Source organism: Gopherus flavomarginatus, chromosome 2, assembly GCF_025201925.1.
Source record: "Gopherus flavomarginatus isolate rGopFla2 chromosome 2, rGopFla2.mat.asm, whole genome shotgun sequence".
NCBI lineage: Eukaryota > Metazoa > Chordata > Testudines > Testudinidae > Gopherus > Gopherus flavomarginatus.
In genome coordinates, this window is record NC_066618.1 from 6,128,096 (window position 1) to 6,416,453 (window position 288,358).

The 288,358-nt window shown below is 47.9% G+C and overlaps 1 protein-coding gene and 1 long non-coding RNA gene across 3 annotated transcripts; one reads left to right on the plus strand and one right to left on the minus strand.

Moving 5' to 3' along the window:
- Window positions 1-51,231: 51,231 nt before the first annotated feature.
- PTH1R (parathyroid hormone 1 receptor) lies at window positions 51,232-237,316 on the minus strand. The gene is made up of 13 exons (XM_050942628.1): window positions 236,860-237,316; window positions 132,006-132,102; window positions 108,446-108,556; window positions 106,327-106,445; window positions 91,032-91,126; window positions 87,985-88,171; window positions 76,499-76,652; window positions 67,307-67,367; window positions 62,439-62,505; window positions 58,637-58,731; window positions 56,383-56,524; window positions 54,345-54,386; window positions 51,232-51,598 (listed from the first exon to the last, which is right to left on the minus strand). Exons 1-13 carry the CDS (start codon window positions 236,932-236,934, stop codon window positions 51,236-51,238), a joined length of 1,608 nt encoding a protein of 535 aa, XP_050798585.1. The 5' UTR covers window positions 236,935-237,316; the 3' UTR covers window positions 51,232-51,235.
- On the plus strand, window positions 215,105-229,193 carry LOC127045964 (uncharacterized). Of its 2 annotated transcripts, none has more exons than XR_007772880.1 (3): window positions 215,105-215,348; window positions 227,106-227,259; window positions 229,047-229,193. It is a non-coding gene; the product is annotated as an uncharacterized LOC127045964 (long non-coding RNA). The 2 variants fall into 2 exon arrangements; XR_007772881.1 differs by lacking the exon at window positions 215,105-215,348 and adding an exon at window positions 215,654-215,731.
- Window positions 237,317-288,358: the final 51,042 nt, after the last annotated feature.

The window sequence follows — 288,358 nt, forward strand, 5'->3', positions numbered from 1 at the left end:
GGGTTAGCTCCTTTAGGCCTTTGATCCAGCTACCTTGTGCTATTTATACCACACAGACTTCTGAGTATGTGGCAGAGAAGGATTTCAACTGATGATAGCTCAGGAAATTAAAGCCAAGATTTTCCAAAGTCACTACTGAGTTTGGTTGCCCTTAAGGGTCTTGTTTTTCAGGAAGTGCTGAGCACCCACCTGCCCTTTGAGAATCAGACTCCGCTGAGGTATCTCAATCTAAGAAGCCAAAACTGAGGCACCCAAAATCATTAGTCGCTTTGGGAGAGCTCAGTCTTTCACAAATGACACTGGTGTCCTCGTTGACTCTGGATGTATCCAATCATATCACTCCCTTTTTCCAAAGGCCACTCCCCTATCTAGTCACTGCTGAGCTCTGTCCTTGAGCCCTGCTCCCAAGGGCATGTCAAGGGAAGATCCAAGCATGCACAGCATGGAGTTTTCATCACCGTGAGAAGCAAGGGGGAAAAACAATTTCCCTGGTTGTTGGTGGTAGTGTTTATTTTTTTGTGCTACAGTTTGAGCTTTATAATCTTCTTTCAGAGCAGGAGAAATGTTCTTGGCATTCGGAGTCGTAATTTCACTTTTGCATCAATCCCCTACAAAATCTGCACATTGCTTCTTTCATTCCTTTGCCGTCCATGTGATCCTTTTCTGAAGGAAAGTGCAGTTCTGTGCCCAGAGCCCATAGCAAATAAAACCAGAATTCAGCCATCGCACTGGCCTGGTTCTAGTCACAGCGTGTAGAGAGGCGGTGGGAGGAACCACACTCTGCTCCTGGGTGGGCGGAGCCAGGCCGAGCTTGCCCCTCCCACCAGAACTTGGGGGCGGGACAGGAAGTACAAAAGACAGAGTCTCCAGCTCAGCTGGAGCCGAGCTGGGGAAGGAGACAGATGTTTCTTGCTCACTGCGGGCCTCTGACTTTGCTGCCGAACCTGGCAGTGTCCTGATTCCAGAGGAGACCAAGTCCATGGAGGAGCTGCTGGGACTGCCACTGGCTGTATCCCCCGGGGGGACAGAGGACACCCAGGGAGCCGAAGTACCGAACAAAGGGGTAGTAGGAAGTAGCCCAGGGACACTAGATGATAATCTGTTTGTGTCCTTGCCTGAATCAAGGTCAGCTTGTTTCGTCCGGATCCCTGCTGACCCAGTGGTAGAACACTCCACCACTATTAGGGCCCTGGGTTGGGACCCAGTGGAGTAGGGTAGGTCCAGGTCCCCCTACCCACTGCTGCCAACCCCACCCCTGGGGCGGCAGCCTCCTCACCATAGACCAAAAGGCCTTTGTTTGTCTGCCGTCCACCAGAGCTAAGATGACAGGCTGTTTGGTGCTCTGCTCTGCCTGAGGGCCTGAGCCCATAGACTGTGTATTTGCTCTCCTCTACCTCTGGGTGTGAGCCTATAGGCTGCTCTGCACTGCCCGAGGACCTGAGCCTATAGACAGCTCATTAGCTCTGCCTGGCCCGAGGGCCTGAGCCCTATACACTGTCTGGTGCTCCACCCCACCAAGAGGGTTGGGGCACTAGCACCTGCTTCATTAAGTTCCATGGCACTAGATAGTGATCCTGGTGAGGCAGCGTGGCCTCCCTCTGACCCAGAGGGGAAGGGACCACTGCCACCGCACTGCACAGCTGTTTATTTAACAGAGGTGCCTTTATATCTCAGAGATCAGTTTAGGAAGCATCTAGATCAATGCTCAGATTCCATAGTTCATGAACTCTAGTAGTTCACCAAACAGCTTGGGAGCCAGAGCCCAATCCTGAGAAGTGCTGAGTACAGCTGTGTGAAAACCAGATTTTTTTTCAGTTTGCAGGCAATTCAGAAAAATCAGAGGGGAGAAAATGTTTCGGATGGTACCAAAAGTGAAACTTTTTGGTGAATTGAAAGTGAAAAAAAAAACAATTTGAACTGGGTCAAAGTAAACGTTCCCTTTGATCTGAAACACAATGTTTTGTTTTGATTTCACGCATTTTATTTTGTTTTCTAATTGTTTATTAATACAAAAAGAAGGAAAGTTCTAAAGAAAAAGTCATGTCCAAGCAACAAAGCAAAAAGCTTTGGTTTTGAAAACGTCAGAAGGAAACATTTTGATTTTTTCAGATTTTTTTAAAAATTTTTGGCTGAAACAATTCAGCGAAACTGCACACATTTGCGAAATGCACTGTTGTCACAGCACCTGTAGTTTTCACTCCAAAAGAATTTCAGCCAGAAAATTTCTCCCAGGTTTAGTGTTGAGCACATGCTTTGAGATGGTGAGTGGCCCTACCTGGCAAGATCGAGCCCTTACAGAGTACATGGGCATGGGAATTACAATGCCCAAAGTGAAGTTGGTCCTGTGAAACTAACAAGATAAAATGCAGGTGTCAGAGCCTAAGCTCAAATCCAGAGCTGCACTGATTCACACCTGCTAAGGTTTTGGCCCAATACTTTAAAATAAATCCTTACTTATGTTATTTAGAATATGACATGAGATCATGACATCGGAACCAATGTTAAAAAAAATCTGATTTTCTTCTCACCACTTGTACTGCTTGCATATCACTCAGGGGGGATGATGGAAAAAAGAAAACATCATATTTCAGACACAATTAAGTCATTTTTGCACACAAATGTAATTGCATAATTCCTTGCATGTTATTGTAGGCTTTCTTGCAAGAACTCCTCCATGTAACTGACCAGGTTTTTGGAACAGCCAAGACTCCAGCATTTACACGAGACATATTTAACGGTACAACAGGAGGGTTGGAGTTTTGGTTGACTCTAGCCCTCAGGCACAACTGGATAAATTCAATAAAGCTGTTAGTCTTTTACTTAATACTGAGTCTCATTGAAAGCTTTCAGTAACCTGGACACACGGCAACCAATGGCATCTTCAGTGGGTCAGTGGTATAATAAAATGCACTATTGGGCTGCAGCTCCACACACCTCAGTGACCTTCACATTCTTAACTCATTCATAAACAGGCTACGGATACACCTTCTTAACAACCAGTTGCCTTAGCTGAACCTCCTGTGGTTGTAGGTTTGAATTCCACTAGGAACAGCTCATCCTTTAAGGTAAGTTGCTCCTGTATGAAGAGCTTCTGGACGGGACGTTAACAACGGAGGTCTGCTGTGCTCTGTACGGGCCATGTATCCCTGCCTATAAGTCAGGGGGCTTGTCAACATGCCTTTGGGTAAAAAACCATTTTTCTCTTATTACAGCTGCACTAGATGTCTCAGCCAGGATCAAGGCCCCATTGTGGTAGGTGCTGTACCAAACTGTTGATTTTCCTCATCTGTCTCATTCACATAGATTATGTCATTTATGCTCTTTGTACAACCGGAGAACTGAGGCACAGAGAAATTAAGTGACTTGCTCAAGGTTACACAGGTAATCTGTGGCAGAAGCAAGAAGTGAATCCAGATCGTCGAAGGTCAGTCCATCATCTTAACCTCAAGGTCATCTCCCAGTCTTGCACAGTGTACAATGCATCAGCTGACATGGTCTACCAAAGAGGGGGCTGCATTTCACTGTTGGGTGAATTCAGTTTGTGGAGCACTTTAAAGTTATCCAGCTGAGTTTACCCCAGCAGCACTTCTCTCCATGACACTACCCTACCGATGACTGTATGCTGCAAAATCCCATATCCCGGGAGGTTGATTGACCCCCCAACACATGCCATATGTCCCAAATCTCAGTTGCACCCCTGAAATGCAGTAAAGTGGTTTTTCCTGTTCTGAAGCTCACTGTTATTTATAGACGCCATAAAACAACAGCAGCAATAACAATACAGAATAAATACCCTCCAGTGTTATGATCTGACTCCCTCAATGTAGTTACTTATCCTAGCTGACTGAAAACTTTTTCAGAGGTTGGAAGTGCATGACAGATGCCCGTAAGGTCTCCTAATGTATAAGCAAACTTCGCAGTCTCAGCTAGACATTGAGATGCCTTATAAAATGGGATTTTACCTGTCACTGGCCAGGTGACACTGAAGAGGAAGGATGGTCTAGTGGTTAAAGGCACTCGCCTAGGAGTTGGGATGGTCAGGTTCAATCTCTGCTCTGCTACAGGCTTCATATCTGATCTGGGCATATTCAATGGTATGTCTAAACTGCGGAGCCTGCCAGCCCCGGTAGACAGACTTTATTAGCTTTGCTTAAGCTAGCATGCTAAAAACAGCAGCAAGGATGTTGTAGCTCGGGATTGCAAGCTCAGTCAACCCCCTTGGCTTGAGAGCCCAAGCTGCAATCACCACTCTCCCGCTGCAGTGTAGATATACCCTTAACTCTTGGTGCCTCAGTTCCCCATCTGTATAATGGGTATTGTGAGGATAAACCCGGGCAAGCTTGTGAGGTGCTCGGATGTGATGGTGGCCATATAAAAGTACCTCACGTACATATAGAAAATATGTTGCTTTTCCTGTGTCTGTAGTCTACATTCTTTGGGCCAGATCCCCAGCTGGTGTAGACTGACATAGCTCAGTTGAAATCAACCTAGCAGTACTGATTCAAACCAGCTCCTGATCCATGGCCAACCCTATTTTACTGTTGCTGCAAAGTTTAATTTTTCTTGTGTGCCTGATCCTAAGAATTGCTGCCTGGCAGCAGCTCCCATTAACTGGTCCTCCTGCTGCATTACATTTAAAATCAGTGGTTTTCTCTGGCTTGCTTTTATTTCTTTTGTCCCCCTGCAGACTCGAGCGGAGAGGCAGGTGCCACTAAGACCAAACGCTAAGTATAGGGCTCTGTAAGCAGCGGAAGTCCATTTCAAGCCACATCTGCATGACCCATCCCACCTGGCTTGCAACAATATAGGGTAGGGCTGTGGTGGGGAATGGGCACATCTGAGCAGACGTGTTCTTGAGTAGCACGTTCCTGAGGTCCTTTTAGGCACACACTCCTTTCTTATCTGGCCAGATCCTCAAAGTTATTTAGGGGCCCTGCTCCTATTGAAATCAATGGGTGATAGGCACCTAAATATCTTTGCGGGTGTGGGCCAAATAGCTTAGTGGCTGCCCAGTAGCTCTGTCATTAATGCGGGTCGATATTGCACTTATAGCCTGCAAACCTGCACTCTTGTGTCTTGTCACCTTCTAATACCTGCTTCTCTAGCAGATAACTGCCTAATACAGCTGCCTGCTAATGGATTTACCCTGTTAGCTCTGGTGGCAGGGATCTGGATGCATTGCTGAAAGACTTGGATTCATGCCGTCAATTAATTTTATTTTGTAAACTGCAAAAATGTTTGCAAACGTGTGTGTTTGAGTGTGTGTGTGTGAGTGAGAGTATGTGTGTATGAGTGTGAGAGAGAGAGTGAATGTGTGTGTGTGTCTGAGAGAGAGAGAGAAAGTGAATGTGTGTGAGAGAGTAAATGTGTGTGAGAGAGTAAATGTGTGTGTGTGAGAGAGAGAGAGAATGTGTGTGTGAGAGTATAAGAACATAAGAACGGCCGTACCGGGTCAGACCAAAGGTCCATCTAGCCCAGTATCTGTCTACCGACAGTGGCCAATGCCAGGTGGCCCAGAGGGAGTGAAGCTAACAGGCAATGATCAAGTGATCTCTCTCCTGCCATCCATGTCCATCCTCTGATGAGCAGAGGCTAGGGACACCATTCTTTACCCTTCCTGGCTAATAGCCATTAATGGACTTAGCCACCATAAATTTATCCAGTTCCCTTTTAAACATTGTTATAGTCCCAGCTTTCACAACCTCCTCAGGCAAGGAGTTCCACAAGTTGACTGTGCGCTGTGTGAAGAAGAACTTCCTTTTATTTGTTTTAAACCTGCTATCTATTAATTTCATTTGGTGACCCCTAGTTCTTGTATTATGGGAATAAGTAAATAACTTTTCCTTATCCACTTTCTCCACATCACTCATGATTTTATATACCTCTATCATATCCCCCCTTAGTCTCCTCTTTTCCAAGCTGAAGAGTCCTAGCCTCTTTAATCTCTACTCATATGGGATCCTCTCCAAACCCCTAATCATTTTAGTTGCCCTTTTCTGAACCTTTTCTAGAGCTAAAATATCTTTTTTGAGGTGAGGAGACCACATAGGTACACAGTATTCGAGATGTGAGCGTACCATGGATTTATATAAGGGCAATAATATATTCTCAGTCTTATTCTCTATCCCCTTTTTAATGATTCCTAACAGCCTGTTTGCTTTTTTGACCGCCTCTGCGCACTGCGTGGACATCTTCAGAGAACTATTCACAATGACGCCAAGATCTTTTTCCGGACTCGTTGTAGCTAAATTAGCCCCCATCATATTGTATGTATGTGTGAGAGAGTGAATGTGTGTGTGTGTGTGAGAGAGAGAGAGTGAATGCGTGTGAGAGAGAAGGTGTGTGTGTGTGTGTGAGAGAGTGAATATGTGTGTGTGTGAAAGAGAGTGAATGTATGTGAGAGACAGAAAGAGTGAATGCGTGTGAGAGAGAATGTGTGTGTGTGTGTGTGTGTGAGAGAGAGAAAGAGTGAATGTGTGTGTGTGTGTGAGAGTGAATGTGTATGCTGGGGCAGCTGCAGGCATCAGCGCACCAATTGCGTATCTGAGGCAGCAAGTCAGGGGAAGCGGCCTGCCAGTCACCCTGAGGGTGGTAGTCAGGCTGCCTTCGGCGGTGCACCTGTGGGAGGTCGGCCGGTCTCGTGGTTTTGGCAGCAATTCGGCGGTGGGTATGCTGAAGGTGCGGGACCAGTGGACGTCCTGCAGGCGCGTTGCCGAAAGCCACCTGCCTGCAGTGCTTGGGGCGACAAAATACAGAGAGCCGCCCCTGTGTGTGTGAGAGTGTGTGTGCGTGTGTGAGAGAGTGAATGTGTGTGTGAGAGTGTGTGTGTGTGAGAGTGAATGTGTGTGTGAGAGTGTGTGAGTGTGTGAGAGAGTGAATGTGTGTGTGTGAGAGAGTGTGTGTGTGAGTGTTTATGAGTGTGAATGTATAAATGTGTACATGTGAATGTGTGTGTCTGAGAGAGAGCATGAATGAGTGTGAATGTGAGAGTGAATATGTGTGGGTGTGAGAGAGAATATGTGTGTGTGTGTGTGAGAGAGAGAGAGAGAGAGAGAATGTGTGTGTGAGAGAGAATGTGTATGTGAGTGTGTGAAAGAGTGAATATGTGTGTGAGAGAGAGAGTGAATGTGTGTGTGGCAAAGTACCGTCCTCTCCTCAGCAGGCTCAGTCCTTTTTAGCCTTGGAGACACAGGCTTGGGCAAGGCAAATCCTTAACGGTAGCACAGGGTCCGGCTATTCCTTTCCCCAGTCCGTCACCTTGTGCTTGTTTTCTTCCCACCTGGGGGGGAGCACAGCCTGCCTTCCTGGGAGGGTTCAGGGTCTTGCTGAACCCAGCCTACTGGCAGCTTCCCTGCTTCTCTCACCCCCCCCCCCCCGCCCCTTCCATGCAGCAGAGGGTTTAAAAAGGTCACTAAGCAGATGGAGCCAGCTGAACCTAATTAGTTCCCTATCACCCCTGTTCCAGCTGTACCTTATTTCCCTGTGGTTATCCCTCCGCAGTGGATTAGGAGAGGCCTTTTAACCTCCTGAGACTAATTACTACCCCCTCTTTGTAGCTGTTTGTCCTGAGTTTACCACAGTGTGTGAGTGTGTGTGACAGAGTGAATGTGTGTGTGAGTGTGTGTGAGAGAGAATGAATGTGTGTGTGAGTGTGAATGTGTGTAAGTGTGAATGTATAAGTGTGAATGTATGAGTGTGTGTCTGAGAGAGCATGTATGAGTGTGCATGTGAGAGTGAATATGTATGTGTGTGTGAGTGAGTGAATGTCTGAGTGTGTGTATGTGTGTGAGAGAATGTGTGTGTGTGTGAGAAAGTGTGAACGTGTCTGTGTGTGAGTGTGTGTGTGAATGTGTGTATGTGTGTGTGTGAATGTGTGCCTGAGAGAGAGCATGGATGAGTGTGCATGTAAGACTGAATATGTATGTGTGAGTGAGTATATATGTGACAGTGAGTGCGTGAGTCAAATTTTTCTTTTTCTTCAATATTTGCCAGCCAGCTTTATTCTGTTCATCACCCCCTGCCCTAAACAGTTTCTTTATGATTCTAAGAATTCCCGTGGCCAGATCCTGGTACACACTGGTACGAATCTGTGCAGCTCCACTGACTTAGATGGAAATAAATCAGTTTATGCCAGCTGGGGCTCCAGTCCCTAATTCCTAAAGCTAAAACTAGTTTCCAGTGGTGCAAGAGTTGAACTATCAAAATGATTTGAAACAAACAGGTTCTCCTTCTGGCTTTCCTTCCTGTGGGAAATGCAATGTGGCTAAGTGCTGTTAAGTTTCAGCTCTGTGAGGAGGAGGAAGGCAGGTTGAGGAGTTGCTGGCTGACCAACAAGCCCTTCTGCACTGCAGTTTCTCTACAACTAGGAGCTGATGCACCAGAGGCTCAGCAAGTGTAAATTGGAGACAGTAGAACTGCTTTGTCCTACAGCAGCTGAGGATCAAGTGCCAGATGAGATGCTGCTGGCCTACGGTGACCATATCTTGTTTTAAGGTGAGAACTAGATACACGCCCTGTTTGAAGATCACACAGTGCAATCTGAGCACTGGCTGAATGTCTCCTGCAGTCATCAGGCCTGAGCTGCTCTTCAGTTCAGCTAAGTGGGTCTTTAATCATACATTATTCTTGTCCTGGCTCTCTACATTGGGTGAACCCCACCTGGGGAAGTTTGAACCCAAGATGCAATGCATGAACCCTGTAGCCATCCTGAAAAGGAAATTGTCGGGAGTAAAAAGCTGGGGTGAGGTGCCGTGAGGAGGGGAGGATTGTGCTTCCTTCCTGGACTGCCTGCTTAGACCAGGCTACGGGCCAGATCCTGTGAATTGGTGTTGCCCCACTGGCTGTGTTGGAGAAAGATTGACTTACAGCAGTTGAGGATCTGGGCCTAAGTCTTAGGCAGACCCTGGGCCTGGTTCTCCTCTCATGTCATACCAGTGTGAATCAGGAGTAGCTCCACTGCAGTCCACGGAATTACCCTGGGCTAAAGCTGGCAGGGGTGAGAGGTGAGCCAACTTCTCTTGTCAACGATATTACAGAGCAGAGATCTGGCTACGTCCTGCCCCCAGCAATGCCCCTTAGTGCTTCTCGGGGTGTGTGTGCACAGGAACCATAAAGCTCCTCTCAGTAGGCAGCTAAAGATTCTCCTGGCCTGGGGGACTCTCTGTGTGTTGCAGCATAGGGAACATGTCAGGAGCGATTAGAGTGTATGTGGGAGGAACATGACTGGACCTCTACTGCACTCCTGCAATCCCCAAGCCGTGTAACGGCTCCTTTGGGGGTCATTACTATCTGGAAGAAATTAGAACATCTCTCATGGCTTGGGCTTGCTCAAACAGCCCTCTGCAGCCCTGGGAGAACGCTCACAGGGAGATCACTGGAGATCCTAGAACCCTACCTGTCAATAAAGAATCTCCTCCACAGTCATTACAAACTCTTATAATGTGCCTAATACACCAGCCCCTGGGGCCGGGGGAGCAGGCAAATCATTAAACAAGGAAACAAGTGGCTGTTCTCGGGTTCTGTTGTGCGTTGTAGGCAACTGTGGGTTCTGCGGAGCTATTGCCAAGTCATATGCGTGTCGCTGGAATAAAAAGACTGTTACTACTCTAAGAAGTTGGAGTACGTCTGGCTTACACTACAACATGTGGTGACTAGGTGGGGCTGAACTCGCCAGAATGGGAAAGAAAGAAAGAAAGAAATGAAAGAAAGAAAGAAGGCTGGGAAATCATGGGTGAGTAAGGCCTACACACCGTACAAATACAGGGGGAATGGCTGCAAGACTTGGGACTATTTCATCATTTAACGTATAGCACCAAATTTGGGAAGAATACCGCCAAATATTATCTTATTTTTTTCATTGCTAATGGTATTGCAGATGCAGGTCAGCCGAAAGCTCTCATGCTCAGCAGTGTAGCTGACAAGATTTACAGTTTACTGAGAAACCTGGCAACCCCTGAAAAGCCTAGAGATTAAACTTTTGATAAGCCAGTAAATCTTTTAAAAACCCATTTCAACTCACCACCCAGTGAAATAGCAGAATGATTTAAATTTAAGGAAATCCAGGGAGACTATAGAGGAATTTGGGCATAACTGACTCAGCTCTCTCGAGATCGTAATTACGGTAGGACTCGTGACACAAATGCTTAGAGACAGATTAGTTTGTGGCATTAACGATGACAAAATGCACAGGAGATGGCTGTCTGAACCACAATTAACATTTGCAACAGTTCTGAAATGGGCCCAGGCTGGGGAATCTGCAAATAAAAATGTACAGGAATGACAAACACAGCCAACGGGAGCCCAGGGAGATGGAAGCAGCATGCAGGAAACACAAGGTACTGCACACCCAATTGCAAGGCAGCCTGGGAAACATTAGCTAGCAGACGGTGTTGTCAAACACATGGTCGGCAGATTTTAGAATGAAAAATGTCACATTTGCGGATTGACTGGGCACATTCAAAAAGTGTGTCGAACCAGAACCAGGAAAGCGGACACACACCCATGTGATTAAAAGCAACCTCATAGCCGTGGTACCTTTCATGTACTCGAGGAGGAAAATACTGAAGAAGAAGAGGTGGATGTAGCTTATAGCATAACAGAAACAAATATTCCTCAAGTAGATCCCATTCATATTGGACTGACTGCACATGGAAAAAATGTACAATTTGAGCTCGACATGGGATGTAGCGTGACCGTTATGAGCCAAGAGGTGTACGAGACCCTGTGGAATGATAATGAACCAACTCCTTTGCAGAAACGTAGGATAAAATTAAAACTATGCACTGGAGAAGTAATAAAGATACTGAGAGCTACTGATACGAAGGTTTGGCACTGGAGTCAAGCTGCTAACAGCTACAGGTTCTGGCCCTAAATTGCTTGGTAGGGGGTGGTTGGCTTTCCCTGGATTGGAAAGGTCACCTGAAATCAGAAGGTGATCTAGTTCTGGAAACTCTTTTAAGTACATAGAAGGAAGTATTTAAAGATGAACTGGGCCATTTCAAAGCTGCTACTACTAACATGTATGTAAACCCAAATGTCACACCTTGTATTTTCAGACCCAGATCTGTATGCTGTGCCATGAAACAAATAGAGGCAATTGAGTTAAAAAGACTATAGACAACTGGAATTATTGCACCTGTAAAGTTTTCTGAACGGGCTGCCCCAGTAGTACCAGTGTTGAAGTCGAATCGCTCCGCACGCATATGTGGGGACTACAAATGGACTGTAAATAGGGTTTCACAATTAGAACAGTGCCCAGTTCCAAAAACTGAGGATCTGTCTGCAGTTTTAGCAGGGAGCCAATTGTTCATAAAGTTAGACACGAGTTCTGCCCACCAACAAATCATCCAGGAAGAAGATTCCATGCCGTATGTCACCATAAACTCTCGCAAAGGACTGTTAAAATATAATTGGTTGCTGTGTGGTGTGTCCTCAGCACCTGCTGTTTTCCAAAGAACCATGGAGAGGGATTGATTCAGGGAATTCTTCGTGTGGCAGTATATCTGGATGCTGTAGTAATCACAGGTGCCACAGATAGAAGACATCTACAACATTTAGCAGAAGTGTGAAACAAGCCAAAGGAAGCAGGTCTGGGCCTAAAATGGGGTAAGTGTTCCTTCCTGGCTCATAAAGTGATATGCTTGGGATATAAAGTGGATTCCCAGGGACTAAAATCAACGAGAGATAAAGTGAAAGCAATTCAGGATGCCCCGGCACCTAGGAATGTTTCAGAGCTGAAGATTTACTTCAGCTTGCTGAATTCTACCGTAGGTTTTTACCAAATTTATCCACACTTCTACTGCCTCTGGATATGTTACTTAAAAGGGGGATTAAATAGTATCGGAAATCAGCTCAGGAACAGGCATTTCAGGAGTCTAAACTATTGCTGCAGTCCTAGTCCAGTATCAAACTGACAAAGAACTGACTTTGACTTGTGATGCATTGCCTTATAGAACTGGAGCTGTTTTAGTTCACTGGATGGAGGATGGTTCAGGGAAAACAACTGGATTTGTATCCTAGCCTCTGTCTTCTGCTGAACATAATTTTTCAGTTAGATCCAGAAGGATTAACTGTTATCTCTGGCGTGCAGAAGTTTCACAGATATAGATATATTTGCATAGGTTTACAATTTGCACCAATCACAAACCCCGATCTCATGGTTTAATGAGATGAAGGCTTTGCCACACATGGAATCTCCCAGAATCCAGAGATGGGCAGTGACATTAAGACCCTATGAATATACCATTGTACACAAAGCGGGTAAGAAGCTGGGAAATGCAGATGTTAGATGCTTTAAGTTGTTTGCCTTTACTGGAGACATATGGAAGAGACAGAAGTGAAGATAGTGTATTGCTAATGGACTGTCTTGATATACCTCCAGTGACACCATTACAAGTAAAATCACAAACAGGTAACTTACAAAAGTTAGAATCTTTGTACTGAGGGGATGTTGATCAGGATCTTGCACCTTATTCTATACAACACCGGGAACTTGGTGTGCAAAATGGGTGTGTATTATGGGGAGTACGGGTAATCTTTTCAAAGCAAGGATAGGAAGTAATAATGGATGAACACCTGGAGTTACATGTGCTGGCCAAAGACGGATATGGATATTGAAAGTAAGGTACAATCCTATCCTATCTGCCAAGAGAGTCACAAATCTTGTACTGTGGCTCCACTTCATACTTGGGAGTGGCCAGAGAAACTCTGGAGGAGAGCAGGTACTGATCATGCTGGACCATTCCTGGAAAAATGTTTTTAGTGCTAATGGATGCCCATTCCAAATGGGTAGAGGTCGATTCCAGGAATACATCCACTAACGAAGCCACCATAAATAAAATAAAGGACCAATTTTAGTGGCCCTGGCTTACCTGAAATGCTTGTGTCAGGTAATGGAAGTTCTTCTACTAGTATGGAATTCCAAAGATTTATGAAGAAAACCAGCAACATGTTACATCCACACCTTACCATTAATCATCAAATGGGTGAGCAGAACGGGCAATTCCGTCATTTAAAGAGGGTACTAAAGAATATCTGGAGGTACCATAGATACTTTCCTACCTTGTTACCTGCTTAATTGTTGGATAACACCACTGTCTACCACAGTCTTGTCCCCTTCATTAATAGGAAGGACATTAAGGACAAGGTTAGACCTTATGCATCCAAACTTAATGGGAAAAATTCAGTAAGACCAGCAGAAGCAATAGCAATAACATGACAAACATGCAAAGGAACATAGTTTCACTGTTGGAGAAGCTCTTTATACTACACACTTTGGATGCAGCTACCTTTCAAGATATGACAGGAGCAGTCTCCTGCATGGAAATTCTGGGAGATGACAGGGTAGTGCAGCGACATGGATCAGCAGAGAAAATGGATTGGCGTTAACTCTGGAGATGTTAGTGCAGCAACGATGGAATTGTCACCTGAGAATGCCAATTAGAGTCAGCACCGGTTTCCGGAAGTCTGGAGGGGCAGCCGCTGGACACAACATCAACTGTTACCGAGGGACCTCGCGGACAGACTGTTCAAATTCCCACATGGCAGAATGACGGGTTTGAGCCAATGGTTGGAATGACCTTTTGAGGTTTTCTATACAGCAAAAATGTCCATCTACATATTTAAAAGATTATAAAGTGTATCAGGGACCGAACAGCCATTTATTCATTATTTTTATGTGCAATTTGAAATGCATAACTAATCATTGTCGGGTTTGTAAGTTGTGTAGTAAATCCTTAAAAAGTGGGAACTGTTGTAATGTGTATAATAAACCAGCCACCAGGGGGAGTAGGAGGGTAGTTAAATAAGGAACTGTGTAGCTGTTGTGCATTGTTGGCAGCTGTGAAAGGTGTGGGTCTGTGGCACTATCACAAATCATGAGTGTTACCTGCATAAAAAGACTGTTAATACTCTAAGAAGTTGGAGTACATCTGGTTCACCCTACAACACAAAGGCCTCCTGTGTTTTCTTTAACACAAGCAAATTTGCAGGGCCTTGGGTGTCTCCTCTCCGCCACACCTGCGTGTATAGTTTGACAGTTCACCCAATTATTCCACTCTTACCACTGCAATGAGCTCTCTCCGGCCATCTAGTGATGAACTGGAGAAAAAGACCTCATGAGCAGACCTTATTTGCATAGATACATCTACTTTGCCAAGTAGTGAATTTTGGCCATTTGGGGTTAAGATTCACCTAGGTCTAGGATTCAGAGGTAATGAGATGTTGTTATCTTTATTGTGTGATGAACAGACATCAGAACTGTACTTCATCATCATCATGATGTTCCTATTACGCCTCTGGCATTTAGGGCAGTGACGAAGCTCCTCCACTCCTGTCTGTTTCTGGCAAGTCTTTCAATGGTTCCCCAGCTGTGTCCTGGGTTTTTCAGCTCTTCACCGGGTTGTTTTTGGGCTGCTTCATTTTCACTTATCTTCAGGTGTCCATCTTATTGCTACTCTGGTGATGGAATCAGTTTCCATCCGAATCACATGACCGATCCATCTCCAACGCCTCCTGGCAATGATGGTGCTCAGATCCTCTTGGCTGCACTGAGTCAATAGATCTTGGTTTGAGATTGTTCTGGGCCAAAAGATACGGAGGATTTTTCTGAGGGAGGTTGTATGGAATGGAGACAGGTTGGACATGTCCTACTTTCTCATTCCCCAGCATTCTGCATTATAAAGTAGTGTTGTAAGTCTGCAGCTCTGATAGATCTTGAGTTTGGTTTTGGTGTTGTATTTTGATGATTTCCAGACTGTATTTAAGCTCCCGAAGGTGTTCCTGGCTTTATTGATTTTGTTCCGGATGTCCTGGCTTGTTCCACCATCCTGGCTGCTGCTGCTGCCCAGGTATATGAATGTTTCCACATTGGTGACAACATAATCCTCTATCCATGCTGGTGATGGTGGGGCAATATTAAAAGTCTTGATATCTGTTTTATTGTGGTTGATTTTCAGTCCAATTTGCTGGCTGAATGTGTTGAGTCGAGTTGTCCTAACTGAAGGGTCACCATAACTTAACTTACTTAGAAGGGGGCTGGGTACCAGTCCAAAAATGTGCCTTCTTGCTTGGGATTGAACTAGGATTTCCTGTGCTAAAAGCATGAGCTGCTGCAGTTTGAGCTAATGCACCTCAGCTGAGACTGTGACACATTCAGCTCTGCTGTGGATCAGGGACCTGTAAGGCATACTGACCAGCGAAATACATAAACACCACTATGCTGTCTGTTATTCATGTAAATGTAACGTGGAGGGAGGGGGCGCTCTCCCTGGATGTACGGGGGTGGAGACACTGCTCTACTCAAGGCTGATGCTTGCAGTCTCAGAGCCTTGAACGGTCCTCTCCAGGAAGGGAGACCCAGGCGCATCTTCACTGAAGACACTTGAAGCAATTCACTCAAGAAGCAGAAGTTTCAGGACAGTGGAATTACTGGTTTCTCTGGAGGATTTTTAAAACTGCTTCTCAAGAGTGATTTTGATAAACTGGAGAGGGTGCAGAGAAGAGCCATGGGAATGATTAAAGGAGTAGAAAACACGCCTTGTAGTGATAGATTCAGAGAGCTCAACTTACTTAGTTTAACAGAGAGGAGGTTAAGGGGTGACTTGATCACAATCTATTGTCTCTACATGGGGAACAAAAACGTACTGATGGGCTCTTCAGTCTAGCGGAGAAAGGTCTAACACCATCCAGTGGTTGGGAGTTAAAGCTGGACAAATTCAGACTGGAAATAAGGTGTAAATTTTTAATGGTGAAAGTAATTAGCCATTGGAATAATTTACCAAGGGCTGTGGGGATTCTGCATGAATGACAATTTTTAATTCAAGATTGGATGTTTTTTCTAAGAGATCTGTTCTAGGAATTATTTTGGGGCAGTTCTCTGGCCTGTGTTATACAGAAGACCAGACTCAATGATCACAATGGTCCCTTCTGGCCTTGGGATAGATGAAATCCTGTGTGCAGTAGGTGTTGTTAGATGGAGAAACTGAGGCACAGAGCACTGAGGTAACTTACCTCGAGTCATGCGATGAGCGGATGTCAGAGCAGGGACCAGACCCCAAGTACCTTTGAGCTGCTCAGCTGACAGGCAAGGTATGGAGCGTTGCCAGAGCCACAGCTTTTCAGAACAAGCACAGCTGGATTTCAGGGAAATTCCATCTCCTCCTGGGCTAGGAGGATTCTGGGAGGGGACAGAGCACCAGCAACTTAATTAACTGCAGTGTGAGCTGAGCTGCAGTGCTAAGGGCTGCTTCCTGATCAGTTTGGGGGCTGCTATTCTATCAGGTTTCAAGTGCCAGGGCTGCTTTATGCAGGATTTGCTGGGACAGAGGCTTTCTTTGGGGTTGGTCTGTCAGCCCAAGGGGCTAGCAGAGAGGCGTTGGGGGGAATTCCAGAGCGGGAGAGGTGTAATAACAGAATAACTGGCTTTCACAATGTTTGAGCCTCATGACTCTGCCAGTCAGGCCCTAACACTAGAGAAGGCTCACAGAATATTTAAAGGGATACTACCCCAATTCCTATCCACTACTCAGAGTTGTGCCTATCAGATGCGGGGCCTGACTCTGGGATTAACTCCCCTGAAGCCAATGCTGGACTGGTGTAAGTCTGAGTGGAATGGGCCCCCCTTCACGCTCTACAAGCCCATTGGGTGCAGAGAACTGCCTGTGATCTGTAGCTCACTATAACCTCTCTACCCTCTGGGTCAATAATTTTTTCATGCTTGCTATCATTACCAGAGGTGGGAGCTGGCAATGGGAGATGCTGGAAGGTGGGAATCATCCTGCTGCCTTTCAGAAGTGTGACAATGTGGGAACTTTTGGTAATATTTTTATACCTAGGCCTGCCTCAGTTTCCCTTTGTACATTGCAGTGCTATGGAATGGGTGCAAAAGGTCTAACATGGCCCCTGAAAGAGCACAGGAGGCATGCGTGTGTCACCTTGCTGTCTGGGGGATGAACACCGTCATTAAAGAGCTCAGACAAACCCAAATCAACAGAGCGTCCAGCAGGACAAAGAGATGCTCTGAAGATTGGACAATGAACTCCGAACAGCGGGAAACCCTGGCGGGTGGGACTGGGAATGGAGCTGAAGAACAACGTGTCAGATGACTGGAGAAAGGGGGTGTTTCTGGAGGAACTCAGGAGCCACAACTGAGGGAGACCAGAGAGAGAGAGGGAGCTGGAGCTGGAATCATGCACAAGTTGGTTGGGTCACCATGGCACTAGTTTGACCAGGATGGACTATGGCTGTGCTAACCTAAGGACTTCCAGATTGCATAGCCTGCTGATTAATAGATAAGTCCTTTGTTTGGAGAGGCAGCCTGGCGTTGCTATAAATACTTCCTGAGAGCGCTGAGCCCTGAGGGAGGACAGTACAACCTAGCTGCAGGACTCTGGCTGGGCTGGATTCGCAGCAAGGAGCCACGGAGAGAGACAGGAATAGGTGGTGCACGAGGCCCAGTCTAGGAGTCGCGTCATGGAGGCCACAGGCCTTTCCCTGTGGAACTGTGTGGGTCCTTGGGGTCCACTAAAGGGGTCAAGGGACTGGTGACAGGCTGGGGCCTAGACTGGACCCTGTGAGTCCATGACAGGATTGACAAGGGTGCTTTGTTCACTGTGGAATGATGGCAGATATAAGCTAATGAAAGGTCCCAAATGGGTAAACTCCTCATTGTTACAAGGGGTTAAGATCAGGGCCACTTCACTGAGATGGGGATTTTCAAAGGCATAAAGGCCAGTTAGGTGCCCAACTCTCACTGAAAAACGAATGCGATTTGGCCACCAGATCCTCAATGGTATTTAAACACCTAACTCCCCTAGGCATCCTAAACACCTTTGTGGGCCTGGGTCTTAACTCCTATATGCAGGGGCTCAGGGCTTGGCTATCTTCAAAAAGATCTCACAAAACTAAGTGATTGGGCAACAAAATGGCAAATGAAATTTAATGTGGATAAATGTAAAGTAATGCACATTGGGAAAAATAACCCCAATAAAGCCTCAGTCTGTTTGTCCCACTTCCCCATCCTAGGTGCTGAGAGGAGCAGGAACCTCAGCCACTGTTGAGGGCCTGGCATGTGGAGCAGGATGACTTATGAGGAGAGGTCGAGGGAATGGGGCTTATTTAGTCTGGAGAAGAGGAGAGGGGGGGATTTGATAGCAGCCTTCAACTACCTTGTCATAAACAGATAGCTAAGGGTTAATGTCTCTTTCACCTGGAAAGGAGTAATCTGAAACACCTGACCAGAGGACCAATCAGGAAACAAGACTTTTTCAAATCTGGGTGGAGGGAAGTTTGTGTGTGAGTCCTTTGTTCTGGTCTTGTGCCTGTCTCTCTCTCGGCTATGAGAGGATTTCTGTCTCTTGCTTTCTAATCTTCTGTTTCCAGGTTGTAAGTACAAATATAGTAAGGCAGTAAGGTTTATATTGTTTTCTTTTGTATTTACATGTGTGTAGTTGCTGGAGTGTTTTGAATTGTATTCTTTTTGAATAAGGCTGTTTATTCATATTTCTTTTAAGCAATTGACCCTGTATTTGTCTTCTTAATACAGAGAGACCATTTTTATGTATTTTTCTTTCTTTTTACATAAAGCTTTCTTTTTAAGACCTGTTGGAGTTTTTCTTTAGTGGGGAACTCCAGGAAACTGAGTCTGTGCTCACCAGGGAATTGGTGGGAGGAAGAAGTCAGGGGGAAATCTGTGAGTGTTAGATTTACTAGCCTGACTTTGCATACCCTCTGGGTGAAGGAGGGGGGTGGGGGAGAGATTGGCTCTCTGTCCTTGTGTTTCCAGAACTGGAAATAGAGAGGGTGGAGTCCCTCTGTTTAGATTCACGGAACTTGCTTCTGTATATCTCTCCAGGAACCCAGGGAGGGAACACCTGGAGGGGGGAAGGGAAATGGTTTATTCCCCTTTGTTGTGAGACTCAAGGAATTTGGGTCTTGGGGTCCCCAGGGAAGGTTTTTAGGGGGACCAGAGTGCCCCAAAACACTCTAATTTTTTGGGTGGTGGCAGCTTTACCAGGTCCAAGCTGGTAACTAAGCTTGGAGGTTTTCATGCTAACCCCCATATTTTGGACGCTAAGGTCCAAATCTGGGAATAGGTTGTGACATACCTGAAGGGGGGTTCCAAAGAGGGTGGATCTAGACTGTTCTCAGTGGTGGCAGATGACAGAACAAGGAGTAATGGTCTCAAATTGCAGTGGGGGAGGTCTAGGTTGGATATTAGGAAACACTATTTCACTAGGAGGGTGGTGAAGCACTGGAATGGGTTCCCTAGGGAGGTGGTGGAATCTCCTTCCTTAGAGGTTTTTAAGGCCCAGCTTGACAAAGCCCTGGCTAGGATGATTTAGTTGGGGATTGGTCCTGCTTTGAGCAGGGGGTGGGACTAGATGACCTCCTGAGTTCCCTTCCAACCCTGATATTCTATGATTCTGTGGGTTCATTATTTGTCTTACATTAGTGTCTAAATGGATTGAGGCCTCACTGTGCTAGATGCTGTACATACACATGACAACAGACTGTCTTTAACCCAAAGAACCTGCAATCTAAACAGTCAGGACAGGCAAAGTATAGGAGGGGAAACTGAGGTACAGAGAAAGGGTGTGACTAATGTTCTGATGACTTACCTAAGATTGTACAGTTGGTTATAGGAATAGAACCTAGCTATCTTGAGTCCCAGTTCAGTATCTTATCCACTAGATCAGGGATGGCCAGACTTCCTGACCCTCAGAACCCACATATGATAATCTTCAGAAGTTCGAGAGCTGCAAAACACTCACAACCTGCTCTGTGGGGCGGCGCCTGCCTGGGCTTGGAGCTTCATCCTTGAGGGTCAGCACCTGCCAGGGTTCAGAGGAAGCCTTCTGGAGGGGTGCACCTGGCTGAAGCCCTGAGCCCTGGCACCTTCCTGCCCCCTGGGGGGCTAAAGCCCCAAGATCTCCATTCCTGTAGTGCAGAAGCCCCTAGCCTCCCCACCCTGTTGGAAGGCAGAAGCCCCGAGATCCCTTCCCCTGTCTGGTACACAGAGAATGGGGGCTGAGTTCGGGAGGCTCCGTGAGCTTCACTTTGTAAAAGAACCACTAGGAAAGTGGATCGACAGGAATAACCCCCCCAAACCATTTGACTGCAGCCTGACATCCCTATAAAGTTACCGGTGTATTATTCCAGTGGTGGAGTCCCTCTAATCCTATTACCAGCATGTAAATCACGCTTCTAGCTGCATCGGCTTCATCTGCAGTGCCCAAGGGCAAAGGGCAGCCTGCTTGGCATTCATGCCTCCCGTAACAGTCAAGCTCAGAGTTACAGAGGCACATTCAGCTCTTAGGCAAGGGATTCCCCAAGTAAAGAGCAATGGCTAAAAATACGCAGAGCGGTAACATGATTTCAGCATGCTGCCCACGACCAGGCTGGGGCCTTGTGCTGCTGTGAATAACTCAGCTTGGGAGAATTTGATGATTGGTTTGTTATGATTTTGGCGTATGATATCGAGGTTTATCCTTGAGCATATTTTTCTATTTAAATGTTCACAGTTATGGAAAATTACAGAGGGGGGTCATCAGGCAATGGAGGTGGGTCAGACAGTGGCTATTTCATGCCAGTAAATGTTGATTTCAAAAAGCGAAAGCTTTCTTACTGTTAAATGCACATGGGCCGCCTCGCAGGTCAAACCAGACAAAGTAAACAGCCTTCAGTCCAACTCTAATCAGTTCTCAAGCAGCATTTCCTTTTCTTTGCCTAACATAAATTTCAAGGATCATGAAGGAAATGCTTGTTGGGCAGTCTGTGTGCGAATGGTGAAATTGACATTCGCTGACATTTACTGATAGAAAGCGAATCCTTCCAACTCTACTAATAAATTACTCACCGGACTTGGATTGTTTGATCCCGGTGGGTGGATTTAGTTTTCTCGTGGGAAGTTATTGCTTCTTATACTCTCCCCGCTTTTGTCCAGTGCTTCCTGCAGTGGCCAGTAACCACAACAGGGCAACTCATTAGTCTTTCGCTCAGATACCAGGGTGATGGGGAGCCCTCTAGATGTCTAGCTCGCTGGCTAGATAGGCTCCTCCAACTCCACCTTTATATTCATCTGGCATTTACTGACCCAAGGGGGTGACCCCTTTACACCACCATCCACCCCTTTTGGGGGAGCAGCCCTATAGCCCCCTCCTGATCCTCATCTGTGGGGCCTCAGGGATGGAACAGCCTGCCAAGCTCCCACCCATCTTTCAGCAGCAGTGCGTGTGTGTGAGGGGAAGGCGGGGGGCGAGGAGTCTTCCTTCTCTGCTAATGCCTTCCTTGTTCACGGCCATGATCAAGAGCCCTGATGTGCCACTGAGCTGCACTTCACTTCATTGCTTATAGCTGGGCATGGGGTTGGCCTTAGGGAAAATGGCATCCTGGGCAAATGCTGGGGAGGGGAGCTTCCTGTACAGAGGCCACTTCTCCGTAGCTTGGGAGCGATGGGGGCAGGATGTGGTGGGGGGGGATGGAGCGTCCTGCAGCCGGGGGAGGTTCCCAGAGGAGGTCTCCCCCGGCCCCAGGAGTGGCCCCTGCAGGGGAAGAGGAAGCCCTGTCCCTTCCCAGCCCAGCCGGGACTAGCAGATGGAGCCTGGCATATGGCAGGTGCTCCTAGCACTGCCCCTCCTCAGCTCTGGGCTCAGCGCTTAGGAGTTAAAGGGGCCTTGGGCTGTGTAGGGGGGAGAGGGGGTTGACCACAGTGCCCTGGGCAGTCGCCCATTCATGAGGCAAGCACCAAGTGGCTGTAAAACACTCCCTTGGTGCGACCGGACCACTCTGATCAGGTAGCATTTTGCAGTGGTGTGAATGACAGCACAAGGTGCCGGTTAGCCGGGGGCGGAGGGGCGCTAGGGGCGGGGCAATCAGGCCTGCTTTGTCCATGGGCTTTGCTGGCTGAACTCCCTTGAAATCAATGGCCTGCACGTTTCCAAAAGCGGCTCCTGAATTGGCGCATCTGACCTGAGACACTTTCGGCCACAGAGCTGCTGCAAATGGGAATATGCGCCTGCGAGGCCATGGGCCTGACTGGCCATATCCCTCTAGTGCTACCCTTTCCACCTGTGTCTGGTGAGCACACGGTGGGTTTAAAAGTCTTCCCCATCATATGGTATGGGTTTTTGCACCCACTTTGCCAGTCTTTAAACCACGATTTGAGGGCTTCAGTCGCTCAGACATAGGTCAGGGGGTTGATACAGGAGTGGGTGGGTGAGATTCTGTGGCCTGCGTTGTGCAGGAGCTCAGACTAGACAATCATAATGGTCCCTCCTGATCTTAAAGTCTGTGATTCTGTGGTGAAAATCCATGACACAAGGTGCAGCACGAGGAAGAATCAGTCCCTGGGTGTGTACATCACTGTGTGTGATTGAGTGGCACGATGTGCGAGCCCGCGTGGGAGCCTGCGGGTCCGGCTCCGCACGTGGGGATCCGTGTGGAGCCGTGTGTTTCATGCCACGTGTCCAGGTCAGCGTGTGCCTGGGTTTGCGGGATGCTAGCAGGGCGTGCATGCAGCACAGAGTGCCTGAGTACCTGCACGTAGCTGTGCTGACCGAGCCCAGCGTCTCTTCGGCTCTGCTGGGACAGTTGGCTACACGTCCCTGAGCCACCGGAGAGGATTCAGTCCGGGAAACCACAGCTTGTAAAATAAACGTCTGCATTTTACAACACAGCCAGAGTCAACCGAGAAAACAAGTTTGGGGACTAGGGCGAGCAGAGCTTGTCCTTTGGGTTATTTTATTTCCTTGGGTTCCTGCAGAGAGGTGGGTTCTCCAGCCTCCGCTGCCTGTTTACAACACATAATTTGAATTCATCTGCTCTTCCCAAAGCCTCAAGCCTATCCTCAGCTTCAACCCTAACCAGCCGAAGGCCTGGGAGAGAAAGGAACTATTGAGAACGGAGACCTGCAAAGGCATATGCGATCAGTTTGGGTTTGTTTGGCCGAGCTGCAAACACATCACTGGCCTTCAATGGCACAGACACCCCCCGACCCCGATATCTAAGATAATGTGTGACAGCTGCAGAAAACCCTCAGCACTGGCCCCTTATCCCCAGCAATTTGGGAGGAGGAGGGAGAAAGGGGCTGCTGGGCTCAGGGAAGATGGGGATGCAAATTGTGAACCTCGGTTGGCTGGTTTTGTTACAATTGTTATGACTGCCAAGAAGATGCTGGCAGGATCTTATTGGATTTGACCGCACTGTCCCTTTAAGGCTGGTGTGGCGTGGAAGGAGTTAAAGTGGAGGCAGTTTTGCTTGCCCCATCTTCATGTGCAGATGCTGGGTGGTATCACTGAGAGCGAAGAGGAGGGACGGGGAAGCGTGGGAAGGACCTAGCAGCATTAGGAGCACTGCCTGGAAGGAACATAGAATTTGTCCTGTGTGGATTAGTCCATTGAATCTGGCACCATGCTTCCAGCAATAGCCCTCTCCATCATGCATGTGGCAATTCTGTACAGGACGCTGGCAAGTTTCTTCTAACCCTCAAGGCCATCAAGCTAATATGATGGGTCACTATCTTGGCCAACATGAGAGACTGAGCTCCGTCTGTTTCGTTTGCCCAAGGTCTGATTGTAACGATCTTGGGGCTCATTAAATATAAACTAGTGAGTGAGAAAGGAGCAAAGCTTTACTAAAACAAACTGGAGAGCGTCTCTAGTGACCTGCTGCACACAGCTGCACACAGCCAGGTGGTGTTCCCAACCCCCACCTCCAGGCCATCTCCATATTCCTACCCTCACAACACAGTCCCTGATGTGGGAACATCTCCAAATCACAATCTTTCATAAATACATCTCGACAATGATTACGAGGTGATTTGATCACAATCAGCAAGTACTGACACGAGGAGGAGATTTTGGATAGCAGGTGGCCCTATAGTCTAGCAGAAAAAGGCATGACCAGATCCAAAGATTGGAAGCTGAAGCTGAACACATTCGTACAGAACTAATGTGCTTATTTTTAACAGTTAAAGTAACTAACTAGGGGAAAAGTGTACAGTACCTAGAAATGTGGTGGAGTCTCCGTTGCTTGCAGATTTTAAAGCAAGATCCCAGAGGCATGTGAATTTATCCATTTTCCCTTGCCATGAAATATCCATGACTGACCAACTCCACACACTCCATGACAGTGGTCTCACGGGGGCAGAGTAACACGTTACACAATCTCTAGTACAATGGGGAGGGGACTGACTTGATCCCTGACTCAGATCTTTAGGTGCTATCACAGGGGTCGGCAACCTTTCAGAAGTGCTGTGCCAAGTCTTCATTTGTTCACTCTAATTTAAGGTTTCGTGTGCCCGTAATACATTGTAACGTTTTTAGAAGGTCTCTTTCTATAAGTCTATAATATCTAACTAAACTATTGTTGTATGTAAAGTAAATAAGGTTTTTAAAATGTTTAAGAAGCTTCATTTAAAATTAAATTAAAATGCAGAGCCCCCCGGACCGGTGGCCAGGACCCGGGCAGTGCGAGTGCCACTGAAAATCAGCTCGTGTGCCGCCTTCGGCGCACTTGCCATATATTGCCTACCCCTGTGCTATCATAATAACAACAGACACCTTTGTCAGCAGCACCAGCAGAGAAGCCAAAGTCTGAATAGGTCATGGGGACTGAACTCCTGTCTCGTCCTTAGGGGTGCACCTCAGGTCAGGATTGTGCTCTAGCAGGTAGCAGCCTAGCCTACCTCCATGGCAGTCTAGCCTTGTGGCTATTGTCCTGGCTGTCTACTCAGGAGACCTGCATTCGAGTCTGAGCTTAGCTGCTGGATGAGCCTGGGCAATCCACTTCCATCTATAACGGCCAGAGAAAGGTACTGGCTTTGTTTGTAAAGTGCTTTGGGTTCGAAAGATGAGACTTGCTAGGTATTACTAAGTATCAGGGGGTAACCGTGTTAGTCTGTATTCACAAAAACAACGAGGAGTCCGGTGGCATCTTCAAGACTATCAGATTTATTTGGGCCTAAGCTTTTGTGGGTAGAAAACCCACTTCTTCAGATGCATCTAAGAGTACTAAGTGATCAAGTGGGGAAGTCCAAAGATGGCCTGGCCAAGCAACAACGTCCCAAGGAATTAGGGGCTCAGGAAACTTTGGATCCATCTATGCTAGGAAAGGGACCCCTTGCTGACAGACATTGTCAGCAATGTGGTCTCCTTTGCTCGTCCTTGGTGGGTGTTGGAAAGGGTGTAGTTGTGACCATGGATAGCACAAAACTATTTCCAGCCCCACTGAAGCATGGTAGAGCCCATATCTGTAATGGTGTAACAACGCCGCATGATGGTAGGAAGAGACACAACTGTTATGCAGTTCTCTCATACACCACCCTGCTCCAAGGACCCAGGGCCCTTTCCCCTAACGCTGTCACGTGCTCCTCTTGGTTTCCTTCCTCTGCTCAAACCAACAATTCCCCCTCATATCACTAATTCCCTCTCCACGCTACTGGACTGGTTTCATATAGGAGCACCAAAGATGTCCTCCAGAGTCCAGAGGCCGTCAGCTTTACAGAGAGGTAGATAACATGTTGCTTGCATGCAAAGGATAACAAGAACTTGTCTTTAACAATTAATCTCTCTTTGCTCAAATATCACATGACCCAGTGCCCAGAGTCTGCTGCAGTCTGCATTTCCCTGATCTACCTCTGCAATCCAGAGCCCCAGCTACCTAAACGGAGGATGATATGGGTCCCTGGAGACACACGCCGGTAGTATCCTGGAAGCACAGGTTGATGAAACCTTGGAAGTCCGAAGAGCGCTTGTTTGGTGTTGCCAGCCCCAAGGGTTCAAAAATCACAAGTCAGCCCTCACCTCCTAAAACTATGAGATTCAAATAATAATAATAATAATAATTAATAAATTAATTAATAATAAATACATTTGGGGATCTTTATATTTCCCATCAGGTTTGATGTGGACACCACAAGCTGAGAGGAGCAACCCACCAACCAACCCCAATGGCGCCATATCCTCCATCAGGCAGTGGTCCACTTTGAGGAGCAGCACCTTGCCCTCGAAGTGAAAAGAGAAAGAAAAGGAAGGAAAAAGAAAGAACTTTCTCCCAGCAGCAGCTGACCCATCAAGAAACGTCTGTACCTCCAGCAGGAGGCTCTGTGGTTCCTGGTTTGGAATTCTGAGTCATCTCAGGACCTATATGTAAATCTGTGGGAGAGATCATCCTCAAATCCAGAGCTCGCCGAGGATGATTATGTAGGTCACTTTTTCCAGCTTTTCTCTGCAGCCCTGAGGGTTAGACATGTACTACTGGTTTTTAGTGACGGCTGGGATTTGCTCACAATCACAACATTGCAGGAATCGAGGCCCTGAGAAAAAAAGCCAGATATTGTGAGGCTCCCACTAAATGTGTGGGAGCTGGGAACATTGAGAGTTTAAGGACAGGAAGAGATACTCCGGGGGGCGCCCTCCAGTTAGATCTGAAACGCAAGAACATCGCCGCAGACCTAGTCCTGGGAGATGCAGCCAATCTAATGTTGATTTAGTTACTTTTTATTTATTCATTTGGGTGGGGGGGAGTGAAGTTCTATCTCATGGCAGGAAGCCAGGCAATCCTAATCTGCATAGTTGGGAAAACATGTTTTCATTGCATTCTAAGTCTTTTCCCTTGACAAAAGAGTCCAGGATCTTTGGAAAAGAGGGCTCAGGTTTCTGCAAAAACTCCTCTACACATCTGGAATGTTTCAAACGGGTTTATGAAAACAAAGCCTTCCCTGGGTCCCCCACCCCACTGGAGCAATGGTTGAAGGTTTCACCTTCCTTTGGATTTGGTTCAGATGCGTCTGCATGCTCCTTTCCCCTCATCCTGAGTTTCGCTCTGAGGTGTTGGGTTCACATGAACCTCCACAGGTAGCAGAAGCCACCAAAATTCACCTGGACAGTCATGACTCAGGCCAAGATCCCTTCAAGCTGGCCCCAAGTTTGCTCACACGTTGCTAGTGAACAAGACTGGCAATGGAGCATTGAGGTTTCTCTGGAATCCTCTCACCTATGGTCAGTGACATCCTGTCCACGCTTGATTTACATTCTCTGGATTAGTGTAAAATAGCCCTGCCTGGGTAGCACTGACTAAACTCCCAGGGTCCTGTCCCAGGATGCACTGGGCTCAGTGTAAAACCAGTGTTTGGTTTCTTCCATCATTCTGGAGCCTGATTCTCTGTAGCTTGAGTAACAACTGGCTCCCCCATATGGGTCATTGGCAGGGTTTGAACCTGGGACCTTCAACAATGCAGCACAGATCAAGTGCGCTAAAAGAATGACCCCACTACTCCACAGCAGCAGTAGGTTGTTATCCCCTGGTGCCAGGGTGGCATGTTACACTGGCACATTGCACTGTCATGTACCCCTGTGCAAGTGGGTGTAAAGGGTGACCAGCTCAGAATGGCACCAACTGCTCCACAGAAGTGTAGCGACAACACAGGACACAAGTCTGTGGAGGAGCAGGCCCTCAGGTAAGAATCTGGAGGGGAGTTTCCAGGACATCATAGTCTCACTCCTTGGGAAGCACAGGGGCTTTTCAGTGAGGATGCTGCTGACTAGAGCAGAACAGGAGGAAGACGCCAGACTGAGGGGGCCTCTAAGCTACCAATGATATTGATCTGGCCCCTGTCATCCCAGTTTCTGAACACCTCTCATCCTTATCCTCACCGAGGCTGGGCAGTGCTATAGTCCCCATGCTACAGGTGGGGATCTGAGACATAGAGAGGCTAAGGGACTAGCCCAGGGTCACACAGGATGTTGGTGGCAGAGCAGGAATGGAATCTGGGTCTCCCATAGCACAGGCTAGCGCTCTAACCACTGGGCCATCCTTCCTCTCAGCTGCAAGCCAGGAGATGGGTGGGCAGTGAACAGGGTCTTCCCCGCTTTCTCGTTTTGTAGCATTTAAGGGCTATTGCCAGATGCCAGCAAAGCTTTAAACGCTGTCACGGACAGCTAGGATGTTCTTTCTCTGCCTTCTCCCTTCCCCCATGATGGCTAATGTCTATGACACACCCATACGAACCAGATCCTCAGCTAGTGTAAATGGGAGCAATTCCATTGAAACGGTGGAGCAGAACCCCTTTTACGCCAGCCGAAGATCTGTCCTAGCTCCTTAATAAATCAACTGTGTCCCCAGGCTTGATACACTTGGCTCTTTGGCTCCAGCGCCCCAGCTGGCATAAATCAGCTGCATCCATTGTACAGGCACTACGCTGATTTACATTGCTGAGGCTCTGGCCCCGTTGCGTTTGATTTAAACGGTTGGTTGGCCGACCGAGCCTTACATTAATAGATGACGCCTCATGCTCCCGATAACACATTTCTTAGGCTGAGTTATTCCATCCTGTGCCCCGCTGGGATGTTCTTCCCTTCTTTGATCTCAGCTCCATTGAGTAAACATTTCCAGGCCTCTTCTGGGCTGGAGATGTCCCGTGTGATGTAACGCCTGCTCTCCCTTATCTCCGTCCCCAGCTGCGCTTTCCACTCCCCATTTTTTCCTTACTTCTTGCTGTGTTTATTGCCAAGTGGCTGCTGAAAAGTCAGGAAAGGCTGGGTGGTGGCTTGGACTATGTGCCTATACGGGCCTCCCCATACACCTCCAAACTGGCTAACCCTACCTTGTGGTTGGACTATTTGACCTCCAGCAAGGAGGGAGGGCCTCTGAAGGAGTCCGCCCATTGATTCGTGATTGGTCAGTCCCTCAGGAGAGAGGAGGGGCCAGCTAAATATAAAGGGCGAGGGGTGGGGAAAGGTTGTTGGGTCCGGGTGCACAGGAGTAAGTGGAGTTACTCAACTACTTTCTCCCAGTACAGGTGGGCAGGGCATGGGCGAGGCCTTGGCTTCTCCTCCACTCATTGGACAAAGTGTCTGAGCCTGTCCAATGGGATACTGTTATTTGTGGCTGATATCGGCTAGTGGGAAATTACCCCCACCCTGTGGGAACCAGGAGGAAGTAGGAGAAGTGTGTATGAGTGAATGAGTCGCACAGCAGCTACCACACCAACGCTTGTGCAGGACAGTGTCTTACGACACAATGTAGCCCTCAATCAACATGTTAATAGACCCTCTTGCATGACTAGTTTCCATCTTTTCCTTACCTTAGGTAAATCCAGTGGTCTACTTAGAAGGCCATCTTCCCAGCAGAGCATCTCACAACCTTATCCTCACAATGCCTAGCCAAGGACTGAGTGTGGTTATGTGCATTTTCTAAATGGGCAAACTGAGGCATGGGGCAGGGAAGTGACAATCTCACCACTAGTAAGTCAAAAGCTTTGTCTTCTGAAGCTCCGGCTTTCTGAAAACTAGCCTGCCAGTATTCTGCTGGCTTCCTGCCTTTTTCCATAGCTCAAAGAAGCCCGTCTGACTCACCTAATGTAACTATCCTTATGCTGTTTACTCGTGTAAGTTTGTTACTAGACTCTTCAGAGCTGTTTGTTCTGTGATTTGCAGGAAAGAGATAGGCTGGACAAACACCTGTCAGGGATGGTCAAGGTTTAATTCATCCTGCCTCCATGCAGGATGACTTCTCGAGGTCCCTTCCAGCCCAATATTTCTATGACATTCACCGTATCAAAAATGTAAGTGTTTGGGTAACTTTTTTGTAATTAGATGTTTACTTGCAGTACATTATTAAGCCACTAGGTGTCTCTGTGTAGTGTATGGAGCTCTGAGCCTGGCATGTTCCATGGTAAACAAGACAGAGGTGGTTGGCACACAAGCTGTGTGGAAACCCGTTTGTGGCTGCAGTTGCCGCCTGTGTAAAGAGGTCACTGTGATTCCATGTATGGTGTATTTAGATATCACAGGTACTTATATTGCTCCCATGCCCATATTACCTGAACACCTCAGAAGATTTAGTGTGTTTAGCCTCACAATCCTTCTGTGAGATAGGAAAGTACTATTATCCCCATTTTGCAGAAGCACGCAGAGGCCAAGCCAGGTCTCCACAAGGAGCACTTTGCTGGTTTACTGTTCTGGCAAAGCACTTGCTGGGCTGTGTCAGTGTAGCTTTATTCCAGCACCCCTGAGTGAAATAAGCACTAGTGGTATAGCCGTGCCTACACTAGGGCCTTTTGCCTTAATCACAGCCCGGACTGATGTAGCTTTATAGAGTAGACCTCAGGCATACAGGGCATCTGTCTCAAAAGAGGGAATTGACACATGTCCTAGCTGGCACCCTACCGTGGGATCCACTCTTCTCCCATCGATAATACTTGCTTGCTGTCTGCCACTGGGTTGCATTTCATTGGTTAGCCTGGAGTAATGACTGGTTCTTTCCCAACTGCTGTGGATATCTCACTCCAGACAATCTGTGAAATCCTGGCTGTCATTAGACTAGCCGGCCATACTCTGCCTTGCAAGCCAATATTTATTTGCTTTTGGCATGTAGCGAAGCGTTTATGAAACAATCCCTTCCTTGCTTTCTGCCTATCACTGTGTAAGCCAGTTTAGTTGAAGAAGTTGGTTGCAGTTGCACTAGGGAAGTTAGCCTTCATGCTTTCTAAAATGATCCCTTAAGAGGAAGGATGATTCAGTGCGTGACGCTACACTCCATCATGCTTTATAGAAATATGCTTATGAGTGTAAATATGACATAAATGGAATATGTTTTATGCTAGATATGCCACGTAACATATCTTTGCAAAGGTTATGATCTACTGAATATAGCCATCCTATTTGTGTGCATGTATCATTTTTATATTTAAAGTTATGAATATTGGCTGTGTATTTGTATCTTAATGTGTTTAATTCTAAGTAGCACCAGGGAAGCGTTTGGCCAGCTTATTGTGAAGGGACTCCTCAGATTAAATGCCAAATCAAGAAAAGCTTAACTGACAATGGACCTGGGGAGACTTCAATCCACATATGAGGAGCCTTCCTGGGAACGTCCAAGATTGCATGTGAGCAATGGTGCTCTACCTGTAAAAAGCGGAATCATTCATGGACATGTCACTTTCCCAGGTGGCTACCAGGGCCGGCTCCAGGCCCCAGCATGCCAAGCATGTGCTTGGGGCGGCATGCCACGAGGGGCGCTCTGCCCGTTGCCGGGAGGGTGGCAGGCGGCTCTGGTTGACCTCCCGCAGGTGTGCCTGCGGAGGGTCCGCTGGTCCTCCGGCTCTGGAGGAGCATCCGCGGCACACCTGCGGGAGGTCCACCGGGCTGCAGGACCGGCGAGCTGCAGAGAGCCCCACGCGGCGTGCCACCATGCTTGGGGCGGCGAAATGGCTAGAGCCGGCGCTGGTGGCTACAAACTCCATCTTGTTGCCGTGATTTTGCACAGAAGAACAAAGGGGTTTCCACTCACAAGAGAGAAAATATAAAAGGCCCTGGAAACCCCTCCATTTTGTCTTCAGCTAGCTCAAGAGATGGCCTCTTCACCCCAAAGAGATGCCTGAAAGAAACTGGAACAAAGGACAGTAACTACAGGAGTGTGAGTAGTTGCTGGACCCAGGCCATAAACTACAACGCTGGTCTGAAAAGGTTTGGGCCTCGACTAGGAGGGAGTCCAATCTGTGAAAGAAGCTTATTGGACCATCTCTGAGGGTGAGATTTCATCTGTAATCAGTTTCTTAATGTATTAGGCTTAGACTTGTGTGTTTCATTTTATTTGGCTTGGTAACTTGCTTTGTTCTGTCTGTTATTACTTGGAACCACTTAAATCCTACTTTTTATACTTAATAACATCACTTTTGTTTATTAATTAACCCAGAGTAAGTAATTAATACCTGGGGGAGCAAACAGCTGTGCATATCTCTCTATCAGTGTTATAGAGGGTGGACAATTTATGAGTTTACCCTGTATAAGCTTTGGGGTTTAGGCTCCCAGAAAGACTGAATACTGGGTGCTGGGAAAGTCCGTGTTAACTAAGAAGCCCCTGGGCTAAGTGAATCTTAATTTCTGTGAACTGCCGGGGGGGCGTGGCCCAACCTCTCGGTCTGTACTGGAGCTGACTGGTGTGTCTAGCTCAGCAAGATAGGAGTGGAGGGAAGCCTTTTCTGGCAGGAGGGTTTGTTCTCAGTGGTATCCCAGCACATCTAGAGACAGTCCTGAGGGAGTTTCTGTGACCCAGCCTGTCACACAGTGGTTGGGGCACTAGCGTAGAACTTCTGAGAACCGGGGTTGACTCTGCTCTGCTACAGGCTTCACGTGTGACCCAGGCACGTCACTTAAGGTATGTCTACACTTCAATAAAAGAAACCCCCCGTGATGCTGAGTCTCAGAGCCCAGCTTGGTTGACTGGGGCTCGGGCTGTGAGGCTAAAAATTGCAGTGCAGACATTTGCGCTCAGGCAGGAGCCTGGGCTCTGAGGACCCCCCCACCCCACCCACGAGGTTTTAGAGTCCAGTTGTAAACATCTACGCTGTACGTTTTAGTCCTGTCGCCCGAGTCAGCTGACCCAGGCAAGCCATGGCTATGCTGTGGGTCTTTTATACACCCACTGAGGTCCAGATCCTCAAAGGAATACTCCTATGGGAGTTAGGCACCTGAATGCCTTTGGGGATCTGGGCCTCAGTTTCTCTGTGCCTCTGTTCCCCATATATAAACTAGGGGTGACAGCATTTCCCTATCTCATAAGTACATTCCTGAGTGTAAGATGCTCAGACACAGTGGTGATGGGGCCCATATAAATGCCTAAAATAGATGTTTTGAATAGCATTATTGGTGGAGAATTACTGTCATGTTCCACTCCATAGGTAGCTGCATTTTAGAAGCTGATGAATGATCCATTACATGCCATTCGTAAAATAATTTGGGATACACCTGCTGCTTCAGATAAATAACCCATCATTGCTCCATCCAGGGCTTCTCCTACAAAGAATTTATATGGTAGTAGATATAAAAGACAGCTGTTTGCACTTGGCAAGCACAACCCCATCTACTTTTCCAAGGGATAGCGTTTCCAAACAGACATAGTTTGGGGTTTATTTTTTTTAATTTCACAAAGGTTGGCTGGCTACAGCCCAGCTCAATTTTCCACGACAGACGATGGTACTTTGGGAGCTAATGTTACGTGTTAATCTCTTTGGTGTCCAGGCAAACGGAGCGCATAGAAATGGAAAAACTCACCACAGAGCATTTTTACGGAGAGTGAAAACACAAATGTTCTGGAACCTTCAGTCACTAGGCAGGTGGTGAGCTGAGATCACGGTTTATTGTGCAAAAAAGAAAGGCTTGTTTTTACTGCTCCCCAATAACTTTCTTGCATGTCCATTTTGTGCACCTAGTGTGGTTTGACACAACCCAAGATTGTGAGCTCTGTGGGCCAGGGAGTGTCTTGTTAATCACCGTTCTGTAGAGCACTAACACAATAGGGCCCGATACTGGATTTGGGCCACTATAAACTATCCACAAAAAAAAAGTCATCAACAGGACAAAATGGGAGTCATGACTTCAAAGGAGTGTAAGGAATTGGCAAGTGTTTACATGTGCACTGCCCTCTATTGGATAGAATCAGAACTGTTCAATTGTGGGTCATAGGCCTATACTGCTAATAGCTGAAGGAGAGTCTCCTTGAACCCAAGTAATAGGTGCAGTTAGGGGAATGCTCTACAAGAGCGGTGTATATAGCATGTACACACACACACGGTTAATATGATGTATGCCACCTATTGTCATGTGTTTATGTAGCATTGTTCCCAAGTTAGCAGGCTCAGCCGAGTTATTGTGATTCACAGTAACCGGCTTGCTGAGTCCAGCTCTTCTGCAAGGCCTGTGCATTTGGTGCAGGAGAACCTGGGTTCTAGCACTGCCCGTGTTTAAGGAGTGGGGTGGCTGCAGACCCAGAAAAAGGAATAAAATGAGTATAGAGCTAGGTTGCTGAGGGGCTGTCATAAACAGATAGCTAAGGGTTAATGTTCTTTTATCTGTAAAGGGTTAACACAGGGAACCAAACACCTGACCAGAGGACCAATCAGGAAACAAGACTTTTTCAAATCTGGGTGGAGGGAAGTTTTGGGTGTGAGTTCTTTGTTCTTTGTCTTGTGTCTGTGCCCTCTCGGCTCTGAGAGTGATTTTTCTATCTCCAGGCTTTTTAATCTTCTGTTTCCAAGTTGTAAGTACAAGGATAGTAAGACAATAGGTTTATATATTTTTTTTGTATTTACATGTGTGTAGTTGCTGGAATGTGTTAAATTGTATTCTTTTTGAATAAGGCTGTTTATTCATTTTTTTTTCCTTTAAGCAATTGACCCTGTATATTGTCACCTTAATACAGATATATTTTATGTCCAGTGTTTAAACACTGGAATAGATTGCCTAAGGAAGTTGTGGAATCTCCATCTCTGGAGATATTTAAGAGTAGGTTAGATAAATGTCTATTAGGGATGGTCTAGACAGTATTTGGTCCTGCCATGAGGGCAGGGGACTGGACTCGATGACCTCTCGAGGTCCCTTCCAGTCCTTGAGTCTATGAGTCCTTTTTCTTTCTTTTTATATAAAGCTTTCTTTTTAAGACCTGTTGGAGTTTTTTCTTCAGTGGGGACTCCAGGGAATTGAGTCTGCAGCTCACCAGGGAATTGGTGGGAGGAAGAAGTCAGGGGGAAAATCTCTTTGTGTTAGATTTACTAAGCCTGATTTTGCATACCATCAGGGTGAGGGGGAAGAGAGATTAGCTCTCTCGGTACTTGTGTTTCCAGGACTGGAAGCAGGGAATCTCCTAGGGAGTGGAGCTTGGGAGGAAGTAACAAGGGAACAAGGGGAGGGGATTATTTCCCTTTGTTGTAAGACTCAAGGCATCTGAGTCTGGGGGTCCCCCAAGGAAGGGTTTGGGGAGACCACAGTGAGCTAGGCACTGTATAATTCCTAGCTGGTGGCAGCAATTACCAGGTCTAAGCTGGTAACTAAGCTTGGAAGTTTTCATGCTAACACCCATATTTTGGACGCTAAGGTCCAGATCTGGGAAAAAATGTTATGACAGGGGCCCACTTTAAGCAAATAGATTTCTAGATTCCAAGGCCAGATGGGACCAGTGTGAGCATATAATCTGATCTGCTGTGCAACACAGGCCAGAGAACTGCCCTGCAATAATTCCTAGGGCAGAGCTTTTAGAAAAACATCCACGCACGGTTTAAAAATTGTCAGTGATGGAGAATCCACCCCCCACCCTCAGCAACTTTTTCCGATAGTTAATTACTCACCGTTAAAAATGTGTGCATTATTTCATCTGAATGTATCCAATTTAAAATTCCAGCCCTTGAACTGTTCCAGCTCCGTGTTACCAAAGCCACCCACCCCACACACACACTTTCTTCAGACCACTTTGAGATCTACTGTGGTCATCGTGAAGGTCCAAGTGGCCGCAATGAAGACAGAGGAGGCCACAGGCTTGCTGGAGCTGACCCTGGATGTGACAGAATGGGTTGCAAGTCTGGTACTATTTGGTGTTTTTCTTCAAGTCCCAGCTCCTGGAGTCATGCTGTTATGGAAGGACGAGTTCTCATTTAAAACAATATTAAGCCCTCACAGTTGCACAGACACAGCCCCCCCAAGGTGAGACGTGAGCGGCAAAGAAACCTATCTTGTTTTAAGACTGAGCTTGTTACATTTATGAGAAGACACCCTACAATGGCCTATGCAAATATTAGCCAATATCCCCAACGGCTGGTGATGGGACACTAGATGGGGAGGGCTCTGAGTAACTTCAGAGAATTCTTTCCCAGGGGTCTGGCTGATGGGCCTTGCCCATGTGCTCAGGGTCTAACTGATCCCCAGGAAGGAATTCTCCCCCATGTCAGATTGGCAGAGATCTCAGCGGGGGGGAGGGAGCAGGTTTCTCCTTCCTCTGCAGTACGGGGCACAGGGCACTTGCTGGTTTGATCTAGAGTAAATGGTGGAGTCTCTGTAACTTGAAGACTGTAAACAGTAGCTCAGCCAGAGATTATGGGTCTACTCCAGACTGGGTGAGTGAGGTTCTGTGGTCACATGATCAGGAGGACCCCCTTCTGCCATTAAATGTAGGCGTCTCTCAGAAAAGCTTGAAACTGTGACCCCTATAGGCTCAAAAACTGGACGCCACAAAGCATCCAACAGTTCTTATTTTTTAAATCTCATGATTGCTCAGGGCCTGCCTCCTGGTGTTTGAACAACTGGGGCTGGCAATACGCAGCGGGGTTTGAACTTTGAGCTAGCTAGGCAGCCTGATCGAACCAGCCCATTTTTATTAAGCCACCTCTTGTTTCTAAAAGAGACAGTCTCTGCTGTAGCCTCTGACTGGGCCTGGAGTGGAGCCTTGGTGTTTGTTTAACCCCCTTGCACTCATCCTATCTGACTAAGCAGAGAGCCAGGTTCAGGTAGAATCAGTCTCCATCTCCCATTTTCTCAGGGGGTAGCACCACTTCCCTCCCTGTCCCAGAGTCCTCCCTGGCAGCTCCAAAACATACCAGCTCCCCTGCCCAGGAGAGGGTGCAGATTACCCTTTTTGATGCTGTCGTGCCTCAGTTTCCCTCTGAGTGGGCTGGGGTTTCTCCAGCCTGAGAGGCCAGGTTGGAAGCTTTGGTCCTCTGGCCAAGGGCAGAGTCTAACTAAACGGGTCTCCCAGCTATCTATGCTCAGTCACCTCATCCTCAGTCCTGTGACCCTTCCCAGGCTGCTTCCATCATGAAACCTGGGCACAGGGTGCGCCTTGGCCCGTGCTGCTCTTAAAGGCCCGGCTCTTTTTGTAACACTTCCGGACATACCAGCAAAGGGGTAATATGCCCTCTTCATGCCTGCTGCCCAGGCTCATCACTCAGGCGCTATAGGCTCTGTGCCCTTTCCAGTGTCCATTGCCTGCCCCTGCCTGTTCCCAGCCTGAGGTACAGGGAGTGGCCAGTTCTGGGCTTGCCACCTCTCAGATTCAAGGAAAAACCTGCCACTGCCCATCCCTAGCCTGACTCTCTTCTTTCAAGCATCCCCTCACCAGCATGACCACCACCCATCCATAAGCCCCTAACCCATTCCCTCCCAGGAGCCTCAGTCCTGGATGGAGCCCCCTCCTGTCTCCCCCAGGAGTCCCTGCGTTCCCCATTCCCCGTTTCTGCTCCCTACATGTCCCTGTTGGAAAGCCACCGTCTGTCTGTCCCATTTCCCTGTCCTAGGTGCTGAGAGGAGCAGGAACCTCAGCCACTGTTGAGGGCCTGGCATGTGGAGCGGGGTGACTTATAAGGAGAGGCTGAGGGCATGGGGCTTGTTTAGTCTGCAGAAGAGAAGAATGAGGGGCGGATTTGATAGCTGCTTTCAACTACCTGAAGGGGGGTTCCAAAGAGGATGGATCTAGACTGTTCTCAGTGGTGGCAGATGACAGAACAAGAAGTAATGGTCTCAAGTTGCAGTGGGGGAGGTCTAGGTTGGATATTAGGAAACATTATTTCCCTAGGAGGGCAATGAAGCACTGGAATGAGTTACCTAGGGAGGTGGTGGAATCTCCTTCCTTAGAGATTTTTAAGGCCCTGCTGGGATGATTTAGTTGGTGTTGGTCCTGCTTTGAGCAGGGGGTTGGATTAGATACCTCCTGAGGTCCCTTCCAACCCTGAGAGTCTCTGATTCTATGATGCTTCCAGCAGCCATGTGACTTGCCTGCCTCTTGCAAGTTGCTTGTAAGTTACAAGTGGAAAAAAAAACAAAAAACCATCCTGGCACATTGCAACCAGTAACTGACAAGCCAGTAGAAAAACTGGCCAGGCGGCAACTTAGCCAAATGTTAAAGAGTTCAACAATTTAGAATTGGCCAGTAGTCTAATGATTAAAAAAAAGACATATCTGTGGGGCTGACTAGCAGGCCACCCTCCTTTGCCACCCCCGGTGTGTTAGTGGAGGCTGAATTACTCCTCTATGCTGGGCATGGGTTGAGCATCTCCCATTCCTGCACTCCATGTTTAGAGAGTAAGGGTTCTCCTGTGGGTAACATAATAGGAACAGCAGGGTTTGAACAGGGAACCCCTAGAGACAAATGCATGCACTAGTACAGTTTATGCTAATACACTTGAGGTGTAGAGTGTTGTAACAGCCTCACAGCATCTGTGGAGCAGGCACAGAGAGGCCCTGTAATTAGGGTGACCAGACAGCAAGTGTAAAAAAATCGAGACGGAGTGGCGGTTATATGAGCCTATATAAGAAAAAGCCCCCAAAATCGAGACTGTCCCTATAAAATCGGGACATCTGGTCACCCTACCTGTAATGCACACTGAACAGTGGGTTTCACTAGCTCCCCTCCAGGCTGGCACCTCGTACTGCACCTACTGTTTAAAGCCTTTTTTGCTGTTGTGGCCTTCAAGGCAGCTGCTGCTCCGGCCTCCTAGACAATAGGCGATGCTGTGCTGCAGGAAAGCAGCTGAGTTAAGTGGCCGGAGTGATGCATCAGGCTGGATTGTGGTGCAGGGTCAGATGCTTTAAAGGAACAAAGGTGAAAAAGACAAGGGGGAAAACGCTTACCCGCACCATTTGCTGTTGCCTATTGGCTGGCTGTTACCTAGCGCGCTCCCCGCTCACAGATGTGGCAGGATCCGGAAGGTCTGCCCTATGCTTGTGCATAATCACTAGAGCCTCACCTAACGCTCATGGACACCAGTGGGAGTAAGAAGACACCTAAATCTCTTTGGGGTTCGGAGCCTAGGTGTGTCTGGCTGTGCTGGGTGTGGAGGGGCATGGTTGTTTTCCTTAAGGCTACAAGCTTGCCATGAAAAAAGAGGATATGCTTAGGGCCCAGCTATGCAAGGGCTGTGTGTGTGTCTGGGCTCAGCTTGGGGTACGCAAGGTGGAGCGAGCCACCTCCTCCAAATTCCCATGGCAGGGCCTCAGCAGAATGCAGTCCGTTCCCTTGGAACCAGCTGCAGGTTAGTGAGCCTTATGCAGCATTAGGACACCTGCGTGTGATTTCCACAGCACTCGACGAATGGTACCCATTGGGAGCCTGAGAGGCAGATCTTGGGTCATCTTCCTGTGCCCCATACCTCTCAGCATAACAAACCTGCATAAGCAACCCTTTCAGACCCCTTTGGAGTCTAGGGCTGCCAACTTTGTAAGTGCTGGACCCTCCCCTTCCCTGCCCCTTCCTCCTGAGACCCCGTCTTGCCTCTCCTCTTCCCTGCAGGCCTCACCCCTACCCCACCTCTTCTCTCAAGGCCCTGCTCCTGCCCTTTCCCCCTGAGGCCCTGCCCCCATTTGCTCCTCTTTCCCCCTCCCCCCATGACTGGCTGCTCTTTCCCTCTCTCCCCCACCTCTGCCCAGGTTGGGAGGGGCTCACCTGATGAGCTGGGGCTGGGAGCTGCAGCCACCTGATGCAGGTAGGAGGCGGCCCCGGCTAAGTAGGGCCGGGTGCGGTTGATGACTCGGTGCCTCTCCACTTCCTCTGCTCACAGTAACCGGACTTCAGGTGCCTGGTCAGTAGATATGATCGGACACAGTCAGATCCCCTTTTCGACCGGACTTTCCGGTCAAAAACCAGGCACTTGGCCACCCTATCCCGTTTGGAGGAGGGCCTCTGCTGGCTGATGCAGGAGCACAAGCCGGTGCAGAACATCATTGCCACTGGCTTCCTCTAGTGCGATTTCATCTCAACTCAGTTCAGGGGTGGGGTGGGGGTGGTGGAAAGCCTCTTTATTTAGATTGTCAGGTCTCCGGGGTAGAGAGACTTTTACTGTGCACCTTGCACAACGGGGCCCTGATTTCAGCTGGGATCTCTGGGAATTTCCATAATACAAAGATGATCATTTGATGCCAGACTTGCATAACAGTTAACTCTAGATAAGCAGGAAGGAAGGCACAACATTTTGAGTCCCGAACGGATGCCTCTTGTCGATCAGGAATTCCAGCGAATTGGGACAAAGGCCTGCGAAGCAGGGCATCCCCCCATCAATTGGATGCTACTGTGTTTGCGTGTATTACTCATGTAGAAAAGCATTCGCTCATCTCGAGTTAGGTCTTTTACACTAAGCTTTTGGAGCATTCCAGAGAAGCCACTCTGCATTGTTCACTCCCGGCTTACTGAAGGCCTGGCATAATTCTGAATGGAAAGAGAAGCCTATAGGATATTGAGAACATAAGAATATCAGCTGGTCTGAGTGCTTCTTTCAAAATAGCCACTGCAGCCACAATCAGGAGAATAATAGGAGCAAGAGGCAAGAAGGGAAGACAAGGCAGGATTTCCTTGTTTCAGCCTATTACTGCAACTTCACTTCTTCGCCTTGGTTTTGTTCATTTCCAACAACCATTTCCTTAGCCAGAGGGGATTCAGGGCCTGGATCCTGAGAGACGCTGGGCGTCCTTCAGCTCCAACTATGTCAATGGGAATTGCTTGGGTCCAAATCCCCAAAGGCACTTACGCTCCTAACTTCCATTCTGGACCCTGCAGCCCAGCCCCGGAGCAGGTTGTGAGGGTGAGTCATGGATTGTTCTGCTGCTCAGCATGCCGAGTTGGGTAGTGTAGTGGCGTCTTCCACTGAGCACTGTCAGGGTGGTTTTCTCATGGAAATACAGACAAGCTAGGTCTTCCAGTGGGACTCCAAAGGTCCTTGCAAGCATGGAAGCCTGCTGTCCAAAGGCAGGTCTCCTCTGCGGACCTCTGTATTATGTTATCTCATTCTTATATTGAAGTTGCCATATTGAATCAGACGACTGGTCTATATAGTATCCAGCCTCCTTTTGGCAAGGACCAGAACCCAGCACTTCAGAAAATTCATCCCTCATGCACCTCACCAACTGTGGGGGGGGTCCTGTCTCTGCTTGGTGTAGACACTGGAAAGTCTGGGGAACTTTGCATAGAAACAAGGATTTGTCCAAGTGTCCTTGGTCAAACCTGTCCCCATTCCCCACTGTTAGGAGCTGCAGGAACTAAGCAGTTTTGAAAATCAAGCCAACCACTCCGTGTATATCCAACTATATTCATTGCCTGATTTTCAGAAAAGCCAAGCACCCAGAGCTCCCAATGAGGTCAATGGCAGTTTAGCCTGACTAAAGACTTCTGGAGTTTTGTTGATATATTAGCATAGCAACTGCCAGCCTGAAAGCATCACTGAAATACAGCCACTTCTGGGGTGGAGCGTCACAGCCAACCAGCGCACACGGCACACTGTTAAACAGTGGTGTTAAGGGAACATTTTTGTCCAACAACACTTGTTCCTACACAAAAGTCAATGGTGCATCATATGGACTGTCCTGGCACATGCAGGGGCAGATTCTTAGCTGGTGTAAATGGCATTGCTGTGTTGAAGTCAACAGAGCTACACTGATTTGCACCAGCAGGAGAATCTGGACTGTAGTTTCTTGTTTTGCATGCACATTTAGGCAGATGGAATATGTAGCACTGGTCCAACCAACAGGGTTCAAAAAAGAACTAGATAAATTCATGGAGGATAGGGCCATCAGTGGCTATTAGCCAGGATGGGCAGGGATGGTGTCGCTAACCTCTGTTTGCAGAAGCTGGGAATGTGCGACAGGGGATGGATCACTTGATGATTCCTTGTTCTGTTCATTCCCTCTGGGGCACCTGGCACTGGCCACCTTCAGCAGACAGGATACTGGGCTAGATGGAACCAGTGTGGCCGTTCTTATGTTCTTATGGACTGGCAGGCTTGAAAATACAAGTGTCTTCAGGGTTTATAGAGAGAGAGAGGCACACAAAGAAAGATCTTTAAACGTTCACAAAATCAATAAAGATTTCTTTTTATTTTAATTCCCTTTTTTTTTACATACACCTGTGGTTTTTTTTCATTTTCCTTTCATTATTTTGGTCCATACAGAAAAGTAAAGGTGGAGGAATGTAAACCATATGCATTACTGAAGACATCACAATGCAGTGTCTCAATAGTACATAGAAATAAATCACAGTTTTGTCCTTTATATTTTTTCCCCCCTCTGACATGAAATGTGATCTAAAAAGCAACGCACGATGCAAGAGCTCCTTGATCAATGCCCGTCCCTTTCCCTCCTGCTCCAATCAGAGAAAGGTGCTAGCATTTGGAGAGCAGGACACTGCAGGCTTATGGGAGTCAGGATCCTCTCTAGTGTCCATATCAGGTCGCCGGTGGCTTAGCATGGAGTTGCTGAGAAGAAGCAATGGGTTTTAGCAGCAGGCAAATCACCTCCCGTCCATTTTGCCTCACTCACCAGAAAGACAAGCAAGTGACCTGGTGCTTCTGCAGGCTGAGGCCAGCGCAATCTGCCCCAGCATCTGCATTCCTTCTGTAACTTCTCATGTGTGCACATGCAGATGGGCCCAAATCCTCAGCTGGAATAGACTGGCAAGCCCCTAGTCAGTAGGGCCAGGCTGATTTATACCAGTTGCAGATTTGGCCTATTGGTGCTATTCTTTCCTTTTATTAGGACCCTCACTGGGGGAACTAAGCCACCGAATGACTTGTATCTTACCAGTCCACACACCCCGTGACCTGAAACACTGCTCGTTTAGTACGGATGGCCACTGTCTGGCTTCATTTCAGAGGAGGTGGCCCACTTCTACATGAGACCAATGGACAGGAACAAAACCATGTATTCAACCCACTTTCTTCCCAAACACTCTCCCATCTGGGTGGCCCCATATCCAGAATCACCTGTCTACTAACTGCCCTGATGGCCGCAGCTAGAGATCTGACCTCTCCGAAGTTCTGTCTCTGAAACCTCATTTCAGACAAATGACGCTATACTACAGACATGACTCTGCTTTCTGGGCTACTTCAAAGCTTATGTTAATTATTATTCCAAAGCAGGGGAGGTTAGGGGGAGTTGTTCATTGCAATAATGATACTGAGCCTTATACCGCTGCAAAAACAAAAGTGTGACATCCTGCCTCATTGACGTCAGTGGGAGCTTCACCATTGAATTCAGTGAGGCCAGGAGTTCATTTGAAATTGACTTCAGTGGAACTATGCGAAGAGCCACCAATTGAGAATCTGTCCCTAAATCATTGACCGTCACACAGTCCCAGAGAGGTGGAGGGGTAAGTGGACACCAGAGCTCAGAGGGGGGTTAAATATGAGAACAACAACCCCTAATTCCTGGATTTCTCTCTTTGTGCTCAGACCTCTGCAAGGGACGTCTTTCTTATCTGCACTGGAGGACAGAAGGGAAGGTTGAAAAAAGTGATCTCTGCCTGTGTGGGGGAAGGGAGAGAGAAAGCAGAACAGATATTGTCAAAGAAGCCGTTTGATCTCCCAGTGAGGCCTCTATTCAGAACAGAAGTCACTCATGTGCTAACATCCATCTCTATTCAGAACAGCATTTAAACATATGCTTAGAATTAGGCACATGCAGAAGTGTTGTGTAGGGATGTTCCCCAGAACTGGTGCCAGAATTATATTCTGATGCTTTTCATTGAAGTGGACTCTTATTTAAACTTTATTCGTTGCAGCATTTTCACTTGCTCATGTTTCCCCAAGCTAGAACCAGATTCGGAGCTGATGTCTAACCTCATGCAACCTCATTAAACAGGATTGCATGGTTAATTGGGGCTAAATTTGTTCTGCTATGTGCTTAGAAGCACTGGCTTTGGCTCCAATACAAATGCAAGAGCTTAATCTACAGAGGCCCGCACTGTTTCTTCTTCTTAAAAAAAAAAACCCACCCCAAACATCAGCTGATCCAGTTATCGTAGAGCAAGGGGTCCCACCTATAGCTGTAGTAACTAGAAATCTTAAAGTGGCTAGGCCAATCCCTAGTTATTTGCAGAGAATTTTCATAGGTAAGAATAGAGGCACTGGATTAGCAGCATGAAACAGAATCCTCTATGAGCATCCGGCAGAAGGCTTGACTCTGATCTCTTTTACATGGCATTTTACTGGTATAATTCAATGACGTCAGTGGAGTTACTCCTGGCGTACAGCAGTGGCTGGGAGATCAGAGTCAGGCCCTTTTTCTAACTGTCTGGCCCTGGCGACCAATTATGAATGGCCACTTGTCTCAATTTATTACTTCTATTCCATCCACTGTTGAGAACTCACTTCTGCTCGAGAAAGCCAGGCATCATGCAGCAATCACAATAATAATGACACTGAAAATAACCCGGTGAAATAAATACATAATTACTTATCAGCCTGGCTCAGTTAAAATAAGAGTTTAATTACTATCTGTTCCTGAAAACAGTATTTGTCTAAAAAATCCACCCTTCCAAAAACGGCGGACCAATTTGGCACTGCATCGCTTCTGTTTTTCACTGATGTAATGCCACAGAGCTCATTGGGAAACTGGAATACTGCCGTGCTGAATTAAGCCCATTATGTCTCCTTTCAGATACTCTGAATTGGCTTTGTATTAAAGCTGGAGAATGGGCTGCTGGCCAAAGCATGAATCTGAGTCCAGATAAACAAATATTACTGCATGAAAAACTAACCTCTCAAATTCTCAGCCAGATGAACCTCTAGCCAGAGAAGAGTTTTAGTTAGTTAGTGAAGATATTTAGCAGTATTTTCTAAACAGGCCACCTGATCAGGAGACCCCTTTGATATCACTGACTTTTAAAAGATAGTTGTAAAGTTAATTAATTTGGTGGGGGAGGGGTCAATTGCAACCCATTACCAGTGTCTGTGACTCAGACTTTTGTCTCGAGGTTGTTGTTTCTAATCAAATTGAGACAGAAATTCTATGAGTTGCTTTGAGCCCAGAAGTTGCTTCTGTGAAATGGAGTTGGGTGGGTCTTAGTCAAATTCTTAATGGACAAGTGTCTCCATCCAACCTAGCCTTTTTGGCATTTCCAAAGGAGACACCAAGGATCAATTGGGACATAAAGACCAGTCTTGCCTCTCAGAACATTTAGGCAAACGTCCATTAAGGGAAAAGATAAGGCAACCCTAAGCTACTTCTCTCTTGTCAATGAAGCCCAAGTCAAAGCCAGGCTTGTGTGTCTTTCACCAGGATTTTATGAATTGATGCAGATGAGCTACATCAGCCAAAGCTCTCTAGCCCGCTAACCAAATCTCTAGTTTTGATGTTGAGGGATGTCAGAAAATGGTTTGCATGGCATGATGATGGGCCAGTGAACTTTTATAAAGATGGCAGGAGTTGCTGTTTTGGAAACAGGATGTTCTTTTGGGCCAACCATATTTGCTGTCCAATAGGTCCAACCTTTTAATTTCACAACAGTACAAAAGCTGCCACACAATCCAGATCGCTGAATAGGGATGGATGTGTTCTTTCCTTTTATTCATGCAGTTTACAAACCATCGTGTTTTCCAGGTAAACCAAAAGGCCATGGCCATTCCTACAGGACATTATTTAGAAGATCTTTTGCAGACTCAGTTCCTTGGCAATTTACTACATTTGTCATTTCAAGACACAGTAGAGGAATAGGCTACAAACCCCACTCTGTGTGGAGAGAGGTCATAAAAGCTTTACAGGCTCAGTAGCTGGAATGGGATTTTGTGTATGTCCTTCACAAAATCGACAACATGGCGACCCCTCAGAAGTAACAGCAAAATTAAAAAGTCAAATGGCAAGACAGTTTAAGCACAAGTCTCATCTAGGAATGTCTAGTCTCCAAGACACGCCATTGGGCGCAATACAGTCTCTCACCCAGCAGATGCAGTTGGATAGAGCTGGCATGGTGAAGACCGAAGCCAACATCCTAGTAAAATGTTTTATCCTACTGCAAGTTGCAGATGGCAGCAAGGTACCCCCGCTTACAGAGGATTAGAAATCCAAGAGACGGACACTGAAGCCTTCTGGCTCCCCATAGACTGGTTTAAACTGGAAGAGACTGCTCTGATTGTCTTTCGCTTCCATCAGCACTCAAATGGCCCAAGACTCAGAACGGGAGGTGGGGAAGAGATGGTTTTGGCTTTGTGTTCGCTTAGAGAATCAGCAGTTCAGTGAAGATAATCATTAATCATTTTAATTTTGCTTAATCCCTCTTGGCTTTATTCCCTCTGCTGAGGAGGACATCCCCCTCAGTTGTCAGAGTTATGTACTTCTGAGGCCTCATTCTCATTTACACTGAGCACTGGTATCAAAGATGACACAAAGTACAGGGCAATGGGGACTCAGGCACCAAATAATTTATGTACTCTGCTTCCTGGCATCTACTTTCAGTTCATTGGGCACCATCAGCCCACCCTGAAAGAGTTGCCAAGTGAATGGAAACATGCTCTTCACATAATGCACTAAAGAAAGCAACTCGATGGAGGGAAAAACCTTCATTTACCCAGATGGACAAAAAGAGGTGGCACAGAGCTAAGTTCACTGCGCTGTGCAAGAACCGCCAGACTCCATGACCACAACACACATGAAACACCTAGATCATGAGCTAAACTGTAGTGTTGGGCATACACCTCACATGCCTTTGTTCCAAAGCATGGGCTTCTGCTCAACAAGCTACAGGCACAACCAGATGTGAACTCACGAACACTACAGCCAGTAGAGGGAAGAGCTGTGCACAGGATGGCTTCACATATTATTCCAACATACCCTCTAAGGGCTGACTCATACAATGCTTGTTCTGTTTTCACACAGTGCTTTCTCAGGAGAAACTTCCATTGTTCCGAAGGGGAGTTTTGGCTGAGTAAGGGCCAGACTGACCCATTTACTCTCGTTGAGTAGTATTGGTTGAAGCCACTGACTGATTCTTGGTGTAACTGAATATGAGTAAAGGTATCAGAAGTTACAGCTAGTTAAAAGAACCCACAAAGACATTTTTCCCCTTAATTTTTGAAATTTCCAAATTTTAAATTATTTCAGTCATCTCTCATCAAAAAACAAGAAAATGCATTTTTACAAACATTTCATCCCATTTTTTCCCAATATTTTTTTAAATCAAAAATTGTTGCTAAAATTTTGAAATTCTAATTTCCATCAGTGCTATCAAAAACTGCCCCAACAATGGACTGTGTGAGGATTACAAGATCTGGCTCTAAAAATGTAAGAACTGCAGAAGACGAGATGGGACAAAGTGGAGGAACAGTGAAAAAAGACACCATCTCTCAGGAACAAAGACGAAACAAGTTTATAGGGGGTCTACAAACACATGCACACAGATCAGAGACGATAGGGGATTACCCACATAGAACATACTTTCTGCCTTTCAAGAATCACTAGGAAGGGAAGAGCAACATCTCTGTGTATTTCAGAGAGGAGGTAGATTAAACAGTGAAGAGCTCAGATTGCATGGCTGTTGATGGGAAGGAAGGGAGCAGGGAGCCAGGTGGAAACAAGAGCAAAACTTTTGGACATGAGATTGAAGAGAAACCTGAATGGTCTCAATGCTGCAGATCATTTTTCAACATGGCTAAGCCGACAAATAAGACATCACAGAACAAACATCAGAGAGGAGTGCAAGCTGGCACAGATAAAAAGGAGGACAACTGTCCTCCCTTGGGACCGTCCTAGAATTGAACTCTAGACAAGCTTATTTTGATTTTCGTGGTTCTGAAGCCCTTAGGTATTTCCCCCCCTGGCATCCAGTATCTGATCCGAACTGGACATGGTGACAGAGCAAGGAAGGATAGTCTTGCAGTGCTAGCAGTGGCCATCAGAAATGCCAGAAAAGAACGAGCCTTTTCACCAGATTATTACCCCAATTTGTACAGGCTCAAATTCAGCCCCTTGTTGCAGTTGTGCACCAAAGATGAATTTGGCCCATAATCCAGCTGCGATATCTCCAAAGCTGATCACAATGCTCAATTTTGGAGGCTCCTTCTCCTCTTCCCCTTTGCAAGATAACATAGGCTCAATCCAAAGCGCACCTTCCACCGACTTCATTTGTTATTGTATCAGGCCCTACAGACTCCACCATCAGTTCTCTGCAACTCTTGCTTTCAGCACAGGTAGGATTTGAATAGGATTCAACAACAATACAGTATGATTCGCTTTAAAACCAGACAAATTCCATTTTTTATGTTCTTAATTCTTACATGCAATTCTGTTCATGCATATGAACACTCAAAGGAAAAAAAATTACTTATCATTACATACCATTTGTGTTGGAAATGATCAAGAATAGATTTCCCTCCCCATCTCCATGTAATTTTTGGTCCCCATGTTTAGCAACTGACAGCAGGTTCTGGTAATTAAATCCAGTGACAAATTTACATTTATTTATTATATACCTTGTCTTTACAAATAAATTAATTTCATAGCTCTCACTAATTACTTGAACTTTGCTAAATGATTTCCAAACACGTTATTAACCTCGAGCTGTCTTCAGCAAACACGAGTAAATAATGAATCACCAGTAAGGAAACATTGCTAAGTAATTTCTTTCTTTGAGTGATACAGTCACAAGGGTCGAGCATCCACTTGGTAGGTTTTAAGCACAACACATGTCCATTGGGGATTGGAGGGGGGCAGATTGAAAGGGTCCATGCAAGGGTTGGAAAGCCAGAGCCAGCATACTTAATGCATCTCTCTCTTGAATTGGGATTACACATCGGCAGCTCGGCTGAATGGGATGCTAAATAACTCAAGTGTTTAACTGACGGCTGACTGGCAATAACTTCCGCTTCCTCCAATTACCTCCAGAGGCTATGCCAGCATCTATGGCTAAGATGCAAGCAGTGAGTGCTTCAGACTGACCCAGATTTCTGCAATGTTGGCTTGCACCAGAATTTCACTCAATCCATCCGTTTTTCCTTGCAAGATTACTTAATTTCTGCATAGTATTTATTAAAAAAAAAAAATAACCCACAACCAAACCGATTCACCCTTTGGAGACCTGACATTTCAATAGCTGCCATTCGATGGTAAATTGCTAAGAATATTTGGACTTATTCTAACCACACAAAACAAAAACAAACATCAAAAATAAATATTGTCACCTTCCAACATTTGCCTCATTTATACCTGAAATGGGGAATACAGTTCCTTCAGAGCCCTGGGGTGGCGCCCTCTTGGTCACCACAGTCCCCATCCCAGGTTCTGATCTGAAGCCCAGCAAAGTCAATGGATCAGGCTTTGGATCAGGTGTTTACATGAGAGGTGGTGCAAAGACAGGTACAGGACACTTGAGGTGGAGTCAAGATACCAGCTGCTCTTCTCAGGGTCCCCCCACCAGGCTCCACCAGGCTAGGAGCTTTGGGAATGAAGATCTTAAGCCCTGAGAGGAGCAGCGGATTCAGTAGTCCATCTCTGGTGGCATGGATATATCTCTGAAGTCAGCAGGCTTCACTAGCTCAGCTGTGAAAGAGCAGGACAGAGAATTGATTATCTGATAGGCGCATCCTTGAATCCCCACAGGATCATTGCACCTGGCCACACCACCTCTTTCTGACTATGTTTTGACTGCAGCCAGATGATTCCTATATGGGACCAACATGATTCACGTACTGGAAGCAATTCCAAAATGTACTATTATGGGCTGGATCGAGACTTGAGAAACCACAGCTCGCCTTGGGGCATTGGGAACCCAAGAAGGAATTTAGCTTGCCTCAGCCAGATTTCCCTCTGAGAGGCTCTGAGGAATCTCACATTGGAATGGCAGCTCTGTCATTATCACCTCGTGGCTCTAAATCATGGCATCTACAGAGACACAAAGCAATACGCTCAGCTGGTGTGAAATGGCTTAAAGGCAGCTATGCCAATTTTCAGCAGCCAAAGGTCTAGCCCCTTGATTTTAACACTTGATTGCTGCTTAGCAGGCAAGTCAGATAAAAGTATCACTTGTGGTGGAACATCACCACCACGTACTTCCATGGTGACAGCAGGACATCAACAGAATCCACCAGGAAGAGAAATGATAGATTGTGAAAATATATCCCTGATCCCTTTTCCTGCCATTCACACAGACTCTATCTTACAGGTTTCCCTTTTTGGCCCATTACTGTGATGTCCGGATACTCGTTCTCAATAGGTAGTTTCAGTGACCTCAGTGGAGCTGCAACCATACAACCATTTCCACCAGCTGAGGATATGGCCCACCCTACGTGCGTGTGTGTGTTCTTGATAGTCAAACCACAAAAAGTTTGGCAAGTTTGGCAGTGCACCCAGAAGTCTCGAATTCCTAAGTATCCAAATAGTAATGTAATAATTGGAGATATACCAATCTCCTAGAACTGGAAAGGACCTTGAAAGGTCATTGAGTCCAGCCCCCTGCCTTCACTAGCAGGACCAAGTACTGATTTTTGCCCCAGATCCCTAAGTGGCCCCCTCAAGGATTGAACTCACAACCCTGGGTTTAGCAGGCCAATGCTCAATGCCTTGGCTATGCAAAACTGGCCTGCACATCTCATGAGAACAGGTTATCTCATCCAGCTCCTGCTCCTTCCTGCTCCCGGCTGAGATGGGAATACTGCAAAAACAGTCCCTCAGGATAGTTTGGCCTGCCCAGACCCAACAGGAAGCAGGAAATGCAGAAGTGAGAACGAAAAATAATTTAAAGATTTTTTTTTAAAAAGTCAATTTTCCTGAAATTCCAAAAAGAAAAGAAAGAAAAGATTTGAGTTGGCTTTATGGACGCACACACACACACACACACCAAGGCAGCTGCAAACTTTCCTTTCCATCTCGACCCACTTAGAAGCAGACAGAATGGGCTTCTTTCTAAGAGTGGACAAGCTAATGCATTACATTCTGATACTTGCATTTTAATCCTAGGATTGTACTGGCTTCTCTTGTCGCTTGGGCTCTGGGTAGGAGAACGGGAAGCCCATTCGGCACTTGCATCCAGTAGCTGGAGTCATTTATCACAAAAACATACTGCATCATCAAGGAATCAGAATTAAGGCCCCTCCGGCAGGGAACTTGCACACAATGACCCCAGGGGGTTGGGTTTTATAATGAAGGGGCAAAACCATGAAACATCAGAGCTGTCCATGCTGTGTTCTTGAACTGGCAGACATGGCCAGTGGGACTCAGCCAGACTGGTGTGGGTGATTGTAGGGCGGCTAGGCTTCTTTAAAATGAAGGAGAAAACCAAACCCAACCAAGCTGTGATGGCAACACCCCGGGGCAGCTTGCACCACTGAAAGAAAATGGCATGTCACATTCCTCACCAGACTGTCTCGTTTCACTTGGTTGAATTCCCTGCATCTTTGTGCCGTGGACACTCTCCGAGAGGTGAAACTACAGAGTATCATTTGTATGTCCCCTTGTAAACTCTGAATATCCCCGTTGTTCAACAGGTCACAAGGACCATGGGTCTGGAGAAGACTGCCTTCATTCACACCTTGGAGACTAGACCACTACATAAATGTGTGTGATCAACAGCTGGCCACATCTGTGGTCCACTTTTCCCAGATAACTTGACCTCTTGTTCCACAGAACAGAGAAACTGTATGAAAACCCTTGGCATCTGATTTGTGGCCTGGCATTCTTTTGCCCACCAAATGCTCTCTGGGAAATATCTTCTTCTTCTTCTTTCTTTACATCACTGTCTCTCTTTCTTCTTCAACCAGTACCATGGGTCTGTCTCCGTCATAAAGTCCAGAGCCATTCAGGTACTCCTCTTCTTTGTTGTACTGCTCTGGCCCAGAAGAAGGCATGGAGTTTTCAGAAATTGAGCCATTTTTGACATAGCCTGGCAAATTTCGGTGCCCGTTGAGGGCACCCGGTACAAGTCTCGTATTGAGATGTAGGGCTAGGGCCCCTCTGGTGGTTACATTAGTGATGCTGGTATGGGAGACCATGGGTCCATAGCTATATGTTGTGCTCCCACTTCGTGCTTTTCTTTTAAAGTCAAGGGCTAAAGTCCACCTGCTCCATGACTTCTTTATTTCGGCTTGAACCTTAAGAGATGGAGAGAAAAGAGAGGGAAGTTCGTGAGTGAGGAATGAAGGGAAGAATGGTGCAGGATGACGCTGGTGACTGGGCTACAGAAGGAGGTAGTGTTGATAGAGATACCTGGCTGGGGGATTAATAGGAGTAAAGGGATTCAAATGGGGACAAAGGGAAAGTTATGCTGGATATCATGGACCACCCCTTAGTGGCAGGATAAATGAGAGTGTGGAATGGTCTGCTGAGGACAATGGTGGAAGTCCTACTGCTTGCACCATTTACCACTTGACTGGGCCAAATGGCAGCCTGGGATGGACTAGAAGGCCTGTTAGGTCTTTCTCATCTCTCAGCTGGTATAAATGGGCACAGCTCCCCTGACTTCAATGGACTCTGGATTGACTTCGGTGGACACAGACTCACTTACACCACCTAAGGATCTGGCCCCATTATGTGTCCCGAACTGATTGGCGCTTTCTCTCCTTCACTTGATCTCTTTTTCCTTGTGGAAGACGCATGACCTTCCCCTCTAGATTTCCTTTCCCAGCTGCCTATTTGGAGTCCTCCCTGAGCCATAAGCAACCAAACCACTGCCTGCTAGGTAAAACTCTGAAAGGCTCAGTCCCAAAGGAAGGCACCTTGCCTTACTGCAAACTCTTTAAAAAAGTATAGCAAACTTCCGGTATATTGGGATCATTCAAACCGTTTGTTCTCCATATGCAGCCTGTCCCCCCCAAAAAACCCTGGCTAATCAACCAACCAGCCAACACCACCCAGCCCATAATTTAGAGCCAGTGTCGGTAACACACAGTGCAGTAATCAGTGGTCCCATCTGACCTTAGAATCGCTTAATCTTGAGTGAATGTTTTTACCATGCCACAAGGCAGTTGCTCTCAGGCCATGATGAATGTTTTTTCATTAGGTTTTCTTAGCTAGTCCACTAGTTTTATTCTTTGCCTCGTGTGCCATTGCAGCATTAGTATTTAAATCAAACACTTGGTCTGGACTAATATGGAGATTTAGGATGGCAGAAAGTCATTATTCAGATTGGAACGTGGCCAGGACGCCTGGGTTAATACCTCTACTCTCCAGAAAAAAATGCCCTTGGATTCTGAATGGCTACAAGTTGGCAAGGCCTGGGTTTTATACCCTCTCCAAAGAGCAGCAATGTCAACAGCAAAACTGGAGTGAAGATCTACAGGAATAATGAGTGATCTGCAAAATATGCCTTATTGCGAGAGATTGTGGGAGCTCAGTCTATAGGTAGAGTATCAAAGAGAATCTGAAGAGGCAAGTTAATCATGGTCTGTTAAGTACTGACAAAGGGAGAAGGTATTGGATAGCAGAAGGCTGTTTAATCTAGCAAAACAAGATCTAATGGCTGGAAGGTGAAGTCAGCAACGTTCAAACTGGAAACAATATCCCCTTTTTTGACGCAGACAGTAATTAACCGTTGGAATAGCTCACCAAGAGAAGGGGTGGATTCTCATCATTTGGAGTTTTTCCATCGAGACTGGATGTCTTTCTAAATGATTGCACTCTATTTCCAACACAAACTACTGGGCTTGATGTAAGAATCACTGGGTAAAGTTCACTGGCCTGTGTTATGCTGCAGATGATCATAGTGGTTTGTTCTGGCCTTAATCCCTATGCATGTTACCAGAGGGTAGAATGGTAGCCTGGTGAATCAACTCCCCCTGAGCTCTCCCTGCTGCTCCAAGAAGAACTACAAACAACAATCCCCCAGAATGTGCATTGCTGATGACGCAGGAAAAGAGTGTGAGTGACCAGAAGGTTTAGAGGCTGGTGAAGTAACTCAGCATTAATAAGTAGTGGGCTACGTTTCACAGGCAAGATAATAATGGAACTTACATAGCCCTGTGTAGAGGACAGAAAAGCTTCTCCCAGAAGAAGCTGTGGGAAGACTGGACCCAGGCAGACATCTCACCTTGTCCACGAAGGACAAGAAGCAATGGGCTTAAACTGCAGCAAGGGCGGTTTAGGTTGGATGTTAGGAAAAACTACCTGACTGTCAGGGTAGTTAAGCACTAGAACAAATTGCCTAGGGAGTTTGTGGAATCTTTGTCACTGCAGGGTTTTTAAAAACAGGTTAGACAAATGCCTGTCAGGGATGGTCTAGTTATTATGCAGTCCTGCCTTGAGTGCAGTGGACTGGACTAGAAGACCTCTCAAGGTCCCTTTCAGTCCTAAACATCTATGATTCTAAGAGTGCCCTCTTTGGTCCAGCCATTCAGATGGACCCAACTGTTCATCCCAATGTACCGCCCCCACTGTGCTGAAAGAGTGGGGCCTTGGCCTCCCTGCCTCCAAGAATCCGCAAGCTGGGAGGAAGCGAGCAGATCTGGAGTTCCCCAGAGCACAGGAATTGCTGCTGTGGGATGCTCTTCCATATGTGCTGCTAATGGTCTTCCCCTAAATGACTCAGATGGTATGGGCCTGATTCTCCATCATCTTGTCCCTCGTGCTCTCATTTACCCTGGTGGAGAGGGGGGTGCAAAACGTTACTGGACCCAATTTGAACCGATTCTCATTTGGTAGCATTTTAGATCCACGTCATCCAGGGGGAAACGACTAAGAAAGGGGCAAAGCAGTGGAGACATTTCTATACCAAGGGTCTAATTCTTTGCTTGCCTAACTCCAGTGACCTCAGTAGAGTTAACCCCAGTGGGACTAGCTGACTGTAGATATTTGGACTCTATTTATAATGAAAGAGGATCATTAAGAACCAAAGACACTCACCTCTCCATTGCAAAAACAGTATATGATGGCAACAAAAAATCCCTGGAAAGAAGATGAAATAATACATTAGCATTTATCCTGCTGCAGCTCAATGTCAATTCACTGAAACCATGGCCCAAATCCACATAGTTTCACTGATGGCAATGGAACAACACCGGTTTACCCCAGCTAAAAACCAGCGCCAACGAGGAAAACTGTTGTCTAGCAGCCTACAAGAAATGGGTGACACTGACTGTCCTCCAGGCTATTGGCTAACCAGTGTTTAAAGCATCCTATGTGCACTGGCTGGCTGGCACATCTGTCCTGGGCTGAGGTAGAAAATGCACATTTGTTTCTTGTTGCAGATGTCCTGTAAAGGCTTTGAAAGAGCAGCTGCTTACTACTGTCTCAGGTCATTTTCCTGCCCTGGGAAAATTTTCAAGCTTTCAGAAATGTGCCCCTTTTGCATCAGGACAAACCCGAGACCTTTAGAATTTTTTGGCAGAAAACCCCAGAGCTCCCATAGCTCATGTGATGAGGGCACTTAGCAGGCAGGTAGAAGTCCCACGTTCGAGCCCTTACTCTGGACTAGGCAGAGCAGGGACTTGCACCCCAGTCTGCTATGTTCCAGGCGAGTGGCCTAATTGCTGCATCTATGGAGTACTCTGGGGTGGGGCTTTCTCACACTCGTTTGTTGGAGATGTTCCACTTTGTATCAATAAATATTTGGGGAGAAGTGGAGAGAGACTGACTGTATAGCCCAGTGTCAGGGCAGTCATAGAAACATAGAATATCAGGGTCGGAAGGGACCTTAGGAGGTCACCTAGTCCAACCCCCTACTCAAAGCAGGACCAACACCAACTAAATCATCCCAGCCAGGGCTTTGTCAAAACTGACCTTAAAAATCTCTAAGGAAGGTGATTCCACCACTTCCCTAGATAACCCATTCCAGTGCTTCACCACCCTCCTAGTGAAAAAGTGTTTCCTAATATCCAACCTAAACCTCCCCCACTGCAACTTGAGACCATTACTCCTTGTTCTGTCGTTTTCTACCACTGAGAACAGTCTAGATCCATCCTCTTTGGAAACCCCTTTCAGGTAGTTGAAAGCAGCTATCAAATCCCCCCTCATTCTTCTCTTCTGCAGACTAAATAACCCCAGTTCCCTCGGCCTCTCCTCATAAGTCATGTGCTCCAGCCCCCTAATTATTTTTCTTGCCCTCCGCTGGACTCTTTCCAATTTTTCCACATCCTTCTTGTAGTATGGGGCCTAAAACTGGACAGTCAGTTGGGACGTGGGAAATCCAGGATCAGATGAGATGAGAAGCCAGTTTTGGGACCGAATCATGCATTCCCTTTGCACCCAAATGGGAGTTCTAGGTGTGCAAAGAATGCAGGGCCAGGTCCTCCCATGTCAGCTCCAGTCTGAATCTGCACCTCCCAGCACTTTGGATCCAGAGTTTGTCTGAACTCGGCTCTAATTTCCCAGCTTCATGTCAGCCACGCCAGTCGGTCACTTAAGATTTTAAACCTTTGGTCAATAGGTTGTCCTGAAGGGAGGGCTGTGCAGTGTGCATGCAACACAATTTTCATCAGATGGCTGCACTCATTTTGGCTAAAAGATCCCAATCCTGCACTCAGATCTGCATTATACCCTTGCTTATCATCGACTTTAGTGTGGTGCTGTGGTTCATGTCAGCGGATCCGTTTATAGGACTAGGACAAGCTACTTGGAGGACAGCTGGCTTAAATCCATGCAGCTCTCTTGACTTATCCCCGCTGAGGATCTATCCTGGATCTCAAGGGATTTTGGTGGACAAATGACCATAAAATGATTAAATTTTTTGCCTGACACATTGTCCCAAAGTACCCTAACACGGTTTGCAAATACATAATACACCCAGCACCAAAGTACAGCCATTAAATCTTGGGAGTGTAACTTGGCACTGCTTAAAAATCCTTTCCCTCAAAGCAGAACACATTTGATGTCCACCTTCCATCCCACCAAACACCACTACTTTGTCCTTAAAATGCCCAGAAAACTTAACAGGGTACAGTACCTGGAAAGAGTTGAACAGCATTTCATAGTGCATTTGAACTTGCCAAAGAATCCCTGATACCTCTGTATATGGCAAAGCCATGAAAACTATATAGTGAACTCCAAACAGAGGCATAAGGACAAGGGTAGATTTCAGCAGCTTCCTGTAGGAACAGGAGAAGGAGAGAAACACATGGAGAAAGTCATGAGTCTGAATTATCCTCTGGGTCTCCTTAGGGTCTGGATTGAGGCAAGGTGGTGAAATGGTGCTGGGGCTGTGGGGAGGGAGGAGGAGGGAAGCTTGCAGTGCTGCTGCCCATGATGTGCCCGATTGCGGATATCTAGTCTCCAGGCCCATCAAGCCAGTATCTTCCATCAGCAGTAAAAATCCCTGTAAACGAAGGATAGTGCTGCTCCATATCTCTGGCCAGCTTGCCTATGCTCAGACGGGACAAGGAGGGAGACTTTCAAGACCATGCCACGCTTGCATCCCCTGGGCACTGGCATGCTTGGTAGGGGATGGAATGGAGGAGATCAGCAGAGTTGGAGGGATGCTGACCTGGCTGGGAGGCATCAGGGCTAGCTGGGGGCACTGGAGAGAGAATGCCAGGCTATCCTATGGAACGGGGCAGCTCGTCTGCTATCACCTTGTGTTTCCCTGGGGTGTAATGTGCGCTGGAGGTCCCCTAGATGGAGGTACAACTCCACCTCGGCAGAAGCCCTTGCACCTTAGCTACAACCCAGACCCTAACATTTGGCAGGGTTCATCCCTCGAATCCCTAAGGGAACAGACACTGCCTGGAAATGATGCCGATCCAGGGATCGAAACCCCTGCCAATGGTGACGGCAATTGCCAAATGCAGGCAATTAGCAAGGGGCAGCATTGCCAGGAGGCCTGGTGCTTTTGCTATCCGATGACTGACAATCTCTGCAGGGATTAAAAAATAAAAAGAGCTGAGCCCGTCCAAGCCATAATTAATAGCAAGCCTCTCCGAGCGAGAAATAAACAAACAGATCAGTCACGGCTGTGACATGGCAGCAAAACAAACCTTTGCATTTTGAAGCCAAATTCCAGCCCCTCTTCGAATGAAACATAGAATTGTAGGACTGGAAGGGACCTTGAGAGCTCATCAAGTCAAGTCCCCTGCACTCATGGCGGGACTAAGTATTATCTCACTTTTGGAGACTCTTCTGGGAGCAAGCTGGTAGAGGCGACCTGGGAATCCTGCTTTTCAGTGATACCAAACTGAATTATTTTGCTCTCTCTCCTCTGGATGTTGTGTGCTGAATCATTTGAACTTGAGCCTACAAACACCCTGGGAGTTCTCTAGCTGCGGAGGTCTCTCAGCTATTTACTTTCACAGTCAAACTTTGACTACGTTGCAAATATGCTTCATTGTCAAGGGAAAAGGAACGAAAAAAAAAAGAAAAAACCCAAACAGACAAGAAAACCCAAGACGAAACTCCAAACTTCCTGTGAATAGTTAGGAATCTTTCTTCACTTGAGCAATTGCAGGTCAAGGTTTCGAAAACAAGGGAGGGCAGAAGTATAAAACGGAAGGATGGGATTTTACGGTACAGCCAGGGACCTTTGCTTTTTGCCATTGGTTCAAAGTCAACCTAGTGCAATAGTTATTGAAAATCATTAGTATTAATTATTTGGGTCCCGGTAAAGCATGGAGGCACTACGGTAGTGAGATTGGGACCCTATTCTGCTAGGCTCTGTACAAACACAACATAACAGACAGCCCCTGAAATCTAAATAGACAAGGCAGACAAAGAACAGAACCTCCCCAGCGTCACACGCTAGAGCCAAGACCAGAGCTGGGGTTTCCTGAGTAGCAGCCCAAGGCCCTAGCCACTGGACCATACACTCCTACTACCCAACAGCAGTTGGTGGTCTCCTCAAAAGATGGTGTATGTGGCCACCTCACAAATACCACTGTCATCGTTAGCCCTTGATGGCCATGCCACCAGAGAGGCCATGAGCCAAACTGACCTTGGAGGCTGAACTCCCCTCAGCCTATCAGCTGGTCCCTCCAGGCTAGGATCTACCCTCCTTAAGAGAGCACTGAGAGGGGGCTTGCAATGCCCTGGTACGCCATGTGCTGCTGCTCCACCAGAACTCTGCTGGCTCGGTGGAAAGCATAGCAGTGACTGAGGCTGCACGTGCGTTGTCCCTGCTCTGCAGGTGATTAGGAGGCTTTGATCTCCCAGGCCGTCAAGCCCATCCTGTGTTTCTCACTGTCTCGTGCCAGAAGGGAAAGGGGACTCACCTGTACTGTTGTCTCGTATCGCACCTCCCTGCGTTTGTCTCCCGTAGCTTGGTTGCTAGGACTCGGATAATATTGATAAAAAGAATAAAATTTACCTGGAAAAGAGAAAGATATTTTTTTACATCACAAAACCAAAACCTGCAGCGCTACTGGATTGAGATGGCACCATTCCCCAGGGCCCTGTCCTCCCAGATGTTTCCAGAGAGCATCCTCAGCTCCTACTGGAGGAGGTGAAGGTACGCAGCTCCTTCACCAGGGCCAGCTCCAGGCCTCAGCGCGCCAAGCGCGTGCTTGGGGTGGCACGCCGCGGGGGGAGCTCTGCTGGTTGTAGGGAGGGTGGCAGGCGGCTCTGGTGGAGCTCCCGCAGGTGTGCCTGTGGAGGGTCTGCTGGTCCCGCGGCTCCGGTGGAGCATCCGCAGGCACTCCTGCGGGAGGTCCACCGGAGCCGCGGGACCACCGGACCCCCCGCAGGGAAGCCTGCGGGAGGTCCACTGGAGCCGCGGGACCGGTGAGTGGCAGAGCACCCCCCGCAGTGTGCCGCCGTGCTTGGGGCAGTGAAATTGCTAGAGCCGGCCCTGTCCTTCACAACCAGTTCAGCAATTTAGCAAGCTCAGGCCAACTGTGTCTAAGCTGAGTGCTCTCTGCTTGATCTGGAGTCACGGAGATAAGGATGGGCCACCCCTTTTATTCTGGTCCCTAGCAGACCTCATCACATTCAGCCTTGTTATTGTCTCATGGTGGTAACAGGCATGTGTGACAAGATCTATCTAGGTACTTAAGGTAAAATTCACTCCGGAGCAAGGTGCCCAAGCAACGGCCATGGCTCTATTTAAAAACCACATGACTAGCAGGAATTTTTCAATGGAAAATGCTGATTCGTCCAAACCAAAACTTTTCCTGGAAATGTATCGGTTTCAATGAAGGTTTCCCAGCTGCAGGATGGAACTTTTGGTCAAAACCAGGGAGAAAGCCAAAACCATATCCCAGAATAGCCAACAGCTAGCCTCTCCCTGGGAGATAGAAGACCCAGGTTCAAGCCCCTACTCCACATTGGGATGAGCTTGGAGGCAAAACCCCATCCCACTCCAGTGCCCTGAGCATGATGCTATAGTGTCAATTACTCTCTTTGTCTTGGTGAACATGGGAGAACAGCTCCAATAGGAGAGATTGAAAGAAAGCCTGACTCCAGAGCCCAGCGGGGTAGGGCACTTGCCTGGGCTATGGAAGACCCACGTTTTGGAAGTTCTTTTCTTCACTCCAATGCGAAACGACAACAGATTTCAAAAGCTGGGAATTGTTCACAAAGTGGAATTTTTGTTTTCCGGACAGCCCTACTTCAGTGAGATTTGATGGCGCATTGAGGTGAATTTTGTCTTTCCATCATGCTTGTCACTAGGGCCCTACCAAATTCTCGGTCTATTTTGGTCAATTTCATGGTCAGAGGATTTTTGAAATCATAAATTTAATGATTTCAACTATTTAGATCGGCAAATTTCACGGTGTTGTAATTGTAGGGGTCCTGACCCAAAAAGGAGTTGTGTGTGTGTGGGGGAGGGGCGTCACAAGGTTATTGTAGGAGAGTTGCGGTATTGCTACCTTTACTTCTGCACTGCTGCTGGCGGTGGCGCTGCCTTCCGAGCTGGGCAGCTGGAGAGTAGCAGCTGCTGGCTGAGGGCCCAGCTCTGAAGGCAGAGCCAATGCCAGCAGCAGCGCAGAAGTAAGGACAGCAGGGTATGGTATTGCCACCCTTACTTCTGCACTGCTGCCTTCAGAGCTGGGCCCTCGGTCAGCAGCTGCCACTCTCCAGCTGCTCAACTCTGAGGCAGCAGCGCAGAAGTCAGAGTGGCAATACTGTGACACCCATAAAATAACCTTGTGACCCCCCTGCAACTCCCTTTTGGGTCAGGACTCCCAATTTGAGAAACACTGGTCTCACCCGTGAAATCTGCACTGTATTGGGTAAAAGCACCCAAAGACCAGACTTCACAGTGGGAGACCAGATTTCATGGTCCATGACACATTTTTCCTGGCCATGAATTTGGTAGGGCCCTACTCATCACTAAGCATCTGAGTGCCTCAAAATGGCTGAAAGAACGGAACCTTTCGAACAGGTGATTGAAATTCAGCTAGAAGTCTAAATGACTCTTCCCCTCCCCCCCGCACCAGTCAGGTGCCTCTAAATCAGGATCGAGGCCTGTTGGCAGGACAAAGTGGGATGGGGGCAGCTTGCACGGCCTCTGCCCTTGTTGCACAATATCTTCATGGGCTAGGGCTCTGTGTGAAACTGGTCTACATTTTTCTGCAGAGTTGATTACTTGGGCCTAGAGGCCTCAGCGGAGATCAGGGCCCCCTTGTGCTAGGGGCTGTACAAAGCACAGACTAAGAGGTGGTCTCTGCCCTGAAGAATGTGAAATCTAAAGAGACATGACAGACTACAGAGAGAGGAATGGGAGTCTTATTACTGCCATTTTAAAGATGGATACATGAGGCGCAAGGAGGTAACTGGCAAATCTTGGCCTCGTAGAAATCAATGAGAGTTTTGTCATTGACTTCAATGGAGCCAGGATTTCACTCTTAAGTGACGGACTCAAGGTCGCACAGAAAGTCTGGGCAGAGGCAGGAATTTCACTCAGATATTGTGACTCCTAGCTTTGCCACAAGGCCATCCTTTCTCTCCAGCTACCAATGGTCAAGCCCTTAGACCGTCTACGACCTGTGTTTGCTTCTTTGCAGTCCTTCATCAGGCCTTGTATTTCATGATTGCTACTGTATTGCCATGATCCCAATCTGAAGGAAACAAGGAAGGAAATTCCTCTTGTTTTTCCTGAAACACCAGTAGAGCTTTGAAGGAAATGCAAACAACTGAATAACTTCTAAGTTACCAGTGCAGTGGAGGGAATTCAAGCTCCTTAGACCCATAACTGTCTGAGAGCTCATCCAGAAAATGCAAAACTTTTTCCGGAAACAGATGACAAGCCAGTGCAGGGATTGAAAAAGCAGCCAAGTGTGCAATAGGAACCCACAGAGACTAAACGGAAACAACCCACAGAATATGTTTGCACAGTAAATAGTTGCATTTGTAAATAGCCCTGTAGAACCTCATGAAGAAGCATTCTCTTTACAAGGACAAACATCTATTCAGCTCTTTGTCGTCTACTAATTGGGCTTTAAATTAAATGCAATGGGGTTGCTGGCAATCAACCCCTTGAACTATCTGAACTGTCTTCCATCCTGCAGTTTTATTTCAAATGATCATTGTGTGGTCTTGGCACTTTGCTCTTTCCAATGCACAGAAGGAACCACCAGAGCCAGTTGGAGAATTTCTGTCAACACCAAATTTTAACAAGGGAAGAAAATAAAAAATAATTTCCCAGATCAGCTCTACTAATTACATGTATTAGCCCATTTACTTCAGAAGGTTCCAAATGCAGAAGGCCTGATTCTCCTCTCACTCACACTGCTCTACCAAGTGATTCGTAAGTCAGAAGAATCAAGGCCATTCGGCCTGATTCAAAGCTCTCTGAAGTCAGTGGAAAGACTCTTGAATTCAATATGCTGGAAACACCTTGATTCTTAGAGGACAGGTGCTCAGCACTATCTGAAAATCAGGCCCCTTTATGATGTGTCAAGTCAGACCCCCCAAAGTTGAGCCCCCACCCCAAAATCACTGGTCACTTGTAAATCCTGACCTATGTGTTTACTTTATTTAAAAGTTTGGGATAACAGGCTGGGTTTCTTTCTTCCAGCAGCCTATTTTTGGCTCCTGTCCCCCTCGCCACCCCAAATCAAATCTGGTACTCACCACAATAGCTACCAGGAGGGGCACCTGAAATATCCATTGTAAATTGCTGGCACTCAAGTCCCAACACCTAGGAAGAGATTGGCAACACATCAGTAAATCCTCATCTGCCCAGGCAAATAGCCCCAATGTCTGAAACGGGAACCCTTCAATGCCCTATGCATGTGCAGAACCAACCCAACCCCAACCCAAGTCATCACTTCCCCATCTCATCAGCAATGATCAGCATCAAAACATTTGCTTTTAAAAGGCAATTTTAAATGTATTTTAAATCTTAGGCCCAGATCCTCAAAGGTATTTAGTGCTTAAGATGCACTGAAAGCTGTGGAAATTGGGCATTACTCTTGGCAGATTCCAGGGACTTGTTCTTTTAGCATTGTCAAGGCTTGTGTCCAATCCTCTTTGAACTGGAATTCTGCACCCCAGTCTGTAATGGCCAGGGTGCAGCAAGCCGTACTGGGATTCGCTTCCTTAGGCCTGGCCAACACACAGAAGTTGCACCAAACTAACTAAAGGTGGGATTTTAAACCAGTACAAAGCCCTGTGTGGACATACTTAAACTGGTTTAAAACTGGTTCCATCAGTTTAGCTTGTGCTTTCAAATTTACCAACAATACTCATTAATAACACAAGCTTAAATTAAAGTTAAGAGTGTCCACAGAGGGCGTTAACTCAATTGGTTTTAAAAATCATACCTATAGTTAATGGTTTGTGTGTAGACGAGGCCCAAGTGAATGCTACAGTGGTAGAAGTTGCTGCCCTGGCTTACCCTGCAGGATGAAGCTCTCTGTTGAGAACAGCTGCGTGTATCTCCTCATTCTGTTCTGCCAACGAGTCTCAACTCTACTCTGCAGGAGGTTCAATCTCCTGGCCTAGCCCATCCCTGGCTTCTCTGCTTTGGCTGCCCATAAGGGGAGGGGGCATTGATTGAGGTGGTGGGTTTTCTGATGTGGTCACCTCTCCGCTGGGAACTCGACAGAGGCCTCCAAAGATATTTTATATAGGCCCCTGAGTGAGCCTGTCCAATAGTAGTCATGGCTTCACATCGCCGCTGCTGTGGACTGGATGTGCTCCAGCAATCAAGAAATGAAAGGGTCTGTAGCCCTCTGCTGGCATCACACCACAGCAGTGGTTTTCACGTCCGGGGCCAGCGTCTGTTCCATGCGGATGTTTGAGGAGAGCAAATAAAAGAGGTGACGACGGGAGCGGAAGGTTTTTACACGGACAAGTGTTTGCAAATGCCCCGCGTCAAGGTGACGAGGGATATGTTGTCCTCTAATGAGCTGAGTCACATGCAGCAGGGCGTGCAGTTAGGTTAACCTTTGCTCTTAGGATGAGAACGTACTTGTAGCATGGTTTCAGATATGGCTGTATATCGTGCATGCAAACTACGTTGCACAGCATGAGATCAGGTTCGGTTCCATTTTAAAACCAGGAGCTACTGGGCGGGGCGGGGGGCAGGGGGAGCTACAGCCACCCCTCACCCAGTGCCCAGAGAGGCTTTGACTGAAAAGGTGGAAAATTTCAGAAGTTAACGTTAAGTATGTTCAGTTTATGCTGAAATTGGCAGTGGGTTTGGGGGTGAGCATAGAGTAGCTGCCCTGTGCTATTTCAACTGGCTAGTGTGTTAGACCAACACCTGTCTGGGATAATCTAGGTATGCCTAATCCCCACCAATGGGGGAATGGGTAAAATGACCTCTCAAGGTCCTTTTCAGCCCTACATTTCTATGACTCTATGTGCAGTACTGATCTCAAAAGGTTTCAATGTCTGTAGAGCAGTGGTGTGCAACCTACAGCCCGCAGGCAATCAGGGTAATACGCTGGCGAGCTGCCAGTTTGTTTACATTTGCATGGCCGCCCACAACTCCCAGTGGTCGCGGTTCACCATGCCTGGCCAATCGGAGCTGCGGAAAGTGGCGTGGGCCACAAGGACGTGCTGGCCGCCACTTCCCACAGCTCCCATTGGCCGGAAACGGTGAACCGTGGCCACTGGGAGCTGCGGGAGGCCATGCAAATGTAAACAAATTGGCAGCCCACCAGCGGATTATCCTGATGGCCTGCTGGTTGCCCACCGCTGCTGTAGAGGAAGGAGAAAAAGTACTAAATATGATGAAGAATGGTAAAGCAACTGGTGAAGATAAGTACTGATATGTTCAATGAAGCTGGAGTTATTGGAATCAAGTAGCTTCACAGGTTACTACGTGTTTGCTGAGATCAATCTAGGTTATCCGATGAGTGGAGAACAAGATTGACTGTGCCTCTTCAAAGGGGTAAAGGTGACCCTAATACCTATCGGCGCATCACCCTGTTAAGACAGCCTCTTAAAGTCCTTGAGAGAGTTTTGGAGGTCAGGTTGAGGTGCAAGGTGGAGGAAAACATAGAAGAGGAGCAGCATGGCTTTGGGAAGGGAAGGAGGACTATAGACATAGTATTTGCATTGAGATGTAAGTTTGACAACGTGATCAATGAAGGGCATAACTGCTATGTAGCATTTATTGAGCATGAGAAAGCATCCAACAAACAAGAGGAAGTACTTTTTCACACTCTGCACAACTAATCTGTAGAACTCCTTGCTATGAGATGTTGTGAGGGCCAAAAATATAACTGGGTTCAAAAAAGAACTAGATACGTTCATAAAAGATAGGTCCATCAATGGCTATCAGTCAAGATGGCCAGGAACACAACCCCATGCTCAGAGTGACCCTAAACCTCTGATTACCAGAAGCTTGGAGGTGAAGATGGGGTGGATCACTCCATAATTGCTCTGTTCTGTACACTTCCCCTGAAGCTCTGATATGGGCCACTGTTGGAGACAGGATATTGGGCAAGGTGGACCATGGTGTGACCTGATATGGCGTCTCTTATGACTCGGTTCTTCGGGGGTTGGTCTTTGGAGTATTGAGATGGGTGGGCAGGGGCGGCTCCAGGCCCCAGCGCATGCTTGGGGTGGCATGCCATGGGGGGCACTCTCCCGGTCGCCGGGAGGGTGGCAGGCAAGCCGCCTTTGGTGGCATGCCTGTGGAGGGTCTGCTGGTCCCACAGCTCCGGTGGACCTCCCGCAGGCATGCCTGTGGAGGGTCCGCTGGTCCCACGGCTTCAGTGGAGCCTCAGGACCAGCGGACCCTCCACAGGCTTGCCTGGGGGAGGTCCACCGGAGCCGCGGGACCGGCGACTGGCAGAGCGCCCCCCGCGGCATGACGCCGTGCTTGGGGCGGCGAAATGTCTAGAGCCACCCCTGTGGGTGGGAGGAGTACTTCAAGAAGTGGAGATGATAGAGGAACTGTACTGAGGGTCAAGAGCTAAGTGGGTAACAAACATGGAATTTCAGAGATTTTGGAGGCGACAGGGGGATTGAGACAAAGTAGTGTGCAGAGTCCACTTCTCTTCATCCTAATTATGGAGTTAATTAGTCAGAGAATCAAGCCTGTGGAGACACAGAGAAAACTAATGTACGCTGATCTGACCCATTTGGCTGACAGCAAAGAGGAAGTGGTAAATATGCTATCAGAATGGGTTGAAGCCCCACCCAAATCTGTGGTTGAAGACCACGGTTGAAGGTAAACACATAGAAAACGGAAGTTGTGCAAATAAGAAAAGTGGAAGAAGATCTGTTGATTTAATTTCATGAAGAGCAGCTTAATCAGAAGAAAGAAATTGTATGCTTGGGAAATACATATAGTGCTATTGGAGAGAGAAAGATCCGGGGAACTGAACAGAAGAGCTCAGTGTGCGTGGGCAGCAGTGAAAAAGATGGCAGGAGTATTGTGGACTGGCAATTAAGTAACAAACTGAAAGGAAAAGCGTGTGCTGCCTGTGTTTGTCCCTGCCTGTTCTATGCTTTGGAAACTGTGGGTCTTATGAAGATGGAAGAAAGGAAGAGACAGGTGGTAGAAAGTAATATGCTGAAGAGAACAGCGAGCAAGCCGAGAGTAGAGAGTGTTCATGGAAGAAATCAGGGAGAAAGTATATTTGGGACTCTCAGTGAGATAGGCTGGAGAGCATACATTTGATGGGGGCTGGATGTCCGATAGGAATGTGAGGCAAACAACTAGCAAAGAAAGCATGGGAGGAATGGGACAGTCCGAAAGGACCTGGAAGAACAAGGATATGATGGAAAAACTGTCAAGAGAAGTTTGAAAATGAAAAGATTGTAACTCCAAGACCTATGAACCCATGCCATGGACTGGAACGAGTGGTGAAGAATTATGGGTGCCTCCAACCATGTGTAAATGGAAAAAGCAAGTGAAGTGCAGTACTGACCTCTGCTGGATGGGATTGGAACTACTCAGATGTGTGTCATAAGCCCTGTAATGTACAAGTGAATGGGTGATTCTCTTTTAGCTCAAGTGGTAGAGGTGCCATTTGTGAAGTGCAATACCAACTGTTGGGGGGAGGAATCAAACCTGGGAACCTCTGAAGCTAAATGCATGAGCCTCAAGCCACATGGCAATTAGCTAAGGCTGTAGCAAATATATTAATTTCTAAGTGGTCTTGGTGCCATTAGAAGGGACAGAACACCACACCCAGGAGCTGTGTGGGTTACACAAGAATCACAGTTCTATCCCTGAGCTTAATGCAGACTTCCAAGTGGTCCCAATGTGCCAGCTGTGAAGTTGTAGGTAACCACAAATTGGTTAAATGATTTAAAACTAAAGATGAGCCAGGAGAATTACAACAGAACTACAGAATTTCATCCCCTGCTTGGTACATTTCCTGCCTTCATTTTAAGATTGCTTCAGATCTGCAGCCTTATCTAGCTTTTCCCCCCGGGGTCTGTAATTCATCCACAAACCTCTCAGTTCCAAAAACACAGCAAAGACATAAGACAACAACAGGAGAAAAACAACACAGAATCCAACCAAGACTTACTCTGTATCTGCTAGATTGGCCCTCACACTGGCCCACACTGTGACAATTACAGCAGGGAGTCCTGAAAACAAGAAAGTACTCATCAGTAAATACAATGTATAGCAAACTCAGTCCATGACAAGCCAACTGCAGAGAGCTAGAGCTGGCGGGAGGGAAACTATTTAGAAGAGTCCCCCATGGTTCCAGTATAGTTTGGAGCCTAAGGGCTCAATCCTGGTTTCACCGGCAACGTCAGGGAACCACAGGTCTGGAATCAGACATAGATCCATATACCATGTTTTGGTTCTATCCAGAACACCAAATATGGATACCTCAGAGTTCTGGGGAAATTTGGATCCAGAGACACAAATGACTCAGGACTATTATTATTTATGTTACAATAGCAATGATCTTACTAGAGGTCTTAACTGAGTTGTGATTCCATTGTGTTAGGCACTGTACATACCTATATGAAGAAACTGCCCCTGCCCCAGAGAACTCACAAACTAACTTGGCAAGAAGGAGAAACGGCAGGAGACGAGTGACTTTGCCAAGGATCATACAGCAGGACAGAGATGGGACCAGAACCCTGGATTTTCAACCCACTGGACCACACTACCTCTCTGGATAGAAAGCATCGAAACCTTTACATATCCATCACACACATATCCAAGATGGTTGCTGGCAATCCCCTCAGACAGTGACAACCTCTCTACCTTCCATTGCTTCTGAGGCTCTGGAGACCTTCTCAAAAGTTTAGGAAGCCAGTAAGTTTCCAAGTAGGGCAGGTCAGTTTGTATATTCATTTTTGTTTATAACCCTGTGGCACCAGAGTCAGATGGGAATGCAGCTTGGAGTTGGGGAGAGCACTTGTGCTGCCATTTTGGGTTACAGGTCATCTGGAGGCACTAGGCTCTGTGTGGCTATACAGTTCACATAGCCCTCTCACTGTTGCCTGTTGAAACTGGATTCAGCAGAAATCCTATGGGAGAGACCATCTTTGTGATAGTTCCAGGCTGATCTCCAACCCCAGGAGATAAGTAGAGCTAACTGAAAAATTTCCACTGGAACATTTCAAGTTGGAACATGCTGATTTGACAAAAAATAAAATGTATTGCAGGAACGTACTGAAGTGATCAAAACTTATTTCCACATTAGTGTTTTGACTTTTATATTCCTATAATACACAATCAAAATGATAAAGTCAAAACAAAATATTTTTGGAATATTTCATTTTGCAAAAGTGCTGAGATTTTTACTTTTTGTCCTGATTCAGAACAAAATCTCAAAATCTCAGCATTTCCTGTGGGACAGAAATTCCCAATTTTGACTAGTTCTAGAGATAAGTATTAGCTATGGAAATTAGGAGGCTAGACGATTTTGCTGGACAAGTCATTCAGATTGCCAGGGTTCCTTCCTCTAATTTGATGCATCTTGACATTTTCCCCATGGCAATTTGATCAAAGAAAGAGCTTTTTCTCAACTGAGATGGAGAAGAAGTTTCTTCCATCTGCTTCATGAATTAACGAAAGCTAAGACAACCCTGGGAAAATATGTTTAAAGCATAATGGCCAAATTCACCTCTGGTCTAACCATGCTTATTTCAGTGGATTTACACCTGGCATTACTTTTTCCCTGTAAGATCTAAGACAATACTGAATAGTGGAATATACTATTTTTTGAGTCCAATTCTAATTTCTTTATGCACCCAAATCCCCCATGGACTTCCCTGAAAACCCAGGATTGGGCCTATAAGAGTTTCCACAAATGGTAGTAAAAGAGCCCCTTTCATAGGGGATCAGGGTTGGAAGGGACCTTAGGAGGTCATCTAGTCCAACCTCCTGCTCAAAGCAGGACCAGGCCCCAGATTCCTAAGTGGACCCCTCAAGAATTGAGCTCACAATCCTATGTTTAGTAAGGCAATGCGCAAACCACTGAGCTAGCCCTCCCTGGAAAAACACTAAGGCTGGTTATTAATAATTATAAACTCTGTGTAGCGTTTATGCTCTGTGGGACCCAATTCAGGAAAGTCCTTATGTATGTGTGTAACTTTAAGCCCATTTCAGCTCCACTGAAATCTACAGGATGTTAAATATGTGCTTAAGTAAGTGCTAAGTACTTTCCTGAATGGGGTGTGGGGCAGAGATGACTCACTATGACCTTGTTTACATTTGCCTATGCTCAGCGGCAGCATGTAGGATCCATGTAGCTACAAGCCCCAGGGAAAGGCAGGCGGTATCCACACGCACTGGGGTGTGTAGCTACAGGAAGTGGGGAAAGGCTCCGGCAGCGGGACACTACAGTGTTAGACCGAGCAATGCAGACATGGGAGGCAGTGCTTGGGTGTGTAGAGAGATGTGTATGGTACTGGGGGTTCAGGCATGTAGGGCACCCTACTCTACTCAGCTGTTCATCACTGTCCATACTACTGTTTACACCAGTGCTAGATGGGTGTGTAGTGTTTGTACTCTACACGCTGCCCTATATGTATGTACAGAGCCTTATGCAATGGGGCCCCGATCTTGGTCGGCACCTCTAAATGCTACTGTGATACAATCATACATAATAAAACACTGGGCCACATTCCACTTTGGTGGAACTCCTCTGGCTACAATGGCACTGTAAGAGGGATGCACTTAGACCATGCTCTACAGTTACATACGGTGGTTAACATTAAAAAAAAAAGAAATATTTAACTTATAGCCCTAATAATGTATGACCCTATTGCATTCTACGTATAGGAAAGTTGGAGACTTTTTATAAGGTCAACTAAATACTTCCTTTTCAGGGTAAACCACTATCTATGGAAGATATGGGCAGGGAAACCTCAATTTTACGAACCATGGGCCATATCCTCAACTATTGTAAAATGGTGTCACTCCATTGCGGTCATTGGAGCTATGCCTATTTACGGTGCTGGAAGTCTGGCCCCATTTTGAATGTGTCTACCTGGCAGCTGGGAGCGAGTCTCTGAGATTGGGGAGACAGCCTCACGTTACCACACTAACAATAGCCATGTGGATGTTCTGGCTGAAATTCGGGTGCTCACCTGACCTCCTCGGCTTGAGAGACTGAGAATATCTCGCAACCCAAAGCAGAATGTTCACCCATTAGCTCTTGTGGCTGTCACCCAAGCCCTGACCCAGTGAAGTTGTAGGTGAGAATCTGCTGCCCAAGCTGCAACACCGACACTACTATTTTTAGTACATCAGCCTGAGCACTGCTAGAGTGGGTTTGTCTACCTGGACTGAGAAGCTCTCCCCTGCAGTCAGGGGCAGCTCCGGGCATCAGTGCACCAAGTATGTGCCTGGAGCAGCAAGCCGAGGGGGGCGGCTTGCCGGTCGCCGTGAGGGTGGCAGTTAGGCTGCCTTCGGTGGCATGCCTGCGGGAGGTCTGCCAGTCCCGCGGTTTCAGTGACAATTTGGCAATGGGTACGCTGAAGGTGCGGGACCGGCAGACCTCCTGCAGGCATGCTGCCAAATCCGCGTTACCAGCGGACCTCCTGCAGGTGTGCCGCCAAATAGGCGTTACCAGCGGACTTCCCGCAGGCATGCCGCCAAATCCGCATTACCAGCGGACCTCCCGCAGGCGTGCCACCGAAGCCTGCCTCACTGCCATGCTTGGGGTGAGGAAATACATATAGCCGCCCCTGCCTACAGTGTAGACACACCTTGTGAAACTTGATTCAAAACCCATTGAAGTCAATGGGTTCCACAAACGTTAATGGGGTTTGGATCAGGCACACAGAGTTTTATAAATATGAATAAACAATATTAAGACCTAGCTCTTATAAAGCTCTGTTCTGCAGTGGATCTCAAAACACTTTACAAATGAGGTAAATACCATTATCCCCATATTACAGATGGGGAAACCTGAGGCATGGAACAGGGAAATGACTTGACCAAGGTTATTCCACAGGCTAATGGCAGAGCCAAGAATAGACCCAAAGTCTCCTGAATTCTATCTCAATGCTTTATCCCCAAGGCCATACTAAATAAATACAGACACAGGCTCTGTGGGCCAAATACTACTTTCAGCTGCCCCAGTGTAAGCTTGGAGTAACTCCGCTATCTTCAGTGAAGTTACTCTGGCTTTACTCTACAGCTGGTTGGCATTTTTCAAACACAATATTTTTAAACAATAGGATTTTAAATTACTTGTCCTTTTCTCCTCTTCTTCCCCATTCTTTGTCAATGGCAAAATGGAAAAAAGGAGGGGGGAGAGGAGAGAAAAATGAGGGGAAAAAAGAAAATTGTGGGATTGCGGGGAAAGGAAAATGAAAAATTTAAAAAGCAAATAAGTTTGAAAACAAATATTTTCAAAATAGAAAAAAAATTGATACAAAATGGGACACAGTTTGAAAGGAGTCCCCTTTGAATGTGTAAAATGAAAATTACTTTAACAACATTTTGCATAATCCCCCCCTCTTTTTTGACCATCTCGATTTTACATCGGTGTAACAGAGACAGAATTTGGACTTGCAGGTTCTTCCCAAAGGCCATGGCTATTTGTTCAAATCATTTAAAAGAAAAAAAGAAACCTATGTTATAAATCGTAAGAACCTGGATCCTTTAACTCCACTTTCTGCTGGGTCTCAATTGGCCTCTCTCACCAGCAGTTATTATGGTCATCACGTGGACGCCCAATCTGAGATCCCTGGGGACTGATTTTAAGTGGTGCCAAGCTCCCACAGCTTCCAGGAACATCGGTGGGAGCAGTGGGCGCTCAGCCTACTCTAAAAACCAGGCACAATGTCAGGACCCAGAATTAGAAGACACGCTCAAAAACTTGGCCGTATGTGTCAGCTGGCAGGTGGCGCTGGCAGTGAAAGCCACAGAGGATGAACTGTTCTTGCAGCTGGCGAACCAGCCAAGAAGGGCAAACCTCACAAAAACAATTTGGTCTCCCTTGTGCACATGTCCACCCACACCCCAGCCCTGCATGTGTAGCCAGCATTCCACAGGTAGAGTCCCACAGGGTGGCGATGCTGTCATTGACATCTACAGTATCCACATTGTATGCGCTGTGCATGCCCAATCAATACACACAGTGTGTACAATGCAGGTTCTATAAAGTCAGGTGTCTCCCCTTGAGCTGGAAAAACTGCAAACATCTCAGGCTAGGCAAAATCCTCCCTACCCAGCCCCATTCCAACAAAGAGATGCCCCTGGATGAACAAAATGACTCCACACACACACCCCTGAGTCCTGCATGATGAAGAGCTAAGGATCCTGACTCTACCTGCAGTTCAGAAAGGGAGATGGCATTGGAGTGCCAGGATGAAATGTATCTGTTCACAGGCCTATAGAGGCATCTCTAGTCCATGCTATTGTGCTATCTTCTGAGTGATCTGTAACACCAAACCACTCATGGTCAGTAAAGGGCAGATTATACACCCATCACGCTTGTATAATGTCAACAGACCCTGGCTGTCTGCAGCCAGAATCGAACCTGCAACCTCAATGAATGAGCATCTACTGCTAGAGAGCAAACCCCTCTCTCTCTCTCTCTGTCCCCTGCCATGGGACAGAACACCACACCCAGGAGCTGTGTGGGTTACACTTGCTCATGCAAAGAGCCCGTTAGGAGGAAGTGCTCGTAAGGGTTGCCCTAAAGATCTTGTGTCTCTGCTAGTTGGAGTGTTAACCGTAGTGTTCTGGGCTATAATAGTAATAATTGCATTCAACGTATGGAGAAGAGCCTCTCTTCCCTGTCCTCTGGTCCAGTAGCAGGAGTAGCTATTCTTCATTTCCCCCCCTACAAGCAATTGAGTAACATCACTGGCACTGAACAGATGCTCAAGGCTGCTCTAAGCTGGGCCAGACCTTTCTGCATTTCGCTTGCAATCACGTTGGGGGCAGGGATAGTCTCTCGCTGGGATTCTGGTCCTGGTTGGCGCCTCCTTGTGCTCCTCTAACAGCAATAACTCTCAGTCTATTTTAGGTTTTCCTATTGCACTCACCCTCATTGTGTCTAAGTGCCATGAGGTCCAGGTACCTGGGACAATTAAAACGTTGTGAATAAAATACAACCAAAATAGTCTGATTTTCTACAGTTATTGGTCATGCTCCTTGGACTTTCTTTATATAGCAGCTGCAGAGAACCCGAAGCTTGTTGGTGAATTTATTGACACGAGTAAAATCTTTTTTTTCCCCTAGATGTCTGCAAGAAACAAGTTCCTTCCTTTGTATCCTCTTTACTACAAGAAGGGACAGATCTTTCTACTGACCAGAGCTCAGCGAAATTTTTCAGCAGAAATTTTTTTTTCAGTGAAAAATGGGGATTTGGGTTAACAAAACTTTTTGCATATTCATGTTGAATTCATCAGATTGTTTCGGACGAAAAAAAATGACAAACTCCTCCACAAATTTATCCATTTAAATATTTTTTTTTATTTGACACCACTTTCCATTTTGAAATTTCCTTCAGTTGAATTTTAAAACAGCAAAAAATAAATTAAAAAAGGAAGCTTAAAATCAAAAGAAAACATCTGATTTCAGGCTGAATGAAACATTCTGTGTGACCCCCAAAATGAATTTTTTTTTCATGTTTTTAGTTTGCTGAAAATTTTCCAAAAAAAAATCTTATTTTTGGGTCAACCCCAAACATTTTTTTTTTACTCGGTTTTTTATAACTGCTGCTGACCTGAAAACCCAACTATTCCAAGTCCACTATTGACAAAAACTTATGCCAGCTGAGGATCTGGACTGTAAAATCTCCTTCGGATAAGTCTTGGATCTAACATCAGACAGCAAATTGGTGTTTTGGTTCCTTCAGCATAAATTTATTTATGGTGAACGGTTTGGATTTTCCTAGAAATCTCCATGGTATTACAAATCCTTAGATGTTTGTTGTTATATAAGCAAAGGATCTCAGATCTTGGGGCAAACTTCTCCCTTATGTACCTATGTGAACATCGCAGTTATTTATCGCTGGTTCTACATTGGTCTTCACTGTGGTATGGGCAGGATCCAGTGCCCGCTGTATTGAATTGGAGTCTTTCCACTGACTTCAGAGGGCACTGGACTGGGGCCCCCTTCTGAATGCCCAAAAGTTATCAACGCCATGTGTATGTGTATTTTTTTTATCATGCTAATCCAAATAAAGCAAAACCAAATGCAACTGGAGAAAATCATCTGTTCTCATTCCAGAGGAATTTAATTAAACAGCCACAAATGTTTGGAGTCAAATGGATAATTGGTGTTGTGATAGGTGTGCCTTTAGCATTGTGAGCTGCTCAATAAATTGATTATACTTCGGCAGCGATCGGAAGTGTTAATGAAAGGATCCGATGCCCTTTGACTGGGTTTTTTTGGCTACTTTGGCATGATTAGCAATGTTGCTTTGTGCTAAACGTGTGGCATTATTTCTACTGAATCACCCCTATTGCTAGGATTTGCACTAGGAAATCTTTTTGCAAGCCTGCTCTGTACCAAGCATTTCAGTTTAATAGTAAGCGGCAGCATAAATTTGGTTCAATTCCCTCAGAAGTAAAATAGACATAAGACTAAATTAGTAAGGTGCCTCTGCTACTCCAGTACTTTGAAGAGTTTTTAAATATGTGAATCCAAAAAATTCTCAGTTGAATAGCAGTTGGAAGAGGAATTGTCCTATAGAGGATGTTTGGAAATCCCACTAGCCAATGCATCATTTCTTCAACTTCCACGAGAGAAATCCAGGCTTTCATAGCCTTTGCAATGCTGACACCCCTTGAGACACCCCTGGATCTCAACACAAACCGCTACGGCCTGGGCTCACAGGCCAAGCTCAGTAGCAAAGCTGTAGCAGGCTTATCAACTGCTGTGTGGCTTAGCCACCACTAGAGGGGGACAGAGTTCCACACCACATGGGAGTGACATACACGTTACGCCTTGAATGTTGACTATCTGGCTAGTTGGGAGATCCAATGGTATAGAAACCACAGGTGGAAATGGCCAAGTGCATACAGTGTCCAGGCAAGACTGTGGCCTGCAGTATATTCTCCAGGGCTTAGTCCAGTGCATTTTTGTAAAACAAGGTCTCTGCTGTTTCGCGTGAGAAACTCGAATAGATATAACTCTCGAGAAGCTTTCCCTGCTGGATGTTTCTTTGCTCATGTACTGCACCCCATTATGTCTCGTTATACCTGTGAGCGCCATCTTAAACATTTCCTCTTCTCCCTCGATGTTTCCACCCATCAGACACTTGCAGGCAGTTATTGCACTGCTCTCAAACGATCTGCACCTCATTAGTCCCTGCCTGTCTCACCAAGCCAGTGGCAGTGCCAGAGGGGAACAAAAGCACATTCTCTTCTTAAACACTTGTGTGTAAACAGCCTTCCACTAATGGCTTGCCACCACCTTTCCCCTCTCTCCCTGCTCCAAGAAAAGATCCAGGCATTTAAAAAAAAAAAAAAAAAAAAAGCTTCCCCACAAATTGCAGGTTTCCATTTGCGTGCTCGGACACTCGAGAAATCCGGTGGCAGGAGAGTCTGAGGCCAGAGGAAGGAAATCAGAGCGTCGGACTCTCCCCATGAGCCAACATCCTGAGCCCCGGGTGCACGTTCCATTTATACAACCATTTCCCCAGATGCTGACAGTCTCAAGGGAATCTGGCCCAGCTGGTGTTACACCCATGCCAACTTACACTGGTTGAGAATCTGGCCCCTGTATCTCTAAGGGCAGATAATTATTTAAGAGTGAAATCAGTTGTAACACTCATTCCAGGAACACCCCTGGTCAGCTCTGCACAGGATCAATCTGTGATCGAAACATCCAATTAAATATTACCTGCAGGGACTCAGTCCTGCCACATGCCTGGGATAGGATTTGGGGAACTCATGTAGGAGAAGTGCAACCTTTGTATGCTGCAGATTGCAATTTCGGGTGATTCCCTGTTCATTACTACACAGCGGGGATTCAGGGGACGGGGCAAGTCAGAGGACGGATTGCTGGATCAGCTAGTATATGGATCCAGCTGCCCTCATGGAGTGAGGCAGACTGGAGGACTGTCCATGGAGCATCTCCACTGCTCCTTTGTGTCCTGATGAGGACTCCATTGCATGTTGGGGAGATAGTTTGTGACAAGGGCAGATAATAAGGCTTTCCAGGCTGATGTTTCAATCAACACCTCCCAGCCCTTTAACTCCGTCTCCATTTGCTCTTCGACCTGCACAGACACACACCCACTAACACACAGTCAGCTTAGAAAACCCCGAGAGCAGCGGCGACTCACCCCAGCCAAACAGCGTGAAGCCCCAAAGATACTTCTTCTCAGAGAAAAAGGCCATGAAGATGAGGCTGTGGAGATAGAGCCCTTCCACCAGGATCCAGTAGTAATTGGTCGCCAGGAAGTACAGGAAGAAGGTGACGATGACCTTACAGCCCATCTGGAATGAGGGCAGAGGGAGAATGGGAGGTTAAAAATGCGGTGTGAACCTGATGCGGTGATAGTTATGGGCTAGTGAGAGCTTGAAAACAAGCTGGAGAAGAAAAAAGTTGCCATGAAAGTTGGAGAAGGTTCTCCAGAGAGTGTTCTATAGGCAGTAGCTTGGGTTTGTTGTGGCTAGGACCCTGGACTGGGACCGAGGGGTCTAGTCCCACCTCTACCACTCACTTTGCCTCCACTTTAGACTGTAAGCTCCTCAGTGCAGACACCAATGCTACCTACTTGTACAGGACCTAGATCAAGTGACTGCAGTTGAGACCTCTAGGCACTATTCCAATACAAAGAATAATAAGGAGGAATATCTTATAGGGCTTGATGCTCAGATGGTGTAACTGCATTAACCTGAGGGGAGCTATGCTGATTTACACCAGACGAGGATCTGGCCCATAAGGTTTATTGTGGGAAGGAAGTCAGCTCATGAAATCTGATATCAGATGAACTCTCTATGGAAGAGCCAAGGGGTATTTGACATGGTTGGGTAGTTAGCCCCATTGGGTTGTCCTGAGCAAGGTCTCATTTTAAGATAGTGGGTCGGATCTGGCATCAATGGAGCTACTACAGATTCATCCCAGTGTAACGGGAGATCTGACCTAGTGTTCAGCTCCTGACTGTTCAGGAGAACATGGGTGAGAAGAGAAACACATGCCCCCACTTCAGGCTGCAATGCACTTGCTGGAGGAGAGAGGTCCTGAAATCTACCTCATGGAATTTACCATTCGCCTTTGTGCCTCACCAAGAGGACACAAAGCCCTGGGTTAGGACTACTCAGGATTTTCGAGTGTCAGCCCATTGCTTTTACAGATAATTCTTTTTTCTATGCCAGTGACACATCAAAACGGAAACTAGGTCAGATTACAAAGGATGAATATAGGCAAACAACACAGGAATGCAGGGGCAAGATTAGAAAGGCAAAGGCACAAAATGAGCTCAAACTAGCTATGGGAATAAAGGGAAACAAGAAGACTTTTTATCACTACATTAGAAGCAAGAAGAAGACCAAGGACAGGGTAGGCCCACTGCTCAGTGAGGAGGGAGAAACAGTAACAGGAAACTTGGAAATGGCAGAGATGCTTAACTTTCTTTGTTTCGGTCTTCACTGAGAAGTCTGAAGGAATGTCTAACATAGTGAATGCTTATGGGAAGGGGGTAGGTTTAGAAGATAAAATGAAAAAAGAGCAAGTTAAAAATCACTTAGAAAAGTTAGATGCCTGCAAGTCACCAGGGCCTGATGAAATGCATCCTAGAATACTCAAGGAGTTAATAGAGGAGGTATCTGAGCCTCTAGCTATTATCTTTGGAAAGTCATGCGAGATGGGAGAGATTCCAGAAGACTGGAAAAGAGCAAATATAGTGCCCATCTATAAAAAGGGAAATAAAAACAACCCAGGAAACTACAGACCATTTAGTTTAACTTTTGTGCCAGGGAAGATAATGGAGCAAGTAATTAAAGAAATCATCTGCAAACACTTGGAAGGTGGTAAGGTGATAGGGAATAGCCAGCATGGATTTGTAAAGAACAAATCGTGTCAAACCAATCTGATAGCTTTCTCTGATAGGATAACGAGTCTTGTGGATGAGGGAGAAGCGGTGGATGTAATATACCTAGACTGTAGTAAGGCATTTGATACAGTCTCGCATGATATCCTTATCAATAAACTAGGCAAATACAATTTAGATGGGGCTTCTATAAGGTGGGTGCATAACCATACTCAGAGAGTAGTTATTAATGGCTCCCAATCCTGCTGGAAAGGTATAACAAGTGGGGTTCCGCAGGGGTCTGTTTTGGGACCGGCTCTGTTCAATATCTTCATCAATGACTTAGATGTTGTTATAGAAAGTACGCTTATTAAGTTTGCAGATGATACCAAACTGGGAGGGATTGCAACTGCTTTGGAGGACAGGGTCAAAATTCAAAATGATCTGGACAAACTGGAGAAATGGTCTGAGGTAAACCAGATGAAGTTCAATAAAGATAAATGCAAAGTGCTCCACTTAGGAAGGAACAATCACTTGCACACATACAGAATGGGAAGAGACTGTCTAGGAAGGAGTATGGCAGAAAGAGATCTAGGGGTCATAGTATCAGAGGGTAGCCGTGTTAGTCTGGATCTGTAAAAGCAGCAAAGAATCCTGTGGCACCTTATAGACTAACAGAGGTTTTGGAGCATGAGCTTTCGTGGGTGAATACCCACTTCCTCAGATGCATGTAATGGAAATATCCAGGGGCAGGTATATATATGTGTGCTAGCAAGCAAGCTAGAGATAACGAGGTCAGTTCAATCAGGGAGGATGAGGCCCTGTTCTAGCAGTTGAGGTGTGAAAACCAAGAGAGGAGAAACTGGTTCTGTAATTGGCAAGCCATTCACAGTCTTTGTTCAATCCTGAGCTGATGGTGTCAAATTTGCAGATGAACTGAAGCTCAGCAGTTTCTCTTTGAAGTCTGGTCCTGAAGTTTTTTTGCTGCAGGATGGCCACCTTAAGGTCTGCTATAGTGTGGCCAGGGAGGTTGAAGTGCTCTCCTACAGGTTTTTGTATATTGCCATTCCTAATGTCTGATTTGTGTCCATTTATCCTTTTCCGTAGAGACTGTCCAGTTTGGCCGATGTACATAGCAGAGGGGCATTGCTGGCATATGATGGCGTATATTACATTGGTGGATGTGCAGGTGAATGAACCAGTGATGGTGTGGCTGATCTGGTTAGGTCCTGTGATGGTGTCGCTGGTGTAGATATGTGGGCAGAGTTGGCATCGAGGTTTGTTGCATGGATTGGTTCCTGAGCAAGAGTTATTATGGTGTGGTGTGCAGTTGCTGGTGAGAATATGTTTCAGGTTGGCAGGTTGTCTGTGGGCAAGGATTGGCCTGCCACCCAAGGCCTGTGAAAGTGTGGGATCATTGTCCAGGATGGGTTGTAGATCCTTGATGATGCGTTGGAGGGGTTTTAGCTGGGGGCTGTATGTGATGGCCAGTGGAGTCCTGTTGGTTTCTCTCTTGGGTTTGTCTTGCAGTAGGAGGCTTCTGGGTACACGTCTGGCTCTGTTGATCTGTTTCCTTATTTCCTCGTGCGGGTATTGTAGTTTTGAGAATGCTTGGTGGAGATTTTGTAGGTGTTGGTCTCTGTCTGAGGGGTTAGAGCAGATGCGGTTGTACCTCAGTGCTTGGCTGTAGACAATGGATCGTGTGATGTGCCCGGGATGGAAGCTGGAGGCATGAAGGTAGGCATAGCGGTCGGTGGGTTTTCGATATAGGGTGGTGGTAATGTGACCATCACTTATTTGCACCGTGGTGTCAAGAAAGTGGACCTCCCGTGTAGATTGGTCCAGGCTGAGGTTGATGGTGGGGTGGAAGCTGTTGAAATCATGGTGGAATTTTTCCAGAGTCTCTTTCCCATGGGTCCAGATGATGAAGATGTCATCAATGTAGCGTAGATAGAGAAGGGGTGTGAGTGGACGAGAGCTGAGGAAGCGTTGTTCCAGGTCGGCCATGAAGATATTGGCATATTGTGGGGCCATGCGGGTGCCCATAGCAGTGCCACTGATCTGGAGATATATATTGTCATCAAATTTGAAATAGTTGTGTGTAAGTATAAAGGCACAGAGCTCAGCAGCCAGTTGTGCTGTGGCATCATCAGGGATAGTGTTCCTGACAGCTTGTATTCCATCTGTGTGTGGGATGTTTGTGTAGAGAGCCTCTACATCCATGGTGGCTAGGATGGTGTTTTCTGGGAGGTCACCAATACATTGTAGTTTCCTCAGGAAATCAGTGGTGTCGCGGAGATAGCTGGGAGTGCTGGTGGCATAGGGTCTGAGTAGAGAGTCCATATATCCAGATAGTCCTTCAGTGAGAGTGCCAATGCCCGAGATGATGGGGCGTCCAGGATTTCCGGGTTTGTGGATCTTGGGTAGTAGATAGAATAACCCTGGTCGGGGCTCTAGGGGTATGTTGATTTCTTCTGGTGTTAGTGTAGGGAGTGTCCTGAGTAGATGCTGTAGTTTCTTAGTGTATTCCTCAGTGGGATCTGAGGGAAGTGGCCTGTAGAATTTGGTATTGGAGAGTTGTCTGGCTGCCTCCTTTTGATAGTCAGACCTGTTCATGATGACAACGGCACCTCCTTTATCAGCCTCTTTGATGATAATGTCAGGGTGGTTTCTGAGGCTGTGGATGGCATTGCGTTCTGCACGACTTAGGTTGTGAGGCAAGCGATGTTGTTGTTCCACGATTTCTGCCTGTGCACGCCGGCGGAAGCATTCAATGTATAGGTCCAGGCTGTCATTTCGACCCTCAGGAGGAGTCCATGTGGAGTTCTTTTTCTTGTGCTGTTGGTGGGAGGGCACCCGTGTATCAGTGCACTGTTCAGTGTTGTCCTGGAAGTATTCTTTGAGTCGGAGACGGCGAAAGTAGGCTTCCAGATCGCCACAGAACTGTATCATGTTGGTGGGGGTGGCAGGGCAGAAAGAGAGTCCCCGAGATAGGACAGACTTTTCTTCTGGGCTGAGTGTGTAGTTGGATAGATTGACGATATTGCTGGGTGGGTTAGGAGTACCACTGTTGTGGCCCCATGTGGCAGGTAGGAGTTTAGACAGCTTACAGTCCTTTTTCCTTTGAAGAGAGGTGAAGTGAGTAATGTAGATCTCCTGTCTTATTCTAGTGAAGTCCGTTTGTATAGAAGTTTGGTTATTAATGAGAGTCTCCAGGTTGGAGAGCTCTTTTCTGATGTTTTCCTGTTTGCTGTATAGGATGCTGATCAGGTGGTTCCTCAGTTTTTTTGATAGAGTATGACATAATCTCTCACTGTGGTCTGTGTAGTATGTAGATAGCAGTGGATTTTTTACCTTTAGTCCATTTGGTATGATGTCCATCCGTTTGCATTTGGAAAGGAAGATGATATCTGTCTGTATTTGTGCAAGTTTCTTCATGAGGTTGATGGATTTCCATTCCATACGGCTAAATGCAGTGCCTTGCATGGTGTCAAGTATCAGAGGGTAGCCGTGTTAGTCTGGATCTGTAAAAGCAGCAAAGAATCCTGTGGCACCTTATAGACTAACAGAGGTTTTGGAGCATGAGCTTTCGTGGGTGAATACCCACTTCCTCAGATGCATGTAATGGAAATATCCAGGGGCAGGTATATATATGTGTGCTAGCAAGCAAGCTAGAGATAACGAGGTCAGTTCAATCAGGGAGGATGAGGCCCTGTTCTAGCAGTTGAGGTGTGAAAACCAAGAGAGGAGAAACTGGTTCTGTAATTGGCAAGCCATTCACAGTCTTTGTTCAATCCTGAGCTGATGGTGTCAAATTTGCAGATGAACTGAAGCTCAGCAGTTTCTCTTTGAAGTCTGGTCCTGAAGTTTTTTTGCTGCAGGATGGCCACCTTAAGGTCTGCTATAGTGTGGCCAGGGAGGTTGAAGTGCTCTCCTACAGGTTTTTGTATATTGCCATTCCTAATGTCTGATTTGTGTCCATTTATCCTTTTCCGTAGAGACTGTCCAGTTTGGCCGATGTACATAGCAGAGGGGCATTGCTGGCATATGATGGCGTATATTACATTGGTGGATGTGCAGGTGAATGAACCAGTGATGGTGTGGCTGATCTGGTTAGGTCCTGTGATGGTGTCGCTGGTGTAGATATGTGGGCAGAGTTGGCATCGAGGTTTGTTGCATGGATTGGTTCCTGAGCAAGAGTTATTATGGTGTGGTGTGCAGTTGCTGGTGAGAATATGTTTCAGGTTGGCAGGTTGTCTGTGGGCAAGGATTGGCCTGCCACCCAAGGCCTGTGAAAGTGTGGGATCATTGTCCAGGATGGGTTGTAGATCCTTGATGATGCGTTGGAGGGGTTTTAGCTGGGGGCTGTATGTGATGGCCAGTGGAGTCCTGTTGGTTTCTCTCTTGGGTTTGTCTTGCAGTAGGAGGCTTCTGGGTACACGTCTGGCTCTGTTGATCTGTTTCCTTATTTCCTCGTGCGGGTATTGTAGTTTTGAGAATGCTTGGTGGAGATTTTGTAGGTGTTGGTCTCTGTCTGAGGGGTTAGAGCAGATGCGGTTGTACCTCAGTGCTTGGCTGTAGACAATGGATCGTGTGATGTGCCCGGGATGGAAGCTGGAGGCATGAAGGTAGGCATAGCGGTCGGTGGGTTTTCGATATAGGGTGGTGGTAATGTGACCATCACTTATTTGCACCGTGGTGTCAAGAAAGTGGACCTCCCGTGTAGATTGGTCCAGGCTGAGGTTGATGGTGGGGTGGAAGCTGTTGAAATCATGGTGGAATTTTTCCAGAGTCTCTTTCCCATGGGTCCAGATGATGAAGATGTCATCAATGTAGCGTAGATAGAGAAGGGGTGTGAGTGGACGAGAGCTGAGGAAGCGTTGTTCCAGGTCGGCCATGAAGATATTGGCATATTGTGGGGCCATGCGGGTGCCCATAGCAGTGCCACTGATCTGGAGATATATATTGTCATCAAATTTGAAATAGTTGTGTGTAAGTATAAAGGCACAGAGCTCAGCAGCCAGTTGTGCTGTGGCATCATCAGGGATAGTGTTCCTGACAGCTTGTATTCCATCTGTGTGTGGGATGTTTGTGTAGAGAGCCTCTACATCCATGGTGGCTAGGATGGTGTTTTCTGGGAGGTCACCAATACATTGTAGTTTCCTCAGGAAATCAGTGGTGTCGCGGAGATAGCTGGGAGTGCTGGTGGCATAGGGTCTGAGTAGAGAGTCCATATATCCAGATAGTCCTTCAGTGAGAGTGCCAATGCCCGAGATGATGGGGCGTCCAGGATTTCCGGGTTTGTGGATCTTGGGTAGTAGATAGAATAACCCTGGTCGGGGCTCTAGGGGTATGTTGATTTCTTCTGGTGTTAGTGTAGGGAGTGTCCTGAGTAGATGCTGTAGTTTCTTAGTGTATTCCTCAGTGGGATCTGAGGGAAGTGGCCTGTAGAATTTGGTATTGGAGAGTTGTCTGGCTGCCTCCTTTTGATAGTCAGACCTGTTCATGATGACAACGGCACCTCCTTTATCAGCCTCTTTGATGATAATGTCAGGGTGGTTTCTGAGGCTGTGGATGGCATTGCGTTCTGCACGACTTAGGTTGTGAGGCAAGCGATGTTGTTGTTCCACGATTTCTGCCTGTGCACGCCGGCGGAAGCATTCAATGTATAGGTCCAGGCTGTCATTTCGACCCTCAGGAGGAGTCCATGTGGAGTTCTTTTTCTTGTGCTGTTGGTGGGAGGGCACCCGTGTATCAGTGCACTGTTCAGTGTTGTCCTGGAAGTATTCTTTGAGTCGGAGACGGCGAAAGTAGGCTTCCAGATCGCCACAGAACTGTATCATGTTGGTGGGGGTGGCAGGGCAGAAAGAGAGTCCCCGAGATAGGACAGACTTTTCTTCTGGGCTGAGTGTGTAGTTGGATAGATTGACGATATTGCTGGGTGGGTTAGGAGTACCACTGTTGTGGCCCCATGTGGCAGGTAGGAGTTTAGACAGCTTACAGTCCTTTTTCCTTTGAAGAGAGGTGAAGTGAGTAATGTAGATCTCCTGTCTTATTCTAGTGAAGTCCGTTTGTATAGAAGTTTGGTTATTAATGAGAGTCTCCAGGTTGGAGAGCTCTTTTCTGATGTTTTCCTGTTTGCTGTATAGGATGCTGATCAGGTGGTTCCTCAGTTTTTTTGATAGAGTATGACATAATCTCTCACTGTGGTCTGTGTAGTATGTAGATAGCAGTGGATTTTTTACCTTTAGTCCATTTGGTATGATGTCCATCCGTTTGCATTTGGAAAGGAAGATGATATCTGTCTGTATTTGTGCAAGTTTCTTCATGAGGTTGATGGATTTCCATTCCATACGGCTAAATGCAGTGCCTTGCATGGAATGGATATATGGACTCTCTACTCAGACCCTATGCCACCAGCACTCCCAGCTATCTCCGCGACACCACTGATTTCCTGAGGAAACTACAATGTATTGGTGACCTCCCAGAAAACACCATCCTAGCCACCATGGATGTAGAGGCTCTCTACACAAACATCCCACACACAGATGGAATACAAGCTGTCAGGAACACTATCCCTGATGATGCCACAGCACAACTGGCTGCTGAGCTCTGTGCCTTTATACTTACACACAACTATTTCAAATTTGATGACAATATATATCTCCAGATCAGTGGCACTGCTATGGGCACCCGCATGGCCCCACAATATGCCAATATCTTCATGGCCGACCTGGAACAACGCTTCCTCAGCTCTCGTCCACTCACACCCCTTCTCTATCTACGCTACATTGATGACATCTTCATCATCTGGACCCATGGGAAAGAGACTCTGGAAAAATTCCACCATGATTTCAACAGCTTCCACCCCACCATCAACCTCAGCCTGGACCAATCTACACGGGAGGTCCACTTTCTTGACACCACGGTGCAAATAAGTGATGGTCACATTACCACCACCCTATATCGAAAACCCACCGACCGCTATGCCTACCTTCATGCCTCCAGCTTCCATCCCGGGCACATCACACGATCCATTGTCTACAGCCAAGCACTGAGGTACAACCGCATCTGCTCTAACCCCTCAGACAGAGACCAACACCTACAAAATCTCCACCAAGCATTCTCAAAACTACAATACCCGCACGAGGAAATAAGGAAACAGATCAACAGAGCCAGACGTGTACCCAGAAGCCTCCTACTGCAAGACAAACCCAAGAGAGAAACCAACAGGACTCCACTGGCCATCACATACAGCCCCCAGCTAAAACCCCTCCAACGCATCATCAAGGATCTACAACCCATCCTGGACAATGATCCCACACTTTCACAGGCCTTGGGTGGCAGGCCAATCCTTGCCCACAGACAACCTGCCAACCTGAAACATATTCTCACCAGCAACTGCACACCACACCATAATAACTCTTGCTCAGGAACCAATCCATGCAACAAACCTCGATGCCAACTCTGCCCACATATCTACACCAGCGACACCATCACAGGACCTAACCAGATCAGCCACACCATCACTGGTTCATTCACCTGCACATCCACCAATGTAATATACGCCATCATATGCCAGCAATGCCCCTCTGCTATGTACATCGGCCAAACTGGACAGTCTCTACGGAAAAGGATAAATGGACACAAATCAGACATTAGGAATGGCAATATACAAAAACCTGTAGGAGAGCACTTCAACCTCCCTGGCCACACTATAGCAGACCTTAAGGTGGCCATCCTGCAGCAAAAAAACTTCAGGACCAGACTTCAAAGAGAAACTGCTGAGCTTCAGTTCATCTGCAAATTTGACACCATCAGCTCAGGATTGAACAAAGACTGTGAATGGCTTGCCAATTACAGAACCAGTTTCTCCTCTCTTGGTTTTCACACCTCAACTGCTAGAACAGGGCCTCATCCTCCCTGATTGAACTGACCTCGTTATCTCTAGCTTGCTTGCTAGCACACATATATATACCTGCCCCTGGATATTTCCATTACATGCATCTGAGGAAGTGGGTATTCACCCACGAAAGCTCATGCTCCAAAACCTCTGTTAGTCTATAAGGTGCCACAGGATTCTTTGCTGCTTCTAGGGGTCATAGTGGACCACAAGCTAAATATGAGTCAACGGTGTGATACTGTTGCAAAAAAAGCAAATGTGATTCTGGGATACATTAACAGGTGTGTTGTAAACAAGACACGAGAAGTCATTCTTCCGCTCTACTCTGCGCTGGTTAGGCCTCAACTGGAGTATTGTGTCCAGTTCTGGGCACCGCATTTCAAGAAAGATGTGGAGAAATTGGAGAGGGTCCAGAGAAGAAAAACAAGAATGATTAAAGATCTTGAGAACATGACCTATGAAGGAAGGCTGAAAGAATTGGGTTTATTTAGTTTGGAAAAGAGAAGACTGAGAGGGGACATGATAGCAGTTTTCAGGTATCTAAAAGGGTGTCATCAGGAGGAGGGAGAAAACTTGTTCACCTTAGCCTCTAATGATAGAACAAGAAGCAATGGGCTTAAACTGCAGCAAGGGAGATTTAGGTTGGACATTAGGAAAAAGTTCCTAACTGTCAGGCGAGTTAAACACTGGAATAAATTGCCTAGGGAGGTTGTGGAATCTCCATCTCTGGAGATATTTAAGAGTAGGTTAGATAAATGTCTATTAGGGATGGTCTAGACAGTATTTGGTCCTGCCATGAGGGCAGGGGACTGGACTCGATGACCTCTCAAGGTCCCTTCCAGTCCTAGAGTCTATGAATCTATGAACTCACAGCCCTGAGTTTAGCAGGCCAATACTCAAACCACTGAGCTATCCCTCCCCTTAGCACATTATGGTTTCTACCAGAAACATATCAATACTTAATAGTAATAAACTACAATGGGGACAGCCAATTACGGTGAAAGTCAACAAGTAGAGGTGACAATGGAATCTGTCTCCAAGTCTCTGCCACAGGAGTGTCAGATGGCCTAGAAATGGCCGCTGAGTGATGTCTGCATTGTTTGTATTGAGACGAGCTGCCGAGCGGAAAATCATTTAGTGATGTACTCTGGTGGGAGAACGACATGTTGGGAAACTTATGTGCTGACATATCTGGTGGAACGGAGTCACAGATATTGTTCAAAAAGGGAGTCTCTCCCCAGCCGCTAAGAGTATATTGACTCATTCTGTGGCAGCCCACCGCAGCAAGCCTCGCAGCCCAGGTCGACAGACCTGGGCAGGAGCTACGGTGCTAGCACTTTTAAGTTGCAGCTCAGACTGGAGTTCAGCTTCTGAAACCCACCCTCTGCCGAGGCTGCAGAGCCCCGAGTGGTAGCCAGAGCTGCAACATCTCTATGGCTCAGTACCATGAGCCCTACAAGCCCAAGTCTGTCAACCTGGGCTCTCAGGCTCGCTTCCGTGGGCTGTGTAAACGTACCCTTTGTACAACGGGGCCCTGACGTTGTTCTTTAAAGAGGAGGTGCCCATCTTTCCACATAAGGGTGTTGGGAATGGCCCCAAACCCTAGCTCTGCTGTTACCTGGGATGACTGGGGGTGAAGAACTTGCATTGGTCAGGTAGATCAGATGGTTCTCTTGGGTCATTGCATATAGACCGTGGGCTGGGTTCAAGGGAAGGTGTAAGAGCGGATGTGGAAGACGTTGTGGTTTACTAGGTGGGGACGAGGGGTCAGATATCTCAGTCTCCCACTGGGGAAAAGGCAGGAAGTGGATAAGGCCCCAGATCACCAGCGTACCCAGAGTGAGCCACACAAGAGGGAGAGGTAAGACGTAACCGGCCATACAGCAGTACTCACAAACTGCGACTTATCCGCTGTGGGGACCTCGGTAACGGACATGAAGTCTTCTTCAGGCAGATGCTCCATCTCCTCTAGTGCTGACCCGGAGTACAGGACCGCGTCCTTCACAAAGATGCTGACTGCTCTCAGCATAAAGGAGACAAACAGGTGCATGTGGATGTAGTTCCTTGTGCAGTGCAAACGCCTGGAAGTGGGGAGGGGAGACACAGGATTGGAAGTCGAACTGGGCCTATTCAAGCTCAGCTGTGCTTTCTACTCACATCGTGGGGACAGTGCTGATACCCCATCACACCTCTTCTCTCAGGAATGCTGTGCCCCTACAGTGACCCAAAGCTAAGCCACAGTCCCATTCCAGTGCAAATTCACCCCTTGCGTAACCCTGGGGATTGGTCAAAGGCTGAACAAAAGTCACAGAGGCAACTGACCTTGCAATCGGGTGGGCTAAGGTGCCCCCGCAAGACTAAAGTATGGGGGATGGGTTTAAAGGTCCCTGAGATGTCACACTCACTTATACACCCTGCAGGTAAGATGTAAAATTAGGCCCAAGAGAATTGTGGTCATTTGTGGCACAGGGTTGTTTGTCCCTGTGTAAATAATTACATCTTATCTGGCTAGATTCCCTCTTCAGCTTCAATTAGATACAATATTCTACTTCCCTTCCTGTTGTGTAGTGTTGCTGGGCACGGTTAAACTGCTGCTGAGCTCCACACCAGAGGTGGCTGCATTGCAGTGACAGTGATCTCTGAATACAGATTGTAAAGCACTTTGGGATCCATTACACTGTAGAAGTGTAAGAAGTGATTTTACTTGCGTAGCTAGCGCTGAGAGCGCCTCTGAGTTTACATCCTTTGAAATCTCCAGCTCCAGTGATATGAAAGAATCTAAGTTTGTTCTTAAGATATGGGCTTTAATGGGGGCAAGGGCGCCTTGAGACAATAGCAATTACTATTCCTTGGTATTTTCCTCTATTTAAAGCCTTTAGGCCCACCATGATACACAGAGTGCTAAATGGATTTGTACAGGTCTGAGTAAAAGCAGGATTTGTTCCTGAGACTGAAATTTAATTAATGAATCTCTGGATGATATGTGAGCCAGAATAGAATCCAGCGCACTCCTGTGGCATGGTGTAGGCTCTCCAGGGCAAAGAGATATCAACAGGAGAGCTGGCTGGAAAATGGACTTTCTGCCCAGTGAAAAAACCTGAGATTTTGAAAACAAAAAAATCATCCCCCATTAGGACAAAATGCCAAAATTTCAACAATTATAATTGCTAAATCAAACTATGAAACATAGTTCTGGGACAATCAACCATTTTATTTTTATCCTTTTGAAATGATTGAAAAATACTAATTTTAACACCAAACAGAGTAAATTTTGAAACCCAAAGTGGTGCTTTTTTCAATTTTTTTGTTCTGAATACGTCAAAGTGGGAGGTCTGATGTTTTCAAATGGTTTTTCCCCTTCAATTTTTTTTTCAAAAGGAAATGTCGAAATTGATACAATTTTGCGAGAAAATTGGGTTTCATCGAAATAGCATTTTCCAGCAGAAATCTTGTTTCAGCCCAAACAGTCTGACCAGCTCTAAGAAATAGTAGGAAAAAAGTGTATTTTTGCTCCCTATAGCAAGTCAACCTATCTCTGGGTGACTAGAGAGGACATTTCTACTGAGCAAGAGGAAGCTACCTTAACACGGTCACTTCTCTGAGCACAACCGCTCTACCAAGGATCAACAGAATTAATTAATTAATTAATCAGAATTTCCATTCAATGGGCCAAAGTTACAGCATTAAATGTTTTAACAAGCTCTCCAGGTCTCCAGGAAGAAACAGGAGATTCATGGCCATGCAGAGGCCTCACTCTGCATCTCCGAATAGCTCATGTTAACTTCACCACCGTCTCAAAGCAATGTGAGCTTGTCGCATCGCACTGGCCTGTGTTTACGTCTGAGCTACGCGTATGGGGCTCCCTTTGTTGTCTAGGCTAATAAAACGGCCCCCCCTTTAGTTTCCCAGAGAGCGGACTTTGTGTTTTTAGAGTCAAAGGTCCCATATGCAATTCCCAGTACTGCACAGCCGTGATTTAGCACAGGCTAGTTCTGTGCTGCCTGGGAGAGTGTCTGCAGCCACATCATTGCTGTTGGCATGGAGAGGTTACTCCCACCGCTGCTGCCTAACACTGCCTGTCATGATCACAGCCCACTAAGTCATCAGTGACAGCCCAAGGGGTGGCCCAGAATCAGAACTCAGGATTTCTGGGTTCCCTGCCCAGTACCAGCTGTGGGTGCAGGTTACAGCAGTCTGTTGGCTGCTCTAAATTACACCAGCTGGCTGTGGTCCTCAAAGGTTGGGGATGGTACAGTTTCCTTGCCCAGGTGAGGTTGCAGGAAGATGGACCAATTTCAGGGGCAGGTAAGGCTAGTGGCCACTTCTAAGGAGCGCCGGACTGCTGTGCCACTCAGCTTGATTTAATTATTAGTTTTTGCTCTGCTGTGATTGGTCAGTTTTGGTCCAATAATTAGCCAACCACTTTGTTTCGCTCCACCCCATGAGTATCGAAAACATTTTCCATTCTGGCCAGCAAAATGGCTATGGCCTCTCCTGGCAGGGACAAGGTGTAGGATCCAGCTCTGGTGGCTCTATGCCTCCCATGCTGAGAGAATCCCCACCTTGGCACTTAGAGTCTATTTCTGCTTCCTATGCACCACAAGGGGACCAGAGAATCAGCGCCATTGCATCTATGTGCTCCATTCAGCTAGTATCCCTTTCACAGAGGCATTAGGTTTCGAGCTCTGTCTGCCTGCTGTGATTACATCAGGATTTTGAGGGGAGGGGGGGTTCTAACCAACCCCAAGAGGTTTGTTTGAACGGCACCACACACAACCCAACCAGCAAATATTAAAACAGCCTCTGTGTCTGATAGATGAAACACACACACAAAAAGAGGAGCTTTGTTATTGACAAAAACCTAAGTCTCCTCCAGTCCACTCCGGACGACCTGTGTGATGAAACTGATGCCCCCCCAAAAGGAAAAACAGAGCCGCCTACCTGAAGTATCCCAGGATAAGGACAGCAACTGTCAGGGATCCCAGAGAGATGGAGTATCCAACAGTATAAATCAAATAGAGGCGATAAAAGACCTCCTGCAGCACAAATAGTGAAGGGGAAAAATAGTACTAAATTAGAATGAATTCTGCTTTATTGTAAACCTAGCAGGCTAGCAGCATAAAGACTCAGGCTCTTGTGTCTGCTGAGAACAGAAACACAAAGGTCAAAGAAGCAATGAGTGCTTTATGGGAATAGGATATCAGGTGGTCTTCTGAGTACATGGACAGCATGCAAAGTACTACACCTATTTCCTAAAGTTAGTGTGAATTTTGCAGGAGAGTCATGATTTATGTGGGTGTGTCAAATTGGACTTATGCAGCATCTTTCATCCCCAAAGATCCCAAAGTGGATTGAAAACTGTTGGCCAAATCCTGACATCCTTTGCTGGCCCTTACTCAGGCAAAACTGTCATTGATTTCATTACGATTTTTGCCTGACTAAGGACGTGTAGGATTTAGCCCACAGGATATGCAGCACCAGTGATATGCAACCAGCTCTGGGGTGGTGGGCATCAGCACATAATGCAAAGATGCATGGAGGAGAAATTTGGCGAAGAGAAAGCACCTGTTCTTTCGGAAGTGCCTAAGGATCATTATTGTCCATGCAAGACTTTGGTTTGCAAAGTCTCATCAGAAAGGCCTCCCTGCTTTAGACTGCATGGATCTCTAGAGATCAATCTTGTATGAAGGGTACAGACTAGATATTTAAGAGGTCTTTTTCACCTCCAATGTCTAAGTCACAGCTTCAAGGAAACTTCTCTTGCAGGGAGTCAGCCGGGGGCCTATCTCCATTCTCCCAAGAAAGGAACATATCAGTCGCAGGTTTGAAGATCAGCTTTAGCAAGGTTAAAACATCTACCAACATGAGAGATCATCATTTCGTCTTCTGAACAGAGAAATAAACTCAGGAAGAAACCAACCAATTCAGCATTTTTCTTCCTCCTCCCTCCCCCCGCCCCAGAGTTTCATTAACATTAGTAATGCTGGGCTCAGAATGACAGTTCTGATTTTGATCTGGGGCTAGAAATGCCACACTAGAATGCTAACCTCAAGCCCTATTACATCAGAATACCCAGCCCTGGGAATATGTCCTTGTGGTTTCCTCTGGCGGAGCACCAGGCTTACCACTGTTCTTTTTTTGTTTTTCAAGCAGTGGCTGCAGGAGGCAAATGATACAAGCAGACTGCACATTTTGAAAGAGAAGGCTCCGTATGGGGCCTAACTTGCTTCTTCCCCAATGAAGCTGGGTATCCTGACTGTGCTGAAACATGTGTTTGCATCCACCACAAAGGCTTGTGCTCCAAGACGGGATCATGGTGGTGAAGAATTACTATGCCAAGGAGGCGGATCAAAATCCTTTCTCCTTCCCCATTCAGAATTTTAAGTGGAAACACCCACGTCCCCATCAAACAATGGCTGCATTGTAGCAGCACTGACTATGCTTCCAAAAGGGATCTTCTGATGGGTCAGTAGACATTCTAAAGCACATGGTTAATGTTTCTGTTTAAGCACGTGGGGCCCTCCTTTGAAATGATGGTGACACAAAGGTGCCGAACACACATGCACGCATGCGTGCGCGCACACACACACGTACAATCACACACACACACACGTGCATGCATAAACACGTGCGCACACTTGCAAGCATAGGGGAAAAAATGAAGTTCAGGTAACACAGAGGCATCATGGGAAAACAGATTGCTAGGCTCACAGACATGTAGGAAGAGACCTGTTGGATCATGGGAACTGTTCCCTTGCCAGCAGAATACACTCCCCTGACTGAGTGTTGAACCGTGGCGGTGGGAGGCAGGGATACACTGCCCCAGAGACAGTTCTCAGAACCACCCTCACTGATTTAAGCCAGACGCTCCCAGGACACTGCTCAGAGCGACCTATGAAAGGGCACAGTGCACTTGGGGAGAGGCTGGTGCGTTCCCATCCTTTGCTCCTCCCCATCCCATCACTAGCTTGCAGCAGTCCTTATGTTCAGGGAGTGCAAGGACTGGTGTTCCTGTAATGGGGACAGATTTTGAGGCCCCCTGCACTCTCCTATTCGCAGCCTAGCGCAAGTCCCAGTTCAGTTTGCTACCCACTAGGCCATCCTTCCTCTCTGTACAATACACCAGGCTCTTTCCCTGGTGCTCCCTCTATCTGACTCTGAACACACCGTTAAAAGATTAGCTTAGCGTCGCTAACCCCAGCCACCTGACACTCACGAGTCGTGTCCCTCTAAATCACGAGACTGGTTTAAAAGAATCGCCAGGGTTTTAAAAATAATAAACGTGAGGCTCTGTTTGGTTGCCTCTTGGTTTGCACCTTTGTGTTTTCAAGCTCTTCTCCACAATCATCACGGCTACAAACTTAGCCTTTTTCCAAAATAAAAGCCAAGAGTCTCACTCAATAACCTGACTCCAGGAGCTGGAGCTTTCAGAAAAGCCCCAGATATTGCGATCAAACAGCAATGGTCTGGGAAAGGTCAGCTCTCAAGGATGGTAGATCACAGCCCAGAGCTCAAGAAGCAGTGGCTCGCATTGTGGCATTTGTTCTGGGATTTATTTGGCCACGAAAACAGTTTCACATCCATGGTTATGTTCTTGCACCCCGGGCCGTGCCATGTTTTTCTTCAAAAAACAGACATTGCTCTCCTCTCTCGCCTAAGAGCTGGGTGGTGATGGGAGGATGGAGATTGAGTGGGTAGGGGAAACATCATGTCCCCCCGGGCCACACTAGTGCGCTTGTTTCAAATGAAACTCTGCCTTGGCCACACCTAATTAGCACACTGCTGTGGGCATGGCCAAAGCAAGCCTGCCTCAGCCAGGGCCCTCATGGAGAGGTGATTGGGTACCTTGGCATCACCCAGACAACTGTTTTCCAAGGCGGAGTAGCAAATTCTGGAGGGCATTTGGATGTGTATTCAAATGGGGCAGATTCCAGGCTGCTGGCTCTGATGGGCTCCTGTCCACTTCCCCCAGCAGCAACGCATCCTGCTGTGTGTTATCCCAGGAGGGGGCGATGTGGAATTGTGGCATGCCCTGGTCCCAACTCTATCTGCACCCCCGTCACTGCCTCCACTGGCTTCTGCCAATGCCTGATCTTCTTTCCAGCACGTGAGCCCTAATGTAGCCTTGTACCTGGGCTCTGTCTTCTGGCAAGAGAGGATGGGCATGGTTCTACCCATGAGACCTTCCCTTCACTTAGCTGTGGCAGGCATGGCTGTATCTCTGGGACATCCTCCCAGGAGAAAGTCAGGGCTCTTTCCCTGGTGCCAGCTGACACTGCTCCTCCGTGAGCCAGCAGAAAGGCTTCCAGTCTGGGCCCTGCCTCTCCTGCCCAGCCTGGGAGCCATTCCTTCTGCAGTAGTCTCCTACCACCCAGCGCCAAGCCACACTGGTGCAGCCAGTGCCAAAGCCACGGGCATGTCTCTTCTCTTGCAGGAGGTAACCTACATGAGCCCAATGCCTGGACAGTGCACGGGGGGAGGTGGATCAAGGCTCTGCCCACCTGGAGTAGCTGCTTTGCCAAGGCCGCTTTCCCTACCGCCCCATGACCCGCCACGTGGGAGTCTGAGGATGTCTCACACTGCTTTATGCTCCTGTACGGTGCATAACCCCTGTCACAACGAAGAGACCCCAAGCCACTAAACATCACCACCCATTGTGCCCTATCTTCCAATGGAACACCAAGAGTAGGATATGGAGCATCTGGTGCGGGATAGACAGGAGGACATTTTCAGACATGACTAGTGATCCAGGAGGTCTCCATTTTTAGGATGCCCAACTGCAGTTGCTGTGGAGAGGCCTGATTCTCAAAGAGCAGGTGCTCAGTGCTTTCTGAAGCAGGCCCCTTCGAGGTGCCTCAGTCCACGGCCCTACAATCACAGGTTGCTGGTGTGAATTTAGGCCAGGATCATCTTATATCCGCATGTGAGATATTCAGCTCTAGGAGCTCAGAGGCTGAGGAATGATTCCACTTGGCCATGCCCTTAGATAGCTCTCCAAGGGATCGGTCAAGAAGAGGAAATGGATCCAACCCTCTTTAAGGAGTTGTGTAAGATGGGATGGTTATTATAAAGGGTGAGTTCAATAAGGGTTTCCTGGCCCATATATCTACAGACTCAGTTAAAGTTGCTGATTCAGATGTTGTCAATTACATGCTTAAAACTAGTGAGGACAGCATTTGACTGCCACAAATGCCACCCATGCCAGTGAAATGCTCCTAGCCATTTTTTTAATATTAAAAAAAAAAGACACTTAATTTGCCCTGGGGGACATTTTCAAACAGCAGCTAATTGTCCAATTCCCACGGACAGTCCATGGGAGTCAGGAACTGCCTCTCTCCCACACAGTCCTGAGACCCCTCATGCCCCATGGATTTGGATAGGAGCTGTGCATACTTGGCACCTCCCAAATCTGACCGTCTGTTACATAGGGATTTAGGAACCAGTCCCTCAGTTTGGTATAAAGTAGCATAACTCCACTGCTTTCCATGAAGCTAAATTGATTGACATTAGCTAGGGATCTGCCCCCCCAAGTGTCTGGTTTTAGGTGCCTAAGTTTGAACATTTTGGCCCCTTGCGTGTGAGTCCCCTGATCTGTCAAAGGGGGAGACAGTCCCTCTTTGCAGGGGTAAGGCTTAATTCACTAGCACTTGTTAAGTACTTCGAGATGCTTAGATGAAATTTTAGTATACAAATTGCAATGATTAAATCAGTCACATGGGCTATTAAGGTTCCATTTATACATGATTAATAAATAATAATAGTGCATAAGAATGGCTATACTGGGTCAGATCAATGGACCACCCAGCCCAGTCAGGATCGGCGCTAGAGTTTTGAGTGCCCTAGACGGACGGCAATTTCGCCGCCCCGCGCGCTGGTCCTGCGGTTCCGGTGGAGCTGCCGCAGTCGTGTCTGCGGGAGGTCCACCGGAGCTGCGCAAGCAGCTGACCGTCCGCAGGCACGACTGCTGCAGCTCCACGGGAGCTGCCTGCCACCCTCTCCGGACACCCTGGACTGCTGGCTGCCGCAGCAGCTCCCTGACCCAGGGTCAGTGCGCCTCCGCGGCAGCCCGGGGTTTCCCTGGGCCAGGGGACCCCCACCCCTGGGCTGCCGGCTGCCGGGGCAGCGCACTGACCCAGGGGACACCCTGGGCTGCGGGCTGCCGTGGAGGCGCCCTGACCCAGGGGACACCCTGGGCTGCTGGCTGCCGCGGAGGAGTCCTGACCCAGGGGACACCCTGGGCTGCGGGCTGCCGCGGCGGCGCCCTGACCCAGGGGACACGCTGGGTTGCCGGCTGCCGCGGAGGAGTCCTGACCCAGGGGACACCCTGGACTGCGGGCTGCCATGGCGGCGCCCTGACCCGGGGGACATCCTGGACTGCCGGCTGCCGCAGCGGTGCGCTGACCCAGGGGACACCCTGGACAGAGGGCTGCCGCAGAGGCACCCTGACCCGGGGGACACCCTGGGCTGCCGCGGAGGCGCCCTGACCCGGGGGACACCCTGGGCTGCCGGCTACCGCCGGCAGCTCAGACTCCCTCTCTGTCCCAGCAGCAGCGGCTGCTCAACCATTTAAAAAAAATTGGGGGGCGCTTTTTGGCGCCCTCAAATCTCGGCGCCCTAGGCAACTGCCTAGTTCGCCTAAATGGTTGCACCGGCCCTGAGCCCAGTATCCTGTCTTCTGACAGTGGCCAGTGTCAGATGCTTCAGAGGCAATTTATTGAGTGATCCTCTGTGATCCAGTCCCAGCATCCGGTAGTGGGACACCCAAAGCATGGGGCTGTGTCCCTGACCATCTTGGCTAATAGCCATAGATGGACCTGTCCTCCATTAACTTATCTAATTCTTTTTTGAACTCAGTTATACTTTTGGCCTTCACAACATCCCCATACAGCTCTTACACAGCGCTTTCCCTCCATAGATCGCAAAGCACTTTGCAAAGACAGTCAGTATCATCATCCCCATTTTACAGTTGAGCAAACTGAGGCCTGGAGCGGGGAAGTGACTTGTCCAGGGTCACCCAGCAGGCCAGTGACAGAACTGGGAATAGAACCCAGGTCTCCTGAGTCCCACTCTCTATCCACCGGGCCACACTGCCTCTCCTATGACCAACAGATGTTCTCAGCATGTTCTAGACACAAGAGGCATGTGTTATAGACCATCAGCACTACAGTAGAAGGCACTGTGGTGGCCATAGACATATTTTGAGCTGTTGGACTGAATTGATTAACCATTTATTAAAACATTTATTCATCATGTATTAACCATATACAACCAGCACTGGAATATAAAGTGCGGCTGTGAAATCTGTAACACCTATGTATTAGTACCTCGAGTTCAGCCACTTTGTAGGCCATACAAATCATGCCATTGTTGAGAAGATACCAAGGAGCTCCAAAGCTCCGGGCTGGAAAACAACTTTGCTTTAAACAATGCTGTTTGGATAAAGCAGCATTGGCACGCTCTCTGCTTTTCCCATCGTGCCTGGCATGGGACTCTGATTTCCTTGGGAGCAGAGAAGCCACCACGTTATAAACAAGCGGCCATGGATGAAGACAGGGTTGGCTGGGTTATGGTTATGCCCTCTGATGGGCCATGTTGCTGGGATGATGTTTCCAGGCAGAACTGAACCTATGATGTTGGTCCGCACTGTTTCCCTTCCCCACGGCTTCAAGGTTTTTTTTAGGGAGGGTTTGCCTCAGTCTTTAATAAGGCTAATGGGGAGCTTAGGGGTAATGGAAGGATGACAAACGGGAATGAGGATATGGAGGTGGATATTACCACATCTGAGGTAGAAGCCAAACTTGAACAGCTTAATGGGACAAAATCGGAGGGCCCGGACAATCTTCATCCGAGAATATTAAAGGAACTGGCGCATGAAATTGCAAGCCCATTAGCGAGAATTTTTAATAAATCGGTAAACTCAGGGGTTGTACCGTAAGACTGGAGAATTGCTAACGTAGTTCCTATCTTTAAGAAAGGGAGAAAGAGTGATCCGAGTAACTATAGGCCTGTTAGTTTGACATCTGTAGTATGTAAGGTCTTGGAAAAATTTTTGAAGGAGAAAGTAGTTAAGGACATTGAGGTCTATGGTAATTGGGACAAATTACAACATGGTTTTACTAAAGGTAGATCGTGCCAAACCAACCTGATCTCCTTCTTTGAGAAGGTGACAGACTATTTAGACAAAGGAAATGCAGTAGATCTAATTTACCTCGATTTCAGTAAGGCATTTGACACGGTTCCACAAGGGGAATTATTAGTCAAATTGGAAAAGATGGGGATCAATATGAAAATTGAAAGGTGGATAAGGAACTGGTTAAAGGGGAGACTATAACGGGTCGTACTGAAGGGTGAACTGTCAGGCTGAAAGGAAGTTACTAGTGGAGTTCCTCAAGGATCGGTTTTGGGACCAATCTTATTTAACCTTTTTATTACTGACCTTGGCACAAAAAGCGGGAATGTGCTAATAAAGTTTGCGGATGACACAAAGCTGGGGGGGTATTGCTAACACAGAGAAGGACCGGGATATCACACAGGAAGATCTGGATGACCTTGTAAACTGGAGTAATAGTAATAGGATGAAATTTAATAGTGAAAAGTGCAAGGTCATGCACTTAGGGATTAATAATAAGAATTTTAGATATACATTGGGGACACATCAGTTGGAAGCAACAGAGGAGGAGAAGGACCTTGGGGTATTGGTTGATCACAGGATGACTATGAGCCGCCAATGTGATATGGCCGTTAAAAAAGCTAATGTAGTTTTAGGATGCATCAGGCGAGGTATTTCCAGCAAAGATAAGGAGGTGTTAGTACCGTTATATAAGGCACTGGTGAGACCCCATCTGGAATACTGTGTGCAGTTCTGGTCTCCCATGTTTAAGAAGGATGAATTCAAACTGGAACAGGTTCAGAGACGGGCTACTAGGATGATCCGAGGAATGGAAAACCTGTCATATGAAAGGAGACTCAAAGAGCTTGGCTTGTTTAGTCTAGCCAAAAGAAGGCTGAGGGGGGATATGCTTGCTCTTTATAAATATATCAGAGGGATTAATATTAGGCAGGGAGAGGAATTATTTAAGCTTAGTACCAATGTAGACACAAGAACAAATGGGTATAAACTGGACACTAGGAAGTTTAGACTTGAAATTAGACGAAGGTTTCTAACCATTATAGGAGTGAAGTTCTGGAACAGCCTTCCAAGGGGAGTAGTGGGGGCACAAGACATATCTGGCTTTAAGACTAAGCTTGATAAGTTTATGGAAGGGATGGTATGATGGGATAGCTTAATTTTGGCAATTGATCTTTGATTATCAGCAGATAAGTATGCCCAGTGGTCGGTGATGGGATGTTGGATGGGATGGGATCTGAGTTACTGCAGAGAATTCTTTCCTGAGTGCTGGCTGGTGAGTCTTGCCCACATGCTCAGGGTTTAGCTGATTGCCATATTTGGGGTCGGGAAGGAATTTTCCTCTGGGGCAGATTGGTAGAGGCCCTGGAGGTTTTTCGCCTTCCTCTGCAGCGTGGGGCATGGGTCACTTGCTGGTGGATTCTCTGCAGCTTGAGGTCTTCAAACCACAATTTGAAGACTTCAGTAACTCGGACATAGGTTAGGGGTTTGTTATAGAAGTGGATGGGTAGGGTTCTGTGGCCTGCTTTGTGCAGGGAGTAGGACTAGATGATCACATTGGTCCCTTCTGACCCTGGAGTCTATGAGTCTATGAGTCCTTCCTAAACAAGCCAAGCCTGGGATTAACAGTGTTTGCAGAGGAGGGAATCTGTGGGGACACAAGGCTTGTTTGCATTTGGTTACTGGGTGGAAGATCCTTGCGTTGCTGTCAACAGGCCCACATTTGAAAGTGATCATGTGCCAGGCGCCATCGCTACCCACCCAGGCGAAACTGAAAGTGCTCATGTGCTACCTACTGCTGCCACCCCACTGGGCGAAAGTGAACGTACCTGTCTCCAAGGCGATACTGATGTGCACCAGGGCGAACACATCAGTGCTGGACTTGCTAGCGTGAAAGGGAAAGTGCCCATATCCAAGGTGCTACGGACGGGCACCAGCGTGGAAGTGAGAGTGCCCCAGGTAAGACCAGCACCCAGGGTCAAGTGAAAGCATCCAACGTGCTAGCCACACACATCCTGACACGAGGTCGCGGGACCTCAGAGATGGGTCTGTCTCGCCGTTAACAATGAAACAAGCAAATTACACCAGACAGAGTCTAGGTTCTCTGACCACACTGGGTGCCTCGAGGGACTAGCGCCAGCTGGGCTATGAATCTGACTCCCCAAGTTCCTTGAAACACTAGATGGAAAGTAAACAAAATGGAGCCGTATGGCCCAGGTGCTCGGGCTGGAAGCCAGAGATCTCTCAGCCTGTTGCCTGTGACTAGAGACACACAGACCTTGTGTTCAGCTCCTGTGCGGCTCCTTTATGGCCACCAGCTGGATGATGGGCAGGGTTATCTCAGCTCTTAAAGACAGAGCATTAGCATAAAGAGACACAAGTTCACTGAGCCGGGGCAGCTCTCAACACAGCTCCAGAGGGCTCCCTGAAATCCCTTTGGACCTCCATGATCATGCCACTAGGACACCTCTTTAAGAAGCTCCCTCCTCTCACTTGCCAAACTCCCGAGAACAACATCTTCCCGGAGCCAACTCAAAGGGGAAAGACAGCAACACATTCTTACTTCGGGGCGGTCTGTGTCGCCATTTTCTAGGCGTCCTTCTGGCAGGGTAGCTGACTTGGGCTCACTCTGGGAGTTGGCTGCACTTCTTGTAGGGTTGGGGATCTCCTGGATGGGAGTCCTCCCTGCGGCTGCAGGAATCGTTCCAGCTGCTTCCTGCCTGAGGTGATCTCTCTCCCCACAGCTCACTGCAGTTTCCTCCTTTTTAAAGGCCTCCTCCCTACCATACGGGATTGACAGGACTGGAGAGGTGGGGCAAGCCCAGCACACAAGGCCTCTCTGGAACCTTCTGTAGCGGCATGGGGTCTACATACTCCGTTACGGATCTGCCCTCTCCCAAGAGATCTGTCCTCATCCCGAGTTAGCCGCTTCCAGCACATTAGTGGGGCATGCAGGGAAACTTTATCTGCAGACAGTGGCAGCCCACTACCTGATCTGCAGCTAAACAGAAGGCATCAGTCTCCGGGCTGTCAATCCAGTGCCTTTCATTAGCACTCAGATTCCCCTTTGAAACAACGCAGAAGCAATTGCTTCACTGGGCAGTTAGGAGCTGTTATTCCTCCTGGCATTGATTGTTTTAGCACGCTTTGCTAATTTCAAAAAAATCAGGTCCTTCGCTGCTCTAAGTGAAATAATCCTATTTGTATCATCCAGGGCAAGGGAAAGAGATGCAAACCTTGTCCACCCCCCCTCCTGTATGCCGCTTTTGTCTCCCATATAATTATCCCGCGGTAGCTAAAATGAGAACACAGAGAACCTAAACAAATACCTATCTATAGAGAGAGAGACAGGGAGGTTTTTCCAACACTTTCTAGTGTTCAGTTCCCATTGGCTCCGTCTGTCTTTCTGTCTCTCTCTAAATCTCCCAACAACCTCGGCGGATGATTGCTGGTTAAGTGCAGCTGTTACCGATGACACAAAAATGCTCTTCTCCCAGTGGGAAAAAAATAATAATAGAAAACACGACTCTCTTTGTAGAGATGATGAGTCTGTCTTGGCAGAATCCATCTGCCTGACCTCTATATTTAGAGAACCAGTCAAAGGAGGCTTTGCTATTACCAGTTCTGCAGACTCAATGGAGGGTGTGAAAGACTGGAGGGCTATATTGCCATTGTGACATTCTGTACCTTGGGGGAGCACCCTGTAACCCCCATGTTTCTCATTTATATATAATTGTGATCTTGCATATAAAGTAGGCCGTGTAAGGTATCAGGGGAAAGGTTGTGATCTGCGGAAAGTCATTTCTCTATCCATATATGTGTATCATTAATGTATATGAAGTTATGATAATCGTGTTGTATGGCTGTCACTAAAACATGCTGTAAGTTGGGAGAATCAGCCAGATATTAGCTCCCCAGAGGCAACAGCAAGGACAGTAACCAACACCAGGGTGGGGTGTCAAACAACCCATCGATAGCCATTGTCCAGCAAGGGAGCTACAATGTGATGACTCCCCTGCATGAAGCCACACCAGGGGAATTGCGCAACCTTACCTGGAAACTCAGCAATGCCCCCCAGACATGCCTGGATGTGTATTCCCCAAGCACATGGGATTGAGGGTATAAAACAGAACACAGGGGCCCCATGCTTGGCCTTTTGCCTGACCCCCACCAGGCCACAAGCAACAAGGACACTGAGAATACTTAAGCAGAGGAGACTGGCCCAGATTTCAAGGGTGAAATTGTGTACTATGAACTCCATTATCCAGTGGAATGAGAAAAACTGCTTAATCTAGATGTTGTCCAGTCTAATAGGGTTGAGAGTTTAGACTGGGTGCTTATATTTTCTTTTCTTTTGGTAACTAACTCTGACTTTTTGCCTATCACTTGTAATCACTTAAAATCTATCTTTTGTACTCAATAAATTGAACTGTTTATCTTTACCAGTGAGTTTGCCTGAAGTGTTTGGTAATCTGCTCGGGTCTGCAAAGGCTGGTGTATGTCCACTTTCCACTGATGACGTGGCGAACCAATTAATAAATTTGCACTGACCATCTTAAGCAATGCAAGACGGTATATTCCTGTGGTACAAGGCTGGGAACTGGGGGGATTTGGCTCCAGTTCCTTTCCCTGTGCGATTCATGAGGGGCTCTGGGACCATTCATGCAATTGAGCTGGGTGTGGGGCTCCATATGTGGTTGTGCTGAGCGATCACAGCGCCTGGAGGGGTTTGCTGCTGGTCAATAGCAAGGCATTGTGAGAGACAGCCCCGCCTGGAGAGAGTTCAGGGGCACAGAGGTCCCACAGTCCCAGGCTGCACACTGGGGATCCTGTCACAGCAGCTTTATAATCGCCACCCTCCACCAGCAGAGAAAAAGAATAATAATATAATTTTTTGTTTGTAGTGTTGCTGTAGGCATGCTGGTCCCAGGATACGAGAGAGACCAGATGGGTGAGGTAATAGCTTTTACTGGACCAACTTCTGTCGGTGAAAGAGGCCAGCTTTCGAGCTACTCAGAGAAGTGATCTGAAGAAGAGCTCTGTGTAAGCTTGAGAGTTCGTCTCTACCACCCCACATGGAACCCATACAGGGTATCATTAAACAGTAACAACCCATACTCAACGGGGACCACATCCTGGAAGAGATCTTCCCCAATCCCCCTCTTCTGGCCTTCAAACAGTCTCCCAACCTCATCATCAGAAGCAAGCTCCCCACAGACCAGAACTCACCAACTCAAAGCAGCACCAGATCCTGCCAGAACAACAGACGCAAAAGCTGCAGCCATACTTCCATGATCAATAGCCCCTAAACAGACCTTTAAAAATGCCTGGGTGTTACACACGCTTATCACAACATGTGCTGCACTTCAGCCAGTGGGCTAAATGCCCCAATAACAACCGCGTGGGTGAAACCAGACCATCATTACACTCTCAAATGAACTCACACAGAAAAATGATCAAAGGCAAAAACTGTCTCACCCGTGGGCAAACACTTTTCACAAAACAATCCGTCCACATATGAACACTCTCCTTTCTCGTCCTCAAAGAAAACCTGCACAGCACCTTCGAAAGATGAGCCTGGGAGCTTAACTTCAAGCCTTTGCTAGACACTAAAAATCATGGCCTTAAAAAAGACACTGGATTTATGGCTTATTAGAACAGTCTGTAACTCACTAGCCCCCCCTTTTTTTGTCCTCTGACTGCAGAGGGATTTGAACACGTTATCTACTTATGCTAAACAATCTGTTCCACCTTGCGTGAGACTCTGCCCTGCAGAAGAGCTCTGCGTAGCTCACAAGCTGGTCTCTTTCCACCAACAGAAGCTGGGCTAATAAAAGTTATTACCTCACCCTTGTTTCTCTGCAAGAGGCAGACTTTGAAATGATAGACCCAGCTAGCCAGGCGATCCTGAACTGTCCCTTTCTTCTGATCCGTGCAGAGTGACCAGCTTTGCTCCTCGTTAGGCAGAGCCACATTACACCCAGGTCAATCCCACCTCCATATCAAATCAATAGGAAGACAAAGGTGAGTTGTATACATAGACTGGGCCATTTGGGTGCTAAAGCTTGTCCGAGGCCTTTCTCATTATCCTCTGATACTTCGGCATTAAAATCTATCAGTGCAATAAGAGACAATTTACAAAATACACAGCTGAACTTCACCCAAGGGAAGCACCACATGGCAGAGGCCACTGCCTGGAAACTGTAGAAACTTCATGCATATGGATGGTAAAGGGTGTGATGACCCACTTCCCCATATCTGCTCACAGTGTGCCCGTTCTAAGTTGCGTACTCAAAGCCCTGACTCTGTGGGGGGAAAGGGAAGTGGCTGTACTAGAGAGAGGAAGGAGGGCATAATATCTACACCCTGGGCCTCTTGCCAAGGCCATGCTAACAGAAGGGAAGGCTGGCCCTGTGGTTAGCATGGTCACATAGGCATTAGCAGATGCAAGTTCAATTTTCTACCCTGCTACTAACTTGCTCTGTGATTTTGGACTGATTTCTTTGTGCCTCAGTTCCCACCCCCCCCCAAAACAGGGAGAACGGCACCTGCCTACCTTATAGGAGTAGCATGAGGTACATTAAAGATGGTGAGGTGTTCAAATACTATGGGAACCGGGGGTGGGCCCACCATACGTGCCTTAATTAGATGATCCAGTTCTCTCTTTATTCTGGTGAGGTCATGCAGTCTATTTCCCTGCCAGCGCAGGATTGTTCCCTAAAACATATTACATCCTCCTGCCTAGTTTTGAATGCACAGGAGAGGGGAGAAGCCACTCCTAATACCAGTGATAGCAAGCACCCGGGAGAGAAAAGGGAGGAGGCTACATACATCTTGCAGATTTCTTCTGCATAACATCTCTAACATTTCGCTTGCACAAAGCGATCACTCCATATCTGACCTGTCAGTCCCAGTCCTCAAAGGAAACCTGCACAACACTTTCCAAAGACCAGCTTGGGAGCTTAAATTAGTCACATTGCTAGACACTAAAAATCCTGGAAGAACTGAGACACTGGATTTCTGGCTTATTACAAGGATCTGTAACCCACTGCCCACCTCTTTTTGGCCTATGACCACAGAGGTGTAAACAGGTCACTCTACCTCGAATGGTCCCTTACAATACATGCTAACTACTAATGACACCTTGCATTTTGCTGTGATGCTGGGAGATCCTTTCCCAGACCTGCAGAGCTCTGTGGCTCAACAGCTCGGAAGCTGATTGCTGCAACATCCTTCTCTCTGGTCATGACAAACACCCTGCTCAGATCCAATCAGAATCCTGCTACAAAGATCATTCTGGTAGCCCATGGCTTTGACCAAGTCAGCCTTCTCTTGGCATCCCTCCACTGCCTCCCCTTCTCAATAGCATCAACTGCCTGTCTTCAGACCCCTTGAATCCAGTCTGAACCAAGCTATGCAATTCGCTCCAGGGTGGAGTACTTCTCTGGAGCTGCTTACCTGTCCAGGAACCTGCTGTAATTACCCCTCACTGATTTTAGTTTCTGGGGAAAGCTGGTAACCCTCCTCTGATTTCAGAGCAACTTGCCATTTTGTCCAGGTCGTTTTGACTTCTAATCCTGTCCTCCCGAGTGCCTGCAACCTCTCCCAGCCGGGTGTCACCTGCAAATTTTATGAACGTACTCTCCACTTCATTATCCAAGTCATTCATGAAACCTTTGAGCAGTATCCAGCACTGATCCCTGTAAGGGGGTCCCTGACAATAGGTGGTGATGGTCTCCACTAGCATGGAATGAACCCCCCCCCCCGAAAAAAATTGTGGTTATCAGTTCTTAACTTCTTAAGAAATTCCACATAGAGCCCTCCAGATTCCCGCACCCTGGCTCTCTGTGAAAATGGATCAGGTCACTTTGAGGAGTTCATGACAAATATCTGACTGTCTTGAAGAACACGCCACCTCCGCCCCCTTGGGGTGAAGCAATTTTCCACTGAAACAAATGGGAAAGATTTGATTGGGACCTGCAAACATTGGGAATCTTTCCAGCATCAGGAAGCAACCTGCAGGGCGCTGCTTGTTTAAGAACAGAAGGCTCTGTTGGCTAGTTCTGATCAGATCCCCCCGTTCCCAGTCTGCATACAAGCATGGCATACCATCTCCCTGGTTTCATTGGTGAGGAACTTGGCGCATTCGCTGTAATTCGCCCAGGTGCGGTTGTTGCCTGGCACCAGCTCCCAGCTCCCATTCATGTCACACCGCCGATAGGCGTGGCCTAACGAAAGGAAAGAGAAAACAGATGACATGACTCTTAGCAGATTGCAGTCCTGGAAGAACAGAAGAAGTATCTTTCCCGACACTTTAACCACAGATTCACACTTGTCCTTATAACTCAGTTACCCATAATCAGCCTGCCCTTATCTGTTCTCTCTGCTGCTTGTCATGGAGCTGCGGGGGGAACAGGGCATTGTTTCAGATCAGCTTAGTGCAGGGGATCTCCCCCCGCAACTGAACTTCAAAAACCAGCCATTTGTTCTACACAGAAACTCTCAAATTTAAAGAAGTACCCATCAAACAGTGTAGGTCAAAATACGGGGTTTAAAAAAAGAAAGACAGAAAAATGGTTTTCAAAATCCAATAGCATGGAAACATTTGCATGATTGTTAAAAAAAAGTCATTGAAAAGCAATGGGTTTGTTCAAGTGGATCTTTCTACATCTCTAGCCCTTATCACTGTACAATCTTAGAGACTTCCAATTAGGAATAGATTTTTTTTTCTATGTCGCACCCCTGCTACCAAGAGGGAAGACAGATACAGTGCAGAGTAAGTGATTTACCCAAGGTCAGCCAGAGTGCCTATGGAAAATACAGAAATACAACCCAGTGCCCCAGTCCAGTGCTCCATCCACTAGACCATCCTTCTTCCCTTTCCACATATCACAAGCGGGCCTTTAAGTGGATGTGCAGAAAAACCTCGCTGGCAGCTGCAATTCTGGCATAAGGATTCTACACTGGCCCAGCTCCCAGTCTCGCCCACAGTGGGCCTGTGGGAGGGTTGTGGATGTAGTTTACTACACGGTGGCTAGTCTCTGCTTCCTGGGAGCCCTGGAAAGCATGCATAAATTAAAGCAGCCTTGAGGCTGCTCTTATTCACACCAGGGACCAAACAGACTCCTGCACAGCCCAGAATGGGGGGAGCACAAAAATGGTTTTACCCATCAGCTCTGGTCCTGTGCTCAACTCAAGTACAGAGCAACTGAGAAACAGGCCCAAGGATTTTTTGTTTTTTAAAAAAATTAGACACCGTATAGCCAAACTGTGGTCTCGGCTCCACCAGTGTGGTAGCTTTGTAATGCTGAATGAGACCGGTGCAGCCACACCAATGTCACAGGGTCACTGACCTCAGGGGCCAGAGTGGAGCCGTCATTGGTGACAACAGTTGGAATTTTCTGTAATACTTTTACGCTCCATCTGTAGGATCCCGCACCCATCCGCATTGCGTCACTACTTTTGGGGATGGGGTGAGAATTAATTCTGTCCTTGCAACAGCGGCGATCAAGGCAAAGTGTCTGAGCCACTAAGGCTGATGGGGCTGGAATCAACACAGGCCCTACCCTGTCAAGAGGAATCTTAATAACTGAAGATCAACTCCTAGAGCCAGTTGCTTCTCCCCACTTCCCTGCCTGGAAGCAGAATAAAAAGCCCCGAGCTGGAGAACAAGGATTTGAAGGTGTCAGGTGCCTGTGACAAGAACAGGTTCTCTCAACACAGGGGCTCTCACTCCGGACTCAGAGACAAAGGGACACGGAGCCGAGATGGATTCTGCAGCAGTTTGGCTTGGCAGAGCTCTGGCTTCAGACTCCGCCTTCACCTGTGCTTCTCGATGCTCACCTAAGTGCTTCCAGATGCTGTAGTCCAGGGGGCTGTGAAATTCTGCAAACACTGATGTGCATTGGTCCCCGAAAGGGGTAGAAAGTCCCTAACAGGGAGTCTGCTCTGATGCTGAGACACCAGAATTTCTGGACCCCGAAGGCCTAGTCTAGGAGGTGTTGAGGCCATCTGGCGTATCCTTATGGCAAAACGGGACCCCCTGGGGGGCTGGGGCACTAAAGGGTGACTCCCAGGATACTGTTTAAGGGCCAGGGGGTAAACCCAGGACACCGTTCAAGAAGGGAAAGGTTCCCCAGGCCAAGGCCCGGCTCTCTAGTCCTCGGCTACATCCCTCCCCGCTGCAGGCCAAAAAGTTCCCGTGGTGTTTGGAAAGAAGCTTTATTACCTTTGTGGTTGAAGTCATAGATGTACTCAGGACACGGCATGGCCACCACTTTGCCTGGCATGCCTTCGGGCCAGCAGCCAATGCCGTCCCACTCGGGCAGACAGAAACCATCTGCGGGAGAGAAGCAAAAACAAGAGAAGTCACTGAGCCTGCAGCATTCTGCGGCTTGCACCGACATAGCATCCTCAGAACTGTAGTGTGCCAGCTGCCTCCTGGATATACACTGCCTGGAGAGGGCCTTCTCCCAGCTAGAATTAACTTCAGGGCACAAATCAGTGCTTTTGGCCCAACCTGGCGTTAGAGGAACATGCTGCGTGCAGGTAGTTAATAAAGAGAGCGCCTTCTACTGGCAGATAAGTATAAGCAGCCTTGTCAAGAACAGCAGTTCTCAACCTGTGGCCCAATTAGCACTCAGCTGTGGCCCAGCTGTGTGCTAAAACAATTCAAAATTTGCTGCTCCAGTCTGGCAGGGGGCAGGGGTGATTGAGGGGGAGATGGCATCTTGCAGCCTGCATGAGTGCTCCTGCCAGCAGGGGTCTGGTGAGTGACGCAGGGAGTGGGAGAGTGGGTAGGTTTTTCGCAGCGGGCTCTGGGCAGTGAGGAAGTGGGGGCGCTGGGAGCTGGAGTTTTGCCGGGGTGCTGCAGCATCCCCAGGTTATAGGTAGGGCTCTGCTCCTGGGGTCAGGTTCAGCTGCTGGCTGCCCAGCCCTGTGCAAGGTCGGGGGGTCCTGCAGTCTGGCTGCCTGGCCCCGCAGGGGGGAGGGAGGAGGAGTCCTGCTGCCCAGCCCCTCACAGCAGGGTTCGGGGTCCAGAGTCTGGCCCTGCTGCGGTTCCTGGTCCAGCTGCCCAGTCCCACACGGTGGGTCTGGGTCCCACCTGCCCGGCCCAGTGTCCGTGGCTCTGCTCCTGGCCCTGCTCTGAGCAGGGGCGCTGGGCATAGTGGACTCTGGGGAAGCTTAGGAGGGGGGCGCTGTGGTTCTCAACCTGCGGCCCACAATGATAAACAGGTTGAGAACCACTAGTCAAGAAGTTAGTAGGTTCGATTAAGCTGCTGTTGTTATGCTCAGCAATTGGCTTCTAGTGCGAAGCTCCTGACATCTGCCAGCGGCGGTGGAGTAGATACAACCCATCCTGCTTTTGATTCTTTTCAAAGGGACATGGTCCGGATAAAAGGGCTGCTGTCCAGGTGTTCTTGTGAGGATTCCCATGACTTTGGAAGCCACTTCCCATGTTGGTCTGAAATAGTCCTTCAGGGCATGGTGGGCAGCTCGCCTTGTCACCCAGGCATTTGAAAATGGGACAGGGGAAAGAGATTATAAAGGGTGGGGAATTTAGCAGTGAGAAAGGGGGACCTGAACCTCTCAGGTGCTGCGTTTAGACACAGTAACTCCAAATAGCTCCAATACACCAGCCGCTGGTGGTAAGTTACACTGAGTTATAACGCTGCCCCATAAATAGGTATGAGCATTAATTTGGTTGTAACATTCAGGGCAACTAGAGCATATAGACAGTTCTAGCAGTCATAGCAATCCAGAGAAATAGTATTTATACTAAAAATGCTTTGGGGAGTTGCTTACATCTGTCTGCTGGTACCAGTTTCCCCAGGTTTTCTAAAAAGAGGTGGCTGGATTAGTGTTCCTTTCAGCCAGCCCCACTCCCAGTTAAGTCAGCAGGAGTTTGATATTAATGAGGAAAGATTGGGTCCAATTTTTGGAAGAAACTAAATTTCATCTCCCTCACACTCTCTAATCTACAGTTGAAGTCTGTCATTCTGCAGCCAGCATAAAGGGTTCAGAGGCCATCTATACAGATGGAGTAGGGGTAGTTAAAATAGGGGGACGAAGTAACACTCTTCCCTCCACCCCCTTTCTTGTTGGAATTTATTTTGAAAACTCAATTCTGAATATTCATCTCAATGTTCAGCCTATTTTTTTTATTTTGAAATTTATCAAAACTTGAAACAATCTGACCCACTCTAAGGATGAGAAGACAAGGAGGACCTGTGGCACCTTAGAGACTAACATTTATTATCCAGAGCTTCAGTAGCAAGGGTTGGAAAAGAACAGCATGACACAACTCCCTCCACAGTTCTGGAAGGGCTCTGGGCCCAGATCTTCAAAGGTATTTCAGTGCCTCAATACCTTTGAGGATATGGACCACAAATCCTCATGCTCCAGGGCAGAAGCCAAACTATAGGCTAACGGGGATCAGGAAACAACTTTGCTTGGTGGCAGGTGATCACAGAACTGCTTACTGCTGAGTTCTTACACCTTCCTCCAAAGCAGCTGGAACGGACCACTGCCAGAGACAGGACACATGACTAGGTGGACAACTGGTCAGCTCTGGTTTAGTACTGTCTATGTTCTTTTGTTTCTAATCACCTGTTGGTACAAGCAACACCTGATGAAGCCAACTGCTGTCCGTGCTCAGAACTGCCCAGCCTATCCTCTGATGAGTGGGACGGCCATGGTAATTGACCTAGGCTACAGCTATACTGCAGAGCTTGCAACAATGCATCTGCACTGCTGTAGTGATGCTAGTGCAGATGCCCGAAGCTGATGGGAGAGCGCTTTCTCATCAACGTACTTACTCCAGCCCTCAAGAGTGGCAGTAACTATGTCGGCAGGGGAAGGTCTCCCCTGACCTCGCACTGTCCACACCAGCACTTAGGTCGGTGTAATTTACATCACTCGGGAAGGGTGACTTATTTTCACCCCTAAGTGACATCACTTGTGCTACCTTAAGATGAAGTGTATACACAGCTCTGGTTTTCAGCATTCCCTTGAAAGTAGGGGTGAAAACCCTTCAGAATCTCCTAGTCTATCCACAATTGGCTTGCAGCGATATATGGGATGTAAGGACTCAGTCCTGCAAAGTGCTGAGCTCTCCGCGCCAGTCCAACAAAGTGCTTAAATACGTGCTTAATCTGAAGTACCTGAGTAGTCCCATTCACTTCCGTGGGATTACGTTCATGCTTAGAATTAAGCATTTGCTTAAATACTTTGCTGGGTTGGACCAGCTGGGCCAGACTGCTCAGAATCTTTCAGGATCATGCCCCAAGAACCCATCTGAAAGGAAAACAAATGCAGACAGACGCACACAGATGGGCCCCACTCTGTTTTAATTTCAGAGTTGCAGGAGGCAGCTTTCCCCTCTTTAGCAATTACTGCACTGCAGACTGATACTCCCAGCAGAGCTAGATTCTCAGTGTCTGGTCTAAAGGCACTCTACAGCGATAAAAACAGAATGGAATACAGCATGTTCTTCTCATCTGTGATAGCATTCCATTATTAAAGACACAACAAATGTTCCAGGCTCACAGAGATGATGTTCTTCCATTAACATCAAAGCTAGGCCATCAATAGTCTTTCAGTCATTCAAGTAATTTATTCTTTCTAGTGCATATGCTTTTGTATGATTAAAGACAAACTCAGGATTCCTAAAAAAAGTATCCTAGATAATTTTCTCTCCTTTGGGTTTACGGATGACAGCGCATGATTCAATATGCTGGTAATTTAGGGCATACAATGACACTCAATTTAACTATTGATTTCTTATCTTTAATTTAGTGCTGATGAAAGATGGCAGATTGGCAGCAATAGGAAACTGAAATCCCAGTATAGAGTGAGCAGGTGTCTCCAGCACTGGCATGACATGCAGAAAGCAGAGATCTACATTCCACTGGGCCAAGTTAAAGAAAGAATGGGTGTATATACCCAATTTCCATTAGTCTACCTAGGCTTGGCAGAATTAGCTTTTTATCAGTACATGTTGATTTCACTGTACACACACAAATCAACCAATTTTTTTTCCCCATCACTAATAATTGAAACGTACAGATAGGCAAAGTAAGAAAAATCCTGCTCATTGATGTTTGGTGGAAGGAGATTTACTTTGCATATTTTGACATGTGATATTGACCATTTGTGCTGTACCGGTTATAAAGTGTTCACGTTTTTGACTCTCAACATCTGCAGTCATTAAATAATGATTGTGTCTGATCCCCTTTAATATCCCAAGACTGTGAAAATTGAAATGGATAAAAAGAGGAAAAAATAGCTGAAAATACCGTCTGTGAAAATTGAAATTTAGAAGAGTTTTAAAATGCTTTGCAATAAACATAGAAATTATTCACTGAAATGATAAAAAAAAAAATAAATCAAATTCTAACAAGCCTCGTTGTACTGCACTTTCTCTTCTAACATTGGTCTTCAGTGGTAGCCCCTCACTTTGTGCATGGAAGGGAAATTGATGGTTCTGAACTAGCGAGGTATGCAATTATTTCCTAGCTAGTGTGTTCAACAGAAATGCTGGAGACTGACGAGGCTAACGCACAGCGATCAGACTATCAAACTGGGAGTCAGGACTCCTAGGTTCTGTTGCCTCTGACCTGCTGCAATTTTTAATTAAGTCATTGAGAGATCAAGGCCCAGATGCAACAAAAGGTATTTAGGCTCCGAATGCCCATTGGCTCCAGGGGACATTAGGGGTCTAAATACCTGTGTGGATCTGGGCCCAAACGAGCAGCCGCTGAAATCAATTAAAAGATTCCTGCTGACTTTCATGGAAGTTGGATCACACCCTAACTAGTTCCATGCCTCAGTTTGTCCATCTGTAACATGGATATAATAATACTTCGGTCCCACACTGAGGTTTGGTGTTTATAAAGCCATGTTTCTGAAGGGATTTGAGACTTTTGAACAAACAGTACTAAATAGTACAAAGTATTTTCATCATCTTTAGAAGCATCTGTCAAAACTAATGAAAAGTTGAATTAAATTATTCTTCTACCCTTATTGACAACAGGAAGTGCCTGAATACACCCAGGAAATGTTTTTTAAAACAGAAACATCAAACATGCCTAACCTGAGTAACTGCATGATGTTATTATTGCCTTACCTGTCCCCATTAGACTTTTGTTAGTTTAATACCCACATCTGTCTCAGGTGACATTTAGGAGCAGTTTCTGACCCTCACTAAAACGTTTGTTTTATTTTGGCTTTGTTGTGCAAATGAAACTTGCTATGTAAGAGCCAGGTATTATTAATTATTATAGTTGTTGTTGTTTTGTAAAGCAATTCACACAAGAGCTGGTTAAAAAAATTCACAAAATGTTTCAAAAGTTGTTTTCATTTTGCAGGGCTCAAATGGGACCATTTCTTTTGTTTGTTTTTGTTTTTTTCCACCTTCTCTCCCCCCAGCATTTGTTTTGTTTATCATTTTAATTTTTTTTGTTTTCCCTCCCCCTTCTTCCTTCCTCTTTTACCAGTCATTTTAAAAAAATGATTAAAAAAAAACAGAAAAGAGAGAGAATAAATTGAAAAATGATAAATAACAAACATTGAAAAACATGAAAAATCGTAAGTTTTTTCATGACAAGTTTTTTAAAAGACCATTTCTCAGCTGGAGAATTTTTCATTAAAAAGTTTCAACTACCTGCTTTTGGACATTGCAAAAACTAAATGCTAGTTTTCCTAAAACATCTCAATTTTCTGATCCACTGCAGAATACTGAATACAGATAACCAGAGGGGATCAGCTTTATTGTAACTGAACAGGTAAAAGCTTATGAGGATTTTTCTTTTCAACAAAGAGAATGCACATTTAGGACTGAAACAAACTGCTTGCATCACTCTGAGCAGCAGTGTAGACAGGGGTAAGAATATATTTGAGTACATATACGTGCATGCATGTTATGTTAGTGTCAGAGGTCCTAAAAGAAGCTTTTCCCGGAATAAACAGGACGCAATTAAAATGTAACTCACAACAAACAGTATAACCTCCAGAGAAAACAGGAATAAATACGTATATATGTTATACATGTAACCCACACACCTCCTGGGTGTGGTGCTCTGTCCCATGTAGTGGCACCGAGACCACTTTGGCCTGGTCTACACTGGGCGGAGGGGGGGGGGGGGATCGACTTAAGATACGCAACTTCAGCTACGAGAATAGCGTAGCTGAAGTCGACGTATTTTAGTTTGACTTACCTCGCGTCCTCACGGCGCGGGATCGATTGCCGCGGAGTTCAGCAGTCGATGGAAGAGCGATCAGGGATTGATTTATCACATCTACGCTACACGCGATAAATCGATCCCCGATAGATCGATTGCTACCCACCGATGCGGCGGGTAGTGTAGACGTACCCTTAGAGATTAATGAATCAACTACAGCCTTAGCTAGCTGCCAGATAGCTCATGCAGTAGCAACTCATGCCCTAAGCTCCCAAATGCCCCGGTTCAATCTTGCCTGCTGACCACCAGAGGCTGGTGGTGTTACATATATAGATAGGCAGGTACATAGACCCAGACACATAGGTATACACACATGTGTATATAATATATACATACACTGAAAGTTGGTCATGTCAGCTAGTGAAAATCAGTGCAGCTCTATTAACTCCAACAGATCTATGCCAATTTGCGCCTGCTGTGGGCTGTTTTAATGAGGGAGGTACGGGATTTGGTTAAAGATTCACGCGGTAAAATGGTGTGTCAGACCATTTCTCTGCTGAAAAAAAAAAAAATCTTTGCTGAGCCTTTCCCCCAGCCACTTGGAAGTCAGGCAGGGAGACAACTCCAGGGGACGTGCAGGAACAGTTGGCTTGGAGCTTTACACACACACTATAAAAATTATAAACAAACAGCCTGGGTAAACACTAAGCCCCGACGCCTGCTTTTCCACAGGGTGTGGGCTGAGCGGTTCTGACAGCTTTACAGATGCTTTCCATTCTGGATGCTAGACCGGGGGTGGGAGGATGCAGATGTGTGAGGATGCTGCGCTATCTTTGGGGACGTTTGTTCCTTCTCATACCTGACTCTGGTGTCTGGCTCTTTCCCTGCTTCAGCTGAGCAAGGACTCGGGTGAGCACACTAGCAGTGCTTATCTCGGGTACATGTGGATCAGTGATCTCTACTGGATCTCACGGCAAACACATTTGCATGTGTGCAACCACATTCCCCTCTAGGGGCTGCTACAGCTCATTCGCTCGAAGGATAGGGACCTGAGTTCCAGGAGTAAGAAATCTCAGGCTCTATCCTGCCTAAACTCTAGGGAGCTCATCAGTAACCTCTGTGGCCAATTCAGCTGTATAGCTGATCCAGCCAGAGCTCCCAAGAAGGATACCAAATACACAGAATCAGACCAGTGGTCCAGATGTGGCCAGGACTGATGCTTCAGAGAAGGTGCAAAAGAACTCAACTGTGAGCAGATGTGGAACAATCTGCCCCCCACGGCAGGCAGGGCTGGCTTTAGGACGATTCCCCTGATTTCCGGGAATCAGGCCCCACGCCTAAGAGGGGCCCACCACATCCGGAAGAGGGGCCGCACCCGCCGACGAAGAGCTGCTGGACATAGTGGCAAGTGATTGAGCTGCCACTGAATTGCTGCCATCTTCAGCGGCATTTCGTCAGCAGCTCTTTCGAATTAGGCCCCACCCGTCCTAAAGCCAGCCGCGACGGCAGGCCTCATCCTCGTTTCTAACAACCAGAGAGTGGCTGACGTTCACATAGGGAGACAAGAATTGAACTCGGGCCTTCCCCATCCAGTTCCTTAACCAAAGCCCTAACCGCTACTCCTAGAACGAGGCTTTGCCAATCTGCAGGCCTCCTTCCAGTTATGTGAGGCAACAACAGCCCATTGGACTGGCTCATGAGCTGCCCTGCCAATGCACAAGTGACTCAATGGAAGGAGACAAGCCAGCGACGGCCTCCGACAACTCAGATTGTTTTCCCGAGGGAGTCGTGCAGCTTCCAAGATGCCGCCTTTTGCCTACAGAAAGGTTCCTGTGTCTCCCCCAATTCCCTCCCTTCCTACGAGCCGAGCATTACGTTGTTTTCAGTCCTCTCTCTCCTCCGGAAGGCTCATTCCAGCACTGCCAGTGTCAACGCCACCCTCCTCCAGCTCTCCTGGCTTCCCAGCCAACTTCTCCAGCCCACAGCAGCACCTTGTCCATTGCCCCTGCTGCAATATCAAGTCAAAGCAGGCACTCAATAAAGAGACACCCAGCAGGGAGAGGTAGATGTGGGGCTCCAGAGACTTGGCTTTTTGTCTGCCTGGCCTGCGTTTGGGTGCATTTCAGAGGTGCTTCAGCCCTGAATATTTCCTTCAGAGTCACCTTAGAGCTTATTAACAGGAGTCCGGAAGAGGAGGAGCTGAGGACAGGCTTTGCATGAATTTTTTACACCCCCGTTAGCCCCCGCGTGCTTAATTCTTACCTGACCAGTTCCGCTCTATTCCAGTTCCGGACCAAATATTGCTGTGCCAGGGCACCTCAACTCCGACCCGCCAGCATCCTTGGGCCTTGCTCAGCACTGACAGTCCCAACCTGGTCTCTGCTCTCCTTTCCTGTGCATGCCTTGGCCAGTGCACCCACAAACATCCTTCCCTGAACCGTTCAGCAGAGCCGCTCCCTGCCCACTGGTCTGCCTCAGTTTCTCTTCTGCTCAGCACTCTCCCTCTGCCTAAGATAGTCTGACGCTCTGGCTAAGAAGTAAGCAGAGACAAACCAGACCCAAACTAGCCCTTCACTTCTGGGGTGCAGAGATCCATATACAGTCTTTGCTCTTCCCAAGCCACAGATCCTTCTCTAGGCCCAGGCAACCTTCATCCCTTGGTCCCATGAATTCACAACAGTCCCTTCACCCCAGGGACATCAGCTCAATGCCTCAAGGGAGTTCAGCAGAGGCACTGAGAAACTCAGGCCCTCTCTCTACCACAGGCTGTAGCCCTGAACCCCTAAACGGTGAAGTAGCCACCTCCTCCAGCTGCGTATATTCCACTTGATAATTCCTGCTCTCTTTGGGCTGCTTCCTTCTGTGGCTGTCCTGCCTTCCAGCCCTTCCTGGCTCCTTGTCCTTGGAAGCCCCCTTCCCATCAGATGCTACCCAGATCCCCTAAATACACACACATGCAATTTTGAAAAGAGAAGGTGCTTGGGGATTTGAAAAGGCACAACCTATCTGTGAGAGGTTAGCAGGGCCTGACTAAAGTGTGCTGCATGCATGGCTGAGAGGCAGCGGGGGTAGTAATAGAGCAGGAGTTAAGACCTCTGGGTTTTATTCTAGCATCTGCTTTGTGACGTTGGTCAAATCGCTGCACCTGGTCACCCTTTGTCTGTCTTGGGTACTTAGACTGTTGCCTCTTTGGGGCAGGGCCTGTCTCTTCTACCTTGAATGGTCCCTTAAAAATGGACTAACTACTTATGCTCAACAATAGGGTTGTCACCTTTCTAATTTATAGTACCTGGACCCCCCCAAGACCCCGCCCGGGCCCCACTTCTTCCCCCCAAGGCCCTGCCCCTGCTTCGCCTCTTCCCTTGAAGCCCCACCCCTTCTCTTCTTTTCCCTCCAGGCCAGGGCCACCCGGGGGGGGGGGGGAAAGTGGGGCAATTTGCCCCAGGCCCTGGGCCCTACAAGGGCTCCCACAAGAGTTTTTCAGGGCCCCTGGAGCGGGGTCCTACACTCGATCTGGGGGCCCCAGAAAACTCTCGTGGGGCTCGGGCCCCTGGAGCATCTTCTGCGGCAATTCAGTGGCGGAGGGTCCATCTGCTCTGGGACCCGCTGCCGAAGTGCCCCGAAGACCCACGGCAGGGGGGGTCCTTCCGCCCCCTGCTGCTGAAGACTCCAGGCCCCCTGAATCCTCTGGGTGGCCCTGCCCCAGGCTCCGCACCTTCTCTGCCTCTCCCCCCAAGGCTCTGTCCTTGCTCCATCTCTTCCCCCAAGGCCCCGCCCCTGTCATTCTCTCCTCTCCTCTTCTCTACTCCTCCGTCACTGGATCCTCTACATCTCCCTCCTCACCCCCAGCTGGGCTCCCTCCGTGCCAGGGCTGGGATGAGACCTGCTGCAGCCTGACAAGGAGCTTGCCAGCGGGTAAGAGGCAGCCCTGGCTGAGCAGGGGCTGGCATGGGTTAATGACCTGGTGCCTCTTCCCTGTCCTGCGGTGACCTGGCTTTTGCATTTTGCTATGATGCCCCGAGTACCTCTCCCAGCCCTGAAGAAGAGCTCTGTGTAGCTTGAAAGCTTGTCTCTCTCACCACCAGAAGCTGGTCCAGTGAAAGCTATTACCTCCCTCACCTCATCTCTCCAATCTCCTGGGACCGACACAGCCACAACTACACTGCACGCAATCAAAGAAATACCTCTTCTGAGGCCGCGGCTGCAAAACCTTTCGTAATCCAAAACACCCCACTAAAGCTGAGAGCCTTCTGGAGAAAGGGCATCACAGGACGCCACTCTTGCTGGTGCTGATGAACCCAGAAGGCTTGGCACTGTGGGACGGGGGGCCCTGCTGAACCCAGACCAGCCAGGGAGGAAGGAGGTCTTTGCAGAAACACCCTCAGGAAGCTGACTGCAGAGAGACAATTGCACCCTGAAGCCTTCACGTTTCCGCTGCTCAGGGTGCATCCACCGAGGGATGTGCTCACTTGCCTTCTAGATTTCCTACCCCACCCCCGTCCGTTCTTCGTGCAAGCGTCGCATACATGTGGAGAACACATTGAAACCATCTGCACGGCCGCTTGGCAGTGTGTTTATCTAGGGGTATGGAATATAAATCAGCCCGAGTTATTCTGGCACTGTGCTAGGCACCAGGGAGACCGCATCTAGAATACGGTGTCCAATTGTGGTCACTCTATTACGGGAAGGACATTCAGCGGATTGGAAACAGGCAGGGAGGAGCAACCCGAAAAAATGACCTGGGCCTTAGGGAGGGAGGTCTTGGTGGGATGTGCGTCTGTACGGGGGTGTTTGTTTGGGCCTGCAGCTGCATTGCCAGCTGTGTGTGTCTGGGAATAGGTGTCAGTGTGAAGGGTGTGCGTGTGTGCGGATGAGTGTATTTGGGCACATGTCTGGGCTGGCTCTGTGTTTATGCTGAGTGCTAGGGGAGGGGGGTTCATTTGGGTGAGTGTGTGTGACTGTATATCCGGGCGAGCGTGCGTGTGAGCGCGCTCACACCTGTGTCTCTGGACATGTGCCAGTCTCTGCCTGTATCTGCATCTTTTTGCATGCTGCAGAGCCTAGCACGCTGGGAAAAAAGCCTCGCCCGTGTTGTTCAGTCTGGCAACTTTATGCTTTCTAGTGAATTGCGTACATCACAGGAGAGCACAGATCACATAAAACATCCTAATCAGTCTATGCATCCGATGAAATGGGCTGTAGCCCATGAAAGCTTATGCTCAAATAAGCCTCTCCCCCTTCCAGTGTCTCTTTAAAACAAAGTTCACCTGGGAGGTGTAAACCTTGGAGAGCTGCTAGCTGATCAGCAAAATGATTGTTGTTAATAATCACAGCACAGCCTACGGTTAAAGATCAGGGCTCATCTATGAGCTATCGCTGTGCCCTACCTCTCGTCTATCTGGTGCCCATTAAGGGCTACTCTGGCAGCTAAGGATTTGCAGAATTGGGCTTTTAAGCCCTGATCCTGCAGCTTGCAGTGGGTGGGCCCCCGCCCACTACAGCCTGCATCATCAGGGCCTCGGGTGGTAAATGCTTTTGAGAAGGGACCTTGCAATCACATTTTCATTATGCCGCCATGCACTCGTGTGATGCTGTGCCTTAAATAAATAATGTACTGGTAAACATCACTGCTCATTCATCTGGCCCCAGCACCTCACCCCCTTTAATTCATTCATTCTCATATTCCTGGGAGGCAGGGCTGTGCTATGATCCCCATTTTTAGAAGAGGGAAACTGAGGCACAGAGCGAGCAAGGGAGTCTGGGTAGGGAACTGACTCCATAGCTTATAAATCTCAGGTTAAAAATCCTTAACACCAGGCTATCCTTCCAGCTGCTCCTAACTCCTATATACGGACCCCTGGTGTGTTCTGCTCCTGGCAATTCCTTTTTCTTATGTCTTATTTTCACCCGTGTTTAATTTATTCATTATTATTAGCATTACTACAGTAGCATATAGGATGAGTCCTGGATCAGGACCCCCTGGTGCTAGGCACTGTACAAGCACAGAACAAAGAGATGGCCCCGGGCCCCAAAGCATTTGTGACCTGTGTATAGATGAGCAATACCAGGTGAATACAACAAACGGATCCTTAGCCAAGCTGTCTCCTACCTAGAATAACCTGAGTATGTCAATGTGCCTTTGTTGTTCTGCTGGGGGAAGTTAACTTTGTGATGCTTCCCTTACTACTTATGAATGTCCTGATCCAGAAGAAGGTCTTTGCACTGACTTCCAGCAGTCTTTGGATCAAGGCCTTCACATACTAAGATCTTGGAGGATGCAAAGCATGGCTGGGATAAACACAGCCAAGAAGACGGTTAAATAAAAGCTGGCAGGACATTTAGATCTGTGGTTCTTAGGCCCTCTCGTGACCGGTGCTGGGAGTCTGCATCTCCATTTACTTCAAGGGGAGTTGAAGGCTCTCAGCATCTCCTAGGAGGTGCCCTGCAGCCGACAGGATTGAGCACGCTTGGTAGGAAAGCCACAGCTCTGTGTTATTTCAATGCTAAGAAAACCTGGGCATGGGGAGGGGGCCCTTAGGGACAAAAGACCCGGAATTCAGGCAGCCAACACACATACCTTGGATAAACCGTCATAGTTTCTTGACTAAAAATAACCCCATCTCACTAGCAAATAAGAGGCTTATTTATTAAAAAAACAAGCCATTGCAATGCAAACTGCAGCACTGAGCACTCCAGGATCACCACTGGCCTCGACTAATTAGAGGCTTGTGTAAAAATCTCTCTCCCGCTGCAAAATGTCCCTTCTGGTTTTCCAATGCAGGGCAAGACAGGCTTTTAATTCATGGGGGTGGGAAATGTTTGATGACTCGTAGCTGGGGATTTCGCTTCATCCTCTTCCAGGTTTGCCTTTGGGGTGGCATCGGCTTAGCCACCGTTGCAGAAATATAATATTTATGTACATATAAAAGAAATTTTAAGGGTTTCCTGTTCCGACTGAATGGCTTTCATGTGAAGGCTAAATTAAAAAAAAATTGAAACTGAAAAAGAAAGCAAGCTGCATACTTGTGGGGATGGTTGTATGGGTTTTTTTCTTTCTGGTTGTTTGTTGGGTCTTCCTCCCTTGATGCCCAAGCCAAGAACTGCACAGAAGAAATATACATGCAGAGAAGAGCTGCATGAAAACACACTGGGAATAATCCCACACCTCTGCTTAGACCCTGTCCATATTCAGCATCACCCCAATTCAACATGACACTGGTTTATAAACAGATGCAACCATGAGTGGTAGATGAATCCCCCCATTCGGGGAGGCTAGCTTGCTGACCTCACTCCTCCTGCCTGAGGCCTGCCCCCCTGACGCCCTCCTCCCCACTGCAGACAGAGCTGCCGCAGCTGTGCTAGCCTGAGCCACCCTGGCAGGCCCGACCCATGCTGGCTCATCGGTGTCATAGTGGTGGGCCCGATCCCTGGGCTGGTCTGAGCTGCCCCTGGCCACCGCAGCCCCTGTCCAAGCCCTGAGCAATAGGCTGCAGCTTGAGCTGGGCCCCCGCCGGCTTCAGGGTGGAAGAGGGACACAGGGCGTGGGCGTGGCCACAGTTTGGGCGAGGGAAGGCTTAGCCTTCCCTGGCCCATGATGCCTGCTGCCCCTGAATGCAACCCCTAGCCTCAGTGAGGACACTCTGACTTTGATTTAAACCTGTTTATATCAGTTTAGTGTATGTCACTTTCTTAGATCTTGGGCAGAATTTTCAAAAGGGTGTGTCTCCACTCGATAAAAGGTTTGATCTTATCTCAAGCTAGCTGACACGTGGTAACGAATACAAGGTAAAATCCTAGTGGAGGCAAGGTAGTTTGTAGGTTTAACACGGTGAGCAGGTCAAGTCAAGCAGGAGGCAAGGGATTACCTTGATCTGCTGACTTGTGTGAAAACTGCAAACTGGCTTGTCTTCACTAGGATTCTGCTTTGCGTCAGTCATCAGGTGTTAACTCACTCGAGTTGAGTACACACTTTTTTCCCCTAGCAAACACAAGGCCTTAGCAACTTAGGAGCCTAAAGGTATGTCTGTGCTGCAATAGCACATGTGATTGTAGCAAAAAAATTTACACCCCCAAGAGACATAGTAAAGTTGACCTAAGCTCTGGTTTAGACACTGCTTGGCATAGGTACTCCATGTCCTCGAGAGGGGATAGCTAGGTCAGCAGTAGAATTCTTCCATCAATCTCCTGCTGTCTACACAGGGGTTAAGTCGGCATAACTCTGTCTCTCAGGGGGGTGGATTACCGCTGAGGGCTTGTCTACACTACCCGCCGGATTGGTGGGCAGCGATCGATCCAGCGGGGTCGATTTATTGCGTCTAGACTAGACGCAATAAATTAACCACTGAGCGCTCTCCTGTAGACTCCGGTACTTCATCAGAACGAGAAAAGCAAGTGGAGTCGATGGGAGAGCATCAGCCATTGACTTACCGCCGTGAAGACACCACGGCAAATAGATCTAAGTACGTCGATTTCAGCTACGCTATTCACGTAGCTGAAGTTGCGTATCTTAGATCGACTCCGCGTGGTAGTGTAGACAAGCCCGCAGAGACGTCGCTATGCCAGTGTAAATTCCCATGTGCACCAGCCCTTCGGCACTTATGAGAGTAAGGCCTGGTTTACCCTTAAAAATGAGATTGATCTAGCAATGTCACTCAGGACTGTGAAAAATGTTGCACGCTGTGACATAGATCAGTCAACCTAACCTCCAGTGTAGACATGACTGGGTCGATGGAAGGGTGGGGCCAGACCTGCGCTAGAAACATACATCGGCATAACTGCGTTGCTCAAGGGCATGAAAAATGCACCCCCCTGAGCGACACACTCATACTGACCTAGCCCTTGATGTAGACAGCGCTGTGCTGACAGAAGAGCGTCTCCTGTCGACATAGCTACCGCCTCTCTTGGAGAGGGATTTACTACCATCGCCATAGTAACATCTTCACTAATGCACCACTGCAGCACTGTGCATGTAGACAAGCCCCTAGCTACTGCCTCTTGGAGAGATGAATTAAGGACATGAATGGAAAAACCGTTTCTGTTGATATAGGCCACATCTACATTAGGTCACTACAGCACCACAGCTGCAGCACTGTAACTGTGTGGGTGGAGCCACTAGAGTGTAGACATGGCCACAATTTCATTGAAAGTCAATGGGAATTAGGCTCCCAAGTCACCAGGTGTCTTCGAAAATGTTTCCCCTGGCATACACAGAGAGGTGCATTCGTTTAATTGAGGCCTTGTCTATGGGGATGTTGCCTCACTTTAAATTAAACTGAATTAAACTTGTCCAAAAGGCTGTGCGGATGCTTCTATACCAGTTCAAGACTGATTTATCTTAAACCTGTTTCCAATGGACATACGCTAAACTGAAATAAGCCACTTTAAAGCATCTCCACTGAGGCTGGCACTGGTTTCACTAAATCGGTTTAAAAATCCACCTTCAGTTAAACCGGTGCAACTTTCCGGTGCAGATAAGGCCTAAAGATGTCATGTTAAACCAGTTTAGCTAAGACAGTGCCACTTTGGGCTTGTCTACACTTGAAGTGCTCTAGTATAGATACTACATATAGCAATGGAGGAGGAGTTCTCCTGTTGGCATAAGTAATCCAGCTCTCCATGGGATGGTAACTAGGTCGATGGGGAATTAAATCAGTTTAACTACATGGCTCAGGGGTGGGGATTTTTCACACCACTGAGTGACATCGCTGGGTCGACCTAATGTTTCAGTGTAGACCAGGCCTTTGTATGTAGACACTCTTAGGCCTGGTCTCCACTGAAAAGTTACATCAGCATAGCTATGGTCGAAAGAAACCACACCCCTGACTGACACTGTGAGATGGGGTGTTCACCCCACACTTGCTCTGAATGGGTTAATATAGGCTAAGTAGGGGGCCAATTAACCAGACAGGCCCCATCTGAGGGGAATCAAGCGGCTACGTAATCTCCTGATTGAATGGGGGAGCCCCACTAAGGAGGAACTAGGTGGGCTAGGTTTATAAAGGCAGGAAGCTGATAGCAGAGGGCGGCAGGGAAGTAGGCTGCAGTTACTCCTGGGAGGAAGGAGTTGTGAGGCTGACCAACCCAGAGATTTGGGGAGAACCAGGGAAAAGGCAGCAAGGCTCAGGAGGGTGCAGACCTTGGCTACTGAGTAGAGGGTCCCTGAGCTGGAACCCAGAGTAGAGGACAGGACCCAGTGTCCCCTGTCAGCCACTGGCGAGGTGGCCCAGGCTGGGCAGGGAATGGGAAGACTGCCTGAGCCTGTTTGTTAGAAGAGCCTTTGATACCCCGGAAGGGAGAAACACACAAAGTGACCTGGCTGGAGGGCCAAGTCCTGAAGAAGGAGCAGAAGGCAGCCCCTGACCTCGAAGGAGCTAATCCCCAGAGCAGCCCTGGAGGAGGGCCCCTAGCAGTGAGTGGACCCTGTAACACATATATGCCAACATAACCCCCAGTGTGGATGCAATGATGGCGACGGAATAATGCTTTCCTGGGCTATCAGTAGGTTCATGGGGGAAGGTGGTGTTCCGAGAGGGAGCGAGAATGCCCTTCAGTTGACGTAGGCTTTGTCTATACTAGAGGGCTGTGCTGCTATATTCTCTGTAGTGCAGACATACTCTGATACTAGTTTACACCTGGTTTTCCTGTAAGCCGGGCTACAGGTTTAAGGTTTAAATGGATTTACATCTGTCCACAAGGGCTCAACTAAATCGATTTAAACTGGTGTGCATTTCTGTGTAGACAAGGTAGCAACGCTACACACGAGGAGTGTAAGCGTAGCTGTCCTGCACGCTCCCTCCAGGTTCCCCCAAGGCGCTGTGTCTCAGAGACAGAATGTCTTCAGCGGCAGGCTGTCCTTCTGTACCTGTCCTCCGACTGCAGTCATAACTCATGGAGGGTCCAGAGCCCACCGGTAACAAAGCAATCATCGCGGAATGTGTCTAATGCACCAAAGCAAACAGAAAGGACTTGACATAGCCGGGATGCCGAGATCCAGCGTGCAGGGAGTCACAAATGGAATTGCACCTTTCTGCCCTCTGTGATGCTTTCTCCATGGCATTCATCAGCATCTCCTTTGAACCTCTCTTGAGCTTTCCCCTTCTAATAAGGATGGGAACCCTCTGGCCTTACAGTCTATGAGTCTATGTTCTTCCCTGGACCTGATTTAAGGTGATGGTGATGTGGCCTTTTTCCTAGATCGCTGAATCCTAGTTTCAGGGGCACTAATCAATTTTCCAGGGCCACCATTCGGGGCTAAGACCACACAAAAGTCCTCCCTGGCACGGGAAGGAAGCCAACCATGGTAAAGCATGGAAGGAGTTGAGAGATACGTAGCCACATGCCCTATATCCTTTTGCCTCCACTAGCATACACACATGCTGCCCGCCTGCCTTTGCCCACCGCAGAGAAGGGATGAGAAACACAGAGCAAGTTCTTCAAGAGGAGCTGCCCTGAAACCTGTTGCTTTTTGGCTTCGTCCTGTGTTGCAAAGCACATTTGCACATGTGCCTAGTCACGCAGGCTGGAGAGGAGACACTGATGTGGATTTAATGGAGACAAGTCAACAAAACCAGAACAGGGAAGGAGAAAATGCCAAATGGAACAGACCAAAGAATGATCCGCTCCAGCTTTCAGAGCGTCATGCTTGAGAAGCGTAGATCTCAATTCAAGATACTTATCTCTCCCAGGGAAGGGCTAATGAAATCCATGCGTAGACGGGATCACACTTTCCAATCAGAGAGCCAGTTCTCCGCTGTGTCATGTCTCTGGGACTGTACTGTGTAAGTGTTTGCGGAAGCCCGCCACTCCAAACCTTGCTCTCAGTCATTTCTTTTCAGGGCAATTGCTAAGCAGCTGTGCAGAATTCACAGCTACCTCCAGCTTCTTTTTTCCCCTTGATGATTTCAAGTTAGGGATAAAAGGGAAAAAGCATTAACACTATGCTAAGTCTACACTACAGAGTCAATGCTGGCATAACTCCCTAGTGTAGACACAGCGTATACTGACAGTTTTCCTGCCCGCATAGGAAAGCCACCTCTCCAAACAACATCTGCACTCTTCTGTTCGCATAGCTGGGTCTACGCTGGGGGATTTGCTGCCATAGCTACATTGGCGAGGGGGTGCAGTTTTTTCACTCCCCAACTGACATAGCTACACCAGTTTAGGTATTAAGTGTAGACCGAGCATAAGTGTCTGGAAGATAATGGGGCAGACATCAGTGAAAAGACCCAGTCAGAATCTGAGGCCAAACAACACCTTCCATGACCAAACTACAGGGAACTTGGGCTGAGGATCAGGACTGTGATGCTTGTCTCTGCTTTGGCAATGGCCAGACCAAACCCCGATTTCTCAACACCTTCAAACTTCCCAAGGGTTCGTAGCTTCCAGCTGAACTTCTTAGCTCAGGTCCATCTCTCACCAATATTCACATTTGCCTATGTGAGCCAAGGAAGGAACGGGCCAATGAGTAATAGAGCAAGAGCGAGGTGGTGTCCATCGAGGTACTTCCGCCAGAGGCAACAGAGCTACGCTGATATACACCAGTGGAGATCTGGCCCATAAAGTAGGCTTGACGAATAGGGGAGAGGAGGCATTTTAGAAGTTTGCAGGACATTATAATGCAGGGGTATCAGATCTGTCCTACCAGCTTCAGAATCAGATTGGTTTCTTGAATCTCATGATACTGACAGCCTGAGGTTTCAGTTCACAAGGGCATGTACAAACTTTTCGTCCAGTTCCGTCCACCTGAACTGGGGTCCCTGGAGGGTCACCTTGAATTCCAGGAGAACCGGAAGCATGGGTGTGTGGTTAGGGCACTAGACTGAGACTCAGGTGATGAGAATTCAGTTCTCGGCTCTGCTGCTGACTCTCCTTTGTGTCCTTGAGTGGGTATTGAATCATTCCGTGTCTTGGGTCCCTTTCTGGTAAAGGGGGAGAGCACTGGTGCCCAGACTCATGATATTCGATGTTTTCACCCTAACTTCACAAACCCCAAAATCATTAGGGCCTTCCAAACAATTAGGCTACTGACTATGTGCAGTGGTGTAAGATCAGAACCCAGAGGAAATGAACAGGCAGTCACACATGGCCAAAGGCAAAATGAAAGTGCCTAGGCCAGATTACGTTTGACACTCCCAACCCTTAACTCCACCCCGTTCCAAGCAATTTAACACTGAACATCACTGTGGACAATCACTTCCTCCTGGTGCTGTCATGGGCCTCCCTTGATGACAGACAGAGCAAGGGGAGGACAGAGGGAGGGGAAAAGAAAGCAAGGGGAAGAAAGAAGAGCTGCTCAAAAAGTGGGACGACATTTTCACAAAACGTCCTTCCTTTTTATTGTCATCAAAATTCCAAGTTCCAGTGAAAAATTCTGTCGCTGCTTCAAAACCTGCAAATATTTGACCAGCTCGAGAGGAGAGTTTAGTTATGAGCCCCTTAGGTACGACAGTAACAAACTCTCTAGGAGAATCTAGATAGATAGATAGATAGATAGATAGATAGAGGAAATGGGCCTTAGGCCAGGTCTACACTAAAAGGTTATGTTGACACAGCTATGTCACACAGGAGTGGTGGAAAGTCCACTCCCCTTTGCAACATAGATAAGCCTATCTAACCCCCGGTGTAGACAGCACTAAGTCGATGGAGGAATTCTTCCGCTGACCTAGCTACTGCCTTTTGGGGAGGTGGATTAATTACAGCGAGAGGAGAACCCCTCCCATCGGCACAGGTAAGGTCTACACTGAAGCGCTCCAGAGGCGCAGTGGCTGTATGCTGGAGTGTTTCACATGTAGACAAGCCCCTAGGCCAGGGGTGAACAAACTTTTTGGCCCGAGGACCACATCGGGGTTGCAAAACTGTATGGAGGGCCAAGTAGGGAAGTCTGTGCCTCCCCAAACAGTCTGGTCCCTGCCCCCTCCCAAGTCCCACCCCCTGACTGCCCCCCTCAGAACCTCCGACCCGTCCAACCCCCCCGCTCCTTGTCCCCTGACCGCCTCTCCCGGGACCACCACCCCTAATCTCCCCAGCCAACCCCAGCCAACCCCCCCGCTTCCTGATTGTCCTGCCCCCATCCACTCTGTTGCCCATCCAACCCCCTGCCCCCATTCTCCATTCCCTGACTGTCCCCCAGAACCTTCACTCCATCCAACCACCCCGTCCTCCCCATCCTCTGACTGCCCCCTGGGATCTCCCCCTCCCTGTCCCCTTACCATGCTGGAGCCAGCTACCCAGCCGCACTGCCTGACAGGAGCAGCGGGCCAGAGCACTGGTGGTGCGATGCACTGAGTCTGCAGGGGAGGAGAGACAGCAGGGGAGGGGCTGGGGGCTAGCTTCCCGGGCTGGGAGCTCAGGGGCCAGGCAGGATGGTCCGACTGGCCGGATGTGGCCTGCGGGCCCGTAGTTTGCCCACCTCTGCTCTAGGCTCATTAGATATTTAGGTGCTTTTGAACAAACGTCCCACCGTCCCCAAATGGAAACCCGCCCCAGCAATTCCTTTCTCTCCCTCTGCCTGAGGCCCGGAGCCAGCAGTCCCTCATGAAGGTGCTTTCGCACTGATGGAGCATAGAGGCTCTTTAGCTGAGCACAAGCCACAGTAAAAGCAGCGAAACGAACATTATCACCTGCTAAAGGCAAGCGAAGTGAGTCCGTTTGAGGGCATATTTGAGTCAGCGGCCAGGCCAGGCTGTTGGGAGGGGCAGCGCTTCTCCTACAGCCAGAGCAGATTGGGGAATGACTCAGTTTCTTGTTGCCTCTTAAAGGGAGATTATATATAGGCCTCTGCAAAGGAGCATTGTCCTCCCAAAGCTATTTTTTGCCAGTGAGATTCAATAGCATCCTTGTTTGCAGCTCCACTGGGTCACCTATCCCCGAGTCTGCTGCCCACATGCCCCCCTCAGACATCACAGTCATTCCACGGGCAAACGGGAGGACAAAATAGCCAATGAGGGGATGGTCCATCACAAGATCCAGGAGGCCTGGCACTAAGGGATTCGTAGAGAACAAATGGCAGGGCCCCACGTTCAGCATCCCTGTCTCAGCACGGCTCCATTGTACACACCCGGCCCCACCAGCCCCTGCGCTGTCAGCGTCCCCGTCTCAGCACAGCCCCACTGCGCACACCCGGCCCCACCAGCCCCTGCGCTGTCAGCGTCCCTGTCTCAGCACAGCCCCACTGCACACACCCAGCCCCAGCAACCCCTGCGCTGTCAGCGTCCCCGTCTCAGCACGGCCCCACTGCACACACCCAGCCCCACCAGCCCCTGCGCTGTCAGTGTCCCCATCTCAGCACGGCCACACTGCGCACACCCAGCCCCAGCAACCCCTGCGCTGTCAGCGTCCCTGTCTCAGCACAGCCCCACTGCGCACACCCTGCCCCACCACCGCCTGCGCTGTCAGCCTCCCCGTCTCAGCACGGCCCCACTGCACACACCCAGCCCCACCAGCCCCTGCGCTGTCAGTGTCCCCGTCTCAGCACGGCCACACTGCGCACACTCTGCCCCACCACCCCGTGTACTGTCAGTGTCCCCGTCTCAGCAGAGCCCCACTGCACACACCCGGCCTCACCACCCCCTGCGCTGTCAGTGTCCCTGTCTCAGCATGGCCCCACTGCACACACCCAGCCTCACCATCCCCTGTGCTGTCAGCCTCCCCAGCCCAGCGCATCCCCACAGCGCACACCTGGCCCCACCCATGCCAGCAGCAAAGTCAATGTCTCCTGTCTCCCAGGTCTACTTTCTCTCAGTTTAGTTTGCTCTCCACTGGATCGTGCTGCCTCTCAAACTTATGGGAAACTTTTGACTATCCAAAGACTGGATAGTCTTTCCGGATTGACTGGGGTTGTTGCCTTGCACACAACTGTTTGCCAGATGCTGGGAATGGGCGACAGGGGCTGGATCACTTGATGATTACCTGTTCTGTTCATTCCCTCTGGGCACCTGACACTGGCCACTGTCGGAAGACAGGATACTGGGCTAGATGGACCTTTGGTCTGACCCAGTAGGGCCGTTCTTACGTTCTTAAGGGCAATTGATTGAAAAAACAATAGTGCTAAGTACAAATGAGGCTGCAGGTCGGGCCCCACCCCTAGTTAACCAACCCACTGCTTGGCTGCATGTTTCAGGGGGCCTTTGACAAATCAGATTCCAGTGCATCGCTCTGACACAGAGAACTGCACGCTGCTTGTGCGCTGAGCCTCTAGTGAGGTAGCGGGTCAACGACTGAGTGCCTTGATGCACCCCAGGCAGCATTGCTGCAAACTGGACACAGCCACGGGAGTCCCTTACAATAAAGAAGAGAAGGAGCAGACAAGCCTGCTGAAATCAAAGTCTGCGTCCGCAGAGCTCTGCTTCCGCAGCCGCGGCCAAGCAGTTCCTTTCCCTCAGGCTAATGGAATGGAGGCTCCAGCCTTTCACTCCATGGTTCCCAATAGACAGGGCCTAAACCCCATCCAGCTGATCAGACCCTCCTCGAGCTTGCAAAGGGAGCTCTCGATGGTCACATCTGCTCTCGATGGCTGGAACACTTTTCTAGATTGGCAGATGTTTTCCAGTAAAGGCTTCTGTAGACTGTAAAGCCTGTACATTGTAAACTCTTCTTCTAGACTTCTGGAGGGAGAGGTTCTCTTATGTATTCTTTATTCATTGTTATTACTATCGCACCAAGGAGCCCTAGTCAACAAAGACAGTCCCAGCCCCAAAGAGCTGACAAGCTATGACAAGAGGCAACAGGTGGCTGCAGACAGGTGGGAGACTACTGGGAAACACTGAGACATGTCAGGCCGCGGGGTCTGCACACCAGCAGTTTGATGGGGGTTAGATAGCAGGTGTTGGGCAATGGGAGGTCCATGCACAGGGCAGTGGTCTCATGGTAGGAGGTTGAAAGTCTGCTGCAATAATCTTCAAATAGCAATGCCGTGTGTTAAGATTCCACCAAATGCTGTGGTCTCCTGGGGCGGGAGCACCAGGGTAAAGCAGGTGTGCTGTTTAACGAGGTGTTAATTGGGCAATGGGGGGAACAGAACGAGGAGATACAGAGAATGGGGGTTGAGGATTTTGCTGATGGAAAGGTGGAGGCCTGAAATAAAGAGAGAGCTGGATTTGTATGTCTCCGTGAGGCAGGCTTTGCCACAGAGGGATGCATAGAAGGCCAGAGGTCTGGATGCATCTGCCTCTGAATCACTCCTTGCTCTCAGGTGCTGAAGGCTTCTGCCAGCAGGTGATCTCAGGGTTGTAGGCCTGCAGCACAGCAAGGTGTGTGTATGTGTGAGATATGTTGGGGGGGGCTAGTTCCTCCATACTCCATGTGTGGCTGGAGCTCAATGGGAGGCCAGGAAGTGTGTGCAGCGCTAGCTGGGTGGGACGCTGCCTCAGCACGCAGTCACTACTCTAATAATTCCTAGCTGTGAACTCCAGGCTGGCCAGAGATGTAGTCACTCACATGAGAGCATTTTCTCCCCGCCTCCTCCTGCCATCTGGCAGCGGTTAGCAGCCTGACATTAAAAGCGAGTGGAAAAGAGGCGCTGACCCCAGCCAGGCCTGTTCACCAGGGACAGCCCGCGTGCGATGTGCCTGCGCTCGGCTCCCACGCCAAGCCACCGCCACGGACACTCACCTTGCACCTTGACTTTCAGGTGGCGCTCACACTTGGACTTGGCTTTTATCAGCAGGAAAATCTGCTCCTCTTTGGTGATGACATCGTCAGCATCCACCTGCAGAGAGAGAGAGGCACACGGTACATCAGTGGCCAGAGACAGAGCACCGAGCTCGAACAGGCTGCCCGGGAACTGACGCTCTGCGCATCCCCTGTGTCCCTTACTGGAGCCTCCTGCTCTCAGAGCCCTGGCTACGTTCCTCTCACTTCTCTGATTGTGAGTCAGGCTGCTGTGGAGAGAGCAGAGGCTTCCCCCTGCTGTGAACAAGGGCTCGGAGTCCTATGTCCTTGCCCTCATCTTCTCCAGCTCGCTGGACACGCGGGGGGGTGAGCTGCTCCACCAAAATAAGTGGAGTAATTTACTTCCTTCCTGGAACAAGACTGCAAGGCCAGAAGGGACCATCAGGGTGATGTGGCCTGACCTCCTGCAATAACGCAGTCTGCGGCATTTCACCCCTAACTTTGGTGTGAGTGACAGCGTCTCATTCAGAGAGGCAGCCAGTCTGGCTGGCAAGTCAGGGCCAATCCATTACTTCCCCCCGAGGGGCGAGCAGGGGAGAAGCCAAACTGCAATCCCTTCTCTGCTCTGCTCCTGAGCCGCTATGCATCCTTCTTTAGTCAGGGCAGCTTGGATAGTTAGGGTGATTTGTCTACACTGCAGCCTGTGTAGACAGACCCGAGGTACCTTTGATCTAGTTCGCTCCAGTACAATAGCAGTAGTACACTGCCTCAGCCCTAGTGGAAATTCTAGTAGTGACCAGAGATGGCCAATGTTAGCTAATATTGGGCCAGTATCTGTGCGCGGGACTGAGAAGAAGGAGCAAAGAACCCCTCTTGAGCTTCACTTAAGGAGGAGTCCACCATGGATCTGCACAGATGAAAGACATGGAACCACAGAAACGTAGAGCTGGAGGGGACCTTGAGAGGTCTTCTACTCTATCTCCCTGCGCTGAGGCAGGACCAAGGAAACCTAGACCTTCCCTGAGCCATCGTCTCCAGCCTGTTCTTAAAACCCTCAAGTGACAGGGATTCCACAACCTCCTAGGTGACCCATTCCAGCACCAAGCCTCTTAGCTCCACAGTGGGCCTCTCCTTCCAACAGGTCTAGCACATGTGCCAAAGCCTGCAACTTTGTGCCTGCTGGACTGTCCCCAGAGGTTAAGCTGACACGATACAATTCTGTCCATCTCATTTCACCTCAGCTAATGTCCACAGGATAAGCTTGACAAACGCTTCTCCCTCCCGGCCCAGGGGCTTGTAGGCAGTGGTATTTACATGTACTGGGCTAAATTTATTTTTCATAGGACATCAGGGTGAATTTGCCTAACTGAGCTTAAATGCTTGCCAGTCGGGGCAATGGAGTCTTTGCAATACTGGGGGGCGAGGGGGGCACAAGGCCCTGTCCCCTCCATGGCCCTGCCCCTGCCCCTTCTCTTCCTTCCGAAGCCCCACCGCTGGCCAAGCCAGAAGCTAAAGCTGGGGATCCTGGGCCCCTCCACCTGCCTGGGGGAGAGGGAGGGCAAGAGCAGTCCCCAGCCTGTATCCCCGCGCTGCCCCCGCCCCGGCCTCCTGCCCAGGGCAGGCAAAGGATCCGCGGTTCCCCACAGGGCCCGTGTGGGTCTTACCCCGACCCAGCTCCAGCTTCCAGCCTGGCCTGGGGGAGGAGCCGACGAGACACATCTGGGCCATGGTAAGAATCACAACTGGGCAGCTGTGGGGAGCTATGGACCCTCCACCTGCCCTGGGTAGGTGGCCTGGGGGTTAGGGACATGGGCTAGGGACTACTTTTTCCCCCACCCCTCAGCAGGTGGAGGGTCCGCAGCTCCCCACAGCTGCCTGGGCTCCCTGGGCCACTCATACCCCGGCTGGGCTCCAGCTTCTAGGGGTGGGGCCTTGAGGGGAAGAGGTGCAGCAAAGGGCCGGGCCTGTGGCAAAAAGTGGGAGGGGCCATGGCCCGTTGCCCCCCCCCCCCCGTTTCGACGCCCCTGTTGCCAGTGCTTCCATATCCTGGGAAATTTCCTCAAATCTGGGCATTTTGGAGTAAAATGTTTCAACTTGGGAATTTGGGAATTTTCATTCAAAACATAAATAATCCTGGGAAAATTTCATAAAAAGTAAAAGACTTTCCAAATCTCAAAAATCCTGGGAAGTTTTCATAAAAAGTAAAATATTGGCACTTCTTTTAAATTTCCCTCAAAATGCGTTCTTCAATTGGTGAATATTTGTCACATGATTTTCATAATCGGGCTGTGCTGCTCTCCTATTGGTGGTGCTTCAACGTACTATACCATGACAACACAAGTGAAGTGACAAGTGCGCACATGCACTCACAACAAACCAACCTCAGCAACAGCTGGCTGGCGGGCAATGAGGAGATGGTCGTCAAATTTATCTTCTAGGTAAGGTTTCTTCCAGTAATTACATCTATTGCAATATTTACTGATCATGATTAGTTTCTTGATCTGTCATTAAATCTCTAAAATTTTGTATTTCGTGCTTGCAGTTGCACAGAGAATGTGGACCAGAGCGTTCGGCTGGTCATACATTTGTAACAGCACCTTGCTCCAGACAAATATAAAATATCTTCGCATACTGTGTTAGGGAATAATATATAATATGTTTGATTTAAATATAAATTGAAATATACATTACACTAATAATCGCATTCTATTATTTCAGAGATCTCATTCCATTATTTATCTAACGAAAAAAACAAATGAAGAGACCGGTAAGGCTGGTGAGAAGAGGAAGAGGACGGCAGGAGGAGACAAAGATCCGTCTGTGTCGAAACGAAAACAACGGGAGAGCACCCCCGACAGAGTATTGAAGACTCGGGGTGAACTTCCACCAAAAGAGAAGCCATCTACTTTTAAAAAAGCCTGTCAAGACTCGTGGCTTCAAGAAGATAAATACCAAGACTGGCTGCAGAAAGTAGAAAACAATCGTTTTTTAGCTTATTGCAAATGTTGTGACGTAAAAATCCAGGCAGGTACTAGTGAGTTACATAAACAGGCTAATGGTAAAAAACAGAAACAAAAGGTTGAGACAGTATCTAATGTTTAATAAACAAGATTGTGAAATTAAAAAAGCACAAAAATTTGAAGAGATTAATTTTAATCTCTACATTAAAAATGCAGAGATTAGAATGGCCTGTTCCTTTGCTGAGCACGTCAGTATCCACTTGACTGAAGTAGTTAAAAAATGTTTCCCTCATTCCAAAATTGCTGAGGCTGTAACAAATCAAAGATTATTCAGGTCAATTCATATTTGCAAATATGTCTGAACTGGCTAAAAAGATTTTCACATGACCGCATTCAAATGCAGCATGTGAAAGAATCTTTTCCATGATAACTGACCATAAAAACCAAAGAAAGAAACTTATGACAACCAAAACACTCCATTCTAGTGTAGTTACACGGTCAGCTTTGAAAGCAAAGCCAGAGAAGTGTTCTAATTTTGTAATTACTATTAAGCACTTGTATTTACATTGTAAAAATATGTACAGTAAAAATGACAGTGATAAAACTAGTAAAAATATTAATGATGGTAATGATGTTCCTAGTGACGACTCAGACCATGAGTCAGAAAATGGATAAAACTCAGAGATTGTAAGGAAAGTTATATAAAAAAGCGTTATTTGTTCTTTCTGTTTGCTTTTTTATCTTATTTTATAATCATATGTTTACTTTTTATTTTTTCAAAGTAACTTCGATGTACAGTACACTGCAGGGCACATGCTGTGCTTATTAATACTTCTTGTTTTTAAAAAAGTGAAATTTGTGTAAAATACATTGTTTTCTATCATTTCAATCCTACTCCTCATGAGTTAAATATGCTATTTACTGTATAAGTAGCATACGTTTAAAATTGAAAATCATGTCTATACGTATAAAAATTATAATGTGAAATATCTCCAATGAATAAGAATATTTTGGATATAATATATATTATATCATTATTAAAATACACATATTACGTTCCTTTGAGATTTTGAAATAAACTTTATCTGGGAATTTTTCACCAGATTTGGGAAATTTTTAGCGCAAGGTTGGGAAAATTTGGCATCACGATATAGAAGCATTGCCTGTTGCCAGTCCATTCCCTTTCCCTGGTTTAAAGACTTCAAGGGGCAGAGAATCCTCCGGCAAGTGACCGGTACCCCACGCTGCAGAGGAAGGAGAAAATGCTGGTGAAGCATGCGAGGATTCAACGGCCAGAGGATCTGCATTCACCCGCACATCGCACAGCATGCAAAGCAAGGGGCTGCCATTGCATCCTGTCCAGGGATGGGGACGGGGTAGTGGGAGGATCAGTGAATTAGAGACAAATCAGCTACGGGGAGATTTTCAAAGGTGCTGATGATGCCCCTTTGTGTTTAAGAGGCTGGTCCAATAGGCAGGACATTGGCTTAGGACTTGGGAGGTCTGGGTCAAAGCCCTCCCCTGCCACAGATTACCTGTAAGACCTTGGGCAAGTCACTTAGCCTCTCTGTGCCTCAGTTTCTCATCTGTATAATAGGGAGAATAACACAGCCCTGCCTCACATGGGAACTGTGAGTGTAAGTACATTAAAGCTTGTGAGATGCTGAGATCCTGCAGTAACAGGGGCTGTGTAAGTGCCTTGGATAGACTAGGCTGCTTTGAAAATCCCATATTAAACAGTATGGGGCAGAGGACACAGTTGAGCAATTCTGCATCCATCCAGCAGAGGAACACCAGAGCATCCACCACGCCTGCTCTACAGCCTATTAGACTGTTATCCCAGCCACCTGCAGCTTCCTTGCCAGTCCCTAGATGTATTTATTCTTGCTCCATAATTAGAATCCCCATTGATCCATTCTGAGACGCCACGAGCAACTGTCTCGAGATCTTGCAGAGAGACCAAAAAGAGCTAGACACACACACACAGAAAGGGAGGGATTTCTAGGGCAGGACACCAAAGTCCGCAGCATGGAGGGACGAAGCTATTAAAAAAAATCCCATTGAGTAATACTTAAATACAGGAACACAGATAAATATAACACCAGGGAACAGCTGAGCTGAGATTCCAGCCTTCCAACCCCTCCCCCTCCCATGCTTCAAAATACCAAAGGAGTTAAAAATATGGAGGACTCCTGCCCCTTTAAATCCCACAACCTGCCCCCATTCATGCTGTGCTATTTCAAATTCCTCGGGCAGGCCCTGGGCCATATGGCACCTGCCTCAATCAACATCCCATCCAAAATCCAAGAACAAACATTGACAGCCGGGCTGCCAGCCCCTGCCCCAGAAGTCCGGAGGGCTCAGGAAACTGAACCTGTAAACTTTGCACCCGGGAGGCTTGGTTCCTCCTGCGTTTGCCCGCTGCCAAGCCTGACCCAGCCTGCAGCACCCCGGAGGCCAGCGTATTCTCCGTCCACCCGAGGTGTCACGTGCATGCCCCAGAAGGGCTGTCCCTTGCTGGACACAACACAGAAGCCTTCCCACTTGGGTTGAGGTGGGTGAACAAGCACCATGAGAACTGCAGGAGGCAGGAGAGGTGCAGGGCCTGGAGGGGCACAAGCAGGCAGTAGATCAGGACGGGGCTGTGTAAATGCACAGCAAGCCACAGCCCATGCTCCAAAAGCTTCGTCTGCACAGCAGGTGGGAGGGGTGATTCCCGGTCCGGACAGACGTAGCACTAGCTTGAGCAGAGTTGGCACCTAAAAACAGCAGGGTCACGGCAGCGGCATGGGGGGTCTGCTTGGACTAGCTGCCTGAGTACGTTTGGCCTTAGGTGATCCCCTTTCTCTCTATGTAGGGCTGGTCAAGAATTTTTCAGTGAACTGTTTTCCCAAGGAAAAATAGCGATTCATCAAAACCAAAACCATGAATGGCAAAGGGTCGGTTTTGAGGAAAGTCATGAAAATGCGTGGTGGGGCGAGGGAGTTCTGCTATTGTCAAAACATCTCATTTCACCACCTTCTAAACGAAAAATCCCTGTTTCCCCATCTGAAATGGCTTTTCGTTTAGAGGTTTGAGCTAACGATAGAAAGACATATTTTTTTTTAAATAATGGTTGAAATAGAAATGAATTGCTTTGAAATGACCGAATGAAACATTTTGCCTGATCCGAACCAGAAAAAAAATTCCATTTAGTGGCTCATGAACATTTTTGAGATTTTGACATTTTGTCCTGATTAGGGATGGGAAAAGCTTTCAAAATCTCAGATATTTTCCCAAGATGAGAAAACCATTTCCTGCACAGCTCTACCTCTTTGTCTATTCAGACAAGCAGGGAGTGTCTCTAGTTATATGTCTGTGCAGCACCAAGCACAATGGAGTCCTGATCTCAGCTGCGGTAACTAGGTGCTACAGCAACATAAATAGTAAAACATGCCCGGGCTTTTATACACATTGGTTTTAAGCTGGGAGTGATCCACAGTCTGGCCATACATAATGTATGATGCAGAACCTTTCCTTTCAATAGAGCATTTCCATCAGATTCAGCATGATGGAGGATGATGGGGAGAATAAACATAAATAAATAAATAGACGTTTAGCCCATATGCAAGGAAGAGGGAAAAGCAGAAAGCTTCCATGAACCACCGGGGGCCTCAACATGTAGATCAAATGTACCTGTGTACTTCTTAAATTCTACAGTGATGGATGTGATAGAGAACCCTTAGACAGAAAAACAGAGCAAGATAGACCAGATTAGAGAGGATAACATCCACAAGAAAATCCTTCCTCATAAGTGGCAGATGCTATGAAAACAGCCTTGAAGTGAATGCAAAGTAAAGGAGTCTCTTTCCAGGTGGTTGGCTAGTCTGCATTTAAAGCATCATTACCTGGGAAACATAAGAGTCCTGGGTCAGTTACACCTGTGTAAACCCAAAGTGACTCCAGCGAAACGGGTGGCGTTACAGCAGAATCTGGCCCTGAATGTTTAAAATTCTCTGCATCTGTTCCTAGTGCCACTTTAGATGATGATTTAAACTGGGTGGGAGATGCACAAATCTAATTTGCTTCTCACTGCTTAAGAGGGTTGCTTATTTATTTCTTTTCTTCTCTCTGGTTAGCATTATTTGTTGTATTGAGCCTCTTAGAGGCCCCAGTGGAGATCAGCACCCCGCTGTGCTAAGCACTGCATGTATCATAGCAAGACACAGTCCCTGCCCAGAAGAACTCACAGTCTAAATAGACAAGACATAAACATGAACCTCTATTATCCCCCTTTTGCAGAAGGGGAACTAAGGCACGGCACAGTTAAGTGACTTGCCCATAGTCCTACAGGAAGCCTGTGGCAGAATTGGGAACTGAACGCAGATTTTCTACATCCCAGTCCCAGTGTTGCCAACCCCAAGCTTTTGAAAAACATGCATCAGGCTCCCAAAAATCATGAGATTGCTTCAAAAGTTGAGAGTAAAAACAAAACAAAAAAGACTTTGGGCATTAATTTGATATGCCTTTGGGGGCTGATCCCATAGGGTGCACCCAAGGTCACATTTTTCAGCTTTTCTCCACTACCACAAAGGCTAGAAATTTCCTTTTTTCCCCCAGAATGATAGCTGAGATTCTCAGGGAATCACATGACTCCAGAAGCTGAGGCTTTAAGGCAAACACCAACTATTGGGAAACACCTGGTAAAATCACAAGCATTGGCAACACCGCAGTCCAGTGCCTCACCACAAAACCATCCATATCTTCCATTTGGATCGTGAAACTAAATTGCTGACTTTCTCCTGCTATTTGCTTGTCACTTTCACTTCCTGCTTCTCTTGCACTTAGATAACATGCTTCCAGCATGATAGTAGAAGATCAAAATAAAGAACCAGACCTGTTCTCATTGCAATCCAATCAAATCTATGGCAACATATGTATGTGGTCACAGCGGGTTTGGTGACACTTCTTTTTTGATGAGCATTCCTAAATTCTGGTCCACAAATATTTGAGAATGACCCCGCTAGAGAGATTAGCAGTCAGTAGGCCAAAATTTTCAAATCAGAGTGCCCCTAAAGTTAGCCACCTACATAAAATTAATAGATTATATAGGTGCATTGACGATAAAGCCAGAAGGAACCATAGTGATCACCTAGTCAGACTTCTGGTATAGCAAAGGTCTTAAGCCTTCCCCAAATTAATTCCTGTTTGAACTGAAGCAGATATTTTTGATCCAATCTTGATTTAAAAATTGGCAGTGGTGGAGACTCCCCATGACCCTGGGCAAAGTGTCCCAGTGGTTAATGACCTTCACTGTTAAAGACAAGCGGCTTTATTTTCAGAAGTGCTGCAGTTTGGGCTATAAGGATTCCTACTAAAGTCTGCAAAGTGGTCTCCATTCTGGCTGCCCAATTTGAAACCCCTGAGGCCTGATTTTCAGAGGGGCTGAGCAATCCCAGCCTGCACCTGCAGTCGATGGGAGCTGCAGGGGTTCGGCCTCAGCACTTCCAAGCAACAGGCCCAAGGAGTGTCAAGCTGGGCACCCAAAACTGTTCGGCATTGGGCGCCCCATGAGAAAAGCCTGCTGGCATTCTCTGTGACTCAGTTCCCCATCTATAAAACAGGAGGTGGGGGGGGGGCGGATTCTGAAATGGTTCTGCCCCAGCAAAGATCTACAGCTAGAGAGAAGCGCAATCATTACACAAATGCAGCAAGCTCGACCAGTCATAAGCCAGTGCAGTCACTGGAGATACATGGTTTTCTCCCTGTCTCTTGGAAGAGGTACAAGGGCTTTGAGTTTAACTACAGACTAAGAGCCAGTCATACACACGGGGCCTTTCCTGTGGGTAGCACTGACCCAAACGCAGAGTCATATTCCATCACAAACACGCTGCTGTTGCCACAGCTCCATATTGGCCCATGCTAGGATCAAACTGGGCACCTCTGGAGCACAAAGCCTTCCAGGTTGAGTGCAGTTTGTGACAAACTCTCATCCTCTGTGGAACGGGCACAGACAGAGAGGCCTAACACACGAAGGCGTCAGATACACTGGGACACCCACATACACATAGTGGTACCCAGTTCTTTTCATTAGCAGATTTCAACATGCTTTTGCAGTCAAGATCGGCATCACGATCTTCTTTTTACAACAGGGAAACTGAGGCACAGAGCAGGTCCAGGGTTACCCACCAGGTCAGAGCTAGGCATAGAACCCAAGTTTCCTGAGTCACAAGTTAGTGTACGACCTGCTAGGCCACACTGCCTCCTGCTGCAAGGGCTACAATCATCTGATCATAGACAACCCTCCTTTTCATGCACCTGCATCTAGATCAGGGATGGGCAAACTACAGCCCGGGGGCCACCTAGCCCCCAGGCATTTTAATCCAGCCCTCAAGCTCCCGCCAGAGAGCCAGGTCTGGGGCTTGTCCTGCTCCATGAGGCTTCCAGAAGCAGCAGCATCTCCCTGCTCTGGTTCCTATGCATAGGGGCAGTCAGGGGGCTCCACACGCTGCCCCCACCCCAAGCGCCGCCCCTGCAGCTCCCATTGGCAGGGAACCACGGCCAGTGGGAGCTGCAGGGGTGGCACCTGTGGACAGGGCAGTGCGCAGAGCCACAGGCTGCACCTCTGCGTAGGAGCCGGAGAGGGGGACATGGCGCTGCTTCTGAGAGCTGCTTGAGGTAAGCACCCCCCAGATCCTGCACTCTGACTCCCTCCCATGTCCCAGCCCCCTGCCCCAGTGCTGATTCCCTTCCCGCCCTCCTAACGCCTCAGTCCCAACCCTCGCCCCCTTTGCACCCCAACCCCCAATTTCGAGAGCGTTCATGGCCCGCCACACAATTTCCATACCCAGATGTGGCCCCTGAGCCAAAAAGTTTGCCCATCTCTGACCTAGATTCTGCTCTTCAGCACTCGCTACTTTGCACCTACAGTTGTGCCTCAGGGCTTCAAAGGAAAGAAGGGGGCTATGGATCAGCATTCACATTGCACACCGCTCCAGTACCCAGCCCGGGCCGGGGACGCTAATGATTCAACCAGGGAACCAAATTTGGGGTTGAGTCCTGGTCAGCTGCCACCCAAGGCATGTTGAGCATATGCTAAGAAGAAGAAAGGAAAGACCCCAAACCCTTCACCTTGTCTATACTGCAGAACTGCACCAATCACAGCCAGTTAGTGATCATTCTACTGCCACAGCTACCCCAGTGCAATCCCGGAGGAGAGACGGGATAAACCGGGATAAGCAATGATTCGCACCAGCAGGTCTTAACCCAGTTCCCACCAGCCAAAAGCTTGCGTGGCGCCAGACGATTGCCAGTGGTGGACATCCACTGAGTAGCCGTAAGAAGTTATCCAGAGATCCAGCCGGGTGGCGGGTGATCTGCAAGGGCGCTATGCCTTTTGGGAGTCAGCTCCTGGCAGGTGTAAGCCACCTGGCTGCAAAGAGCAGCGTCACCAGCCTATGCAAGGGATGCACACCAAGGGCAACTGCACTGAAAGGCTCGTGGCTCGGATGCAAGTGGGGGTTTGCAGAACCTGGAGCTGGAGTGGTGCTAAGAGCTTTGCAAGAGTCCAGCTGTAGCCCTGCGGACCTCAGGAGCTTCGCTGCAGGTAAGGCCACCTCAGGGGACAATATGGGCCGACAGTTAACCAGGCGAATGTAGGGACACGTCACTGCCCCGGCAAAAACATCCTCAGTCCCCTGCCCAAGCACAGACCTTCCTGTACTCAGGATGAGCGCAGAGCCAAGACTGATGGTTCAGTGGTTTGAGCATTGGCCTCCTAAACCCAAGGTTGTGAGCTCAATCCTTGAGGAAACCATTTAGGGAACTGGGGTAAAAATCTGTCTGGGGTTTGGCCCTGCTTTGAGCAGGGGGTTGGATTAGGTGATCTCCTGAGGTCTCTTCCAACCATGAGATTCTATGATTCCAATGTGAAAAATCAGTGTGGGGGGTAATAGAAGCTTACATACAAAAAAGATCCAGAAATCAGGACTGTCTGTATAAACTCAGGATATCTGGTCACCCTACACAGGGTAGTGTGGGAGGGAATAGGCCTGGGCAGCTGGCACAGCTCCTAACACCTTGCAGTTAAGAAGACATCTGCTGGCATCTTTTCCCTCTGTCAATGGTTTTCACCTCTTGGCTTCACATCACCCCCTTTTGCCAAAAAGCTGCTTGCAGGGAAGGCTCGAGGCATCGTTTCGGTGTTAGCAAAATGCAGAAAGGCACAGTAGGAAAAGGGCTAGGCGGAGGAGGGCTAGGTAGTGATTCTATCCAGGGCCTGTAAAATAAAAAGGTTTTCCTTGCCCCCAGAGGAGGCCACGGGGTAATTATGATAATGTTTTCTGGTATTTCCATTTCATTGGCCGATCTCCCAGCCACTAAAGTAAACCCCAAGTCTCAACGGAGAGGTCATATTCATCCTTGTTTATGGGACTCATTTTCAGAAATAACAGTATCCTTTTTGTGAAACTGCCCTGGCAGCGGGTCAGAAAAAGAGCCAAAAGCAAATAGATTCCTGGTTACGGTTAAAACGTTGCGACGGCTTACGGTACCGATACAAGGGGCTGTGGGGGACGTGCTGTCCGGACCACGACGAATTGTTTTCCTGGAGCAGAGAGGGAAATTAAACAATTTGTGCTCATAATTGCAAAAAACAAACCCAGAGGTGGATCCGAGCAGAGTGAGAACACGGCAGGCTAGGCAATGAGGTGGAGCCCAGAGGTGCATCCGGGGTGCAGAAATGTCACCACAGGTCAGGTTCTAAGCACCTGATCAAAAGCTCACTGAGGCCAATGACAGCTTTTCCAGTGACTTCAGATCAGGTGCTATCCCCTCGCCAGGTTCAAAGGCCGCTTTCTTTTGCGTTGAATGCAGGTCCGGGCCAGTTTCTGCGGCCCAGAGACCTGGCTGGCTCCAGCGAAGCCAGAGGTCGTGTGCTATCCGGTGCGGAGGAGCCTGAAAAGGTCTGCCGCTGGGATGGCAGGGCGTGGTGGGAGAGTCATCAGCAAACCAGGCCCGGTGAGGTTCTAGCTCAGCCCTTCGGAGCAGCTGGGCAGAGGATGCAACAGAGAAGGAGAATTGGAACATCAGCTCAGGGCAGGTGTCTCCTGTTGGTGCAGATGCTGCCCAGAGCTCTACAGCAGCAGAGATCACCGTCCGGGTATCAGGAGCTCCTCCATTGCCACAGGCTAAGGTCAGCGGCGCTGGAGAGGTTTACTGTCCCCAAGCTCCTTTGTGTTTGCGTTTAGATCTGGGGCCAGCAGCACCAGCTGCTATAAAGCAGCATAATTTCCGGGGTGTTAATTGGCCAAGGTGGATTGACACCAGCTGAGGATCTGGGCCCTGCTTGGTAAAGAGGGAATTGGGTGAAGCACGCGGCATGTGGACATGGGCTGATTATACCGTCCCTGCATGTCTGCGTCTCCCACTGAAGCTGATGGAAGCGCTCTCCTGGCGCCCTTGTGCACTGGACTTGTCGTTCGTTGTCTCATGCCCTGTCCACTTTTGCAGGCACATGGCTGTCCCGTGCAACCTATTCTCTGCATCCCTTAGGATTAAACATGACCGTATTCTCCAGCGATACAAAGCATCTTATGTACCCAACTGGGGCAGGGGGACTGAAGGAGGGTGGCTTTGTGTTAAAGGCACCAGATGACATCTTGGGGACTGGTTCAAAGCCTAGCTCTGTCGCAGATGATTGGCTGGGCCAACTCCATCAACCAATTCCATCTTTGACTGCAGGTGAGGGTTACCTTCCCCCAGCCCCAGCCCATCCAATCAGTAAAGACATGTCGGGACTCCAAGTCTTGTTATACTCTTAACAAATGATTGTAGAAATGAACATGGATTCACTCAGCAGCAGAACTAGCCAGGAATCCCTGCCTCCCCTCCCCATGAAAAATATTAGATTCTTTCTGTGTGGGCAGTGGGGGGAAGTGAAGAATTTTGGGTTCAGGGGAAAATGTTTTCAACAAACCATTTAGGAAAAATGCACATTTCCTGCAGAAGTTTCCCCCAGAATTGAGTTGGATATTTTTTGACCACCCCTAACTCAGCAGGTCTGCTTCCGGTGGGTACTCAATCACAACTGCCAATACGAGTCACGAAGAGGGGCTTGTACTTGTGTGAGCCCTGCGGAGTTAAGGGAGAGGGAACCCACCAAGGAGCACTTCGAAGTCCCAATCAAGATCGGGGTCCCATTGGCCTAGACACGATCCGCACTCATCGTGGGAGACAGAGGCTATATCTGCACCACAGCTTTGTCGGCATTACTTGTGTTGCTCAGGGGTGTGAATAACCCACTTAGCTGTGTGACATAAGTTACACCAACATAAGCACCAATGTGGACAGTGCTCTGTCGGAGACGAGAAGAGAACATCTCCTGCTGACATAGCTACCGCCGCTCGTGGAGGTGGTTTTATTATGCCAACGGGAGAGATCTCTCCCGACAGCATAAGGCGTCTTGGTGCCACCGCAGCGCTGTATGTGCTAACAAGCCCTGATTCCCTGCACCAAAGATCTTACACTTACATAGAAAAGAAAGCGGCGGTGAAATGTCTTGTCCGAGGTCCCCCAGCAGATCAGCAGTAGAGTCAGAACTAGAACCCACTTCTCCTGACTCGTAGCCCAGTGCTCTAGTCACTAGAGCAGGCCCCTTTTCTTGCTGCCAGTCACAGATGGTATACTAAGCTCCAAAACGTTCCCACTGATGTTTGGAAACAATGGGGGAGCACCGAGGACAAATTTACCCTTGGCAACCTTTATTACTAGGGATGCTGCACCTGAAGGAAAGAACCCAGCTTGACTCTCAGCTCCCAGATTGAGGCTGCGGGGTAGGAGGTTCTTAAAATATAACCCTCCTTTTGCTTGTAAGCTGAACTCACTAGACATGTAGAAAAAAAATAAACATGGTGCTATCCATAGATTCAGCCCAGAAGGGACCACTGTGGTAATACAGTCTGAGCTCCATCACACAGGCCATAGGACCTCCCTGTGTTAATTCCTGCTTCAAGTGCAAGTGCTCTGCTTGACTAGAGCAGATCTGTTAGAAAAACACTCCATCATGATTTAACAATGCCCAGTGATGGAGTATCCTCTACAGCACAACCCTCGATAGGACTTACATATCAGAGTGCAAATTGCTAGACTGAATCAGACAGTGGCTCATCCTGTTTCAGAGAGGGACCAGTACCCAATGCTTCAGGAGAAGGAAATAATAATAAATCTGGGGTCCTTTTTATGTGCCTGGTGACTTTTGAACCTTTAAAGTTTTTGTCACTTTTCTTCTGCATGGGTGGGGCTAGAAAGTGATTTTTGTTTTTAAATGCAAGCTGAAAATCTTGCTTAATCATCTGACTCCAGAAGCTGGGGCTTCACAAAAAATAGATCCCAAGAAGTGCAGTAAAATCACAGGAGCTGTCAACACAGTGTTGGAAATTTTAGCTGCTGCAAGGGGTGGTAACCCCTACCCCCACCCCCACCACTCTCTCGTTCTTTCTCCACCCAAGTCTCCGCAAGAAAAACCCAAGCAAAATAACAAACCCGGTAGCATTTGTTGCAAACACAAACCGATCGCCGGGGGGGTGGGGTGGGACCAGCTAGTCCACCTTGTGTGATTGTGTTTTCAATGCACGGGCGTTATTGCCATCATAAAGAATGTGGACTGAGATTGATTTCCTGTCAGGTTCACGCTGGAAAGAATTTAAAATAAATAAAGGCGGCGTGCCAGTTGGCCCTGCTGGAGTTGCAGTAGCTAAGCAGCTACCCCATTGCCAGGAGTGAAGGACAAGGGGGTCTAGGAGCTGAGCGGTGTCCCACGCATGGTTCCGGGCCAGGGAGGAGTGGGGGACAAAGTCAAGAGAGCAACAGGGAAAAATCCTGGCCTCAGACTCTGCCCTTGTCAATGGGAGAGGTCAAGGGGCCGGAGAAGGCCCCTGTGGCATAGCTGAATTATCCACACTGAGCACATCTGCATGGAAATGATCCCTGATAATTATGCCCTGCGCTTCCCCCGCACACTTTTGGGGCCATGGATGCTTTTTTTTGATACGGGTTTGTGCCCACGGGGGTCCTGCACTGGGATCGGGGCTGTGGAAATACAAATCAATAACAGGGATGATCTCTCCATGGCTGAGAGGCAGCTCTGCCCCTTCCAGCACTGCATGGGGGGCGGAAGGGGGGCTAGGGCAGGACATATGAACCCATGACTCTGTCCTTGCACATGCATATTTTTCTCCCCTCTATGCCACTGGTGGAGGGGCGGGGAGGGGAGTCATTACAAGAGGAAGAGGGGGAGAATGGTGTTTAAAGACTAGGGATGTAAAGGATGGGATAAGTCAGGAAGAAGAAGAAACGAGGGGGACGAAGGAGGAGGGGAATGAATTGGAAAGGAAAGGAAGGGTGAGGTGGTTGGTGGCAAGGAAGAGGGGAATGCTGGGGGGTGCGCAGTGACAGTGCACTCACCTCCGAGCCCTGCTCACCCAGTCCCCCAGCTGAAAAGCATATGAGAATTTGGTGGCTTAATCCCACTCTGTAGACCACATCCTCAATCCCTCACCTGATCCAGCACAGCTGGCTGCCTCTGCTCCAAGAAGAGGACTCAGGGGGCTGCACTCTGACACAGGGGCTGCAGGTGGCAGAACATACAAGGTAGCTCCTCGGAGACATCACAGCCAAGGCAGAAAATCCTGCCCTGACTTGGTACCGCACGACGTTTTGATTAAAAAAACTAGAATGATCAAAACATGGCACATGATAAATGGACTAAAAACTGTCTAACTGATAGGTCTCAAAATGGGGAAACATCATGGAGCAGGTGTGTTTCCAGTGAGGGTCCCACAGAGATCTGTTCTTGGCCCTAGGCCATTTAATATATTTAATCACTTACCTGGATGAAAACATAAAATCATCACTGATAAAGCTTGCAGATAGCATAAACGTTGGGGGAATGGTAAATTATGAAGAGTTCAGGGTATTGGTTCTGAGAGATCTGGATCGCTTGGTAAACTTGGCACAAGCAAACAATAAGCATGTTAATACGGCTAAATGTAAATGTTTAGATCTAGGAACTAAGAATGAGGGCCGTCTTTACAAGATGAAGGACTCTATCCTGGGAAGCAGGGTCTCTAAATATGATGGGGGGTCATGGTGGATAATCAGCTGAACATGAGCTCCCAGTGTGACCTGATGGCCAAAAGAGCATAATCAGGGGAATCTTGAGTATGAGTAGAGAGGTTATTTTACCTTCGTATATGGCATTGGTGTGACCGCTGCTGTAACCTGCGTCCAGTTCTTGTGCCCACAATTCAAGAAGGAGGTTGATAAATTGGAGAAGGTTCAGAGAAGAGCCACAAGAATGATAAAGGATTAGAAAACCCGCCTGACAGTGATGGACTCAAATAGCTCAATCTATTCAGCTTGAGAAAAAGAAGGCTAAGGGGTGTCATGATTGCAGCCTGTAGGTATCTACATGGGGAACACGTATGTAATAATGGAGTCATCAGTCTTGCAGAGAAAGATATTCCACAATCTAATGGCTTGAAGTTGAAACTGGACAAATTCAGACTGGAAGTAAAGCTTCAATGATTTACAGTGATGGTAATTAGCCACTGGGACAATTTACCAAGAGTCATTGACAATTCTGAAGTCAAGACTGGATGTTTTTCTAACAAACTGTTCTGGGAATTATTTTGGGGACTTTCTCTGGCCTGTGTTATATGGGAGGTCAGACGAGATGATCACAAAGGTCCCTTCTGGCCTTGAACTCTATGAATCTCTACCCTGCTTGGGGTTTTGTTGTGTTGTAAAAAGGATCTGCTGGGTTTTATTTGCCAGATTCTGCTCCACCTGCCACACGACTGTTGACATTGACTCAGGCCTGGTCTCCTTGGAGAGCTGATGCAGTAACAAGAGAGCAGTTGCGTTCATGCAGGAGGACACCTGGTAAGCTCCTCAATCTCAGGCACCTGGATACGATCCTCATGGATGCAACCCAGTTGATCAGTCTTCTTGCCACGCTAGTGCCTTCAAATCTTGGTGATGCTGAGCTTTGTGTCTGGCAAACATTGTTTATCAAAGCGCGTAAATGTTTTGCAGCCTTCATTGCGCATTGCTTGGCCGTGGACTCAGGACAAGCTGCATCGGAACATCTGCTCAACCTGCCTAGGCATGATGCACTCAGAGAAATTGCCTGCATTTTGATTACATCCCAGGAGTGACTTAGGGGGTGCTAAGCTATGCAATGAGTAGCATGCAGCTGACAAAAACTCAACACAGCTTCTCACTGGCCCTACCAAAGCAGACAGGTTTTCTCTGCATTTACAAGATAGACTTGTTGCATAGAGACCATGCAGTCACAACTTTGGGTGTCAGCTTTAGTAACATTCAGGACACATGTATAACCCCTGGCAAAGGGCATGACACATCTTCCCATTGTGGCAGACTGGCTAGAGGATAACAGCCTACTACTGCCACCTGTGGAGGGAGAAAAGTCTTTAGCTCTAGCACTATAAGTCTGCACCATGTGTCCGAAAGGTCCAAGCCTGGAGAGTGAAATCCCTAGGCTAAAGTAATTCCAGTCTAGATCATGATGCAGTTAGTAACATCTGTTTGAACAGCCCGGATGTTTCCACAAGCACTTGACTCTTGACATTGACAAGAGTAGGAAACTTGACCGAGACTGCTGGATGACCTTTAGTTGTTGAGATTCCCTGGTTGGTTCTGAAGTCTGAATGTTTTTCACAGGCTAATCCATCAGGAGCACCATAAAAGGAGGTGAAGGTTGGTCTGACACTGCAGATTTGTATTTGTCTTGGCTGATGCAGCTATTTCTCTCTTATCTTCGAAAGACGATATGAGTGAGTACCCCAAAAGGCTCTGTGTTGGGCCCCATTCCTAGAACACACGCTCCATGCTTGGTTACGATATACTTTTTCTTTTAAAGCAGATGTTCCTCAGCTTTATTGGCCTCGTAAACTCCTGTCTCTGGAGACGGTTTTGCAGCTATCAAGGTTACGAGGGAATGGATTCTATTTATTTTATTTTTACTTTTTATTGCTCTTTTGCAGGAACCAGACGGGAGGTGGAGCTTACCAGGCTCCGGAGAGGAGTCACAGGAGGGAACACGCAGCTCCCGCCCCTTCCAAACACTGGGAAGATGATGTGAACACTTTGAAACTCCAGTATGCAAACTTGGACTTTTCAGACCTCATTTTGACTTGTCGCTCCCAATAGGTTTGCAATCTTTGAAGAAATGTCTGATTGCTCTTATACTTAGGGGGGGATTTATCAAAGAGGAGGATACAAGCACATTCCCCAATGGATTTTAATGACTCAATCACCCTTTCTCTGAAAATGAGTCCTCCTCCAGTGTGTCTTCCCCACTGCTGCAATGCTTTAGGCACCGGCTCACTGCCTCCCTTGCCTAGATCCCCCTCTCGGCACCAGACAACCTTTTCAGTTATGGCACCTGGAGGTGCTGTCATGTAAGACACCTGACTGTGTTCCGCTTTGTAAACTGAGCCATCTAAACAAACACAGCCTGCATTTTCATGAGCCCCAGGTGTCCTCCTGCCACAGGAGGAGCAAGAGAAAGCAGCGCTCTGTGAAATCAATGGACTAGATCCTTGGAAAGAGAAGCAACATATCCCCATGTCTGTAGTTAAGAGGCTGGGGTGGGGGATTTAAAGCACAATATGTCCTGGGGGTGTCCTGTTGAAATGACAAGTTGAACAGCCTTTAGTTGGCTACTGGGACTGGCCAGGAGGGAAACGCATCTATTTCACAGCTCACCACTCCTGCAGGCTAGAAACCACGTCAATTTCATATTAAAGATTCTGAACAGGATGTCTAATTGAAAGCTATTAAAGAAAACAGTTCCAAAAATACTTCTTATTAAAGTCATGATTTCTGAGGAGTAATAACATGAGGCCAAATTTTGATAGTTTTAATCACGCTAAGGTGACCCCCAACACCATAGTGTGTTACTATCCCCATTCTATAGATCGAGAACCGAGGCACAGAGAATCTCAGTGACTCACGCACTGTCACGCAGAAAGTCTGTGGCACAGGATGGTGTTGAACCCAACCTCTAAGAACACAGACTTGCGTCCTAACCATTTGACCATCCTGCCTCTCTTCCCTACAGACACCCGTCTTTCCCATTACCTCCTTCTCAAGGTTCACCTGGCCCGCTGATCAAGTCTTTGAGCCAGTGTTGGAGTTCATTCTCTGATTGCGGTGAGGTTACCAGAAGTGCTTGCTCCGGCATATGGTGGAGCTTCAGGAATGGCAGCAGGATCACAGAGTGCCACTGCAGCCCCTGTATAACCACCCTCCCCCCTCACTATGTTCCTTAGCCTCCTCACCCGCCAGACGAGTAAGAAATCGTGGAGGTAGGCTCCGTGCACCCGCCCACTCCACCCCAGTGGACAGCCCAACCTAAAGGCTGTCATTATTATGAAATTTTTTTAGTGGCCTTTTCCTTCCCTACTATTCTCCTCCCAAACCCCACCCAGGCTACCTTGTCAGTTCTCTCCCTCTTTTTATAATTAAATAATAAAGAATACATGATTTGTAAACGAGAGTGACTTTATTTCCTTAGAAAGCAAGCTGTAATCTAAGGGGGGAGGGTGGCTTACAGGGAATGAGTCAATCAAGGGGGGAGTTTTCATCAAGGAGAAACAAACACAACAGTCACACTGTACCCTGGCCAGTGATGAAACTGGTTTTCAAAGCTTCTCTGATGCGCACCTCTTCCTGGTGTGCTCTTCTAATCTCCCTGGTGTCTGGCTGTGCGTAATCAGCGGCCAGGTGATTTGCCTCAGCCTCCCACCCCGCCATACAGGTCTCCTCCTTACTCTCACAGAGATTGTGGAGCACACAGCAAGCAGCAATAACAATGGGGACATTGGTTTGGCTGAGGTCTGAGCGAGTCAGTAATGTGCGCCAGCGCGCCTTTAAACGGCCAAATGCACATTCTACCACCATTCTGCACTTGCTCAGCCTGTAGTTGAACAGCTCCTGACCACTGTCCAGGATGCCTGCGTATGGCTTCATGAGCCATGGCATCAAGGGGTAGGCTGGGTCCCCCAGGACAACGACAGGCATTTCAACATCCCCAACTGTTATTTTCTGGTCTGGGAAGTAAGTCCCTTGCTGCAGCCGTTTAAACAGAGTAGTGTTCCTGAAGATGCGAGCGTCATGAACCCTTCCTGGCCATCCCACGTGGATGTTGGTGAAATGTCCCTTGTGATCCACCAGTGCTTGCAGCACCATTGAAAAGTACCCCTTGCGGTTTTCGTACTGGGTGCCCTGGTGCTCCGGTGCCAAGATAGGGATATGGGTTCCATCTATCACCCCACCACAGTTAGGGAATCCCATTGCAGCAAAGCCATCCACTATGACCTGCACATTTCCCAGAGTCACCACCTTTCGTAGCAGCAGCTCAGTGATTGCTTTGGCTACTTGCATCACAGCAGCCCCCACAGTAGATTTGCCCACTCCAAATTGATTCCCGACTGACCAGTAGCTGTTTGGTGTTGCAAGCTTCCAGAGGGCTATCGCCACTCGCTTCTCAACTGTGAGGGCTGTTCTTATCTTGGTATTCTGGCGCTTCAGTGCAGGGGAAAGCAAGTCATAAAGTTCCATGAAAGTGCCCTTACACATGAGAAAGTTTCGCAGCCACTGCGAATCGTCCCAAACCTGCGAAACTATGCAGTCTCACCAGTCTGTGCTTGGTTCCCAGGCCCAAAATCAGCATTGAATGGCTAGAACCTTCCCCATTACCAGCAGGATCTCCAAAGTGCAGGGGGTCGCGGTTTGAGAGAATTTTGTGTCCATATCCTCATCACTCTCGTCGCCGCGCTGCCATAGCCGCCTCCTCCTTGCCTGGCTTTGCAGGTCCCGGTTCAGCATTGACTGCACGAGAATGCACGAGGTCTTTAAAACGTCCATGATTGCTGTCTTGAGCTCAGTAAGGTCCATGCTTGCTGTGCTATGGCATTTGCATAATTCACCCAGGAAAAAAGGTGCGAAATGGTTGGCTGCTGCTGCTTTCATGGAGGGAGGGGTGATGCTGTACCCAGAAGCACCAGCGGCGATGTTTTTTGCCCCATCAGGCACTGGGATCTCAACCCAGCATTCCAATGGGCAGGGGAGATTGCAGGAACTATGGGATAGCTATGGGATAGCTACCCACAGTGCAACGCTCCGGAAATCGACGCTAGCCTCAGTACATGGACGCACACCACTGAATTAATGTGCTTAGTGTGGTCACGTGCACTCGACTTTATACAGTCTGTTTTAAAAAAACGGTTTGTGTAAAATCGGAATAATCCCGTAGTGTAGACATACCCTCAGAAGCAGCACTCCGAGACAATGCAAAAGTCTTGTCCCCCCCCATATAAAGAATATCATCCCCTCATTACCTCTGAGACGTTCTCCCACAGTCCAGTCCCCAAATCTAGTATTTCACAGGCCACTTTGGTCTCCAGTTTCCTTAGACATCTCCACACCTGGCCAAGGGATTGACTTTTGATTGACGCATCTATTGTTCTGGGCCATAGGAGTGAGATTTTATCCTCTTGCTTGGGGCATCTCTATCTCAGCTGATCACAGAGGTACGTGGATTTATCCATTTTCCCGTGCCATGAAATATCCATGACTGACAGACCCCAGACCCTCCATTACAGTGGTCTCACGGGGGCAGGGTAATGCGTTGCACAATCTCTAGTACAATTGGGGGGGGGGAAGCTTGATCCCTGACTCAGATCTTTAGGTGCTATCATAATAACAGCAGACATCATTGTCTGCAGCACCAGCAGAGAAGCCAAAGACTGAATAGGTCATGGGGACTGAACTCCTGTCTCATCCTTAGGGGTGCACCTCAGGTCAAGATTGTGCTCTAGCAGGTAGCAGCCTAACCTATCTCCATGGCAGTCTAGCTTTGTGGCTATAGCCCTGGCTATCTACTCAGGAGACCTGCATTCGAATCTGAGGTTGGCTGCTGGATGAGCCTGGGCAATCCACTTCCATCTATAATGCCCAGAGAATGGTACTGACCTTGTTTGTAAAGTGCTTTGGGATCGAAAGATGAGACGTGCTAGGTACTACTAAGTATCAGGGGGTAGCCGTGTTAGTCTGTATCCACAAAAACAATGAGGAGTCCGGTGGTGCCTTAAAGACTAACAGACTTATTTGGGCCTAAGCTTTCATGGGTAAAAAAACCACTTCTTCAGATGCACGGAGTGAACATTACAGATACAGGCATGAATATATATTGGCACATGAACAGAAGGAGTTACATTACAAGTGGAGAACCAATGCTGATGGCCAATTCAGTCAGGGTGGATGTGGTCCACTCCTAATAACTGAGGAGGAAGTGTCAATACCAAAAGAGGGGAAATTGCTTTTGTGGTGAGCCAGCTGCTCCCAGTCCCATTTATCCATGAAAGCTTATGCCCAAATAAACCCAGACTCCTTGTTGTTTTTCACTATTACTATTATGAATAAAGCATCGTGGGCGTAGCTTGCAGAGATGCTGCACATGTTCTCAGTGCACCTCTGCGTCCGGGGCTGCTGCCTTTCACTTGCAATTGGCTGACATTAGAAAGAAACAAAGGTAACAACGGCACTTGCATTGGTCCATGAAACCTGCCGGAGCACAGAGACATTTTCAGAGATCCCAAGGCTGGTAGGGCCCACAATGATCATCTACTCTGAGCTCCAACGCAAGGCAGGCCAGGGAATTGCCCCAGAGAATTCCCGTGTGAACTAGAGCATGTCTTTGGGGGAAAATGCCAATCTTGATTTAAAATGGCCACCGATGGTCAATCCACCACGTTTCTTGGTATATTGGCCTAATGGCCGCATAACCTCACTGTTAAAAATATACGACTTACTTCTAGTCTCAATTTGTCTAGTCTCAGCTTCCAGCCACTGGACCTCGTTAGATCTTTGCCTGCTACCCATATCAAATTCCTGTCCCCCAGGAAGTTTTCACTTTGCCCCCCCTGTCATAAACAGATAGCTAAGGGTTAATGTCTCTTTCACCTGAAGCACCTGACCAGAGGACCAATCAGGAAACCGGATTTTTTCAACTTTGGGTGGAGGGAATTTTGTGTCTGAGGTCTTTGTTTTCTGTCTGCCTGCTTTCTCTGAGCTTTGGAGAAGTAGTTTCTGCTTTCTAATCTTCTGTTTCTAAGTGTAAGGACAAAGAGATCAGATAGTAAGTTATATGGTTTCTTTTCTTTGGTATTTGCATGAATATAAGTGCTGGAGTGCTTTGATTTGTATTCTTTTTGAATAAGGCTGTTTATTCATATTTGTTTTAAGCAATTAACCCTGTATTTGTCACCTTAATACAGAGAGACCATTTGTATGTATTTTTCTTTCTTTTTATATAAAGCTTTCTTGTTAAAACCTGTTGAAGTTTTCTTTACTGGGAAATTTCAGGGAAATTGAGTCTGTACTCACCAGGGAATTGGTGGGAGGAAGAAATCAGGGGGAGATCTGTGTGTGTTGGATTTGCTAGCCTGATTTTGCATTCCCTCTGGGTGAAGAGGAAAGTGCTTTTGTTTCCAGGACTGGGAACGGAGAGGGGGAGTCACTCTGTTTGGATTCACAGAGCTTGTGTCTGTGTATCTCTCCAGGAGCACCTGGAGGGGGGAAGGGAAAAAGGATTATTTCCCTTTGTTGTGAGACTCAAGGGATTTGGGTCTTGGGGTCCCCAGGGAAGGTTTTTCAGGGGGACCAGAGTGCCCCAAAACACTCTAATTTTTTGGGTGGTGGCAGCAAGTACCACGTCCAAGCTGGTAACTAAGCTTGGAGGTTTTCATGCTAACCCCCATATTTTGGACGCTAAGGTCCAAATCTGGGACTAAAGGTATGATATGGTGGCAGCGGTGGGATAGACAGAATCCAGAAGCCAGTAGGAATATTATATTTTTCTTTTCTCTGCTAAGGGCTTTTTAGCAGAGAGAAACAGTTTGGTTTTAAAAGGGAACCAGAGAGAATTTTTTTTTCTGCTCTCTCTGGCAGTTTGTGGCTTGCATATTAAGCAAGAAGCCATTAAGGAGCTGTTACAGGTCTTTTGTCATGCAATAGCACTCCCATTAGGAGGCAAATACCAGCACTATATACATGCAAATAAAGTGGGTTTTCTGGTTTGCTTTACATTGAAAACAAAGGGCAAAAGCCCTGTTGCTAGGCAGATCCCAGGAGGCAACAGAGCCTGCAGTTCAGAAGATAAACACCAGAGGGCACCCCAACACAAGAAAACAGGAACCATGCCTACCAAGACAAAAATGGAGGCCGAAAAACAAATCAAAGAAGCTAAACACAGGCGAGAACTGGAAAAAAGACTACAAGAGATGGAGCTGAGAGAAAGAGAAAGAGAGGCAGCCTACAAAAGAGAGCAAGCAGCCAAAGATGCAGACCACCAAAAACAGCTGGAACTCCAGAGGGAAGCCCACCGACAGGCCATGGAATTAGAAAAGGCTAAGCAAAACACAGCCAACCCTAACAACCCTGCGCCAATGATTGTTCCACAGCACAGGAAATTTCCCACCTACAAGGCAGGTGATGACACCGAGGCCTTCTTGGAAAATTTTGAAAGAGCCTGTCTTGGGTGCAGCATCCCTGAAGACCAGTACATGGTAGAATTGAGGCCACAGCTCAGTGGACCTTTAGCAGAGGTGGCAGCTGAAATGCCTAAGCAGCAAATAAATAACTATAAACTTTTTCAAACCAAGGCCAGATACAGAATGGGGATCACCCCGGATCATGCTCATCGGCGTTTCAGAACCCAAAAGTGGAAACCAGATGTGTCATTTCCCAAACACGCCTACTACGTTGGGAAAAATTATGAGGCCTGGATATCAGGACACAATGTTAAAACCTTGGAAGAACTGCACCTCCTCATACAAATGGAGCAGTTCTTGGATGGTGTTCCTAAGAACATAACACGGTACATACAAGATGGAAAACCCAAAAATCTCGCTGAGGCAGGGGAGATTGGAGCCAGATGGATGGAAGTGGCAGAAAGCAAGAAAGCTACGGTCAAGGGGAACGAATACCCCAGGAGGCACACCGACCATAAACCCTACAACCGAGGACAGCCAAAGACCCCACATACAACCCAAGTAAAGCCACAGACACCCTACTCTTCCACCTCACCAGTCTCCAGTAACTCATCTCGGCCCAGTGACCCATCAGATGGAAGATGCTTTAAGTGTAATGAACTGGGACATATCAAGGCCAACTGTCCCAAGAACACCATGCGAGTGCAATTCATTACACCACCATCACACCGAAGATCCCCAGGCCCGGATGCCTCTCAAATACCCTTGGAGCGAAGGGAAAATTTGAGAGTGGGAGGAAAGAAGATTACTGCGTGGAGAGACACAGGGGCACAAGTGTCAGCTATCCACCAATCCTTCGTTGACCCCAAATTCATCAACCCAAAGGCCAAAGTTACAATTTACCCCTTCATGTCACAAGCTGTAGACTTGCCTACAGCTGAACTGCCTGTCCAGTACAAAGGCTGGTCAGGAATGTGGACTTTTGCAGTCTATGACAATTATCCTATCCCCATGCTATTGGGGGAAGACTTGGCCAACCAGGTAAAGCGGGCCAAGAGAGTGGGAATGGTTACACGCAGCCAAACCAGGCAAGCTTCCAGGCCCATTCCTGTTCCTGAGCCGTCCACAGAGGGCCTGTCTGTGTTACCAGAGACCCAGACAGAGGTAGTGGACCCGGATTCCATGCCTACCACTGAAGCAGCCACAACACCTCCAGTCCCAGGCCCGGAACTGGAACAGCAACCAGCACCAGCAAGTGCAACCACATCTTCAAACTCAAAGCCAGAGGGTGCCAGCGAGCCAAAACTGGCAGAAGCAACAGACAGCCATACCCAAAAGGCTCAGCCAGAGCCTGAAATAACCTCAGGTGCACCAGCGGAGAGCGGTTCACCAGCAACGGAAACAACCCCATCACCTACATCGCTTCCAGAGGGACCAAGCCCAAGTCCACAGTCTGAGGAAGAACTGGTGACCCCAGCCTCAAGGGAACAGTTCCAGACTGAGCAGGAAGCAGATGACAGCCTTCAGAAAGCTTGGGCGGCGGCACGGAGCACCCCACCGCCTCTCAGCTCTTCTAATCGATCCCAATTTGTTATAGACCAAGGACTTTTATACAAGGAAATTCTTTCTGGTGGACACCGGGAAGAATGGCAGCCGCAAAAACAGTTGGCGGTTCCAACTAAGTACCAGGGGAAGCTCTTAAGCTTAGCCCATGATCATCCCAGTGGCCATGCTGGGGTGAACAGAACCAAGGACCGGTTGGGGAAGTCCTTCCACTGAGAGGGGATGGGCAAGGACGTTGCCAAGTATGTCCGGTCTTGTGAGGTATGCCAAAGAGTGGGAAAGCCTCAAGACCAGGTCAAGGCCCCTCTCCAGCCACTCCCCATAACTGAGGTCCCATTTCAGCGAGTAGTTGTGGATATTCAATCCACCACGTTTCTTGGTATATTGGCCTAATGGCCGCATAACCTCACTGTTAAAAATATACGACTTACTTCTAGTCTCAATTTGTCTAGTCTCAGCTTCCAGCCACTGGACCTCGTTAGATCTTTGCCTGCTACCCATATCAAATTCCTGTCCCCCAGGAAGTTTTCACTTTGCCCCCCCCATTTCATATTTCTGTTATCTGCGCAAGGCAGCAATGGGTTTGAGATCAAGGGTATGTGCAGGAATAAAAATGTGACCCCATTTGGAGGGGCACTTTCTGTGCCCCCGCCCTGGCCCTGGGGCAGGCGGAGCTTGCTTCCCTCCCCCCATGACCCTAGGGCCAAAGCAGCTGTCAGCTCCCACCACAACCCTGGGGGCCGGGGCAGTTCTGTGCCCCCATTGATTATTGGGGGAGCTGTGCCCTTACTTGCCCCCATGGTTTGAGATGGAAGGTCTCTCGCTCCCCTGTCTGATTTCTTCACCGCGATATCGGGGTAGCAAAGTGCTGATATTCTTCCCATCGTGCAGTGACTCACCACAAGAAGTGGGCTTTTCTTTCTTTCTTTTTTTTCCTTTAATTTGTTTTCCTTGGAGGCAGGCGGCCAAGCGGATTGAATTTCAGCAACACCATGTTCTGAAACACTCGACGCAGGCAAACATGCAAAGCTCTCAGGTGCTGGCACGGCCCCGCTGAGAAGAATGCAAGGCTCTATCCAGCTGAGCGGCTGGTCCAGAGGGGGTTTGGGGAGGGACGTGCACGAACTCCGGGCAGGAGCTGGATGCATGGCCCCAGCACCGCTAGACAGCACACACCTTATCTGGGTGGGGATCTGTGCCAGCATCACCAACAAAAAACACTCAGAGGCTTAGCGGGGCTCGGAAAACTCAGACATCAGCGGTTGCATCATCTCTGGCTGGGAGCTTGTCACTGCTCCTTTGATGAGCAGGGTTGGGGCCAGATACTTAGCAGGTGTCGCCCCATTGACTTCAATAGGGCTAGGCTGGGTTACACCCGCTGTAGAACTGGTCGAAGTTTGGAATGATTAAAGAGAGGTGAAATGCAAGCGCTTGCACTCTGGTGGAGGGAATTCCACGCCGCTTCCTGAAATTTCCCTGTGGCTTCAAATGGAACCGGCCTTGTTCTAGATTTCCTGTCTCAAACCGTGGCAGGGTGTTGCACGGTGCTGTTATAACAGCGGCTGTCACCCCAGAGCTGGCTGCATTTCAGTGTCGTGTGAAGTAGAGCAGCAAGCCATATGTATGCGTAGCCGGGCCTGTGCATGGTGCTATGTACATTCAGAGAGGAGTCCCGGGAAAAAAAAATGATGGCTAGGAAGGACTTTTGCACTTTTCAGCAGTGACTGCCCCTCTCTGCTCTGCTTTTTACATCACTATTGGGACACCTGCCCTTGTTTTTTTCCTTGATTTCCCCCCTGCTCCGATACCAGCACCGTGCATTGCAGCTATTTGTTGCAACCACCAGGATGCAGATTTTCACACAGACTGGTAACACCAATACAGGCAGTGAATCTGAACACGTGCCCCTTATTATCTCTGCACACATGGCTGAAATTAACCAGTTTCCCAGGTGCCTGCTACGTGTCTGGCTATACCGCTCCCATAGGCAGAGCACTGTTTGCTAACTCAAGCAGCCTTCTTCACCCATGCGGGCAAAACAAACATTTCTCACCTCTGGCTCAAATAAATGCCCCAGATACTACATACAAAATAGATATGACGGGCTAGATCCACCTAGTGTAACTCTACTGAAGCCATTGGAGTTATACCAGGAATAAATTTAGTTCAACATGTATCAAATTGGCTGGGCTAAATGTCACAGGCGATTTACTGTAAGAATTAAGACTTCGTGGTTGTGATCTTGCTGCACACCTGTTAGAAATTGATTCTAGCAGCAAAGTTAGAACTCTGATCCTAAGCTCCGAAGGCACAGAACCCTACCACCCAAATGACAGAAGAATCGCTACTGGCAGTACAGGGTGTATGACACACAGTTGACCAGTTCTGATTCCCTCCAGTAGAAGGCAGTCCTACACAGACACTCGCCAGTGTGTCAGCATAGAGTGAAATGCAAATCCATAGATTAACTACTTTAATACCAGCATGTTGCTTATGTTTAAGGCCAACTAAACTACAGAATGTAATTACAAGTGCATCCTCCCCGAATAACTACTACAAATAAAACACAATAAAACTTTCCTAGGTAAGGTTGCTACATACATAACAGGACTGACACAAAACCATAAAAAGCAAGGAACTGAGAACTCAAGCCAGTAAATGGCGTATGCCTTCTACTCTTTCCCCCAAAGCACACATCGACCTAGCATTCACCCGAGTTACTGTACACCACGGATCACGCTCCACAACCTTAACTCTGCCCCCCAGGGATGCCAGCTTTTCCAAACTACCTGCCCTGAACAACCAAGAGGGGCCCTTCTGCACACTACTGCCTTTGCCACACTACCTCTGCCAAAGTTAAGAATTGGTGTCAATGGTGGGTGAAGGGATCTTGCAGAATGTTGGCTCTCTTTGGCTTCATCAAGTGTCCCTTTGCTCTTGTGAAAAACAACAAGGAGTCCAATGGCACCTTAAAGACTAACAGATTTATGTGGGCATAAGCTTGTGTGGGTAAAAAACCCACTTCTTCAGATGCATGGAGTGAAAAGTACAGATACAAGCATAAATATGTTCCTGTGTCCAGGGCCGGTGCAAGGATGTTTGGCGCTCTAGGCAAAACTTCTACCTTGAACCTCCCCCCTTGCCCATGCCCTGAGGCGACCCCCCCTGCGGCAGCTCCTCACCCCCTACCCTTCACCCTGAGGCACCCCCCCCCACCCCAGCTCACCCCTGCTCCGTGCACAAGCACCGCAAGCCTGGGAGGCAGGAGAAGTGAAGCAGCCACGGCATGCTCAGGGAGGAGGCGGGGCAGGGGTGAGCTGGGGCGGGGAGTTCCCCTGCGTGCCGCCCCCCCCATTACTTGCTGCAGGTGGCCATCCCCGCACTCCCCTGCCCCAGCTCCCTCCGCCTAAGTACCGGCGGTGACCAGGGCGGTCGAAGATCCAGCAGCCGTAGTTGCTGCCGAAGAAAATGGCGCCCCCCAAATCCTAGCACCCTAGGCGACCGCCTAGGTCGCCTAAATGGTTGCACTGGCCCTGCTTGTGTCATGTGTTAGCCTATGGGTGGGCATTCATGATGAACAATTTGATTTAGCTCCCACTGCAGATGAAATAATCCTCATCTGTGTACATTTTTGTTTAGAGATGGGTGGGAACTTCTGGATGAAACTTGTTTTTGTAAAAAAAAATTCCAATCCATTGAAAACGGTCATAGAATCATAGAATCTCAGGGTTGGAAGGGACCTTATGAGGTCACCTAGTCCAACCCCCTGCTCAAAGCAGGGCCAATTCCCAACAATTCATGAAACAAGCTCCGGTTTCAGAGACTCTCCCGCCTTGAACATTTTTGAAGGGGAAAAAACAATGCTCAAAGTTGCTGAATGGTCTCAGTTTGACATTTTCTAAATAAAAGTTTACAGGGTTTTTTTTCTGCAAAATGACTTTTTCTTTAGAAATTTAACTCCATTTATATTGAAAACAAAAGTTTTAAGAAAGAAAAAAAGATTTCAGTGGGAATGAAGTATTTCAAAATGAGCTAAATGAAACATGTTGCTTGATTGACTGAGGGTTTTTTAGGTTTCTTGGTTCAGGATCATTTTTGAGCTTTTGACTCTTTGTTTCATTTTGGGATTTTTGTTTGTTTGTTTGTTTTTGAAATCTAGAAGATTCTTGCAGGACGGGAAAACAGCTTTGTGCCCAGCCCTATATTTACCGACAGCAGACCAGCAAAGCAAAAACGTTTCAGCGCTCCTGTGCTTGTTAGCATCTTTTCCTAATTCATTCTGAGTAGCCCCGTTGAAATCTATACTCTGTGGAATAAGGCTGTACTCAGGTCCATGAGAACAAGTGGAGGAACATAACCTGCAACAGGAGGAAATAAACATACTTGTTCGTTCAGTGGAGAGCACAAAGGCCAGATTCTGATCCCCTTCCTCACACCAAGTAGTCTCTTACTCTGAGAACTCCTGTTTTTTTCAGCGGGGTGACTCATGGCTTAAAGGCACTGAGCAGCGTGAGGAAGCATATCAGATTAAACAGAGGCCTCTGAAGACCTTCTGCAGCCTTAGGCAAAACTTCAGCATGCTGCTCACTCACCCCACCACACCATTCAAATTTGGCCCTGCCTCCCCTCTGTCATGACAGAAGGGAGGCTGGGTCAAATCTGAGTGAGTGGCATTGTGTCCTGGTGCATGGGGCTGCAACACCACTCGAATTTGTCTTTGCCACCATGCCATCATGACAAAGGGACAGTTAGGCCAGAGCTGCTACCCTAGCTGCCTAGGTTGCCTATAGCTAGAGCAACCCCCTGCGATTGACTGTCAACTTTTCAGGGGCAGGGACAGTCATTTATGATGCGTTTGTACAGTGCCTAGCGCAATGCGGGCCCTTTAGGGGCTGCTGCAATATAACCAGTGATAGTGACAACACACCTTTCTATTGATGGTACTTATCTAATCCCCATCACTGCAGTGTCTGAGAGCCTTACAGCTTCAATGAACATCTCCTCCCCACCTCCCTGTGAAGGAGGGGAGAGCTCCTATCTCCATTGTACAAATGGGGGAGCACAGGTGGAGGGAGGGACTTGTCCCACTTTACAGGGGGATTGTGGTGGAGCAAGAACTGAACTTGGGTTTCCCCACAGACCAGTGCTCTAACCAGTCACCCCTCCTCCCTCTCAACCTGATTGTGTGCGCCAAAGACCCACAATAAGATGGGGACAAAAATGATTTGTACTGGAACCCGAGGGCTTTGTTCCTTTGATGTGCGGAACTCTGTCACCTCAGCGCCAGGATTCGAGATGCCAGTTCAATCCCCTGTCACGGCAGGGGTATCATGGATCGGTGACTCCTCGGTCACTCCCGCTCTCAGCCTGGGGCACACAACAGTTGAGTCTCCTGAGGCCTGTAGTGCTTTGGTCTAAAGATAATCTTTTAACTAAATTTTAACTAGAACAAAATGTTTGAATTTTTGTGTGTCCTGCAAAAAAATAAGGGGGGAAAGATAAAAGTAGAATGTAGTTTACTACATGGGTGGATTCCCGCATCTTCTGCCTTGGGCTGCCGCGAATGTTAATTAATTTGGGCTTTTGTTAGAGGAAAAGTCAGTTTTCTGATCCAACTTTTTGACTGTGTTTAATGTGGGTTCTAAGGGTTTATCTATATGAGGAATTATTCCAGAATAGCTATTCCTGATTAACTTCATGTGTGGACGCTCCAGTTCAGGAATAAGAGTGCCTTATTCCAAGTTATCTGAATCCACATGGCTAATTCAGAATAAAGCATTCTTATTCCAGAATAAGTACATGTACATATGGAGTTAATCAGGGATAGTTAATCTGCTTTATATTCACACCCTATCTTATTCTGGATTAATTTTCATGGGTAGATAAGGTCTAAATGACTAACAGCTCCTACAGAAGAGTTACACGTTTCCTTCATTACTATCTTGATCTAGAACTGAACTGGTGACTTGAGTTGAAAGATACAGATAGTCCATTACCTGCTGCCTCGACCAACCCTCACCCGCCAGGATCCTCTTAACAACAGATGAGTGCCCCCAGGGCAGGCTAAATTCTCTGTTTCCTTTTTGGCATGTCTGATACTAATCCTCTAGCTATTCTGGCAGTGAGGTCAGATCCCTGGTGGAAAGAAATCGCTGACAATGCAAAGACCTTTTTGAATTCATGAATCAAACGAAAGTCTCAAGGCTAGACATGGGAGGTACAGCTGCTTCTGTACCTCCCAATGCAGCTCGCAGGTGGATGTCAGTCCAGCACCGGAGTGTCAGACTGTCTCAATCTTTTATTATCTCCCAGACACAGAATACAATAATACTGAACTGTAGCCTCATTGGCTTCTCTCCTACACACCAGCTGGAGGCACCAGCTCTCAGCCAGTCCTTCTCAGTATTGCTGTAATTCTGGACTAACTCCATTGGAATCAATTGATTTCCATCAAAGTGACTCAGAGCTGAATTTGACTCGTGTGATTTGATTCTGACTTCAACCAGGGCTGGATTATTGCACAGGCCTTGGGTCCCAGTTCCTGGAGCCACACGACAGCATCAGAAAATCCACCTTCGCTTCAATACAGAACAATGTTGCTAGCTCTCACAGTTGCAAAGAAAATGCTTGAAAACACGACCCAAGTGCAGCCAATTCGGCAGGGTCTGCCTGAGTCTGCAGAGAGCCTGAAACAGTAACTACGAGAGAGAAGTGAAATGCCCCATTCATGTTACTGGATTGTTAACTCTGAAGTCTGCAGCTTTGGGGATCCCCCAGGACAACTTCCCAAGAGATGCATAGTGGGAAGTCCATATAGCTCTGCTGGGGAGTTGTAGGGGGCTATGGGGTCCCGACTCTCAAATGGGTAGCTGAGGGCTGAATCCTTCCTCCTTTGGAACAGACTCCAGCCCACCCAGAGCCAGGAAATGGCATGCTGAGGAAGCTGGGTCTGGTAGAGGGCCCCACAACAGAGAGTTCTTGTGTAGGTGGCCCGTGCCACTGTCCCCCCAAGAAAATGTGGGACCAAGGGGCAGGAGAAGCAAAGCCATGGTGAATGGACATGGCCATGGCTTGGAGGTGGGGCTGTTGGGTGTGCGTAACGGCCCTGGATTGCCTTAATCCAGCTCCAGGCCATACTCCGAATTGCCATCAATGCAAGCAAAAGCTGAACCAGGCACCTTGTCCACAAGCAGGTCCGCCTGGGAAGGGTGTGCCAAAGGACTTGGGGAGACGGAGGGGGGCTGGTAGAGGGAGACTGTCCCAAGCACGAAGGGAGGCGCGAAGAGGAGAGCAAAGCCAAGCGTGGGGGAAAGGGAGAGGGCACAGCGGAGTGACAGCGAGGGAAGGTCTGGCTAACGAAACCAGCGACGTTATCTCAGGCAGCACCCCCAAGCCAAAAGCTCTCTTTCTTCCCAGTTGGTTTCAGATTTCATGAAGATTTGTAGCTATGGTCCAAACTGGTCAGATATTAGAACTCTAACACCAAATCCATCTGAGCCAGGCCTTGTTCCAGAGCAAGTCGGTTTACATCTAGGTGCCGGTAGAGGTGAGAACTATGCCTCCCCCTCTGCACCGAGCAGCTGTGAGTCTCACACTCACTCCTTCACACAGAGCTATGTGGTGTGATGGAGAAAGGCTGTGTCAGTGGAGACTTGGGTGAGGAGGTGGTCAGCTTCGTGTTCCCACAGGAGAATAGCCTACTACTGCTGCTCACTAAAGAAGCTATTCCTTTAGCCCGAGTGGTAAAGGCCTGCACTTTGGCACAGATATGATGTCAGATTCAGTCTCTGCTTCAAAGCCCATTACATTTTCAGAGCTGTGATTAGCGCTGGGGTCTGTGTAGCTCATAGGTAAGGCGCCTCCCCACCAGGAGCTGCTCTAGGTATTTTGCTGCCCCAAGCACGGCAGGCAGACTGCCTTCGGGGGCTTGCCTGCGGGAGGTCCCCGGTCCAGCGGATTCGACGGCATGCCTGCGGGAGGTCCGCTGAAGCCGTGGGACCAGTGAACCCTCCACAGGCATGCCGCGAAGGCAACCTGCCTGCCGTCCTGGTGGTGACCAGCAGAGAGCCCCCTGTGGCTTGCCGCCCCAGGCATGCGCTTGGCGTGCTAGTGCCTGGAGCCGCCCCAGCTCCCCACTGACAGTTGAGCTGGTCTTTCCCCATTTGGAAGTCACCCTTTGCACATGGTGCCTTCTCCATCACTTGGAGCCTTTAAAACAAGATTTGGATACCTTTCTAAAAGTTACGCTCTAGCTCAACCATAAGATATGGGCTTCCCACAGGAATCAATGGGTTAAATTCTATAGCCTGTGTTGTGCATGTCAGAAAAACCCACAGGCCAGGCTGCCTGAAATCCACTTTCTTTAAACTCTAGTAGGATGAGGCCTGTCAAGGGCTCACCTGAGCCCAGCACCCCTCAGAGCAAGTTTACTTCAAGTTTTACAGAAATCTAGTTAATGCTGAACTCAAAATAGCCATATGGGCTTTACAATCCATAACAAAAACCATAGTCCTTCGTGTGGACCAAGGCAAATACTGCCTAGGTTAGGATGCTGACTAGGCCAAGTTTCTTGGGTTAGGGTAGGGACAGCAAGCCATGCCTGTCATGGCTTCACCCAGAACTGGCCCCTAGTAGAAGTGGTCAGCCTTTTTATCTGGCCTGATGGGCCCTGATTGGCCTCTGCCTGCTCCCAGCCCTTCTAGGTGCTGGAGGACCAACTCTCACTGGTTCTGCCCGCAGCTGATCATGGGAGGCCTCTGTAGGCAACCCCTGGAGGTCTTAACTCACTGCTCTTCCCTTCCAGCAGGACACTTCTTAAGACTGGGTGTGCCAAGGTGGGAAGGCCTCCACTAGTGGTCAGCAAACGCCTAGTACACCCCGTCACAGGGCCCCACTGCTCTGCTCAGTATAAGAAAACACAAGCCAGTCTTCAGGTGTGGGGAAAGTGTCTTAATGCCACCCAGACCCTTTTAAACTGCCACGATCTCTTCCAAACCCCAGGCCAGAAATCAGGGCTAGCTCCTTCATCTCGATCTGGAGCAGGCTGGAGATTTGGGGCCTGATGGGAACTCCAGGTAGATGGTGAGCAATAGCCTCAGAGCGGGAGCCAGGCAGCACAATGGACGTATTCTCTGCAGATCTGGAGTGCACAGCATCATTAATAGCAAACGAGGAGCTGACTCGCTGCCAGCGTTCCTAGCCAGTGCCAAGAAAGCAGCTCTGAGTACACAGTGAGTTGGCTCTTCTCCTGTCATTACATTAAATGCGCTTTCCAGCTTGCTCGGACAAAGCTCTGGAGCAATAATCTCATCGTCCTCATTGTCCAAGCAAGGGCCTTCTGACCGTGCAAGAATCGGGGCCAAGAGCGATACAATATCCTCTGTGGGTGATCGGCCACCAGCCAGGGGCTTCTACTCCAGCAGAGTCCTCATGCAAAGACCAGGTCTTTCCTTTTCAGCTGCTTCTGGGGGAACATTTGGCCAGTCATAATCTGGAGGGATCAGGAGGTGACTTCCCGGCATAGGGAAGCAGTCTGACCTAGTGGATAGGACCCTGGCTGGGGCTTCAAGAGATTTGGGTTTGGTTCTTGGCTCTGCTGTGTGATCTGGGGCAAATCCCTTCTCATCTCTGCTCCCCTGCATAAAATGTTCCCCAGTCTTTCAGATCTGCTAGATAAAAGCTAAGTATTAGTGAGGGTTTTACACAGTGCTTAAGGTAACATAGGTTAGGGTCAAGTCAAGGGAGCACTGCTTAAGATCTTAGCTCCTCTCAGCAACCCCTGGGGCAAGGACACAAGACGGCGGACAGAAGGGTGTGGGAACAACAAAAGAGGAAGCAGCTACTCCCGACAACGGTCTGCAGTATCACCTCTGCATGCCCCTGCTATACAACTGATACCAGCAAAGGGGGAAAGGGACAGATAGTTCATTTAGGATGCAAAGGAAGTCTCGTTATGCGGCTCTGCTGAAATTCAGGAACCCTAGATTATCTTCATGCTCGTCGCAGATACGACTGGACCAGTGGCTTCCTCCATTGCGGCTTCTGAGCTAAAATGCCTCTCCTGTTTATTTGGTTAAGCTGGTGGGGTGCAGAGGCCACAGCCTGTCATTCTGACCTATACTGTCTCCTTGTACTCCTCCATCTGTTTATAGCCACCTTTTTTCTCTTGTCTAATACTTACAATGTAAGTGTTCCGGGGCAAAGACCGTCTTTCTGTTCTGGGTTTGTACAGAGCCTAGCACCAGGGGTCTGGTCCATGACTAGTGCTCTTAAGTGCGACCACAATACAAATAAGTGACTACATCATCATCATCATTTTTTAAAACTTCAGAACTCATGCAGTGCCTGAGTGTTATCATTATCAGACCCTCTTGGCCCTTAAGAGCAGGAGGGAAAAACGTCCAGGCCCCCCAGTTCTTTGCTCACCTGGATCCATAGGAACATGGCCAGTGTCACAAATCCTAGGTTCCATTCTCAGCTCTGCCAAGGACTTCTTGGGTGGCGTTGGGCAAGACCCTTAAACTGCTCTTTGCCTCAGTTTCCCAGTCAGTGGGAATAACAACACATCGCAGGGGTGTAGGGAGGGTGATATTATGAAGGTGACTGGCATCCATAGATGAAAAGCGCTAGAGAAGGGCAAAGACTGGCCCAGAAGGATGGGTAAAGCACTGAATGGGACTTTGGAGCCCTGGGTTGAATGCCACAGACTGCCTATGTGGTATCGGTGCTGCACCTGGTTGGACGGGGCTCTGATCCTGACTGAGGCCTTTGGGTGCTATCATGAGGCAAACACCAACACTCTGACCTGAGTGCCCGTGTCCGAAAAATTACTTCCACTTGGGCAGCAGCCAGGAAAGGTTTGGTTCAGGTTTGGGGAGGCCGGCGGTGGGGAGGAGCTGGGGAAGAAGTGGTTTTCTGTTAATCAGACTGGTTAGCTCAGGCCTAGCGGTAACGACCAACTGACGCCACTTTGCGAGTGTTTCTGAAAGAGGCTGCTGGGGGTCTTTCCATGCCTACCAGTGAGGCTGGCCATCTGGGCGGGTGAGGTTTGGCTAGCCTTTCGCCGTTGAAGGTAGCAGGAGGTCACAGCTTCCGTTAGCTTTCGAATAAATAGACTAGCGCAAGGAGCAGGGGAGGTAAAACGTGGCTTTGCTGATCTGGGAGTAGAGATTCAGGGCCTGATTCAAAGCACTGGGAGTCGGCATTTGGCTTTCAGGACTTCTAAGGGGCTACACAATTCCAAACGACAAGGTCTGAATAGGGGGCCGGGAACGGGAAGTCCCTTCCAATCCCATGTCCTGTAAACAGGAAACAAGCAGGAACCCCTTAAAAATTTCAGATATATAAGGGAGCATCTACCGTGGAAGCCACTGATTTACTGACTACTGTATATTGACAGGGAGTCTCTCTTCACCATGCTTGAGTCGGCCCAAGGGAGACACTGGGATACAGCTCCACAACACAGTCCCTTCCTCTTGGGTGAGATGAGAAATGACACCTGATAGCGGCTATTCCTGGAAAGCAGTGCCCGGTGCCCAGTAACACGACAGCTGTCCGTGAAAGCCAGACAGCTCTCAAGTGCATTAATCCAGTTCTTTCCAGACTCTAAACTGCTCAAATGCTTTTTTTTAGGTAGGGAAAATTGCCAGGGCTCTGGGAGAGGAAGCAGCGATCAACAGAGCCTGGCACAGCGCATGGTATAAGCAACCCTCACGCCAACCCAATCGAGATGGAGCATCTTCTCCTTTTCTCCCCCAGCTTTGTAGGCCTTTGGCAAAGACTTACATTGGTGGTGTCGGCTTTTCCAGCCAGCGTTCCGCAGTAGCAGTAACAACAAAGAATCCTCCCCATAATTTAGAAGCATGATGGCACCACCAAATGTAGATGATCACGTGTCTACTACCAGTGACTGTCAAAACTTGCTTCTCAACAGCTAATGACGTTATTCTTTGAGTTCTGGTGACTAGAGCTTGTTTTGAGGGGGTACTGAAGGTGCTGGATTCTACCCACACCAGCCTCCAAAGTGTCTTGACCTAAAGCATGTTACACACAGATAGCACCACCCGGAGAAGACAACAGGAAAAAGTCATCTAAGCAAGTTGCAGCAGCTGCTCACAGCACAGGCATTGCACACAGCTTACAGATCCAAACTCAGATAAAATAGCCTGTCCTCTGCGCGACACCAGACACATCCATCTGCTCGGAACACAGCAGAGTCCCATGCTGACGCTCATCCCATGTGTTACACTGCAGAAATCAATGAATCTTGCTGTAACTAAACACTGGTCCCATATCAGAAATCAGCTGTTTCATGCACTTTCTGGTGAACCCAGGTTTTTACACTGACCTGGACATTTTTACCCCGGCTCTTAAGGGCCACGAGGGTCTGACAATGATAAAGCTCAGACACTGCATGAGTTTTGAAGTTTTAGAAAATGATGATGATTTATTTACTTATTTGTATTGTGGTCGTACTTAGGAGCACCAGTCACGGACCAGACCCCCCTGGCGCTAGGAGCTGTACAAATCCAGAACAGAAAGACCATCTTTGCCCCCAAACACTTTACATTGTAAGTATTAGACAAGAGACAAAAGGTGGATACAAACAGATGGGGGAGTACAAGGAGACAGCAGCGGTCAGAATCACAGGCAGTAGCCTCTTCACCCCACCAAGCTATTTGCAGACAACACAGCACAGGAGAGTTTTAAGGAGGGATCTGCAGGACACCAATGAGGTGGCAAACAAATTAAATGCTGTTCATTTCTGGTTTTCCTTTGAGTATTTGCTAGGGGGTGTGTGACCGGTCATTTAAGTCACATGCCTGGATGCTGCCCCATGATTGGACGATGGAAACATTTTAAGCAAGGGAATGATGATGAATTACAAATTTCTTTTTGTGTTGCTTGCCCAGCCCAAGCTATAAACACTTGGGTTCATAACCCCTCCTGCATGTCGTCTGTGGCTATATTCCAGCTCAGATGAACGCACTCAGGCTGCCTACACTTTCTGTAGTGACCATTGGGTATAGCCGTAGCTTTCAGTCTTTCCAGACTACTACCCCTCTTTCAGGTGTCTGATTTGTTTTGCATACACCCAAGTTTCACCGCACTTAAAAATGACTTGCTCACAAAATCAGACATAAACATTCAAAAGTGTCCCAGCCATGCTGTTACAGAAAAATTGCTGACTTTCTCCTTTTTACCATATACACCTCTACCTTGATATAATGCGACCCGATACAACACAAATTCAGATATAACGCAGTAAAGCAGCGCTCCGGGAGGGCGGGCCTGTGCACTCCGGTGGATCAAAGCAAGTTCGATATAATGCGGTTTCACCTATAATGCGGTAAGATTTTTTGGTGCTCGAGGACAGCGTTATATCGGGGTGGAAGTGTAATTATCAAATAAATCAATTGGAATATAACTATTGTATTTACATTTCAGTGTGTAGTATATAGAGCAGTATAAACAAGTGATTGTATGAAATTTTAGCTTGCACTGACTTTGCGCGTGCTTTTTATGTAGCCTGTAATAAAACAAGGCAAATACCTACATGAGTTGATGTGCCCCCTGGAAGACCTCTGTGTGCACCCAGGGGTACATGTACCCCTAGTTGAGATACAACCGGGATATAGTATTTTTATGTTCTTGCAGGGGCATGAGCTGGGCCAGGCACTGATGTCACATTCCACCCCGGGGTGGGGCGGGGGGCACATTTTACTAGTGGAAGGAGTGACTCCCCATATATGCAGTTTATAAATTAGTGTGTCAGATGCTTCGGGAGCTGTAGGAAGGTGAAGTCCACATCCTGCTCCTTTCTCAGCACACCCACAAAGGATATTGTCCAAACTCACCCTGTCTACTTGCCTTTCCTCTAGCCCGCACTCTCAAACATAAACCTCAACATCCAAGTTCCTTCCTCCTGGTTAGGATCCCTTCTCATGAGATCTCCTGTCCTTCCTGCTTGCTTTCTTGGGGTTAAAAGATTCCCTAGAAATGCAAGAAAGGTGGCCTAGACTTGCAATTCTAGCTTGCAGACCTCTAATCCTGCCCAGGTTCTCTCACCCTGTGCCTCTGAGCCCAGGTGCAGAGCTCAGGCACTGCTGCCTCTCTGAGACATTCCTGAAGGGCTTAACACCTTCTCACCTGACTGCCAACAGCCTGGGCTTTCCGACTTGTGAATCAGGTGTAAGCCGTGCAGCTGTGATGGGGAGGATGGGGGGGCGTCGGCGCCGAGCCGCTGTAGGCCCGCAGCCATCCAGCCTATTTTTGTTGAACAGAGTCCTAAATCAGGGACCAAGCAATGCCGCGGGCTGTGTAACTGTCTTTATTGGGCTAGAATGCGGCCGTGTTTATTTGGCAGTAATAATTTGTGACTGTCAGGCAGTTGGCTGGCTCGCTGCCCTGCGGGAAGAGAGCCTCTCCTCTCACTGTTATGGGGCCGAAAATCATTTTGGCAGCTTGTCAGATGAATTAAAGATGGCTGCCAAGATGGGGTGGCCCAGGGGACTGGGCGAGGTGAGATGAGCCACCCCTCTCCAGGCCATTGCTTCACACTCGACTGCGGTTACAAAGAGCCATTACCTCTTCGGGGTTGTTCACTGCCCCATCAGAGATGAGGAACACAGGCATTGCTGGAATGGATCAGACCTGAGCTCCACCTAGTTCTGTGGTTCATCTCCCACAGTAGCTAGTACCAGCTGCTCCAGAGGAAGGTGAAAGAAACCCTGTAGGGGGACAATCTGTTTCCAGGACAGGTCTGCTAATCTTTAATAATTAGCGGTTGGTTTACGCACAGAAGCATGATGCTTTATAGCCCCCTCACAAACTCAATTTTTCCTTTAGTATTCATTTCTAACTCTGGATAGTCCTGTTGTTCATATAAATGTCCAGTCCCTCTCTGAATCTTGCTACATTCATGGCTTTAACAACCTCCTGTGGTAATGAGTTCCACAAGCGAATTATGCACGAGGTAGAAAACTTATTTTCTTTTATTCCTTTGGAATTTGCCTACTTTCAGGTTCATGGCCTCGCTAGGAATGTAGGTCAGAGCCTGGGCTGGACTGATCAAGGGGCTCAGACCTGGCTGCCAATCCCCTGGGCAAGCTTTACAGTGGAGACTCACCCCAGGTGACTCTGAGCACCCTTTCCTAGCCTCAGATTTAATTATATCCAGAAATGGAGACAAGGAGATGATGTGTGTGTGTGTGGGGGGGGGAGGGGCTCTTGCTAATGGCCCCTAGATCCGAATGGCAGGAGGCAGCAGTTTTAGAAATCGATCCCCCCTCAGAAAGCCCAGTCCAGAGCGTAGGGTGCTGCTGTACCTGCTCTTGCAGAAACAGGCATTGGAGCAAGCGATTCACTAGCGGTGACCTCATTCATAAAGAGAAACAGCTGGAGGCAGTGAGGTCAAGGGCTAAACATACAGGGCTCGGAGCCAGCCCCCCTAGGCTCTCCACCCAGTGCTGACAATGACTTTCTGCCAGACCTTAGGTTCACAGTCTAAGGCCAGAAGCCCCCCTGCGATCTAGTCTGAACCCCTCCACCGTCACCCTGATATTTTCTGAGTTTTCACTGCAATCCCCCCCCCCTAAATTTTCTAAACCTTTTTTCATGCACGTCTGTTGCATCAAAAGCCACTTCTTATTGGCAAAAAAAAAAATTACCCCAGAGATTTTCTGACCAGATCTGACAGTGTGTCTCACTCCCTCCGAGGGGTGCTGCAAAGATTAAATATGGGTTTGTACAGCAAGGCACAGTGAGAGTCACATGAAAAATGCTGCTGATAATTATTCACACCCAGTTGCCTCTTAGATCCTAGATTTCCTTCTGACACCTTGGCGTCCCACTGCTCAGTCTCCCGAGATCGGCAAACCTGCTAATCCCTGACTGAAGAGGGGTTTTGGTCATCATAGTTCAAATGCATTAGGTGAACTAGTTCCATGTGCGAAGTTGGGATCGACTGGATAATTAGCAGATTGTTTTTTCATGTACAAATGCTGTACACGAGAACATCAGAAATGATTAGGGATGGGGCAGAGAAAATGTCATATCAGAAGGCAGGGGTGGCATAGGGGATTCGGGGAAGAAATTTCATTCTTTTAACAAACATCTGCACAAATATAGCAAATAATTCCCAGAATCCTTTGTGGCCTTAAAGAAATACAGTCACGTAAATACGTGTATTTTTGCACTGTGACTGGTTAAAGGCCCAACCTTGCACAGTGATAGGCGCACTTAATTCCCATCAGAGTCAAGATCAGGCCCTAAGTTATTGTGCTTTAAACTAGATTAACGCATGTGCCCAGGTTCTTCACAGAGCAGCGTGGGAATGAGTCTGTAGCGAGGAAAGAGCTTTCCCTCACCCTTTCCATCCGACTGAACCCTCTAATCAATAGGGCCCGAACTCACCACTGGGTGGCACTTAGCCCATACGCTCCCTGCCCTCTTTCCTCACTAAACCAGCTTCTCTGATAACACCCATCTTTGTGGTTCCGAGGCGGCCATCCCAGCATTGAGGTTGGACAACCAAGGATCTCAGAGGCACTCAGAGAGATGTCGGAGCTGCTTCCCCTAGCACAGAGTACATGTTGCCGAGACATCAGGAGGTTTCTAAGCTCTGGACTGGGCTGAAGTCCAGCTCTCAGAAGAAGAAAGTTCCTCTGGCTTTACCAGCATTCATACAAGCCACGCAAGGGCTGAAATAGAATTGCCCTAATTGAATCAGACTGTTTCCCATTTCTCTACAGCTCGGGGACATTCACTTTTTACCTACACTAATGCTCTTGCCTCCTAACGGATTTGCCATTTTGCTTTTTTAATGATGGTTTCCCACTGGTTTTCCTCCCTGGAGTCCTAGATCCAAACTCCACTGCTGTGTGTGCACAGAGCAACCCACCCAAGTGCATTCGACTCACCCAGGGAAAAAAATTATACTATCCACAAAGCCGCCATCCCATCACAGTGCTTAATATGGTGGCAGAATGACAAGAGAAAGGAACATGTGTAGGTGTTTTCTTGACCTTGAATGAGGCAACAGGCAGAATAAGCCAAGTGGAAAGAGCTGAGTAGCACACAATGGCACACAATGGCACACAGTTGGCCATATTATCTGTCATGTTAGTGACTTTCACCAGAGATGGATTCATATTTTCTCCCGGGTGATCTGAACCAAGGTTTGCAGTAGAGTAATTGACCCTAGCTGTGCAGCCTCTGGCCTGTCATATCAGGTGAGGGGTCACATTCATCACTGGGGTAACCTCCGTGACACTGCAAGGGTAGCTCTGTTTTTACGCTCATTCGATCCTTGCCTTCTCTGCTGCCACTGCTAATGGTTTCCTGTTTGGGGGAGGGATTTTATTGCTCGAGTCTCCTCCACTGAGAAGGGGATCGAGATCATGGACCCACTGAAATTCACCCCAAACAACAGGCACGTGAGAACACATGGGCCAGGCTCAGAACAGTAACGCCAGGGAAAAAATGGGCCACATCCTCAGCTGGTGTAAATGAACAGATTCTAAAGCCAGAAGGAACCATTGTGATCATTGGGTCTGACTCCCTGCATAACACAGGCCAGAGAAGGGTCCCAAAATAATCCCTAGAGCAGAGCTTTTAGAAAAATCTCCCACCTTGATTGAAAAATGGTCAGTGATGGAGAATCCACCATAGCCCTTGGTAAATTGTTCCAGGGGTTAATTACCCTCACAATTATGATTTGCACCTTCTTTCTAGGTGTAAATTAGTGACACTTTGACTTCAGTGGAGCTATGCTGATTTGGCCCAGCTGAGGCTCTAGCCTAGGAAGCCATCAACCTCTACACCTCTCAGCCCAGGGTAGAGTGCTGGAGTAGGACTTAGGATACTTGGGTTCTATTCCTGACTGTGCGGCTGGCTCGCCTTGGGCAAGTCACGTTGCCTTTCTGTGCCTCAGTTTCACCAGCTATAAAAAGGGGCTCAGGACAGTGACTTCCTTTGTCAAGTACCTTGAGATCTACTGATGAAAAGTGTTGTATAAGTTCAAGGTAGTGCTCTTAATAATATATGGAGATATACCTATCTCATAGAGCTGGAAAGGACATCCAGCCCCCTGCCTTCATGAGCAGGGCCAAATAATGTTTTTGCCCCAGAGCCTAACTGACCCCTTCAAGGAGTGAACTCTCAGACCTGGATTTATCAGACCAATGCTCAAACCACTGAGCTACAGCCCCTCTCTCTACCACCTTTCACTGTGTGTAGATATTTACACAGCAGCATCTTGCCTCCGCTTTGCCCAGGTGTGAGGAACTAATCCAATGCCCAGTGAAGTCAGCCAGATGTCTCCCACTGGCTTCCAAGGGCTTTGGATCAGGCCCTAAAGGCGGATGCAAGGTGGAGGAGAATCAGGCCCAGTGCCTGGGCACCCTCTCCACCTGCCCATCTCTTTGCAGTAGAGTCACAGGCATTTCAGGGCTGTCAGCATAGGCCAGTGTGACGAAGTGGGAATATTCTTAATGTTTTCTCTGAATACTGTGTGCTTGCCTTAGTTTCCCCTATGCATGTCTTAAGTATCTAGGTTGTGGGATAAGGGTGTGTGATTGTTGCAGAGCCCTAGAGGACAGGGGTGTGCAGGGGTCTGCACAGAGAATGGCCGACGCCCTGTCTCCTGGCAACTGATGGTCTGATCCCCTCCCCTACATAGGTGCCAAATGAAGGTGTTGGAGAACAAAGACATCAGGTGGCCTCCTGGCCTGGGAAAGAGAGAAAGGCCAGAGGAGGGGCTGGAGAGTTTCAGTTTGGAGCCGCCTGGGAAAATGGAGGGGGGGCCAGGTGGAGCTCTGGCCCCAAGATGGACCTGACTCAGGGATCCTGTTTCCTGTACCTACAAGCTCTGTTTTGGACCATGTTCCTGTCGTCTAATAAACCTTCTGTTTTACTGGCTGGCTAAAAGTCACATCTGACTGCGGAATTGGGATGTGGGGCTCCCTGGCTTCCCCAGGAACCCCGCCTGTGCAGACTCGCTGTGGGAAGCACACAGTGTGAGAAGGGGATGCTGAATGCTCTGAGGTCAGACCCAGGAAGGTCGAAGCTGTGTGAGCTTTGTGCCCTGGAGACAGTCTGCTCACAGAGAGGAGGCGGCTCCTCCAGAGTCCTGACTGGCTTTATATGGAGTAGTTCCAGAGCATCGCCCGGGGGCTCTGTGACAGCCAGCCACACAATGAACATGGGACTTGCTGCCAGAAGGAAGTGCTCATTAAAATGAACGGGGTGAAGGTCGGTTTTCATGGATTCCATGGTGGAATCAGACCGTGGGCAAGTCACTCCATCTCTGTGCCTCCGTTCCCCAGCTACCTGGGGATAATGATGCTTCCCCACCTCACAGGTGTGCTGTGAAGGTAGAGCCACAGATACCTGGGAGGTGCTCAGATACTAGGGTGGGCCAAGGGCAGGAAGGATGGTCCTGAGGTAAGAGTGCTCGACTGGGATCATGGAGATCTGGGGCCAATATCCAGCATGGCTACAGCTTCCCTATGTGACTGAGGGCAAATCACTTCACGTCTCTGTGTATCAGTTCCCCACCTGCAAAAGAGAGACTAATGCTTTCTAGGTACGTCTATAGTGCAATCACGGGGTGTGACTGCACCTTGTGTAGCCACATGGATGCTAGCTTTGATCTCAGTATTGAAGCAGTGAAACCACACAAGCATTAGCCCAGGGCTCTGGAGGGGCTTGGACAGCCTGGGCAGAAATGTGCACTTCCCCAGATGCACTACAGCACTATTCCAGCTAGTGATTAGTCCTTCGCCCCGATTCCCGGGTCAGATGACCGATTTGCACATCAGGACCGCTATGGACCTGCACCAGAGTTTCCTCTGGCTTCCATTAATCTATCACCCTCTGTGTGACTGGGCCAACTTACCAGGGGTCGGGATGGATTCTCCAGCACTGGCCATTTTTATATCAAGAGTGAATGTTTTTTTAAAAGCTCTCCCCTAGGAATTATTTTGGGACTGTTCTGTGGCCTGCGTTCTACAGGAGGTCAGACTAGAGGATCACAATGGACCCTTCTGGCCTTGGAATCTTCTATGACTCTCTGGTTCTTCTAGGGATTGTCTCTAACCATGCATTTTTTTGCAGGGTCTAGCAGTGTGGGGCCCTGATCTTTGCCAGGGCCTCTAGCAATATCAAATGATAAGCTAGGGACAGATCTAACTGAAATCACAGAGGACATGGGAGGGAGATGGAACACAATGAGCCAATTGACTCTAGGGAGAGAACCTTGGCACCAAAATGCTGTGAGGTCTTTCAAGACAACTGCTCATGACCTTGGTATATACGCTCTGTGTCTGGTGGTGTTACAAGTATTCTGAAGACAAGAGAAAAGGGAAAATTGGCCATTAAAAACTTCAACATTTAGGTCTTGGTGGCTTTGTAATAAATTCCATTTTTTCTGTTTAGAACATTATTCATGGCCTTTTTTAACCTCTGTCAGGAGCCCTTGGATTCAATATTAATCAAAAGAGGACATTGCTTTTCTTAATGGAAATGTAATAAATGTAACTTGTCACCACCATCCCTAATGGCTTTTTTTCCCCCTGCCCTTGCCGTGATGAATAAATACCTGCATTCAACCGGTTGAAAATGTTCTTAGTCTGGGGAGCACTGGGCATTCCATTTCCCACACATTTTGTGTTCGGGGTAACATAGTATTATATTGTGTGGCAGAAGCATTCCTTGGAACGACTGTGCCTCATAAGGAGATACATCCAAGGGCTTCTGCAACCCCCCAAGAGCTCCTGCCACATGACAACTGGATGTACAGAAGGATTTGAGATTTTAACCCAGACCCTATAACCCCGGGATGTCCTTAATCAGGATGCAAGCTGCGTACGTTAGTGCCCTGGTCTCACCTCTCAGTTTTCTCAGCACCCTGGTTACAAGTGAAAAATCAATGCTGGGTGAGGCTGAAAAGCTCTGGAAGTTCAGTTCAGAGAGGCAGGTCTCCCCTGAGCTGCAGCTGTCAGTCAGCAAAACCTCAACAGATGTTGCGCACAATCTTAAAAGGACTAGCAGCTGAAGCACTGGCTGGCTCAGGAGTTTGCTGAAGGCAGCTGGTTAGAGCTGTCTGAAGGGAAACAGCCCAGATATACCCCTGCCCTGGGCAGGCCGTGGCAGAGAGCAAGCTCTGTTTACCCTATACCACCTGGAGACTCAAGCGACCTTGAGGAAATTCTTTACAGGCTGCATTAGGGCTCTGGGTGGAGTCGAATGGGGAACCCATAAGAACTGCATCCAAAGGTTTTACCTCTCAACCAGAGTCCTCTTGCGCATGGAGGCTTTCATTCTCCAAGCCAGGCCCAGCGGATGAGATCACACTGCACAGAAGCTCTGCTGAAGCAACAACCTCTGTTCTACAAACCGCTCTCATGCAGGCCCTGCTAGAAAAAGCTACATCACCACATCAGTGTAACAGCTTCTTTGTGGGGCATCACCAGGGCTTGAACCTGAGACCTTCAGTACAGACGTCTGCCATTTGAGCTAAAGTAGTAACACTAGTAGTCTGTAAAAGCAGCAAAGAATCCTGTGGCACCTTATAGACTAACAGACGTTTTGGAGCATGAGCTTTCGTAGGTGAATACCCACTTCCTCAGATGCATGTCATGCATCTGAGGAAGTGGGTATTCACCCACAAAAGATCATGCTCCAAAACGTCTGTTAGTCTATAAGGTGCCACAGGATTCTTTGCTGCTTTTACAGATCCAGACTAACACGGCTGCCCCTCTGATACTAGTAGTCTGCAGCTCTATGAGGCTCTTAATGGCCATATGACCCAGCCTCTACAGGGGGACAAGACCAACATGGGCTCGTGTGTTACACTTCCAGACCCCAGTGCTGAGCTAACCGAACACTGCCATGTCTTGGGCCACGCTGCAGCTTGTGACAGCTTTTGCACACACCTATTCTCCATCATCAGTACAGTACTTATGCTGGGAGAGTCAGCAGTGTAAATAACCCAGGCATCCTTTGCAGTCTATTGCAAATCCCCCAGCACTGTGGCACAACTTGGCCCGCTGTTGTCAGCCTCAGTTGACAGGCCGAGAGACGTCATAACGATACAGGACCAGATCCCCAGCTTGTATAAATCCACGTAGTCCTGCTGAAGTCGGTGGAGTTACATGGGTGTGCACCAGCTGCGGATCTGGTGCTGAGGGATTCATTCGATAGATGCATGTTGTCATAATTACAAAATGCTATTGCATCCATTTACTAAGCCCTGGTCTACACTACGAGCTTAGGTCAAATTTAGCAGCTGTGACAGACCCAGGCCAGTGGGGTACAGGAGTCTGGGAGACAGCAAATATACTGGTCACTGGATGAGTAGTTTTCTGTTCTCTGAGTGACTAGAGCAGGGGCTGCACTGGAGTAATCAGGAAACTGTTAGAACCAATTAAGGCAGACAGGCTGATTAGAACACCTGCAGCCAATCAAGGCAGGCTAATCAGGGCACCTGGGTTTTAAAAGGAGCTCACTCCAGTCAGGCGGGGAGGAGCCAGAGGAGAGGAAGTGCGTGTGAGGAGCTGGGAGCAAGAGGCACAAGGAGCTGAAAGTGAGAGGCTGTGCTGCTGGAGGACTGAGGAGTACAAGCATTATCAGACACCAGAAGGAAGGTCCTGTGGTGAGGATAAAGAAGGTGTTTGGAGGAGGCCATGGGGAAGTAGCCCAGGGAGTTGTAACTGTCATGCAGCTGTTACAAGAGGCACTATAAACAGCCGCAATCCACAGGGCCCTGGGCTGGAATCCGGAGTAGAGGGCGGGCCTGGGTTCCCTCCAAACCTCCAAACTCCTGATCAGACACAGGAGCTGATCCAGACTGTGGCGAAGATCACTGAGGTGAGCAAATCTGCCAGTAAGCGCAGGACCCACCAAGGTAGAGGAGGAACTTTGTCACACAGCGTTAGATGGATTTAACCCTGCACCCATCCACACAACGAAGCCATTTCTGCTGACTTAAAGAGCTCTTAAAATCGATTTCTGACTCCTCCCGGACGAGGGGATTAGCACTGAAATCAACATCACTGGGTCGAATATGGGGTAGTGTGGGTGCAATTCGATGGTATTGGCCTCCAGGAGCTATCTCAGAGTGTTCTATCGTGACCACTCTGGACAGCACTTTGAACTCAGATGCACTAGCCAGGTACACAGGAAAAGCCCCGCGAACTTTTGAATTTCATTTCCTGTTTGGTCAGCGTGGCGAACTCAGCAGTACTCAACAGCACAGATGACCATGCAGTCCCCCCAGAACGTTTCTACGCTCCCCCTATCATCTCCGTCCTTGAGGTTATCGCAGATTAAAAGGCGGAAAAAATGCACTTGCGATGACATGTTTTCTGAGCTCATGCAGTCCTCCTGCACTGATAGGGCACAGTGTAATGCATGGAGGCATTCAGTGACAGAGGCCAGGAAAGAATTGCTGTGTTTGCTTAATGGCAAAAGTATCATGCCTCACTAGCCATCCTGCCCGAGCCAGGTCGCTGTGTCACATGCACTCTGCGCTGTGTCAGCCTTGGGCAGGGGCATGACTGCTTTGTGAGCAGGAAGGCCATAGATATAGACATTGCATTAGGTAGCTTCTGTAGCTAGAGAAAACATTCCTGTGCATTCAGCAAAGTCTGTGGCAAAAGAAGAGAAGCCCCGAAACGTAGTGGTTATCACATTCACCTAACATATGAAAGCCCTGCAGTGTAGCGATTATCACATTCACCTAACATGCAAAACATCCCTGGTTCAAAACTGGGTGGAAAGAGCTCACTGTTCTTTTTTTCTGACTCCCCTCCTGCATTTTTAGCCTTAGAACAGACCGCGCTGTGAAATTTTGCTTTGAATTATATCAATTATGAGTTAAATACTATGGAAGCTCTCTCAGTTACAGTCCCGAGTTCCTTACCCTTTCAGCTGCTCTGATAAAATAATGTTTTTGTTAGGGGCAGGGGGAAATTTTTATGAAGCCTTTTATAGGGACTAAATGCTATCTAGGACCCTGAAATAACCTTAAGGTGGCCCATAGCATGCAAGCCTTCATTCTGGATTTGTCATTCCACAAGTTGAACTGCTCCTTACTTCTGTGCAGGTGTCATGAACAGATAGCTAAGGGTTAATGTCTCTTTCACCTGAAAAAAAAAAAGCAACCTGAAGCACCTGACCAGAGGACCAATCAGGAAACAGGATTTTTTCTACTCTGGGTGGAGGGAAGTTTGTGTGTGAGTCCTTTGTTCTTGGTCTTCTGCCTGTCTCTCTCTCAGCTATGAGGGGATTTCTATTTCTTGCTTTCTAATCTTCTGTTTCCCAGTTGTAAGTACAAAGGATCAGCTAGTGATTTATATGTTTTTTTTTTTGTATTTACATGTCTATAGTTGCTGGAGTGCTTTGACTTGTATTCTTTTTGAATAAGGCTGTCTATTCAATATTCTTTTAAGCAAATGACCCTGTATTTGTCACCTCAATACAGAGAGACCATTTTTATGTACTTTTTCTTTCTTTTTATATAAAGCTTTCTTTTTAAGACCTGTTGGAGTTTTTTTTCTTTAGTGGGGAACTCTAGGGAATTGAGTCTGCAGCTCACCAGGGAATTGGTGGGAGGAAGAAGTCAGGGGGAAATCTGTGTGTGTTAGATTTACTAGCCTGACTTTGCATACCCTCTGGGTGAAGAAGGAAGTGCTTGTGTTTCCCGGCTGGAAACGCGGGAGGGTGGAATCCCTCTGCTTAGATTCACGGAGGTTGCTTCTGTGTATCTCTCCAGGAACACCTGGAGGGGGGAAGGGAAAAGGTTTATTTCCCTTTGTTGTGAGACTCAAGGGATTTGGGTCTTGGGGTCCCCAGGGAAGGTTTTTGTGGGGACCAGAGTGCCCCAAAACACTCTAATTTTTTGGGTGTTGGCAGCTTTACCAGGTCCAAGCTGGTAACTAAGCTTGGAGGTTTTCATGCTAACCCCCATATTTTGGACGCTAAGGTCCAAATCTGGGACTAGGTTATGATATGGTGTGCAGCGTAGTGGGAAAGATAGAATCCAGAAGCCAGTAGGAATATTATATTTTTCTTTTCTCTGCTAGGGGCTTTTAAGCAGAAACAGTTTGGTTTTAAAAGGAACCAGAGATAATTTTTTTTCTGTTCTCTCTGGCAGTTGTGGCTTGCATATTAAGCAAGAAACCATTAAGGAGCTATTAAGGGTCTTTTGTGACAATAGCGCTCCCATTGAGAGTCATTACCAGCACTATACACATGCAAATAAAGTGGTTATTCTGGTTTACTTTACATTGAAAAGACTAGCTAAAGGAAGAAAGGGAAAAAGGCACTGTTGCTAGGCAGACTCCAGGAGGCAACAGAGCCTTCAGTTCAGAAGATAAACACCGGAGGGCACCCCAACACAAGAAAACAGGAACCATGCCTACCAAGACAAAAATGGAGGCCGAAAAACAAATCAAAGAAGCTGAACACAGGCGAGAACTGGAAAAAAGACTACAAGAGATGGAGCTGAGAGAAAGAGAAAGAGAGGCAGCCTACAAAAGAGAGCAAGCAGCCAAACATGCAGACCACCAAAAACAGCTGGAACTCCAGAGGGAAGCCCACCGACAGGCCATGGAATTTGAAAAGGCTAAGCAAAACACAGCCAACCCTAACAACCCTGCGCCAATGATTGTTCCACAGCACAGGAAATTTCCCACCTACAAGGCAGGTGATGACACCGAGGCCTTCTTGGAAAATTTTGAAAGAGCCTGTCTTGGGTACCGCATCCCTGAAGACCAGTACATGGTAGAATTCAGGCCACAGCTCAGTGGACCTTTAGCAGAGGTGGCAGCTGAAATGCCTAAGGAGAACATGAACGACTATAAACTTTTTTAAACCAAGGCCAGATACAGAATGGGGATCACCCCGGATCATGCCCGTCGGCGTTTCAGAACCCAAAAGTGGAAACCAGATGTGTCATTTCCCAAACACGCCTACTACGTTGGGAAAAATTATGAGGCCTTGATATCAGGACACAATGTTAAAACCTTGGAAGAACTGCACCTCCTCATACAAATGGAGCAGTTCTTGGATGGTGTTCCTGAGGACATCACACGGTACATACAAGATGGAAAACCCAAAAATCTCGCTGAGGCGGGGGAAATTGGAGCCAGATGGATGGAAGTGGCAGAAAGCAAGAAAGCTACGGTCAAGGGGAATGAATACCCCAGGGGGCACACCAACCATAAACTCTACAACCGAGGACAGCCAAAGACCCCACGTACAGCCCAAGTAAAGCCACAGATGCCCTATTCTTCCACCTCACCAGTCTCCAGTAACTCACCTCGACCCAGTGACCCATCAGATGGAAGATGCTTTAAGTGTAATGAACTGGGACATATCAAGGCCAACTGTCCAAAGAACGCCATCTGAGTGCAATTCATTACACCACCATCACCCAAAAGATCCCCAGGCCCAGATGCCTCTCAAATACCCTTGAAGCGAAGGGAAAATTTGAGAGTGGGCGGAAAGAAGGTTACTGCATGGAGAGACACGGGGGCACAAGTGTCAGCTATCCACCAATCCTTCGTAGACCCCAAATTCATCAACCCAAAGGCCCAAGTGACAATTTACCCCTTCATGTCACAAGCTGTAGACTTGCCTACAGCTGAACTGGCTGTCCAGTACAAAGGCTGGTCAGGAATGTGGACTTTTGCAGTCTATGACAATTATCCTATCCCCATGCTACTGGGGGAAGAGTTGGCCAACCAGGTGAAGCGGGCCAAGCGAGTGGGAATGGTTACACGTAGCCAAACCAGGCAAGCTTCCACACCCATTCCTGTTCCTGAGCAGTCCACAGATGCCCCGTCTGTGTTACCAGAGACCCAGACAGAGGTAGTGGACCCGGATTCCATGCCAACCACTGAAACAGCCACAGCACCTCCAGTCCCAGGCCCGGAACTGGAACAGCAACCAGCACCAGCAATTGCAACCACATTTTCACACTCAATGCCAGAGGGCGCCAAAGAGCCAGAACTGGCAGAAGCAACAGACAGCCATACCCAAGAGGCTCAGCCAGAGCCTGAAATAACCCCTGGTGCACCAGCGGAAAGCGGCTCACCAGCAACGGAAACAACCCCATCACCTACATCGCTTCCAGAGGGACCAAGCCCAAGTCCACGGTCTGAGGAAGAACTGATGACCCCAGCCTCAAGGGAACAGTTCCAGACTGAGCAGGAAGCAGATGACAGCTTTCAGAAAGCTTGGGCGGCGGCACGGAGCACCCCACCGCCTCTCAGCTCTTCTAATCGATCCCGGTTTGTTATAGACCAAGGACTTTTATACAAGGAGATTCTTTCTGGTGGACACCGGGAAGAATGGCAGCCGCAAAAACAGTTGGTGGTTCCAACTAAGTACCGGGGGAAGCTCTTAAGCTTAGCCTATGATCATCCCAGTGGCCATGCTGGGGTGAACAGAACCAAGGATCGGTTGGGGAAGTCCTTCCACTGGGAGGGGATGGGCAAGGACGTTGCCAAGTATGTCTGGTCTTGTGAGGTATGCCAAAGAGTGGGAAAGCCTCAAGACCAGGTCAAGGCCCCTCTCCAGCCACTCCCTATAATTGAGGTCCCATTTCAGCGAGTAGCTGTGGATATTCTGGGTCCTTTCCCAAAAAAGACGCCCAGAGGAAAGCAGTATGTACTGACTTTAGTGGACTTTGCTACCCAATGGCCGGAAGCTGTAGCTCTAGGCAACACCAGGGCTAACACTGTGTGCCATACCCTAACAGACATCTTTGCCAGGGTAGGTTGGCCCTCCGACATCCTTACAGATTCAGGAACTAATTTCCTGGCAGGCACCATGAAAGAACTGTGGGAAACTCATGGGGTGAACCACTTGGTTGCCACCCCGTACCACCATCAAACCAATGGCCTGGTGGAAAGGTTTAATGGAACTTTGGGGGCCATGATACGTAAATTCATCAACGAATACTCCAATGATTGGGACCTAGTGTTGCAGCAGTTGCTGTTTGCCTAGAGGGCTGTACCACATCCCAGTTTAGGGTTTTCACCGTTTGAACTTGTGTATGGTCACGAGGTTAAGGGACCATTACAGTTGGTGAAGCAGCAATGGGAGGGGTTTACGCCTTCCCCAGTAACTAACATTCTGGACTTTGTAAGCAACCTACAAAACACCCTCCGACACTCCTTAGCCCTTGCTAAAGAGAACCTAAAGGATGCTCAGGAAGAGCAAAAGGCCTGGTATGACAGACATGCCAGAGAACGTTCCTTCAAGGTAGGAGACCAGGTTATGGTCTTAAAGGCGCAACAGGCCATAAGATGGAAGCATCATGGGAAGGGCCATTCATGGTCCAAGAGCGCCTGGGAACTGTGAACTACCTCATAGCATTTCCCAATTCCTCACTAAAGCCCAGAGTGTACCATGTTAATTCTCTCAAGCCTTTCTATTCCAGAGACTTACAGGTTTGTCAGTTTACAGTCCAGGGAGATGATGCTGAGTGGCCTGACGGTGTCTACTACGAAGGGAAAAAAGACGGTGGCGTGGAAGAGGTGAACCTCTCAACCATCCTGGAACGTCTGCAGCGGCGACAAATCAAGGAGCTGTGCACTAGCTTCGCCCCATTGTTCTCAGCCACCCCAGGACGGACTGAACGGGCATACCACTCCATTGACACAGGTAATGCTCACCCCATTAGAACCCCACCCTACCGGGTGTCTCCTCATGCTCAAGCTGCTATAGAACGGGAGATCCAGAACATGCTACAGATGGGCATAATCCGCTCATCTACCAGTGCATAGGCATCTCCAGTGGTTCTGGTACCCAAACCAGATGGGGAAATACGCTTTTGTGTGGACTACCGTAAGCTAAATGCGGTAACTCGTCCGGACAACTATCCAATGCCACGCACCGATGAGCTATTGGAGAAGTTGGGACGTGCCCAGTTCATCTCTACAATAGACTTAACCAAGGGGTACTGGCAAGTACCGCTAGATGGACCTGCCAAGGAGAGGTCAGCATTCGTCACCCATGCGGGGGTGTATGAATTTAATGTCCTTCCTTTCGGCCTTCGAAATGCACCCGCCACCTTCCAGAGGCTGGTAGATGGTCTACTAGCAGGACTGGGAGAATATGCAGTTGCCTACCTCGATGATGTGGCCATTTTCTCGGACTCCTGGCCCGAACACCTACTACACCTGGAAAAGGTCTTTGAGCGCATCAGGCCTTTGTTAAGGCCAAAAAGTGTCAAATAGGCCAAAACAGAGTGACTTACCTGGGGCACCAGGTGGGTCGAGGAACCATAAACCCCCTACAGGCCAAGATGGATGCTATCCAAAAGTGGCCTGTCCCAAGGTCAAAGAAACAGGTCCAATCCTTCTTAGGCTTGGCCGGGTACTACAGGCGATTTGTACCACACTACAGCCAAATCGCTGCCCCACTGACCGACCTGACCAAAAAGACCCAGCCAAATGCAGTTAACTGGACGGATGAGTGTCAAAAGGCCTTTACCCAACTTAAGGCAACGCTCATGTCTGACCCTGTGCTCAGGGCCCCGGATTTTGACAAGCCATTCCTAGTAACCACAGATGCATCTGAGCGTGGTATAGGAGCAGTTCTCATGCAGGAAGCAACGGATCACAACTTCCATCCTGTCGTGTTTCTCAGCAAGAAACTGTCTGAGAGGGAAAGTCACTGGTCAGTCAGTGAAAAGGAATGCTACGCCATTGTGCACGCCCTGGAAAAGCTACGCCCATATGTTTGGGGACGGCGGTTCCAGCTACAAACTGACCATGCTGCACTAAAGTGGCTTCATACTGCCAAGGGGAACAACAAGAAACTTCTTTGTTGGAGTTTAGCTCTCCAAGATTTTGATTTTGAAATTCAGCACATCTCAGGAGCTTCTAACAAAGTAGCTGATGCACTCTCCCGTGAGGGTTTCCCAGAATCTAGTAGTTTAAAAGTGTTCTTAAAATGTACAAGTCTGTTAGTTATATACTTAGTGGTATATGTAATGGTGCATATGTTGTATTAATCTGTTTATTTTAAAGTTCTAGAAGGAAATCGCCGCCAGTGAGCTTCCCCACTGTCTGCAATTTGAGGGACAATTTGAGTGACTGCAAATCTGGGACTAGGTTATGATAGCAGGCTTCATGACCCATGGGAGCAAGGGGCAGGCTGGGGTAGGCGCGACTGCACAGTGCTGCCGGCTGGGAGGGCAGCCTGAGGCAGAAGCCTCCAGCTCACATGATATTCCAGGCAGGACTGAATCTCCGTGAGACGAAACTTAAAGAAGAGAATGGCCTGGAGTCACTCGCATTCGGTGCTCTAAGAAGAGGATCGTCATGTCTGTCCAGGCACCCCGATCGACCTCACTGAGGTCTGCCAGCTGAGCAGGGCTGAGTGGGATCCCAGCTGGCAGGAGCCCTCAGACGGAGTCCCAGACCAGCAGTGGGCTGAACTGAGTCTCGAGCACCATCCGCCGGCCCCGCTCACCCCGCTGCTGGTCTGGGGCTCCATCCACTGGCCCTGCTCACCCATTGCCTGCCTGGGGCACTGATCATCCAGGCAGGCAGTGGGCTGAGTGGGTCCGGCAGACAGGACCCCCCCCAAAAAGGCGCAAAATGATTGTCTGCTGTTGCTTTCACAGAAGGAGGTAACGGGGAGGGGGGGCTGACGACATGTACCCAAAACTACCCGTGACAAAGTTTTTGCCCCATCAGGCATTGGAAGCTTAACCCAGAATTCCAGTGGGCAGCGGAGACTGCGGGAACTGTGGGATAGCTATCCACAGTGCACCGCTCTGTAAGTCAATGCTAGCCACGGTAGTGAGAACATACTCCTCCGACTTAATGCACTTAGTGTGGACATTTGCAATAGGCTGTATAAAATCGCTTCCTAAAAAATCGACTTCTATAAAATCGACCTAATTTAGCAGTGTAGACATACCCTGAGATTCAAAGAGGGATTGGACATTCATACGGATGACAAGAAGACCCGGCATCAGGGGCTTGTTGGTGGACGGATCTGAACATGGCTGATTGTGTGCTCTGTCAGCAGAAGTGTTTAAATCAAGACTGGATGGCTCAACCCTAAAATGTGGGTTTCTTGCAGGAATTATTGTGTGCAGTTCCCTGGTGTGATGCGAGAGAAAGGTCAGCCCAGATTATCACAAGGGTCCTTTCTGCCTATCTGTGAATAGTTAATGCTAACCTAAAAGATCATTTGGAAGGGATATAAGACCTTGTGCATAAGGGTTTAAACCAACCTCTAACTATTAGGGATTAGAATGAGACCATCATGGGAGGGATGCTATGGTGAGGTTTCTTGCACCTTCCTCTGAAGCAGCTGGCATTGGCCATTATTGGAGACAGGATGCTAGACCAGATAAACCACAGTGGCCACCTATGTTCTTACTCTAATAATTGTATCAGGTGAGACATGACCTCTTACAAGCCCTGCAATGAGGCAGTCAGTGCTGTTATCATGGTCTCATGACTCACAATCAGCTCCTCAATGGATTTCAATGCCTAATTACCCAGTAATGAGAGGGGGAATGGCCGTTGGAAGGACAGTCCGGACATGCAGCCTCTCTGCATAGAAGATGCCATCTGTGAAGCCAGTCGCTGTCTCTAAAGAGGCCACACAATGGGACAAGGCCGGCAGCCAAAGACGGAAGCCAAATGTCTTTAGCAAATAAACAAGGTCAACCGCAGAAGGACAGGGACATAAAGGAGACCAGGGGAATAAAAACAAGGTTTCCTTAACAATGACATTTCGCGAGGTTTTATCAGAGGCAAAGGTGGTTTGCCTAACATTTACCCACGAACTGGCTCGTTGCGTTTAAAACCTGAGTGGAGATACTGCCATGCTTTCTGTTTTGCCCATGTAGTTAGAGAACAACTTGTGTTTCCCAGTGGGAAGGGAGAGTGGAAACTGATCATCAACCCACCTTGCTTCATTCAGCCCAGGCAGATGTCCAAAGGCACTGAGCTTTCCAAGACAAAATGTTCTGGTGATTTGATCCACACTGGAAGATTTGGGCTTGTCTCAAAGACCGAAGGGAAGGTTGCATCAGTTGGTCTGTGTTCTCAGCAGACTGTTCCAGCTGATGTCCCTGGTACATCTGGTTGGTAAGTACCATGTTAGCCAGTAGTGAAGACAAGGGTAAACACGGCTAAAGGGAATTCACCCAAGTGACTGGAAGACCTCCTGCTGTGTTGGATGCATTTCAGTGAAGTCGCTAATTACTGTGGTTTAAAAATGAGTCTTAGGTAAAACACTGCTCTGAGCACATGCTCACAGCTCCTGTATACATCATGCAAAGCCAGGATACAAGAGTGGCCCCTTAATCAAAGCAAGAGAGGGGCTGATTTTACTAAGGGTTTTCACACAGTCCCACATGACATTCTCATAATCAAACTAGGAAAATGTGGTGCACATTTCTCTAAGGTGGGTGCAAAAGTGGTTGAAAGACTTTTGTTGTCAAACCGGGAGGTTGTATCTAGCGGGGTTTCACAGGGGTCAGTCCTGGGTCTGGTACAGTTCAACACTTTCATTAATGACTTGGACAAGGGAGTGGAGAGGATGCTTATAAAATTTGCAGATGACACCAAGCTGGGAGAGGTTCCGAGCACTTTGGAGGGCAGGATTCAAATTCAAAATGACCATGACAAATTGAAGAATTGGTCTGAAATCAACAAAATGAAATTCAATACAGATAAGTGCAAAGTATTATGATGAGGAAGGAAAAATCAAATGCACAACTACATAATGAGGGATAATCAGTAAAGTGCTAGCACTGCTGAAAAGAATCTGGGGGTTATAGTGGATCACAGATTGAATGAGACTCAGCAATGTGATACAGCTGTGAAAAAGGCTAATATCATTCTGGGGTGTATTAACAGAAAGTCCAGAGGAGAGTAACAAAAATGATCAAAGGTTTAGAAAACGTGAACTATGAGGAAAGGTTCTGAGCGTGTTTAGTCTTGAGAACAGAAGACTGAGAGGGGGGGACCTGATAGTCTTCAAATATTGTTATAAAGAAGACTGTGATCAATAGTTCCCCATTTCCCCTGAAGGTAGGACAAGAAATAATGGGCTTAATCTGCAGCAAGGGAAATTTAGGTTAGACATTAGGAAAATCTTTTTAATTGCAAGAATAGTTAAGCACTGGGACAGGTTATCATGGGAGACTGTGGAATCTCTGTCACTGGAAATTGTTAAGAACAGGCTGGACAAATACCTGTCAGGTTTACTTGGTCCTGCCTCAGGGTGTGGGTTGGCCTAGGTGACCTCTCGAGGTCCCTTCCACCACACATTTCTATGATTCGACAAGACCATGCAGTCGTGGCTTCTGACTGAGACGGGGAGGGGGTGGAGTCTATTTTGGGAAGGGGAGACAGCATTTCCAACTGTCTGAGTCCTAACCAGACCAAGAATAACACACGGAAGTGTCCAAAAATAAAAGGCAGTTCAACCCATCTTGCAGCACCATCCAGGGGCATAGGTAGCCTCTCCAGAAAGTGGAAGAGATTGCTTAATTAGTGTCACTGTAGAAGGAAGTGAGAGGGGGGAGGGACAGGGCAACAGGGGAAATAGGAGGAGGAGAAAAGAGAAGAGGATCTAGGCATGGGGACAGAAAAGAGATGGGAGAAATGAAGAGAGAGTAAGAGGGCAGGGGCAGTGTGCTCCAGTGGGTAATGCAGAAGAGCTGGGTTCTAATGACCATTAAGCAAGTCCCTTCCTCCTCTCCAGGCCTGTATTCCCACCCTTTGTCCGACTTGCCTTTTCGGGTACATCTACACTGGAGCTGGAGGCATGATTTCTGGAGGGAGACCTGACTGAGCTGACACACTAAAAATAGCAGTGTGGCCGCAGTGGCTCAGGCTAGCTGCCCAGAGTGCAACCCCATCTGAGAGCCTATGTATGTACCCGGGGCAGCTAGCCCGAGTGGCCACCAAGGCCACGCTTCTACTTCAGAACAGCAGCTCAAGCAGAGCTCGTGTGGGGATGTCCGCCTGAGCTGGGAATAACCCCTCCAGCTCCAGTGTACATTGACTGTAAGCGCTCTGGAGCAGAGACGGGCTGGACAGTACCTGGCACAATGGAAGCCTTATCGTTAATAATAATAAGATGCGGAGGATGAGGGGGAGTGGATGAAGCAGGGAGGAAAGAGACAAGAGGGGATGGTTGTATGCAGTGTTGTTGGAGCCATGTCGATCCCAGGATGTTAGAGAGACAAGGTGGAGGAGGTAACAGCTTTTAGTGGACCGGCATCTGTTGGGGAGAGAGACCAGCTTTCGGGCTTACGCAGAGCTGTTCAGGTCTCTCACCAACAGCCGTCAGTCCAATAAAAGGCATTGCCTCCCCCACCTCCTCTCTCCAGTGGGGATGCTGGCAGACGAAGTATTTTTGCCAACATGCCCGGAGAGTGGAGTGCTCCCACGTCCTTCGAAACTGAAGAGGGAGCCTGGATTTGTCACAGCTCTGCCCTTTCTGGTTTCATTTAGCTGTGTGTGTGTGTGTGTGTGTGTGTGTGTGTGTGTGTGTGTGTGTGTGTGTGTGTGTGTGTGTGTGTGTGTGTTTGTAAAGAGGGGCGGGGCTGCCGATTGTCTTTAACCCTCTATTTTTCTCAATTGAAAACAAATGGAAACTCTCCGTTTTCCATTCACTGGTTTTATGGCAGTTTGAAATTAGACCAGGGATGTGCTTCCTCACCAACACCATCTATCTCGGGCTAATTACACAGGCAGCACTAATTGCAGGAGCTGCCATACAGACGAACCACAGCATTCCTTTGCCGTGTTTCAAGGGAAACGTACGGGGATACGCTCTCTCGATGGGACATTATCCTCCCTAAACGATAATTAGAGGCTTGCAAAGGAACAGGAGCTGGCAAGGAGGCCGCGTTCCAGCCTCTGGAGAGGAGCTGGGTCAGTAGTGTGGCTGGAAAAGTACAAAACAAAAGCCAAGCTCGAGTTGAGAGGGAGACAAAAATAAGCCGGCGAATTTGGAGCTAGGTAAGGGCTGAGGGCAGGGCTGGGAAGTGACAGGTCTTTCGAGCCTCCCGCTCCTTGGCAGGGAAGTTATCAGGAAGGAACCTGCCTGTTGACCTCTCTTGTGTGGCTTGCAGCTAATGAAAACAATTGGCAAAGGAATGACACCATTGCAATGCGGCGATCCAGAACACTGGATCATTCCTGGCTCTGCCCTGACCTACTGCATGACCCTGGGCAAGTCCATCCACCTCCTAAGCCATGTCTACACTACAAAATAATGTCCATCACACAGTCAACCACAGTTACTAAATCACTTGCGTGTGTGCACACTTGGCTCCTGGTATCGCTGGTGTGCATCCTCACCAGGAGCACTTGTATCGACACGAGAAGTGATTCTTCCATTCGACGTCATGCTGATTAGGCCTCAGCTGGAATATTGTGTCCAGTTCTGGGCGCCATGTTTCAGGAAAGATGTGGACAAATTGGAGAAAGTCCAGAGAAGAGCAACAAAAATGACTAAAGGTCTAGAAAACATGAGCTATGAGGGAAGATTGAAAAAAATGGGTTTGGTCTGGAGAAGAGAAGACTGAGAGGGGACATGATAACAGTTTTCAAATACATAAAAGGTTCTTACAAGGAGGAGTGGGGAAATGTTCTTGTTAACCTCTGAGGATAGGACAAGAAGCAATGGGCTTAAATTGAAGCAAGGGCCGTTTAGGTTGGACATTAGGAAAAACTGGAATAAATTGCCCAGGGAGGCTGTGGAATCTCCATCATTGGAGATTTGTAAGAGCAGGTTAGACAAACACCTGTCAGAGATGCTCTAGATAATACTTAGTCCTGTCATAAGTGCAGGGGACTGGACTAGATGACTTCTCGAGGTCCCTTCCAGTCCTATGATTCTATGACTCTGTGATTGTCCTGTCAATATGGGACATTTTGGGAAAGCCCCGGAAAGCTAGTAACAGTTGATGTAAGCAATGTGGTGTCTACACTGACACCCATGTCGACCTAACTATCTCGACAGTCACTGTATGCCACTCGGGGAGGTGGAGAGAGACGCAGCGGGAGTCAAATTGAAGTGACAACACTTCCGCACCTGGGTCGATGCAAAGCCCGTGATGTCAGCCTCCATAACCTGTTTGTTTTACTTTCAAACAAGCCCCTTTGGGCTTCCTCCCCATGCTGCCCCTCATGCTGGGAGGCACTCTGCGTGAACATCTGCAAAACTAACATACTGTCCTCTTTCCAATCCCTCCTCAACATTCTCCACTGGCATGTCCCCTGCAAAACACTTGATAGCGGCCAGGTGGCTGGTGTGCAGAGATCATTGTGCTTCCCCATCTGTCTGTATCAGCTGTTGTCTCTTGTCCTATACTCAAATTGGAAGCTCTTTGTGTTTCTACAGCACCTAGCACAATGGAGTTTTGACAGGTTCGGTCACAGAGATCCCCTTGGGACTGTCACCTGATGTGCTGAAATTACCTCTGAGCCCATTTTCCCTGCCAGCTTGGGAGTTCAGAACCCTGCCTTGTTGAGCCAGACACGCTAGCCTGCTGCAACACAGACTCAGAGTCTGGACCACGCCCCCAAAGCTGCAGACTTTAACCAATAACTGCTCAGCAGGTTACCTATCTCCAGCACCCAGACACCCAGCTCTGATGGGATCCAAACCCCAAATAAACCTATTTTACTCTGTATAAAGCTTATACAGGACAAACTCATGAATTGTCCACCTTCTATAACACTGATAGAGAGGTATGCACAGCTGTTTGCTCCCCCAGATATTAATCATTTACTCTGGGTTTATTAATAAACAAAAATGATTTTATTAAGTATAAAAAGTAGGATTTAAGTGGTTCCAAGTAATAAAAGACAGAACAAAGTAAGTCACCCAGCCAAATAAAACAAAACATGCAAGTCTAAGCCTAATACATTAAGAAACCGAATACAAGTAATATCTCATCCTCAGAGATGTTCCAATAAACTTCTTTCACAGACTGGACTCCTTCCTAGTCTGGTCCCAGTCCTTTCCCCTAGTACAGTCCTTGTTAGTTTCAGCAGACATCTTAGGTGCTAAGCAGAGGCTTTCTCATGTCTGGGACCACTTTGTCTGGCTCCAGCCCCTTTTATAGCTTTGGCACAAGGCGGGAATATTTTGTCTTTGCTTGACCCACACCCCTCCTTCTAAGTGGAAAAGTACAAGATTTAAGATGGATTTTAGTATCGGGTGACATGGTCACATGTCCTTGTGAGACCTCATTCTTCATTACCCATGGACTGGCCAACGTGTACATAGGCAGGCTTGCAGGTAAATGGACCCATTCACAGTTCATTGATTCTGAAGCCCCCTTAATGGCTTCCACTTAATATGTTTACATCAGTAATACAAGTTTATATTTTATTTTTCTAACTCCAAACATAGAAATAACATATGCAAACAAACAGGATGAACACACTCAGTAGATTACAAGCTTTCTAATGACACCATACAAGGGGTATTTAGTGTAGAGCATATTCCAGTTGAGTCATATTTATAGGCATATTTCCATAAAGCATATGGAGTGCAAGGCCACAGGGTCTGGGTCTATGACTTGGGCTCGTAGGTGATACTATATCACAAACAATAAATAATAATAATATAGGACCTGCAGCCATCAAAGTGGGTAATAACACCAAACCCACCCCAGAAAATCCTTTAGGATGGAAAGTTACAGGTTTTGTCCTCCTCTCCCTATATGCGGACTCAACAGGGCCATCTAATCTTTAGCCAAGCAAGGGCTTCCTGCCAGGAGCTGCAGTTCACCTTATCTGTGTTTAACAGAGTGCCTGCCCTCCCTAAAACCCCCTGGAGAATAACCCTGTCCTGGACCTGACAGGCTTAGTCCAACTCAGTTTTCTGTGGTCGTACCAAAAGTGCAGGACTCAAGGAGACCACACTTCCCAACATGCCCTGATGCTCAGTTCAAGATAGAGGATTCTGGGCCATGAGCAGCACCACTGTATCACCGATAGGAACATAGGATGTAGGACAGTAATTGGAAACAGGAAATTGTCATCAAGTGGATGTGTTTCCAGTGGGGTTTTGCCCTAGGCCAAGCCTCTGTTTGCTAGAAGCTGGTAATGAGCGACGGGAGATGGATCATCTAATGATTCCCTGTTCTGGGGCACCTGGCATTGGCCACTGTTGGAAGACAGAATGCTGGGCTAGGTGGACCTTGGTCTGACACAGTAGGGCCGTTCTTATGTTATGTTCTTATGTTAGGCTCTTCAGTGTTTTTTTTTATCACTGACCTGAGAAGAAGACACATTCCTCACTGATCAAGTTTGCCAATGACACATGAATTGGGGGCGTGGTAAATAACGAAGAGGACAGGTCACTGACTCAGCACAGTCTGGATCACTTAGTAAACTGGATGCAAGCAAACAATCTGAATTTTGATATGGCTAAATATAAATGTGTACATCTGGGAACAAAGAAGGCAGGCCATCCTTACGAGACGGGAGACTCTACCCTGGGAAGCAGTGTCTCTAAAAACAATTTGGGGGTCATAGTGGATAACCCGCTGAACATGAGCTCCCAGTGTGACACTGTGGTCAGAAGAGCTAATGAGATCCTGGGATGCATAAACTGGGGACTCTCAAGTAGGAGTAGAGAGGTTATTTTACCTCTATATTTGGCACTGGTACGACCACTGCTGGAATCCTGTGTTCAGTTCTGGTGTGCACAAGCCAAGAAGGAGGTTGATAAATTGATAAATTGGCCAGAGTTCAGAGAAGAAACAAGATAATGATTAAAGTGCCTGATCGTGATACACTCAAGGAGCTCCATCTGTTTAGCTTAAGAAAGAGAAGGTTAAGGGGTGACTTCATTACTGTCTAAAAGTATCTACTTGGGGAACAAATATTTAATAATGGGCTCTTCAGTCTAGCAGAGAAAGGTTTCACACGATACCATGACTGGAGATTGAAGCTAGACACATTCAGACTAGAAATAAGGTGTACATTTTTAACAGTAAGGGTAATTAACTATTGGAGCAATTTCCCAAGGGTAGAGGTGGATTCTCCATCACTGACAATTTTTCTATCAAGATTGGAAGTTTCTCTAAAAGATCTGCTCTAGGAATTATTCTGGGGCAGTTCCCTGGCAAGCATTACACAGGAGGTCAAACTAGATGATCACAATGGTCCCTTCTGGCCTTGGGAATCTATGACTCTATGGAGGGATCGCTTGGGTCATCTAGGCCAGTCCCCTGCTGTTTCGGGCATATAATCCCATTCATTGCTTTATCAAGCTCCATTTTGAGCCTCGTTAGGTTGTCTGCCCACCCCTACTCCTACTGGGACGCTGCTCCAGAGCACAGCAAAGCACCTCTGCACAGCAATCGGATCAAAGAGGAGTTCCCCCTTCCGCACCTCTAGTCACACCACCACTCCCGTGTCTGACAGGCCCACAGTGGGGTGGCTCTAGCTGTTTGCTGCCACTTATGGCTAAGACATCGTAATTCAGGGAGCAGCTAGAAGCAGGGGACAGGGCCTGATTTGGATCTCATTCGCCTCTGCGTGAGTGTAGAGGGAGGCCGGCGAGGGGAGAATCAGTCCCAGGAGTGCCGAATTTGAATGGAGACCAAAGGACCTTCTCCATAAAGCAGCCAAAGGAGGAAGCCGGTTCTGCCTCCATGGCTCGGCTGCTGGATGGAGTTAAACACATGCAGCTTTGCCCAGGGACTTGTTTCAGAGGGACGGAGATTCTGCAACCCGGCTCACTCGGTGGGAGGGGGGCACCGTTAATCTCTCCCAAATGCTAAGAGCAGGAGTAATGTGCAGTGAAAGGCTGGCTTTGGACACACAAGACAAACACCCCACTCGATGGAAGAGCCCCTCAGACAAAATCTCTCCCAGCTGTTTTGCTGCCAGCGGCGTCTCTCTTTCGCTCGCTGTCCAGATCCAAAGAGGGCCTGGGAGTTCGGAACAAACTGCAGCTTTGCATCAACCGTTTTGCAAGCACTGCATTAAGTTTCCACCCCGGCAATAAAAAGTTGCTCCTATCCAGCTGCCTTTCATGGTAGGATCTTGACAAAGGAGGGTCAGTCTCATAACACCCATTTTGCAGCCTGAGAAACTGAGGCATGGGGAGGGGAAGCGATGTACAGAAGGGAGGTGGCCGAGCTAGGAAGCATGTCACTCTGGGGAGTTCATTGCTGGACTACTGGGCTGGGACCCTCAGTGTGTCTAGTTCACATCAGGGGATTAAGGGGAAAGGGTCTGTTTGCAGCACAGGAGACTCACAGAGGTACGAAGTGGCCACTTATCTCTCTGGGCTGTTCTCTGCTGAATGAGAACAGAGCTGAACATAGCATGAAACAATAACTTAGAGGGGTGTGAACTGCCCCACTCATTGCAATTTCAGCGTTTTATGGGCGTGTGCTCTGCCATCAGCATAGAGCGGCGACACGGAGGGCCTTACAGCAGAGCCCCTGTGCAGTCTCTGGTACAGAGAGTACGGCTAGACTGCAAAAGAAGGCTGTGTAGCTAACCCACCACAGTTAACTCAGGAGGAAATGGCAGCAACACGGGTTAGCCCCTCAAGTTCAATCCTGGCTCCACGATAGGCTTTCCCTCAGGCTGGCTTGGCTTTGCTGCTATTTTCACCTGAGGTAGCTAACCCAGATTTTTTTTTTTTGACCTGTAGCGATACCCGCGGTGACTTGTCCATGGTCAGGCAGGAAACCACACCACCGGCCCATCCGTCTTCTGCAAGTGAGCACATCAAGTACAAGAACAGGCGCTGATTCCGGGGGTGTTCCGGAAGTTTCCTAGAAGTGTCGGGGGACCCACTGGATCCCAGACCGTGGTGTCGCCCCCTGCTCTGCCCTGCGGCCCCATTCCGACTCGGCTTCCTCTGCCCAAGGCCCCACCCACGCGCCAGCCACACTCTGCTCTGAGGCCCTATTCCACCTATTCCTGCCCCTGTTCCACCTCTTCCCCCCAGGCTCCCTCCCCCAAGGTGCCCCTCTGCCCATTCCTCTCCACCCCCTCTCCCAAGGCCCCCTGTCCTCTGCTTGCCACTCTCCGCCCCCATCATGAGGCCTCCACACTTGCTAAGATACCAGTGATGGACACAAGTTCAATAACTAGCATATGAAAGACATGTATAAATATGCTGAAAATAGCCTTCCCCCAAAACCGGCAGAGCCCCAACTCCCCCACCTTCAAAAGCACCCACTGGCAAAAACAAAAATCAGCAAGGACTAGGTACCAGAGAATCACATTGCTTCTGCATCCCATTCCATCAACCCACTTTGAAAAGGTTAGAGACACTCCGTAGTATATGTCGCACGGCACAGAACATGGTACACCTCTACCCCAGTATAACGGCCCTCGGGAGACAAAAAATCTTACCGCATTATAGGTGAAACCGTATTATATCCAACTTGCTTTGATCCACTAGAGTGCGCAGCCCTGCCACCCCAGAGCGCTGCTTTACCGCGTTATATCCAAATTCGTGTTATATCAGGTTGCATTATCTCAGGGTAGAGGTATATATCAAATGCAGAAAACATCATGCCTAGGGCTGACCACAAAATAAAAATGCCATTTTGTGGCAAATTTCAAGGTTTTGATACTGCGGTGTTCTGCATCAGAACAAAACCTTTGGAAATTTTCCACCAAAAACGTGAGATTGGGTGAGAGAGCGAAATCCACCCCAGATTAGCCAGTAACCCAGTGGTTATAGTCCTCGCCATAGATATCAGAAACCTAATTCAAGTTGTTCATTTGGCAGAGGCCATCCTTCTCTCTCGTACGCTGGACCTGATAAATCGTCCCGATTAAAATTTGATCAAAACGGAGACATTTTTGCAGAGATTTTGTTTTGATGAATCAGCATTTCCCATGAAAAAACAGCTGTAACCACAAATGTCATATCAGTAGGGTGACCAGATGTCCTAATTTTATAGGGACGGTACCGATGTTGGAGTCTTTTTTTTATATAGGGTCCTATTACCCCCCAGCCCTGTCCCGATTTTTCACACTTGCTGTCTGGTCACCCTACATGTCAGACCTGGTGACCTGAAACCACTTGGCTATTTACGTCAGGTGAAGAAGAACTGTAACAGTGTGTGATCTTTAATCGACACAGATGGTAAATTGGAAAAAAAATAATCCTTCCTGTTTAATACAAAACTGAGAAAGGACTAAAGTCTCTCTACTTCATCCTGGCAGTGTAAAAGACAGGGGCCGGGTAAGGGGGCCTGGATGCACAGCCACTTCAAAGTCCCTTTGCCTTGCCAGCATGGCAATGTTTATTTTGAGCTGCAGACAGTGCAAGACGCTGGGCCGGGAGGCAAAAGTGACCGTATGTCCCAACTCACGAGGCTCCTGGGGGCCTGTGAATCCCCTTCAGAGCAGCCTCAGGGTTTTTCAAACTTACGCTCACTGGTACTGATGCAAAAGAGGCCATTGTAAGCAAGGAGCCACTGGAAAGCAACAGTGATTTGGCCAGGCCCCCTTCACGTCCCCTACACTGGGACAGAGGGAGAATCTTCTACACTTTGGGAATCCTTGACTGCCCTGTTATAGCAGCTTCACGGCTCCGACTAGTCCAACTTTCCAGCCATGGCCTCAAGGCAGGAATTTCAAAGAGCAAATGAACAGGGAAGTCACTCCCCAAAAGCCCAGATCGATGCAGATTGGGGTAGCATTACCTTGCTAAACACTATGACCAGGGCCAGCCCTAGACCAAATGGCACCCCAGATGAGGGGTATCTTTGGCGATCTTCCCTCCATTTGTTAAACTTCTGAATACCTTATTTTTATTGCATTTGTAGCCCATTTCACGACTTTGATACACGATATGCATGCGTGATTTTTCCCTGTCATATAAGACGATACACGTGCACACTAGGATCTGTATTTATTCATGCTGTAGATAGGCAAATTTGAATAAATCGTTTCCTCTAAGCTTATAGAAACTTTTAAATGTTAAGGGTTTTTTCATTTTAAGAGATCAGTGAAAAATGAATCCACAGACGGAACACCTGCAACATGTTACTTCAAACATTCGATTTTCCCTTTCATCGCTAACAACAAAAACAGCTCCCCAAGCCCAGCGCCCCCACCCTCCGCAGAGGGAGGGCTAGCTCAGTGGTTTGACCATTGGCCTGCTAAACCCAGGTAGTGAATTCAGTCCTTGAGGGGGCCACTTAGGGATCTGGGGCAAAAATCAGTACTTGGTCCTGCTAGTGAAGGCAGGGGGCTGCACTCAATGACCTTTCAAGATCCCTTCCAGTTCTAGGAGAGAGGTATATCTCCAATTATATATATAGAGATGGTCGCCTGCCTCTAAACTCAGGCCTGAATCTGATAGAAGGCCAAGGGAAGTGCTCAGACAGGGAGATTAACAATGAGTGCTGCTTTGCATTTCCATGGCACTTTCCATCTGAGGAAATGAAAGCACTTTATAGGCTATGCAATAAATTAAAACGTCACACAACAAGAGCATGTATCCTGTATCTGCTCTTCTGCTGCCCAGACATAACAGCCTGTAGCTAAGCACAAGAATACTGAAAAAGCCTATCCCCCTGAAGGGGGCAGACTTCACTATTAGTACCAATCCCGCTGCTGGTCTGACAAATAGGAAAGTAACTTAAGATCTGTGCTTGTACAGCACCTAGCACGTATAAATAATGTGGTCCGTCATACAACTAATTAATGAAATGAAAAGGCTATGCTGAAAACATTTCCTTTACCAGCAAAGGGTGCAGGGCGTCCAGTGTGCATGCATGCAGTAGGGTGACCAGACAACAAGTGTGAAAAATCAGGACAGGGGGTGGGGGATAATAGGAGCCTGTATAAGAAAAAGACCCAAAAATCAGGACTGTTCCTATAAAATCGGGACATCTGGTCACCCTAGCATGCAGTGTGGCTGTGTATTGTATGCACACATGCGATGTGTACACTCGTGTAGGCATAGCATGGAGCCCATGCATGAGTTTGTGGCAGGCGTAGTTTGCAACGGGTGTGGATTGTGGGTATGTATTTTCTAGCATGTGCAGTCTGTGCAGGCATAGACAACATGTGGTTAGTGTCTGCGCGTGTGTAGAGAGCGCTGGGTGGGCACTCAATGTGTGTGTTTAGCGGGGGCATAGGGGCAGGATATATTTGCCTGAAACCAGAATTTGCAATATCAAAAAGAATGCAGGAAACAGGTTGCCTGCTGAGAGCAGGGCCGGCTCTAGGCACCAGCATTCCAAGCATGTGTTTGGGGGGGCACTTCTCAAGGGGTGGCACTCCGGCCCTTTGGGGCTGGCTCTTTTCAAGGGGTGGCATCCCAGTTTTTGTTGGGATTTTTTTTTTTTTTTTGCTTGGGACAGCAGAAAACCTGGAGCCGGCCCTGTCTGAGAGGAAACAAGGTTGCATAACCTTATTTTGTGTAGCCCCGGTGCTCCTTTGCTCTCTGACCTCTTCCTCTGACACCAGAGCTTCTTGCAGGCCACATCTAACGTACGTCACCATTCTGCAATTGGCTGATCTCAGCACAGGGGCCAGGATCCTGCTGCTGGATCAGCTCTTTGGGGCAGAGGCTGTCTTTAAGATTTCTCTACAGCTCCGGGGTGGCGCTGTTGTACAGCACCTGTGGCTGTGCGTTTGTACAGCACCTAGCACAAAAGGGGGGTATGATCATCCAAATAATACGTAATAACACATGGAAGGAGTTAAAGCCGGCTAGGGAGAGAAGGCAAGCGAAGAGTTAAATGTAAGGAGTCTTTCAGGAGTTAACACAGGGATTACTATTTTTAAAGGATTAAAACCATTTGAGGGCCTTTTTCCTTCTAAATTTCAATTCCACATTGGAATCCCTTCCCGAATTTCCTCCTACCTTCCCCTGGTACAGCACTCGGCCGCAGGGGTGAACAATTTGGCTCAGCCACCATCCTTCCGATGTGTGGTTGAGCGCTCTCCCTCCCCGCCTCAGCCCAGCCGCACCATGAAGCCAATAAAATGGCCTAACGCAGCAGGAATGCTTTTGTGCTTCCAGAGCTGTTTATAGATACAGCTTGCTGCAACTCTCAGATAAACTTTTTGCGCTCACCCGTGATCCAAAGCTATAAACAAACTGCCGTCACCCTCCGATGTGGCTAGGGCTGCTTGCGTCTCGTCCAGAGATGCCAACAGGCCACAGTTGGCCAGGATCAGCCTGGAGCTTGGAAATCCATCCTAGATTATTTAGGAGACCCTCTCCTTGCTGTTCAGGCATCTGTGCTTTGCAGTCCCCACTTTTCCTGTACCTGCTGTCTCTGAGGGCTTAACTGTACTGGAGATAATGCCCCAATTCCTGCCATCAGTGTAGCTGTGACCAGGTCCGGATTAATACATAGGCCTGTGCCCAGGGCCCCCTTGCCTCCTGGGGTCATGTCAGCATCTCCGCTTTCGATTTCAAACAAACTCATATTTCTAGCTCTGGTGGTTAGGAAGTAAAGCATGACCCAAGTGGAAAAGTAATGTCAAGTGACATCTGCCTGAGTCTGCAGAGAGCCTGAAACAATAGGAATGAGCAGCAATTCAGCCCAGTCATTTCAGTGGGGTGTTAACTCCAAGACCCACTGCTCTGGGGGACCCTGCTAACCCCACCAACAGAGGGCTCTGTCCATGTCAAAGGATTAGGGGGCAATGGGCAAAGTCCATCTACCCATCCACCCAAGCAGATATACCCCATCTGCTGGAGTAAGTCCAAGGGCTTGCCCCATTTTTCGCAAAGTCCAGCTCACTGTTTATCGTGGTGGATTTTGCAAAGGTTTTTCAAAACAGTCCCCAAAGCTAACAATGCAGGTAGCTTCTCACACAGAAGCAGCCCTACAAAAACAAATAAGTGTGGACAGCCCAACGCTTACCAGCAACCCTACAATAACAAAGCAGCCCAGACAGCCCAGCACTTACCAGCAACCCTACAATAACAAAGCAGCCCAGACAGCCCAGCACTTACAGCAATCCTACAATAATAAAGCAGCCCAGACAGCCCAGTGCTTACCAGCCACCCTACAATAATAAAGCAGCCCAGACAGCCCAGCGCTTACCAGCAACCCTACAATAACAAAGCAGCCCAGACAGCCCAGCACTTACCAGCAACCCTACAATAACAAAGCAGCCCAGACAGCTCAGCGCTTACCAGCAACCCTACAATAATAAAGTAGCACAGACAGCACAGCGCTTACCAGCAACCCTACAATAACAAAGCAGCACAGACAGCTCAGCATTCCCAAGCAGCCCTACAATAACAAAGCAGCATGTGGTTGTTTCCCCCTGAGGAAAGGGGAAGGGAAAGAGAATGTTATTTAAGGGAAAAGATTCAGGGCTTCCCAGGTGCTATTGCATAATGCCTGCCAAATAAATATTTTCACCATGTCCCTTTAACGAATCTAAGGGACTTGGCCTTATTAAGTATTTGTTACCCCACAGGCAGCAGCACTGGCAGAGACTAGAGACATGAAATGAGCAAACACTTCGACTGATTGGTTGTGTTCTCTCTGCCTGCCCCATACCCATTATCTCTCTCTCTCTCACACACACACACACACACCCGCTAGAGGTGCCACGGCACATACTATGCTCCTGAGCACGGCAGGGGCAATGAGGTGGAGCAATCGAGCCTGATATTAACTGGTCTGAGGTAGAAGTAAAACCAGTGGGTCCGTGCCCTGAGATAAGTGCAGTGGTGCATGGTGCACCGTGGTATGGCACACAGTATATGTAGTGAGTGTTTACTGGAGCAGGAGGTGGCGAACCTGGCGGATGGACCCTTGTGTACTAGGTGTGATGACTCTGAGAGACATCGGTCCAGCAGGGAGAGGCTCAGGCTGGATGCTCCAAGAGGAAGGATAGCCCAGTGGTTATGGTGCAATGAGAAGGCTTGAGTGCAGTTCTCTGCTCTGACACAGACTTCCCATGGGACCTTGGGCAAGTCACTTAGGGCCAGACTTTTAAAGGTATTTAGGTGCCTAACTCCCATCTGGGCCTTAGTTTCTCAGTGCCTAAGTTTCCCATCTGTACAGTGGGGATAATAGCACTGCCCTGCCTGTTGTGAGAATTGCCAGGCACTCAGAGACTAAGGTGATAGGGCCCATATAAGGACCTGGGGTAGGTCAATAGAAGCCGTGCCACTGTGTTCATGAGCACCTGTCTGGAAGTGGAGTTGGTAAGCCAGTAGGGGGCACTCTTCTCTCTGATGCCGTGCTGAGCTTCCTGCCCTGGCAGGGTGTCGGGGAGGCCCGCGCTTGCAGAGGTGCTGTCTTTCAGAGGAGTTATGTGCAACCCATAAAACTCCCTGTGGCTGGATTCTCGTTTATGCTCAGGCTCAGATCATCTCTGTATGTCTGGTGAAGGGCATGTCGCACGTGCCCAGGAATGCACATGCCATGCCCACATCTATGCACGTAGGAATGCAGGCATGTTACTGAGCGTGTCCGCCTCCCCGTGGAATATGTGTTCCTATTTCTGCCCATCTGTGCCAGTGCAGGTACCTATATGTGTGTGTGTGTGTGCCTCTCCACGCGAGGGTGTGCACATTTGTATGAGCGCATGCTCACCTGTGTGCATTCTTTTGGGTCCAGGAGTGCACACACCTGTCTGTGTAAACATGCTTGTGAACGTATGTGTGAGTGCACACACCTGTCTGTGCAAGGACATGCAAGTGCACATACTTGTCTGTGCAAACATGTCTGTGCAAGTATATGTGAGTTCATATACCCATCTGTGCAAATATGTCTGTGCAAGTAAGTGTGAGTGCATATACCTATCTGAGCAAACATTTATGTTTAAGTACATGTGAGTGCATATACCTGTCTGTGCAAACATGTCTGTGCATACATGTGCGAGTGCATATACTTGTGCAAACATGTCTGTGCAAGTATGTGAGTGCACATGCCTGTCTGTGCAAACATCTGTGCAAATATGTGTGAGAGCACACCTCTGTGAAAACATGACTGTGAAAACATGTCTGTGCAAGTATGTGTGAGTGCAAATACCTGTCTGTGCAAATATCTGAGAGTGCAAATACTTGTCTATGCAAATACATGTGAGTGCACATATCTGTCTGTGTGAACATGTCTGTGCAAGTATGTGCACATCCCAGTCTATGCCAATACATGTGAGTGCACATACCTGTCTGTGCAAGAGCGTGTGAGTGCACATCTCTGTCTGTGCGAGCATATGTTAGCATGCAGGCCTGTCGGTGCAAGCGTGTGCTCCCCGATGCCTGTTCTCGTGTTCTCCTGCCATTTGGCCTGCGAGCGTGTGTGCTTGTCTCTCTCTCCTTATACCCCCACCTCTCCCCACAGTAGTCAATAGAAAGCTTTTCCAGTGTAGACGGCCACCACAAATGGCCCAGGAATTCTCAATGCAGCTGTTTGTTCTGGCACCGTTGCAGCCAGGTCTTGAAGGCTTTAAGTCAGTTGAACCACATAAACTTTCCTTTCGGGGTCAGATTTCAGAGGTATGCGACTGGGGATGCCCCCACCAAATGTTTCCAGAGCCCGCCCCCGCCCCTTTCCAAAGATCGCCATCATTCCTGAGCGAGCGAGAGGGGAAACCTAAGACGCCATCGCAGGAGGGAAAGCTCCGCGGCCATAAAAGTGATTTACGACGCTGAGAGATCCCATTACGCTGCCACGGCTGTCTGTAACAATGCTCTCATTGTCACACCGGTGACGGTCACAGCACCGAACCGCTGGGCCAGGCCCTGAGGGCTTTACTCCCAGCATGTTCTCCTGGACCTAGGAGATTGGCTGATTTCTGCCTGCTGAGGAATAACACACGACCAGGATGCTGAATGGCTGCTGGCCATGTTTACTGATGCCCGGCGCCCTGTTTCCCATCTGGAAAATGAGGAAGATGATCAAGCCCTTTGAGATCTGTGGCTGAAACGTGCCAGATAAGAGCTGGGGATTCTTATCGCTCACACCCGCAAAGCAGAGCAAACAGGATCCAGCACATTGTTATTAATCACGGCAGTGCCTAGAGACCCCATGTGAGACGGAGGCCCCACCACACCAGGCGTTGTACCGACACATGGTGCAAAACAAGCTGTAATCAGGACAAAGTGCCCCGCTTTCCAGGGTGCAGGATTTGGCTTTAACAATTCCGCGTCCCCCAAGCCGCTCCAAGCCTTCTCCCTCCACTTCATTCTTTACACATATAATTCAAACCAGCAGAAACCATCTGTTTAATATTAGCTGTTACGGTGCTATCGCAGCAGCGCCTAACGGGCTCCGGTGGGAGCAGGGCCCCATCGTGCTGGGCGCTGCACAGACCCACAGTGAGAGACAGCCCCTGCCCCACAAAAAGATTTACAACCCCCTCATTGAGGAAAGATCCCGTTTGGCACAGCAGCTCAGCACATATTCAACAGCAGGTCTGTGCATAAGTGCAGGGACAGACCTATGCACATGTCTAAGTGTTTTCCAGAATCAGGACCTTGGCTGCCAAAGGGAGTATTAACATCCCCATTTTACAGGAGGGAAACTGAGGCACGGGGTGATCAGGTGACTTGCCTGAAGTCGCAGGAAGAGCAGGGACTTGAATTCCGATCTCCTGAGCCTCAGACACGAAGAGAGACAAAAATACCCATGTTATTTCACATTGTCACAGAGACAAGCCTGGAGCATCTCCGAAGGCTCTGACGAGTGGTCCCTATGAGGCTGCCCCCCCACAGTGGGCGGTACTGAAATGCATGCTTATTTCATGACATGCTGGGTCCACAGTGAATCTGGCCTCTGGACTGAAGAGCTTCTGCTTGATTTGTTAGGTCTGCTCAGAGTCAGCAACCCACGGGCGCTGACTTTCCTGTCTGCAAGAAAGCATTGTCGGGGGGATACTGACATTGTGTTCAATTCAGAAACCATAATGGGCCCTTCCAATCAATGAGAATCCTTTTAAAACCTCCTTTCCCCTCATGCTGCCTTTCCATTACAGCCTCTGAGGCTCTGAAAGCCTGGATCAATCCTGCATCAGGAATGTTTTCCCGAGTCCCTAAATACGCACCAAAGAGACTCTTGTGACTGGATCAGACTCCTGTTGCTGGATAACAATGCCCCGCTGTCAGAGATGCCCAGACAAAGCCCCCGAGACGCTGGGAAAGCAGGAGACGACGTTTCTCCAGCAGGGACTGGATGTCTATTTATTGTATGGAGCCACGGAGCGGAGGAAGCTGGAGTGGCTCTGCAGGCCTGCAGAGGGACAACGGCTCACGAGGGACCCAATCCAACTCCCAGACTTTAAGGCCAGAAGGCGCTGTTGTGAGCTAGTCTGCCTTCCAGCAGAATACAAGCCAGGGAACCTCACCCAGCGATCCCTGCATCTAATCCACAACTTCCACTGAATCCAGTGATGCTTTGGATCGGGTCCTACGTGGAACCCTCACCAGCTTCTTCCATCGTAACAGGCTGAGAAAACCAGCCTGCTGCCGTTATTCAGGGTGCAATCTCTCTACTGGGAGGTTATCTATTAACTGCATGCGCCTCTTGTCACAGACCTTGTCACACTGCTGAGCGGGAATTTCACGACAGAACAGTTTTTGGCTGGAAAACATGGACACCGAAACTTTTCATGGGTACATACCGTTTCAATTAAATGCTTTTCAGGAAAGGTTTCTCTAGTCCAGGTTGGAATTTTGGGTCAAAACTGGAGGGAGAGAGGCCCACATCTCTGAATAGCCAATAGTTCCCTCAAGTAACCATTATGTGAGGTCTCACTAGTGAGGGACTCATTGGGGAGTCCAGCAGAGAAGGAACTGGAACCTGGATCTCCCACATCGCAATGTAAGTGCCCTTATTGGCTCAGCTGGAGTAGGGGGAGGGCCATGTCCCTCTCTCGCTTCAATCTTTCTTCCTCCCACCACCCCACGAAAAACTTTGAATGGTCCCAGTGTCCTCAGGATGCAGAACAGGAGGAAACCATAACCCACCCAGATCTCCTAATGCTATTCCTCCGCTCAGGAGTGATTTTCAGATTCCCAGCCCAGAAGGGACCATTGCAATTATTTGGTCTCACTTCCTGGATAACACTGGCTGGAGAACTGCCCCAAAATAATTCCTAGGGCAGATATTTTAGAAAAACCTCCACTCTTGATTGAGAAATTGCCACTGATGGAGAATCCACCCTGACTCTTGGCAAATTGTGCCAATGGATAATTACACTCACCATTAAAAATTGATGCCTTATTTCCGTTCTGAATTTGTCTGGCACAAATTGCCCCTTAGATCCTAGTGAATAGCAGGCAAAACACTTAACATGGCTTGTAACAAATTCCACTTGAGTAAGGTCCCTTCTCATTGGATGGAGAATTCCCAGCTTTGACTATTTTTTTCTCCCCGGGCAGTCCATGGGAGGGCCAGTAGTTGCAAAGCTGTCGAGAGGCTGGATTTTAAAGGGCCCGGATTATGGAAAGCCCTTGTCGCTGGGCTGCTTCAAACAGTCCTGAGACCTGGCAGTTCCACCTCTCCTGCAAGGCGATTTCCACTGAGCAACACTGTAACAAAACAAGGCACTTCCTTCCTGCAAGCAAGGTGGGATGATAAGGCACCAGGGTCATGCGGATTCATTCCCTGCTGGCTGTTAAAGAAGCCAGCAGCGCCGCTAGAGGTTGTCCTATTCAAATACTTTGTTTCTTTCAGGAGGTTTAAAATGTACAAGTAAATATAAAAAGAAGGAAGGATTTGATCCAACCTGCCACTTGGGAGCACGTCCTTCCAAGCTGGGCAAAATGATCCCAAGGTAAAGCAGCCAAGTTTTGTTAGTGGATAATAACAGGAGTAACAAACAAGTAACGCAAAACCATTAAAATGACAGTTTAGAATGGAAGCGTTCGTGGTGGGAGGGGGAGACGTTAGCAGTAGTATAAAAACACATGCATGGCCTATCTGTGCATTTTGATTCCAGACAGACAGGCAGACAGACAGAGTCATCACACACATTGAAACTATTGCCCCATGTTAAGTATCCTCACACCAACGGGTGGTTCTAGGTTCTTTGCCACCCCAAGCATGGCAGTCAGGCAACCTTCGGCAGCTTGCCTATGGGAGGTCCGCTGGTAACGCGGATACAGCAGCTTGCCTGCGGGAGGTCCCTGGTCCCGTGGATTCGGCTGCTTGCCTGCAGGAGGTCCCCGGTCCCGTGGATTCGGCGGCTTACCTGCGGGAGATCCCCAGTCCTGCGGATTCAGCGGCTTACCTACGGGAGGTCCCCGGTCCCGTGGATTCGGCGGCTTGCCTGCAGGAGGTCCGCCAGTCCTGCAGATCCAGCGTACCTGCCGCTGAATTGCCGTCAAATCCGCTGGACTGGCGGACCTCCTGCAGGTGCGCCGCCGAAGGCTGCCTGACTGCCGCCCTCGCAGGGACCAGCAGAGCGCCCCCTGTGGCTTGCCGCCCCAGGCACTCTTGGGAGAGCTGGTGCCTGGAGCCGCTGCTGCTCACACCGTCTTGTCAAACTGTCTGTAATGGGCTATCTTGATTATCACCACAAAAGTTTTTGTTTTCTCTTAATTAATTAGCTTCTTAGAGTTGGTGTGGCAACTCCCACCTTTTCATGTTCTCTGTATATGTATATATATCTCCTTACTATATTCTCTATTCTATGCATCCGATGAAGTGGGCTGTAGCCCACGGAAGTGTACGCTCAAATAAATTTGTTAGTCTCTAAGGTGCCACAAGTACCCCTGTTCTTTTACTCAAAATCATAATGGCCTCATTTTTCAAAAATGACTCACGATTTGGGGGCTTAACCAAAATCACCTTGAAAGGGCCTGATTCTCAAAGAACATGTGCGCCACACTTTCGAAAATCGGGGTCCTTGACGTGCAGCGAGCTGAACCCCCAAATCATTAGTCACTTAAAAAGATTTAAGCCAATATGGTCCAACTGCCTGAGCTAGTCCAATTTTCCTGGGCCGGGTCTGTAGAAGAATTGTATATGCAGCTATGAAAAGTAGAATACACGGTATGTCTATAAAAGCACACTGTGAAACAGTACAAATAAAAGCCAACACAATTAAGATCCTAGGGACAGATTCCCTGGCGTTTTCTAGTTGCTTTGCACTGCTCCGGTGATGCAAAGCAGCTGTCAATTTGATTGAATCCGTTTAACAACTGTCTTGCATCATCCAATTGGCGCAAAACAGCCGGAGCATACTGGGGGGGATCGGCCCCACAGATTGCACCCAGGACACTGAAGGAATGTCTCCAAGATATAGACACGCTGTACAACGGCTACAAGCTGTGAATAAAAAATGCGCTGAACTGAGGCCAGCTGCGGAGAATGTAATTACACAGCTAAACGCGGAGGCCACTGACAGTTTCATAACAAATGGAAAGCGATATTGCTGGAGGCAAATTACTTTTGTTCTGCTTGAGAAAGGAAGGTTCCTTGACAGCTCAGATGTCTTCTTTTAGAGAGAAGCACTGAGGAGACAGGAGCATCAATTGGGTAAATAACAACAACTTACTGTCTGTTTATATAGTTCTTTCCATCCTAAAGGGATTCCCACATTATAAAGGAATGTAAGAATTGCCAGACTGGATCAGACCACTAGGCCAGCTAGTCTAATATTCTGCTCTGACAGTGGCCAATAACCTCTGCTTCAGAGGAATGTGCAAAAAACCCTGCGATATGCAGTTATGGAATACTCTTCCACCAAGGAAAGTTTCTTCCTGACTGCTACATATCAGAGGTTGGCTTAGGCAATGAAGCATGAAGGTATTTTTCCCTTTCAAAACTATTTTTAAAAAATCATTACTACTATAAAGCTGGATAATCTCATTATCCATATCAGCATCCAAATCATTTCTGAATTATAAGTTCTTGGCGTCAATGAAACCTTGTAGCAATGAATTCCACAGGCTAAATATATGTTGCATGGAGTCACTTCACTGAAATGCATCCACCTCTGGGGTGTGGTGCAGCAGTCACATTCACTGCCAAATAGCATGTGAAGGGGATATTTCGGACAAAGAATAACCTAGAAAATACATATTGCTGTAAAAGTTTCATGAACTTTTTAATGGAAACTCAGAGAAGGAAGGAAGGAACCAACACAGTAACATTGCGTGAGCTCCATCGAGCTCCCTGGAAAGGCTGGGAGCCCAAGTCCATGCTAACAGGACTCAAGATCTAGGTATTTCATACTCGATGCTACACCTCCAGTTTGCAATGCTCCCTGTCTAGAGATCTTCCAGTCCAACAAGAACCATTCTGTTCACACCTGATTTCCACAGAGGGAGTGTGGATGGGGAAAGCTCCCCCCATGGAGGTGAGATACACTGGGCTAGATTTTCATTTACACAAAGGCACCTTTACTCTACTCTGTTGACATAAAGGAGCCTTAAAGGGGCGGTAAATGGGGCCTGTCAATGAGAATCAGGCACATTTGTATTCAGTGGATATTTACCACCCATCTTGTTTCCTTCATGAATGGAAATGAAGCACCTCCCGTAGAATGTCTCCTGCAGAAATGTGTTCACGCCTAGGCTTTGGGGAAGGGGGGTTTCTAATCTGGGTCCCAATCTGGCACCAGGATCCTTTCATACCCGGTGGATCCCACTGAAGTCAACGGAGCGCCACACAGATCCTATTGCAGGATCAGGGCCTTCAATGTAATCGGTTATTTGAATCACACTGAGAGGCAATCTGGATGCTACTGTGCTAGGCTCTGTACAAACACATGGGGAGACACTTACCCTGTCTCAAGATCTTCCTGCCTGAGGGTACCTCCACACAGGGAATGAAAGCTTGATCTTAATGTGGGTAGAGCTGCCCAGGTTAGCTTTAACCTCGCTAGCGAGGGAAACAGGAACTGAGCTGCCCAATCAAAATAAGTAGCGTGAGAACGAAACGTCATCACCGAACATGTGGACAGGGCACTGGGCTGGTAACCACAAGATGTGGGTGCATGTCCCAGCTTGATCGCTGAGTGATCTTGGGGTAAGTTGCTTCCTCCTCTCTGAACCAGGACAGCCCCTGAACATTTAAAGCCACAGCTCAGAATTTGAGTACCTTTTCCAGTACAGGCAAACAGACTGGACCACGAACCCCTTACCCACGCTGCTGAGTAGTTATAGAGCAACGCAGGTAAGCAGTGAGTAAGGGACTCACAGTGCAAGCTCTTTGGAGCAGGAGCTTTGTTTTGTATCTCTAAAGCAACATCTATAAGGAGCTAATCTCAGAGTATTGCTGCAGGGGGGCGGGGGCGGTGGAGAAAGGAGAGGGTCACAGCATATGGACCATGCGGTAGTTTAGTCCAGAGTTACAGCAAGCCACAGCCTTTGTCATTCGCCTGCGTGGCATTTTCGGGCACCAGTGGGATCTGACGGCTAATAATTAATCATTGTACAGCCCCCACCATTCCCCCCCGGCCACACCTATTTGAAGCTAAAAACCTCCTCACCTTGAAATTCAATTGTTCTTCTTTACACACACACCCCAGTTTTTGCTAGATCGCTCGACGATGATGGCAATAATATCCAGATCTTATCCAGTACTTTTCATGAGCAGATCCGAAGCGCTCTAAAAAGGAGGCTGGTGTCATCATCCGCATTTTACAGATGGGAAAACCGAGGCACGGAGTCAATCAGTGACTTGCCTGCAGTCACCCAGCAGCAGCACTTTCTGGTCTGGATTTGCCCACTTTCAAGGGCAGGAGTAGCCAGCCAATCAACAGCATTGCCAGTTCTCATGATTTTGTTTTCCTTAAAGCCCCAGTTCCTGTGACATTAGCTGTGAGACTCTCAGCTTCCATTCAAATAAAACTGGCAATGTCTAGCCCTCATGGCTGTGGAGAAAAGCTTTTAATTGGGAGCCCGACAGCCTCAGCAACCAGCAAGTACAGAGAAAGAACCTTCCTTTCATTCCTTTTCAAAACCTCATGACTTTGAAGCCAAGCTTGGGATTTTTGACTCATGATTCACCAATGCATGCATCTGGCAAGACTGACTCAGTCTGGTTTGCTGGGTGACGCCCAGGCAAGTCACTGGTTGACCTTGTGCCTCGGTTTCCCCATCTGTAAAATGGGGATAATGATACCAATCTCCTTTGAAGCAGGTCTTTGCTACACTGCTGGCAGGAAAAGAAAAGGTCAGAATGGGAAATACACATAACTCTGCGGCGTCCGTAACTTGTGTGACTTCACAGGGGTTAAGTTTGGGCCTCTCGCCTTGGGCTGCACTGCTGCCTCCGGTATTTTTCCCAGTGTTCCAGCCAGACCCCTGGGACATCTCTTCCCAGTCTAACAGGTCAGGTCAGCACAAGTTTTCTTTTGCCCTTCCCCTTCCATTCCACATATCTCTATCCCCTCAGCTCCATCCTGTAACATTTTTCCATCCCCCAAGAGAAACTAGATCATACAACCTGAGTCACCATCCCTTTAAATCAAGCCAACCCAACGAACATGCAAGAAGGGATGAAAGCAAAAGCGCTGGGAAGAGAGCGCGGGGGGGGGGCATCTCTCTTGAGCCGGCCTGCGCTGGACTCCTGGCAGAAACCGCTGCCTCTATCTCCCCAGACAGCAGAGTCCTTATGGGGCAGTGCATGGGGGGGAAAAACTCTCCAAAAGGCCTAATGGTTGCACAGACAAATACATCACAGGCTACGTCTCGCCTGAATCTGCCCCAAGAACCCAAGCAAAAAATGAAAAGGGTTGGGGAGTTAAAGAGGAAATTAGGTGCCCAACACCTACTAAAAGCCAACGGGATTTGGGTTCCTAACTCCCTTGGGTGTCTTTCAAAAACAGAGGCAGATGTTTGCAGGGATCTCCAGAAACGCAGGAGGTGGTGCCTCACGAATCACAGGGCGGCAGAGCAAGTCGGAAGGGCCTGCCTCATTCTTCTTCCCAGTGCGATAGGATTTCAAGCGATTCTCCTCCCCAGCCCCGTGCCTTTCCCGCCCCAACTTCTCCTCCCCCTTTACTATCACATCCAGCGCTCCTTTGCCAGCTATTTTGGGAAGCAAGCAGTCCTGGGCAGCTCCCTGTGGCTGAGGCGCGAGAAAGGAGAGCGGAAAAGCAGCAAGTGGGGTTAGGATCCCCCCTCGCATCCCACACAGGCAGCTGAGAAATATACTGAGATTTTTTTTTTTACTGTTGCTGGAGCCGGCATCTAACCCCTTCACCTGTCCCTCCTCCCCTGCTCACTGGCCCCCCTGCAAAGAGGCAGATGGGAGCTTTAATGAGCCCTCTGCGGTACCGTGTCTCTGGAGATATTTAACTCTGCCGGCATGCAACAAACCACAGGTATCTGACCCCGTCCCGAGCCCCGGAACGTTGATTGATGGCCTGATTCACAGGCCGCGTTCTGTAAACATGGCGGACAGGACAGCCCAATTTCGGCAACAGCCTCAGATGTGGCCAATACAGCCCCCCCAGTCCCCTCCGGCTCTCCCTTCCTCCCCGCCCCCCTTCCCCTCTTTGAGAGGATCTGTTCCAAAAAATCTGGGCTGAGCCCAGCATGGGGAAGAGAGCGCCGGGCCCTGCTTGCCGAGCTGCAGCTGCAACAAGGCGACCACTGTGCGGATGGCTCATTAAACCCTCAGTGTGCGGCGGAGAGCCGGGAGATGACGTCGTCCCAGTGCGGCCAGTCAGCGCCGTCATCCGCGCTGCTCCAGTGAGGGGACTCGGTAAACATGAGGCTGGGAGATGCCGGACAGCTGGACAGGCTAAGGGCCGGCAGAGCTCAGAGCCAGACGGGCAGGGGAAGGGATTGAAGTGGGCCAAGCCCAGGGAAAGGATGCAGCACCCCGTCCTGTGCATCAGACAGGGCGTGGAGTGTTGTCTACCAGCTGAGGCACAGGCCTGGGAGCCAGGAGTTGTCAGTTTCAGTCTGGGCTCCGCCACAGATTTGCAGCTGGACCATGTGCAAACCTCTGCACCGCTGTCTGTAAAATGGGGGGATGGGAGGTTGAAATAAAGATGGAATAATTGTGGGGGGGGGGCGCAACTTCGCCTTTCTATTAAAAGGAGCAGCTCCTTTTCATCTCGCTGGTGTGACTGAGCAGCTCCCTGTCCTGGTTGAGCAATGCTGCCCCACAACTCCTCCTCCTCTCCTCTTTCAGTCTATTGGGAATAACACCATTCCTTGTCCCAAAGCCGTTGCCCCTCTCATTTCAGACCCGTTTCAGAATTGAGTACTGACCACACACTGGGAATGAAAATGACACTGGCCCAAGGTCCTGCACCAGTAGCCCTAATAGCGAATGCCAGTGAGAGATTGAAAGCCTGGTATCTTATGGAGCGTTTTTGCTAGCATTCTCCTTACACCCTGGAACACCAAGGAAGATGATTTAGTTGGGGACTGGTCCTGCTTTGAGCAGAGGGCTGGAGTAGATACCTCCTGAGGTCCCCTCCAACCCTGATATTCTATGATTCCATGAAGTTACCTTTCCTGTGGTTTCAGCATTTGTTTTTAGTCCTGATGATTTATACAAGGGATGGGACCGTAAAGGCACACCATGCCAGTTGCTGCCTTGCTTTGCCTCTCCCCTTTAAAGTCAGACATGATTATAGTGACTGAGAATCACTAGAAAAAGATACAGTCGTTCGAGGTGTCAAACTAGTCCCCATTCATGGGCTAGATCTCTCCCATTTGACAGATTGATATGCCCCACACAACATACACAGATTGTGCAGCATCTCAGCGTTCGTTTAAAAGACACAGTATGATTCTTGCTCAAGTGATGTTGGAATTTCTCTGAAGACCTTACCCTCTCAGTTCCCAAGAACTCAGCCCGACTCTGGATTCATCACTCAAGTTTCTTTACTGGCTACACAGAGCTGATCAGACTCACATCCAGGGGGTGAATCCAGGGCATACCACAGATCCAGTATAAATTACTTTAGATACTAGTTCACCCCTGCACTGATGTATATGTCTTCCATTCTGTGTTATAACCTGCACTTTCTGATTGGTCAGCTCACTTTCGGGGCCAATCCCTGTACATATCATGCTTTGTTCCCATGCCACACATAGACACCATATTTTAATTTTGTTAATTTAATTTGTTAATATTTGAATATGTTAATTTTCTCCCTGTATTTTGTTCGTTTCCTCTCTGTCTGCTTATCCTCCTTCCACACATTCTTAGCCACTACTGCTGCCAATATTATTTCTTGCACTTGGTTTTATACCACTTCTCTCTTTCTCTCTTTGGCTACTGGCTCCACTACCAAAGTTACATCGATAGCTTATCTTTTCTCTTGTCCTGGATTACTGGGGCTCATTCATACCAAGTTTGACCTACACATGGCTATGAAGGAAGCCTTGCAAAATGTGAACCATGGTGCAGACTGATGAAGCACATTGTGCCTGAATCTGCAGACAGCCTGAGACAATATCTCGGAGAGGAGTGAACTCCTTCACTCTGTCACTCATTCATCTCAATGTAGTGTTAACTCTGAACTCTAACAATGCCACTGAAGTGTCTGTCCTGACTCCTAGTTCATTATGGATAGAATGGAGAAGGTTGTAGAAGGGAAGCCCAAAGGGAGATGGAATTGGGAGCTGCTGCAGAGGAATGAACAGAGGAGGCCTACAAAAACAGGGAAACAGAGGAAGAAGAAAGAGAAGCAAAGAGGGAAAATAGCAGTGATCCTACAAGGGAATGGATTTCCTCAGAGCAGGATGCTGAATGGCATTGAACAAACACTAAATAATGAAGTCTGGGGGGTCCAAAGGCTCCTAAGGGTGTTAGGTGCCATGATGCCATGGGAGATGGTCACTTAACTCCGTTAGGCCCTTTGGACAATCCCACTGTGATGGGGCGTCTGCCCCACAGTGGCAGAAAAGGGGTTAAAAGCAGCCCTAGGGAGGCTGAGTGGGAGGCAGCCAATCAGCGAAGGGCTGAGGGGAGCAACCAATTAGGGCAAAGCAGGCCCATATAAAAAGGCAGAGGAGCGCAGTTCTCTTTTGGCAGCCAAGGGAGGAAGAACTGGGTCCCTGAAGGGCTGAGACAACTGCCAGCACCCTGGACAGAGCAGTGCTGCCAACAGGGGCCAAGGGAGCAAGAGACAGCTCCTGGCTGGCTGTTGGGGGTTGCAGACGAGGCCCTGATGCAAGGGCAAGGAGGATGCTGGAGCCACATGGGAAGTGGTTCGACCACGGACTGCAGTCTGCCACTGAAGGCAGTGGCCAGACAGTACATTGCAGGTTCCCCCAGAAGGATGGAGAACAGAGTGCGGCGCAGCCAGAGGGTAGTGTCATGAAGAGGATTCCATGGTCCTGGGAGTGACATGGGTCCAGGAACAGAGCTGGCAGTGGATGAGACACCACCAGCAGAGGGCGCAGCACTAAGTCCTCGGACAGCCCGTAGGAGGTGCCGCAGTGCTGAGTCGCACCCCGTCACACCCACCCTAAAGGTTCTATATAAAGGTCATCGTCCACCCTTCGCAAACCTGTCCACGACGTTGGTGGATTGAAGGGGAGTTCCTAATCCTAACTTTATATTGCTGCCCATGGGTGGGGATTTCAACTAGAATTCATCCCCGTGCACAGAATGAGTGTGACACCGCTGCAGCAGGTGGATCCCTGAGGACAGCTGAGCTCTCACCTGGCACAAAGCATTATGCTCTAATGCAGGTGGCTGGTGAGCTACCATCTCCCAGTGCCATGCTGGAAGGGAAGTGTGTGAAAGAAAATGTAAAATCAGAAGGTTGTGACTTTAAGATCCAATATCTCACCCAGTTTCAGGGCTGGAAGCACCATGTGCCAGGCTCTCCAGGATTCTCTTGTTGCTTTGCCTCACTCCTGCAACACAAAGCAGCCAGGAGCCCAGTTTCAGAGGTAGTGGGTTAAGGGTTGCATTGCTGGAGCTTGCTGGCGAATCTGCCCTGTGACGGGATCGATACATTTGTTTGAAGGAGAAGCAAGCGCATCTACATGTCGGTCCTGCACCAGGCCTAGAGGGGGAAACCTCTGATGCCAATGGCTGTACGGACAGCTTCACTTCTCTCCACAAACCCACGCACGGGCTGGCTGTTCGTGGTTTGGCCCAAGTCTTCACCCAGCCATATCTTAGGCAACGATTCATGCTACAAATGGTGTGAGTAAGAAGGAGGCGCTCACGTGGGGTGAGATCATCCTGTGTGTTCGTGCCCAGGCCCCCAGGCCACGGACCAGGACCCCCAGTGTGCTAGGTGCTGTACAAATACAGACCAAAAAGGCAGACCGTGCCCCAAAGAGTTGGCAATCTAAGTATAAGGCATGGGCTTTGATAGCAGCCTTCAACTCCCTGAAGGGAGGTTCCAAAGAGGATGGAGCTTGGCTGGTTTCAGTGGTGGCAGATGACAGAACAAGGAGTAATGGTCTCAAGTTGCAGTGGAGGAGGTCTAGGCTGGATATTAGGAAACACTATTTCACTAGGAGGGTGGTGAAGCACTGGAATGGGTTCCCTAGGGAGATGGTGGAATCTCCTTCCTTAGAGGTTTTTAAGGCCCAGCTTGACAAAGCCCTGGCTGGGATGATTTAGTTGGTGTTGGTCCTGCTTTGAGCAGGGGGTTGGACTAGATGACCTCCTGAGGTCCCTTCCAACCCTGAGATTCTATGATTCTGTAAAAGCAGCAAAGAATCCTGTGGCACCTTATAGACTAACAGACGTTTTGGAGCATGAGCTTTCGTGGGTGAATACCCACTTCCTCAGATGCATGTAATGGAAATATCCAGGGGCAGGTATATATATGTGTGCTAGCAAGCAAGCTAGAGATAACGAGGTCAGTTCAATCAGGGAGGATGAGGCCCTGTTCTAGCAGTTGAGGTGTGAAAACCAAGAGAGGAGAAACTGGTTCTGTAATTGGCAAGCCATTCACAGTCTTATGATTCTGTGAAGTCCTACTGGACTCGGTGGGCCTATTCATGCAGAAAGGCACCGCTGAGCGTGGAAGGATCACAATCTGGCCTTCTGTCATTAAACACCCTGACACAAAGAAGATCCATTAGGCTGTGAAGTGATGTCCCAAGGAAAACACTGGCCTGCTCTTTGTGACTATTAGCCCTAGGCTGGCCAGGCCGCTTTGGAGCGTGTTGCAGGGGAGTGAGATGTGTCGGCCAGGAGATGGACTGGAGAATTTGATGGGTCTCCTTCTGCTCTGTCCCATGCAATCTGGTTGCAACATGACAACGGTAATGCTGCCTTGGCCCCAGAGACGAAGCAGAAGTGTTTCAACGTCCTGCAGGGCCCTTGCTTGCAGGTCCTGTCCGAAACAGAACAGGCAGCAGCACCCCTGGAGTTACGCATTCTCATTCTGCATGCACCCACCCTGCCGTGCCCACTCCCCCCTTAGCTACAGAAATTCAGAAGAATAACAGGCGGAAGGGCAGATCTACTGGGGAGCCTGGTCCTAAAGATCTTGTGCAGTCCAGTTACCCGCTGCTGTGCACGATGGATGTGCAGAACTCCCTAGGCACGTTCTCTAACGTCAGGGCCAGCACTGCGCTGGGAGAATACGTGGGGCTAGGAATGAGAGGGATGCGGGTAGTGAGGGAAGGAGCCAGCCCAACAAAGCCACAAGCAGGCTAGGTAGCACCGGAGCAAGGAGAGACAGCTGCAGTGCACCCAGAGAAGCTGACAGGATTAGCCTGTCCTGACCCAGGGCCTGTCTTGACACAAGTCTATTTATGTCACATGGCTAGCTGGAAGCCAAATGTTTGTTTGTTCCTTCATTTGGCCAGAGATCTGCTTATTCAACTGTTCTTAGGACCCTTATCTTCCTGACCCCAGAGACATGCTGACTCAGTTCCGCCAGCCAAACCAGAAAACTTGCCCGCATTGACCCCTATGTGGAACTCTGCTGTGCATGCAGACCTGTTAATAAATAGGCTGATCGGGGGGCTAGATCCTCAGCTGCTGTAAACTGGCGGGGCTCTATCAGCTTCATTTACATCAGCTGAGGAGCTGGGTCCAAGAGCCTGATTCATGCCAACCACAGGGTAAATCAGGAGCAATTCCCGCGAAGTCCGTAGGCCCGATTGTTTATGGTTTTCACAGATGCTTGTGCAAAATGGGTGTGAAATGCTATCTGCTGAGAATGGCAGCATTTTACACACACTCTGCGGAGAGGACACAAGACACAATGCCCAGTGGAGAATCAGAGTGTAAAACCACCTGGGAAAAATCGGTGTCGGCAAGCTGAGAAGCAGGTCGGACATTTCAGAACCCGGTGCCGTGTTCAGTGATCACCTAGTGCTTAAGGTGCTGCAAGAGATCTGGTTTAGCCTGTGTCTGATTCCAGCTGGCTCCATAACGACAACAAGAGCTTCACCGCTCTCAGCGTCTCTTAGGACAAGATGCCGTCTGTATAGGACTGCCTGACTTCTAAGCAGGGGTTGGAGACGGGTGTAATTAAGAGTTGATCTGAATCTGCAACTGAGCCTTCACCTTTTCCAAAGTCTGAAAACCTCCTTTGTGTCTGCAGGCCCCGTTCTCACCATCAGGCCTCCATCTAGGTCAGAAAGAGGCGTGGCCAAAATGCCACAAAGAAGACGGTTCTCAGCTGAGTGCATGCAAGAAGTACTGTATTTCCTAAGTAGGGCAGCCCAAAGAAGCCAGCCAGCCAACCAACCACAAGAAAGCTAATCCAAGCACAGCACAGTGGAGTTCAGATAAGCATCTGAATGTTTAGGATGTTTATCTGACCTGGATCTCCAACCCATCCCCTCGGTGCAAGGCAGACCAAGGAGCTCAGGAACAATTTTGCAAAGTGGAGCGATGCTGATTTACTCTAGCTGGGGATCTGGCCTCAGTGAGAGCTGAGGATCTGGCCCCGGGAACTTGGTGGTTTCTATCATGAGGTTAGGGCAAGTCAGAGAGAGAATATGATCTCAGGAATGAAAAAAACAAACACACAATTATGGTGTGTGGCACAAGGCAGATGATGAAACACAGTCATGATTGGAAATGAAGTGACAATGAAGCTGATGCCCTGCCATGGAATCCTACAATGAGACTCTTATAGCTTAATTGAGCAAAGCTAAAGCATGACTCAGGGTAGTAGGAACACACAAGTCCTGCTGGGTCTAATCCTGAAATCTTTCTCCAGCTGAGTGAAAATGAGGAAAGACCACAAGTCCCGCCTGGTACAGTTGGGATGTGGCAAATCCCAGACTGGAGCATGATTCAGACCCAAATCCGATGAGAGACCTGGTGGCTGGAATGGCATGGGCACACGGGAAGGGGATGTGACGCGGACATGGCTGCCTTGATGAGTTCAGCGCTGGATGTGCTTCTCTGGGTCATATGCTAATGTAACTCCATCTGCTGTACTCCCAGTCTGCACCGGTGGGAGAATCCGGCCCTTGTCTTCTCCAAAGCAGCCCATGAGGCAGGGACACTTTGCTTTGAACCAGGGACACCAGAACATGGAGACCAGGGGCCGTGGCCCCATCACTTTTTACCAACTGTAAGGGAAAGTGACGGGGAGACGAGGCAGAGAGGAGAAAGTGGAGGGCAGGTTCTTGGGGGAAGAGGCTGTTTGGGGGCAGAGCCTTGGGGGAAGGGGCGATGTGAGGGCAGGGCCTCTGAAGAAGGGGTGATGCGGGAGACAAGGCCACAGCTCAGGTGCTGGTGTTTCCCCCTGCTTTCAGGGAGCTTCATTGCTCCTGCTTTGAACAAAGGACTGGAAGAACCTCCTGGATCTCTGAGTCCATCCCCTGCTGTCACAGTCACCCCCTGCGATAATCTCTTTTGTAAATACATCAAGCTCCAACTTCCAGCTACTTAGGTTGTTTGCCCTCCTGCCCCCCCCCCCCCGAGTATTCCCGTGGGGAGGCTGTTCCTGAAACCTCCCTCCTCTGACAGTGAGAAACCCTGTTCTCCTTTCCAGCCTCAATTTATTCTTGGCCAGGTTATCGCCATTTGTTCTTGTGCCAGAACTGGCCTTTCGCTTCAGTACCTCTTCTCTCATCCTCTTGATTACAAGTGCTGATGTATTTAGATGCTTTGAAACATTTAGATGCAGAGTTACTGCCCGGTAAGCCAGAGCGTGAATCGATAGTGCACCCGTTTGCTGCACACTAAGGACGGGTCACTCCACTCCACAGTCAGGTTGACGTAAGGCAGCTTAGGTCGACCTGATTTCATTAGTGTACACAGTGCAGCCTCGTCCCACCACTGTAAGCGCCCTATGAGGCTGACAGAAGAACTCCACCTTCGCAAGAGGCACAGGGCTTATGTTGCTCTAGTTAGGGCAACACAGTCTCTGCACTGCTTACATCCTACTGTTGGCTGTCTTGTCAATTTCACGGCTCCCTGTTGGAGCCGTGAAATTGACCGGAAATCTGGACTGCTAGAGCCTGGCTGCCCCCAGCTCCCCGCCGGGCTACGGCCCAGAGGTTCCCCGCTCAGGGAGGCGAGACACCCAGGCAGCAGGCCCCCCGCTCGTGGCTGAGGAGCTAAGCACAGCTGAGAGCCCTGGCTCTCGACCCCCTCCCCCCTACTGCCTCTCTTCAATGAGGACACGCACCCCCGATAGAAAGAGGGGAATGTGGACATCAGTCATTGCAGTGATCGCCGCAGGGGCTGTAAATTGACCTAACACAGGTCGACTTCGGGCTGTAGTACAATCACCCCCAGCTCACCATAGGGACACTGCTAGAGCGTGGGGAAAGCGCCAGAGTGCAGTGTAGCATACTGCCGCTAGCAAACACAGAACTCTCCATGTAGACAAGCCCTAGGACAAGGGATTGGATTGGCACAAGGGCGGACAACTCGACCCCTGCCATGGGAAAGCAAGCGGAAACCAGGCATTCGGAGGCAGGCCAAGCTAACCGGAAAAGGTTCCCAGAGAGCTCCAGGGAGGGTAATAATAACTGCCTTTTTGAAACCCTTTCCAGCTGAGGATCTCCAAGCACCCTGTGAACATTAATTGACGTAAGCCTCACAACACCCCGTGTTCTGTCTATTAATAGGGCCCTACCAAATACTTGGCCATGGAAAACATGTCACAGACCACGAAATCTGGGCTCCCTTGAGAAATCTGGTCTTTTGTGGTTCTCAGCTGGAACGCAGAGGTCTTCCAGGGGGTACATCAACTCATCTAGATATTTGCCTAGTTTTACAACAGGCTAACCAAGTCAGTACACACTAAAATTTCATACAATGACTTGTTTCTACTGCTCTCTATACTGAAACGTAAGTACAATATTTATATGCCAATTGATTTATTTTATAATTATATGTTAAAAATGAGAAAGTCAGCAATTTTTCAGTAATCGTGCACAGTGAAACTTTATTTTTATGTCTGATGGTGTTAGCAAGTAGCTTTTAAGTGAGATGACAGTGGCAGCTGCTGGCCGAGGGCCCAGCTCTCACGGCAGCTGCACAGACGTAAAGGTGGCAATACCATACCGTGCCATCCTGACTTCTACGCTGCCACTGGTGGCGGCTCTGCCTTCAGAGTTTGGCTCCCGGCCAGCAGCCACTGCTCTCCAGCTGCTCAATTCTGTAGGCAGCGCCGCCACCAGCAGCAAGCGCAGAAGTAAGGGTAGTAAAACCACCCCCCCAAACAATAAACTTGCAAACCTTCCCCCCACCAACTCCCTTTCGGGTCAGGACTGCTACACCATGAAATTTCAGATTTAAATATCTGAAATCATGAAATTTACTATATTTAAAATGTTACGACCGTGAAATTGACCAAAATAGACTGTGAATTAATAACCCCATGTGACACATGCGAACACAGTGTGGCATTTTGTTTCCCTCTAGGGGTTAGATCACAGATACCAATTTATGAGTCAAATATGGACTCGGTAAATTATCTCAAGCTAAAGCAGAGGCTCTGTCCCTGGACCCAGAGGCCCTGGCTTCATTCCTCACAAATGATCCAGCCCCAGGCATCCTTGCACTCACTTTACACTCAGAGAGGTTTAAGTGACTTGTCCAAAGATACGCCCCCCACCCGCCAGGAAAGCAGCCTTCTAATCTAACCATCCTGCCGCAGAGCAGCCATTTTAGAACTGGCGAGCCAAATGAGCACAGCCTGGAGAACGATGGCGAAATGTGCAGCTCGAAGGAAGCCTTGGAAAAATCACTCCGGAGGCAAACAGGCCTGGTAATCTGAGAGCTCTTGATAAGCAGGCAACATCGATTGCCCTGATTGTGTCCTCTGAGTGTCTCTCAGACCGCCCAGCTTTTATCATTCCCCTCTACTGAGCTGAGCTGCCTTTTCAATTGCTAACCATGAAATAGATCCGCTGGGCAATGTTGTTCTATTGATCCCACTCTTAAAGCCCTGCTAGGACAAACAAGACATTCATTTTCATTGTAGAGGTGCAGGCGTCTGGCCATAGGCACCAGCTCCCTCATTTCCCCAGGGATGCTCGACCCCTGCTCCACCCCAGGCCCTGCCCCCAATCCACCCCTTCCCCCAAAGCCACACCCTCACCCCACCTCTTCCCGCCCTTGCCCTGTAGGGTTGCCAAGCTTACAGGATTGTCCTGGAGTCTTCAGAATTAAAGCTCAATCTTTAATTAAAAATTATGTCATATGATGAAACCTCCAGGAATATGTCCAACCAAAATTGGCAACCCTATCATCCCACCTCTTCCCGCCCCCTTCGGTCCCCTCCCTCTAATGCGCCCTCTCCTCCCCAACACCTCCTGCACATTACTGAACAGATGATCTGCGGCGGGCGGGAGGTTCTGGGCAGGAGGGGAAGGAGCTGATTGGTGAGACCCACCAGCAGGCAGGAGGCAGTGGTGGTGGGGAGGGATAGGAGCTGATCCGTGGGGCTGCTGGTGGATGCTGAGCACAATTGGGCCCAGAGGATGAGGCAAGTAAGAAGTCACTGATGCATTCCAGTGGCTTTGGGTAGGAATCAGCAGTGTAGTGTGCTCACGAACGGGGAAGATAGGTAATTACATGGAAGACAGCACTGTGCTATGTGGAGTGGATGTGCATGCATGCACCAGGAGATCCCAGAAAGTTTTGCACTGGCTCAGAAGGCTGATGTGGCTGAAGGTTTTGCAAAGTACTTTGAAACTAGCTGTCCTGGCTTTCCTTAGGAGAGATGAGCCAAGCTGGAATCTGGATTCAGTTTCTGAACCCCAAAACTTGCAACTAGGAATGCTGGGTGTTTGGATTAGGCCTATCTCCAATCAAGCTATCTATCTGAGCATTTATACCGTAGCCTCCCTGTCATAGCTCCATGATTTAATGCGCAGAGATGGGAATGAGATTGTGATCATGGGCCGGAGCATCCTGATTGCTGTAACTCAAGGCGTTTTCCATTCTCTTCCTCCTAACCCCGTGCAACTGATGCATTAGAATCGTCATGCTTTGCACGTACAGGGTGCCATTCATTAGAGGATCCCATGGCCCTTTTGGAATGTCTATTAATTAAGCCTCAGTGTGAAGACCTGTCGGAATGAGATTGTCATGCCCATTTCACAGATGGAGATGTTGAGGCAGAGAGATAGAAGTTCATTAACTCTCCTGAGGTCACAAAGCAAGTCACTAGCAGAGTCAGAAATAGATTCCCTGCTTCCCGGTTCCCCGCTCTCACCCATCGGCCTTGGTTAGCTAAACTGAACTATCGTCCATTTGTGCCTCACTGTTCTCCCAAGATATTGAGTTCTTGCACCCATTGCCTGGGGCTGTTCCTTACAAATACCCCTTCATCTGGGCTGGATTGTGAGTGTACCTATCCAGTCTATCCCCACATACAGATATTTAGGCTCTAATCCAGAGGCCAGTGAAGGCGACAGAAGATTTTCTGTTGACTCCAATGAACTCTGGAACAGGCTCTTAAACGGATGCTGTTTAGTTTGTTTTCATCCCTCAAACCTACAATTAAAAACATAGATAGACAGAGTGTATGGAGAAAGAGAGAATTTAAATAAATGATTTGTAGCGGATGTGCAGAGGAGTTAACATCAAGGAACCCTGATAAGTTACAATACCAGGTCATCCATGGGAAAAGCCAAGATACTGCTTTGCGCTGAGTTCGCAATTTACATCTTTAATCTTTTTCACAAACACTGACTCATCTATGGGTTATTTTCAGATACAAATCGAGTATTAAAGAGTTGGCCTTACCTGGTACGCCGCTGACACCAGAGTTCATTACAATGGAAAGCATTTAAACAAGCAAATGCAGCTGGGCATTATCTGCTGTTTGGTTCTGCATTTCAATCAGCTCAGAAGATGCAACTAGACAGGTCAGTTTATGATCAATTTCTCTCAGTTAGGGGGGTGTGTGTGTGTAAGTGTAAGTGTGTGCCCACACATGGAACAAACACACTGCACAGGCCCCACCGTCAGTGTGGATTTTCAGGACCAGAAGCCAGTGGATCAAGTGCTGGACTGGGAGCCTTGAAAAACAGGTTCTATTCCCAGCTGTGACCTTCAACAAGTCACTTCGCCACCCTGTGACTCTGGGTACGTCCCCACAGCAGCTGGGGTGTAATTCCCAGCTTGGGCAGACGTACATGGGCTAGCTCTGCTCAAGCTAGCACCTAAAAATAGCATTGGCACAGTGGCTCAGGCTAACTCCAGGGGATTGGTGGGATTGTACTCAGGCGGTTAGCCTGAGTTGCCATTCGCAGGGCTGCGGCCACACTGCTATTGGCTTATGATAAGCTCTTTGAGATCTCCTGAGGCAAGCTAACCATTGTTCTCTGCTGGCCCCCTGCATGGGAATGAGGGAACCAGAGGCTTTCCCTACACAAGCGGCGGCCCCAGTTTGAGAAACACTGCCCTACATGGACAACCTTATATCTCTTTAGACCCCCTTTCTGTCTAGTTAGCATAAGTCAGTGGCGTTTGTCTGCAGGTGAGAGTGTCCGTATCTGCGTGAGAGGGTATAAGCGTGAAGGCCGATGAGTGTGTGTGTATGTTGGGCCAGATCCTCAGCAGAGCGCTATCAAACTCCAACAGAGCTTTGCTGATTTACATGTGCTGAGGATCTCACCTAGTGGTTGTGGACGAGAGGGAAGCAAAGTGTTTGAAAGAGGAGCAACCCAGATGCATTATGGGAGGCATCAATACAAAGAAATCCGTAGAGAAATAAACTCGGCGATGCTGCGGTCAGGCAATCTAAAGAAGGAATGAACCGATGTAGGTTTCCAATAGGGAAATCTCAAAAGGGCTTTCTCCTTATATTTTCTGATAGAGGAACAAAGGTGGGCTGGCTCCAGGACCATTACTAGCATGCTCTACCCCCTGCTGCGCAAGAAACATAGGGTTGAATCTCTGACCTACCACCTGGCTGTCCCAGGAGTGCAGAGGATGCTGCTTGGAATGTATAAGTTAGCTGTAAAACGACATGCTTCAACCTTAAGCTAGATGTAGCTAGTATTTATTATTTGTATTGTGGTTGCACCAATCACTAACCAGGGTCCCATTGTGCTGAGTATTGTGTAAATACAGAACAAAGACAGCCTCTGCCCTGAGGAGTTTAGCTTAATTTATTCTCTTACCAATAGCCCACTGATTCTGAAGTTCTTTAGCAATGTTTAAGGCCTGAACTTTCAAAAGGGGCTAGTGGTTTTGGATGCCCCATCGGAGAAACTTTGAGAGGATCCCGATCTTCAGAAAACTCACCTCCTGGAAATCAGGCCCTTTAAGAGATCTCGAGGGGATACCCGGAAATCAAAGCACCCCAAAACCAAAATATGCCAAGGCCTACCCCTTTAGTAAACATAGGGCCTGATGCAAAGTCTGTTGAAGTTAAGTGGAGTCTTTCCAATGGCTTGAAAAGAAAGGGCTCGGATTAAGTGTATGCAGGATAAATATGAATTCTTATTCCCCAGAAGAGCAATTTAGAGGCTGAGTTAAATTCTGCCTTTAGTTACACGTGTGTGTCCTCAAAGATAGCAATGGTGACGACAAGTGGGTCTGAGAGCAAAGTGTGGGGCATTGCTGTCATCCGTTGCCAGCCCCACATATTATTCTGTCCAAATTGTATTCCGTTAATTCCATTCTGCTATCTAAACACTTCTTGCAGTCTCAGCTGGATACAAGATTCATCTTCGCTTGCTGACTTTTAGTAGTTGTTACTGTGCATTGCTCAAGAACTGCCACGTTCCGCCCCAGAGGCGGTTGCTCTTCAGCTGAGGATTCATTCATTTGCTGCTTGGTGTCTTTGATGGAAGTTGCTACATAAAAGAAAGTATTTATTATAATAGCTCTCAAGAGCCAGGTCAGGGTCTTGAATATTGTAGCCTGAAGCATCCAAATTGCTGAGTATGAGTTGTGTTCCAGTAAACAAGATGGTATTAAGTGTTACAGGAGGGAATTCCTTCTTCCCTGCTCTGAACATTTTTTAATAAGGTTTTGATAGATCCTGGTGAATTGTTTCCTTAATACTTCACTTGCCCTAATGAACCTGTTTGGGTTTTTTGATTATTATTCCTTCTATTTATTATTTGCATCGCAGTCGCACCAAGGGAGCCAGTCTCACCTCTGTCAGGGTTTGAGAGGATACAGAAACCTTTTCACCTATGCAGAGAAGCCGCCTGCTCAAAATAAAGATCTCTGGGTTTTTCTCTTTTTGATGGCGTCCGTTTCAGAGGGTGAGTGCCGGGCAGAGGGATCAGTGTTCAAAAGGCTTCCCAGTACTAGTGGGGATGAAGAAACGACATCGTCTAGGGAGTAGATAAATACTCTGCAGGAGGGGTTCACCCACCACTGTAGTTAATCCACCTCCCCGAGAGGTGACAGAATTCTTCCCTCCACCTACCACTGTCTACACAAGGATTTAGGTCGGTTTAACTACGTAGCTCGGGCGGGGGAGGGGGGGGATTTTTCACCTCCACCCCAAGCGATGTAGCTGGGTCAATCTAATGTAGATCAGCCCTATGTGAGAGGAGAATCAGGCCTGGTCTACACTTAAATTTTATACTGACATAGCTAAATGGGTCAGGAGTGTGAAAAAAATCCCACCCGTTAGTGACAGAGCTATGCCAGTAAACCCCCCAGTGTGAACGTAACTACGCTGCTACTGTCTCTGTAATGCAGATGTGGCTTCTTAATAAGGACACATGGGGCAGCTTTAAATTTGCCTCTGTTGGAGACATAAAATCGGAGACTCGTAGGACTGGAAGGGACCTCGAGAGGTCTCTAGTCCAGTCTCCTGCACTCAAGGAAGGACTAAGTATTGTCTAAAATCAGACTGTATGATTCATTACTAACACTCCCAAGCTCCTTTGTTAATTCACAGGGTCAAATCCTGATTCCATTGAAGTCAGAAGTTGCTTTGCCACTGACTTCAAAGGGACTAGGATTTTGTGCATAGCTTTGGAAGCCAGAAGGTACCATTACGACCATCTTCTGACCTCTGCATAACCCAGGCCACAGTGCAGTGCATTAGCGTAGTACTTTTATCCAGTGTTGCGAACTCGGAGGGTCTAAAACTCACAAGTCAGGCCCCCTACCACGGGAGAGCAGCTTAAAAATCACGAGATTTTGAAGGATAAGACATCTGGGGTTCTTTTATTTTCCTTCTTGGGTTTATGCCTTTAGGGGTTGGGAATTCCAGCTTTTCTCCTCAACCACCAGGGTCAGAAACTTTTTTTTTTAAATGAAAGCGTAAAGTCAGGACTCCAGGAGCCAGGCATTTAAGAAAAACATCAACTATCACAAGGCTGGCGACAAAGTTGGGAGAACTGGCATCTCTGGGCAGCGGCTGGCTTTGTTTTGGTTGTGTGTGCACCACTTAGCACACTGGAGGTCCTAAGCTTTGGTTAGGGCCTCTTGAAACACCCACAGCATAACTAACAAGGTTGATCCTTCAAAACACATTGCCACCGGATGCTATTGCTGTACGGAGTCAAAAACCAACAACAAAGCCCTGATCTGTCAGCTGGGGAGGTGTTGATGCGAAATGTGCAGCTCAAGCAGATCTCTGTGTCACAGCTCACTCCCAGCACTCGTTTGCAGCTTGACATCCTCCTCACACAGTCATTTACCCCTCGTGCTCTTCTCCCTTTAAGGGCAGCAACACCTAGGCCGAATGTAACTCGTTCAGGTCATATCTGCCATGGGAACTCGGAACTTCTTGGCTTGTAAGTCACGCCCTGTGCAACATTCTAGCGCCGAGGCTTGTTTGCTTTGTATTTTGTGGTTTAATATTTATAGTTCAGGGAGATCTGTTAATCCCAAAGTACAATAACAAAATTTTTATCTTTCATAAATATACTGTAGTTGGATCAGCAGCCTCCCAAGTGTGAAAAAAAAAGAAGAACATTTCACACATTGTTTTACGCACTTCAGGGCAGCCTTTTAAAGGCAGTTGGACAGTTGAGAATTACAGCTTCTCTAGATGTGATTTTTTTGACAGTGTTTCGGGACAGAGTGTGATGACGCATTCCTTCTAGCTGTAAATTATTTAAGGAAGAAGGCAATCAGTCAACTCTATGATTATTATTTTTATTACCATAGGACCTGGGCTCCAAAGTCTTAGACTAGGAATCCATTACGCTAGGCCCTGTACAAACTCAGAACAAAGCGACAGTCCTTGCCCAGAGAGCTTGTAATTTAAGTAATGTAACACTTCCCGTTGCCAAATTCCATGAAGACGTGGCTCTAATCAGAAAAGCAAAGAGGTAAAAACAGCACCACCGTAAATCCGTCTTCCCTAGATACTCTGAGTCCAAGCTGATTTGTGCACAAACGGCCAGATTCCCCGCTGGTGTCTATCGCCTGGTCCAGAAATCCCTGCACATCATGAAGGACCTAAAAAAAAAAAAAAACTATGGCAAGGCAAGAGTCTGTCCTACCTGGCACATCAGCTAAATTGGCAGCTTTTACTTCTGATTTCTTAGCAGTGCTGACAAAACGAGCGGCACAAAGAGCATGACGAGATTTTCAGATCTTAGGGACTCTAGTGCTGACGGTTACAAAAACGACTGGCCTGGCTCCTCAGCCGACAGATATCGGCCTCGACTTCAGCTGGAGCGATGCTGCTTTACGCCAGCTGAGGATGTGGCCCGGTCTCTTTGGACGTGAAACTGAGCAGCTCTGCCATGAAGCCAGGCGAGAGATTATACATGTGGAATGCAGAACAGTGGCTTGTTGACAGAGCATCTGTTCTGATGATAAATGCACTTAAAGGCAGCACCCAGGTTAAAAGAGAGAGAAGGAGAAACAGTTGGAAAAAATCCTCAGGCTTTTTTTATTGTGGTGGTTTTTGGGGGAAGTCTTTTTGCTGGGATGTTTAAAACTCGCCTTTAGGATTAAGATGAGGTGCCTGCGGTCTCCCCTGGCCTATGCTCCAGTGACACCCCTCACACAGAGTTTCTGATGCATGCAACATTTCTATTACAAACCCCTTATTTTCAGGACTATGCAGCTAAGACCAAACCATCTCCCTCCATGTGACTGCCCCGCAAAGTTCATAAACTCTTTGCCTCCACCACACAGACTGCAGGCACAAACACACCAGCCTGTATGAACCCAGCACTTGCGGCCAACTCCTGTCCTTATTTGCACTGGCGTAAATCAGGAATAACGCCACTGAAATCAGTGCAATTTCTCCAGGTTTATGCTGAGAGCAGAATTCTACCCTAAAAACCTTATTTTGCACAGACAGCAAAAGATTAGAATCCAGACCTCCTACGGCCCCACCAATCTTATTGAAGTCAACGGACCTGAGTCTGATATCACCTGCATCAGTTTTACACTGCTGCAACTCCATTGCGGGGTTACTCCTGATAGACACCGATGTCAACAAGTGGAAAATCAGGCTCAATGGAGTTGCAACAATATAATGAGAGAGGAGTATATAACCCTGAGAGCTCTGTCTCTTACCTTACACTGCACACTAGATTTCATGCCATTGCCTTGCAATTGAGGCTGAAAGATCCTATCGGTATGAAACGTTCAAGCTAATTGAAACGTGGTTCAGACAGACAAGATGTTGCCTGTCATGTGTAGCTGCTGAAGAAGACACTGCATAGCACTTTACACCCCTAATTTCGATCTCCCCTGCATTCACTCTTTAATGGTCTAACTCAGGGGCTCTCAAACTTCATTCCACTGTGACCCCTTTCTGGTAACAAAAATGACTACACGACCCCAGGAGGGGGGACTGAAACCTGAGCCCACCCGAGCCCCTTCACCCCGGGTGGAGCAGACACCAAAGCCAAAGACCAAGAGCTTCAGTGGGGCTCTGGCTTCGGCCCTAGGTCTCGGGAAATCTAACCCCAGCCCTGACGACCCCATTAAAATGGGATCACAGTCCACTTTGGGGTCCCGGCCCACAGTTTGAGAAGCGCTGGTCTAACTCAAAGTTGCAGGGGATGGGTTAGCAATCTAAGCCTCTGGTTTAAAATACCTGGGCCACACACTGATCTCAGCTTCGGCGGGATAAATCCCGGTAAAGTCAAAGTGATCAGAACCTAGTCCCTGGCTTCCCCAGATCCACGGCTTCAAATCCCGGAGGTTCCATGTGGCCCCTCATCCTTTGGAAATTGATAAACCGAGTTCGCTGGCTGGAAGTCTGTTAACCGAGGTCCTGTCTGCTGGGCATGGACATTAAAGGTCACATACCACGTTTAGCAGAGATCTGCCCCAGAGTCGGTGGCCAAAATATCTCCTACCCCAAGTCCATTGCTGTTATGCCGTGTGTTCACTGCCAGACACCCCAGCGGTGATTGCGTTTCAGTGATTGCTGTCTGAGAATAGTCTATTAAACACATTGGGATCCTTTAGCTTCTATCTAGCTACATATATGGCCCGTGTCACTGTAGTATTGGAGCAATGAAAGACGCTCTATCAATGCAAATACCGCACAGCATTGTTCACGTTCATTTTCAGAGTAGGTTAAAAATCAGGCCCCCGACACAGATAAAGTTCTGCTCTGTATTACAGGTTGCAGGTCAGCAACATGACATGCTTTTAACACTCAGGATCATAAGCCCTGTGTTCCTTCGAAGTAGGAGGTGAGAGGAATACAGTAAAGAATTTCTTCCCAGTCCATGGATCATAAGGGTGGTTTTGCAGTCTCTCAGACAACTTTCTTAGCTGTCTTCGCTGAAGTGTTTTAAGAGCGACCGAGGTATTTTGGACCTGCAGCTCCGTGGGCGCCTGATTGAAATGAATGGAATTACGTCGGAGTGACACTGGAGTAACACAGCAATGAATCTGGCCCTCTGCATGCAACTAGAGTGAACGGTGACAATGCAAAGAGCAGAGATAGTGCAACTCCCCCTGAAAGGACAGCTAATCTGATGTCTCTTGCACTTACGCAAGTGTCTCCGTTCACTTCAGTGGACTTACTCTTGATTTACACTAGCACGCGAGCAGAATCAAGCTTTCAGTACCGGCGCAATCAACAACAGCCTTATGCCAGAATCTCGGTCTCCTGTCAATGCTGCAGAGTTAATCCCAGAGTTTCAGATCTGAAGTTGCAAAGAATCCTGTGGCACCTTATAGACTAACAGACGTTTTGGAGCATGAGCTTTCGTGGGTGAATACCCACTTTTTCAGATGCATGTGGTGGAAGTTTCCAGGGGCAGGTATATATATGCTAGCAAGCAAGCTAGAGATAACGAGGTCAGTTCAATCAGGGAGGATGAGGCCCTGTTCTAGCAGTTGAGGTGTGAAAACCAAGAGAGGAGAAACTACAAGCCAACTACAGAACCAGTTTCTCCTCTCTTGGTTTTCACACCTCAACTGCTAGAACAGGGCCTCATCCTCCCTGATTGAACTGACCTCATTATCTCTAGCTTGTTTGCTAGCATATATATACCTGCCCCTGGAAATTTCCACCACATGCATCTGAAGAAGTAGGTATTCACCCACGAAAGCTCATGCTCCAAAACGTCTGTTAGTCTATAAGGTGCCACAGGATTCTTTGCTGCTTTTACAGATCCAGACTAACACGGCCACCCCTCTGATACTTGACAGATCTGAAGTTGTCTGTTTGCTGGGATTTCTCTCTACCTCTGATCTCTGTCAATGAATAATTCACTGGTAAAATATCCATTAACAATCCACAAGACCTGAGACTGTCTATTTGCTCGTTAACCCAGTGATCACAAGGCTTTTGGGTAGCAGAATCAGTGTGTGTCTATGTGGTGGGGAGCAGGGAAGGCTTTAGATGGACAGCACAGCATATCCTCCTGCCCATTTTCAATCGTAGCGTTTGTGGCAACACAGATTTAGCAGATTCAAGTGACCGTATTCCATCAGCACCAGCCGGGGTCCCCGATCGAAGTCAATGGGAGTTTTGCTGTTGACTTCAACTGCAGCAGGTCTGAGAAATGTGTTGTTAGCAGGTGGCACATACTTTACTATAGTAGCATAACCCCAAGTGGGCTGGAAGTCACTGACAATGTTGGCTTTTGGTCTGTTCAACATCAGACCCAGGCAGAGGTGCTGGAACAATTTTTATAGTGGGGGTGCCACTGTAAAGCCTGTATATAATGAAAACCACTTTGAGTCAGGAGGTGCAATAGCACCCCTAGTTCTAGCACCTATGAACCCTGGGAGAAGAAACATGATCAGACACCAACTGTTTCAACCCCCGCGCAGTCTATAGCCACCGGCCCCGGAACGGCACATCTCTGCAGTGTCCACTGATTTTCTTCCAAGTGCAGCTAAGTTCCTATTCCTCCCCGAAACAGAGAGGGGTGAGTCTAGAGATTATCTGAACATATGTGATGCTAGTTGTTTTTTCTTGTTTCACTAAGAGCCATTGCACGGGCAACATGACAACAAAACAACAACACAACACAACAATGGAATATAACACTAGAACCTTCTGCCACATCCCCAAGCAATGGGCCCGAGTCCTTAACACAGGCAAAACTCCCAAATGAATTTCAAGGGGAACTTTGTTTGAGTGAGGGCCGGGGGACCGAATCCCATTCTAAGCACTTTCCATTTTCTACATCTAAAAGCGGACAGGATCACAGGCAGTGACCCTAGACCTTCTGACCCATTTGCCCAGCATCAAACATGCTTAGTAATAACAACGCCAGAGCGAGGAAGACGTATATAATAGTTTTGTAAACTAATGGCTGACAGAGCACATAGTGTGTTTTCTGATGTACAAAAACTGATGCCTTATGACATTTCGCTTCATCCATAAAGATGAGCAGAGCAAGTCGCCTTTGGTCGTTCCACTCTGCGATGTAAACCTTTTTTTGTTCCACTCAGGAAGATAATTGTCTTAATAGAGATTAGCTCCTTGTATAATAGCAGTCTCACCATATAAAATCACTCTATATGATATGTGTACACACACACAGATGGAAAACACTCTTAGATGATATAGGGTTAATACTACTTTCATTCCCCTGAGTATAAACCATATGCCTTCCATGCGCTGACGTTTTGGACTGCAAGGCAGATCCAGTATGCTACCGTACAGAGTCACTCGCAGAGCTGAGAGCAATTGTTTGCTGAAATTAAGCTTTACCATGATTAAATTAAGACTAACATTGTCATCCGGAACAGCGGACAAACATTTTGTCCCGATTAATAGGATGCCTTTCGGTAGGGGGTGGAGTGGGGCTGATCCTAGGATTATTTCTAATAGCTGGCTCAAATCAGTGTAAAAGTAATTTGGAAATGGGTAATGAAAATTCTTCCGAAAGTACAGTCATTTTAATTTCATCTGGCGTAGCCACTTTCAGACTAACAGCAGCAAGGACTCAGCGCAAAGATCTGCCAGCAAAATCAAACATTGGTCTAAAAAGCCAGCGCTTTGCTGTTTCTAAATCCTGGTACAGTAAATTACTCATCAAGGAAACAGCCTCAGCTAAAGGAAACAATTGCTCGAGAATGTGCAGGAGAAAGATTTAGCAACTTACCAGAGCATAGACAGAACTCAACACCGAGCAGCAGAGGATCAAACCCAGGCTGTGATAAACCAAATATGAGCCCATATCCAAGAGACTTATTGCAGCATCCACGATCTCTAAGGGAAATAGAAGGACGAAGGATCTTCCAGGGATCCAGCTGTAGATGATTTTTTTTTCTTTTATTTTTCTTCCTTCTCAGCTTTTTTTTTTATTTGCTTGTTTGTTTCCACAGTTTTAGCCAGAGAGGCACATGACAAGAAACCCCAGTCCTTTGCTTCGCTTTCTCATGGCTGGAAATCTATGCAGTTTCAGAAATGTAGGGAAAGAGTCCATGTGAAGGGAGCACCAACACCCAGTTCAGTCAGAGCAGCAGTTCCTGGTGCTGTTTGTTTTGTGTGTGCATCTGTCTCAGAGCAGAAAAATCACATCCATATGTCAAAACTGCTATTCTGCTTCCTTTTTATGAGGCAGAGAGAAGTTCAAATAATTTCTTTGTCAAACGCAAACACACAGTAAGAGAGAGAGAAGTGGGAAGGGATGGGGGGGAGTTTTTAACCACTGCTTTATTTTTAGATCTAGTAATTTTATCTTTTAGGCGCGGGGGTGGGGGGAGTTTGGAAAAAAAGCTTTTTTAAGCAAGCAAACAAATCAGAAAGTTACAAATTAAAAAAAAAGTTGGAAATATTTTCACTTAGCAATTACGTTTATGCAAACAGGAGTGCTGCTGGGTATTTTTGCTTGTATATTTCAGTACTGCTCAGCGCCACAAGAGGTTTATTTTGTCAACCTTCCCTGGATGCAATGTGTTTTAGTTACAAATACGGATTTTTTTTTCTTCTCTCTCTCTCTCTCCCTTGCTCTCTGTCTCAAAGGATCTGCAGTTTCAAAAAGCCAATTGAGTATGGGGTGAAAGCGTGGGGCTGAAGGGCTGCTCTCTCTTTTTTTTTTTAGTAGTTTATTTTAGATGTGGCAGTAAAAACTCTTCTCACTTACTCCATGAAATTTTCCAAAATCTACGCTTTTCCATTTGCACCAACGCACACACAGGCTTCTTGTCCTGCCCTCAACCAAGAATCAAATCACCGCAGCCCAGTAAAGGAAAAGTTGCTGCTTTTCTCTCTCCCTCTTGCTGCTGCTGTTGCTTTAGACTCACTTACGGAATGAACATGATGACAGTCCGTTTACTTCCACATAGACAAGAGGGGATTACAAAAGAAAAGAGAGAGAGAGAGAGAAGACAATACACTTTTCATTTGGGGAAATCTACCAGCTTCCCAGGATACACTCAGTTTGTATTGTTGCCTTCAAAACACATCGACCCTGCCGCTTCAACCAACACACTCACACAAAAGACAAGACAATCTGGAGACTAGAACGTCCTTTTTTTCTATACTAAAATCCCACACCCAACCAACACCCACCGATGAAATTTACCAGTTTGTTAGTTTCACGGCAGGAACGTTACTCCGAGCTCTCTGTCCGTTTCATTCATAAAGCTGCAAGAAAAGGCACCGTCTCTTCCCGAGCAAAGGTTTTAGTTTTATTTAGGGCGGAGCAGCAGCCCTTCTTTTACACTGGTTTTTTTGGGGGGGTGAGTTAAATACGAAATAATGCCCCCCCAATTTAATTTTATTGCTGGCGATTGATTTATTTTTTGTAACTTGGAGAATCAAATCGTTTGATGGATTTTATTTTCTTTTTGCAGAAGCAGCAGGTTTCTGCCAGGGGTTGTGATTATTATTAAAGGGGGGGGGGCTGCGAACCGTTGCGAGAAAATATCGATCTAGATCTTTGGAGGGCAGGCGGTAAAAGCATCAGATTTTCACAGAGTGGAGCTGTGTGCGTTTCTCTTTTATTTTTTGGAGAGAAGGGAAAAAAAAAAAGTCTCTACGGTTGCTTTGCCCTTTCTGGAGAGAGCGAGCGAGCTCCCCTGCGCTGTGAATGGGTGCCTTCAGCTAGCTTTATGAAAAGGGGTCTCTTTCCCTGCAAAGGTAGCGTGTGTGAGAGAGAGAGACATAATCCTGCTCTTGATGCAAACTCTTCCTCTGGGCTCCCGCTCTATGCCAGCCTGAGCAGATCTCGGGGAATGTGTGTGGTTTGGGAGCAAAGAGGCAGGTATAGAGGCAGCATGGGCAGGACCCCATTGGCTGCTGGTAGCCGCCATGTGACCACCAGACAGTGAACCACAGGGCTAGTTGTCCACACCCCCCACCCCACCCCACCTCACCCCCCTCCGCAGCCAGTGCTCCCTGCCAGCCTCAGCTCACGCCTGGTCGGGGCTTCTCCGCTGCCCGAGGCTCTTTCAGGGGCTGCATAGGGACCCCATGGCCCCGCAGATAAAATGCACAGCATTTAAATCCCTGTGGGGCGGAGTGGGGGCTTGGCATGGCTGGAGGCACCCTCAGAGCAGAAACAGATCTTCTAGGGTAACAACCCCCTTCCCTTCCGCCCGTGGGAGACGAGTGAGATTTTGCAAAATTTGGAGGCGAGCAAAGGGGTGGGCTCGGATTTGGAAACTGGCTCCTTTGAAAGGGGGAGCAGGAGATTTTTAAGTGGGCTGCTTTTTATTATTATTCCAGTTCTGAACTTCGTGCCTGGGGAGGGAGGGGAGATATTGACCTGGCCGAGAATGGGTATATTGAAGCGGGGGGCTGAGGAAGAGAGGGACCCACCTGGCCAGCCCACTTTCTGTCCCCCCCCCCGGAAGGAAGGAAGCGGCGGCTCCTTGCCCCGCGCTTTCCAGCAGCTCCCAGCTCTGTGCCTGGGTTTTTTACTCGCTGAAGCTATGCGGGGAAACAACAAACACAGGCCATCAGCCAGCGGTTTGTTTACCTAGGGCCTCTTTGTGCTAGGTCAGTACTTCCCCCGGGGGTGGGGTGGGGGATTGAACCGGGAAAGAGAGAGCCCACTGCCCGGCCCATACCCCTTGGGCCCGCTAGGAAGCGCTTCAGGGCTGGGAAGGGAGGGATCGCCCAGGGCCGCTCCAGTCTGCTTGCTGGCTGGCGCTTTTCTCCAGGCTCTGTACATTTGCAAAAGTCCTGCTGCTGCTGCTGGGTCATTTGCCTCCGGGAGCATTGCATTCCCCGGGTCTGCTTTGCTGCTGCGCGCAGCCTGGCTCTGGGGGTGGACGTCCTGCCAGGACACGTCCCTCCCCAGGGATTCTCCATGGCGGTTGCTGTGGATCATTTGTTAAGGGCCCCTGGTGAGGGGGGGTCTTAGGAGACAAAACAAGTAAAGACCCTCCCACTCAGACACTGGCAGGAAGGGGCCACAGGTCTGGAAGCAGGGGCGGCTCCGGGCACCGGCGCAGCAAGTGCATGCCTGGGGCGGCAAGCCGCAGGGGGCAGCCTGCCGGTCACCGTGAGGGCGGCAGTCAGGCTGCCTTTGGCGGTGCGCCCAGGGCGGGTGCAAGGATGTTTCGCGCCCTAGGCGAAACTTCCACCTTGCGCTCCCCCTCCCCGAGCCCTGTGGTAGTTCTCCGTGCCCCCCCGTGGCAGATCCCCACCTCCCTGCTCTGAGAAGCCCCCCGCGACAGCACCCCCCCTCCGCCCTGAGGCGCCCCCCCCACGCTAGCTCCCCCCCACCGGCCCGGGGAGCCGTGCAACAGCTCCCCATCCCACCTCATCTCTGCTCCACCTCCTCCCCGAGCACGCCGTCGCCGCTCCACTTCTCCCACCTCCCAGGCTTGTGCTGACAAAGAGCTGATTGGCGCCACAAGCCTGGGAGGGAGAGAAGCAGAGCGGGGTGACGTGCTCAAGGGAGGAGGTGGAGCAGAGGTGAGCTGGGGCAGGGAGCGGTTCCCCTGTGTGCCGCGCCCACCCTTACTTGCTGCAGGTGGCCCTCCCCGTGCCCCCCTGCCCCAGGTCCCTCCGCCTAAATGCTGACGACGACCGGGGCGGCCAAAGATCCGGCCGCTGCGGTCGCCATAGAAGGACCCGAAATGCCCCCCCAAATGCTAGTGCCCTGGGTGACTGCCTAGGTCGCCTAATGGATTGCACCGGCCCTGGGTGCGCCTGCGGGAGATCCGCTGGTCCTGCAGCTTTGGCGGCAATTCGGCGGTGGATACACTGAAGGCACGGGACCGGCAGACCTCCCGCAGGCAAGCCGCTGAATCTGCGTTACCAGCGGACCTCCCGCAGATGCGCCGCTGAAAGCCACCTGACTGCCGTGCTTGGGGTGTCAAAATACATAGAGCCGCCCTTGTCTGGAAGGCACGGATCCTCAAAGGTGCTGAACTTCCAAATGGCCCGAGGTGCCTGACTCCCTGGGAGGATCTGGCCTATGCTTATGGGGCCAGGACTAGGTTTTCATTGCGTGCATGTGCGGCCGAAACCCAATGGAGCCCTGATCATCAGACAGATAATAAGTCCATACACAGGGTCTTATACAAAGCCTACCCAAGTCAGGGAGAGGCTTTGGCTCAGGGCCGCAGAAGGGCCTCGAGTCACGGTTGTCTTGCCCCCTGTCATTTGTCTCTGTGCAAAGTGCATATGAAAGGCAGAGCGATCAGAAGAGACCAAGGCAACAGGGAAGTAGGTCCATTGGATTTGCCAGATCAGATGCCTGGTGTGCACATGGGACTATCTGTCTTACCTACTTACACGGCCTCCCTCCGGGCAGTGTCTGAACATCTCACTGTGTTTGCTGTGTCATCACCGTGCCGCTATGAGGTACTGCAGGCCTGTTAGCCCCTTATTACAGATGAGGAACAGTTCCACAAAAGTCTTTAGGCTCCTAAATCACTTTGAAATCCATGGGAGCCTAAGTACCTTTGAAGATCTGGGCCTAAGTGATTTCCCCCAGGTTACACAGGAAGAGCAGCAAATTGAACCTGGATCTCTGTAGTCTCCAGCTAACACCCTAACTCCAGGACCAACCTTCCCATCCTGTGCCTGTGCAGGTGTGGGTCCAACTCGGCCGTATGTGCTGGGGTGACTGTGTCTGTCAGCGAGTCAGGTTCTGATTTGCTCCACTGAGGGGATTTACCCCTCTGGTGTCAATGGGGAAACAAGCAGGCTCTGAGTGTGTGTGTACATGTATGTGCCCCACCAAGGAAGGTCCTGCAAGACGAAAAGCAATCCCTGCCCTATTACTGTTCTGAACAGGCCTCTGGGATTTGGACTAAGTGCTTAATTTCTTTGGCATAAAAAACCCACCCAAACAAACAACAGGAATATAGGAGAAGACCCCAGCTGGTGTCAATTGCTGCCATCAATGGAGTGATGCCAATTGACAGCAGCTACGGATCTGGCCCAAATACGTCTCGCATCAATAGGCCTCCTGACCTGCTTTCCTTTTCTTGGGCCGACATTCACAGAAGCTTTGAAAAATAAAACAATCTCCAGTTTCTTCCTTGCACGTGGATGGTGGTTTCTTTTTTCACTGAAGTGAAGGCTCCATCTTAGAAAAAGTTCCTTCTGCTGTTCCTCTGCCCGGCTTCGCTGTGATGGCATTTGAATTGTACCCACATCTCCCATGCACATTGTTTAATGCAGCCCCACGCTTTACTGATCTGCTGGGGAAGTCACTGGTAGCCACTGGCCTGACATAAACAAGCTTGTCAATTGCGCTGTAAACCAGAAGTGTTGCAAGACTTATTCCCAGAAACAGAGTCAAATAACAAAACCTCAATGAGCTAAGAGGGAGAGTTGGACTATTTTGCTTTGTTTTCACTTGGCTATTGATAGTTGTGGCTTTATGTGTAAAGCCGGGGCCAAAATACACAGGGTGGGCCTTGGCTTTGCCAAACTTTACCACCATGAACAAACAGAAAAGTAGCTGAGCCTTGTAACTGTATTCTTCAGTCTTGCATATAAAGTCAGGGAGTCCTCGGGGGCTGGTGTTTTAATACAGAGAATGACAGTGTTCCTAATGGGAGAAAGGGGGGAAGAACTCTCTTATTGAGGGCCCGACCCTGTTCATAAATGTCCCGTAGACTTCAATGGCCGCTGGCCCGGGCCCTTCTTGAGGATAGTGTGTAGACCTGTTTCTTTACTGCATATTGCACATAAAACCTACAACTGAGGGAAATTTTCACATGCCAAGCTATGGAGCCGGTAAGACCATTTCCTAGGTGTGAATGACAATGCAAGATAAAGAAAAAAGAGAGAATGAAGCAGCTGCTTTCACCAATGTATCTGAAGGGACTCCACTGGTTTCATTAGTTACTTCAGGTTTATACTGGTGTAACTAAAGGGAGAATTTGATTCTGGGGGCCTGAGATATTTATATGGCCCCCATCCCCACACTGCACGGAGCATCTCACACCCTTCAGTGGGTTTGTTTTGTAACACCCCTGTGAAGTGCAACAAGCCACATTGTACAGCTGGGAAAAGAGAAGCATAGACACAGTAAGGCCCAGAGCCTTGAGGTATCTGAAACCAGGGGGAGGATCAGAGCTTAAGTGACTTGCCCAGGGCGTGCAGGAAGCCTGTAGCAGGATCAGTGATTGAACCTGGGTTCCCAAGCTAGCACCCTAACCAGCCTTCACCTCTCTCTACTCTGCTACACCAGTGTGATACCATTAAAGCCAACAGAGCGAGGCTGGTTGAGACCACATGGAGCTCTGGCTCTTTGACATCAGGGGAGTCACACCGGTGTGATGGAGCAGAGAATAAGTACTCTACTCTGTAGCGTGTTAGATACATAATCTCCAGATCCGGTGAAGGCTGTGACTAATAACACAGTGGCGCTGCAGCAGAGGAGCTGGTCTAGCTAGCCTTAAGGTGACCAGAGAGCAAATGTGAAAAATCGGGTTGGGGATGGGGGGGATAATAGGAGCCTATATAAGAAAATGACCCCAAAATCGGAACTGTCCCTATAAAATCGGGACATCTGGTCACCCTAGATGGTCTGGGAGAGACCCAGCCACACACCGTCTTCTTGTGCAGTAGAATCTTCTTAACTGAGGCCCACACTGGTGGGAAGGGAAACAGAGCACAGAAGTGGTCGGCTAGAATATCAGAGGCTTAGCCGGGCCCATCGTGCTGGGAGCTGCTCACTTTTATGGCCCAGGCTGCTTGAAAAATAGAAAGAGCCATAAAGCTTTGAGATATTGATGACGCTGTGTTCAAGAGCAGCTGCTCGCAGCCGAGGGACGTTGTCAAAGAGGGGTGGCATATTTTAGTCTCTCGCAGCAGCTTCCAGATCAAATGGACTCCATTCACTAATCTAAATGGGATTCTTCTAATTGCCCGGGCTGCAAACTCAGCCTGCAAGCCTGAAACCCAGGCTGGGCTCTCATCTGCCTCTCTCACGAACATCAGCCAGAAAAATTCTGCAGGAGGACCTGAGAGGTGAGTTTTTTCAGTGATGCTCCGGAAGCAAGAAATCCATCTGGATCTCCGTGACATTCATATCAAGACCTGAAGGGACCATTAGATCATCCAGTCTGAACTACTATTGTACAGTAATACAGGACACCAAATTTCAGCTAGTTATTGCTGCTTTGAGCCCAGTGACTTGTGTTTGGCTAAAGCACAACTTCTGGAAAAGCCATTTGATTCGAAGACATCAAGAGACAGAGAATCCATCAATTCCCTGGGGTGTCTGTTCCTTAAGAATGTCCCTGCGGGGGCAGACCAAATGGTCCATCTAGTCCAGTATCCTGTCTTCTGAAAGTGCCAGATGCTTCAGAAGGAATGAACGAAACAGGACAATGTATCAAGTGACCCATCCCCTGTTGTCCAGTCCCAGCTTCTAATAGTGAGATTTCAATGGTCGATCACCCTCACTGTTAAAAAATTGTGCCTTATTTCTCATTTGAGTTTGTTTGGCTTTAATTTCCAGTCATTGAGTCTTGTTATACCTTTCTTTGCTAGATTTAGTATCTGATATTTTCTCCCTGTGAAGGTAGTTAGACCCTATAATCAAATCATCTCTCAGTCTTCTCTCTGACAGGCAAGAGAGGTTGAACTCTTTAAATCTCTCACTGCAAAGGCATTTATTTTCCACAGCGCTCAAATTATTTTTGTGGTTTTTCTCTGCACCTTCTCCAATTTTTCAATATCCTTTTAAAATTGTGAACACCAGAACTGGGCATAAGACTCCAATGTCGGTCTTTTTCTGGTTGTGATTGATAGGAGGAGGGGGGATACCACTGGATCTGCTGGCCGAAAAATGCAGATGGTTGTTGCAAGAGAAATTGAGGGGAGATGAAGAGAGTCTTTTGCCAAAAGCATTTCCTGAAAAAACGGTTTCAGTTGTTGGTTGGTTTTTTTTGTGATGGTTTCTGATTCTTCAAAACAACAGGAAATTTCAAGCATAATGAAAATTTTTGGTCATTTTTCATTGGAAAAATGTTTTGCCAAAAAAAAGGATCAACCAGCTGTTCTCTGCAGTGATTGCTTCATCTCCAGCCAGGTGCCCCTGACCTGGGGTGGGGCTGTGCTCACGGGATCACAAACACCCTTAAAGAGGAGCTTGACTCATTTAGCAGCCACCTCTTAGCATGACGCAGGACAAAAAGCTGCAGGGCCAGGAATGTAGGGAAGCAAACACCTGTGAGTACTGTGGGTTAACATCTAGTTAAATACAGGCCTGGGATCTGACAGCTCCACCTGCGCTGCTGTGGAGAATGCATTCCACTGAGCCGCTGTAGAAAGATACCCACTCCGTGCAGGAGACGGGGAATTGTAAGGCTCCTGCAGGATAATTCAGAGGCTAGGGGCGCGATTCTCCACTGGTGTAAATTGGTGTTGCTCTGCAGAACGCAATGGAGTAATGCCAGTTTACACCAGCTGAGGATCTGACCCTATGAGGGCCATTTCTCCCTTTGCTGAAAGCCCTGGTTTGTACTGAATGGCAGAGGTGACCTATCGCTGCAAGGGGGGCCAGGTGTCACTGCTGGAATGCGCCTTTGTTCCTCCTCTTTCAACAGAAGCTGCTGAAGCCCTGTGCCAGACCGTCCCAAGGAAACTTCCGGTCCGGCCACCTCAAACCTTCCGCCAGCCCTACATTGACAGCTGGGGAGAGAAAGAGCAGAGGTGTCTCCTGGATGGATCCCATTGTTTGCTTCCACAAAGCGAGGGACTAAACACAGGCACTTATCTCGATCTCCTTCTATAGACTCAGTGGCAGGAGATCAACATACAAAGGGGGACCTGGGAACGACAGGGTGGCCTTCCAGCCTCCAGAAATGTTCCATGTAAACCGAGATCCTCATCAGAGAGCGGTTTCTCTAGAACAAAGCACCCTGAAAGACACAGAAACAAAATCCCTGGGTGAAATCCACACCCCTGCTGGCAAACAACAGTCAAGCTAGCCATCCGATCACCAGCCACAGGGAGTGGAGGGGACTGGGGCATTGGCCTGCAGGTGAACAAAATCCTCATGTTGCTAGTTTTCTATATGAACCATATTTAACTTGTTCTTTACCTCCATTAGCACCGGCAGCGTATGTGGCCAAGGGTCATTGGGACACAGGCGTGCGTTCCACTCTCGTGAACTGATGGACTTTGTTTCCATCCAGTTGCATTTTCATAAACTTCAGTGACCAGGGGCACCTATGTAGGTGTTTCCCAATCTTTCATTTAATTGGCAACCTGGAAAATGCCAGGTTTGACTAACCAACATCTCAACACAATGCTTCAGCAGATACACTTTGCTAAACACCCAGGTCTGAACCCTGAACTCAGCGATGCTGGTGATAATCCAGAGTGACTCTGCGGAGCCACTGGAGTCACTCTGGATTTACAGCCATGTAACTGAGATCAGAATCCAGCCCGAGTAGGATCTGTCAATCACCAGACTAGCCCTGCTGTCTTCCTGATACAAGATGGCAAGATGCACAAACCATTAAAATCCTCAGGAGCTTTAAGTCACCTCATCACTGCCCTGGTCCCCAGGGGAGCCAGTTTGGCCCCTCAGGTAATGTAGAGCAGGCTGAAGGTTGCTCTAAGTTACACTGGCTTGCGATGATAGTCTAAGGGCCGTGACACTGGCCAGAGATCACCAGAATATGGCATGCTCAGACTACACCTCCTGGGCGGGGGAGACCAAAAAGGGGCAGCACAGGGCGGGCAAAGCAGTATCTATGCTACCTGAGGATTTTCCCATGCCAGGGGACCCTGTAGCATGGCCCGGGATCTGTCCCACAATTGTTTTCTAGCCATGGAGAGGCAGGGCAGAAGGGTATGTTGGGTTTAGGTTGTTCGCTTTTCCTCCCACCTCCGAGGGTCATTCTTGATTTATTAACTCCAGTCTTTAAAGCTAGATTCCAAGTGAAGAGACGTTTTCTCCCTCCCCTCCCCCACTTCCCACCCCGCTGTTAATCATAGGTCAGCTGTGTTTAATGATTCACGTGCATACAGTGCATTACCAAATAGCCAGGGAGCCCTCATAGGGTCACGCTAAGAGGCGACGAGATGCAGGTGGGGTACGTCACAAAAAATGCATCCTCTCCTCCACCTCCCCCTGCGCACTGAGAGATATTCGTTCTGACCTTCCTTGGACATTTCAGACTGCACCCACAATTCTCTCTGACAGGCTGAAGGTCTCTGCTGGCTCAGCGGGGTTTACATCTCTGGTAGCTCAGATCTTGAGGTAGAGAGAGGATCAGTGGTAAGCAAAAGCTCACAGACAAGTCAGAAAAATAACCATCGGGTTTAACAAATGCTGAAAAGAACTAACTGGAGGAGCTGGAGAAAGTTCTGAGTTTCTGCAGAACTCCAGCCTTCCCAGGACAGCGCGTTCCTTCACTGAAGCAGCAAATTCAAATCATCCCTTCCGCAGAGCCAGCTCTCATTGGCAGATTGTCCCCTGAGAATCAGTGGTGTTCCCACCACCTGCCTGTTCCAAATTAACTCCTTCATAGTAGCCAGCTGCAGAACCGCAATGTTCCTGTAACTCCTTGGCTTTGATCTGCCACTCGAGTCGATTGATACAGCTTCAGTGGAGCTCTGCTAATTTACAACTGCTGGAGATCTGGTAAAATAGTACAGGCCCAATTCTGCCCTCACCATAGACGCTGACTCTGTGGTGCTGGGAGCACACATGGAAAAAATATAGTGGGTGCTCAACACCCACCAGTGGGATCTGCCGATCAGATCCTCCCACTCCCCCCACCCACTGCTGATCAGCTGTTCAGCAGCAGGCAGGAGGCGTTGGCAGGGAGGCGGAGGAGTGGAAGCAGGAAGAGGCAGAGTGAGGGTGGGATATGCTTGGGGAGGGGGCGGAATGGGGCGGAAAGAGGCAGAAAGGGGGCGGGAAGAGGCAGGGTGGGGCTCTGGGGGAAGGGTTGGAGTGGGTCAGGGCCTGGAGTGGAGCAGGGGGTCGAGCACCCCGGGGAAATCAGAAAGTCGGTGCCTATACCCCTCACATGCGTGTGAATAGAGAGCACTCCAACCAGAGATCCATGGCTCACTTTGCCTAAGCATTGCAGCCCTTAGATACTTCTCTGACCCCATCCCAACTGCAAATGACATCACAGCTCGGCCTACAGTGACAACTTCCCCACTGTACCAGACGAGCTTCGTACGTTACAGCAGTTCTTGGTCACAAACACATTCTTGTGTGACGGAACTCAGAACTAGCAAACTCCATGACTTGTGTTCTCGGAGCTGATTTAACCGTGTGCAGTAGCCTGGCTTTTTAATTTGAATCCATGCAAGGAGGATGGGTAGGTGGCGACAGGAGATAAATGATCTTATTGCTGCTGAGTCATTTGGGGAGCAGGGAGGGCTATTTTTACAGCTGCTGAGCATGTAACTCAATCCCTGCTATCATAAACAGCCATAGAGCGCCTGTCCTTGCAAAGCGCTATCTATCTCCGATGAACTTGTTATACCGGGTGCATGGGGTGTACTTGAGTCTGCCATGCAGTCTCCGAACGATAACATCTCGCCCTGGGTGAGGCTCCTAGGCAGTTCACAGTTCAGTTCCGATTAGTGCTCAAAGGTGACAGTTTGATTCTGCGGAATGTCACTGGCAATCTTAAAAGGCATAGATTGCGTGAGATTGTTCCAGCAATCTGCCTGGGCTGGAAATAATGCAAAAGCAGCCCCTCCCACGGTGGAGCATCTTACACGATCACACTGATGCACAGGGGCATTGGGCTTTACACTGAAAGCAGCAGAAGTAGTTTTGACAGTACATTTTCCTGCATGTAATGGGCTATTTTATCTGCTGATAAATGGCAAATTCAGTGGGATGGCAGGGGTGAAAAGCAGGGCTCAGTTTGGCCTTGATCTATGAACTCCTAGTTTATCTCTTTTAATATTTTCATGCTTTGAGCATCTAGCACAAACTGGGCCAGAACCCAGCTCTAAACATTGGCAGAACCCAGATTCTGACCTGGCCCTTCACTCTATGGGCCCAGGCAAAGCCCTGTTTTCAAGCACCCCTGAACTCTAGGAAAACTCTGAACCTTTGGATACAATGGGAGCTTGTCTCAGCCCGATGGAAATTTGACCATGAACATCAGTGGTCTCAAGCCCTTGCAAATCAAGCCCATCTGCAATCTCTAGGCTAATGCATTGAATCCAGCTTCGGTTTGGCATCACAGACAGAGTGGGAAAGAGGTCAAGATTTGAGACCTATCTGCTGGCTTGTGCATATAAAAAAGTCAGTTTTTATCAGGAGTACTCTCAGATTAATACCCTTGAAATTTGCGAAATATCCTCACAAACCAATGGCTTTTTAAAGCCACCCTTTCCTCGGTGCAACTAGAATCCATGGTGCCAAAGTCGTTTTGTTTTCAGTTGTCGGCTAATTCTGTGGACTATTTGATTATTTCAGGTAACGTGTGATTACAGGCAATTTTCTCACTGTCTTCCTACGTGCACCATGGAGATAAAGGATTCTGTAGCAGAATGGCATAAAGAAATAAAAGCACGATCATTCAGAGACTAGAACAGAGACTGTCAAATCCCAGCGGATTCAACAATATCAGGGGTAAACTCCTGTCTTCCTTCTGATCTCTCAGTCTTATCTGCATATTTCCTTTAAATTTAATTCATTAAGTTTCACAGAGTTTAAGGTCAGAAAGAAGCATTAGATCATCTAGTCTGATCTCCTGCATCACAAAGGCCATTAAATTTCACCTGGATACCATTATATACCTTTGATTTAGTAATGCTTTTGATACAGTCCCACATGACATTCTCATAAGAAAATAAGGGGAATGTGGTCTAGATGAAATTATTCTAAAGTAGGTGCACAACTGTACTCCAAGAGTGGTTATCAGCGGTTCACTATCAAACTGGCAGGATCCATCTAATGGGGTCCCGCAGGTGTCAGTCCTGGGTCCGGTACCATTCAGCATTTTATTAATGACTTGGATCATGCAGTGGAGAGGATGCTTATAAAACTTGCCGATAACCCTAAGCTGGGAGGACTAAACAGGGTTCAAAAAAGAACTAGGTAAGTTCATGGAGGATAGGTCCGTCGATGGCTATTAGCCAGGATGGGCAGGGATGATGTCTCTAGCCTCTGTTTGCCAGAAGCTGGGAATGAGCAACAGGGGATGGGTCACTTGATGATTCCTCGTTCTGTTCATTCCCTCTCAGACACCTGGCACTGGTCACTGTTGGAAGACAGGATACTGGGCTAGGTGGACCTTTGGTCTGACCCAGCATGGCCATTCTTATGTTCTTATAATTGGAATTCAAAATAATCTTGCTAAATGGGAGAAGTGGTCTGAGGGCAACAAGCTGAAATTCAATAAAGACAATTGCAAAGGGTTCCACGTAGAAAGGAAAAATCAAATGCAAAACTATAAAATTGGGAGTAATTGGTTGGGGGGTAGCATGGCTGAAAAGGATTGGTGGGTTGAGCCAACAACACGATGCAGTTGTGAAAGGGGCTTATTCTGGGGTGTATTAACAGAAGTGTTGTATGTAAGAAACAGGGTGTAACCCTCCCACTCTACTCAGCACTTATGAGACCTCACCAGTGTCCAGTTTTGGGTGCCACACTTTCAGATGTGGACAAATTGGAGAGACCAGAGGAGAGCAACAAAAACACTACAAGATTTCAAACACCCTAACCTATGAGGAAAGGTTAAAAACCAAGGTATGTTTGGTCTTGAGCAACGAAGACTGAGGGGAGGACCTGATAACAGTCTTCAAATATGTTAAGGGCCGTTATAAAGAGATCTGTGATCAACAGTTCTTCATGGTCACTGAAGGTAGGACAATAGCATTTGGCTTAATCAGCAGCAAGGGAAATTTAGATTAGATATGTGGAAAATCTTTCTAAATATAGGGATAATTAAGCACTGGAACAAGTTATCAAGGGAAGTTGTGAAATCCCTGTCATTGGAGGTTTCAGGACAGGTTGGACAAACTTTTAGGTGTCACGTTTAGATGTACTTGGCCCTGCCTCAGCACAGCAGGGTGAACGAGGTAACCTCTCGAGGTCCCTTCCAGCCCTGCATTTCTATGATTCTATATTAAGTCCAGAGACTTTTAGACTAAACCACGTCAGTCCTCAGGAGACCAAAAGGTGTGTCAGAGGGAGACACCAAGGTGCATAGGTGACTGGTGAAAATATTCTTGGGGGGCTGATTAAAGCTGTCAGCCTTGCCCCCTTTCCCCGGCATGTGTAGGCAGGGAGTGGGGCAGGGGAATTGCTGTATCTCTCTTGGCTTGGTGTGGAGAGGAGACTCCCTCTGGGGGTGAGCGCAAGCCTGCCCCACTCTCATCACACAATGGTGGCTCCTGTCCCATGGGGATGGGCCCAGGTCCCCACTCTGGCCCACTGGCTGTTGCCATGCACAGATCTGGTGGGCTCCTCTGAAGGGGGCGGGGGCTACCCATCTGACCCCTGCCCCAAGAAGACATGGAGAGGTGGGGAGAAAGGTCACCAGCCCCATGTAACACTCTAAAGTGAAGATGGGAGGCTGATGCCGGGGCTAACACGGTGAGGGGCCCAGTGGGCGAGTCACAGGGGACTAGAGCAATTGAAGAGAGACGGGTTGGTGCAGCCAGGAGTTGGGGGCGTTTGCGCTGATCTGTAGGGTAGATGGACATGGGTGTTGGGGGCAGCAGAAGGGCCTGGGGGACGGGAAGAGGTGGTGGAGTAGCAGGGGACAGAGGGTGATGGGGAGAATGTATTTTGGGGCTAGGGAGGTTTTAAGAGGTGATTTTATTGGGGGAAAGGGGTTTAGGCCAGTGGGGAACAGGGGCAAGGAAGGGGCTGGGCAGCATGAGGTTTTATGAAGGTGTGTTAAATTAATGGGCAGCAGGTTTAAAACAAATAAAAGGAAGTTCTTCTTCACACAGCGCACAGTCAACCTGTGGAACTCCTTGCCTGAGGAGGTTGTGAAGGCTAGGACTATAACAGGGTTTAAAAGAGAACTGGATAAATTCATGGAGGTTAATTCCATTAATGGCTATTAGCCAGGATGGGTAGGGAAGGGTGTCCCTAGCCTCTGTTTGTCAGAGGATGGAGATGGATGGCAGGGGAGAGATCACTTGATCATTACCTGTTAGGTTCACTCCCTCTGGGGCACCTGGCATTGGTCACTGTCGGCAGACAGGATACTGGGCTGGATGGACCTTTGGTCTGACCCAGTGTGGCCGTTCTTATGTTCTTATGTGTATTGGGGAGGGATGTTGTGTGATAGGGGTGGGGTTTACTGGGGGTATGGGCTGGAGGAGGATGTTTGGGGAGTGTTTATTTGGCAGCAGGGGATTGGATGGGTGGAAGCAGGAGCTGGGGGGCATGGATGGGAAGGGGAGTGGGACAGAGAGCTGTGGAGTGGTACCAGTGGACACAGCTGGCTGTGGCTGGCAGACTCCTTCCCCCATAGCCCCTTCCCCCTGTCTTGCTCCCTCCCTTGCTGGCCCCAGCCCCAGCTATGCTTGCACTGGGGAGGGTGGGTCTGGCCACCCTTGCCCTGAGACCATGACCTCAGCCTTGCCTTGCTGTCTGGCTCCAGGGACTCTCTCTGCTCATCCTGCTGCTGGGCAGCTGGCCCTGTCGCTGCTGAAGATGCCTGGGTGATCCCCTCATATAGCCCTAGCTACCTATCACGTATGGTGAGTGTCTTGGTCACCGAGGCCCCTGCAATGGCAGGGAACAGATGAGGTGAGATCTACTCAGGTGAGCTCCACCCCATGCTGCAGGGGAAGGCAAAAAAACCTCCAGCATCCCTGCCAACCTGCCCTGGGACCAAATTCCATCCTGATCACCATCAGTTTGACCCTGAACATGGGAGCAAGACACACCAGGCAGACACCTAGACAGCAGGTTCTCTGCACCACCTCAGAACACTGATACACCCCATCCAGTGTCCCAACTCCAGCAAAAGCCATTCTCTTCTTCAAAGAAAAGCAACCCCCCTTCCCTTCCCGAACACATCGAGCCACTTGTGTATGGGGGGAGGGATCCCTTCCTGACCCCTGCAGGTGACCAGCTGAAGCCCTGAAGCATGAGGCTGAAGGATAGTCATGATCTTACTGCAGAGCTGCATGTGTTAAAAGCCATGTATATTATGGAAGGAAATGCAACCAGCCATGGGAGCTAAATTTTGAAACCCAATTTGCATCAGAAGCTTGCTGCAACCATCACTGACCACATCCTGATGCTTGCTCCATTCTGCTGCAAGAAAGGGAGTGAAAGATAAGGTCTCATCTCCCCAGTTAGAGGAGGGGCTGGTGATGAGGGCTGCTTGCTAGCTCCAGAGCTAGGGAGAGGCGAAAATAGGCAGAGTTCCCTGTGCTCTGGCTATCCACAGCTGGCAGACAGCTCCTTGGGGAGCCATTGGCAACAGGTGGATGCTGCTGTAAATGTTGCCAGGGCGAGAGTAAAACCAGTCTGCAGCTCTGACCCCAGTGCCCAGAAAAGATTGATACAGTTTCGTGGATTCACACAGTGCAAGAGGCAGTTGGACCAAACTAGCACATTGAAAATAACTCCAGGAGCCTGTTTAAAAAACACTCCAGGCCCAGTGGCTCAGGCCCTCAAAGACCTAGCTTCAGCTCTTAGCCCTGATTACCACCCTAGGCTGAGGGAGGGGGAGATGGACTGTTCAGCAGCCCCCTCTTCCCTCCCTTTTCTGGCTGTTGAGGGGCCATGGAGAGATCACTCATAAAGTCACCTGCTAGGGGTCAGATTTAAATGTTGGCTGGGTGGGAATCCTTGGGGGGATGGAGGATTCTGGAGAATTCTCTGCAGCTTGAGGTCTTCAAACCACGATTTGAGGACTTCAATAGACATAGGTTAGGGGTTTGTTATAAGTGTGGGTTGGTGAGATTCTGTGGTCTGCATTGTGCAGGAGGTCAGGCTAGATGATCATAATGGTCCCTCCTGACCTTAAAGTCTATGAGTCTATAAAATGATGGGACGAAGCAAGACAAGTGACAGATCAATTTCCAACGTGAATGATCCTGGCTTGCAGGCAGCTGGATGGCTCTGGAGAGTGATAGTGGGCTTAGTGCCCCCTGTAGCTGGTTCAAAGCTGGCCCAGACTCGTAGCGCCTGTCTGGTAGCCTCTGTGACATAAGCTGGTGGATTTGAGCCAGGTCTTTTTGGGCAGCTGACTGCAAGGAAAACTAGCAGCACTGTTGTTGCGCCCTTAACAAAGACGGGCCAGCACTGGGGTGGTCGTCTGCTGCTGAAGCAGCACCACCCTGACATTAGCCACAAACCACCAGCAAAGAGAAGATTTTGTTCTCCTGTGTTGTTATTCCAGGCCCTTTTCCCGGCCTTAAATCCGCTTAACACAAGAAATCCCCAGTGGCTCTGTTGCCACAGGACCAGGTTGCTGCGGGTCAGCAGTGGCTCAGTTGCTTCGTTATCTCTGGTGCTTTCAGGCTTCAGTGACTTTCTTATCAGACAGTCTTTATTTTCTCTGGGATCTCAGCCCAGGATAACCCTTTAGTATGTGCTGGGCCTGGGAGGCGGAGGGGGGCAGTTCTGAAATCTTCATATCAGACGCAGCCTGCACCTGGCAGGGAAAAGTCCATTCCCACCTCCTTTCCAGTCCACAGCCCATCGCCATCCGCCTCTGCTCCTACTCACTCCTCATTAACACACAATTGTTTTCCATTTTGAAATCCAGTTTATTCACAAATCAGAGCCTGGAGCAGCCCTGGAAGCGATGCCTTAAAACCCACTGTCCATTGTGGTTGAGTGGCTGCCTCTGTTGCTAGAAGTTGATTCTTGTGGAGCCCTAAATCAGCTGGGATAGGTTTATGTACATGGATTTAAGGTCAGCGTTTGCATTTCACTATATCATTCAGCCCCATTCAGTGGTAGAAGCTGGGGCTTGATTTATACAAGGAAGGAGTATTGCCTGGAATAGCAGGGGAAATAGACTTGATGAGCCTGGAAGTTCTTTCCACTCTTGTGTTCCTACAGAACTTGTGGCAGGACGTTATAATTTTGAGAGGCTTTTCGGCATAAGATTCCCTGGTTTTTATTTTACCAGCCAGCAAACGGGAATCAGTGAAGGCTGCTTGTAGGGAGCTGGATAGTTCAATTTTAGAGCTGATTAAAAAAAAAACAAACAAAAAACACCTTTGCTAAAACTTTTGAAGTTGTTTCCCTTGCGCAGGGCTCAAAACCAAAGAACCTCACCCCACTCAGTATTTCTTTGAAACCCTGCTTCCCCGTGCCCCCGCACAGCCTTCCCACTGCTAACAGCAATAAAATGAGGTCTATGTGTGCGTGTAGGTGTGTGCATGTTTTTTAATTTTTTTCCTTTCTGCCACTGAGGAACCTTGTCACAGTTGAGGAGGTTTCAAAAAGCAGGAGTGGGAAAAGGAGACAGTGGAAGACTTCTGACTCCTTTGCCATCATTCACTGCATTGCAGCCCCTGGGGAAATGGGGGGAGGCTAAAGGAAGAAAGGGGTAAGAAAACCCAACCCCCCAACATTCAAAAGCTCAACGTTGACAATTCTTGGTTTTGACAATGAACCCAAAAGCTGCCTCCCCCATTTAAGTTGTTGGTTTAGAAAGGACGCCATTTCCCCCTCCAGTCTGAATGAAACAATATCACCCCCCTCCACTCAGGAGACTGGCAGAGGGACATGACACCGGCACAGGGAGGGGGCTAGCTTATATTCAGCTGGGAGTGGGGTAGTAGGTGAAAGGGAAGGTGTCCTGAGACAGTGAATGGTTTTGCCTTTTAAGGCAGTGAGACTTGCACTTGCCAGATCTGGGTTCGAGCCCTACTCTGCCATTGACTTCCTGTCTGACCTGAGGCAAGTCATTTAGACCCAGATCCTCACTGGGATGTAAAAACAGGCATAATACTTTGTTTAAATTGTACCTCTTTTGACAGGGACTATGCATCTGAACAGTGAGGAACCAAATAGGACTGGGATCTTGCTTAGGGCATCTGGGTGCTACTCAACAATAGATGCTACTCGAGTATCAATAAGAACCCGCTGGCTGTTCAGTGGCTGTCTCGTCTCAATCCGGTGCCTGGTACATACATTTCAATACAGTGGCTTAGGCTATGGGCCTCATGGGTATTTAGCCACCTGGTTTCAGTGGGAGTTAAGCACCGAGATCTCTGTGGATCTAGACCTTAGCCTTAGGCTATAGTGTTCAACACAATAAAGGGTATGTCTGCACTGCAGAAAAAATACACCCCACAGCCGTGGGTCTCAGAGCCTGGGTCCATGGACTCGGGCTTGCAGGGCTTCACTATATCACTACAAATAGACATGTCACCCTTCTGCCAGGTGGAGCCAACAGCAACCAGGGCCAGGTTCAATATCTAGGGGCTCCTCTCCATCAATAAAACAAAGAACCGGCTCAACCCCTACACCCAGGAACCTGGGAAAATGTACACCCCACCGCTGGGCACCTCGGAGAGGCAATACTTCCCCAGTCGCAAGCACAGAGTCTGAGTGTAGAAAAGAAACATTTAATAAAAGGAAGGAAGTAACTCAGCGTTAATTTGGGAAAACACCACAAACAGGGTTCATAAACATAAATCCTGTGTAAAAGACCCACCCCCAAGTAAGTTGGGCAGTGTCCTTTTCCCCTCAGGTTCTTAAGTCCAGCAACCCAAATGTCCCTTTCACATGTCCGACCCTTCTCTGCACCCCACTCACAGTTGCTGTCCTTGGTCAGTGCAGCCCCAGAATTCAGAGGTGCATCTGCAGAGTTCACCTCCCACCCTGGTGCGGGGTGGGGTAGGGAAAGAGGCATCTTACTTGCTTTGTTGGCTGCTCACTGGCCACCTTCTCACCGCTCCTGCCACGCCCCTCCACCAGCCACCCACCTGGCTGCTTATCACACCTCTCCACCGCCGCCCTGCTGACCACTTATTCGCCAGCTGACTGTCAGTCACCTTCTGCCGTGACCTCTGCACACCAGTCTCGCAGTGATTCTCAGCTCTTCTGCAGGCTGGGCAGAAACACTGGTCCATCTCAAGTGATTTCAGTTCTCAGTGACATTAGCTCTTAGCAGGCAGGGCAGAAACACAATCCTACAACACCTGGTTTCAGCTCTCATTGAGCAATTAAACTAACAGAAGAGGTTCCTAATGAAGCCTGTTTAGCTCAATTCTTTGAACAGTGGGGAAGAACAGATAAAGCCAATCTAGAGAAGACCCCTGGGATGAGGGTTATATACCCTCTTAACCAAGACACTTGTTCCCAGTTTTCTTACTTTCATAGGGCAATGTCCTCTCTGCTAAGGGTGACCCTCCCATTTGGAACAGGTTAAGCACAGTCCTGCTTCCTTGTATTCCCACAATAATTACAACATTGGTAACCATATTTCACTACCCCTGCATTTAATACTAAGGTGATTTGTGACCCAACACCAGCCAAGATGATTACAATGAGCAAAACACCACTCCATCTGCTGAATATCTAAGCACATCTAAGCAAAGCAGGAGCAAACTGTATTTACATAACCACACCCAGAGTCTCTCCCCCTCCCAGCTATGAGTGTCGGGGAAGCATTGGTTCAGATATGTAGATATTCCTGCTCAGGCTCTGAAACTCAGGGAGGGGGTGGGTTTCAGAGCTCAGACTCCAGCCCGAATGGGAACATCTAATGTGGCTTTTTTAGTGCCATAGCATGAGCCCAAGTCTGTAGACCTGGGCTCTGAGACGTGCTACCACACTTGCTTTTATTTTTTTGCAGTGTAGATGTCCCCTCTTGTAAGAACAGTAGATGTTTTAAAATCAGCACAGCTCAGTATAGTGAACACAAAAATGGTAAAAAAATACAAAATTTACACATGAAAAAAGCAGCCATCCCTCCGGGATCAACATTAAAGTCACAACCCCTGCAACAACACGCAGAAAGTAAAATAGAAGCTAGAGATGCATCACCCAACAGGTAGTTGAGCGTAGTTCCCTGGAACATTACTAAATATGTTCCAGGGAAAGATCTGGTAGTAGCAGACACTCTGTCATGGAGCCCAGCATTACGCTCAACTACCTGTGAGCTCGAAGATGACAAAGGTGAACGGGGATGCTGTGTAGACACACAGACCAGTGTCAGAAAAGAGACTGCATCAGCTGCAAAAAGCAACCTCGACAGACATGCAAGTTTAAGGGTTTTAATTTATATCAGGAGTGGGTGGCCTGAGTATCTAAGGGATACTAAGGAAGGGACGAGAGACTACTTTGTGGTCTGTGGACAATTATGCGAGTCAAATGGACTCCTGATTAAAGGTGATTGCATCAGAGTTCCAAAACCAAACGAGAAGAGAAATCCTAAACCTCATTCACGAAGGACATCAAGGATTAACTATATGGCGTGAAGGAGACATCCACTCAGTGTGGTGGCCAGCCATCAGCCAGGGCATAACAATCCAAAGCAACACAACACTCCTACCAAACAGACCTTGGGAAAGAATAGCTGCAGATGTACATGAATTCAGAGGACATCATTACCTGGATGTAGCGGAGTATTTTTCCGGGTCTATAAAAATAATGCGTTTGAAAGACATAACAGGTTGCAGTGTTATTAAGAACCCACAGTTCCCTTTTGTTCACTTCGTTATTCCAGAACAACCAGTGATGGACCACGGACCACAATTTCGTGCAGCAGAATTTAAGTCATTCCAAACGAAATATTATTTTGATCATATTTCCAGCGGCCCACATTCCCCACAAGTGAATGGAGAGGCTAAGAGAGCTGTAGAGACAGCCAGGAAAGTCTTACAGCAGGAAGATCCATTCCTTGTTCTTCTGAGTTACAGATCAACACCACTAGCAGCTACAGGATGTAGTCCAGTACATCTCCTGATGGGAAGACAACTCAGAACTATTGTTCCACCTTTGGAAAAGAACCTATCACCAAAGTGGCTAGATAGGAAGAGAGTTGGCCAATCGGCTAAAAAGGCAAAAAGAGCCTACGAACACTTTGACAATCACTCAGAGAACTGCCGGATCTAGAACCTGGTGACTGTGTCCATATCAAATTGGATGAAGAAAAAGGATGGACAATGCCAGCTGTCGCAAAGAAACGGGATTCAAAGATCTAGACCGACAGTGGAGAGTTCAACAGAAACCATCAATATCTGAAATTTGTTCCTCAGAAAGAACTAGCAGAGCCAATTCTACCAGGGGCAGCTGCAGAACAAGGTGATGGTGACTCAGAGATCCCAAACTGACAGTAACCAGTCATTGCAACTAATGGACAGCCAGATGACCACGTTGTGTGCATTCAAGTGGTGTAATTAGAAAAGAAGCATGATTCAGAGATACTTAGACTGATATGCACTGACCTTCAAAGATCGCGTGACAGTGTATAATTGTAAATGAAATGGTAGGAATGTAGAACTTAAAAGAGGAGATGGAGTGGAATGTTAAACTCGATTATGCTGTTTGGACACTAGGTGGCGCTGTGTGAGAAATACTTTATTTAAAACAACCTTAGCCATACCTGGTAGTGCATTGAGGACGTTAGGAGGAGCACATCTGGTGAGTATCTTGTTCAGAAGTAAGTTCTGTAGCAAGTCTATATTTGATACAGAAGCCTAATCTGCTAGAATCTACCACGTATAAGGAGTACATGACACATTATTTCATTTATGTCAGAAGCAGCCTGTTGGACATACTTTTTGTCTTGTTTTTGCAGCTGTATGGTCACCACATTTTTGCTTCACAGCAAGTATTCAACTTTGTGCAGCTCCTAATAGAGGGTTTTCCTCCTGAAGAAAACAAAACACCACTACAGTTAGTACATGTAGGTGGTGCCAGGGAGAGTCCTGAAGGAAGACTGAAACGTGCTATGCTGGAGATCAAGCAGAAGAGACTTCCCAAGGTTCTGTTCCTTGTGACAGTGCTCCACATTCTGCCTATTCAAAAACTCTGTTCCAGAGCAAACAGCAGGTCCAAGCCCACTGTTCTCAGGCACTGCAATGGGCAGCCAGCCATCACTCCCCCAATAATACTTTGCATTTCTGCTACGCCTTCCGCTTCACCACCCCAAAGCAATTAGCAGATGTTGATGAGTTGATCCTCACAACTCAGCTATCATTATTTCCACATTACAGAAAGAGAACCCGAGGCACAGCAAGATGAATTAACCCAGCGTCTCCCAAAGTGGAACCCAGGACTCCCAACTCCCAGATCTCTCCCCTGCTCTAACCATTAGTCTATCATGAGAGGTAGTGAGGCTGAGTATTGATTTTAAAAGCAAAACTTAGCTAGCCACCGGATGCCACTGTTACCCCAAAGAAGTGGCTGGAAAAGAAGTGGACTGATCACCTGGGCTTGTATGTGTGTGACTTCATGACTATAAACCATTGGAGGATATTGACATTCCTTCCAACATTCTGAAAGAGGTCAGGCCTATGCACAGTGGCCCAAAGGTCCCACCCCTGTTCCTTTTGAATAATTCTGTTTCCCCCAGGGGTACACAGGAAGCATTGGTGTCTAAATCTGGTTGGGCATTTGGAGCCTAAAGGCAGTGGGCTGTCATCCTACCACAAGATTGCACCTTGTTCAATCATCTGTGGGGAAAACAGATCCACAAGCTGAAGTATTTCCTCATGCAATCACTGCTTCTACAGTATAATGAATGAGTCTTTCAGTCATATTGGGGTGTGGAAAAAAGCAGCAGTATTTGGTCATAGAGAAAGAAAATTGCAGGATATGTTCCCAAAATTTCAGGAGCTCTTGTGATCTGGAAGACTCGCACAAATCTCCAGTCCAGCTGTGAAATCTGGAGCTGGTTCTCGATCCAAGTGATCAAAATTCAAGAATGTTCAAATGCAACAAGGCAGATCCTTGGCTGGTGTAAACTGGTGTCACTACATTGATTTTGGCAGAGCTTCTCTGATGGACACCTGCTGAAGTTCTGGTCATCATGGTTTGATTCAGGCAGTCTCCAGTTGTGATGTTACTTCTGCCCTGTAGTTCACTTCCTGCCACCAATGTCCTCAGAACTGATTAGATCAAACCAAATAAAATAAGCCAGCTACTCCCTCTGCGGGGATAAATCAGGGGAGCTACGTTGGTTTAAATGGATCGCCACCAATACGCAGCTGCAGAGGAATCTGGCCTTTAAAATCTAAATACCCAGAGACAACCTGCTCACAAGACCCTTTCTGTTCTACCACATGTACAAAGTATGTCACAAGACTTTCCTACGAACAAAAGCCTCAGTGAATTGAGTATTGGATTGAAAGTTGGGGAGATTGGGGACCCATACACACTGACTCTGGAAAACCTCCCATCCATGTCCACTGGCTTGGAGTCTTTGTCCTCTCGTCTGGGCTGGGGAAAGAATATTCTGAGAAGTCTGGCTTACATTCTGTTCTGACTAGGTTGACCTCGAATAGCATTCAAGTAGAGAGGGGCTTATCCATCAGCTCTGGGCAGCTGAGGAGAAACTGAAAAGATTGGGACCATTTCTCTAGGGAGGAGTTGATAAGAGAGGACATGCAAGAGAGAATCTCGAATAGGAGTGAAGAACTTATTTTACCCCTGTATTTGCAATGATTGCAGCTGCAGCTGGAATACTGTGTCCGGTTCTGGTGTCCGCAGTTCAGAAGGATGTTGATAAACAGGAGATAGTTCAGAGAAGAGCCACAAGAATGGTTCAAAGGATTAGAAAACAAGTTTTATAGTGATAGACTCAAGGAGCTCAATGTACTTAGCTTAAAAAAAGGGAAGGTTAAGGGGTGACTTGATCACAGTTTATAAGGGAAGAAATATTCCTCAGTTGTTGGATGCCCATCTTGAGGCGCTCAGAATCACTGGCCGTAGTTGCTTTTGGACATCTTAGCCATTGGCCCCAGTCATGTCTCAAAACGGATCTAATTTTACTCCAGGATTTGTTAGCTGTTTCCAAAGGAATCACTCCCCAGTTCTTCCAAGCAGCACTCCAGGTACTCCTCCCATTTTGCATCTCTAAGCTACACTTTCCCAGCGGAATTCAGATTCATGTTCCTCTGAATGTCCTTGCCGGCATGACACTGTGTCCCCTGCAGTTCCACCACTCCACTTAACAGGCCACCAGGCTCTCTCTGCCCTCCTGGAGAGGCTGTTTCTGCAGCTTGCTAAGGAAATCCTATTTTCAAGCATGCAAAAGAGATCAGCATTCGCTCTGGGTGCACCCTGATCTCTTTCAGCAGCGAGGACGGTTAAGGTGCTAACTTGGGATTTTAGACCACTGGGTTCAATTCTCTTTTCTGCCACAGGCCACAGGCTTTCTGCCACAGGCTTTCAGTGTGACTTCGGGCAAGCCATTTAATCTTGGTGTCTCTGTTCTCAATGTGTAGAATAGAGATAAGGAACCTTCCGTACCTCCCACTGGCATTGTGAGGATGATTATGTAGAAGACTGCCTGATGCTCCAGTACTAGAATAATGGGGGGCATCTAAGTACCCAAGACAGATAGAGGGGATCATTCCAGCACTCAGCAGGGCTGCCCAGAGGGCGGGGGGCAAGTGAGGCAATTTGCCCCAGGCCCCGGGCCCTGCAGGGGCACCCAAGAGAGTTTTTCAGGGCCCTGGAGCGGGGTCTTTCACTTGCTCCGGGGGCCCTGGAAAACTCTCTCGGGGCCCGGGCTCCCGGAGCTTGTTCTGCTCTGGGTCGTCGTTGGCAATTCGGCGGCGGGGGGTCCTTCCGCTCCGGGACTCACCGCCGAAGTGCCCCAAAGACCCGTGGCGGGGGAGTCCTTCTGCCCCAGGACCTGTCGCCGAAGAGCTGGGTCTTTGGCAGTAATTCGGCGATGGGGGCCCCCCGCTGCAGGTCTTCGGGGCACTTCGGTGGTGGATCCAGAGCGGAAGGACCCCCCGTCACCGAATTACCACTGAAGTGGGGGCCCCCCACCGTCGAGGACCCCAGGCCCCCTGAATCCTCTGGGCGGCCCTGGCACTCAGTTTCTGATTGACATGTGCTCCCTGCCCCCCAGGACTACAGCATGCACACCAACAGAAATCAGGGTTATTTTGTGTATTACAGGAGGGTCTACAAGGTCCAAGTAAGATTAGGACCCCCCCAAGAATAGGACACTCCCCCAGTAAGAGAGTCCCTGCTCCAAAGAGCTTAAATTCTAAACAGGGAAGCGATGGAGGGTAAAGGGAGGTTCAATGAAGTGTAAACTCAAGGTCACGCTGCACATCCTAGCAAAGCTGGGAAGAGATTTCAGCTCTCCTGACTTCCAGGTCAGTGCCCTAACTACTGGATAGCATTGCTTCTCATAGGCCTTGTCTTCACTAAGGAAAATACTGTACGGAATACATCTTTGCTAGCTCATTTTGAGGAAGGATGGTCTTTTAGAGGTGCTGGACCTAGGAGGTTTGTCATCAATTCCCAGCTCCACCACCCACTTCCTCTGGACATGCAGCAGCTCACTTGATCTCTGTGCCTCAGAGCTTGATTAAAGCCTCTATGTGCTACTATAACATGTCTCCTGGTGTGTTTTCCAGCTTTGTCAGGTCTTTCTGAAGTTCCTCGCCATCCTCTCTCTAGATTCAATGAGCAAACAATTGCGCATCCTCGGCAAACTCTGCCACATCATGAACTTCCTTTCCCTACTTCCAATCTCCAGTCCAGTTATCATTTACTGTGATGTAAAAAGCACCTCGAAGGATTCTGAGAAACAACAGGAAGTTAGCATGCATAGAGACTTCCATCCCCACAGCTTATTTGAAACATTGGTCTGAGAATCTTGTGCCATTCGATTTTTCTCAAGAGATTTCTAATACTTGGCCAGACGTACTCATGACAACTTCTTGATACTTTGGGTCTTGGCTGAAATTACATTGCAGAGGCTGTCAAGTATAATTCCAAATTCTGGACCTTAGCGTCCAAAATATGGGTACTAGCATGAATTTCCCTAAGCTTAATTACCAGCTTATATCTGATAGGCTGCCACCAATCAGGAATTTTTAGGGCCTGGTACCCTCTGGTCCCCCCAAAACCTTCCCAGGGGACCCAAGACCCAGATTCCTTGAGTCTCACAACAAAGGGAAATAAGCCATTCCCTCCCCCCTCTCTTCTTCCTCCCAGCTCCTTCCTGCCCTGGGAACACTAGGAGATCGCCTGATTCAACTTTTTGAATCACCACACCGAGAGGAGTGTTACCTTCCCCCTCACCCAGAGGCAATACAAGCTGCGTGAATATAACACAAAGAGAAAATTTATCCTTCCCCTCTTTCCACCAATTCCCTTGAACCTTAACTAGGAGAAAAAAATTAAACAGGTCTTAAAAGCAAAACTTTTAATAAGAAAGAAAGAAAAAGTAAAAGGTTTATCTCTGCACTTTAGATGGTAAACAGTTACAGGGTCTTCCAACTTATAAACAATAGAAAGAAACTTTCTCCAGCAGAAACACAATTTAAGCTACTTCCAGCAAGTACACATATGTAAATGAAAAAAAAAACCAATTAAAAGACTATGACCACCTTTTTTTACTCACAATTCTGAATAGATAAGAGACTGTAGCAGGGAGATTGGCAGAAACCTGGTTGCACCTCTAGTCCCGTCCAGGACCCAGAGAGAACAAAGCCAAACCCAAAACCCACAAACAAAGGCTTCCCTCCCATGAGATTTGAAAGTATCTTGTCTCCTGATTGGTCCTCTGGTCAGGTGTTTGGGGTCCCTGTTTGCTAACCCTTTACAGGTAAGAGAGACATTAACCCTTAACTATCTGATTATGACAGAGGCAGGTCATTAAAAGTGAACTATAGAGTTGAGAGAGGCCAGAATTTTCAGGTGGGTTATTTTATCCCTATTGATTAGCTCATCTCTCGTTTTCTATTTATAGCCTAGTACCAAACTGGGGTTTGTCCACACACATTCTCAGTAAGCCATGCTGCAGCCGCTGACTACAGCTTCCTCTGCTTTCAAAATCAGTTTTATTGAACTTTTGGACAGATGTTAAAAGAAAAAAAAGATCTGCTGCAAAAAGACCAATGATAAATGAGAGCTGGAAAAAAACTGACGAGTGCAATTCAGCAAGGCAGTTATGCTGCACCAGATCCATTTATAGAGGAAATTAAGTAAGACAGAATACGATGTATATATTTCACTGTCTGCATTGGACTCTCTTTTCTAGGTGTCTATATGATGCCCCCGCCCCCATTACTACTGTAGAATTCGGAGCACCTTTCAAGCCCTTAGCGATTACATTTCTACATTGTACCCATTTTGGAGATGGGGAACTGGGACAGAAGCTAAGTGACTTGGCCACATAGTTGGTGGCAAGCCTGGAACTGAATTCAATTTTCCCAGAAGAGATGACCTTGTGGTTAAAGCACTGACCTGAAACTCAATAAATCAGGGATAACACTATCGCATTCATTAAAGTACATTCAGTGCCAGTGAAGACCGCGAGTGGCAGATATCTTTTGCTTATCCAAAGAATAGGTTCCGCCAGGCAATTTTCCTCCCACAGAAACTTGTCAGACTATTTCAGCCCTAAACTTGCAGGGGGAACACTGGGATTTGAGAGGACACACAGAGCAGCATTCAACCACCACGTTCATCTGCAGGGACTGAACCCCGGGCCCCTAGCACCAACAGCCAAAGCACCGGCTTGAGTTAAAGGAATGCTTTCATGAGCTGCCAGTAGGTAGCAGAATCTTTTCCAGCCTGGAGTCCACCACTAGTGGGAGATATGATCCCATGAACAAGTGAAAATGGGTGTTCTGCTGAGTGTGCCAATAAGGATGCTAAGTGATGGTGGGTTTTATGACCATGGTCCAGACCTACTTGATAGGATGTGTCCAAGTCCCAATTCCTTTCAGAGAAGACTTTGGACTGTTTTCAGATGGCAATGAGTTGCCATCATCACCTGAAGACCAAAAGCTTCCACTTCAAATACCAAGTGCCAGAGCCATTCTATTGCTTAGAAACAATAGGCCACATAGCCAGGTCAGCTGAAGTCATTAGGGCCTCTGTCATTGCCTTCAGTGGGACGAGGACCCAGCCTGTCTTGCGTTCAATCTTCTGGAATGCTGTTTTTGTTCCAGGAGTAGGATCTAGTCAAGCTCATTTTGCAATGCAGAGATGCTCTGTAACCTTGCCAACACCATGCTGAAAGTTCCTCTGCTAAAATATAAGTTCTGATCCACAAGGGGTGTAAGTCCGTGCTTCTCCACTGATTTCAGCAGAGCTATGTTTACTTATACCAACTGAGACCTGGCCCGTAAATGTAGTAACAAGCTGTCTTCATACAGTTCCCAGAGAGGCCCTTTACTTGAGTATTCAAAATGGAAACCTCCAGGTGCTTGCTACTCTGTGAGTAATAATATTAAGCTTATACATAACAACTTGTCATCAGTAGATCTGAGTGATCAATTATTTGCCCCTTAGGGATCTTCTTCTGATGAGCATTGTAGAAGTACAAAGTATTATGAATACAGAGAAAGAGATCTGGGAGTTATTGTGGAGAGCTCTATGAAAACATCCACTCAATGTGCAGCAACAGTCAAAAAAGGGAACAGAATGTTGGGAATCATTAGGAAAAGGATAGATAATAAGACAGAAAATACCATATTGCCTGTATATAAATCCATGGTACGCCCACATCTTGAATACTGCGGGAAGATGTGGTCACCCCATCTCAGAAAAGATATATTGGAATTGAAAAAGGTTCAGAAAAGGACAACAAAAATTATTAGGGGCATGAAGCAGCTTCCATATGAGAAGAGATTAATAAGACTGGGACTTTTCAGCTTGGAAAAGAGACGACTAAGGGGGGATATGATAGAGGTCTATAAAATCATAACTGGTGTGGAGAAAGTGTTATTTACTCCTCTCATAACATAAGAACTAGGGATCATCACATGAAATTAATAGGCCGCAGGTTTAATACAAACAAAAGGAAGTATTTCTTCCCACAACACATAGTCAACCTGTGGAACTCTTTGCCAGAGGATGTTGTGAAGGCTAAGACTGTAACAGAGTTCAAAAAAAGAACTAGATACATTCATGGAGGATAGGTCTATCAATAGCTATTAGCCAGGCTGGGCAGGGATGGTGTCCCTAGCCTCTGTTTGCCAGAAGCTGGGAATGGGTGACAGGGATGGATCACTTGATGATTCCCTGTTCTGTTCATTCCTGCTGGGGACACCTGGCCTTGGCCACTGTCGGCAGACAGGATACTGGGCTAGATGGACCTTTGGTCTGACCCAGTATGGCCGTTCTTATGTTCAGAGACATTTTCAATCACATCTCCTCATGCAGAAGTCCTTTAATAGTAATTAAAAAAATAGCAAGACACTTGCTGCTGTGGAATTCATCTACTTCTGCTTGATTCAGACCTGAAGACACTATATGCTTTTAACTCCCCAGGAACACCTACTGAGGTCCCAAAGGGAGGATTCTGACTTCAGATGGACTAGAAGCAGCCAGTTCCTGGCTCCCTGTGAATGCCCTGGTGATGGCAGTGATAAGGAAACATAGCGTACTGTCTAGACAGACTGTTCTTGAAACAGAAAGTTTGTCCAGAGTGTTCCATGAAATGTCAGCAGTTCTTTAAGTGAGCTTGGCCTGCAGATATCCAACCGAGTGGAACAAATCCATTTCCGTTGGGGTAAATCAGTCGGGGAATTGCTGAGCTGCTGACCCGTGCATTGGCTTGGCTGCCAGAGGCATGTGCTTCATTGCCATATAGAGGGTAGAGTCCACGCTCAGGAGTGCGGCTGGGGAAGGAGGCACAAGATCTCGCCTGAGTGGCAGAGCACAGGAAATGAGGCTGCCAAGCTGAAGGCTTGGAAGAAAACAATCAATCCAATAGATCAGGTAGATGAGACAAAAGGGACCTAGGTTTTGTCCTGGCTCTGACCCTGACTTTCTGAATGACCTGGGGCAAGTCACGTCACCTTTCTCTGCCTCCATTTTCCCATCTGTAAAAGGGGCATAATATTACCTTCCTTTGAAAAGAAAGATGGTTTAGTGCTTAAGGCACGTGCTTGGGGCATGAAAGACAGGGGTCCATTGCCCGCTCCTTCACAGACTTCCTGTGATACTTTGGGCAAGTCACTTGCTCTTCCTGCCTCACTCCCTCATTGGGATTGTGAGGGTGACTCCATTCTAGATTGTGAGGTGCCCCAGAATTACAGTGATGGGAGCTGTTGAAATACCACCAGTACAATACTGGTGTGACTGGGAGGAGAATCAGAACAGGAAGAGACCCATACCTTATTTAACCAGAAATGCAGGGAATTCAATTGCAAGAAGACAGAAAGTATCCAGATTAAATTTGGGTACTGGCTTGCTCCCTTCTCTGCCTCCCTACTCTTCTTGCAAGAAGTGACATTCAGCTTCTTAATGACCACAGCCTCGGTTTGGACACTGAATGTGGACACTGACTGAGGGAAGAGCATCATCAGTCGGATCACTGATTCCCATTTCCTGCGCTACCTGAAGTTAAGTCTCCCAGCCAGGTCCTCAACCAGCTTTGACCCTGCTTAGCCTATGAAAATTATTGTATGCTTAAACCTACGCCACCAAAAGCTTTGACGGTGACCTCAGCGGAGCTGGATCAGGACTGCAGAGCCCAGCCCGGGTGTCACAACTTAACTGCAGGCAGCAGCTACTTTACCAACTTTGGATGCAAAACCCTAAATAAATTCCGACACTCTGCTTCTTGCACAAGGCATCATGGGGGTTTGTTTTACCTTGTTGCCAGAGTGTCCTCATGGGCCAGCCCTCAAAGCTCTCAAGAGGATTAAACCCTTTAAAAAAGTTACAGTCAGAACTGCATTGCTTAATTGGAAAACTGGTGTCTCGCTTCATTAGCGGCCTGAGAGGAGATTCATAGATTTAGATATTCCAAGGCCAGAAGGGACCACTGTGATCACCTAGTCTGCCCTCCTGCATTACACAGGCCGTAGATGAATTGCTAATTTCCCCATTTAACTCTGCAAGAGCTAAACAGAAGGGATGAAATCATTATGGAAATTATGCTCTTTGACCTGCAGATGAAAGGATGAAATTACATTGGCTGCCCCTGCATCCGGCACCCAAAAAAGCCAATGAATAAGCAGCTTGACCTTTCCGCCTCAGGCTAGATCCTTTGATGGGGTAAATCAGAATTGCTCCATTGAAGTCAGAGGAGGATTGCTTTACACCAGTTCATCTCTGACCTCTCTTCTTGATTGCATGGGCCAGTAGGAGACAACAGAGAGACCCCTTTAGTCTTTCTTATGCCTGACCAAGAACATTCAGGAACTGGTCGTCCCACCGCAACGTGTGACTCATTCCTCTCACAATTCCAGTATAATAAGAGAACATAGCTGAGCTGATCCTCCCAGATGACTCTGTGGGAATTGAGGGCACTCCTTGCAGCATAGGACCTCCCAGCTCATGACTTCAAAGCAGAGGAAAGACCAGAAGTGTGATTTGGAAACTGCATTATCAAAGGGAAGTGTCATTAGCCATGTAGTGCTGCTTAGCTGGCTCTATTTATAGCTCGGAGAGAGTCTATAATGAGGAGCTGGAAAATGTTCTTAAACTCAAAATAACTAAAATTTTGGCAATACTAATAATAATAAGTGTTCTAAAGACTGTTTCCCTCCAGTTCTGCTCCTTTATTCTTATGCTTGGCCAAGTAACATTGTTGAAATGTCCTGAAGCCAACTTCCGCTCTCTCCTCATTCTACAAATAGCCTTTACCGGGTGCAACTGTGCCATTACGAGGTGCAGTTCACCATTTTTACGGACACAGTGCATGGCAGCAGAACAGGGGTGTGATCATGCCTCCCACTAATGGCCAAGGTAAGCAAGGAGAAGAGCATGCAACTTACTCACAGTTAGAGCTGGCAGAAAAACAGGAAATGCTCTGAGGAAGATTTCAAACTTGTTTCCATCTCACAGGGTTCAAAACAGACCTATTTTCCACTTCTCATGAAAGTCGGTTATGTTCATGGCACACAAGCAGAGAAGTCAGAGTATTTTTTTTCAGATGTCTGGTAGGTTGCAACATAGTGCAACTTTATTACTTAAAATCCAGAACTCTATCACATAGAACCAAAACCAGAGGGACAAAGCAGGCTGCTCCATAAGGCAGCGAGGCATAACTCTCTCCCTTGCTCTAGGCTGTCTTCCTTACAGACTGCCTGCTGGAGCAAAGTCACAGATCACATGCTTCCCTGCAGAGCCCTCTCCCCTGCCAACAGGACCAGGAAAAGTCCCTAACCATTTAAAATGAGAGCTTATAATTTTAACACAGTTTTCAACACACCAGTTTTCATGACATTTTTATCTTTTTTTTTAATCAAAATCTTGATCAAAGATGTTTACAGTAAACAAATTTTTCAGTAGCTTGTTAGGATATAGACATTCAGGCCTGTCTGCAAAGGCCTATACTTTAAGAATGTAAGCGTATTCTTATCACTTAGCTAGTTATAGAGGTATAAAAGAATCAAAGATCACTGTCTGTGTAATGGCCTTCTCTTACTGTGATAGGCTAAGGCCTTCAGCTAAGATGTAGTTAGGCAGCCATAAGCTGGGAAGTGTCTGGTCACATCCTCACATTCCAAACTAGTCACATTGAAATAAGGTGCTATTCGGCTATTAGGAATACAATCCTGATATTCCTATCGCTTCCAGAGAAAGGGTAGAGCCTAGAAGATGTAAAAGGAAACTTAGTTTGCTAGCATCCTGTCTGGCAACAACTCACTTATCAATAGACACAGCTGGAAAACCCTTATGTCTGTATAGATGTGGTTGTGAAATCTTCACTTCTGTATTGTTTTGTATGTTTATTTGCATGGTCTCTGTCTGGTTTTGTAATTGTTTCTGTCTGCTGTATAATTAATTTTATTAGATGTAAACCAATGAAGGTGGTGGAATATAATTGGTTAAATAACCATGTTAAAATATGTTAGGATTGGTTAGTTAAATTTCAGTAAAATGATTGGTTAAGGAATAGCTAAGCAAAACTCAGGTTTTACTATAGTCTGCAGTCTGTCAGGAAGTGGGGTGGAGGGAGGGGGAAATGGGAACAGGGGATGGGAACAGGAACAGGGACACAGGCAAGGCTCTGTGGTGTCAGAGCTGGGAAGGGGGATACTGAGGAAGGAAACTGGAATCAGGCTTGCTGGAAGTTCACCCCAATAAACATCGAATGGTTTGTGCCTTTGGACTTCGGGTATTGTTACTCTCTGTTCATGCGAGAAGGACCAGGGAAGTGAGAGGGTGAAGGAATGAGCCCCCTAACATAGCTATTTTAAAAAAATATATTTGATTTAAAAAATACTGCAGAAGTCTTTGCAAAAATGGCAAGGTTTCAAGGATGTCAATAACTTTGCATGAACATGTCCGTTTTCCAAAAGGACACTTTTGCTGAAACACACATTTTAGACGGACAGTTTCTACCAGTTCTACTCACAACTACGTTAGTTACCTCATTAAATGAAATGGGCGAGTCACTGGCTTTTGTGCTGGTAGCCTTAGGTTCTATAGCAGTGGGCAGCTTTGGTGACATGTATATTTGCTGACAGACTTGTTTCAGTGGCACAGACTGTCTACTCCCAGGGACTTAGATTGGCAAACTTGTTGCAGATCTGTAGGCAGGTCTCCAATTCAGCCAATCTGATGTACCATACTGCTTTTCTCTTTTCCGAAATCTAAACTTTCATTTGCAAATAAGTCTGTTTTTCATTGTTACACTCAGTTAATGTTTTAGAAGTTAATGATTGCTGGGACATTGGCCGGCTTTTCCAAAAGCTGAATCAGTAACTTTGAGAGGTATGTATTCTGCTCCGTCCATCTCAATGAGTACTAACTTCCACAGCCAAAGCTGACAAAAGTATTAACTATCTCGTTGCTCAAAAGCTCAGAGAGAATGATATTAGAATGATCTGCACAATTTACTATGAATAACAGCTGATATTAGCACCGTTAATGAGTGGGCTTGGGACAGTAAGGCAACTTTTGCCCACCCCACAATCATGGACCCAAACCTAAAGGGTCCAGCGGACCCAGTAGGGTATCTGAGGCCCCCAAAGAGAAGCAAAGCTCAACACGTCCAGTGGGGAAGCCAAACATGATCTGATGGATGGATTTGGAGCCCAAAGAACATGCATGATCATATTTTTTGGACTTTAATTGTGATGAGTGTCTTGTGTGGGTGAAGATTATTTTGTGGGTGGAGCTTGGAAGAGTGCCATAATTTCCTTTATCCCTACCCCTTGCCAACCGCCAATCTGACTCCTGGTTGTAAGATCCATTATTTTGGAGATAGAGTGGCCTGGGGACCAAATTTAGTGAGGTCTTGAGTACCCTCAACCTCCAGTGAAGTCCATGCGAGTTAAGAATACTCAGCTTCTTCCAGATATGGACCTTTACTGCATGAATATGTCATGTCTAGAGTTCAGATTTAAGAAGTATTACGGCCAGGCATCATCCGCTTGGCAACTTGTCATATGCCACCTGCAGTGTTTAGCACACAACCACTATACAATGTGGTGTAACTGGCAATATTTGCTTAGGCCAAGGACTGGAATAATGGGGTCTGATGCACTGGAAGAGTGGGGTGAGGGGGGGGAGGACTGAAATCATAGGAATATAGAATCATAGGACTGGAAGGGACCTTGAGGGGTCATTAAGTCCAGTTCCCTGCACTCATGGCAGAACTGCATAATAGCTAGACTATTCCTGATAGATGCTTGTCTAATCTGTTCTTAAAAACCCCCAATGGTGGAGATTCCACAGCCTCCCTAGGCAATTTATTCCAATGTTTAACCAACCTGACAGTTAGGAAGTTTTTTCTGATGTCCAACCTAAGCTGCCCTGGCTGCAATTTAAGCCCATTGCTTCTTGTCCTATCCTCAGCGCTTAACGAGAATAATTTTTCTCCTTCCTCTTTGTGACAACCTTTTAGGTACTTGAAAACTGCTATCATGTCCCCTCTCAGTCTTCTCTTCTCCGGACTAAACAAGCCCATTTTTTTTCAATCTTCCCTCATTGCTCATGTTTTCTAGACCTTTCATAATTTTTGTTGTGCTTCTCTGGACTTTCCCCAATTTGTCCACATCGTTCCTGAAATGTGGTGCCCAGAACTGGACACCATCCTTCAGCTGAGGCCAAATCAGCACATAAAAACATAAGAATGGCCACACTGGGTCAGACCAAAGGTCCATCCATCCCAGTATCCTGTCTGCCAATAGTGACCAACCAATGCCAGGTGTCTCAGAGGGAGTGAACCTAACCGGTAATTATCAAGTGATCTCTCTCCTGCCATCCATCTCCACCCTCTGATAAACAGAGGCTAGGGACACCATTTCCTACCATCCTTGCTAATAGCCATTAATGGACTTAACCTCCATGAATTTATCTAGTTCTCTTTTAAACCCTGTTATAGTCCTAGCCTTCACAATCTCCTTAGGCAAGGAGTTCCACAGGTTGACTGTGTGCTGTGTGAAGAAGAACTTCCTTTTATTTGTTTTAAACTTGCTGCCCATTAATTTCATTTGGTGGCTCCTAGTTCTTGTATTATGGGAACAAGTAAATAACTTTTCCTTATTGACTTTCTCCACAGCACTCATGAGTAGAGTAGAGCAGAATAAGGCACATTGGCAGAGCAGAGGGAGTTCGGAACAGAAGGAAGTGGTGTCATAGATCATGATTAAAGTGCACAGGCATAGCTGTATGGGGAGCTTGACCAGCCCAGAACTGGCTCAAACCACTCATTCATTCATCTAGACTTTTTTGGGGGTGAAGATCTTGTGCCCAACTCTGCCCTTACTCATGTGGGTATAATTCCCATTCAGTTACACCCCTGCAAGCGAGGCAGAATTAGGCCCCTAGTATCTACAAATGGCTGCTGCTAAGAGAAGAAGCAAGATCCTGTGGTTAAGGCATTGGACTGGATCAATTCACAGGTCTGCCACGGTCTCTCTGTGTGACCCCGGATAAGTGACACTCTTTGTGCCTTCATGCCTCACCTGTAAGAAGAGGATAACAATTCATCATCAGGCCCGTTGAGTTTGGGAGCTGTTTAGGGGAACTGCCACTTGCTATTTGGATGGACAGCACCTAGCACAATGGAGCCCTGATCTCAGCAGCACCCTCTTGCTGTGACTGCAGTAGAAATACACACGCTTGTCTTTAGGGCCAGATTCCGCTGCCAGGAAGTTGTAGGAACTCGCAGCTGAAGTCAGTGGGATCACAATGGTGTAAAGGAGGTAAAATTTGGCTCTTAAATCTGAGTGCAACAAAAAAGATGAGAAAAATTGTCCTGCCTCAACCTCCTCGTTCAGGTAAAGCAAAACAATGGAGGAAAACTTCAAGTTTCTACTCAAAACTAAGTGAAACACAGACAACATTGAAAAAGCCTGTTCATTCTCTAAATACGATGGTAATTTACCTTCCCTACTTTCCATTCGTTAAGCAAATATCAATGTTCCCCTTATGTCCTGCTTCATCTTCCCAGCATTGTTATGCAGGCCTTGAAATGAGAACTCAACAGAGCAGCATATTGCTGGGAACAAGCACAAATGGCAAAGTTATAAAGGCAACATGAAAATCTGTTCTTTTAAAACTCTTATTAAATTTGAAATGAAAGGATAGGAACAAGTGACAATACACAAAAACCAAATGGACTGAAAACATACCGTATGATGAGTCGTGCTAGACAAAGATCTGCATTAGAGCTAGTCAGAAATTCTCCAGCGGAACTGTTTTTCCCCGGAGACCAGACTGGTTTTTGGTGATGGTTTGATTTTTAATGAAGATGTGATGGAAGCCAGGCAGGAATCCATTAAAAACTTGCTTGTTTTCCTGCCAGCCCACCTGGTAAATAGTTTCAAAGTGAAATGCCAAACGAGCCATTCGGATTTGTTCAAAATAAATTTTTTGATTCTGTTTGGTGGAATATGTCTAAATTGTAGGTGTTTGTTCCAAATCGGAATAAAGCCATATTCCAATATCCTCCATGAAATGGAATCACTGTCCTCTCCGCAGTTCTAGGATTAGCCACATTGGAGTAGTTGAAAGAACATAAGGTTTTTTTTATGACACCTGCAGTCCAGCAAACCTCTGTAACCAATGCTTTTAGTTTATTGTTAATTTATTGTGTGATGTTATGATTAATTAACATGTTATATCAAATATAACCATTGCATGCTAAATAGAGTTAAACTGTAGGGTTATAGAAGTATAAGATTCATCAGTATGTAGAGGGAATAATCACGTATTAGATATCTAAGTAAGTGGGGTTGAAACGCAAGGCCTACAGGCTGAGGCCTGCAAGATTTTAGCTTAGCCATACTAGGCCATAGAGTTAAGAAAGGCTGACATAAGTGAGTGACCAAAGAATAACCTGATGCCCTAAGATTACGGGAAAAGATGTACCAAGGGGTGATATTGTGAAAAATTAACAGTAAAAGTATTTTTTTTTGCTTACAAGATACCCCTTAATCACATTTTTCTAGCACATGCCCTAACCGCAGAGTGCATGATATGCAGAAATGCTAATGAGGTAGAGTCAGAATTACATTATAAAAGAATATCAGAGGGGTAGCCATGTTAGTCTGGATCTGTTAAAAGAGACAAAGAGTCCTGTGGCACCTTATAGACTAACAGACTTATTGGAGCATGAGCTTTCGTGGGTGAATACCCACTTCATCAGATGCATTATAAAAGAGGGTGCCTAGATTAGAAAAACTGAGCAGAAACCACCCCTCTACCGATGATCAATCCATGAGAGATCCATCAGACTGTTGTTAAGGATGTGAATATAACTATATTTGTAACTTGGGCATAGATTTGTATAGAATTTCTCTATGCTTGGGTATTCATAACTTGTAGCTTTAATAAAACTTGTAAAACAGACTAAACCTTGTACTTGCAAATGGATATGTGGTCACTACCCTGCTCATGCTCCAATAAGTCTGTTAGTCTATAAGGTGCCACAGGACTCTTTGTCTCTTTTAACAGATCCAGACTAACACAGCTACCCCTCTGATATTCTTTTATATTGTAATTCTGACTATACCTAGAGTTCCTAGGGACTCTAAATCTGAAGCAGTCAGCAGAGGTGACTTTCACTTGGTTAAGCTTGAAACTGTAGCAACCAGAGCCAAACCAATGGTGGTGTAATACCACATTACAAAATTCACTGTAAATACAATAAAAGGCTACATCGCTCTCTTTTGCCCGACCTGGTACCTGGAGGTCAAATATTCAGATCAGTGGAGATTTGGATGAGAAGGCGAGAAATGATCTAAAATACATGAGGAGCTAAGAGGGAGTTCTGGCTACTTGAGGGTTGGATCGGTGTTGTGGGACAGGTAGCAGAAAGAGGTACCTAGCCTACGAAGGCAGAGCAGACAGAGAGAGCCAGATAGCAAAGCATTGTAAAGGTGGATGATTGGAGCCAGCTCAGTTCTGGCTTAGTAGCAGACAAAGGGTCTAAATGATTTGCCCCTAGCCATCCAGCATGTCAAAAGGAGAGTCAGTGTTGGAACTCAGCAGCTTTTCTACACCCAATGCAGACGCAAGCCACTGCACCATGTTGCCCCTCTTAATATTAGGCTTGTGTAATTGGAGCTAGTCTCTTATCCGGGTACATCTACACTGGGATGCGGGGGGGGAACAGCAGCAGTGAGTCTTATCGTCTGGGTCAGCTGACTTGGGGGTTGTGCTACGGGCCTAAAAATGGCAGTGCAGATGGTTGGGCTCGGGCTGTGAAACCCAGCAAGCGGGGCTGGATCTCAGAACCCAGGATCAAATGTCTACACTGCTTTTATTAACCCCATAGCGGGAGCTTAAGTCAGCTGATTTGAGCTCGAGGACTCGCCGCTGAGGGCCTATTTTTGCAGTGTGGACGTTCCCTGAGCTGCCGACGCAACAGGACTAGTGCCAGTTGGGATTCGTGTGCTACAATTCTCACTTCACACCTGCACAATAAATACAATTCCATTTAAAGGCAGCCGCTCATCGAAATAAATTTGGGGCAGGATGGTCCAATGGGTAGAGCACTGCATTCAGAGACCAGGGATCTATTCTCGTGTCTGCCACTGGCCGGCTGCACTGCCTAGAGTAAATCGCTTCACCTTTGTTTCTGCTTCTCCCCCATCTATTTGGACTATTAGCACTTGAATAGTAATAATAATAATAATTAATAAGCATCAGGGATTCTCTCTCTTACTAGGTTGGATATTAGGAAAAACTTTTTCAAGAGGAGGGTAGTGAAGCACTGGAATGGGTTACCTAGAGAAGTGGTGGAATCTTCTTCCTTAGAGGTTTTTAAGGCCTGGCTAGACAAAACCCTGGCTGGGATGATTTAGTTGGGGATTGGTCCTGCTTTGAGCAGGGGGTTGGACTAGATGACCCCTGAAGTCCCTTTCAACCCTGAGATTCTCCGATTCTATGTGCTAGATGCTGTACAGACAGAACAAGTATCTCTGTGGGGGTCTCTCAGCATGGCAGTACGGGCTAGTCTAGTCTGAGAGTTGCTCAGGAATAAGGGAAGGGGTGAGTTTAAAGCAGAAAAGCTATTCTGGAAGAATGCCACGAGCGGACAAGCCTTTGAACTATTAATAAACTCACGCAGGTGCAAAGTTTCAAAGTGCACAGCCATCGCCCTGAAAATCAGATTCAAAATGTATCATAATCACACCAACTGACAAGGCTCAGACCCAATTTCAAAGCAGACACCGGTTACTTTTGAAGTGAGTTAAATTTAGCATTTGAAAAAAAGAAAAACAAAAAACCGTCAGGGCTATCAAGAGGGGTGTGTGCAATTACTGATCAACCACGTGATTTTATTACTTGTACCCTGGTCCCTCCGCACCCTATTCCTCTATTGCTTGTAACTCTCACTTAGTGCATAAAGGGGCGTAGGACAAGGGTTACAACAACACGATCAAGGCCAGCCATTGACAGCCGATAAAAGGAATTATTGTCCACACAACATGAATTTGGCCAGTGGAACTCATTGCCACGAGTATTCATTGAGGCCAGTAGCTTGGCAGGATTCAAAAAAAGATTGGACCTTTAGAAGTCTAGTGACAAGATTTGGAGTTATAGTAGTTAGGATAAAATCGTGGCAGGTTTTGGAAGGGATATAAAACCTCATGCTTCAGGGCTTAAGACAACCTCTCACCATTGAGGATCAGGAAGAAACTGCAGGTTATATAAGAAGAACTCTGTAGGGCATTTATTGCACCTCCCTCTGAAGCAATAGGTGCTGATCACTGTCAGAGACAGAATACCGGCTAGAGTACAGGGTCTGTGCCAGTCTAGCAATTCCTATGTAGAAGTTTAGATTGTAAGCTCTTGGGGCAGGTCTCTGCATTCATGCCTGACACACTTTGGGGGGCACTTTATACGTAGCAATAATAACAGGCAGTGGTTTCTTAAGTTTATCTCTTGCTCTTTATTCGGACAAGATTTTCCACACCACACACCCCAAACTATTCCCACGGCTGCCATGGCATTAGGGGATATGCCCAAACTCGAGGGTGGACATCATTCCCTTTTCCAATCACACTGATGTTGATCTGCTCTCTTTCTCAAGTCCTTTTGTTTGGAGCAAGAAGGCCTTGTCCACACACAAGTTGCACCTCTTTAATACCTCCCCGCGAGGTGTGGTTGCGGTATAAATATGCTTATACATGGAATGCTTATTCCCACATCAGACGAGGCATAAGCTATGCTGGTTAAAGCACCTTAACACTGGTATAACTACATCCCTGCTAGGAAGGGGGAGTTGTACCAGTGTAAGGGTAAATCTCTCTCTAAATGGTGATGCTGGTAGAAAGACTGGCTGTACAGCAGGCCTTTAAGAGTGAGGGTAAACTCCTGGCCTCGCTCAATGTCCCACTCATTGATTGGAAATGGGGGGTAACAGAGCCCCTGGCATGGAGGGGAAGGTGGACATGAGGAGACAGACAGATCTCCTGCCTTTGGGGAGAAGGAGAATAGGGGACATGGGGAGGCAGTGATTTCCCTACACCCCCTTGAATTTAACCAACACCCCCCCCAGTTTTGTGAACTCGTTACATGCCAAACCTGGTGGCTGAACTTTGAGACTTTGGGCTGGGCTACACTTGAAACTCCAAAGCGCTGCTGTGGGAGCGCTCCCGCGGCAGCACTTTGAAATGCGAGTGTGGTCGCGGCAGAGAGCTCTCCCAGCGCTGCACGTACTCCAACTCGCCGTGGGGATTAGCTCCCAGTGCTGGGAGCCGTGCTTCCAGCGCTGGGGCATTGTTTACACTGGCGCTTTACAGCGCTGTAACTTGCTGCCCTCAGGATGGTGTTTTTTCACACCGCTAAGAGAGAAAGTTGCAGCGCTGTAAAGCAGTAGTGTAGCCAAGGCCTTTGTCCTCACCCACAACTATTTCACATTTGGGGACAATATATACCTTCAAGTCAGCAGCACTGCTCTGGGTACCCGCATGGCCCACAGTATGCCAACATTTTTATGGTTGACTTAGAACAACGCTTCCTTAGCTCTCGTCCCCTAATGCCCCTTCTCTACACTGATGACATTTTCATCATCTGGACCCATGGAAAAGAAGCCCTTGAGGAATTCCACCATGATTTCTACAATTTCCATCCCACCATCAACCTCAGCCTAGACCAACCAGCACAAGAGGTCCATTTCCTTGACACTACTGTGCTGATAAGCGATGGTTACATAAACACCACCCTATACCAGAAACCTACTGACCGCTATACTTACCGACATGCCTCCAGCTTCCATCTAGGACACACACACGATCCATTGTCTACAGCCAAGCTCTAAGATACTACCTCATTTGCTCCAATGCCTCAGACAGAGACAAACACCTACAAGATCTCTATCAAGCCTTCTTAACACTACAATATATCCACCTGCTGAAGTGAAAAAACAGATTGACAGAGCCAGAAGAGTACCCATAAGTCATCTACTACAAGACAGGCCCAACGTAGAAAATAACAGAAAGCCACTAGCCGTTATCTTCAGCCTCCAACTAAAACCTCTGCAGCGCATCATCAAAGATCTACAACCCATCCTGAAAGATGATCCCTCACTCTCACAGATCTTGGGAGATAGACCTGTCCTTGCTTACAGACAGCCCCCACAACCTGAAGAAAATGCTCACCAGCAACCACACACCACAGAACAAAAACATTAACCCAGGAACCTATCTTTGCAACAAAGCCCAATGCCAACTCTGTCCACATATCTATTTAAAGGACACCATCATAGGACCTAATCACATCAGCCACATCATCAGGGGTTCGTTTACCTGCACATCTACCAATGTGATATATGCCATCATGTGTCAGCAATGCCCCTCTGCCGTGTACATTGGCCAAACCAGACAGTCTCTATGCAAAAGAATAAATGGGACGCAAATCAGACGTCAAGAATTATAACATTCAAACACCAGTAGGAGAACACTTCAACCTCTCTGGCCATTCAGTAACAGATTTAAAGGTGGCAATTTTGCAACAGAAAAGCTTCAGAAACAGACTCCAATGAGAAACTGCTGAACTTGAATTAATATGCAAACTAGATACAATCAATTAGGCTTAAATAGAGACTGGGAATGGCTGAGCCATTACACACACTGAATCTATTTCCCCATGTTAAGTATCCTCACACCTTGTTGTCAAACTATCTTAAATGGGTCATCTTGATTATCGTTCAAAAGTTTTTTTTCTCCTGCTGAGAATAGCTCATCTTAATTAATTAGCCTCTTAGAGATGGTTAGGCAACTCCCACCTTTTCATGTTCTCTGTATGTATATATATATCTCCTCACTATATGTTCCATTCTATGCATCCGATGAAGTGGGCTGTAGCCCACAAAAGCTTATGCTTAAATAAATGTGTTAGTCTCTAAGGTGCCACAAGACTCCTGTTCTTTTTGCAGATACAGACTAACACTGTTGCTACTCTGAAACATGCCAATTTAGTGATTGTTTGGAAATTTGAATTGAAACTGAAACATTAATCCACACTTTAAAATCATATACAGTGTATGATAAAATACATAGATCTGAAAAAGTATAATAGATTTCAAAAGTATGAACACAGGCTAACTTCCTTATACAGCTGGTTTTTATGACAATGTCAGTGCATTCATTTCGGTGATGTTGGCCAACCTAATAACTTCAAATTATGATTTGTAAGCAAAGTCTAAATGAGCTCTCCCTGACAGCTAGTGATGAGCTGGGGCTGGGGGGGAAAGTCTTCAGGACCAGACTGTATTTACAGTCACATCTAATCTACCTAGGTATCCAGCAAACAGAGCTGTGTTGCCCAAGTGATAGATTTTGGCTGGGGTTGGCTTACAAATCACTTGAATGTGGGGGGTGGAGGGTGGGAAATGAAATGTTGTTCTTATTGTATGAGTAAAGGTCAGTAGAACTGTACTTAGCCTGTGCTGATTGACCTCTATCGTATCCCTTCTTAGTCGTCTCTTTTCTAAGAGGAAAATTCTCAGTCATTTTAATTTCTCCTCCTGTTTCATACCTCTAATCATTTTAGTTGACATCTCTGTACCTTTTCCATTTCCATGTATCTCTTTTGGGATGGGGTGACCAGATCTGCACACAATATTCAAGGTGTACACATACCATGGATTTATATAGAGGCAATATGATATTTTCTGTCTTATTATCTATCCCGTCTTAATGATTCCCAACATTCTGTTTGCTTTTTTGGCTGCCGCTGCACATTGAGTGGATGTTTTCAGAGAACTATCCATAACAACTCCAAGATCTCTTTCTTGAGTGGTAACAGCTAATTCAGACTCCTTCATTTTGTATGTATAGTTGAGATTGTTTTCCAATGTGCATTACTTTGCATTTATCAACACTGAATTTCATCTGCCATTTTGTTGCCCAGTCACCCAGTTCTGAGGGATCCTTTTGAAGCTCTTTGCAGTCTGCCTGGGACTGAACTATCTTAAGTAGTTTTGTATCATCTGAAAAGTTTGACACCTCACTGTTTACCCATTTTTCCAGATAATTTATGAGTATGTTGAACAGTAATGGTCCCAGTACCGACTCCTCTGGGATACCACTATTTATCTCTCTCCATTCTGAAAACAGATAATTTATTCCTACCCTTTGTTTCCCATATTTTAACCAGTTACTGATCCATGAGATGACTTCCCTCTTATCCCATGATGGCTTACTTTTCAAAAGTCAATTTAAATTAAATACATTTTTAATTTTTTTAATATATTTTTTAGAAATCTAGACCTGTTATGTGTAACTTGCATTATCCTTATGTTAAATTTGCATTATCCTAACAAAACATTACTTTATTCATATCTCTTTTATATATCTCATTTGCCCTGACACCTCCCCTATAAATTCGAACACCCCCTCTAATTTCAATTCCTGGGGAAACTACTGTGGGGAGGGGAGTGGGATTGAGAGCTCAAACTGAGTTGCTGGCATGGAGGAGGGAATGAGGACCCAGGTATGGGAGGAGGAGGAGGACTGGGGTCACACCAAGCCCCTAGCATGGTGGAGGAGGTTTGCAGGGAGTCTGTGAAATAGAGGGTGTGGGAGGATGGCACACAGATAGCTTGTGGGAAGCATGGAGGAAAACAGAGAGCCCCTGCCCTATACAACAAGCTCTACCCAGCTAAACTCCAATGCGTGTGCCCCCTAGTGATATAACTACACCATGGTGCACCAATGACACACTTCAATTCCAGCCCCTTATTCTTGTCAAAGTCCAGGCACCCAGGGAACAACCAACAAAGGGGAGCTAGGGGCCTTGGGTGTTAGGAACACACTCTATCCTCTCTGCGGCTTGGAGCATTCTGACTTGGCCCATCCGGAAAGCCCTACGTTCACAGGTTCAAGGCTAGCAGGGACCACTGTGACCATCTAGTCTGACCTCCTGCACAACACAGGCCGGAGAAGTGCCCCCCAGATAATCCCTAGAGCCCCGAAGATCTTCCAATAGCATGAAAGCCAGTCACTCACCCCACCCCAACTCCCAGGAGGCCTGTTAACTGCTATGAGTTTTATGGGTTGCCGGTGCCCACTTTCCTGCTAATCAGTGTGGGGGAGGGGGAAAAAACCCTGCCTTATCAGAAATGAATGAATGCTCTGTTATTAGTTAACTGTCCCAAAGCCAAAAAGCAGTTAATGTGCAGCTAAACCAGTCATCAGCTATGGTAATGACTAATGCCCCAGGGATATTTTTTTCTATTTTAAACAATAATTAATCATGGCGAACTGAAATACTTTCCCCCTTGCCCTCACCCCAACCGCATGCAGGAGGAAAAAGAAGAGAGAAAAAAAAAAGTTGTTTTATAGCTGGAGGACCACAGGACCATTCTTCATATTTTAATGGACTATTCGGAAATCCCTCTTTAAAAAGGGTTTAAAAATTGGGCTGTTCTTGCTGGCTGAAACAGAAATGACCGCGGCCTTGGTTAATGCAAGCTCCTTTGCGGTGATTGTAGTGAGTGACAGGAGAGCAGCAGGACAGGCGGTGACTACACAACTTCCTCCTAGTTGTGCCACTTCCAGGCTGCTTAAGCTTTCCCAAGTGATTCTGGGTGCCCCACTGGGAACACTCTGAAAGAGGCCTGATTGTCAGAGGGAGGGGCGCTCAGCACTTTCCGAAAATCCTTTAATGGGTCTTAAATTGCACCACCTACCACACAAAAAATAAAATCAAATCACAGATCACTTCTGAAGATTTAGGCCTCAGGATATCCTCCTGCTTTGTCTTTTAGACTGTAATAACCCTCCCGCAGATCAGTAATCCTTGAACCCATCCCCATTAGCATGAAAGTCCAAACTCTGCCGCTTGAGCTAAAGGAACAATTCGGTAACCTGGCAGCACTAGTAGGCTGTTATCCTACTAAATCAAGACTGTATGCTTTTCTAAAAGATATGCTCTAGTCCAAACAGGAATTAATTGGGGGACATGCTGAGGGGACTGGGCTTGTTTAGTCTGCAGAAGAGAAGAGTGAGGGGGGATTTGATAGTGCTTTCAACTATCTGAAAGGGGGTTCCAAAGAGGATGGAGCTTGGCTGTTCTCTGTGGTAGCAGATAACAGAACAAGAAATAATGGTCTCTAGTTGCAGTGGGGGAGGTCTATGTTTGATATTAGGAAACACTGTTTCACTAGGAGGGTGGTGAAGCACTGGAATGTGTTACCTAGGGAGGTGGTGGAATCTCCATCCATAGAGGTTATTAAGGGCCAGCTTGACAAAGCCCTGGCTGGGATGATTTAGTTGGTGTTGGCCCTGCTTTGAGCAGAGGGTTGGACTAGATGACCTCCTGAGGTCTCTTCCGACCCTGATATTCTATGATTCTATGACCTGTGGCAGACAAGAGATCTGAACAGATGATCACAACCGTCCTTTTTGGCCTTGTCTATGAATGCTTTATGCAGACTAGCCACTCAATAGAGGTGCATCATCCACTCTGCCAATTTATTACATAAGCTCTTCAAAGTTGAGAATGTCTATATCTTGTGTTTTGCACAGAGCCTAGGATATTGCTGGCACCTAAATAATGCATCCTGACCACTTGTCATTATTAAATATCTCATGGCACTATCGGCAACAAGATACACAATGTTGTTATCCCAGTAATTAGATTTTTTTAAAAGAAAAGATGGATGCTGCCGAATTCCCTTAATGTCAGTTTGTCTTTGGAAATTTAATGTAAAATGCATCTGGCAAATTCATGGGGGCGGCTGGTACGTGGTATATCATAACAAACAACATCTTGGCATTTTGGATGCACGGGGAAAGAAGGAGATTGCTAGGGCTGAATTCAGTGGCTAGCCTAGGCCGGTGTCCTCTCCTCGGTGCATGCTGAAATGGGCCTCCCACACTATCCAGGTTGCAGGTAGGGGAGGTTTGAGGGAGAGGCTGTGGGAATAGGAAGTGAAGCAATCTTTGTTTGGTGAGTGGCGGCACCTGTTGCTGGCTCTAGGGCAGGCAGGCACTGCAGCGTGAGGGCTTCATCTGCAAGAAAGATAATTGGTGTCTTAATGTGGTTTCACCTCATTCAGATACCCCCGGTGCTACAATGCCTGACACCAACATAAGACTCCTACCCACTTGTCAGCATGAAGTTGACAAGGCCCATTCCCTCTCTTAACTAGCCTCCAAATTGGGCCCATTGGCGGCAACAGGCTAAGGAAGACCAGGTGAACAGAAGCGAGTATAGGATGGTGTCACCTACGGCCCAGGGCACCAGAAGAGGAGCATAATGAGGAAAGCAGTCAACAGGGGGATGCAAGAAGGCATAGACTGAAGTGCTACCCATCCTATCTCTTCTTTGGCCGCTCCTTGGCTTCTAAGTCGTCCTCCTCAAGACCACAGCACACATCAGTAAGCAGGCGCCAGTACATCGAAGGTTAGTACCATGGAGTCCAGCTGCCCCCACCTTGTCTATCCTCTCTGAATTAGGATCAGAGAATCATAGTAAAGCAAGTTCCAATTCTGGTTAACTTCACTAAGGTTAAATGAACCAAGTAAATATTCTGAATCTCAAGCAGATGCCTTGTAAGAACATTTTAATGACTGGCTGTAACCCAGGTCTGCTTGGTGTGGCGCTCCGTCCCCCTCTAGTGGCACCTAGACCATTAGCGATCGATGAGTCTGCTACAGCTGTGGCTAAGAGCCAGGCAGCTTTTAGCTTCTACGACTGAGGCTCATTCACTAAGGCCTGGTCTACACTAGGGGAAGGGATCGATCTAAGGGCTGGTCTACACTACAGGGGAAAATCGATCTCAGATACGCAACTTCAACTACATGAATAACGTAGCTGAAGTCGAAGTATCTAAGATCGAATTACTCACCGTCCTCAGAGCGCGGGATCGATGTCCGCAGCTCCCCATGTCGACTCCGCAACTCCGTTGGGGTTGGTGGAGTTCCGGAATCGATATAAGCGCGTTCGGGGATCGATATATCGCGTCTAGATGAGACGCGATATATCGATCCCCAAGCAATCGATTGCTACCCACCCATACGGCGAGTAGTGAAGACGTAGCCTAAGATACGCAACTTCAGCTACAAGAATAGTGGAGCTGAAGTCGATGTATCTTAGTTCGACTTCCCTCACAGCGCGGGATCGACGGCCGCAGCTCCCCCGTCGACTCCATTTCCGCCTCTCGCCCTGGTGGAGTTCCGGAGTTAATGGGGGCGCGTTTGGAGATCTATTTGTTGCATCTAGACAAGACACAATAAATCGACCCCTGATGGATCGATCGCTACCCACTGATCCGGCGGGTAGTGTGGACGTACCCTAAACCTCAGAGGTCCCAGGTTCAATCCTGCCGACATCCAGGACCTGTTCATTGTGTTGGGTCAGAAATACATCTGAGTACCTACAGTGAGTGTGTGATGCTGTGCAGAAACTGAAGGAGAAGGTGACCATGTAACTTAGGTGATGCAGTTGAGACATGCAGCACAGGAGATGATGGCATAATCTCAGAGCAATGCAGGCTTCGGTTTGTGACCCTTTTAATAATACGGTCATCTTCCCTTCAGGAAAGTTAACTTCTTTAAGAGGGAATTGGCACTGGCTGGATACAGGCAGCAAGGCCAGCAGCTCAGCCGGCAGAAGTAGGCATGGTTCCATTGACTTCCATGGAGCTGCGCTTGTTTACGTCTTCGGAGCATCTGGCTCGTTCTAAGGCTGGTTTCAACACTTACTGCAACAGATCAAATGGCAGGCTGACCTAGTTCTGCTCTCCCATACAACAAGGCAAAGCCAGAGTAACTCCCTGGGAATCATCAGTGTAAGCGACATCTAAATCCAGCCCTTTGTGTGTGCGCCTTGCATAATAACCTCATGAAAGCTCCGGTCAGGAGCTGGAGGCAGCAGCAGTACCAGGGGAGCCTTCCTTAGGCTGAGCTTGGTTCTGGACTACATCTTGTGTGGTGCTGAGCCCCATCAACTCCCCCATTGTCTTCAGAGGGAGCTGCTGGTACCTTGCACCTTACTGGATCAGGCCCTCTGTGAATATCTCGCATTCACCTCCTCCTTGCAGTGGGCGCACGCCGGAGTAAGTCTCAGTCCTGCCACCCATCCCTGTTGGTGTAAGTTCACAGCCTGACACTAGGATGGACTTGATCGATAAGTTTAGCCTTGTGTCTTGTGACTAGACTGATGGTGTTTGTCCTGCCCTTTGGCTTGCGTTGGGACTCATGAGAACCTCAGAGAGCAGCTGTAGCAGGTGCTCTAAAGGGAGTCACTCTGTTTTAGGCAATAGGCACTGGGACGTATTCCTCCCCATTAGAATTTGTTTTGTGGTTCAGATTCTCAGCTGGTGAGAGAGTCAAATCAAATGAGGATATGACCTTGCATGGCTCACATATTATTTTGTGCAGTGGATTTCACCTTCCCATCTAGCACCTGGTCCACCAGAGGACAACAGCCTACTACGGATGCCAGTTAATGGAGGTACTCCTTCAGTTCAAACGGCAGATGTCTGTGGTGCAGAAGGTCCCAGCTTCAAACCTGAAGGATCACTAAGGTGAATAGTTGTTACACAGACATATGCATAGGTAGGCCTCTAAATGCAGCATTGCACCCTGATATAGGTAGAAATGGGTGTCAGTATGCAAGGAACAGATGTGGGGTTGCTATTCACAGGCTGGCAGAAAGGAGAGAGAGAACATTTCCCCATAGGACTGGACTACATAGAAGAAAGAGCAGCCCACATTGCCAATTCACTGCAGAGTGGTAGCAGGAGCCATATCTGATGGGCAGAGCTCTAATCAGAAAGCAATCAGCCTCTCCTTTTGGCTCCCTTACAAAAAGCGAGATATTAATTTCAGCGACATAAAACTAACTTCTTGTTTATCAGCGGGTTAGCGATGGCTGGGGCTCAGCAGAGGAAGAGTGGAGGCGAGAGATAAGAGTAGCCCACAAGCAACTGACGGCAGTTTCGAGATCAAGGGAAGCCTCAGTAAAAGGGTTAGCCATCGGAGCTGAGTCAATGTTTAAGGAAGGATCCCCTGCACCAGCAAGGTAAGGGCTAGGTAAGGCAAAGCAGCTAGACAAACGCCTTCCTGCACAATCAGAACAGAGAGACAGCAAATTCCATCAGTTACTGGTGTTACCAGATTTACTCATTACTTTGGAGTACGCTCATTTATTAGGGTTACTCTTCTGGGGGAGGGTTCAGTACTTCTATCAATGTGTTGCTCGTGTCAGTTGTGTTCTCATACGGAAGTCTACTTTTCCC

Coding starts and splice junctions, on each gene's coding strand:
- PTH1R (XM_050942628.1), bottom strand. CDS start 236,934: ATGGGCTCATATTTGGTTTATCACAGCCTGGGTTTGATCCTCTGCTGC. Junction 106,446..108,445: donor CTATGACTTCAACCACAAAG/GTAATAAAGCTT, acceptor TCCTTTCGTTAG/GCCACGCCTATCGGCGGTGT. Junction 67,368..76,498: donor CTTCACGCTGTTTGGCTGGG/GTGAGTCGCCGC, acceptor TCTTGTTTTCAG/GACTCCCTGCTGTAATTGTC.